Below are 251,479 nucleotides of genomic sequence, written 5' to 3' on the forward strand. Positions count from 1 at the left end.
TTAAATGCAATAATACTTACTGTTACGAATGAATGAATCTTGTTAATATTTCGTATACCTGCATGGAAGAGTACTCGCTCCTTGGGGGAGTGTGGGCAATGGATGAGAGTGATGTGAGGGCAATGACTCTTAAATTAAACTAAGGGTCAACTCGATGCTGAATTAACAGGGAAGACCTGAGGCAGAAGATGACGCCTGTGAGTACTCTCAGCTGAGCAATCTCAATCTTGGCCTTCTGCTAAGAGTTTAACATTTACTCTGAACTGAATGCCTCTACCATGAAACAGGAAATCATGAAGCAGAAGGAACTTTAGGAAATAACATTGAGGAAAACAGCTGTCGGGCATGAAGGCTTTTAATACAGTCCCCAGTATAGTTTAATAACGTGTGCCAAGTGGGTATTCAAAAAATAGTCATAATAAGGAGAGATGATAATGATCATCAGTACTCTGGAGGGTGCAGTGGAAGAATTGGTCCTTAATGCTTTCTGTACTGTTTTTAGCTCTGTCTCTAACTTGTTTCATCTCTTAGGGCCATCTGTGCCTCTAGTTTCCCCATCTGCAAAAGAGAGATCGTGTCTTTTCCTGCAGAAGTCTGTGGACTGTGCTTTAATATCCTCCAGTAAATCGTACATAAATACAAAGCAGGCAAAGAGAAGCCAAGTGCTACCAAGAGAATAAACTTTAAGGCAGAGAGCATTATAAATTAAAATTAATTAAGACCTTCTAAGTATTCTAACGATTTGAAGTAGTTAATGCAAAGGTAGTTAACATTCACTTTAGATTTTTTTTTAAGTAAAGGGGAACATTGATTATAAATAAATTCCAGGATAGTTTAATCTATTAAACTCTCTATTTTGCACATATTTATCTATAATATGATGAGGGTTTTAAATTAATTTCTGAAGCAAACTAGCATTATTTAAATTAAACTTACTCTTAAAAAGGAGCAATAGGGACTTCCCTGGTGGTGCAGTGGTTAAGACTCCATGCTCCCCATGCAGGGGGCCCAGGTTCAATCCCTGGTCAGGTAACTAGATCCCACATGCATGCTGCAACTAAGAGGTCACATGCCACAACTAAGGAGCCAGCCTGCCACAACTAAGACCAGGCACAACCAATAAGTAAATAAAAATATTTTTTAAAAAGGAGCAGTAATTCTTAAAAGTGCTTTAATAAATACACCCCCACAAAAAAGAAATATTTCTTCTTGTTTATTGAGAATATATAGGGAAAAAATAAAATTCAGAACATCCTACAATTGCCTAGTTCATAAAGCCAAACTGAAGGAATTATCTGAGTAAATTGACACCCTTTGAGCATATCAGCAAAGAGCCGTTGGTCACTCTCACCCTGAAAGCCTAAATTGCCTTATTTTCTCAATTCCGTTTAATGATCCATGTGGTATCTTGTTTTTTTTCTTTTGTTCAGTCAGGTGGTGCATTGCAAAATTCAGAAGCTTAATAGACCTTTGTTGGTCTCATTTTTTTAAAGTCAATATGTATCTTTATCTATACACATGGATTATTCTTAAATATAGCAAAAAAGGCTCCTCTAATCATGATCTCCCCTGGAGCCGGGATGGGGTCGACACTATGAGGAAGAAGGAAGGAAGGTGGATGTTTAGGAGGTGAGTAACGGCATCTGCTCCAGCTTATGAGGTGTACATGTAAATCACTCTTGTATGTTCAGAATTGTCTTCACAGGGACAGAATGTATTAGCTTTTCTTTCTCAAAATCAACTTCCAGTAAACCACTGAAAAACTCAAACAAAATTTTAGGTACATTTTCCTTTTCAATGTGATTTCTATTTTCTTAGTTTCTCTAGATCTGCAGTCATTATTTCATCTATATTTAAAACTGGCCATGGGCTTCCCTGGTGGCGCAGTGGTTGAGAGTCTGCCTGCCAATGCAGGGGACACGGGTTTGAGCCCTGGTCTGGGAAGATCCCACATGCTGCGTAGCGACTGGGCCCGTGAGCCACAGCTGCTGAGCCTGCGCGTCTGGAGGCTGTGCTCTGCAACAAGAGAGGCCGCGGCGGTGAGAGGCCCGCGCAGCACGATGAAGAGTGGCCCCCGCTCGCCGCAACTAGAGAAAGCCCCCGCACAGAAATGAAGACCCAACGCAGCCAAATAAATAAATTAAATTAATTTAAAAAAAAAAGAAAACTGGCCAGAGTTCTAGTATTATCTTTCAAGAGTTGGGTTTGGAAAGAGAAGTATCCCTTGTATCATTTGCCTTTTAAATAATAATGGATTTAATTAAATGTTTCTCTCAGAGAAACAAGCCAGAGACAGAAGGCCAGCGTTTAATTCTGTGTGGACCTTTGAGTAGTAGTATATAAAATCTGTTTACACCAAATTTCCTCCATGAAAATTACAAAGAAGGAAATGCAAAAGGGAATGAGAATTTTGGCAGAGGGAAGCCAAAATAAACTAGAAAAGATTTTTATAAGCATGTATTCGTATGTAGAATAATAGACTATAGAAACATAAAATTTCAGAGTTGAAAAGAAACTTAAAGTCTCATTTTCCCTTCAAGGTTGAAATACAAATTAATTGCTTCAGTCTCAAAAAAGTGTGGAACAATACATAATTTTCTTTATTGTTTTGCTATAGCTTAATTTTCATCGTGAGATCCTGGGATAATAGATATAATCTCACATTCAAGGCTTCCTTCCCTCTCACATGACACCGTGGAGTGTGAAATGACATGTGTCCCCTGTATCATTGCCTACATGGTCATCCCTTGCCCCATTTGATCTTGTGATCCATCCTTCCCAGCCACCTGCTCCTTTGGGCTTGAACCTCTCTCTTTCTTTCAAGACACTTATGTAAATATCTGAGTGAGGCCCTGGCTCCTGGACTCACTACAAAAACTCCAAAGGGATCCACGCCCTGGGGAGCAGGGCACACACTGGTTCCCTTTGCAATTGCCCAAATCTTTCTTTGTTTTGCTGTTTTGCTGTTTCTTTGTTTGCTTTCTTGGGGCTTTGCCTAGGAGGCAGCATTAGGCCCCTTATCCAGAAGGTATAGATGTCTGCATTATCACTTACCCCTGACTTCTCTTCTCTACTATCCACAAGTCCAGGGAAGCTTTTTCCACTGAGGGGGGATGGTTCCCCTTCCTCAAACCATCTCAAACCTTTGGCTAACCCAGTGTTTCTCAGTGCTTGGCTAACCCAAGGTTTCTCAACATTGGCATTATTGATATTTTGGACCAGATATGTCTTTGTTATATGGGCTGTCCTGTGCATTATAGGGCGTTTAGCAGCATCCCTGGCCTTGACTCACTAGGTGCCAGTTGCATCCCCCAATTCTTGAAAATCATTACCAAATATCCAGTGGGCTCATCCCAAGAGTCCCCTCTGTTCTCCTAAAACCTAGGCTTTGATACACAAAAACTGGAAAGAGACTCACAGTCTATTTGCTTTCCTTTGAGGCAATGAACACCTTCCCCGCACCTTCCCAGAGGCAATACATGTGAATGTATCAAGCAAGGAAAAGGAGGGAAGAGAAAGTAGATGCATCAGGTAATATGGTTAATATTTCAAAAGCGTTATCCCATCTGTGCTGTACTTTCTCACCTGTTGCCTTAAAAGGTACACCACATGGGGCTTCCCTGGTGGCGCAGTGGTTGAGAGTCCGCCTGCCAATGTAGGGGACGTGGGTTCGTGCCCCGGTCCGGGAGGATCCCACGTGCCGCGGAACGGCTAGGCCCGTGAGCCATGGCCACTGAGCCTGCGTGTCCGGAGCCTGTGCTCCGCAATGGGAGAGGCCACAACAGTGAAAGACTCGCATACAGAAAAAAAAAAAAAAAAAAAAAGGTACACCACATGTCATTCTAGCACCTCCTTTGTGTGTGTATTACCTTTTGTATATGGACTGCAGTGAATATGCATATAGAAAGAAATTTAAGAGGGGGCAGAAACGATTTAACCACTAAATTCTGATCAGTACAGCTGACAAAAGGATTATTGTTCACGCCCAACACAAACGCCTAGAGCTGTGCTTCTCCGTATTGAACTTCCCTTCCAGATTTAGAACTTACACTCCCTCTAGTGAATTACAGAGAGGCTTAGGTGTTGAAGAGAGAAGTAGATCAAAGACCTTGCATTTGATGCCTTTAACCCTTGTATGAGTCATTCCAAGGAGATTGATGAGAACCAGCAATAACTCTCCTGACAGCAAATCTTACCCCAGCTCGCCAATAGAGATTTAGCCATGCCTCCAGATGCCATATCTCTTATTTAGTCATTCATTTATCATTCACTCATTTAAGTTTGGAAATAAGTGGCTCCTAAGTCCCCAGGACATAAATAGCCATCAGAGGTTCACATAAAACAATGCTGGAGATTACAGTCTGAGTTCTAGGAAGGTCTCCAGGCCTTTATTCTGCCTATTAACTAACTTATCTCCTTGGCACAAATGGGGATAAACACTGGTTGAACCTGAGGCTAACAGGCAAGAAATTTTAGCTTCTAAAACCTCATATATGGAGAATCTTAGATCATTTCAATTTATTTTAAAAGCCTTGCACTCACACAAAAAGGCTTTTGATGCTACCCTGGGCATTAGTATTGATTTCAATTCCTGTTTTATTCACATACTCTCAGGTCATTAACGATGATTCATTTTTCTTTTGACTACAGAACTCTAATATAGCAGCAATTGGTTGTGATATAAACCTGCTAAATGTTTACAACTATTTGGGGAAGTTAACCACTTTGCTATAAACTCATTTACATCATATATTGCTACATTGGTAGACTACAATATGAAAGCACTAATCCTTCCCCTCCACAGAAATTCAGCCTAAAATAAGCTCTTTTTCCCTGAGCATCTCAGATCTGGTATGCGGCAGCCACTGTGAGCCACCCAACCCAGTCAGGGCTGCCAAGAGCACAGCAACGCCCAGAGCTGGCCTGGAGCTGCAGCTTTTCTCTCCAGCCCAATCAGACTTGTGCTTGAACTCCAATATTAGCTTAACACATCACGTGACTGCCTTATAGTTCCTTTTCGATGGCTGAGGCCACTTTGGGTTTGTCTATCTGCCCTTAGTTACCTACATATTCTGCTCTACTCTGCATCAGTAGAGTATATTATGCTCATTCTTTTTTTTTTTAAACATCTTTATTGGAGTATAATTGCTTTACAACGGTGCATTAGTTTCTGCTGTATAACAAAGTGAATCAGCTCTACGTATACATATATCCCCATATCCCCTCCCTCTTGCGTCTCCCTCCCACCCTCCCTATCCCACCCCTCTAGGTGGTCACAAAGCACCGAGCTGATCTCCCTGTGCTATGCGGCTGCTTCCCACGATATACTCATTCTTATTCAGGATCTGGCTTATAGATTTACAGCAAAGTCAAACATTCTTTCGACATCCCTTTTTTTTTTTTTTTTTTTGGAACCTGAGAATTGTTTGGTGAAGAACGATTCCAGCTTACACAGTTATCTTTGTCTTCGGGGATTCAAACAGTACTTTGGCACTGTGTACTGCCTCCAAGTATCATCATTGTGAACACTAGTAATTGTTGGGGTAACTGGTGAAAACATCAATGTAATAGTTTTCTGAATAACATTGCCAACATGCCTCAACCACTTTTTTTTAATGTAGCATGTAAGCACTGATATTGATATAGTTTTACTGTGTGCCACACTTTGTGTTAAACAGACCATATGCCACTGAACCCTCACAACTGCCCCATGAGGAATACTATTGTCTCACTTGGATTCCCCTGAAAACAGAGCTTGAGACAAGGGCTTTGTGCAGTTGGTTTTGGGGAGGTGATCCTTGAGGGCATGAATGAGGGTAGAGAAAGCCAGACAGGGAAGGAGGAAGAAGAGTCAATAAAAGGATGCATTATTTGGACACCGTGGTGGGCAACAGGGACTCAGTTTGCTGGACTTCCTGAGAAGTGGAAAGATGCCTCCCACAATTGTCCAGCAGAAGGACAGGGGCATTTTTATCCACTGGTTCCCATGTCCCACTGATCAAGGGTTACCCCCCAGAGCTAGGGAGCTCTCCCAGGGCAGACAGCAGAGAAACTAGGCCTTGATGGCTCTCAGGGAAGTGAGTAGATGCAGCCAACAATGGCCCACTGCAGACATGGCTAAAATCAGAGGTGAAATATGTGAGTCAGGGCAACAGAAGCCTCTGACACAGTTATTACCTCATTTTATAGAGAGGAAACCAAGATACATGGAGATTACCTCACATGCTCAAGGTCACAAGGTGGGTCAGTGGTAGAGTCAGGATTCAAACATGGGCCATCTGACCTCAAGGCCATGGCCCCAACCATAAGGGGTAATGACGGCTGCACTACACTCTTCCCCGTGTAGCTCCACCTATACCTTTGAGCAAACCATCCACCAATTCCATTTGGAACCCAGGTTTGGGACATTTATTCAAACATTGCAGTTTCTTCTTTGGGAATTCATTTTTCAAGTTGCAACAACGTAAGAAAATGCTACTAGAATGCTGCATCTGCATGTTGGGAGGAAAATAAACACCTTTCTTTTGAGATCACACAGGAAGAGAGAGGTTCAGATAGTATACACTTGAGAGGGGGAAAAAAAGAAAACAAACAAAAAATCACTCAGACAACCTTCTTTGAGTTCAGAAACTGCTTTTCAATTTTTTATTAAAACATAATTCTTCAAAGAGTATAGAAATACACCTAGCCATGACATGTTAGAAGTCAACCAACTGCTTCAAACATACATAAGTAACATCTATCAAATTCCGGCTCACCAGAATTTATTAAGTTGTACATATATGTTACCAGAATGACACCAATGTGGCTACATTTGACAGATTCTTCTAAAGTGGACACAAGTTTCTGACAGGTTATGTTTCCCCTTGATGAACGCTATAACAACTGTGACGGTTTGAAAGATAAGCTTGAAGGGCCACAACGGGAAGCATCAGGGCAAGGAGCTCCAGAGCGCACACAGGGGCCCCGGGAGAGGGGGTGGCGGGCCCCTATTTCCGCTGTGAGCACACAATGCTTCAAAGAGACGAACACAAAGAGGAAGGCACTCCCTCCTCTGGACAAGGGTCTTTGGGTTCACATTCGGGAATCACAAGACAGCACACCCAGGAAAGGACAGGAAAAGGAAACTCCCTACACATAGTCTGACCTTCCTACGAGGGACAAGGGCCTGTGTGGTTCAAGGAGAAGATCCGTGAGGACCCCTGCCATTGGGATGTGTTCTTTGCCGCTGAGGATGCCCCCTCCCTTGAAGCTTGCTCAAGGCACTGGATTGGCTCCCTTCCATACTATGAACAGGAACAAAACGCCCTCCAGAAAAGAGCAGACCTGGCGCTTGATTTGCTCTCCTTAAGAGTGAAGTTTCCTTTGTGGTTTGAATTCAACCTGGTGAAGCCCACCCCAAAGTAGACTCGAATTGCTGTGAGAGCCCTCAGGCGACTGATCAATGGAGGACACTGTCCTCCCTCTTCCGTCCTGTCTGGCTCCTGCTACAACTTCACTGGGAAGGAGTAAGTGGAGAGCTCACCTGGGCTAGGTATTGCCTTGGCATTGTACAGTGATGAATTCCTTCTCCATGTTCTGTTCCTCCTTTGCGCCCAAAATGAAGGGAGAACCACAGTCGTACAAACAGAATGAAAATGAGACTGGCGACGCATGGGGTCTGCAGTCCTCCTTGGAAGGGAACCAACTTTTCCCACTCTTGGGCAGACTCACTTTTCCTAATCAAGTATTTTTAGCTTGATGTTTCCAGAGGACCCCATTTATCCCAACTTTGCCTTTTTAAAGGACCTTTAATTCCAGAAGTTGGCACAAATCTTTTTTGATACAGTTTACCCCTGCTGATTGCTGCATAAAATCTTTCACATGAGACCATGTGGGAAGAGAAAACTCTACAGAGTGTGGATATTTCTCAGTCTTTCTTCTCCACTTCTAAGCTTCTCTCTCATTTGTTGAAAAAAACGCAACTTAAGGGGGAAAGACATGATAAAAGCTTGCAGTGTTTTCCAACCAACACTGCGAACTTCTCTTTCTGAGGCCTTAGTGATGCCAGGAGATGGTCAGGATAGTCAAGGACAGAATATCTTCCTAATCCCTGGGCACATCTATTGCCATGTCTGTCAAATGGGGGTGCAATATTCATTCATCCGTCACCTACATCCCAGCGAAGGAGATGAAGGGCATCGGGAGAAACTGAGTCATGTGATCAGGCCGTCCAGGAAAAAGGTATTAAACGCCAAGGTTCTATCTTCCCTAAAGATACAGATCAATATAAACCATTTTGAATATTTGTCATTTTAAAGTCGATCAAATAGGCATTTTCTTGTGGCCACACGGCTCCATAATTATCTTGGGCTTCTCTTAGAGTGCCCCTGCTTCCTTTGAACTCATAGACATTCTTCTCTCCACGTATTCTCTGCAGGGCCCGGAACTGAGATATCCCCAGAAAATGCACACAGAGAACCCACCCAAGACCCGTTTCCCACTACCCAGCTTTCGTCTCCACAGAGAGGAATGTGGACTTTACTGTGGATCACTGAGATAAATATATATATGTGTGTATAAATATATATATGTACGCCCTCAATAAAGAGGACATACGATTTTATATAGATTTCCCTCTCATTCAAAAGCATCTGGCCCATAGAGGAGGAATCAACCCATACTGGGTTGCAAGGAGATCAGACAAATCATAGGCCCAGTGAAGGGAGGGCAGGAATGTGGAAGGTCTGTTGCTTCCAGGGATTTACAAGACTTGCTAGGAATCCACCTTTGGGAAGATGCTCACTTTATTGTTTCTGCTCATCTTCCGCTCCACCCTGCCTACCTTGGGCATCTTTGTCTGGATCAGCTCTTCTGGGGTGTTGCCCAAGGGGGGAAGCAGCCTCTTCTTGCTATTTCGGGTCTCCGAGAGCCACTGTGGAGGCAACTCAAATGGCCCAAAGCCGAATTGCAGGGAATACCTGTCAGGGAATGTCTCAGGTTCCACAGGGACTGCTGGTGCCACCTGGGATATAGAGTCCACCGTGCTTGGGGGTGGTGCAGGGGTAGCAAACCGCGGCCCCTGCTCTACCTCCAGGCAGGTGGGAAGTAGCTCCCTGGCCTGGAGTTCAGCTGAGCCGGCATACTTGGCTTCACTCTCTTCCTCGTCATCTGTGGGCTTAAAGATCTGCTGCTGCCCAATGTGGAACATCTCCAGGAGCTGGCTGCCTGAGCGCATGCTGGGCTCCAGGCTGGCATCGGCCACCCCGCTCCCTGTGCCCACCACATTCCGGCGACTGTAGCGGTGGTGCAGTTGTACCAAGGTCCCTACCAAGCACTTGCGGATAGATTTGTTCACAGTAAGGAAGAGTACAGGGTTCGCCAGCAGAGAGACTTTGGGCAGCCAAATGGCGGTGAGCAACAAGAAGACAGAAGTGTTGGGGACATTGAGCACAGTCTGGTAGACGACCAGTGTGGCATAGGGCACGCTGCATAAGATGAAGACCATCACCATGGACAGCAGGGTGGCGTGCAGCTCGGCCTCCCGCTGGGAGGCGTAGGGGATAGAGATGGTGTTCTGCGGGGTCCGTAGCGCTGCTATGATGACCTTCTTCTTCTGGCTGGCACTCAGGGCCCGGCGGATCAGTATCAAGAAGAGGAATACCACAGCCACAGGCACGATGACCGTGGTGATGTTGTAGACCAGAACGTACACCAGGTGGCCCAACGAGTTGCTCCAGACTTCCGTGCAGGTGGACATGGCATAGATGTCAGCCACGTTGGTCACCGCAAACACAGGGACGCTGGCCACCACGGCATGGGCCCAGATGTATATCACTAGTTCTCGGGACTTTGCATCAGATATTTTTCTCTCCAGCGGATAGAGGACTGAGTAGTACCTGCCAAACGCACAAGCAAAATTCATTTCACAGAAGATACACTTTAATTAGGGGAATCTATATTACTAAAAGTAGGAAGGAGGAAAGAAAGGGTCAATTTCCTCTACTCTGCCTAAGACAGAGGAAACCACTGGGGGAATTAGGAAGCTAGACCTTAAGTTTTGAGGATTTTGCTGTACAATTCACAGTTAGCTTTATAATTATTGCCACCAGGACTAAATCCAAAACAGTGCCCTCGATATAAAGGATATCTCCCTCTGCTGGAAAAACACCTCTTTTTCAATTTAAGGGTAAAGGGTAATTTGTAAAAAAAATTTTTACCTGGGGTAGAGGAGCTTGAGGGCAATTTTCAAAGCCACTAAGAGAAAGAAAATGTGTCTGCACACAAATCCAAAGGAGACTCGTGCCACAGTGGATATGCATGGATATCACTAGCATTTACAGCCACCTGGGGCAGAAGAAGCCAGTGTGAGGGAGGGACTCTGACAAAATCCTTCCACAAGATCAATTTGACTGAAAAAAATCATGCCTGCTCAATCGCCCTTGTTCCCATGATAATCACTCAGTACCCCTAAGAGCAATTAATAGACTTAAAATGCCTGCATGATTAGATTTTTGTTAAAATCAGGGAAGACTTTTTTCCTTCAAGCTTGAGTTGATTATTCTATAACCACCTAATCAGAATTCCAAAAGCACCTTGTTTCAATATCACCTATGACTGGGGGAAACCAAGTAATTTGTTAGACTCTAGAACCACATCTGTCATGAAAGGGCAGCCAGCAGCCCTCAGAGATATGGCGAGTTTCTTCACCTTAGCTCGGCCCACATCTGTGCAGTCAGCTAATGCTGGAGTCGACCTTCCAACCCTATTAACATGCATTCCCTCATGGGGCCTGCTGAGCAGGCATGCCTTCTGTCACAAGGATTTCTGAACACCACCTATGTGCTAGGTATTGCCAGGCACTGGACTGCAAAGATGGAAGGATGCACGGGAATGTTTCTTAACTAAATGGGGAAAGGGGGCATGTAAACAAACAATTGTAACCGAGCAGATGATGGCTCTACTGGAGCGACGCACAAAGGAGGTGGGGAAAGGGAGCACCTGGGAAAATGTCAAGAGCAAGCGGCCCTGTGGTGGAGTCTGGCAGGGGACAAGCCGGGGGAGAGATGATGCAAACACAACACGATCACGGATGACCAGAGATGGATGGAGTGCAGTAAAATGTGTTCTAGATCACTTTCTGGGAAGGGAAAAAAAGAGAAAGAAATGTATAAGTTATACATGCTCTCAACTGTTTTTCTCTGAATACGGAGAAGCTTTTCTAACCACCGCTCAGTAAATCCAGTGTGATGGCCCCACGCCCACGCATGAATACATGCCCACTGTCTCTGATTCCCATTTGCTAAGTGACAGGTAACAAACCCAGGCTTCCCATCATTTTTTATTCCATTCTAGGTTGGGAAATAGACTGCAGCACAAGCACACAGGCTCACTATACATCATTTTGTTAGTGTGTGCGTCTCTAGAGGATGATGCAGGAAGTGTAGGTGGCCTCCCAATTCACTTGCTGACTTGGTGCCACGAAACAAATATCTGGGAAAGAAGTGAGAGAAAGAACTGTTTTCCCTTTGTCTGTGCACAACAAACCTATACTTTCCAGTAATCTGCATCTCTGAATAATGAAATAGGAATTTACCAAACTTGCTTTTCTACTAAAAGAACTTGCTTATCTTTTTAAAAAACTAGGAATTTTGGATTAATAGATATATACTACAATATATAAAATAGATAAACAACAAGGACCTACTGTGTAGCACAGGGAACTATATTCAATATCTTGTAATTATCTATAATGGAAAAGAATCTAAGATAGAATATATACACACACACACACACACACACACATATATATAATTGAATCACTTTGCTGTATACCTGAAACATTGTAAATCAGCTATACTTCAATTTAAAAAAATAAAAATAAAAAACACACTGAAAAAAAATGATGGCAAAAATACAGTAGATTTTCTGCTGGAAAGAAAATAAGGATTTCTTATTATTTGCATATTTTCTTGCCTAAAACCAAAGACTCAAAATAACTCACAGGGATTATTGCATTGCTTCCAGGTAGAATAGCAACCTGTCCAGAATAAAGTGTTCCCACTCTTGTTGAATCCTATTCTTAAAAAACCTTCAGGATTCATAGCAGCATTAGTTATAATAGCCAAAAAGTGGAAACAACCCAAATGTCCATTAACTAGTAAATGGATAAACAAAATGTGGTATATGCATACAATGGGAATATTATTTGGCAATAAAAAGGAATGAAGTAAGTTAAGAGAGTAGATCATGAGTTCTCATTACAAGGAAAATAAACATTTTTTGCTACCTATATGAGATGATGGATGTTAACTAAATTTATAGTGAATCATTTCACAATATGTGTAAGAGAAGTCATTATGCCATAGACCTTAAACTTGTACAGTGCTGTATGTCAACTATAACTCAATAAAGCTGGAAAGAGAAAAAAAGAAGTACTGATACCTGCTATAACATGGATGAACCTTGAAAACATTATGCTGAGTAAAAGAAGCCAGGCACAAAAGAACACATATTGTATGATTCCACTTATATGAAATGTCCCCCCATACAGAGACAGAAAGTAGATTAGTGGTGGCCTAGGTCTGGGGGTGGGAATGGGGAATAACTGTAAATGAACACAAGGTTTCTTTTTAGGGTGATGGAAATATTCTAAAGTTCAATTGTGGTCATGGCTGCACAACTGTACATATACTAAAATTCATTGACTTGTACATTTTAAATGAATTTTATGATACGTAAATTATATCTCAATAAAACTATTAAAAAAAAACCTTCAGGAAAGAAAAGCCCACCATGTGGACTGCAGACATAAGACCTCACCAAGCAGGTAGTAAGGGGCCGCCAGAAAGACACACCTGCCATGAACACAGAATGGATCAACACAAAAAGCATTAGGGTGCCCACCAGGAAGTAAACAGACTTTTCACTCTAACTTTTCACGGTTTTATTCCAGTTCTATGCAATGGCACTTCCCAGGTGTTCACAGACCTCTGGTTGAGCATGGAAGAGACATGCAAGGTAACCAAAAAGTGGGTGTGGCAAATTCGCATCACCTGGTGCACATTCAGCTTGCTGAAGGGATTCCAGGGGCCCACATACTAAGTTTCTGAATGCAAATTAATTGCCAACATTTAAAAATGATAGAATTCTAGATTTCTGATTTCTCTTCTAAGAAATAGGAAGTCTGGCCCACTGAGTCGTGATACTCACAAAGCAACTATTAGCTGCATCTGCTGAGCGATGGCCCCTATGAACAGGAATGCAGACACACAACCCCAACCTGGCCTGTGTCACTTGGTTTTGTCACCTGCCTCGTCTGTCTCTGTGGATGGTGAGTTTCTAGGGAGAAACTGTCAAGGAGCTGGAGTGGTTCCCTGCAAGATCTGATGGTAAAATGATTGCAGACAATATATCTAAGGAAGAATGTGCCGACCAGAATGGAAGACTAGAGAAAGAGAGATAAATATTGTGGCCAAACACAGGCCACAAATAATTCATTTAGTTCGTTTTACCCCTGAGGGAACTGAGACTTAGAGAGGTTAAGCCTTTGCCCAAAGCCACCAGCAAGAAAGCAGCATAGGTAGGACTTAAAGCCAGACTTCTGGTTCCAGAGTCCTGTTTCTTAAGCACAAAGTCAATGACTTCTCCTAGTATGTAGGGGGCTTTGTGTGGCTCTGTGTCCTCTGCGCAGACAACACTGGGCAGCTAATGAAATCAGGGTTCCAAGCCAGAGAGGCTGAAGTGACTCCATAGATGGATTCTGCAATCCATACCCTTATAGGTCATTAAGGTATTGAGTATGTTTTAAATGGACAAAGAGTTTTAAAATTCTAAATTCATCTAAAACGTAGTTAAATTTATCACAGGGTATAAAGTCAGAAGAGCCAGCACTTTCCCTTCAGCAACGTTTCCTCTCTGTAAATCTTGAAATCAAAAGTTCTTGTGGGGCTTCCCTGGTGGCGCAGTGGTTGAGAGTCCGCCTGCCGATGCAGGGGACACGGGTTCGTGCCCTGGTCCGGGAAGATCCCACATGCCGCGGAGCGGCTGGGCTTGTGAGCCATGGCCGTTGAGGCTGCGCGTCCGGAGCCTGTGCTCCGCAACAGGAGAGGCCACAACAGTGAGAGACCCATGTACCGTTAAAAAAAAAAAAAAAAAAAAAAGGTTCTTGTGGACACAAAATATTTTTCAATTCTTCTTTGCTTATTTAATTCTATTCTCTAAAATGTATTATTATCTCAATTGTATTCATGAAGTGCTAGCAACAAAGAGAAAAGACAGGCAGCTGTTGATTACTGAGAACTTCACACCTCACTTTGATAAATTTGATCAAATTATGTATGACAGCAGTAGCTAGGATGTAAGATTTATTTCCAAATGAACATCCTTTAAAAAAGGATGGGAAGAGAAGACAAACACCATCACAATATAAAACCTTGGAAGTAAATCCTCCAAAGGAATTCTGGTGCTATCTGGCCAGGTCCAACAGGACTGTCTAATCATTTGTTAAATAGCCACTGAATTGTTCTCTTGTTCTTCCAGAAATGTTTTCATCCTGCATCAAAAGGCCCTAATTGCACAGTTAGCAGTCTGATGAGCAATCTACTGCAAATTGCAATGCAAATACCGCTAATTCCAACCAAGCTGAAACTATATCATGATCCAGCTCTGCCCCAGCATAGTCATGATGTAACCTCCCCAATGCCACATCTTTTCTCAATGGTCCCATTTTCTGGAGCTGCTGTCTTCTGTGAGGCATCTGTTTCAGCAATCGACTCTCTTTCTGTTGACAACAAGCAGACTAAAAAGCAGTATTTGGAACACTGACTATTCACTATTTGCTTCATGATGCTAATTTTTCAATACACTTAAAAAAAAAAAAAGTTGCACCCCTGGCTACCTGATCTTACCTGTCCAAGGCAATGGCGGGGAAGCTGAGGATAGTCACAGAGCAGAAGACTTTGTGCAAAAACTTAACGACCTTGCAGAAGAGCATGGTGTAGATCCACCAGCAACAGTGAGGACTGGTGCTGAGGATGATGTCGAAGGGCACGCAGACCAGGCTGGCACAAATCCCCGAGCAGGCCAGGTTTTTAATGAACCTGTTGGTGACAGATTTGAACACGGTTGTGCGGCAAGTCGACCATAACACCATGAAGTTTCCTGGCCAGATAGGCAAAAATAAAAACAAAAAAAAAATGTTTAAATAAAAAGAAAGAAGACAAAAAAGAAAGAAAGAAAATACAGGTTAAAAAAAAGATTGAAAAACCATGTTTGAGAGTTCATTTCAAAGAATTTAAAGGCATATGATAGTCAATTTATTTGAAATTATTAAATCACTTTCATAAGTATCAAAAAGTCTAGAAGAATTTTTTAGTGGTGAGTTTTGCTATTTAATTTTAGGCATAATAGTATTATGATGATGATTCTGTCTCACCTGAGTATAAACAGTCGGCTAGGGATTACCTAACCTCAGCCAGTCTACTCTGACCAGGTTTGCAAATGACCTCGCCTTACCAAACTCTGTAACAGAAACAGGACGAAAGCCACACATGTGGCTTAAAATTTCCTAGTAGTGATATTTTTAAAAAGTAAAAAGAAGCAGGTGAAATTTTAATAGTGTATATTATTGAACCCAATCTATGCCAAACATTATCATTTCAACGTCATCATTACTTTAAAAAGTATTAAAGTAATATATTCATTCTTATTTTTGTGCTACATCTTTGAAATGTGGCATGCGTTTTTTCGTTTGTTTTGTTTTTTATTTATTTATTTATTTTTGGCTGCGTTGGGTCTTCATTGCTGCGCTCGGGCTTTCTCCAGTTGCAGCGAGTGGGGGCTACTCTTCGTTGTGGTGCACAGGCTTCTCATTGCAGTGGCTTCTCTTGTTGCGGACCACGGGCTCTAGAGCGCAGACTCAGTAGTTGTGGCACGCGGGCTTCGTTGCTCCGCAGCATGTGGGATCTTCCCGGACCCGGGATTGAACCCGTGTGCCCTGCATTGGCAGGCAGATTCTCAACCACTGCACCACCAGGGAAGCCCCTGGCGTGCATTTTTTAAATTGAAATATAATTAATATATAACACTGTATTCTTTTTAGGTGTGCATGCTGTATGTTTTATTTTACACTTACAACACATTTTCAGTTCACACTTGTCACATTTCAAGGGCTCCATAGCCACATGCAGCTGGCGGCCGCTGGACAGGCCTGCACTGTTCTAGACCTTTAGTGTCAATAACACACTTGCCTGTCCCTCTCTGAGCATCTTCCTCCTGTGGCTTCCACAGGCCTACAGCCTCCTGGTGTTCCTCCCACCTCTCCCAGGCCCTGGCTGCCCCCAGTCTTCTTCACCAGGCCCTTCCCCATCCTCTCTCTCCAGCTTCTCCCTAGTTTAAATCACCCATTCAGGTGGTTCTCCACTGAAATGCTGGTGACTCCCACACATTCATGGCCCAGACTAGGCCTCTCCTCTCAACTCCCGACTCCTGTCCCACTAAACATCTGATTCTCCACCCCTTCTCGGTCTGTTCTGCCCACCCATTGTCCTCCAGAGCCTACACGATCCAGGGCCAACCTGCCTAATCTCACGCCACGCTGCCCCTGGCTTGCTGGGCACTGGCTACGCTGCCCGTTTTTTCTGTTCTTGAAACACAGCGAGGCTGATCCGGTCTCCACGCCTGTGCACAAGTTTTTTATACTGCCTAGCATGGTCCTCGTGTGTCTGATTCCTTTTAATCCAGGTCTCAGTATAATTGCTGCCTCCTCCAAGAGGCCTCTGCTAACCATATTTTTATTTTAAATACTCACTGCTCCTCCCTCCAGCATACTCTCTTATAATATCCTGTTGTGGCCTTCTCAGCTCTTATCATAATTATTAATTTGTTTACTCATTTTCCCTTCATTTCACGAGGATAAAAAAACATGTCAATCTTGTTCACTATCATAACTCCACTGCCTAGTTCAGTATCTGGCACGGAACAGGCATTCAGTAACTATTTAGATGAATGAATTTGAAAGGGAACAAACAGTAATCAAAAGTCCCTGCAGTAAGATAATCCGTTTCGTAGTAGGAATGTCATGAGAGGCTATTCTGAGTCAGTAGTTCCCAAATCTCACTATGCATCGGAAGTACTATACCAGACATCCTGAATCATAGTTATAGGTGTAGAACTGGGAACCTGCCTTTGTAACAAGCACTTCAGATAGAGTTGGCTGCCAGACTGAAGTTTCAGAAATGCCACATCTAGACAGAGACTGTAGCCTTCATCCCCAGCGTCTCACAGGGCCCTAGTTGTCAGGTATGCGGGGCAGCCTACGTTACCAGGGGAGATTTTACCTGGTGAAAGATCCAGGTCCACATGGCTAGTCAGTCATGACCCAAGGACATTGCTCTCTCCTGGGCACAGGCACAGAGAATGCCCTCTAATGACTGAGGCAACAGCTCAGCCTCATGCGGAAGGACAGCATGGTACCAGGGGAGGGGAGCACAGGGCTCAGGGCTGCAGCCGAAGTCGCCACCAGGAGCTGCCTCGCTGCCTCAGATGCTGACATAACTTACTGTCAAGAGTCTCTTTTCAGACACAGTAGTCTACAGCTACTTCTCATCTGCCAGAAAAAAAACAGGGCACTGCATTTAGGTAAGTAGGCCAGCTGCTTCCAGGAAATTCTCTACCAAACTTTCCTTACATAAATATGCTGACTCAGTGAGATGAAATTCACAGTGTGAATATATACACACGTTTGTTCAATAGAAAAGCTGTTTATACTAATGTTACCACCTCAGGCGCCCTCACGCTTTCCTGTCACCAAGGTTACAGACTGAGCAATAATGATGTATTTGAAGCTCCATCAATATGGGGATTTTTTTTTTCCTGGCCTTTCCCACTGAAATGCAGATTAGGATCTGGCTGAAGCATCTTTCCTCACTTAAGTTTTACAGATAGGACTTAAAATCTGGTAACCATCTAATAATGAAATTGCCCACTTAAAGAAATCTGCTGTAGGACTTCCCTGGTGGTGCAGTAGTTAAGAATCCGCCTGCCAATGCGAGGGACACGGGTTCAAGCCCTGGCCCGGGAAGATCCCACATGCTGTGGAGCAGCTAAGCCCATGCAGCACAACTACTGAGCCTGCACTCTAGAGCCCACAAGCCACAACTACTGAGCCCACGTGCCACAACTACTGAAGCCTGAGCGCCTAGAGCCCGTGCTCCGCAACAAGAGAAGCCACAACAATGAGAAGCCCGCGCACCGCAACAAAGAGTAGCCCCGGCTCACCACAACTAGAGAAAGCCCGCGCACAGCAACGAAGACCCAACACAGCCATAAATAAATAAATAAATAAATAAATAAATTTAAAAAAAAAAGAAATCTGCCATGAGGAGACTGTCATGGTATCTTCAGTTGTTAATATCGGGGCTGCCTCCAGTCCACTAGGGGACTTCCTATAAAGACCATCCTTCTGCTTTATAAAACAAGACCCATAGGATTTTCTATTTCTCTATCACTGTTAATCTTTGTCGCTTGGTAGGTTACACTGAATAAAACATTTTGTATAACAAACAGGAAAATTTATTGCAAAGGAGAGAAAAGGCTGTGGGCAAAGGTCTCTCGTGCATACAGTAGATTTCTTTGAAACTAACCTCCATCATTACCCTCATACTCTAACTCTCTTATCTTTCTCTCTCCCTCCCAATTATGTCAGGCACACTTTTTTATTGTTTTTTCTTAAATCACACATTTTATTAGTATGTCCATGCTTGCAAATGAGGAAACTTGTTTTCAATGAGTTATTATTGAAAAACCCGAGATGGCTATAATCACATTGTATCTCCACTTACTTATAAAACTCTACGAGGCATCTGAAGCTTAATCCCTTTTCCTAAGAACCTGAAGCTAAAGAAGCCTCTATGTTCTTTCCCTTCTTTAAACCACCTCTCTCTGTCTTCACTTAAAAACTGACTCATTTGGCTCTAAGAACCCAAATTAGAAAAAAGTATCAGGAGAGGAGAACCTACACTCAAAATCTGATTGGCCACACATTAAAAAGTGTGTGTGTGTACACATGAGAACACACATACACGTGCAAGCACACAAATATACACACAACAAAACAAAATAATTACATATTTTATCATTTAATCTCATGAGCACTTTAGATTCTTCTTAGCTTTACAAGGTACATCAAGGATAACTCAGCATATATTTTAAATAACACAGTGTTCAACCTTGAGATACTTTTTAGTTTAGACATCATGGTCTAAATCACCCAACCCCCTTTAGAAATGATTCAAGTTCTGTACCCATTCTTCCTCCCTACATATTCCCATTATATCTTCTAATGCTGGATTCCATGACAACATTCAGTGCCAGGGCTGTGGGCACAGCAACACAATTAGTACACACTCACAGCACACACAACCAAAAGGGGAATAAGAGGTAGAGCATGATGGCGCTGGCAATACAAACCTACTCTCCCTGGGACTGCTATTACTCTATCATTACTCCTCATCTAAAATACAAATCAAGGCTTCTCTTTACACAGTATAATTTGATATCAGACAATGCATAAAAGGACAAAAAAGAAAGTAAAAATTATCCACCCAGTGATAACTAACTGTAAACTTTAAGTATTTACCCTTTCAAACTTCTTTTTATATATACGGACTTCTTGATTATGCCAGTGGGATCAACTACTCACACTGCTTTTCTAGACCTTTTTCCATAACAACCACCTTTCTATACAATAAATAAAAATAGATTTATATCATCATTTTAACAGCTTCCTAAAAGCAATAGTGCTTCTCTGGTTATACCCTAATGTATTTTGTCTATTGCACATTGATGGTTTTTTTTAAAGCTGTTTTCAATACATCTCTATTATACAATGTTGAGATCAACATCCTTACATATTTAAGTTTGGAGGAAGTGAACTGATTCTTTACTGAAGATAAATTTCTAGAAGCAGAATTTCCAGGTCAAAGAGCTTCCACATTGTTTATGTATATTGCAGAATGACCCTCCACACAAGTCATAGGAGAGAGGCCGTTTCCCCATATGCTGTCTCACTAAAATATCTGGAATTTTGCATACTTCCTCAGTCCTACGATTCATATTTTCCTTATTTCCAGAAAATTTTCATCCATTGCCTCTGAATCTTGCCCTATCCTTTCTCCTTATTATCTTCTTCTGGAATTCTTATTAGATTTACGTTAGACCTCATTCTAGTCTCTTAACCTCTCATTCATATTTTCCATTTTCCATCAATTTATTGTCTTCTGCAAACTGAATGCTATTTCTCATGTCTTCCTTCCATTTTATCAAGGCTCAATTCATCTGGAAGTAATCAAACCATCTTTCTTTCTTTCTTTCTTTCTTTTAGCTTCTTGGGTATTAAACTTTTTTTTTTTTTTTTTTGCTGTACGCGGGCCTCTCACTGCTGTGGCCTCTCCCGTTGCGGAGCACAGGCTCCGGACACACAGGCTCCGCGGCCATGGCTCGCGGGCCCAGCCGCTCCGCGGCATGTGGGATCTTCCAGGATCGGGGCACGAACCCGTGTCCCCTGCATCGGCAGGTGGACTCTCAACCACTGCGCCACCAGGGAAGCCCGGTATTAAACTTTTTGAAATTTGTATTTGGGTCTACTTCGAACTGCTTACTCTTTATTCCTAGTATCTAGTTATTTTACTATGGCTCTTTTCCTTCTTTAATCTGTAATCACGTTGTTTTTTTTGGCTGTGTTGGGTCTTTGTTGCTGCACGCGGCTTTCTCTAGTTGGTGGTGAGCGGGGGCTACTCTTTGTTGCGGTGCACGGGCTTCTTACTGCGGTGGCTTCTCTTGTTGCGGAGCATGGGCTCTAGGGTGCCCGGGCTTCAGTAGCTGTGGCTCATGGGCCCTAGAGCGCAGGCTCAGTAGTTGTGGCGCACGGGCTTAGCTGCTCCACGGCATGTGGGATCTTCCTGGACCAGGGCTAGAACTGGTGTCTCCTGCATTGGCAGGCGGATTCTTAACCACTGTGCCATCAGGGAAGCCCCTGTAATCATGTTTTTTAAATGCTTATACTTTCTTTTAGAGTATTCTGTTTCTAGTTCTAGACATGTTAATTTTGCCATTTGTTGGTTCTCCTGGCCCTCCTTTTATGGTTTTCCTCATATGGTTTTTAATGTTCAGTTATGAGCTCATAGTATATGGGGGTTGTTTTTCTGTGGCAGGCTACAGACCCTGGTTGTGGAAATGTTTCAAGTGGCTAGCCAAGCGCATATTAGTACTTTGTTGCACTTTCATGTGAAAATCAAAGACAATGCAGTTGAAAGACCATTCTGAGAAAGGTTTAGTGTGTGGGGAAATTTTTACCCTAGGGAGACGCAGGATATTTTAATGACTAAGAGCACAGACCCTGAAGCCTTACTCCAAGATTCAAGTCCCAGCTCTACCATTTACTAGCTGTGTGATCATGGGTGAATTAACTTCTCTGTGCCTCAGTTTCACCATCTGTAAAGTGGACATAATAACAATGCCTATGTCCCAGGGCCATTGTGAGGATTTAATAAGCCCATACAAGTAATATAAGCACAGCACTTAGAACAGCTTCTTGTGCCTAATAAATGCTATGTAAGTAGATATGTCACTGTTATTATTAGTTGCAAAAGTTTCCAGAGGGCACCAAGGAAAGGTCTGACAGCGAGAGAAACAGTGAGAGGCTGGGCCAGAGGAAAAGAAACCTGGAGCTGTATATAGAGAAGATAGAAGAGGATAGGTCCCTAGAAGGACTTGGAAGCAATCAGGAAGAAGAGACAAGGTAGGACTGACTGGCCTGCAGGTTCCACATGGAACACTGGGGTCTGACAAGGAAGAAACTCCTAGGTTTACCCTGTGGAGGTCCCTTGGGTGGTGCTGGCAAACTCACAGAAGACTGTCCCGTGGGGTCATGATGGGTGCCTGGGACTATCATGTTTGAGTAGTTGTGACAACTTCAGAGCTCCATCCTCAGGCCTGTGGCACACACACAACTTGCCTCTCTCCCCCTCACTGTTGTCTGGATTCAGTGACTTCACTAAAGCCTTGTCTCCCTGGCAGGGGGGGCAGGGGCCGCTGCAAGATCTGCTCCCTCCTAGAATGTCCAGCCTCCATTTGAATCGCACATGACAGGTCTCAGACCAAAGACATCTCTTCTCCAGATGGAGTCCTGCTCCTAGAATCCATCAAGCCTATCATAAGACATTCCAAACACCTTACAGAAATCTTGCAGCAGCACACAAACATGATACATCTTAATAAAGCCCCAGAGTGAATTAAAAACCCAAAGGGTCAAAAAAATTCAAAAAAGGAATCAATGATCTTGACATGGTTTCATTTAGGAAAATGAAAAATCTCAAAGTGATGATGGGGCTTCCCTGGTGGCGCATTGGTTGAGAGTCCGCCTGCCGATGCAGGGGACACGGGTTCATGCCCCGGTCCGGGAAGATCCCTCATGCCGCGGAGCGGCTGGGCCCGTGAGCCATGGCCGCTGAGCCTGCGCGTCCGGAGCCTGTGCTCTGCAACGGGAGAGGCCACAACAGTGAGAGGCCCACGTACCGCAAAAAAAAAAAAAAAAAAAAAAAGTGATGATGACTTCCTAATGTTTTCAATTCAATAATCTAAACAGCTTGAAACCATCAAGAGATTATTTGTATCATTATGGGGAAAGTTTTAAAAATGATATCTGGCCAATGATAATGGTACAAGTAATAAAACAATGATTATAACTATACTTTATTATTTGTTTAAAAAACTTTTAAAAACATTAATAATTACCCACCATCTTCCCAATAGGTAGCCACTAAGCACTCTTGTGCATTTAGACACACAGGTTGAGCAATTAAGAATTTTAATCAGAATTTAAATTTTGAAAAAGTCTATTCAAAATTATTTGAAAAAAAATTCAATTGGCCCTTGGACAAAGCATGGGTTGATCTGCATATAACTTATAGTCAGCCCTCCACAGTTCCTCCACATCCATGGATTCAACCAACCATGGAATGTGTAGTACTATAGTAAATATTTACTATTGAAAAATATCTGCATATAAGTGGACCCACGCAGTTCAAACCCATGTTGTTCAAGGGTCAGCTGTATTCAGTTTCTTACCACCTTTCTAGAAAGTAAAGGTGTCCCTGAATATCTGAGGGCATTTCTCCATTTTATTTAGGTATGGTTCAGAGGTAGTTTCATTATGACACTGATTTTTGCAAAGAGTTAGTTTTGAAAGAATGCCAGGGCTTCTCTGGTGGCGCAGTGGAATCCACCTGAAAATGCAGGGGACATGGGTTTGAGCCCTGGTCCTGGAAGATCCCACATGCTGTGGAGCACCTAAACCTGTGCACCACAACTACTGAGCTCTAGAGCCCGCAAGCCACAACTACTGAGCCCGCATGCCACAACTACTGAAGCCCACATGCTGCAACTACTGAAGCCTGCGTGCCTAGAGCCTGTGCTCTGCAACAAGAGAAGTCACCGCAATGAGAAGCCCGCGCACCACAATGAAGAGTAGCCCCCACTCGCTGCAACTAGAGGAAGCCCGCGTGCAGCAACGAAGACCCAGGGCAGCCAAAAATAAATAAATTAAATAAATAAATTTATATTAAAAAAAAGAATGCCAGAGGGGGAAAAATGCAAGATTGACTAATTAAACCCATTTTGAAGAAGAGCAAAGGTACAACAGTAACTTGATTAATTTTACCAAAGCATTCAGTAGTTCCCTACTGCCACTAGGAAAAAAACAAATGCAAACTTCTCAACATCATATAATACCCTTTAAGACACGACCCCTGGCTGCTCCCAAGCTTACTACCCAAAGTTGCAGCATCATGATAGAATGAAATAACCTTGGAAATCTAAAGGGCAAATCCACATCTTTCTCTGAACCCTTAAACCTGCTGCCTAAGCAAAACCCTCAAAGGAAACTCCCTTTCATTAGCAAGAGTGAGAGAGAGAGAGAGAGAGAGAGAGAGAGAGCAAGGGAAAGAGAAAGCGAAGGTAAGACAAGATAGGAATAAAGAACTCCTCAGTGTAGAGAAGGCAAATGGTACCTGACAAGTTCAAAAAAAAAAAGACACTGTTGAGCTCCGTGAACCTGGGGACACAAATATTCAAACGGAGTTACAAAGTTCACACTTCCAAAGGAAAGCTTAAATAGTTCTAAAAATGATTCTATCTTATTCTGATTTTAAAAAAATCTTTCTCCCGTTAATCTATGTGGGTAAATTTCCCAGCTACCCAGAGAGTCAGCACTGGCAAGGTGATAAGTAGCTTTTTGCCACTGGTATTATTATGAATTATGGCCACAGCAAGAATATGGAGGAAAACAAGCTTGTAGCCAGAGCACTGTGCCTGGTGGTTTTCAATACAATTTGCTCTTCCTCTGAGTCTAAAAGTTTGAGCCTCACCCTCACTAATGAAGTGTCAATTTGCTGTAACTTGCGATTAAACTATCTACTATCTGTCCAACTCTTTTTAAACTGATCATTATTAGCGTGAGAAAACTGTTACTTTAGTTACAATTAATCTGATTCCAGAGGTTGTTCTGAAATGATACAGAAGGTTCCAATTAAGCAGGAATTGGATTAGCAGGAAGAAGCTATGTAGTAAGTTTATTAAAATTCATGGTGAATTTCAAATAATTGCTTTGAATGAAAAGCATCTTATGAAATACATATCCCCAATCTAACCTTGGATGGTTTCCCCTTAGAATACACGTTCCCAATGAATAATTCAGATAAAATATTAACAGGATTCAGTTTTGTAATACATAATATAGAAAGAGACTCCAACAATAGCCTCTTCCAATCAGCTCCTGTGAGGTTGCACAAAGAATTTTAGGTGAGTCTGCAACAAATGTGTATATGTTTTAGCAACAATGGTATCCCCAAAGGTAAGGCAGACTATATAACTCAATCAAGACAAAGAGATCCCAGTGACCATACCCACTGGGGTTCTCTCATGGAAGTCGCAATGCCCCTGAAACTAGCTCAGTCCCTCACATCTCTCAACACACAGCAAGATACACACAGATCTAAAAGGTAAGAAGAAAGACTCACAAAATCTGAAGTTGATAACTGTCCCTTTCTTTTTTTTTTTTTTGCGGTACGTGGGCCTCTCACTGCTGTGGCCTCTCCCGTTGCGGAGCACAGGCTCCGGACACACAGGCTCAGCGGCCATGGCTCACGGGCCCAGCCGCTCCACGGCATGTGGGATCTTCCCGGACCACGGGCACGAACCCATGTCCCCTGCATCTGCAGGCGGACTCTCAACCACTGCGCCACCAGGGAAGCCCCGTCCCTTTCTTTGACTACTCAAATTTTTTCCATATAAACCCGAAAATTTTCATAACTTCACAGGATTCCTTGCTCTCCGATCTCTCACATTAAATAGATTAACCTCCCTGAAAGGTATATTATTCCCTGAAAAAAAATATGGCAAGAGTCTCAGTATCGTTGGCCCCATCTAACTGTGACAGCTTCGAACCTTTAATAACCACAAGCTCCATTTCCCCCTCAGTAGGTGTATAGAGAAAGCTTCCAGGGAAAAGGAGGAAACCAGTTATCAAACTCTCTCTCTCATTACACAAGCTCCCCTTGGATCTGCATGCTAACAAGATATTCCTGATGAAGTGGAGGTGAAGTAGTTCACTGCCTTAAATGTCTACTCCACAGGCCATCCTACTAAGAGGTTCTTGTCTATATTAAATTGCTTATGTAGTCTTTGAAGGCAGGGTCTGTATCTTCTGCACCATTCATATAGCATTAGCCTAGAGGGGTTATTTCTCCCATAAAATATTGTGAGATTACGAAGCCTGAGAGGAACCTTATCTGGAAATTCTGTTGACCCTCATGAGCACGAACCAAGGTTTTATATCTAGGAGTTGCTTCATAAATACCAAGATAAATGAATGAATAAAAGCTTGAAGTTCAATATGACTCTATCAGAATTATCAGAATTTTTTTTCTGTGTACTCAGTTTTGCAGGTACATCTATTGATGGCAACTGCCTTTGATCAACAAGATGAATGTTTACTATCTCCCCATTGCCAGCACGCAGTGTCAGAGCAGCTTAAGGGTGAAGTATTCGACAGTACATCACACTATACTATAATTAGTCTAGTGAACGTGCGCAGAATACACATTTTCCTATGCCCTCAGTTCCAGTAACTACAATTATGCAGTCTGAAAGGGAAAATTATGTTGGAAATATTTCCAAAGAACACAAGGGTAAGATAATTAGAGGGCTAAGAAAGGAAAGTGAGCCCAATCCTGCTTCAGTCCACAGGGACCCAGCGTGGCTGATGTGAGGTGGAGGGATAAGATTTTGGAAATGAGCATCTCTTATTCCTTATGATCTGGCACAATCTGACAATGACATTAATTCAGAGTTGAAAACTCCATTGCTTCTTCTTTTTTTTTTTTTTAGCTGAGTTTGGAAGGAGAAGAGGAGAAGCTGGAGGGTGAAGGGCAAGAAATGGCAATTCTAAACCTTCTCCTAACAGATTTCGGGCCACTCCCTCACTAGTTGGGAGGTTCCGTCTTCTCTAGAATAGATTTTCCCATGTCTCCTTCACCACTTTCTCCAATTCCTGGAAGGAAAGAGGAGGCCAGCAGCAGAGGGGTGTTTGTAGAGTGAGGAGCCGGGAACAGGAGAGCCAGAGCAGCAGAGAGTATAAGAGCTGGAGGAAGCCAGATCCAGGCCAGGGCCAGAGACACATGGTCAAGGCAGGGAAGGCTCTGGAAGGAAGTGATGGATCTGAAAGTCAGAGCTCGGTGGGGAATAGAACACAAGAGACATTGAAAAGATAAGTTACAGCACACAGCCTATCAAGGCCCAACAACAACATAAGAAAATGAAATAAATGCTCAGATAAAATACTAGGAGCCTAGAGCTCTGTAAGAAGGGGGATTGGCACATGGGTAACAAGGAAGGAGCCTGATAATTGAGACAGCCTCAGTCTAGACTCTGAACTTGGATATGACTCTTTGTGAGGCAAGAACTGAACCAATAAGATGTATTTAAGGGCCTTGCAGGTGTAACACGATTTTGGAAATACCTGTAATGAAGGGCATGTGGATGGGCAGGAATAACACCTTTCAGAAAGCAGATTCTTAACATTTCTCTTTCTCTCTTTTCCCCTTTTTCTCCTTCAAGTAGTAGCAGAGGATGCAGAGAGAAGAGAAGATGACAAAAATTGAGAGCAAAATAATAGGGAGAATAATTTCAATTCCATTTATCTCCAAGCCAAGACCTATTTTGTACGTGCATTTCCCAATGACTATTTAAGGCAACCAAGGCCTTCTGTGCCTGAATATTCATTAGTCACATTGCTGAAAACTGGACAAAAGGTTTCTTTTCTTTGTATCACGTTCCAAGAATCCAGGATTCATGATTATGGTAACCACAGTGATACAGATAAACAGAGAAGGAGAATTCTCCTAATATTTTAGCATTTCATGGATAAGCAGCTTCCAATTCCTGTATTTTTCCTCTAATATTTGCTGATTTGAATAACACTGAGTCATTTACCATGCAATTTTCCTGCTGGTTCAAAATAAAATCAGCATGAAATACTATTAGCTTGTGTAAAGCACTAAGATTAATGAAGAGATGTGACCTCTTATTTCCCCATTATAAAACAAAAGACCAGGGGAAGCTTTTTTTTTTTTTTTTTTTTTTGCGGTACACGGTCCTCTCACTGTTATGGCCTCTCCCATTGCAGAGCACAGGCTCCGGACGCGCAGGCTCAGCGGCCATGGCTCACGGGCCTAGTTGCTCCGCGGCATGTGGGATCCTCCCGGACCGGGGCATGAACCTGTGTCCCCTGCATCGGCAGGCAGACTCCCAACCACTGTGCCACCAGGGAAGCCCCAGAGGAAGCATTTTTTATCTTGTGAGATATGGATTCTCCTCTTTGTGTATTTGTAAACTACTGGCTTTCAGAGTGTAGTCAATGTCACTGATTCAATGTGAATGAAGTAAATAAGATAAAATATAAAATCTGTTCACTTTCATTACGCTCCAGTTTCCATCAGTCTTGCCTCTGACATTATTCTTTTTTTAAAAAATAAATTTATTTATTTATTTTTTTTGGCTGTGTTGGGTCTTCGTTGCTGCACGTGAGCTTTCTCTAGTTGCAGCAAGCGGGGGCTACTATTCGTTGCAGTGTGCAGGCTTCTCATTGCAGTGGCTTCTCTTGCAGAGCACAGGCTCTAGGCGTGCGGGCTTCAGTAGTTGTGGCTCGCAGGCTCTAGAGTGCAGGCTCAGTAGTTGTGGCGCACAGGCCTAGTTGCTCCGTGGCATGTGGGATCCTCCCGGACCAGGGCTCGAACCCGTGTCGCTTGCATTGGCAGGCAGATTCTTAACCACTGAGCCACCAGGGAAGCCCTGACATTATTCTTATAAAGGTTTAAGCATGCAAACACCATAGCCGAAGGCAGAACATTGGCTAATAAATATTAGCCAACAAATTTTAATATTACCCCAAGTAAGGAAATAAAAGTGAGCATATATACAATGGTCAAGGAAACAGTGACATGCTACAACATTTTAAATTGTCATTTTTCCAATTAGAAACTCTATAATGCTTTAATAGGAATAAGAAGGTAATCTACAACATTTAATTGACTTTATATACTCACATGAATGGAAGGAACCTGGAAGAGTCATCTATACCTCCTTGTTTCCACATAAGACTATGTAAATCTTGTGCAGAGAAAAGATATTTTTGCTAACTGTTAAGACTTCTGGGAAAAACAATACCTTCAGGCCCCCTATGGTAATCAGCTTCCAAGATGGCCAGTGATCCCTGCCTCCTGGTATTCATGTCCCCATGTTGACTTCTCCCACAACTGAATAGGTAAACAATGGGATGTAGCAAAACGACAGTGAGACTTCCAAGGTCATAAAAGTCATTGCCATAAAAGACATTGTCTTAATCTCTTGAATCACGTGCCTTGGGAAAAGCCAGAAGATTCTGGCTACTCATTACAACCTCTGCGTTTCCTTCCTCTACCTCTCATCTTTTTCACAATGAAAATAGCTTTAGTTTATTTCTTTTTTTTAAAGATTTATTTATTTTTTTTAATTTTACTTTATTTATCTTTGGCTGCAACCAGTCTTAGTTGCGGCACACAGGATCTTTGTTGAGGCATGCAGGATATTTTGTTGCAGCATGCAGGCTCTTCGTTGTGGTGCGTGGGCTTCTCGCTAGTTGTGGCGTGTGGGTTTTCTCTTCACTAGTTGTGGCGTGCAAGCTCCAGAGTGCATGGGCTCTGTAGTTTGCAGCACACAGGCTCTCCAGTTGAGGCGCATGAGCTCAGTAGATGTGGCACGCGGGCTTAGTTGCCCTGTAGCGTGTGGGATCTTAGTTCCCTGACCAGGGATTGAACCCGCATCCCCTGCACTGCAAGGTGGATTCTTTACCGCTGGACCACCAGGGAAATCCCAGCTTTAGTTTATTTCTGAGTGTTTTTTTTTTAAACTAACACGTGTTCACTATTATAAATTCAAATGGTTCAGAAAAGTATAGGAAGAAAGAAAAATCACCTGGAGTCCCACCACCTTAAGATAAACATGATTAATATTCTGGTCATCATCTTTTAATACATCTCTATATGTGTATAAACACAATTTTATGTAAACGGTATACCATTTGTACATACTGTCCTTTGTGGACACTAGTGTGATTTTCTCACTATTTATTCGTAAATTTATACACTGTATTTAGACGTATATGAATATATCACAGTTTATTATTCACCCTTTGTCCTCTAGATGGGCATTCACTTTGTTTATGAGTTTTTGCAATAAATTGCAATAAATAATATTGCAATAAATACTGTACATATATGCTTATTTTCTGGTGTTTATACTTCTGTGACATTGATTTCTCCTTTCCACCAGCCATGTGTACAGAACCTTTTCCTCCAAAATTTTTGCCTGTAGCAGGCACAATCACTTCTCATGGATTTTTGCTAATAAGTGGGTGAGCAGTTATATGAAGATCCAGAAGGGGGTAGTCCCTGTGCCCAGTGCCCTAGGCTTCATGGATGAGGCATCGCTGGTAGGGCATATACTTCTCAGAACGGATTACTGTTAACATTTCTGGAAAGCACTTCAGCCCGTTTGGGGTTGAACACTGCTCTAGTCCACCGTAAGCTCAGTAACAGATCTACTTGGGTCAGGCAGACCTTCGTACGTCATGCTCTGTCTCCCCGGTCACATACACTGCCTCTGTGGGGGGCAAGCACCCCCAAGAGTGTTAGCATGAATTGCGCTGGGGTGCCTTCACCAGCCAGATCAGGAGGACAGAGTGGCAGAAGAGGCAAAAAGAGAAAAACCTTAGGCCTCAGAGGAGAGCTGCGATCCACAACAAAGAAGTCCCCAGAATTGTGGTACAAATCTGATCCAAGAAACAGCCAGTCTGAGCAAGCCAGAGCAGGACAAGGAATGAGGAATTGAGGGTACCGGCTGAAAGTAGAAGTGGGAAGTCACTTCTAGAAAAACTTACTATTCAGCAAAGGACATTGAGAGGGAGTATACTTCTGGAAAAAGTGTCCATAGCTGGAGTAAAGACAGGACCCAGGGATGCCTGAAAACTAGAAAAACCTCAGGAAAGGGGGACCACACAGGAAGATGGACTTAGTTTTAGCAAGGAAGGTGCAAGAAAGGCTCAGAAGCTGCTGGGCCCTAGGAGTCCTTAACTCTCCAGGAGCTCCTCTCTCTAAGCCCGACATGCTGGCCACTGGAAGGTCCTCCCCTTCTGCAGGGGGCTTCTACAGGTTCTGCAGAGAGCAGGGTAGAGCAAGGCAGCAGGCCCACAGCGTGACCACCTCAGAGCTGGGGCAAAGCCAGAACACCCACAGCATCTGTGCACACACATTGTTTCCTTCTTGTTCCTGTAACCTTTCCAAATGGCATTTACACGAAATCCATCTTTTCGATGGTTTTTAATTCATACGGTGCAGTGAGCTTCTATGATTAAAATCCATCATGCTCATTAAAGCTGCTTCTTCAGCTCTTGCCTGGAGAAAACTGAAGCCTGTGGAGGCCTGAAAGCAGTTGCAAATGTGCCAGCAGGATCAGCCTCCAAGAAAGAACTCTGACCACTGACACAGGGTATCCTCAGAGAATGGCAAAAATACAAATTAAAATAAAAAGGAGAAAACATTTCCCACCACTAGTTAGTGAAAATAAAATTTATAAGATCAAGTATTAAAGGGTATGGGGATAGAAACATTTTATATGTTTTTGGTGGGCAAGTAGATCGCTATAGTGAATGAAAAGTAACCTGGCAGTATCTACTAAATGCATGTACCTTGACCAGTCCTACTTTTGTGAAACTATCCTACAAATAAAAGAATCAATATATAAGGCTGTACACTGAGCTATGTTTGCTGAAGGATTGCTGACCATGACCTCAAAATTGAAAACAACCTGAATGCCCATCATTAGGATAAACTGTGGCATGTCCCTATAGGAAGATAGAGAAATATATAGAAAGATACACCCCAGGCTGTCAACATTGATTACTTGAAGCAAAGTGGAATGGGCGGATGGCATAATACATGTGTGTAACTTAATTTGTTTCTAAACTAAATAAGTGAAAGGGAAAATATGTTTGCTCACACACACCTCTCTATGTCTATCCAGCCTGGTATGATGCTGAAAACGTCAGCATTAGGGGTTAATTTTTCTATTTCCCAAAGTCTATTGTTAAAATACAGATATTTCTGGGTTTTTTGGCCCTTACCACCTGGGGAAATGATGTTTTGCTTGCTTTGCGGCAGCGACTGCAGGCTGAGGGGAACTTCCTTTCCTAGGACAGGTAGGCACCTATGTGGGAAAGAGAGGGGCAAAGGCACTCCCTGGCTCCTAGCCTGACAGACATGCACGTTGCTGACACTGAGGGAGAGACAATGAGAGGAGAGGTGGATGGGGCCGGCATCTCCCACCTTTGCCTGAGGCCACTGTGACGTTGGATGCTGCTCAGGCTTCCTTCCTGGTTCACTGGGGGTGGAGTTGGCCCTCTGCCAGCTGAAAGGGCAGCGGATGGACTGGGACCTCGAGGGGGTCCGGGGAGGCACAGACTAAGCATCGACTGAGACAGTAACAGGGATCAAAGGTGCCAGACATGGTTTCTTGCAATCAATTCGGGGAACAGGACAAGTAATCATAAAAGTGTGATTTTCCTCAGCTCCAATAAAATGAAAATGCCTGCCTTTGTTGTGAAGAGCCAGGAGGCTCAAAAAGGAGTTAGAGGAGACATCGGCATGCCCCACGGGCAAACAAACCACTGCTTCCACCCTGATGCGAAACTGAGGGCAGAGACCTTCAGCCTGGACGAGAATATAGCAAAACTGCCCTCCCACCACATCGCCTGTGGGCCTGTTCGTCCAGGCTGGAGTAACTGGAGTGGAAGCAGAGGGTGCTGATGTTGGGAAGAATGACGGCTCACCAGCATTCAGCGAGCACTTCCTCCCTAAGGCTTTACATGCACCATGCGCACTTTATAAGAACCCCATGAGATAGGTTCTGTTTAATCCCACTTTACAGATAAAGAAACCAAGGCACTGAGCGGTTATGTCATTTGCCCAAGTTTATAGAAATAAGAAGTGGTGGAGCTGGAATTCAGTCCCAAGCAGTCAGACTCCAAAGTCTAGGATGAAACCACTGCACCAAACTGCCTCCGTAGGAAGAGACAGCACCTGATACTGCTACCCTGGATGCTAAGAACAAGGACCGAAGATTCATTCCTGGAAATTATCTCACCTCTGGTGGAATGGATTTACGAAAAACCCTGGCTTAACGAAGGGAGCTATGAGATGAGAAAAAAATGCCAAAATTCCAGGTGAGATGTGCGTGCAGGAAACAAGGAGTTCACAAGCATAAGCAATGCTCTGGGATGGAATCTAGGAAGGTCCTATACAGTGAGGTTGCAGCTGTCTGCAGGGAAAAGTAACTCGCCCTGGGATGGCAGGGTGAGCTTAGGACACACCCAGAAGGGACTTGAAAGTATAAGTTGCTTGAGAATAGCTGCTAGTAAGCCAAACCTATATGGTGGAGTTTGTTTAGACTACTTTCCCTGTTATACTGCGTATTCACTTATTGCTTTGACTTCATTGGCACTGCCCTCTCACCTCACCTGAAAACTTGGCAACCTGGTTTTACAGCTCCAACACACAGACTTTAAACACCTCCCTCAAGGACAAAGTTGGCCCCTTTCTGAGTCCCCATCTCTTCTCTCTGAGCAGGAACCACTCTGCTGCCTACCACATCCAGCAACTCTACTCCTAAGCATATACCCAAGAGAAATGAAATCACAGGTCCACAGAAAAATTCGTACACCACTGTTCATAGCAGCACTATTCGTAACAGCCCCGAAGTGGAAACAACCCAAATGTTCATCAACTGACGGACAAAGATAATGTGGTATATCCATACAAAGGAGTATTATTCAGCCATAAAAAGGAATAAAGTTCTGATACATGCTACAACACACATGAACTCAAAAACATATGCTAAGTGAAAAAGCCAGTCACAAAAGACCACATATTATATGAGTCCATCTGTATGATATGTCCGCAATAGGCAAGTTCACAGAGACAGAAAGTAGATTAGTGGTTGCCTAGGGCTAGGGGTTAAGGGGCAATGGGGAGTGACTGCTAATGAGTATGGGGTTTTTCAGGCTGAAGAAAATGTTCCAAAACTGACTGTGGTGATGGGTGCCCAACTCCGTGAATATGCTAAAAACCATTGACTTGTACACTCTAAAAAGGTGAATTGTCTGGTAAGTGAATTATGTGTCAATAAAGCTGTTATTGAAAAAGAAAAAAAAAGACTCAGTCAGTGTGTGCCTGAAGGTGTGGGGCACAGAAATGAGGGAAGAATTTTTTTTTTGCGGTACACGGGCCCCTCACTGTTGTGGCCTCTCCCGTTGCGGAGCACAGGCTCCGGACACGCAGGCTTAGCGGCCATGGCTCACGGGCCCAGCCGCTCCATGGCACGTGGGATCTTCCCGGACCGGGGCACGAACCCGCGTCCCCAGCATCAGCAGGCGGACTCTCAACCACTGCGCAACCAGGGAAGCCCGGAAGTCTTAATATGTATTTAATTACATGTCCCTTAAAGGTTGCGTTGAGTGGCTGTTTTGCAGGGAATGTGGTCTCCTGAATCAGTCAGAATATAAAGACAGCTGGCACAGAAATGTGTCTGGCATCTCAGACATAGGCTCCAATTTCATGCACCCGAGGAATGTGACATTGCTCCCTCACTGGGTGAGCCTCCTGCTCCCCGGGAAGCCACAAAACAGGGCAGCAATTAAACATATGAAGTGTTTTGCTTTGAAGATATTCCCTCTCTCTCTCTCTCTCTCTCTCTCTCTCTCTCTCTCTCTCTCTCACTAACCTGCTCACACGCACACACAGGGAAAGCCCATTTTCTACTACTTCTCCCCAGATGTTATAGTAGAAGTACCCTCTCTCTGTCTCCTCCTTTCACAGTTCAGCAAACAACTTATTCATTTCATAAGAGCAAACTTGTTGCAACCCACTAATAACAAATCACAGGCATAATTAGAACCCCAAGCCTAGCATAGCTAATTCTCTTACTAAAAAAAGAGTCTGGTTATGAATATTTTTCATAAAATTAAAGGATAATTACTTAGAGTTCTAAATCCACTGATGGGCAAAAAGCTATAAAATTAAGGTGAAAACAAAAACCTTACATTCCACAAAGATTTATTATGAGGAAGAAGTCAACCAACTGTTCTCCATTTTCAGAGGCTTGAACAAGAGAAAACAGGAATCGATTGCATCAAAGATATTTTTTTAAAAATAAAAAGTAATATTTTGTCCTTAAGGATGCTTAAGCCCTTGAATAAACTTCATGGAAAGGCTACGAAATCTCCCTTCCTTTAGGGTTGTATCATTGTTATCACTTAAGGTTAGATTTGGCTAAACAAGAAATAGTAGCATAAGCAAGGCAAAAAAGTGTTTCTGTCTCATATAAAAATCCAGAGACTGTCCAGGGCTGCTTACAGAGGCTTTGCCCAACAAAATCTTCAACATCTTTCCAGTTCACCATTCCACCATCCCAAATAGGGAGGCCCCATTTCTCATAGTCCAAGGCAGCAACTAAAACTCTGTGAAACACATCAGTATTTCAGGCAGCAGAGTGGAAGAAGGGATGAAGCTGGGAAAGTGAGAGCATGTGTCAACTGTCTTTAAGGAAAATTTCAGGAAGCTATCATGTGATGCTTTGCACTGGTTACAGGACCACACTGGTTGCCATGGAGCCTGTCTTTACTCTGAGCAGCCTGTGCCTATCTAAAAATCAGGGTTTCCATTGTTATGGAAAGAGCGGGAAAGGCTGCTAGAGAACAACGCACAGTCTCTGCCACTGTCTTCAACACTCATCTCTTTTACTTTGGGGGCAGTTACTTCAAAAGGCTTTTCTTTTTATAAAAAGTCTACAGAGACAGAGAGAGAAAGAAAGGAATTTTTTACACTTTGTATACTCAGAGACATTTAAGTACCTCCCTATTATCTACACTTTGGGATTAATTTTTACCTTTGTTCTTCTGCTTTAGGTTTGAGAAGGGATGCAATTATCCTAGCCCCAAAATAGCCAGAATATTATCAAGTAAGTACAGGATAAATAACCAATAAATAAAACTATAAAAATTAAATAAATAAGCAAAAAAATGAACAAACCCAAAACTCCCTATTGTCAAGACCTTACACTTAATGCACACCTGAGGCAGTCCACGTGTGACATCAAACAACCACTTAAATGGGCTACAGTGCTGAATCTGGTAGGTTCCAGCTGAACTCCTTGGGCAGAACCAGCTCTTAGAGAGGATGTTTCTATTTGCAGTAACTCATGTAGGTCCAGACTATCAATCTCCAGGACAGTGGAGAAAGTGGACTGTTCATGACCTCTGTCGGTTTTAGATGAGTAAACTTTGGTTTAAATTACGCTGTTTTAAATAATGTATAAAGTGCTTTATATATATATATATATATATGTATATATATATATAATTATAAATACAGATATATAATTATTGTCTCAACAAATAGATTTTATTTATTAATAATTAATAACAATAATAAGGATGTAATAAATACTTGGCCCTAGAGACATATACAGATTTTCTTTTTAGAAAGTACACACTACTTTAAACAATGATATATCGTGATACCTAGACAGTCGTTGTGGAATTATTTTTATCTGAGATTATCATTTAGTTTATTACTGAAGTCAATTAAAGCAAATATCTGTGAAGTCATCCTAATTGCACAGGCTACTTAGGACAATGCACACTCATCTGCCGTCCTGTGCTGGAAGGGCGATAATCAGAGCTGTCAGACCCCCACCAGATCATAATACTGCCACAACACATGTTTACCTCTCCGTGTTATCTCTTCCTTTGCTATGTGTAAGTTCACACTCTTACCATCTGATTGAAATATGGTGTTCCTGACTCACCATATAATATAGGACCTTGGACCACTCTGTATCAGGAGGACTCTGGTCCCATAGCCCCTCCCTGACCCCCTTTGTTCAAGAAAGAAGAATTCGGAGACTTTATGAGAAACTTCAGCCAGTGCCTTGAACCCAAGGAGATGAAAAGAGACAAATTTCTGGGAATTTGGGGGAAGAAGGAGATAATCTCAAGACACTGTCAGATGTGGAATCAGAGTCTGATGGTTGAAATGGAAAAGGAAATAAGTGTGGCTCTCACATGGGCATCCAGACTTTGGAAAGCAAATGTGAAATGTCCCATTTGAATTTGAAGAGGGCTGGTGCCCTGCAAGTAGGGGACGAAAACCAGCACAAAATAGCCTCACTGGTATGTATTTAAAAGGCAATTTATAAACAAGAAAAATAAGAAAAAATATACTTCTAAATCATTACTTTTATTATCCTTAGTTTGGGCCATTGCTAGACTAACTAGGCATTCAATTTAATCCTGAATATTAAGAGGCCCTACTGTCCAGCCACTCCCAACATTATAACCACCACCACCACCATGAAAACTGCTGCCAACTGAAGCAGAGCTCCAGATCAGCCCCAGTGACAGTGAATCAAACCAGCACTCCCAGAATCACATTTTGCATGTTAGCCCACATCTGGAGTTTGAACTTACCAGCCGACTGACAGAGCAGTAGCACTCTCTGCTTGTGCAAAAGATTATTATATAAGCGTAGCTCTGCCTGAGGTGGGAAAAAAGCCTAATTCCCAGCTAAGATGTCATCTGGATTTAAAATGCAATAAATCTCTTTCTAGAGTAGATATGATTTTTAAAATACCAGACATCCGATGGCAGCAGGTGCAGTTAACAGGAAAGAAAATGCTGACTTCAACAACAAAAAAATAGCTTAAAGATCTGGAAATTTAGCCCTGTTTCAGAATATAGGGTAGCAAGTACTCTCTTCTATGTGATTTTGACTCACTTCACTCATTTAATTTTCCCTTCAATCCTAGGGGAGGCCTGTAAAGCTGAGAGCAAAAGCTGTTAAACTGCTATGAAGATATTATTCTGTCATTTTCCACGCAAGTTCTCTTTCCACTGCTGAAAGTAGAAAGAATAGCATCAGTAAAGTGTCAGGGGGATTGCTACTATTGCTATTCTAAATTTTACCCAAACCTAATGTCACACAATTAACAGAATGATAGTATATGATAAAGCCCTTCAAAGTCCCAAATATTTTTTTCACGGCCCTTCCAACTAGAAGTAAAATCAGATACAGATTTCCACCGATATCCTCTGGACATCACCTAAATAGTATAGAACAAGTGAAAAGTGGTCCTCTAATGTCAGGATTCATGAATACGACATGGGGTGCTTGTAAAAATGTACTTTCCTGGTTCTCTCCCTGAATCTGCTGATTCATAGTCTATGGCGTTGGGCCTAGGAATCTGTATTTAATAAGCCCCCAGGTGATCTTGGGAAGGTAATTTCAGACCACACTTTGGGAAACCCTGCTATAAAATGTGTATTTCACCTCAACCCACATTATATAGCTGTCAGTTTAGCTTTTCACCTACCCTAGTATCCAAATCACAACTAGACAGTGTTCACGGTTCTACCACAGGGTCAGACAAGGCGGGTGGGGGCAGGGAGCAATGAACAGAGATCAAGCAATCTTCTTTCAAACTGGTCCTAGTAACCCACTGGGAGCTCCTCCACCTCACCCACCCCTGACTGAAAAAAAAATAGATTGAGTGAGAATTTGGAGCAAGAACCAATAGGACATATAGATCCTGACCCAGGGAGTACCCATCCTTTTCCTTGGTTTGCTGCCTTAAGGACAACATACATTAGCAAGCCCTCAACTGTACAAGGCTTTGAAGAATCAAACTTGGACAGCCCAGCAATGATCTCAAACCACTTCGATGCCCTCTCAACCTCTTCCCTCCCCAGATCCAACCAGAAAACGTGCTGAGATAACTCTCAGACTCTTCTAGGGTGACCAACCATCCTCGTTTTCTCAGGACAGAGGGAATTTGCAGGATGCAGGACTTCCCCTGCTGAAACTAGGAAAATCCAGGGCAAACTGAGATGAGATATCTGACTTCAGTTGTAAACAGGGGTCACAACTTGTCACCAGTCATGCTGACCCGCCCCTACTTGACACAGATAATTTCTCCATCCTCACCTGGTTTGGAACTACTTTAAACATAACTCATTCTCTGGCTGGAAGCCAATTATTGGAAACAGAACTGGATCTCTATACCATTTCAGGGTGGTCCTCATGTAACAAATTCAATAAAGACATTAAAAATGGCCCACATCAAAAAATAATAAAATAAAATAACATAAAATAGAAAATACCCAATCTGAAATAGGAGAGAAAGTAGATTGAAAAAAGTGATCCAAGGCTCAGGGATCTGTGTAACTATAATAAAAGATCTAACATTCATGTCATTGGAATTCTGGAAGCAGAGGCAAAAGATAGCGAGGCTGAAAAAGTACTTGAGAAATAATGGCTAACAATTTCCCATATTTTGCAAAAGACATAAATATACAGATTCCAGTAGAGTAAACCCAAAAGAAGATAATCTCAAGGAAGTCCACACCAACACACATCATTGTCAAATTTCTGAAAACTAAAGACAGGGACAAAAATCTTGGAAACAGTAAACAAGAGAAAAATGAAACCTTATTACCTATAGTGAAAAAACAATTAGAATAAAAGCGGATTTTTTCACGACAAATCATGGAGGCCAGAAACAAGTGGCACATCATTTTCCAGTGCTGAAAGAAAAGAACTGTCAAACCAGAATCATATATCTAGTGAAAATATCCTTTAAGAATAAACGGCAGGCAGACCTACTCTAAAAGGATGACTAAAGAAATTTCTCTTAAATAGAAAGGAAATGATAAAGGGTGGAATCTTGGATTTTCAAGAAGAAAGAAAAAAATGGAAACAGTAAAATATAGGAAAATACATTTTTCTTCTCAAGATTTCAAAATTGTGTTTGATGGTTGAAATAAAAAATGATAACACCAATCTGGTTCTAAATGTATACAGAGGAAATATTCACAAGGATTATACTATAAATGCGGAAGGGCAAAGGCGATAAAATTTCTATACCATGAACTGGTAAAATGATGGCACCAATAGACTGTGATAAGTTATATGTATGTAATATAATGCCTACAGCAACCACTAAAAAAGCTATACAAAGGGATACATTCAAAAACACTATAGATAAATATAAATGGAATTCTAAAAAATGACCAAGAAATCAACAGGAAAGCAGGAAAATGAGAGAAACAAAAAACTGAGAGAACAAAAAGAAAACAAAAAATAAAATGTCAGACTTAAGCCTTAACATATCAATAATTACATTAAATGCAAATGGTCCAAATAAACCAATTAAAAGACAGAGACTGGCAAACAGAATAAAAAAATATGACCCAACTACACACTATCTTCAAGAAACTCATTTCAGGGCTTCCCTGGTGGCGCAGTGGTTGAGAGTCCACCTGCCGATGCAGGGGACGTGGGTTCATGCCCCGGTCTGGGAGGATCCCACATGCCGCGGAGCGGCTGGGCCCATGAGCCATGGCCGCTGAGCCTGCACGTCCGGAGCCTGTGCTCCGCAACAGGAGAGGCCACAACAGTGAGAGGCCCCTGTACTGCAAAACAAACAAACAAACAAACAAAAAGAAACTCATTTCAAATATAATGATATATATGGGTTGAAAGTAAAAGGAAGGGAAAATACATATCATGCAAACATCAACGAAAACAGGAGTGGCTCTATTAATATCATATAAAGTAGACTTCAGAACTACAATAACAAAAATTACCAGAGACAGAGAGGAACACCATATAATGATGAAAGAGTAAATCCAGCAAGAAGACATAGTGATCTTAAATGAATATGCATCAAAGAACAAAATATGTGAATCAAAAACTTCCAGAGCTGAAAAGAGAAATAGACAAATCCACAGTTATAGTTGGAGACTTCAACACCTCTCTTTCAAGCAACTGATAGAACAACTAGACAGAAAAATCTGTGAGGATATAGAAGAATTCAATATACCATTGATCAACAGGATCTAATCAACATTTATAGAACACTCTGTCCAACAACAGCAGAATACACATTCTTTTCAAGTGCTAATGGAACATATTATCAAGATAGACCATAGCCATAGCCAGAAAAAAAAAACCTTCAATAATTCTTTAAAAATTGAAATTATAGGGACTTCCCTGGTGGTCCAGTGGTTAAGAATCCACCTTCCAATGCAGGGGACACAGGTTCGATCCCTGGTTGGGGAGCCAGGATCCCACATGCTGCAGGGCAACTAAGCCCACGCACAGCAACTATTGAGCCCACGTGCTCTGGAGCCCATGCACCACAACTAGAGAGAAGCCCACAGGCTGCAACGAAGAGCCCATGCACCACCATGAAAGATCCCGCATGCCACGACAAAAATCCCTGCATGCTGCAACTAAGACCCAACACAACCAAATCAATTTAAAAACTAAATTAAAAATTTATTTTTAGGGCTTCCCTGGTGGCACAGTGGTTGAGAGTCCGCCTGCCGATGCAGGGGACATGGGTTCATGCCCCAGTCCAGGAAGATCCCACATGCCACGGAGCGGCTGGGACCGTGAGCCATGGCCGCTGAGCCTGCGCGTCCGGAGCCTGTGCTCCGCAATGGGAGAGGCCACAACAGTGAGAGGCCTGTGTACTGCAAAAAAAAAAAAATTTTTTTAAATTGTAGAGTGTATTCTCTGACCACAGTGGAATCAAACTAGAAATTGATAAGAGAAATAAAACAAAAATCTCCAAACACTTGCAAACTAAATAATACATTTCTGAATAATCTCTGGGTCAAAGAGGGAGTCCCAAGGTAAATCAAAGGATATGCTGAATTAAATGAAAATGAAAACACAACGTATTAAAAAAAATACAACATATCAAAAGTTGTAGGACACACCAAAACAGTGCTGAGACAGAAATTTATAGCACTAAGAGCTTACATTAGAAAAGACGAAAAGTCTCAGATTGGTAATCTTAGCTCCCAACTAAAGAACCTACAAAAAGAGAAGCAAAATAAACACAAAACAAGAAGAAGAAAGGAAATAAAGATGAGTAGCAATCAGTGACATTTAAAACAGAAAAACAACACAGAAAATCAATGAAATGAAGAGCTGGTTCTTTGAAAAGATCAATAAAATTGACAAACCTCTAACAAGAATAACAAAGGAGGGACTTCCCTGGTGGCGCAGTGGTTAAGAAACCGCCTGCCACCCAGCAATCCCACTACTGGGCACATACCCTGAGAAAACCATAATTCATAAAGAGTAATGTACCACAATGTTCATTGCAGCTCTATTTACAATAGCCAGGACATGGAAGCAACCTAAGTGTCCATCAACAGATGAATGGATAAAGAAGATGTGGCACATATATACAATGGAATATTACTCAGCCATAAAAAGAAGTGAAATTGAGTTATTTGTAGTTAGGTGGATGGACCTAGAGACTGTCATACAGAGTAAAGTAAGTCAGAAGGAGAAAAACAAATACCGTATGCTAACACATATATATGGAATCTAAAAAAAACCCACCAAAAACTGGTTCTAATGAACCTAGGGGGCAGGACAGGAATAAAGGTGCAGACATAGAGAATGGACTTGAGGACATGGGGAGGGGGAAGGGTAAGCTGGCACGAAATGAGAGAGTGGCATGGACATATATACACTACCAAATGTAAAATAGATAGCTAGTGGGAAGCAGCTGCATAGCACAGGGAGATCAGCTCGGTGCTTTGTGTTTACCTAGAGGGGTGGGATAGAGAGGGTGGTAGGGAGATGCAAGAGGAAGGAGATATGGGGATGTATGTATACATATAGCTGAATCACTTTGTTTTACAGCAGAAACTAACACACCATTGTAAAGCAATTATACTCCAATAAAGATGTTAAAAAAAAAGACCCAAGGCAGCTAAAAATAAATATAAAAAAAAGAATAACAAAGGAAAAAGATAAGACACACATTACCAGTATCAGGAATGAAACAGGGGATATCAATACAGGCTGTGCAGACATCAAAAGCAGAGTAAGGAAATTTCTCCATACACATAAAACTGACAACTTAGATGGAATGAGCCAACTCCTCAAGAAACAAAAATTACAACAGTTTATACAATATGGAACAGAACATCTGAACAGTCTTATAACTAATAAGGAAATTTAACTTGTACTTTAAAAACTTCCCCAAAAAGACATCTCCAGGCCCAGTCAGTGTCACTGGAGAATTTTACCAAATGTTTAAAATTTAACATCAATTCTACACAATCTCTTGTAGAATCTTCAATAGAAGAGGAAGGAACACTTCCCAATTCATTTTACGAAGCTAGTATTATCCTGATATCAAAAAGCAAAGAATGTACAAAAAGAAAGAAAGGAAGGAAGGGAGAGAGGGAGGAGGGGAGGGGAAGAGAGACAGAGAGAGAATTACAGAGCAACATCCCTCATGAATATATACACAAAAATCCTTAACAAATATTAGCAAACAGAATTCAGCAATATATAAAAATAATTATGCATCATTCCCAAGACTACTTCAACATTTGAAAATCAATGTAATCTCCTATTTTAACACACTAAAGAAGAAAGATCATGATTATATCAGTCAGTGAAGAAAAGGCATGTAACAACTTTCAACACCCATTAAAGATAGTAAGTCTCACAAAAATAGGAATAGAGAGGAACTTTCTCAACTTGATAAAGAACACTTACCAAAAATCTACAGCTTACATTACAGTTAATGGTGAAAGACTGAACGCTTTCCCCCTAAGATCAGAAGCAATTAAAGCATGTCCACTATTACCACTCTTCAAAATAATGCTAAAATTTCTAGACATACATACTATATATCAATAGTATGATTCCATCTATATAACATCTTTGAAAAGACAAAAATTATGGAAATGAAGACTAGATTAGTTGTTGCTAGGGGCTAAGGTGAGGCCTGTGGTGGAAGGGAAGTAGTTCTCATTATAAAAGGCCTTGTGGGGGCTTCCCTGGGCTTCCCTGGGCTTCCCTGGTGGCGCAGTGGTTGGGAGTCCGCCTACCGATGCAAGGGACGCGGGTTCGTGCCGCGGTCCGGTAGGATCCCACATGCCGCGGAGCGGCTGGGCCCGTGAGCCATGGCCGCTGAGCCTGCGCGTCCGGAGCCTGTGCTCCGCAACGGGAGAGGCCACAGCAGGGAGAGGCCCGCGTACGGCAAAAAAAAAAAGTCCTTTTGGTGATGAAAATGTCCTGTATCTTGATGTAGAGATGTCAATATCCTAGTTGTGATATTATACTAAAATCACGAAAGATCTGACCATTTGGAAAAACTGGGTACGTGGGATCTCTGTATTATTTCTTAGAACTACATGTCAATCAACAGTTATCTCAAAATAAAATGTTTAATTTCAAATATGTATCGCATCCTGTCAGCTGCGAGGAGAATGAATGGTAAAAAGCAGGAGTAGCGAGAGTGAGCCCACTTAGGAGAACATGAAGTCATCCAGGCAGGAGATGACTGTCCTAAAACTACCATGGTGGGAGTTGAAACAGAGAAATGGGTAGATTTGGGATGTATTGTGGAGGTATAATCAATAGTATTTGCTGATGGGTTACCTGTGGAGCGTGAAAGAAAGAGAAAAGTGAAAAATGACTCCTGGATTTCCTACTTGAACAACTGACTAGATAATGGTGTCACAAACTGAGATGAGGAAGAGTCTGTTCACAGACATTTGGGATTTGAGACTATTGTTCACTTAGTTTATCCTCCTCTTGAACAACATTCACATTTTGGATGTAAATATTTGCCCCTATAAGAGCTTCCAAGGTTCAACACAGGTTATGTTGCTTTGAATGAAACCAATGAAGAAAATATAAGCCTGAAAAGACCAGAAACAAGAAAGCACTGCTGAGTCAGAAACCCTTGTTTCCACCATTTCTTCAAGAATTGGGATACCAGAGCAAGAGAGAGTAAGACAGTTTTCCTCACCCTGAAGTTGTAAATCAACTATTTCAGGTGAACTGTCTACTTAAAATTTTATATTTTTCCACTCAAACTGATGTTCTAGTTGAGGTGTTTTCTTCCCGATGCTTCACCTAGTTAAAAATAATTGGAGGGCCTAACACAAAAGGCAGATGATCATGGAGCATCAGAGAACTTATTTCCTCCAAGGCACAAGATGAAGACCTGGCACTTAAACACATGCTGGGCTCACTCTTTCTCTAAGGCAGTGCTGGATTCTCATCCATAAACATCAACTCTTGTTTTCCTTAGGAACAGGGGTCAGTGGGCTGCAGCCCCTGGTTGTCATAGCAACTGCAATTTCACACACGGAAATGTTTTGCTCAGAACACAGACTCGGAGTAGCACTTTTTTTTTTTTTTGAGCATGTATTTTAGCACAGGAAGGATTTGATGCCATTTCCAGTCATCTCTTCCATCTCGAATATGTTTCTCTTCTAAAATGTCACAGTGACTGAAGACCAAGACCAAAAAAGGATTTCCAGATTTCTCCCTTAATTAGACTTTTCATCATAATTGCTTCCTTGGCTGTATCTGCCCTTGAACAGTTTCCTTTTGGTATTGTGGTCCAAGGGTATCATAAGGCCACATAATCAGATTCAGCCTGCCAGGCAACCATAAACTACTGATATATTCTCAAGGAAAGGACCTACTTACTCCTTTATTTCATGCTGTTCTTATTCTTCTGGTCTAATATTTCCTGCCAGCCCAGAAAAGAAAAAAGAACGATGTGGTTGCTCAACTTTAATATTATGATAAATAGGGAAAAGAATCCTGAAGGCAATGGTTTCTTGTTCGAGAACAGTTTCCAATGGCCCTAGAGTACATATAAAGCACATATACTACCACTCCCCCACTCTCACCATAGTAAACACTGAAAATCTACCACAGCCCACTTTGCCTCTGAGCCCAGTACAAGACCTCAGAATCCTTCTCAACACTGCATTCCAGGCAGCTGCTACCAATCAACTGGAAATGGTAAGAGCACTGACACCTACTTGCTATCTGGGGCTAGAATCTTAGCCAATGTTTCAAAAATGAAGTCCAGCACGCTGACTGTAGCAGTCAAAAAATAATCCTAAGATTTTGGAGATTAATCCTTTGTCAGTTGCTTCATTTGCAAATATTTTCTCCCATTCTGAGGGTTAAAATATTTGCAAATGAAGCAACTGACAAAGGATTAATCTCCAAAATTTATAAACAGCTCATGCAGCTCAATAGCAAAAAAACAAACAACCCAATCCAAAAATGGGCAGAAGACTTAAATAGGCATTTCTCCAAAGAAGATATACAGACTGCCAACAAACACATGAAAGAATGCTCAACATCATTAATCATTAGAGAAATGCAAATCAAAACTACAATGAGATATCATCTCACACCAGTCAGAATGGCCATCATCAAAAAATCTACAAACAATAAATGCTGGAGAGGGTGTGGAGAAAAGGGAACACCCTTGCACTGCTGGTGGGAATGTGAATTGGTACAGTCACTATGGAGAACAGTATGGAGGTTCCTTAAAAAACTACAAATAGAACTACCATATGACCCAGCAATCCCACTACTAGGCATATACCCTGAGAAAACCATAATTCAAAAAGAGACATGTACCAAAATGTTCATTGCAGCTCTATTCACAATAGCCGGGAGCTGGAAACATCCTAAGTGTCCATCATCGGATGAATGGATAAAGAAGATGTGGCACATATATACAATGGAATATTACTCAGCCATAAAAAGAAACGAAACTGAGCTATTTGTAATGAGGTGGATAGACCTAGAGTCTGTCATACAGAGTGAAGTAAGTCAGAAAGAGAAAGACAAATACCGTAGGCTAACACATATATATGGAATTTAAAAAAACAATGTCATGAAGAACCTAGGGGTAAAACGGGAATAAAGACACAGACCTACTTGAGAATGGACTTGAGGATATGGGGAGGGGGAAGTGTAAGCTGTGACAAAGCGAAAGAGAGGCATGGACATGTATACACTACCAAACGTGAGGTAGATAGATAGTGGGAAGCAGCCGCAGAGCACGGGGAGATCAGCTCGGTGCTCTGTGACCGCCTGGAGGGGTGGGATGGGGAGGGTGGGAGGGAGGGAGATGCATGAGGGAAGGGATGTGGGAACGGATGTATATGTATGACTGATTCACTTTGTTATAAAGCAGAAACTAATAAAAAAAATCCTAAGATTTTGCAAAACAAGCTGAAAACTAGTCTGTTACTTGCTTGCAAAGTCACTCACTTGCAAAGTCAACCAGTCAGTTAAAAATCAAACATATTTTTTGATTTACCTTGAGACTCTATCTTTGCCCTATGGATTTTTTAGAAATGTGTTTGCTAATGCAAACAAGGTCATAGGGGAATACCAGAGAGCATGTTAGCTTTTTCCTCTTGCCCAAACAGGGATTATGTCCTTAAGTCTAAATAGCTATGCTACAAGTATATACACAGGAGAGTTAGATGGCCTGTCTGAAACACACACAGGGTCAAATATTCCCAATGTGGTGTGTTTTCCTACAGATTTCACCCCCTTTGGGATCTGTAATTTTGGAATGTTCATTAGAAAATGACTTAATTTACCATCTTTTTCCAGGCATTGGCTACACCTCCTGTAGTTGGCTAAAGCTGGGCAATAAAGAAGAAAGGGATCTAAGAGATCAGAGGGCTCAGAACACAGGCTGGCCCCAGCATGGACAAGAGAAGCCAACTTCCACCGGCTTGCTGACAGGGATTTCAGGATGATGCCCCTCTGTGTCAGGAGAAGCCTGGCTGACTCTACTCTCCTGTATGTATTTACATTTCCCAATGCTAAAGCCCACCTGAAAATGAAACATAAATTCTGTTCTTAATTATTACAATGCTGAGCACTTTGGAATATCCAGAAACTGGTTCCATTTAGAAAGCAGGAACCAGGTGGACCAACTAAGGGAATTAGCACCAATTCATTACTCTGAAGAAGAGAAACTCTCCTAAGGAGGTTCTGAGATAGTCCTGATTGTGAGCATTCTGTTCAACATGGCCCCAGTAAATCCCTGACATGTCCCAGGATTTCAATGTTTTGGCAAACTGTGACAGAATGAAGTTAATAACCTCTAGATGGCAAGCCTCCAAACACCCTCCTTATCTAAGAAAAAAAAAATTTCACACAATCGTGATAGCTTGCAAAGCTTATCAACCATGATAAAATGTAGCCATGGCAGTAAATATTTTCAGGAATTATATAGTATAAGTTACTTTACCTGTAGTATGAAAAGTGTTTGAATAATTTAATTATAAAACTCTATTTTAGTATCAACATGACTAAGAAACTGTACCTTTACCAAGGCTTTGAAAAAGAAATCTTTTTTTAAAAAGACTGTGACAGGGACTTCCCTGGTGGCACAGCGGTTAAGAATCTGCCTGCCAATGCAGGGGACACGGGTTCGAGCCCTGGTCCGGGAAGATCCCACATGCCGCAGAGCAACTAAGCCCGTGTGCCACAACTACTGAGTCTGCGTGCCACAGCTACTGAAGCCTGCATGCCTAGAGCCCGTGCTCTGCAACAAAGAGAAGCCACCGTAATGAAAAGCCTGAGCACTGCAATGAAGAGTAGCCCCCACTCACCGCAACTAGAGAAAGCCTGCACCCAGCAACGAAGACCCAATGCAGCCAAAAATAAATAAATAAATAAATAAATAAATAAATTTATTTATTTTAAAAAGATTGTGACAATCCCCATTTAACACTCTACACCCTTTATGAGTGAGATAAACAGTGCACCCAGCAGGAAAGCTGACATCAGTTCACATCAGAGAGACATCAGTTAGCTGTCAACTGGAGAGCTTTTAGGATTTCAATTCAAAATTTTTTCATAAAAAATGTTAAAGTCATGCTTCACAAAAGAAGTGGTAACTTCATGTCACACCTTAACTAGATGACTGTTTCAGACCTTTAGATTGAATGTTGAACTATCAGCCCAAACCCTGTGCCTTTTAACATGTTTATTCTCCCTCTGTTCCATGCAATTATTTAGGACCCTTTTCTTCCTTGGGGGCCCTTTAGGAACTTCCATTCCAGTGGCAGTTCTACAGAATGAATGTTTGTGTCCCCCACTGAAATTCACATATTGAAACCTAATCCCTACTGTGATAGTAATTGGAGGTGGAGCCTTTGGGGTGATTAGGTTATGAGGATGAAGCCCTCATGAATGGGATTAGGGCCCTTATAGAAGAGACTCTGAGAGCTACCTGGGCCCTTCCACAGTGTGAGGATGCAGCAAGAAGATGCCTGTCTGTGAACAAGGAAGTGGGCTCTCACCAGACACCAAATCTGCCAGTATTTTGATCTTGGACTTCCCAGCCTCCAGACCATAAGAAATAAATTTTTGTTGTTTAGAAGTCACGCAGTCTATGGTATTCTGTTATAGTGGCCTAAATAGACTAAAACAGACTATCTGATTGACTACTGACCCTCTTGGTTTAGTCCCCATTTCTGACCCTGCCTCCTCCCTTGGGGTGAGAATTTACTTCTCCTGGTTTGACTTTCAGTGTTTGCATTGTCCTTTTCCCCTGGCTTCAGCATGCATTGCCCCTAGTTCTTTGGGAAACACACCGCTGTTCTTAGAAATAGAGAAGTTAACCTACTCCAAACACACACACACACACACAAAATTTGAAACTAAACTTACTTCCAAATTTCCATATTGTTTTTTGTGCTTGGTTGGGGGGTTTTGTTCCATATTGTTTGAACATACATTTTGACTAGCACAATGTAAAACCAGAGCTCAAAAAACTAAAAATAAAAAACTCAGAATTGGTCAAAACGTCATGTTTTACCAGTCATTTCACTAAAATGTACAAAGCTTTCCTATGGAAATAAAAGGTAAGAAATTTTAAACATGATATCCTACCTGATGAAATAAGTGACAAGATTCTCCCTGTTAGGAAAAGCAGGCTCACTGATGAGTTGCTGGCCTGTGGGCTGGCTCATATAAATAAAAAACCACAGCATTGAAAATCATACAGATTCTAAGAATCCTTTCCAAAAGTCAATGGACCACTACAATTAGTTGCAAGTCACATATTTGCAACAATTCTATAAATAACCTATCTAATCCTCAAGTATATGTAGCAGCTCTTGTGGGAAAATCATTCACATTTGTTTACATTTATTCAGTGCAAATTAAGGCTCTGAAATCATTTAGTGATGATCAAATGAGAAATGATAAGTTTTGCCATATTTTAATAAGATTTCTGATATCTACGTCAGCTCTTGAAATAATATGAACAGTCTCAACTGCCAAAATGTATTTTTAACCATTGGAAATGCTGCCACTCTGTTTAAACTTCCAAAGATCCCCCAAAATTTGAAACCAAAACTTTAGCAAATGAAGAGACACTGCTTGATTTTACCTAAGACTATTCAACATTATAAAGATATCAACTTTCTCAAGTTAATGTATAACTTTAATATGAATTCAGTAATAAAACCAGCAAGTTTATTTTACTCTGGAATTTGATACATTGATTTTAAATTTCATATAAAAATGATCAATCTAAAACAATTAGGAAAACCCTGAAAAAGAAGAGCAATGTGGAGGAAATAGCTCTATTGCTCTTAAAACAACCCACGATGCTTCTTTGATTAAAGCAGTGGTACTAAGCATGAACAGATGAAAAAAAATGGAACAGAATAGAAAAAATACACCAAGTACATCTTGAAATTTAGAATATGATAAAGATGGCATCACAACTCACTGGGCAAAAAAAAAGAGAGAGTTTATCATAATAAGGCTGGATCAACTAGATAACATTTAGAAAAGATCATTTTAGTTCCAAACTTCATAACATACACTAGAATAATTCTAACCATTTAGAATTAATCAGATTTAAATGTAAAAAATAAAAGCATACATGTACTAGAAGAAAAGATAGTGAGTTCTTTCATAATCTAGAAGTAGGAAACAGTTTTCTAACTATGACTTAAAGTCCAGAAGCAATTAAAGATAAGACTGATAAATTTGACGACTTAAAATAATTTTTTTAAAGAAACATCTTTATGACAAAAAGAAAAACTGTAAGTAAAGTCAAAAGACTAATCACAAATTGGGAGAAAATATCTGCAATTTATACAAAAGACTAATCTCCCTCATGTATAAAGAGCTCTAAAACACTGAGAAGGAGAAAGACCAAAACCCAATAGAAAAAAATGCACTCTCCCTCTTCCCCCAGAAAGGGGCAGGCAGTTCATGGAATAAGAAAGGCAAATAGCCCTTAAAAATATGGGGAAAATGCTTACTCTCACAATAAGAAATTAAAACTACATTTGGGGACTTCCCTGGTGGCACAGTGGTTAAGAATCTGCCTGCCAATGCAGGGGACACGGGTTTGATCCCTGGTCCAGAAAGATCCCACATGCCACAGAGCAACTAACCCTGCGCGCCACAACTACTGAGCCTGTGCTCTAGAGCCCGCAAGCCACTACTACTGAGCCCGTGTGCCACAACTACTGAAGCCCACATGCCTAGAGGCCGTGCTCCGCAACAAGAGAAGCCACCGCAATGAGAAGCCTGTGCACCGCAACAAAGAGTAGCCCCCGCTCACCACAGCTAGAGAAAAGCCCACATGAAGAAATGAAGACCCAATGCAGCAAAAAATAAATAAATAAATTTATAAAAACAAAAACAAAAACAAAAAACAACTACATTTGGATGCCATTTCTCAGCTATCGTATTGACAACACATTGTGTTGGCAAGGCTTTGGAGAAATAGGTAATTTTGTACATTGCTGGTGGGCATGTAAAATGCTTTAAACGCTATGGAAGGAATATGTAACAAATTTCCATATGCATTGGCAACATCTAACAAAATTACATATGCTTTACCTTTTGACCCAGCAATTCCACTTCTATGAATCCATTTAGAAGATTTCCTTCCACTAATACAAAACAACATATAAAACAGTTATTCATTGCAGCATTATTTGTAAAAGACTGGAAACAAAACAAATGTCCACCAATAAGGGACCAACTGAATAAACTATGTCCATACCATGGAGTACTTGTAAATCATAAAAAGGACGAGAAGGATTTATATGATATGGAAGGACATTTTCCAAGATATTTTGTTAAATGAAAATGCAAAGTGTAGAACAGTATATAGGGTATGCTACCTTTTGTATAAGAAAGGGTGGGAAATAAGATATTTGCTTCTTTTTGCAAAAGCAATGTCATAAGGATAAACCTAAAGCTTATGAAAATGCATACTTATAAAGTGGAAGGGGATGATTGTAAAGGACGGGGCTGGGATTTTCTAGTTACCCCTTTCTATATGGTTCTCAATTTTGAACACGGTAAATGTTTTACATATTTAACAGATAATCTTAAAAGGGGAAAAGCAAATGCTATAATTGAACAAAACATAAATGACTGAACATAATTTTATCTCAAATTAATACCATAACCACACAAAGCAAAGAATAATTTCAAGCAATGTTTGAACACACTACTCTGTACATCCTGGGCAGTATATAGTCTGAGGACAAAAAGAACCGCCAGAAAATCTTAAACTTCACTGGCATATTTATTGTCTGCGCCAAGTTTGAAGCTAATTTAAGTATATTCTAGAATGAAGAAAATAAGTAAACATATTAATGTCATAAGAGAAAGAGATAAAAATATAAAATACAAAATTAGAACTTTGATTCTTATTCTGAAAAATGTGTTTTCTTTTTCTAAAATGTACTTTTTCAAGGATACCGTAAATGTGTCAAGAAACAAAACATGGAAACATTTGAGGAAGGTGGTTAGTCTGGAAATCAGACTGTAAAGCAGCATGAGATGGGGGTGGGGTAGGGTGAGAGTAGAAAGAGTAGGATTACCCATATTCTAAAACTGAGGAAACAGAAGGAACAGCAGTATCAGGCAAAGGAGACAGGATGTGTTTTAGGACTGAAGGGAAGGAAAGAATGGAAACCTGAGAAAGACAGAAACAGAGAGGAGAGAGAGAACAAATATGAATATAAACAACCTACAGAACAGGGTCACAAAGAACCCAGAATCCAGGTACGTGATTAATTTTAGAAAGATGGCTCACTCTGAGAATGGAGAGCAAGGTGGCAGGTGATATCCTAAGGTAAAGAGGGAAAGTACAGGACTTATCTGAAGGTGCTCGTGCCCGCTGACCCCAGTTAGTCCCATAATATAAGGGCTAGAAGCCTAGTGGGGCCAAAGCCACAGGAACCTGCCACCAGCACGCTGAGTGCGGCTCAGGGCTCTGCTGGAAGGTGCGATGGCACCACAGAACAGGGGCAGCAGACTCAAGCTGGGGTTCAGGCTCCAGATTTTGCGGATGAGAATGAGGCAGAGAAGGATGGGGAGAATTGACACCATGTGCCCAGACATGGAGGTCTGGAAATGCATGACTTGTTGGGAAACAGCTGTTCAGAGGGGCAGCAAGGGGTGGACCAGATGTGAAAGCAGCTTAGGAGTTTGAACTGCACCCTGAGGTTATGGAAGGCCACTGAAGGATTTCACACAGGTGAGTGAAATGAGCAGATACGGATTTTAGAACAATTGGAGGACATTGAGACAGACCCATAGACAGCACAGAAACAGTTCTCAGTGGAGAGAGATAAAATTCTAAAAGAATAAGCATGAGGTCAGACTGACAGAGGGCTAAGATTCAGAGTGAGGATTGGAAGTAGGGCTAAGGCGGAGGGAGGAGCGTGGCGTTTCCTAACCGCCCTTTACAATGAGTGATTAGAACTGCAGCATCCTTGCTCAAGTAGTTCTGGAATAAGAGACAATTTGGGTACCTGGGGGGCAAGATTTTATAGAAGCTTTGAGGTCTCTTCCAATCTGAATGTTAACTGGATTCTAGCTATTTGCTCAGGCTGACCCAACCAAACGTAGGTCATGATGCTCCCCTCAGAGTCAATAAATGACATATCGCTAGAGAAGTGGGTTGGGCTGTGAGGACCTTCCACCATCGCCTATAACTGCTAATTAAGAAGGGAAGCAGAAGTGAATGAATTGAAGTTTATGCTGGCCCAAGGAGAAAGCAGGAGAGGGAAGATACAAACAGAAAGTAAGTCTAGGATCATGAACAACCACCCACCAATGGATTTCTTCAGACTCTTGGAGTCTTTATCATTTTTTTGACACATCTGGCTGTTGGTTAGGAGTAAGTGATCGATGAGGTGACCAGAACACAGGCTGTAGGAAAATACAGGTTTTTCTCAGCAAAACCAATCTGTACACCAGGCTAAGAACAAAGAGGCCCCAGTGCCAACTGTGGGTATAAGGGAGCTTCTAAATGAAAGCAGTGGGGCAGGTAGGGTCAGAGGATTTTAGTAGAACATACGAGACACAAAATAGGAATTAACAACTTGGGCACTTCTTCACCAGGATGGGCACATTGCTAAGTGCTGTTGACCGAATGTTTGTGTCCCCCCAAATTCATATGTTGAAGCCCTAACCCCAATGTGATGCTATTAAGAGGTGGGGCCTTTGGGAGGTAATTAGCTTTAGATCAGATCATGAGGGTGGAACCCTTGTGATGGAATTAGTGCCCTTATAAGAAGAGGAAGAGGGCTTCCCTGGTGGCGCAGTGGTTGAGAGTCCGCCTGCCGATGCAGGGGACACGGGTTCGTGCCCCGGTCCGGGAAGATCCCACATGCCGCGGAGCAGCTGGGCCCGTGAGCCATGGCCGCTGAGCCTGTGCGTCTGGAGACTGTGCTCCGCAACGGGAGAGGCCACAGCAGTGAGAGGCCCGCGTACCGCAAAAAAAAAAAAGAAGAGGAAGAGAGAGAAGTCTCTTCCCATGTACACGCCCTGAGGAAAGGCCATGTGAGCACCCAGCAAGAAAGTGACTGTCTGCAAGCCAGGAAGAGGATTCTCACAAGGAATCGAATCTGCTGGCACCCTGATCTTGGATTTCTCAGCCTCCATAACTGTGAGAAATAAATATTTGTTGTTTTAGACACCCAGTATGTGGTCTTTTTGTTATAACCAAATAAGAGCTGACTAAATAGGCATCTTACATGGGGCAGTCAAGGAGGTCACCCCAAGACAGAGTAATGCTTTATGCTTACAGCCAATTTTAAAAACTACTTTTCCAAAGGCTTGCTGTGCTTTTGTGGGCTCTCAAGACAGAGGCTTTATCTAGGACATATATCCTTAATTAGTGCTAATATAAGCACATTAACCCAGTGGTTACAATTAAATGTGGGACTACACCAAAACTTCAGTAACCAATCAGCTTGACAGTCTTCTGTGCAGCCCGTTAAATGCAGGGGCTGCCTGGACGGTGTTTGTGCCCACAGGAAGAAGCAAGAGAGGCCAGCCCAGGGTCTCTCCCTCTTCGGACACTTGACCTTCACCTGACTGACCTGTCTTCAGCAAGGTAGCAGGTTCAGCTTCATAAGAGGGCCTGACTACACTGGGAAAAGGAATAGGCCTGAGGAAATAAGTGTTCCTCAAGTCAGCACCTTAGCCCTACAGAAATTCCCTGAGACATCTAAGGTTCCAAAAACACTGTACAGACACTCCCCTCTTCATTTCATTCAAGTGGCAGCACTGCCCTTCACGTCACACATCTGTTTGTTTTTGCAAGTTAAAAAAAAAATGTAGAGAACCCTTTGGTGAGCTTTTTGTTTTGCAATTTTACAGCCCATAATTTTACAATAGGGTTCCTGTGTAGGGCTCTATTGTAGGCATTTTGAAAACTAATTAGGTTTGGTGAAATTAAAAGTTCTCAATACTTTTTCCTCCATAAAACTGATTAAAGGGAAAGTAGGGATCTTTAGATCTGGGGTTCCAGACGCCCAGCAGGTGAAGCCATGGGAAGCTGTGGCAAGCTGCTCCTGTGACATCCCCATTGAGCCCTGGAGAAGGAAGGGCTCTGCATGATGCTGACCTCGGGCAGGTCTCTTGGCTCCCAGAGGTCCAGTCTTGAGCCACCAGTCCTCCAGATGGAGGCCACACGTCACAGCTATTTACAAAGCGAGTCTCTGCGGCCAAATTGTACTTCTCAGTCACTTCTTTCCTCTTTTCCCCTCATCTTCATCTCCTCTTTTTAATCTTTTTTTCTTTTTTCAATCCCTTCCTGCTTTCATTTTCCTCTCGATCATCACGACCAATTCTTGTTCAAAGGCCTACTGCCCCCCTGCAATAGCACAAGATTAATCCCTCACCCCAGTCACATTTGATTCTTAGAGCTATCCCCCATCTCTTCCAGCTGTGTCTCCAAATAGTCTCAGTGCATTGTGAAAAAAAAAAAAAAAAAGTAGACATCAAGCTGTCTCATTAACAAACGTGGGGTGATGCCGTATCTAGAATTTTGTGGAGTTATTAGGGGGCATATTAGCCTCGTAGGACTGCTGTAACAAATGACCACAAATTTAGTGGCTTAAAACAATACAAATTTATTTTCTTACGGTTCTGGAGGTCAGAGGTCCAAAATCAGTTTCCCTGGGCTAAAGTTAAGGTGTTAGTAGGGATGGTTCCTTTAGAAACTTGAGGGGAGAATCTGTCTCCCTGCCTCTCTAGCTTCTGGAGGTTACCTACATTCTACAGCTCATGACCCCTTCCGCTGATCACTCCAACCTCCTGCTTGTCACACCTCCTTCTGCAGTTAAATCTCCCTCTGGCTTCCTACATTGTTGATTACACTTAAATCCCACCCAGCTAATCCCAGAAAATCTCATCGTAAAATCCTAACTTAATCACATCTGCAAAATCCCTTTTGTCATATAAGGTAATAGTCATAGGCTCCAAGGATTAGGATGTGGATATCTTGAGAGGCCATTATTCAGCCTACCACAGGGGACTTAAGTAACTCCATCCATTTCTGTCTCTTTCAGGAGAGCCAGCGAAAGGGAGTGACATCATTAGGGATAACCATAATCTGCTCCTTTTAGAAGAAAATGGTAAATTCCAGTACTTTATTAATAACATATTATTTGTGACATCTCACAACTTAACAGTATGTCCTAATACCATAATTAGGAAAACTAATAAAGTGGAGAGTTGGTGTGGTAGGCAGAATTCTAAAATGACCCCAACATTCCCTACCCTGGTGTATGCACACTGTATAATCTTCTGCCCTTGAGTGTGGGTGGGACCTGTGATTACGATGAAATGTCACTCTCTGGATTGCACTACATGATACGTGAGACTCCATCTTAGCTGACTAGACTGAGATTCTCCTGATGATCTTGAAGAAGCAAGCTGCTGTGTTATGAGAGGGCCATGTCACTACGACCTGAGGGTGGCCTCTAGGAGCTGAGAGTGCCTCCTGGTGATACCAGCAAGAAAATGGCTCTAAGCTCTGTCCTAGAACTGCAGGAAAATTAATTTTGCCAACAACCTGAATGAGTTTGGATGAGGACACCCCCAGCCTCAGATGAGATCACAGCTGCAGCTGACCTCTTGATTTCAGCCTGATGTGCCCAGACCCCTGACTCGCAAAAAACTGTGAGATAAAAAAAAAATTGTGCTGTTTTAAGCAACTAGGTTTGTGGTGATCTGTTATGCAGTCATAGAAAACTAATACAGTTGGCAGATATGGAATTTGAACAGGGACTTACATGGATAGACTTTGGGCGGGTCAATGAACTATCTGAAATTACATGAAAATCTTAGAGGGCCCATTCACAGGTGTACTTAGCTAAGGAATGGATCCATAACTTGCATCAGATTCTTAACAAGCTAGTGGCCCATACAAATGGAGAACACTAAATTAGGGGTCTAATGGAGCAGTCAAAAAATAATTTATTGAGATGTTTCATTTGAGGTCTCCATCTGGCACAATATCAGAGAGTAGAGAGATTATATAAAGAAAAAGTAGGGACTAATAAACCATTCTTTGTTAATATCCTTCCATCTCTTACCACACAGGGGAAGGTGGAGAGTGGAGATGTAGAAGTATATTTCATTGCAAAGTATTTCTGTAGAGAGAAATGCAGTACAACAACCTCCCTCCCCGAATGCAGGTCTCACAGCCTTTAACAGTACCAGTAAACAATAGGCAGTGCCCACCACATGCTGAAGTTACCTTCCTCAATTGTCACCCTGATCTCATGCCCCCTTCCCTAACATTCTACCGTGATTCTTCATGGCTATATGGATAAATGCTTCAAAACCCTTCCCCAAGCTTCCCTGAATGAACTCAAAGTCCTCTCCCTTCATCTCAAGAGTATCTCCACACTCTTTTCTACCCATTTAGATGTCCAGTGCCTGGTGGAGTGACACTTTTTTATTACATCATTTCCTAGCAACCAAAAATGTCAGCCTACTGGGAATCTAACCTATAGTGCTTTGAATTCAAAGCACCTACATGTCAACACCATGCTAGGTACTGATCCTTACTGAGTGACCCAAAAGCTAAAATGGAAAGACACTCAAAAATAAACCCTGGAATAGTACTGTAAATGAGAGTGCTGTTAAATAGACAAGGGCTAATGAAGCTATAATTATTTTATCCAATTCAGCATTTATTTCCTGAGCACTTGCAAATATGCAGTCCACTGAGTTAGGCTCTATGGAGAATTCAAAGATTCTTTTCTTTTTTTTTTTAATAAATTTATTTGTTTATTTATTTTTGGCTGCATTGGGTCTTCGTTGCTGCACGCAGGCTTCCTCTAGCTGTGGCGAGTGGGGGCTACTCTTTGTTGCAGTGCACGGGCTTCTCATTGCGGTGGCTTCTCTTGTTGTGGAGCACAGGCTCTAGGTGCATGGGCTTCAGTAGTTGTGGCACATGGGCTCAGTAGTTGTGGCTCACAGGCTCTAGAGCACAGGCTCAGTAGTTGTGGCGCACAGGCTTAGCTGCTCTGTGGCATGTGGGATCTTCCCAGACCAGGGCTCGAACCCATGTCCCCTGCATTGGCAGGCAGATTCTTAACCACTGTGCCACCAGGGAAGTCCCTCAAAGATTCTTAAAACAAGTTCCTTACATTCCCAAGGTTAGAATGTGATGGTGGCAGAGGCATGAAAACAACTCAGTAAACTCTTTTTAAGGCAGGAAGAAACGAGTTGTATAACAGAGGTACAAACAACATTGTGGGGAAAAGGAGAAAGTACAAAGTCTGACTTAGTGGGCCTTGAAGAATGAGTAGGTAAGGACAGATGGAAAGCGCCTTCCAGACTGAAAGAGGATGCAATAAAAGACAGAGAGAACGCTAAAAGTGCATGCTGTACACAGAGAGAGGGAGGGGTATGAGGAGAAGCATAGGCTGACAACTAGGCACAACAGGACATAAAGTTGGCAAGGCAGGAGGGAACTTGACTGTAAGAGGTCACAATAGACAAACTTCATATAGGTAATAAAGTGCCAGGAAAGGACTCTTATTGTGTTGTTGTTGTTGCTGCTCTTGTGAGTGTTAATGCTTTTGTGTGTGTGTGTGTTTAGCCATGAGGGTAATAGAATCCAAACAGTATTTTAAGAAAATAACTCTGACAATAATAAAAATGGTTTGTAGGAGAAAAAGATCAGAGAAATGAAAACCCATTAGGAATCCATTTGAATGATGCAGGTTCGGATAGCTAACTCTGATCCAACACTAAGTACTATACTCGTGTTATCTCATTTAATCTTCGAGACAACCTCACAAACTTGATACTAGTACTAATGCCATTTTCTGGGTGAGAAAGATGAGGCTTAGAGAAGTTAAGTAACTGCTCAAGTTCATAAAGCTGGTGGGTGATGGTACCAGGTTCCCAAATCAGGTCTGACTCCTGAGCCCAAGTTTTTCCTCCCTTATATCTCAGATGACAAGATTTGGAATGGGGCAGTAGAAGGTGATATAGGAAATATTTCGGGTGTAGAATCAGTTGGACTTGATGCCAGATTAGATTTTGGAATGGAGAAGAGAGAGAGAAATCAAATATGAATGAAAGATTTCCGGTCCGAGTATCTGCAGGAGAGGGTGTCACCACCATGGAGATGACAAAATAGGACTGAAAACTCCAACACTGGCTGAGAAAATGCAGAGCTACTGAATCTGTGAATGTTATGGGTAACCTTGGCTTTCACATTACAACCTCACTCTATGAGAAACTAACTAGTCATGCACTAAAGTTCTTCTCATTAATGGATATTTAATGGAAGGTCTACCTCTAAGTAGACCAACCAAGTGGAATGGAACATCTATTGGCACTTTGCACCTGCCCCACTACTACCAGCCAGCCAACCACCACAATTGCTATTCAGGTCATCAGATCACTTACTTTTCATCTTATTCTCTTCTTGGTCCTCCTTTTGGCCAATCTATTCATTAACCATGTCTTTATCACCATGTCTTTATTTGCAGAAATGTGCAAAGCCAGATGATGAAATTCAGACTAATACAGTTTAGCCCCATTAATTGTTCTGATTAAAGATTTTCCAGGCTAGATGTTAAAATTACTGGGTAAAATGAAATCTGTGAAATCAACTTGCCATGTTTTACCTAAAACCTAACAATATGAAGAACTCACGATGTATTATATAAAAGTTAGGTACCAAGAGGCTGGTTATAAGTCCAAGTGACTTGTTTAAGGTTGCAGTCTCTCTCTGTGTTTCCACCAAATGGGATAGGTAGGTGATACTTCAAAGCTTTGGTACCAGTCATCTTCCTCTTCTTTTCACTGATATTTCTTAGAATTGGGCATCTTTTTCTAAGACACATAGCTGTAGTGGTAGGTAAAAGGCCCTTCTTAATGACTCCCCAAGAGTTGACAATCCATCAGACACTCACCAGTGACTCCTCATGTGGATGATTTGCTGACGAGAACAGTCCTAAAGTCTGTGAAACCATCAATTTTCACCAGACCAAGCCTTCTCCTCACTTTCTCCTAAATTAATATTAGGCTAATTGGTATCCATTTTTTAATACTGATCCCTTCTTAAAGAATAAACCCCAAAGTTTTTCCACATCTTCAATCACTCTTCTTTCATTCTTGTTGTGTATTGTTAACTGCATAGGGATGGTGGTTTGCATGCATTACATGATTTGCAGTTCATCCTTCAGAAACTTCCTGGTGTTAAATGAGTCATCTTGCAAATTTGAAGAATTCAACACTATCTCTTCACCTTTGATCATCTTTACTTTCTTCAGAGCCAATAAGAATTAGAGTAATAAACGGAGCTGGAGGAATCAGCCTCCCAGACTTCGGACTATACAACAAAGCTACAGTAATCAAGACAGTATGGTACTGGCACAAAAACAGAAATATAGATCAATGGAACAGGGTAGAAAGCCCAGAGATAAACCCACGCACATATGGTCACCTTATTTTTGATAAAGGAGGCAAGAATATACAATGGAGAAAAGACAGCCTCTTCAATAAGTGGTGCTGGGAAAACTGGACAGCTACATGTAAAAGAATGAAATTAGAACACTCCCTAACACCATACACAAAAATAAACTCAAAATGCATTAATGACCTAGATGTAAGGCCAAACACAATAAAACTCTTAGAGGAAAACATAAGCAGAGTACTCTATGACATAAATCACAGCAAGATCCTTTTTGACCCACCTCCTAGAGAAATGGAAATAAAAACAAAAAATAAACAAATGGGACCTAATGAAACTTAAAAGCTTTTGCACAGCAAATGAAACCATAAACAAGATGAAAAGGCAGCTCTCAGAATAGGAGAAAATATTTGCAAATGAAGCAACTGACAAAGGATTAATCTCCAAAACATACAAGCAACTCATGCAGCTCAATATCAAAAAAACAAACAACCCAATCCATAAATGGGCAGAAGACCTAAACAGACGTTTCTCCAAAGAAGATATACAAATTGCCAACAAACACATGAAAGGATGCTCAACATCACTAATCATTAGAGAAATGCAAATCAAAACTACAATGAGGTATCACCTCACACCAGTCAGAATGGGCATCATCAAAAAATCTACAAACAATAAATGCTGGAAGGGGTGTGGAGAAAAGAGAATCCTCTTGCACTGTTGGTGGGAATGTAAATTGATACAGCCACTATGGAGAACAGTATGGAGGTTCCTTAAAAAACTAAAAATAGAACTACCATACAACCCAGCAATCCCACTACTGGGCATATACCCTGAGAAAACCATAATTCAAAAAGAGATATGCACCCCAATGTTCATTGCAGCTCTATTTACAATAGCCAGGACATGGAAGCAACCTAAGTGTCCATCGACAGATGAATGGATAAAGAAGATGTGGCACATATATACAATGGAATATTACTCAGCCATAAAAAGAAACAAAATTGAGTTATTTGTAGTGAGGTGGATGGACCTAGAGTCTGTCATACAGAGTGAAGTAAGTCAGAAAGAGAAAAACAAATACCGTGTGCTAACACATATATATGGAATCTGAAAAAAAAAAAAAAAAACACATTGGTTCTAAAGAACCTAGGGGCAGGACAGGAATAAAGATGCAGATGTAGAGAATGGACTTGAGCACACGGGGAGGGGGAAGGGTAAGCTGGGACAAAGTGAGAGAGTGGCATGGACATATATACATTACCAAATGTAAAACAGCTAGTGGGAAGCAGCCACATAGCACGGGGAGATCAGTCCGTTCTTTGTGACCACCTAGAGGGGTGGGATAGGGAGGGTGGGAGGCAAATGCAAGAGGGAGGAGATACGGGGATATATGTATATGTATAGCTGGTTCACTTTGTTATACGGCAGAAACTAACACACCATTGTAAATCAATTATACTCCAATAAAGATGTTTAAAAAAAAAAGAATTAGTGCAATAGAATGCTCCTTCTCATCACTTTCACAGACATTATATGAGGTTAATGATGTTCATGAAACCCCTCAAAATTAGGAGAAGGCCAGCAAACATGAGTCCAGCATAGACAAAGAGAAAAGGGAAGCCATTCCACAACCAATACCGCATCTGTTGCTGGCAGGCAGAGTTGATTCCCCTTTGTTAGGGAAGGTTGCTTTGTTTCTAACTATCCAAGTTGGGTTTTTTTTTTTGTTTTTTTTTTTTTGAATTCCTAAATATAGGAGGTGCTATCTTGTTTTCTGAGCATGGTAAAAGTACAAGCAACCATTTCTGAAAACATCTTAGATTATTATGACAATACGAACATCAATGTCTATTGTTTATTTAACTACAAAGGTATCATAATTTGTTTGGTAAGATTTGTTTTCAGAGAAATATTTGTCTTTGCAGAATCTGCACTAGATGGACAAATATTTACATATCACTCTTAGAGCTGACATTTTAAAGGCATTCCTGGATAAACGCATATGTTCGTACACAAGCAAAGTTGACTCATTCATAAATATTGAGTTTTTCAATGCTATGTTTGTAGACAGTTTAAAGTATTAGGAAGACCACTAGATTGAGAGTCAACAGCCAGATTCTCATCCAATCTGCCACTCTAAGAGCTTGGTCAAATCTATGAGCTTGATTCTAGGAGGTTGATCAAATCCTCTCCATTTCTTCACACATAAAATGGGATTATAATGCCAATCCTCTTTATCTGTCAAAAAATGAAAAAATATATATGAAAATGTTTTGAAAAGTACAAAGTATGATAAACATTTAAAACAGTCTCATTATCATTTTGCTTAACTCAGAGAAGTTTCTCACACATACACATATGCTCATCATCAACTTCAACTGATTTATCTGGTGTGTATTTTTTGCAGATATTTGAATCTATTCTATATTCCTCCCAAAGTTTACTATTTTTAAAAGAATATTTTTTTAAAAAGAAGAGTATTGGGCAGTAGAATTTTAAAAATTGCTTCAGCATTCATACACCCGTAACCCCTTTCAAGGTCCTAGTAACGTGCATTTAAAATTGATATTAAACAAATAAAACAAATAACAGATGCCACACTCCATTAAGTGGGAATTGCAGGAATCTCTTTTCCCTTTGCACTTAGGAAATCTCATTGCTAGCATCCTCTTGTACACAGGGAATTCAGGCCCAATAAGACTGGATTTCCCATACCTTCTCTCTCATCTTCTAGAATCCTAGATCAGTGTGGGCTGCCGTTCTCAAACTGGTGTCCTACCAGTTTTCATGTTCTAATGCAAGAGGTATGTTAAGAATGTTTATGCTTATATTAATGATTTTTATACGTTAATTTCTATTGCTGTTATTAGGGGATGGCCTATTCAATATCTCATGAAAACTAGCATTTTTCTTAGCTTATATTCTGGTGGGAAATTTTCGCAGTGGCCAGGTAGAAGCTCTAAGAATATGTGGTCTACAATATCTTTTGTTCCTTCGAGGTGGTCTTAGAATCAGGGGGGAAAATGGTTACTTATTCAACTTACAAATAGAGTCATCTCTCCATTTCCAGAGCCTGGCTGCCTTATCTGTTTAATTTTATTTTATCCTATTTTTCTTAATAAATCAATTAAAAGCCTCACATAAAAACATCCAATTACTGAGTCTAGCAGCTCTGAAAACACCTAACAGAAATCCATGTTGATCCCCAGTGCTATTTATATTCTCTCCTCTTTCATTCTTTAGTTTCTTGCCTCTTTAGGCTTGGGGAGATCTCTTTTAACAAAGTTATTGTTGCCAGGAAACATAATAACAGATGGAGAACAAAAGCTAGGAGCACAATAGGTTTACCTTCTCCCCTCCCTATCCACACAAATATGTTCAAGTAGACATCCCTGAACACACACTCATCTACAATCACGTTCACCCAGAGCCATCCACATCCAAATGTAAGCTGTGAACACAACAGATGCCCCCATCAAATTCGAGCAAATACACTTCTAAATATCATTACCCTTTATACAATTAGCATCCACCTCTGAACTAGGTCACAAGTACATTAAACCCAGGCCTCCCGGTTCCCAACTCCATGCTCTTTCTACTACACATGCAATATTTCCTGATAGGAGTGTTCAAAAAAATGAGGCACGTGCATTTTCCTTCACTACAAATATTTCTTGCTTTTAGTTATGAAACTACTTTAAAGCCCTTTGGATAATAAAGCTCATCATTACACAAAAGAAGAAAATGAGACAAAAAGAAATGGCCAGAATGACAGTCAGGGAGGGCTGGCTGGCTGGCTGAAGGGCCATCCTTTGAAGTCAGGTGGGCAGAACACTCAAAAATCCCATGTGTTTAGGCTCTGAGGACACAGTCCTTCCTGAATGTCATAGGCGATAGGCCATACCTGATGCACGTGTGGGTGGCTTTACCTGAAAGGTGGTACATCCTGGTGGAGATTACAGTGAAAGGTTATTGAGTGCTGTAATGGTACCACAATGGTAACAAAAGCACCATATCTAGTGGAAGAAAACCAGAGAACAAATGGGATCAACCTACCATTTCAGAAACTATCTCTTTATCCTTCACTAAAATGAAGACAGTTAAGGTTTTAAAAGGGTAGGTGATTTGCCCAAGACCACAAAGGAAGTCAAAGGCAGAGCTAGGACTAAAACCCAATCTTTAACTCTCTGTCCAATGCTAAAATCTTGAACTATTATGTTGTTGCTTCATGGAAAAGCCCACCTAACCTCATTCTGTGATGCTGGAAGAATATGGTCACAGGAGCCACACATCCCTGACTGGAACCAGCCAGTGGTTATCAGTTGATTTTTTAGGTGCCTGTGGAACACCTAAAGCAACTTTATCCCAAAGATCTACTGAAATAGTGAGGCCAATGAATTCCACCACACTTCACATCGTTGTCATATACCTAAAATTGTACTCTCTTTTACATTCTAATTCCCACATTGCCCAGGGCTTCCTCTCCCTGCCCTTGCTTTCCTCTACTATCTTTCTTCTCTTACCACTCACGGTACCCTCTGGAACTTCTATTCCATGATTAAGACCAACACTTGACAATATCCTGCCTACTTTGCAGAGTATTCCCTGTAGCCTTGGGCCTTAACTAATCCAAGTATCCTGCTTCCCCACTGGGTACTACTATCACTCTCCTGCACACTCCACCTCGGGGCTGGGCATTGGGTCATCAGATTCCTCACTCCCTATTCCTACGTCGAGAACACTGTTTTTCCATATTCATGTAAACCATGAATGAGCTCCTGTAAAGCTCATGCCATCTGGCCATGTCTCCTTCTACTTCCTCTTTGTTTCTGTAACCTGCAAGCTTCCAGGTTACTCCTTATTTGATGAAGGTTTTAGCCCCTGATTCACAGCCTTTGTCCTCCCCAGGCCTCAACTTTATCTAGGATAATTTCAAAGTCCCATGTAGGTGACCAGACCCACAATTCCTGTACCTGTCAACTCCAATGAACTTGACCTCTCTTCGCTTCACTCGGTCACACAGTGAATACCCTCAAACTTGTTATCTCTCAACTTCTGTGGCTAGGAAATCTAATAGTGACCACAGTGGCTTAAGGGAGAAACTCTCTCTCTACTTTTTCCCCTGCACTTACTTGTAGAACCACAGTAATCTACCCCCACCACTGTTCTGAAACTATTCTGACACAAGGTCATCATGCATTCATGTTTGTCAATCCAAAGGACATTGTCTAGCTTTTCTCTGCTGGGTTTGATGCCATCGATCACTCTCTCCTGGAAACTCTCTGCTCCCTTTGTTTCTGGAGCACTTCACTACCACAGTCCTCACCCCACCTCTGGGACCATCCCTTCACTGTCTCCTTCACAGGACTCCTCTTCTTTAACTTGCTTTTTAAAATGCCCTTTCAACATCCTCTCATTAGGTGAACTCATCCACACTCTCATGGTTTAGTCATCTACTCTGCTGTCTTCTACATTTATACCCTCAAGCTTTGATTCTTATATCTAACTAGGTATTCCACAGGCACTCAAATTCAACTTGTACCAAACTTAAAACCTTTTGTCCTCATACCCTACTCTGTCCCCGTGAACTCAATCCCTCTCTTTATTGATGGTACCACCACAGATAGCCACTCTAGAAAACTAATCAACACACTCAACTCTGCCTTAACCCAACCTTCACCCCCATATCTGCTCAGTCACCAAGCCCTGATAATCTTAACTCCTTTATTTCTTGAATTTGTCACCAGCTCGTCACACTAATTGCCAAGCCCTGGTCTAAGCATTCATTATAACTTACCTCCTAATTGGTCTCCCTGCTTCTAAGCTTGTCTCCATCAAGTCCATCCTTCACACAACCAACAGAATGATCTTCCTAAAATATAAACCTGACCTTGTCCTGCCCTGTTTAAAACCACTCTGTGGATCCCTGAGGCTCAAAGGACAGATTCCAAGCTTCCTCACCAGCCATGTTCAGCCTTGTGGGATCTGGTTTCTGTCCACTCCTCCAGCCTCACCTTTCATAACTCTCTGCCTTATAATTTATGCTCCAGCCACTCTGAAGTGCTTATGATTTCCATGGACCATAGTGTGCTCTCACTGGGTATCTCCAGCACTGCACTTAACACAATGAATTATAACTATTTGTTTATATTTCTGTCTTCTCCAGTAGACTGTGAGCTGATTCCCTAAGGGGAGGGATTGTATCTTGTTCATCTTTATATCTCCAGCATCTAACAAAGTGGTTGGCATGTGGTTAGTACTCAATGTTAAAGAATGAATCTTTAAAATCTTCCATTTAAAAGGCACAACATAACCTACGATGTCATTAAAGGACCTAATAGTATTGGGTTTTTAGGCAATCAATCAGTCAAGTGGTCCAGTGGTGCTCTGGCAGTTTGGGAGAAATAGTTTTATACCCATATACCTTACAAACTTGAAATGCAAAACCAATTTGGATTTTTTTACCACAATCCTATTATATTCTATTTTGTTGTTATTATTACTATTTTTATTATTATCATCATCATCATATGTTAAAAACAATTCACTGTTAGATTCAAACTGTTATGAACATTCAAAGGGACTTAATTAAATTTTCTAATTCAACTATATATCATTAACAACGGCAACTGGTCTAGTACAGACTATCATCTTAACTGTTTCCTATCCTGCACTATCGGTTTGGCTGTTAGGTTCTTAATAACTTAATAGTGCTATGTTCCACACTATTAAAGGCAGTACTTGGTGCAGCTGGTCCCTGCTAATGTATGTTAACACCTTTGTGTGTTGCTGTTTGTTAACAAAATTTACATTTTTCACTATTACTAATGTGTTGTTTTATCCCCAGTTCATACAAATGAATAGATGGTTCAAAAGTGCTCATTAAGAAGATGTGGAGAAAAGGGAACCCTCCTACACTGTTGGTGGGAATTTAAATTGGTGCAACCACTATTGAAAACACTATGGAGGTTCCTTAAAAAACTAAAAATAGAGTTACCATATGGTCCAGCAAGCCCACTCCTGGACATATATACAGAAAAGCCAAAAACTCTAATTAGAAAAGATACATGCACCCCAATGTACACAGCAGCACTATTCACAACAGCCAAAACATGCAAACAACCTAAATGTCCATCGACAGATGAATGGATAAAGAAGATGTGGTACATATATACAATTAAATACTACTCGGGCATTAAAAAGAATGAAATAATGCCATTTACAGCAACATGGATGGACCTAGAGATTATCATACTAAGTGAAGTAAGTTAGAAAGAGAAAGACAAATACCATATGATATCACTTATATGTGGAATTTAAAATGTGACACAAATGAACTTATCTACGAAACAGAAACAGACTCACAGACATAGAGAACAGGCTTCTGGTTGCCAAAGTGGGGGAGAGGGATGGATTGGGAGTTTGGGGATTAGCAGATGCAAACTATTATATATAGAATGGGTAAACAACAAGGTCCTACTGTACAGCACAGGGAACTATATTCAATATCCTGTAATAAACCATAATGGAAAAGGATATAAAAAAGATTGTGGGGCTTCCCTGGTGGTGCAGTGGTTGAGAATCTGCCTGCTAATGCAGGGGACACGGGTTTGAGCCCTGGTCTGGGAGGATCCCACATGCCACGGAGAAACTAGGTCCGTGAGCCACAACTACTGAGCCTGCGCGTCTGGAGCTTGTGCTCCGCAACAAGAGAGGCCGCAACAGTGAGAGGCCCGCGCGCTGCGATGAAGAGTGGCCCCCACTTGCCACAACTAGAGAACACCCTCGCACAGAAACGAAGACCCAACACAGCAAAAATAAATAAATTAATTAATAAACTCCTACCCCCAACATCTAAAAAAAAAAAAAGAAAGATTGTATATATGTATAACTGAATCACTTTGTTGTACAGCAGAAATTAACACAACATTGTTAATTAACTATGCTTCATTAAAATGAATTTTTTAAAAATTTACTGTGTAACACAGGGAACATTTGTGTCCACCTAGAGGGGTGGGATCGGGAGGGTGGGAGGGGGATGCAAGAGGGAGGAGATACGGGGATATATGTATATGTATAGCTGATTCACTTTGTTATACAGCAGAAACTAACATACCATTGTAAAGCAATTATACTCCAATAAAGATGTTAAAAAAAAAACACAGGGAACAATACTCAAGATCTTGTAATAACCTATAATGGAAAATAATCTGAACAAAAATTATCACTGTGCTGTACACCTGAAACTGACACAATACTGTAAATCAACTGTACTTCAACTGTTTAAAAAGTGCTCATTAAGTCATAAATGTGTAATGAAAACAGCAACAAAAATACTAGAATTCACAATAATATTTTAAATATAAACAGTGAACCTCATTCTACTATAGAAATACGAATATACAATGAGGATGATTTCACACAAGTGAAGGAGGTCCAGTCAACTGCCAAGGAATATCTAAGAATTAGATTATATTGGACAATTATTCCATTTCTAAGTGTGTTCCTGTCATAAACCCTTATCAAAGAGTGGCTTGAAGTAGTCAAAACTTTCACATCATTTCAAATTGAATTTCAAAAATTGCACAGCAACCTCCCTACTAAACATCCTAAATTTTTCCAAAACAAGTACAAAATAATGCTTTCCAGTATGAAATTGGCTCATTCTGTCACTAAGGACAGAAAATAGCCCAAAACTACAGAAGCATTACTCCAAGTTGCATTCCTCATACAAAACAAATGAAAATTACTCTATTTTCAAAAAACCCATAAACCAGCCACCAGGTTAATGACAAATAAAATTCTCAGAGGAAAATTGGACTATGCAAGTATTGGCAAATTTATTAATGCCTCTGTTGGGCATCACACATCAATGGCACGCAACATGGAAGAATAATTTTAATCACATGCACACTAGTATGTATTTTGTTTCACTGGTGAAATCAATGATGCACAGACTAGGCATATCAATTAGCACATGAGTAGAACATATTTGAGAAAGAAGTACTTAAAAACTCTTGGTTCTGTCTCTTACCAAAAACCCCATCAATAAAAGAGTTTTTCATTGAATTAACATTTATTTTTGCAAGCTGTTATGAACATTGGAAAAGGTGCCTTAGGATCAGTACTGATAGAATAAACAGCTATGTTTCCACTGAGGGACATAAATAAAAGTGCTACACAAATAAAAGAAGTTTTACCTTTATGCCAAAACACCCACAGCTTTATTCACTACAAAGGATGACACAAAACAATATGCCTCCTCATCTTAACCCAGGGTGGTAGGAAATATCAACAGTTTAAAATGTGAGTATAATCAAATGACAGTCACTGTGCATTTGTCTTCTCAGCATGTTCTGCAAAGAAATGGGCAGAGAACCCTAGACTAGTTGTTCCCCCCAGAAGTACTCTGGCTGTCAAGGGCACTCACACCACCTTGTGAACTGAGGAACGAAACTAAAGCATTCCTGTTCCATGCAGATAACGTAAGCAAGGAGCAGCTCCATGGTTTCAAGTGGCAGCAGTGTAGTTAGTTATTTGATTTTCCTGATCCTCTCATTCAGTAACAAAACATGTTTATTTTGAATACTGAGAATAAACTGAGAATACTGAGAATACTGAGAATCTCTAAAGATTCTTTGAGAAGACTGAAGGGCAAATTTGAGGAAAATGTCCTCGTAGACTTGTAGACTTAGCATCTGATGAAACACTGGCTCTATTCTTCAGGTGAAAAATCACACCATCATTTCTGGATATAGGTTCAATTTGAATCATCCAACTTTCTGAACTGACAGTTATCACACGCTTGCTGCCACTCCTGACAAACTCTAATTATGAAATATTTTCTATTTTAGTAAAATAAGGAGAAAGAACAAAAATCACTGGATATGAAACCAATCATCTTGCTAAATATTAGATATTAAATTGCAAATAATATCTTTCACTGATATAAGGAAAACATTTACTATTAATTTTTCAAGCTTTTTCGGTCAGCTTAACATACATTTATTACTTATCTGCTAAGAAGCATGGGATTTTTTTGTTGTTGTTCTTTAGGGATTTTTTTTTTTTTTTTTTTTTTTTTTGCCGTATGCGGGCCTCTCACTGTTGTGGCCTCTCCTGTTGCGGAGCACAGGCTCCGGACGCGCAGGCTCAGCGGCCATGGCTCACGGGCCTAGCCGCTCCGCGGCATGTGCGATCTTCCCGGACCGGGGCACGAACCCGTGTCCCCTGCATCGGCAGGCGGACTCTCAACCACTGCGCCACCAGGGAAGCCCTTTGGGGATTAAGTAAAAAAAATTTTTTTAATTGAAGTATAGTTGATGTACAATATTATATGAGTTACAGGTGTACAACATAGTGATTCACAATTTTAAAGATTATACTCCATTTATAGTTATTATAAAATATTGCCTATATTCCCTGTGTTGTACAATATATCCTCATAGCTTATTTATTTTATACATAATAGTCTGTATCTCATAATCCTCTACCCCTGCCTTGCCTCTCCTCCCTTCCCTCTCCCCATTGGTAACCACTAGCTTGTTCTCTGTACCTGTGAGTCTGTTTCTTTTTTGTTATATTCACTAGTTTGTTTTATTTTTTTAGAGTCCACATATAAGTGATATCATACAGTAATTATCTTTCTCTGAGTTATTTCACTTAGCATAATAACTTGCAACTCCATCCACGTTGTTCCAAATGGCAATATTTCATTCTTTTCTATGGCAGAGTAATATTCCATATATATATATGTATATGGCCATCTTCTTTGTCCATTCATCTGTTGATGGACACTTAGGTTGCTTCCCTATCTTGGCAATCATAAATGATGCTGCTATGAACATTGGGGTGCATGTATCTTTTCAAATTAGTGTTTTCATTTTTTTCGGATATATACCCAGGAGTGGAATTGTTGGATCATATGGTAGCTCTATTTTTAGTTTTGTGAGGAACCTCCATACTGTTTCCCAAGAGGCTGCACCAGCTTACATTACCACCAACAGTGTAGGAGGGCTCCCTTTTCTCCACATCCTTGCCAACATTTGTTATTTGTGTTCTTTTTCATGAGAGCCTTTCTGACAGGTGTGAGGCAATATCTCATTGTGGTTTTAATTTACATTTCTCTGATGATTAATGATGTTGAGGCATATTTTCATGTGCCTTTTGGTCATCTGAATGTTCTCTTTGGGAAAATGTCTATTCAGGTCTTCTACCCTTTTTTTTTTTTTTTTTTTGGCTGTTCCCCGTGGCTTGTGGGATCTTAGTTCCCCGACCAGGGATCGAACCCAAGCCCTCGGCCGTGAAAGCATGGAGTCCTAACCACTGGACTGCCAGGGAATTCCCTTCTGCCCATTTTTTAATTGGGTTGTATTTTTTTTTTGACGTTGAGTTGTATGAGCTGTTTATATATTTTGGATATTAACCCCTTATCTTTTGGTCATATAATTTGCAAATATTTTCTCCGATTCAGTAGGTTGTCTTTTTGTTTTGTTGATGGTTTCCCTTGGATGTCAAAAGCTTCTAAGTTTAATTAGGTCCCATTTGTTTGTTTTTGCTTTTATTTACTTTAGGAGACAGATCCAAAAAAATATTGCTATGATTTATGTCCAAGAGTGTTCTGCCAATGTTTTCCTCTAGGAATTTTATGATTTCTGGTCTTGCATTTAGGGCTTTAATCCATTTTTAGTTTATTTTTGTATATGGTGTTAGGGAGTGTTCTAATTTCATTTATTTACATGTAGCTGTCCAGTTCTCCCAGCACTGCTTTGAAGAGACTGTCTTTTCTCCAATGTATATTCTTGCCTCCTTTGTTGTAGATTCATCGGTCACAAGTGCATGCGTTTATTTCTGGGGTCTCTAGCCTCTTCTATGGATCTATGTGTCTATTTTTGTGAAACAGTTTTTATTAAATTTTTTTGAACTTTTCAGTTTACCTCAAATTATGGTGCACTCATTCTCAAAGCACCCTCTACATGGTCTGTAGTTGCTAAAAGTTTGAGAAACATCACGTTGGCATATAAATAAATACCAAGGACAACATTTTTGTGATTCTTGGGAAACTTTCCTCTTCATAAGCCTAAAGGTCTTGAAACATTCACCATGTAATTATTTTTGAAATTAATTTATTAATTAATTTATTTATTTTTGGCTGCATTGGGTCTTTGTTGCTGCTCACGGGCTTTCTCTAGTTGTGGTGGGCAGGGACTACTCTTTGTTGTGGTGCACAGGCTTCTCATTGCGGTGGCTTGTCTTGTTGCAGAGCACAGGCTCTAGGTGTGTGGGCTTCAGTAGTTGTGGCATGCGGGCTCAGCAGTTGTGGCTCACGGGCTCTAGAGTGTAGGCTCAGTAGTTGTGGCGCATGGGCTTAGTTGCTCCATGGCATGTGGGATCTTCCCGGACCAGGGCTCGAATCCATGTCCCCTACGTTGATAGGTGGATTCTTAACCACTGCGCCACCAGGGAAGTCCCTCACAATGTAATTATTTTCCTTTCTTGTCCTAAACAAATGGAATTAGCGATCTAAAATTCTCATTTATTTTTCTTATGTAAATAAAAGTAAGATCCAGAAGATATATTATACAAATAATGACAAGAAAAGAGAATGTGTCATGGCTGCAAAGTTCCTATGATAAATCTTTGTTTACAAATATGGTTATATGCTATTTAATGGGTCCATTAGAGACAACCTGCTCTTTGGAACTGCCTCAAATAAGGTATCAGATCTGTGCTCAAATACCCTCCTGGACCACCTTCTGAGCCCCAGAGTATGAAGTAAAAGAGGTCCAAATACCTCCCACTCTTGGAAGCAGTCACCAGGTCATGTGCACAGAGCTTACTCGAGGGTCATATGCAAACCCCTCATGGCCCAGCCCCTTAAGACAAGGAAGTCACACTAAGTGTTGGTTCCTGACTGCTCTGACTTTGATGTAATCCTCCTTCAGCAAAGAGCTATAAACAGTGTGGATAACACCTGACTGTTGCTAGGCACTGCCTTAGGTAGAGCAACATTTTGGTAAGTTTTTGTATCTTGGTGCCCTGCAACTTCCACCAAAGTAACCCTAGCAGAGATTGCAGTCTCTCCACATCTAAAATTTCCAACTCTACGTAATAAGGTGAACTGTCCATTAGCTTAGACCATAATTACAAATACCGTGTATAGTGGGAATTCCCCGGCGGTCCAGTGGTTAGGACTCCATGCTTCCATTGCAGGGGTCACAGGTTCGATCCCTGGTTGGGGGACTAAGATCCTGCAAGCCACATGGCATGGCCTAAATAAATAAATAAACCCTGATTTCCTTGGCCCATCTGTAATTTAAAAAAATATATATATATATAAATACCGTGTATAAGGACCACCTAACCAGCAGTTTCCCAAAGTTTTACAGGACTTTATGTAACAGAAATCCAACCACAACAGCTTAAACTAAGAAAGGGTTGTTCTTCCCATGTAACCCAAAGTCCAGAAGAGGATGGGGTGGCTGCTCAGAGAAGTCATCAAGGCAAGGGCCCAGTTTCTAACTTCCTACTCTGCCATTCTTAGCATGTGGCTTATGTCACCAGAGCTTTAAGATGATTATTCCCTTCCCAGGTGTGGGACTCATACTCTAGATAGAAAGGGAGAAAGGCCTAGGCCAAGGGCAAAGGCATGTCCCAGCTTAACCTGTCCCTTTTCACCAGAAAAATAAAAATAAAAAATTCCCAGAGCTCCATCCAGTAAACATCCACTCGCTGGTCAGACCTGGGTTACCTGGGCACCCCTACCTGCAAGGGAATCTGGAAGGTATTTTTATCTGGGCACTCTGTTGCCCTAAACAAAATCAGGGTCTTTTAAGAAAGGAATAAATAATAAAAGCATAGATACTGAATAGGGAACAGGCAGTGGCTGCCACCTGATCAAGAACACTTTATGTTTTGTTCGTTTCACAGGTCAAAAGCCATTGACTCAAACCTCAAACTGACTATTAACTACAGACATTTTTCTCCTCCAAGAAACAGCTCTAAGTTCCTGATCCTTTACTATCAAATTTACTCTTCATGACTGATTTATGTTACCATGCTCCCCCAAAGAGATTGACCACACTCTAGAATACATCACATTAGTAACAATCACAAAGATTCACTGGCTTGGGGGCTTCCCTGGTGGCGCAGTGGTTGAGAGTCCGCCTGCCGATGAAGGGGACACAGGTTCGTGCCCCGGTCCGGGAGGATCCCACATGCCGCGGAGCGGCTGGGCCCGTGAGCCATGGCCGCGGAGCCTGCGCGTCCGGGGCCTGTGCTCTGCAACGGGAGAGGCCACAACAGTGAGAGGCCCGCGTACCACAAAAAAAAAAAAAAAAAAAAAAATATTCACTGGCTCATCAGCACCCTCTGAAGGAACTGAACAAACCCTCTAGCTTTGCTCTGTTTGTTGTATGTTCTTTCTTGCTGATTCCACAGTAAGAATGGGTCTGTGCCCTTTTTTAAAGCCAGGATGTCTCCAAAGCAAATCAGGTAAAGAGGAGTAAGGAGGAGGAATGGGAATGCAAAAAAAAAAAAAAAAAAAAAAAGGTCATGAAGAACCTAGGGGCAAGACAGGAATAAAGATGCAGACCTACTAGAGAATGGACTTGAGGATACGGGGACGGGGAAGGGTAAGCTGGGACAAAGTGAGAGAGTGGCATGGACATATATACGCTACCAAACGTAAAACAGATAGCTAGTGGGAAGCAGCCGCATAGCACAGGGAGATCAGCTTGGTGCTTTGTGACCACCTAGAGGGGTGGGATAGGGAGGGTGGAAGGGAGGGAGATGCAAGAGGGGAGAGATATGGGGACATATGTATATGTATAACTGATTCACCTTGTTATAAAGCAGAAACACACCATTGTAAAGCAATTATACTCCAATAAAGATGTTAAAAAAAAAAAAAAGCAAAGCTGCCCCCACCTCCTTGCTCCAAGGCAGCTGCTCCTGCCCATTAATTGAATCACCTGTCGGCATACAAAGTAAATTAGAGACAAGGCTTCCAATTCATTAACTATGGCACAACTACCACAGGACTTCGTAATTACAACACACCTGCCCTCCCAGGCACTGAGGGCGGTCCCCTGGCCTACATTATCAGCCAAGCACTGTCCCTGCCTTCTAGGAAACGAGTGCTCAGTGATATAGAACAAGACGCTGAGAGGAAGACACAATTTCTCCAAGTCTCAGACTGAGTACATAATTCAACACAACGCCCCTGCTTTCACGGGGGAATGCTAAATAATGTGTCTTTAGAAATGGGAATCTTGTCTGCCAAGAACTGTGAGACAGCACAGAACTTGACAGGAACACTTCCCTCCTGCTGGGAAGCAGCCCAGTGAAGGAAAGAACACTCACCTAGAAGTGGCAAGACCTGGGGGCTTGCTGCAGCCCGACACGCCTGGATAAGTCACCTCATCTCCCCACATCTTGATTTTCACATCTATAAAATGATGGCATTGGACACAATTAAAGATATCTGTGTTGTTTTCCCTCAGCAGCGGGCCAAGGGTCAGAAACATCGAAGCATGGGGATGAATGATTTTTTAAATTTTTTAAAACTTAGTAAAGTTGAGAGAAGCCATACTTGGCACACAAACATTAGAATGACAGAGCATGGCTCAAGGGCACAAAATGTCTTTACTCACACTGATCTCCTTTTTGTCAACCATCATGCAAATGTCCATAACATAATGTTAGCAGAATTAAACTTTAGCAGCTGAAAACAAGATAATTATGTTCACCTTCAGCTGTAATGGCTAATTGACCTGGGCCTGCTAGTAGCAGCGTGTCACATAATGGTGATCTTGGGAAGGGGCTTTGTCCCTACTGGCCTACCAAATGGTGTGGGTATCCTAATTTAAACAGAAAAATAAGGCTCCAAACCTTTCCCAGGCTAACCTGCAGCTTTTGTTCCAATGGGATACAGGTTGGACCCCAGGGAAACTCCAAGGTTATTTCCTAACAGTCTCTGAGTCTAAACCAGTGGTTCTCAAACTTTAGTGTACCTATGAGTCACCTGAGAAACTTATTAAATATGAAAATTCCTAAGTCCCACTCCAGAGACTCTGGTTCAGTAGATTTGGGGCACATCATCACAGGAATGGGTATTTTAGAGAAGTACCAGAAGGCAACTGTGATATAGGTAATCCAAAATCCATAGTTGAAGACACGCTGGTCATTCCAAAATAGCTGGGAGGGGTCCTTGTACTAGAAAAGTGCCTGAGTTTCTTTTGTTTGGCTAAAAATCATACAGTCAAGAATTAAGTTCCAAACCAGCATGAAGAATATGTAGGTCCTTGCTTCTAAGGAAGATGGACATGGCCTGGCCATGAACGGAACAATGCATATTCCAGACAAACACAGAGAGGTGACTGGTCCACAACCTACCTTTGCTGGAATGATGACGCTAAGACAGCAGCATCATTAGACACTGTGTGTGAGTGAATCATGCATTCAACAGGTGAAAAACAGCATGGGCAGAAGTCCTGGAGAGCCCTGCAGCCCAAGCAGGACTTACACAGCATCATACAGTTAATTTCCTAAAAAGTTTGTCTCTTTTCTTTCTGCTTTTGCTTATCTCAAGTTTTTGAGTTTCCCGAGGACCTACCTTCCTAGATAAAAATCTCACTCCCTCAAATCTCAGCGCCTATCAGTAAGCCTGGCTCAATGATTCTCAATAGGAAAGATTTGAGGTTCTTCACCAAGAATCCTAACTCCTTTTCCAAAGGAGCATGTATGTCATGCTTCTCTCTGAGCTCTGCCATCAGTAGCTTCTCCAATGCCTTTCTTACCCCTCTTGAGGATGTAGAGCTTTGCAATTCTTTGACAAGATTTCGGTTGTCAGAATCTTGTCCACTGTATAAGCTTCCAGCTCATTAACTTTTTTTTTTCCTTTGGCCACGCCATGCGGCATGTGGGATCTTAGTTCCCTGACCAGGGATCAAACCCATGCTCCCTGCACTGGAAGTGCAGAGTCCTAACCACTGGACCACCAGGGAAGTCCCCCGAGCTCATTAATTTTTAATGAGGAAGGTAATGGCTTGTAATTAAGTCACCTCCTCTGGATTAGTTAGGGAACTGGAACTCTAAGCAAGACCCTTATCTTCTCTGCCCTTTAATTCCCACCCCTTGTGGCACACTGCTAACGCTCCTGGCGTTGTGATGTTTAGGGTCTCCCACTCCAAGGAAGAGACGATTCAGAGAGCAATTCTATCTCCTTCACAATCCATGCCTTGCACCCAGGAAAAATAAAATGAGCCCATTCTATTTTCCTCATTTAATAAATAAGTGTTATGGGACCTTGACTCAAATTGTCCCCAAATATGAAAATGCTAGGGTCTCAAAAAGTTGAAATTGGAAACTTCTGAAAACATTTCACTGGGATATAAGTTCCATAAAGACAGGGACTTCATTTGGTTCATTCTTACATTCCCAGTACCTAGAGCACTGCATGCCATACAGCAGGTGGACAAATAACACTCAAAAGAGCTGCCCTCAATATCTCCATAGACCTTCCATGGGCTGGGCCTAAGGCACATCCCCTCAGTCCTGCATTTACAGTGGCAAGCAGGAGCCTGCTCCCAGCTCAGGAGAGCTGAAAGTACACATTTCTTCCCAGTTCCACTTCAGTGAGGTTACATTGGTAGCTTGAAATTCACCGTGGTGGAAATATCTACATCATGAAAATTGGCAAATACAACAAACCAAGGCTTTTTTCCTAGAGAGAGCTGGTTGTTAAACATTTACCAGCATACCACTGCCCTTAAGACCTGCAACATCTCTTGTCGGTGAATATAAAGGCCAGAAAAAATGAAGCTCAGTTTTTGGCAGCTCCAGTCTAGAAAATAAAGCAATATTTGTCAACTTATTTTGTAAAAGAATCAATTCACACCAGTCCCTGATTCGGGTTCCTTGCGGGTCTCTACAGAAGAGACTGCACTGAAAACTGAAGGGGCTCCTCTGTGAGGCCGTTTCCCATCTGCAGAAGGTTACAGTTAACGAGAGTTAATTGAGCAAAGAAAAATTCTGACAACAGGGGTGAAGGGAAGACAGGAGATGAGCCTCGGGCCCAGCCCACTGAGAACCTATGGAGATGCCGAACATAAAGCTCTTCTGAGCTGAGCAGTATGGAATCATACACACTGATTTTGACTCTAAATTATGCTTTCTATTATATTTTCAAACATGTTTATAGCATTTACTCTGTGCCAGGCACTAGTCAGTTTGCTTAGCAAATGTTTACGCATGATTTTAGCTGCGAGTACCACACATAAGTGTTCACTATCACCCAGACAAAAGAAACTCTTCTGATTCCCCCACCTTTAGCTCATGAAAAAGCAGAAACACACATCTACTCACCACCCACTTAATGGCTCTGGGCTTGTTCATGGTAAGAAACCTGGAGCTGAGGTCCAGGTGACCATGGATGATTTGTGTTTGAATGGATTTCCTCAGGGGTCACAGATTAAATTTGGCACCGTGGTATATGTCCCTTCAATTTTACAACTGTGGAGTTTAGTGGAAAAAGGCAGAAGCCAAGGAGGAGGAAGCAGTCAGTGTTGCCGTAGGCCTTCTTTTTTTTTTTTTTTTTTTATTTATTTTTTTTGCGGTATGTGGGCCTCTCACTGTTGTAGCCTCTCCTGTTGCGGAGCACAGGCTCCGGATGCGCAGGCTCAGCGGCCATGGCTCACGGGCCCAAGCCGCTCCGCGGCATATGGGATCCTCCCGGACCGGGGCACGAACCCGCATCCCCTGCATCGGCAGGCGGACCCTCAACCACTGCGCCACCAGGGAGGCCCTAGGCCTTCTTTTTTGAAGAGCTAGAAGACTGTATTAGGAAGCCTCTTAAATCTTTTCCAGCTATGTAACAATGATGAAAATAAAGATAAAACAAACTACAAGGACTTCCCTGGTGGCACAGTGGTTAAGAATCTGCCTGCCAATGCAGGGGACACGGGTTGGATCCCTGTTCCAGGAAGATCCCACATGCCGTGGAGCAACTAAGCCCGTGCGCCACAACTACTGAGCCTGTGCTCTAGAGCCCGCGAGCCACAACTACTGAAGCCCGTGTGCCACAACTACTTAAGCCCGCACACCTAGAGCCTGTGCTCCGCAACAAGAGAAGCCACCGCAGTGAGAAGCCTGCGCACTGAAATGAAGAGTAGCCCCCACTTGCCGCAACTAGAGAAAGCCCGTGCGCAGCAGTGAAGACCCGATGCAGCCAAAAATAAATAAAATAAATTTTTTTAAAAATTAAAAAAAAGAAAACATCTCAGGGACACTGGTGGACTGAGAAGTCCAGACTGGTGACAGGTGGGTGGAATTTCAAGGCCTTAATTATTGAGGTATCAAATAAGAAGTCACAGAAAAAGGTGGAGCCCAGCATGAATGAAAGGGCTGAAAGCAAAAGAAGCCCAAAACACTAGGGATGGCATATGACACATCCCCATAAAATGGTACATACTGTCTAAATTTTTTATTTCAATCTCAAAGTTTTGTGATTTTTTAAAATTCTGCATAGTACAAATAGAAGGATGATTTAGTGTTTTCCAGTTTAGGTAACTTCAGACAGTTCTATCATATTTCCGACTGCCAACTATTCCAGCTGAACCTCCATATGGACATATTAGGTTAAGAGACAGAGAAGGAGCACCTAAAGATAAGGGGAAGTACTCACATAACCCCACCACTACTTTTTTTTTTTTAATGGAATGGAAACAGACGGGGTTATTTATTTATTTATTTATTTATTTTTGCGGTACGCGGGCCTTTCGCTGTTGTGGCCTCTCCCGTTGCAGAGCACAGGCTCCGGACGCGCAGGCTCAGTGGCCATGGCTCATGGGCCCAGCCGCTCCGCGGCATGTGGGATTCTCCCGGACCGGGGCACGAACCCATGTCCCCTGCATCAGCAGGCAGACTCTCAACCACTGCGCCACCAGGGAAGCCCCCTCTTGGCTTTTTGAATAAAAAACTTAGTTATTACTTATAGGATATGGATTGAGATAGAGATGCAGGGGCAGAATTAGGAAATCAGACTATCTCATTCATAAAATTTTCAGGTAAGTTTATCTATGTCAGATTTGAGAAGGGGCCCTGCCTATTCATATCTAGAGTATCTATTTTTTCCACATTACCCTCAGACCTTAAACAACACTAGCTATTAAAAGATGGATAGAACTGGTACCAATAACTCCAAAGTTAAATTCCTAATTCCTCTCCATCCCAACCACTCTCTTTGCAAGAATAAGTTGGCTGAAGGCAATGTTACTACTCCCCTAGGAGGAGAAAAACAAGTCTTCTAATGACCCAAGCACTGACTTTAAATAACCAGTCTTCCCCCTTCATCCTCCTAACATCTACTCTCATTGGTCAGCTCCCAGGGCTATAACCTGGGAGTTAACCTGCATGATGCCCTACTGTCATCCCCACAGACACTAAGAAGTTGGCTGGGCATCCCTTAGATGAATGTTAAAGTGTGAAGCACCTGCATCAAAATCATATAGAGCACTTTTTAAAAAGACAGACTCTAAGACCCCAGGCCAAACCCACTGAAACAGAATTTCTGATGGTGAAACTCAGGAACCTGCATTTTTAACAAGTGATTTTTATGCCTACTAGGTTTAAGAATCTCTGCCTCACAATGACAATCACAAAGAGAGGCAAAGTGATTTACCAAGTCAACCCATTGCTCAACAGCAGGGCCAGGCTAGAACCCACCCTTCCTGAGCACCTGGTGTGAGCCTCACCAACTAGAGCCCACTGACCAGTTACTAACAAGAAAAACGATTTGGCGCTCTACAGAGAAAGTCCCATGCAATCTTAACAATAACAGCATCCCACAGAGAAATAGCCCTCTAGTCCTTAATTCTGCCTTTCACGTGGCAGAGCCAGAAAGCTTCATTTTAGGGCTTCTAATAATTTGTAGAATCATCTCTGCTAAAGATTTGCAGCCTTGGGAGGTCACAGAAACAACAGGACAAATACAAAAGGTGCTATTTTCATCAATCAGTGAGAGGGTCTGGAAACTGAAATTTGATTATTTTGTCTCTGCTTGAGTCTCTCTTGAACTCTGTGTTCCTGGAAATTACATTCACACTCAGGTTGACTTCAGAGAGTTATTCTTTCCTTTTCATTTATCAGGTTTCGGAAGTGTTTTTTGTCCTCAGACACTGCACAGGAAGCCCCCACAAAAAATAGCTGTAATTAAAGGTGTAAATGAGCACACACAGGGATACTCAGGGAGCCAGGGAGTAAATATCAAAAACCCTCTAATACGAGGCAGAGGTGTCCTCAAACATTCTCGCTCAGAAAATACGAAGTCACTCGTAATACAAGTCACTTTCTCAATTACTTTATTTGGAACAAGTAAAACATTATTTTACTTGGACTTTCATAATGACCTGAAATTACCCCAGTCAATGTTACTTTAGGCTTCTTGTAAAGGTCATCTGATGAAATAATTTTTAAAGGAGACAACGGTATCATTCAACATTCCTGGGAGTGTGAACACACAACTGCAAGTTTCATAAGCTCTCATTAAAAAGCCACATATGTCGGGCTTCCCTGGTGGCGCAGTGGTTGAGAGTCCGCCTGCCGATGCAGGGGACGCGGGTTCGTGCCCCGGTGCGGGAGGATCCCACATGCCACGGAGCGGCTGGGCCCATGAGCCATGGCCGCTGAGCCTACGCGTCCGGAGCCTGTGCTCTGCAACGGGAGAGGCCACAACAGTGAGAGGCCCGTGTACCGCAAAAAAAAAAAAAAAAGAAAGAAAAAAAGAAGCCACATATGTCTATGTCATGGAGTTTGTGAATGGCAACCAGACAAATAGGGAGAAAAAAATGCCCAAAAGAAATCAGAATGGGGCTTCCCTGGTGGCGCAATGGTTAAGAATCCGCCTGCCAATGCAGGGGACATGGGTTCGAGTCCTGGTCCGGGAAGATCCCACATGCTGCAGAGCAACTAAGCCCGTGTGGCACAACTACTGAGCCTGTGTTCTACAGCCCACAAGCCGCAACTACTGAGCCCGAGTGCCACAACTACTGAAGCCCACACACCTAGAGCCCGTGCTCCACAACAAGAGAAGCCACCACAATGAGAAGCCCGCGCACTGCAATGAAGAGTGGCCCCCGCTCACCGCAACTAGAGAAAGCTTGCATGCAGCATTGAAGCCCCAACGCAGCCATAAATAAATAAATAAATAAATAAATAAATAAATAAGAATGGTTACTTGTGGCTTATGATGAAATTTCAGTGCAAGCCAAAAAACAAACAAACAAAAAAAAACAATGAGGCCGTGTCTCTCTTACACAGCTTGGAAGTGATGATGGGCCCTGAAAAACTGTATGAGGTGGCTCTAAAATGCTTCCCGCAAAAGCAGTTGCTGATATCAAAGAGGTATGTGGAGAATTTGAACAAAGTTGCTTCATGAATTTTAATTAGGAAAAACAGCATTTCTAAATTAACATACTATTTTCTCATTGGAATTGGAAAATTCTATCAAGGCATCAAGATACAACAGATAGAGAATACCAAAGTAAGGTGTCAGATCAAGATGCAAATTTTTCAAAGTTATGGTCAAGTGGTTATAATACTTGAATCCTCACCCACCTGGAGGATATAAAAGAATAGACGGAGAGCTGTGGGTGGGCACTGAGTCCTATCCACCCAGGCGAGAAGGGGAGGGGTGACCATCTCTCCCCTCAACCCTAGTAATGGGCTTCAACAAGCCCATGAAGACAGCTTGATGTGTGTCCCCTGCAACTGAGGTTCACAGAGAATTGTGACTGGCTCCTGTCTGAGAAACCTACACGGCAAGAGATGGGCTGATGAGTTGCTCAAAGAAGAGGCTAGAGCAGGCAGCCGGCACTTCCAGAATTTGTTGGGGCCAAGAATCCATATGTGTTCCATTGGATCAGATGTGGGCCACAGTGTACGAGCAATGGCATAGGGTCAGGTCATGGCTTGTCCAAGAGGGTCACCTGCAGGGGCAAACAGCCCTCAGCAAAAAGAAGCTGGAGGTCCAGCAGCATTCACAGGGGCTGAGGACAGAGTAACCTGCTAACCAAGAATACGGAAGGGCATCACAACCATCAAGGGACAGGTGACAGTCCAGAGAGCATGAAGCCACTTACAACAGGATTAGGCTTTCTGGCCTTTTCTGTCCCTGCTACATCTCCCCCCTCCACCTTTATACCACCAAGCCCCACCTCAGCTTCAGTCCTGGAAGGCCAAGAAACCTTGGCCCAGAAGCTCAAGATGGGGAAGGAAGCCAACCAGACTCCTTTACCCAACTTCAAGTTTCTCCCAGGCAACAGGCCTGGACTGGGGATCGTGGAGGGGGGGAGTTTTTCATTTTCAATCAAGTTTTGTGTTTTACCTCTTTCATCAGACTTTTGCACATTATGTGCTAAATTGAGAGTGTTTGGGGACTTAAGAATAACCAGAAACGTTGCAGAGTTGCCCATACTTTCATTTAAGAAGTCATATAAATGGAATTGAAATTAAAAGGAACAAACCATTGACACACACAATTTAGATGAGTCTTCAGGGGATTATATGGAGTGAAGAAACCAATCCCAAAGGGTTATACATTATATTATTGCATTTATATAATGCTCTTGAAATGACAAAATTATAGAAATTGAGATCAAATTAGTGGTTGCCGAGTAAGAAGGGGTGGGAGTGAGAGGAAAGTGGATGTAGTTACAAAAGGGCAACAAGAGGAATCCTTGCTGTGATGGAAATGTTCTGTATCTTGACTGTATTGACATCAACATCCCGGTTATGATACTGTACCCACCATACACACAGGCCACACAGGTACTATTGGGGGAAACTGGGTAACAGGTACCTAGCTTCTCTCTGTATTATTTCTTAAACTGCATGTGAATCTACAATTACCTCAAAATAAAAGGTTTAATTTTTAAAAAGGTGCTGAAAGCTGTGTGTACACCAGTTGAAGAGGTGATGACCAGCCTTTATCACACTGATTCAATTCTGACAGCTGAAGATACTTGGTCTGACTCATTTATAAAACCCGCTGCTTTTAGTTGTGCAAAAATCAGGGTTTTCAACTTAATATTCGCTGGTTGCCTTAGTGTACTAGTTTACTATGGCTGCCAAAATAAAGTACCACAGACCAGGTGGTTTAAAACAACAGAAATTTATTGTCTCACAGTTATGGAAGCTAGAAGTCTGAAATCAAGGTGTTAGCTGGGCCATGCTCCCTCTGAAACCTCTAGGGGAATCCTTCCTTGCTTCTTCCTAGCTTCCGATGGCTTGCCAGCAACCTTTGGTGTTCCCTGGCTTACAGATGCATAACTCAATCTCTGCCTTCACCTCTTTCTCTGTGTGTCTGTCTTCACTTAGCCTTCTTTTAAGGACACCAGTCATGTTGGATTAAAGGCCCACCCTACTCCAGTATGACCCCATTGAAAGTACTTACATCTGCAATGACCCTACTGCTACATAAGGTCATACCCTGAGGTACTGTGGGTCAGGACTCCTACATATCTTTTTGGGGGGATAGGGGTGCACAACCCATAACACTTGGCTAGAGTCAAAATATTCTGTTTGTTGTTTTCAGACCTTATTCACATCCCCATTCCCACCACGGAGCTTCCCAGATGGACAGGTGGAAGGATGGATGGTGGTTCCCTAACAGTTGATAGAAACTCCAGCGCACCACTCTGATCTCACACACCTAGGAGCCACCTGTCTCAGTACAGGCAGCCAAATGCCACCTGTAGCTCCCTGATGGCAACACTGCCTCTCAGCCACTCTCCCACAGGGAGCGTCATGTTCCCAGGCTGCTTCAGCAATCACTCTTTGTCTAGGATCCAAAAGCCTCTGAAAGCTATAGTGACATCCTCATACACATCATGCTGCCAGGTTCAAAAGGCTGCCTGTCCTTCACAGGCTCGCTCTAAATTAAATCAGGCTATAACTTATGTCCTTGTGGATTTCCTATCAAGAGACCTACTGTCCCTCCAGATATCTGGCTTTTATGAGCACCGCTCCCAGCCACTGGATATAACTGTGTGTATCTGAGTCCTGGCTGCCGGCAAAATTCAAGGTCAGAAAGCTCCTAGGCATGTAAATCAAGATAGGAGCTATTTAATTAATTGTTCTGTTTAATTGTCCCCAAGCATCTCATTCAATAAACATTTACTGAGCACCAACTATATGCCAGGCACTCTTCTTGATGCTGGGGACATAGCAGTGCATTAAACAAACTCTCTATCCTCATGGCTCTGCATTCTAATGGAGAGAGATAGAACACTGAACAAACAAGACAATCTCTGGGGTTGTAACTGCTGTAAAGGAAATAAACAGGATGATGTGACAGAAGTGGAGAGGGGACATCTGAGCTGCAATTTGAAGGATGAACACAAGCCAGCCACAAGATGTGTCTACGGAAGAACATTCCAGGGCAGAGAGAATAGCAAGGACAATGGCCTTTACAAGTATTGAACTTGACATGTTCAACTGAAAGGTGATTCAGAAACTATGTGGGACCTCTCTGCTTTGCTCCTTTCCACCTTCTGCCACTTGCTGCATGCCTTCTGCCTTTGTATTTTTTTAAAATTTTTATTTTATATTGGATCATAGTTGATTAACAATATTGTGTTAGTTTCAGATGTACAGCAAAGTGATTCAGTTATACATATACATGTACCTATTCTTTTCCAAATTCTTTTCCCATTTAGGTTATTACAGAATATTGAGCAGAGTTCCCTGTGGTATACAGTAGGTCCTTGCTGGTTATCTATTTAAAATATAGTAGTGTTGGGGCTTCCCTGGTGGCGCAGTGGTTGAGAGTCTGCCTGCTGATGCAGGGGACATGGGTTCGTGTCCCAGTCCGGGAGGATCCTATATGCCGTGGAGCGGCTGGGCCCGTGAGCCATGGCTGCTGAGCCTGCGTGTCTGGAGCCTGTGCTCCACACTGGAGAGGCCACAACAGTGAGAGGCCCGTATACCACCAAAAAAAAAAAAAAAAAAAAAAAATATATATATATATATATATATATATATATATATATATATATAGTAGTGTTTATATGTCAATCCCAAACTCCCAGCCTATCCCTCCCCCCCACCCTGTAACCATGAAAAGATGCTCAACATCGCTAATTATTAGAGAAATGAAAATCAAAACTACAATGAGATATCACCTCACATCTGTCAAAATATCTACAAACAATAAATGCTGAAGAGGGTGTAGAGAAAAGGAAACCTTCCTTCACTGTTGGTGGGAATATAAATTTGTACAGCCACTATGGAGAACAGTATGGAGGTTCCTTTAAAAACTAAAAATAGAGCTACCACATGATCCAGCAATCCCACTCCTGGGCATATTTCTGGGGAAAAAACATGATTTGAAAGGATACATGCACCCCAATGTTCATTGCAGTGCTGTTTACAATAGCCAAGACATGGAAGCAACCTAAATGTCCATCAACAGATGAATGGATAAAGAAGATGTGGTACATACATACAATGGAATATTACTCAGCCATTAAGAAGAATGAAATAGGGCTTCCCTGGTGGTGCAGTGGTTGAGAATCTGCCTGCCAATGCAGGGGACACGGGTTCGAACCCTGGTCCAGGAGGGCCCTACATGCTGCAGAGCAGCTGAGCCCATGTGCCACAGCTGTTGAGACTGCGCTGTGGATCCCACAAGCCACGGCTGCTGGGGCCCGCACGCCTGGAGCCCGTGCTACGCAGCGGGAGAGGTCGCCGCAGTGAGAGGCCCGCGCTCCACAACGAAGAGTAGTTCCCACTCACCACAACTAGAGAAAGCCCATGTGCAGCAACAAAGATGCAACACAGCCATAAGTAAATAAATAAATAAATAAATAAATAATTTATTTATTTTTAAAAAAAGAATGAAATAATGCCATTTGCAATGACATGGATGGACCTGGAGATTATCATACCAAGTGAAGTAAGGCAGACAAAGACAAATATCATATGATATAACTTACATAGTCTAAAAAAATGATACTAATGAGCTTATTTACAAAACAGAAACAGACTCACAGACTTCGAGAACGAACTTATGAATTGTTTGTTTAACTTGACAATGCCCACGAGTCTGGCCCAGGTTCTTCCCTGCACTTGAATGCCTGGACTTTGTGCTGACAAATCTCCTGCTGTCCCACCCATGCCCTGGGCTTGGATCAACTGAGGATATGCATTTCACCCCTCACAGAAGTGATCTGCTTCCACCATCCTGAGAGCTAGACACTGGCCATGGTGAAATTCAAAGCAGAAAACGGGGAGCAGCTCATTTCCCCAACCATATACCTGCCAGGCGTCTGTGGACGTCATCCACACCCCACAACTGACTGTGATAAGGGTTGTGTTTCCCAGGACTCAGCCACAGCCTTGCCCGCTGACCTCCCCAGAAGCTCTATAAACACTCTGGACGCAGAAGCCAGCTTATGACCCAGAGCCTGGTGAGCTCATCATCTCCTGGGACGCTGCATCTAACAATGGCAGTTTTTCCCTTTTCTAACACAGCTAGATTTTTTTTTCTGGTCCCTAAATTTTTATATTAATAAACTATTAACTATTTATGTGTAAGTAACTTGATTTTTTTAAAACAATGTTTAACTGAGAGAGAAAAAGCATCAGAAGCTCTGTGCCGATTCAGGACCGATGTCACTGATTTCCTGGTCCAGTAGAGTCTCCTCTGGGCTTCTGCCCCTGCACGTGCACATGCAGCTTCCAGCCTCCTCTACGTTCCTGGACGACTTTCCACTCCTGACCTCTTGCACTGCCAGACTTACAGTCACCCTCAGTGGCCATGAGCATCTCTCCAGCTGCCAGCCCATCCCTGGTTCCTGGTCAACTCAGGGCTCTGGGTTTCAGCCGCTCTTCTTTCCTGGGCATCAGACATTCACGGCATCAGGCCCTGCCTGGCTGTGGGAGTGTGCTCACGAGCAAGTCACTCTCCCTCTGAACCTGTTTACACAAATGCAGGAAATGAATGGTGACAACAATACTATAGAAATCAGTCAGGATATTTCTGTTGTGCATGACAGGAAGCCAACTCACGAAAGTTTAAGCAAAAAGGGAGATGTTGGGTTTTTTTGCTTCATGTAATTGGAGAACACAGGTTCAGGACCTCGAGGGACTCACACAGTATCATCAGAATACTTTCTCTGTCTCCCTCCACCCTTCACCCTCCTCTCACCCTCACCTCTGCCCTCATTCTCTACTGATCAGATGGTTCTGGGCTTCCTTTATCCCTGCTTAGCAGCCCCTTTGGAAAAGAGGGCTTCTCTACCAGCATTTCTATGTCAAGGGCTTTGACCAAGCTTAGATTCCCACGACCCATCCCTGGACTAATCACTGAAGACAGGTAAATAGGATCCTGGGACCAGCAAGGCCTGGGTCATGTGCCCACCGCTACCTCCCAGGGTAGGTGTGGGGCTAAGCAGAGTATTGTGAGGGGCACTCATATAAGGAACCACACAAAGTAGAAAGCAGTAAATACTACAGTTTGGTTCACTAAATATTCATTCCATAATCTTCCAACCATCTGCTACCCTCTGCTACAAAGGCTAGAAAGCTAAAAATACTACTTCGCAGACTGTCTTGCAGTTAGAGCGCAGGCTTATATCCACATTCTGCCCAGCACACGTTCCCAAGAAAAGCAGACATGATTAATGTGAGGTGGTGGCTGGTGCAGTCATCAGGTTTTCTCGTAAGTACAGGAGGATTACAGATACCTTTTGTTCTTCGGGGCCAGCTATGTCGTAGGGTTCTAGAGTCTAATCCCTACATCACTGGTGGTACATGACAACAGCTTCATTTCTGCTAGAACTAGTGTATGGCTGTGCATATTTCCTGTGCCCCTAGCTCTGTAGCATCCAGGCTTGGTTCCCTGAATCCCATAAACTCTGTAAGCAACCTAATACCCTGAAAGAAATTTCTTTCTTCATCAACTGGCTAGTTTGGTGTAGAAGTAAAACTAACACCTTGCCCTGCTACATTATGCAAAAATGTGCACATTATGTTCCCTGGTCAGGAGAAAACAAACATACGCCTGCTCCCTGAGCCCCACCCCTCCCCCAAAATAAAAACAGTAAAAAGACCCAGGATCACACTATCTAGCTCTGGTCCCCAAAATAACTGAAATAGTGAACCTTTCCTGTAACTTACTGACTCCTGATAGAAACAACTTTATTGTTTTGCAACTTTATTGACTTTTACAGTGCTGCCATCCAAAGACATGACACAATCTTTGAGGTTACTGCTTTTTTCCCCCACACTGAACATAAGAAATGTAAACGTGGTAATCTTGTGGCTGCTTTCTTTTAAAATAACTGTTTGTTGTATATTTCATTTGTCAAGCCAGTCCTTCAAAACCCTGAACTCCCTTGCAATCCATCTTTATAAATAAAATGTTTTCCTTTCCTGAATGCTTTTATAGCTGTGTCTTCTTTTGACAATAGGCTCTGTTGTTTGCAATTAAGAGCCCTGATAAATATTGGAAGGGAGGCTCCCCAGTGTATGAACATGAGTTGTTGAGGGAGGGCAGTGCTGTTAAGAGGGAAAGGATGCGTTGAGAAAATAAAAACGCAAAAAAAATTGTGCCTACATTATTTCATAATTCATATTATGATCGACTGGAATAATGTGGTATTGTTATAAACTACAAAACCCAGTGTAAAGGTAAGGCTAAAGCAGTATTCTGATTGGTAGTTACCATTTGGCAGGTGAGTCAAGGGTACCTGCATTGCACAGGAAGCATCCATCTCCCATTAGCAAAAGTCTCCTTGCCTTTCCCTATTAAAGACCCTCTATGAAGGTCCTAAATTGCCCACATATAGTCTTCCTAGATAAGGTGAGCATTACTTGGATATCAACAATGCACATGGAGTCATCTATCCCTGCCACAGGTGCCGACTAAGCATCAACTGGCAAAAACGTGATCACAGGCCAGCATCAGGCAGCACAACCAGGACACAGACAGGGAGGAAGTTTACACTGGATACCCACCCAATTCAGTGTAGCCATCAGCGCTGGAAGAGAAGGAGGCAACTGGACTAGGGAGAGGCACGAGTGGAGATTCAAATGTACCTATAACATTTTAATTTTATAAAATAAAAAATGTAAGAAACAAATATGACAAAATGTTGCCATTTGATATTTCTGAAGGTGCGCTGGTAATTTGTTAATATTTTTCCTGCATTTTTAAAACCTCTCAAAAAAACAAAAAAAAAGGAGAAAGAGAAGCCCAAAAGAGAAACCTTATAGGTTTCATGCTTTGCCTCTACCTCTATAATTTTGCCCCTCAGGAGAAACCTTTCATCAGAAATAATAGTAATTTTTTTAAAAAAAACTGAGTTCTAAAACTGATGTTAAACCATTACTAGAAATTTATTTTAAGTGCTAAGGTGCCTAGACATTAGTGTTTCAGATTAAACTGAAAGTTTTTCAGGTGTCTCAGATTTGGTGAAGCAAGTTTTCAACGTAGGCCCAAAAGAAGTTTCCCAAGATTCCTCAGAATCAAGTGTGGCCACCAATGAAAATATTGCTTGAGTCCATTTGAAGGCATTTCCCTGGAAATTGCTTGTAAATGCAAAAGCAAAAGAAAACAACAAAATTCCTGAGCAGGAACATTCAAGAGTTTTTGGTTCTAGAGGCCTCCTGAAAGAAATCGTGTGTGTGTGTGTGTGTGTGTGTGTGTGTGTGTGTGTGTGTGTGTGTGTGTGTGTGTGTGTGTGTGTGTGTGTGTGTGTGTGTGTGTACATATTGGAGGGAGGGGGATGTTAATTAAGAGGGTTCAGGGCTACACCCTTGGCTTATTCAATCTTGTCCATGCCTTACAGTGTGTTAAAGGAAGCTTTATTTTGCTTATTTTCCCGTTGTCAGTAAACCTTTATAATGCCCTAGCCTCGTGGTAGAATTTTAGTAGAATTAAACTAACACAAATCAAAACTGCATAATTGGGCTTCCCTGGTGGTGCAGCGGTTGAGAGTCCGCCTGCCAATGCAGGGGACACGGGTTTGTGCCCTGGTCCGGGAAGATGCCACATGCCGCGGAGCGGCTGGGACCGTGAGCCATGGCCACTGAGCCTGCGCGTCTGGAGCCTGTGCTCCACAACGGGAGAGGCTGCAACAGTGAGAGGCCCGCGTACCGCAAAAAAAAAAAAAACAAAAAAACAAAAAAAACCTGCATAATTAATTAAGTCCTGCAATTACTAATTGGTCTAAGTCTAGGAAAAGGAGTCATCCAGGAGATAGTCAGTTACACAACAGGTATAGCACTAGTTCAAGTATAATGGTTAAAACTAGGTTTAAGACTATTTTGGTTAAAAATACCAGTGTGCCCCCAACCTCTATCCTATTAACCCTCAAAGTTGTGGGTTCTGCATTTGACCTAGGAGCTACATTCTCAGACACCCAGGAACTATGGGATTAAAAGGAAAGAGAAACAGTTTTAATGTTTTATGAGTGTAAAGTAACAAAAACACAAATTTTACTCACTCATCCATTCAATAAAAATTTACGGAAGTCCCATACTGTTTATCAGAAACAGGTATTTTAATATACATGGGTTTCAACACTCTTCTTTTGAAAACTCCCAATTAACTTTAGACTGCTCTACACTCCCCAGGTAACCCGCCCCCCACAAAACAGGGATTCCATTCTTCATATCCAACTTGAATCTGTATATCATAAATATTCTATTCTAATATTTTGTAATCAGGTAGTTCTTCCATAAATAAATTTTTAAAAATATGCTACTATTAACCCTAATTTATGTTGACCCAAATGTTTGTTTTAAAAAAAAATCTCAGTTTGAACCATATGAAGTTGTAGTAAAAAAAAAAAGGTCAAATGTTTGAAATGGTCAAATATCAGCAATATATAAACAAATATACATATTCTTAATGTTCTTATTTTTTACATACATTATTTTATTTTTTATTATGAATATGAATATAGTACATGTTCAGTTACCCATAAAGCCCATCCACATTATTAACATTTTGTTATATTTTTCTCTAGTCTTTATCTTACTTGCATTTTTTTTGAATTTTTGAATTTATTTTTTTATACAGCAGGTTCTTATTAGTTATCTATTTTATACATATTAGTGTATATATGTCAATCCCAATCTCCCAATTCATCCCACCACTACCCTCCCCCCGCCACTTTCCCCCCTTGGTAGCCATAAGTTTGTTCTCTACATCTGTGTCTCTATTTCTGCCCTGCAAACTGGTTCATCTGTACTATTTTTCTAGGTTCCACATATATGCGTTAACATACGATATTTGTTTTTCTCTTTCTGACTTACTTCACTCTGTATGACAGTCTCTAGATCCATCCACATCTCTACAAATGACCCAATTTCGTTCCTTTTTATGGTTGACATACTCTTATGTTCTTTAGACTAGATTCCTAAACTTACTTGAGCTCTCTTCCCTCATCCACTTTCTAACTTATTTTCCTTAATCTTTCAAGGTATTCTTATTCTGACCTGATGCCACCACCCCATTTGATGGTGGCATATCTCCTAGAATCAAATCTAGCAATCATCCCACCTTCTGTTTTAATATGTTTTGCTTATTTGCCAACTTCCGATTCTGGCAACGTGGCAGAACTTAGAACACTGCTACAAACAACTAGAAGTGCTGGATAAAACAAAAGACATCTTTAAATTCATAGCTGAGTTTATAAGAAATAAAAGGAAATCCCCAGTTGCCTAAAAGAGAGACCAGAGAGCTTGCACTGAGGGGTGATTTTCAGACCAGGAACTAGGCCCTCACAGCTAACTTTGGGTTTCAACACCCACACACAGACTGAATGAGCCTGGACCCCCCTGAAGCAGGTAGTTGGAATGGAAAGCCCTGCATAAATCCAGAATCCTCAAAGAGTGGCCACCTCAGTGAAAGAGAGAGTGAAAACTGTATCCTCTACCTCAGAGAGATGGCAAGGAAATGTGCATTTTCCTGTGGTTGAGATCTTGGGCTAGTGACAACCCTATAACACCTGGCAGGAACAAATGTGAGACTGTTCTGGAGGCCACTTCTGCAGCCAAGACCTTACAGTACTTTGCAGAAAAAGGAAATGGACTCACAATCAAAAACTTACGAACATTCAAAGAAATGATCCACCATAAGAAAGAATCAGCACACACAATAAGCATCCCAAGATAACAATCTGAAATAATACATTTGAAATTATAAAAGAGGGAATTAAAACTATAAAAAAAAGAATAAGACACTAGTATCAACTGATACCCTCCTGCTCCTTTACATGCCAGGTGTATGCTTATACCCTCAACTTTTCTAAACGCCCTACATGCAATAACAGGCTTGCCTATATGATGATGTCACTAGAGGCTCCAAAAAGATCCACTCCACCCATTTCTCCTCAACATCTGTCAAATATATGAAATGCTCAACTTAGTCACCCTGTTTGCTTAAGATAGTAAACTTTTTTTTAAGTACCCTTAATGGTCAATGTATTAATGCAATAACATCTGTTAACATGTACATCTAAAGTGGTTTATTTATTTAGCATGCCACCATGAGGGAATGGAATTCAATTTCTGTTAAGTTGGGAAGAGAGAGGACAAGTAAGCAATTCAGGACAAGGTCACTGGGCACCCACAAGGACAAGAAGAAACCAAGAGGTATCTGAAAAGAGATGGAGTGAATACAAGAACATAAAAGCTCTGAAAATGGGTGTTGATTCTCTGAAGATAGTTTTCTTACTTTTTAGTTTTGCCTAGGGTAAATCCTTACTTCTAAATTTCACCTAGAGTCACTCATGCTTTTCAGCCTGGCCAAAAATTCCTCTAAGTTTTTACACTTTATGACTGATAAACATTTTCCGCCCAGCCAATCTGGAAGTTCCTCAACAATACAACGGTTTTCACAAAAGCTTCCAGTCACAACCAATCTAAATGGTGTGTTCAGAAAAATGACATGTAGTGAAACTCTTTGGTAAACTCTGCAGAAGAGATAATTTCAGAGACTTGGACACCCCAGAGAAAAACAAAGCCACATCTGCTTGTTCCCATTTTGAGACAAATTTCCTCCCTTTCTAAAAAATTCCACCCAATAAAGTAAAAGGATATTTCTTGCAGAACCGTGAACATTTGGAGTTGAGACTTTAGGACCAAAAAGAAAAAAATTAATTAAAGATGAAAATTCCAGACAATAAATTAGTTGCTTTGTCTACCAGCATCAAAAATGTTCTACTATACCTTAACTGTCAACATATGCAGACATACCCCAGAGATACCATGGGTTCAGTTCTGGACCAATGCAATCAAGGGAATACTGCAGTAAAGCGAGTCATGGATTTTTTGGTTTCCCAGTACATATAAAAGTTATGTTTATACTATACTGTAGACTATTAAGTGTGCAATAGCATGTCTAGAAAAACAATGTACATACCTTAATTTAAAAAATACTTTATTGCCATATTTCAAATTTTTTCAACGGGTACATTTTATTCCAAACTCTTTTTAAAAATATCTACAAACTTTATTGTTCATACTACTTTACTAATTATACCTAATGGTGTTTGTAAAATAGAGTGTCTAAAAGAGAAAATCTATTTAATAGGTGTTCAGATATATTTAAAAAAATACTTCATTGCTAAAAAATTCTAACCATCACCTGAGCCTTCAGCAAGCCATAATCTTTTTGCTGGTGAGGGTCTTGCCTCCATGTCGATGGCTGCTGACTGATCACGGTGGTGGTTGCTGAAGGCCGGTGGTGGGGGGGGGGCTGCAGCAATTTCTTACAACAAGACACAGTGAAGTTGGCCGCATAGATTGACTCTTCCTTTCATGAATGAGTTCTCTGTAGCATGTAATAATACCGTGTGATAGGATTTTACCCACAGAACTTCTTTCAAAACTGGAATCAATCCTCTCAAACCCTGCCACTGCTTTATCAACTAAGTTTGTGTGATATCCTAAATCCTTTGTTGTCATTTCAACAGTCTTCCTAGAATCTTCACCAGGAGTAACTTCCATCTCAGGTAACCACTTCCTTTGCTCATACATAAGAAGCAACTCTTCATTCATTAAAGTTTTATGATGAGATGGCAGCAATTCAATCACATCTTCAGGCTCCATTTCTAATTCTAGTTCTCTTGCTATTTCCACCACAAATGCAATCAGTTCCTCCACTGAAGTCTTGAACCCCTCAAAGCCATCCATGAGGCTTGGAATCAACTCCTTCTAAACTTCTGTTAATTGTTGTTATTTTGACTTCTCATTAATCACAAATGTTCTTAATGGCATCTAGAATGGTGAATCCTTTCCAGAAGGTTTCAATTTACTTTGCCCAGAACCATCAGAGGAATCACAATCCATGGCAGCTATAACACTACAAAATGTATTTCTTAAATAAGACTTGAAAGTCTAAAGTACTTTTTTTTTTTTTTTTTTTGCGGTACGAGGGCCTCTCACTGTTGTGGCCTCTCCCGTTGCGGAGCACAGGCTCCGGATGCGCAGGCTCAGCAGCCATGGCTCACGGGCCCAGCCGCTCTGCAGCATGTGGGATCTTCCCGGACCGGGGCACGAACCCGTGTCCCCTGCATCGGCAGGCGGACTCTCAACCACTGCGCCACCAGGGAAGCCCTAAAGTACTTCTTGATCCATGGGCTGCAGAATGGTTGTTGTGTTTGCAGGCATGAAAACAACATGAATCTCATTGGGCGACTAGGAGCCCAAGAGCTCATTGTCAATGAGCAGTAATATTTTAAAAGAAATCTTTTCTTCTGAGCAGTAGACCTCAACAGTGGGCTTAAAATATTCAGTACACAACATTGTAAAGCAATTATACTCCAATAAAAATTTAAGAAATAAAATAAAAAGATAGCTCCCCCCCAAAAAAATATTCAGTAAACCATGTTGTAAATAGATGTGCTGTCATTCAGGATTTGTTGTTCCATTTACAGAGCACAGGTAGAATAGATTTGGCATAATTCCTAAGGGCTCTAGGATTTTCAGAATGGTAAATGAGTATTGGCTTCAACTTCAAGTCATCAGCTGTATTAACCCCTAACAAGAGAGTCAGCCTGTTCTTTGAAGCCTGAAGCCAGGCATTGACTTCTCTCTAGCTGTGAAAGTCCTAGATGGCATCTTCTTCCAACCGAAGGCTGTTTTTTCTACATTGAAAATCTGTAGTTTAGAGTAGCCACTTTCATTCATTATCTTAGCTAGATCTTCTGCATAACTTACTGCAGCTTCTACATCAGCACTTGCTGCTTCGCCTTGCACTTTTATGTTATAGAGATGGCTTCTTTCCTTAAATCTCATGAACCAACCTCTGCTAGCTTCAAACTTTTCTTTTTCAGCTACCTCACCTCTCTCAGCCTTCATAGAATTGAATAAAGTTAGGGTCTTGCTCTGGATTAGGCTTTGGCTTAAGAGAATGCTGTGGCTGGTAAGATCGTCTATCCAAACAAAACTTTCTCCATATCAGCAATAAGGCTGCTTCTCTTTCTTACCATTTGTGTGTTCACTGGAGTAGCACTTCTAATTTCCTTCAAAAACTTTTCCTTTGCATTTACAACTTGGCTAATTGTTTGGCACAAGAGCCTTTTTTTTTTTTTTTTTTTTTTTGGCCTACTTCAGCATTCGGCATGCCTTCCTCACTGAGCTTAATCATCTAGCTTTTGATTTAAAGTGACAGACATGCAACTCTTCCTTTCACTGGAGCACTTAGAGGCCAATGCAGGATTATTAACTGGCTTAATTTCAGTATTGCTGTGTCTCAGGGACTAGGGAGGCCCGAGGAGATGGGGAGAGACAGGAATGGCCAGGCAGTATAGTGGTCAGGACACACACAACATTATGGATTAAGTTTGCAGACTTACATGGGCACATTCGTGGCATCCCCAAACAATTAAAACAGTAACATCAAAGATCACTGATCACCATAACAAATATTATAATAATAATGAAAAAGTTTGAAATGTTGCAAGAATTACCAAAATGTAACACACAGACATGAAGTGAACAAATGCTGTTGGAAAAATGGCACCAAAAGACTTGCTCAACACAGGGTTGCCACAACCTTCAGTTTGTAAAAAAAAAAAAAACTCTATTATCTTTGAAGCATAATAAAGTGAAGCACAATAAAACAAGGTGTACATGTAAAAGAATATTATAACATGATATAAACACTGCTCTGATTGGGGAGGGTTACATTTCTAATCCTAAACAAAGGCGTTCTGTATTTCCTTAGCACATGACCACAGACTAAGGTCCAGAACAAAACAGGATCAGATAAAAGAAAAATAAAACAGTGGACCAAACTTTAAATACAGCTTTCTGCTCCAATGAGCTCACTGCTGTAGAAACCTTTGTAAAGGTGAAATTGTTGCAATTATTCCTGGAGTTAGCTGCTTTAGATGACAGCAGTTCCTGTTAGAAACAATGTTAATGCAGAAGAGTTATGATGTAGCCAGATCATTTATTAACATCCTAGCAGTTACATATGACAGAGCCCTAACAGAGACAAGGCACATTAGCACACATGAAAAGGGGCCTAATTGCTAGACTAGGTAGAAGAATCCAGGAAACACAGAAAAAGCAATTAACTGATTATATTTAAGTATGTCTCTATTAATACACTGGATAGGTCATTCATATCCGTGCCTCTGGGAAAGTCTGTTTCTAGATTTTGGTTTTGTTTTGTTTTTTTTGGCCACGCTGCATGGCATGTGGGATCTCAGTTCCCTGAACAGGGATGGCACCCGTGCCCCCTGCATTGGAAGCATGGAGTCTTAACCACTGGACCGCCAGAGAAGTCTCTAGATCATGTTTTTTTTTTTTTTTTTTTTTTTTTTTTTGCGGTTCATGGGCCTCTCACTGTTGTGGCCTCTCCTGTTGTGGAGCACAGGCTCCGGACGCGCAGGCTCAGCGGCCATGGCTCACGGGCCCAGCCGCTCTGCGGCATGTGGGATCTTCCCGGACCGGGGCACGAACCCGTGTCCCCTGCATCGGTAGGCGGACTCTCAACCACTGCGCCACCAGGGAAGCCCTAGATCATGTTTTTAAAGCACATAAAGTAAATTGCCAGTGGGGGAAAAGATTTATTTTCCTCTTACTTATTCCTGTCAAAGGTTTATGAAAATCCTTCAGTGGGACAATGGTAACAAGTTTTCACAGGATCAACAAGAGTGCCAAGGGCCTCCCTGGTGGCGCAAGTGGTTGAGAGTCCGCCTGCCGATGCAGGGGATACGGGTTCGTGCCCCGGTCTGGGAGGATCCCATATGCCGCGGAGCGGCTGGGCCCGTGAGCCATGGCCGCTGAGCCTGCGCGTCCGGAGCCTGCGCGTCCGGAGCCTGTGCTCCGCAACGGGGGAGGCCACAACAGTGAGAGGCCCGCATACCGCAAAAAAAAAAAAAAAAAAAAAAAGAGTGCCAAGACAATTCGATGGGAAAAGAAGTGTCTTTTCAACAAATGGTGCTGGGACACCTAGTTCACAGTATGTACAAAAATTAATGTACATGGACCAAAGACCTAAATGTAAGAGCTAAAACTGTAAATCACTTAGAAGAAAGCGTAAGAGTAAATATTCATGACTTTTGATTAGGCAATGGTGTCTTAGAAATGACACCAAAAGCACAAGCAACAGCAAAAAATTTTAGATAAATTGGACTTCATCAGAATTTAAAACTTTTGTGCTTCAAAGGACACCAGTAAGAAAATGAAAAGACAACCCACAAAATGGGAGAAAATATTTGCGAATCATGTATCATTAAGGGTCTAGTACCCAGAATACACAGTTGACCCTTGAACAACACAGGTGTGAACTACGTGGGTCCACTTATATGCAGATTTTTTTTACACTAAATACGTACTACAGTGCTACATGATCCATGGTTGGTTAATTCCACGGATGCTGGAACCATGAGTATAGAGGGCTGACTAAAGTTATACTTGGATTTTTGACTGCCCAGAGGTCGATGGCCCTATCCCCCGCATTGCTGAAGGGTCAGCTGTAGAAGGAACTCTTACAACTCACTGACAGGAAGACAACCCAAGTTAAAAATGGGCAAAAGATCTAAACAAACATTCTTCCAAAGAAGATATGCAAATGGCCAATAAGAGCATGAAAAGATGCTCAACATCATTAGTCACTAGGAAAATGCAAATCAAAACCACAATGAGACACTACTTAACACCCACTAAGATGGCTATAACCAAAAAGACAAATAATAACAAACGTTGGCAAGCATGTGGAGAAATGAGAACCCTGCTACAGTGTTGGTAGCAATAGAAAATGACAGTCACTTTGGAAAGCAGTCTGGCAGTTCCTAAAAAAAGATAAACTTAGAGTTACCATATGACCCAGAAGTTTCACTCTTGCTAAATACCCAAGATAATTGAAAGTATTATGTCCACACGAAAACTACACAAATGTTCAGAGCAGCATTACTAATAATAGCCAAAAAGTGGAAACAACCCAAATGTCCATCAGTTGGTGAATGGATAAAGAAAAGGTGGTATATCCATACAATGGAATATTATTCAGCCACATAAAAGGAATGAAGTATCTGCTACAACATGAATGAACCTTGAAAACATTATGCTAAGTGAAAGAAGCCAATTACAAAGAACCACTGATTTTATGACTCCATACATAAGAAATGTCCAGTACAGGCAAATCCACTGAAACAGAAAGTAGATTAGTGGCTGGCTGGGGCTTAGGGTACTTAGGGAAAATGGGAAGCAACTACTAATGCGAATGTGATTTCTTTGGAGGGGGTGATAAAAATTTCCTGGGATTCCATAGTGGTGATTGTTATATAACTCTGTGAATATACTAAAAACCATTGACTTGTATACTATAATTGCCTGAAATGTGTAATATATGAATTTTAATCTCGATAAAGTTTTTTAAGTTTTCACAGAATTTAATTTCCAGAAGAATTGGAAAGTAGAAGCTGTCCATTGAAGGCCTAGAAAGGAGAAGCAAAGGGTTACCAAAAGTATTTCATTCAGATGGAGGCCAGACTGCTTTCCTGTGCTTAATGTATTACATTATAAAACAGTGGGGTGGCAGAATGCATACAGCATATGGAAATCAATGGCAACATGAGGCAGTTTGAGTCAGTATATTAGGAGTTCATCTACCCAGGCTGATAACTATTGACCTCACCATTTCAAACTCCTTAGGTCAATTCAGGACACCTTATTCTTGATGTAGTCTACTACCTTTCTAGGCACACAGAAACAGAAAAAGCAGGTATAATAAGGCTGTTGATAGTTAATTATTGGCTATAATTATGGCTAACATATTATTTATATAATTATGAAAATCATCCTCGTAATTATGAATTATGAGCACAAACTGGTGGTAACATTGTTTCTATCAAACATTTAACTAAGGAACTCCAAGAATTATCCAGCTGTTATCTGGTTAATTTCAACTAGTATCAAAAGTACAAGTATATTTCTCTGTCAAACCAGTACCATGAACACTGTTGGTGCCCAATATAATTTAGTTGAAATATTATAGACCACCATGAGCAAAAATGGTGTTTCTCCATATCACCTGTGAAATCAATTCAACAAGTAACCACCCCCCTCTTCTTTTGAAATGATTACTTCAATAACCGCCTCAAGGAACCAGACAACAGACAACTTGGACCTTTACTTGGGGTCATCAACTTCCCAAAGGTTCACTACAGACTATTGCTAAGGAAAGGGGACACAGGTTAAACACAGGGACCATACATACAGTGATTTGGCAAGAGGAAGGCAGGCTGATTTCTCTATTTTAAAATAAATTTCAGGGTAGGAGACATACTTCTTGGCTGTTGTCTACAGTGCTGATTTTCTTTAAATAAGAGCAAATGCATTTATAAAAATCTCCTAAATGCCTCCAATGATGATAACAACAGATAACAGGCAATTTGTCCAGAAGGAGCTTAGAGGTAACAGACTAGGTCACAATCACTGACCTTTTTCAAGTCAAAGCACCAGAGAGGGATCCAGCTTTCCAGGCACTTGGATTGTGAATCCAAAGACAGTGGGGAAAAAGAAAGAGAAAGATAAACTCTGAGGAGTTAAATGCAAAACATTTATTGGAAATGATGGTTCCAATTCTTTTTGAGTCCTTGATTTCACATCGTTCACTACTAAAAGTGGTGTGCGCCATATATTTATCAAAGGGCAATCGAAATTATTTGACTCTCTTTCAAAAGCCACGGTATATCTGAAGACATCCCAAGATTTTGCATAAAGAAGGAAGGCTGAGACACTAACTCACACAAACCTTCAAAAGGCATTATTTGAACGATATTATACACAATTCTCGAGTTCCTTTTCAACACAGCAAATAACGTTCCCTATGGTTGGATATATTATAGTTATTAAAAGTTGTTGCGGGGCTTCCCTGGTGACGCAGTGGTTGAGAGTCCGCCTGCCGATGCAGGGGACACGGGTTCATGCCCCGGTCCGGGAGGATCCCACATGCCGCGGAGCGGCTGGGCCCGTGAGCCGTGGCCACTGAGCCTGCGCGTCCGGAGCCAAGTTGTTGGGGATTTTCCCTCATACAGGGCACTAAAACACTTTTCAAAAAGAGCTGTAAGATGTCAACAGTACAAAGAAATTATTTTCACATAATAGTAGGCCTCTGGAAATCCCAATGAAAAATTCTATGTAGAGAATATGGGAAGTATGTTTGAATTTATGTAAAGGGAAAAAACTCATTTGTCCATGTTTGGGCACAGAGGAAACAAGTAGATTAAACCAGTGTCATATGCTATTCTAGACACTATTCCATCCTCCATTTACTTTTCAGCCTTCTAGATTCTTCCGGGATAATTTTTCTCTATTTTGGGGCTTCATGAAACTAGGCTTCCCAAGTTTATTTGCCTTGCAACTGACTTTGGAACATGGCTTTGGAACTTAAGCTCTAAGCCTCAATTGGCATTACCAGGATTTGATGACATAGATATGTCTGTGTGGGTCAAATCCTCAGAGAACAATGAATCAAGAATACCAGAAACAAGTGCACAGTGCAATGTTACGTAGTTAAGCTTTTAAGAAAACCAGAAATGCCTTTCAATTTTGCACAAGTTCTCTGACTTTTGATTTCTAGAAATTTAACCATATTTATACTTTTTCTGAAAATAAAAAGGAGCAAATGGAAGTCTCTTAGGAGGGCCTAAGTCATGGGTAAGGGGGAATCCTGGCTAGGCCAAGTCAAGCATAACCAAAGATCAAGGGCAAAAATCAGTCTCCTCTTTGAAGACATCCACAGAAGCAGTTTTTGCATGTCAATTAAAGTGCCGTGTGGAAAAAGAGTTGAATTAAGGGCAGATTTACCTAGGAGTTCCTGAATCCAATGCAAGTTACCAGAATTGAAAGTACATGAGAAGCAGAACATTTGTTAAATGTGCACTATTTACTCTGCCCTGTATACACATGCTGTTCTACTTCAATAGTACTCAAATTTTTAGAGTCAAACTGTGAGAAAATTTCTCCTGGCACCATCATTCTTCAGGGTTAAAGTTACCAATGGGAAAAACAAAACAAAACAACCAAACTCTCTCTCCCTCCCTCCCTCTCTCTCTCTCTCTATATATATATATGCAGAATAAATGCAGCCACTTCTACTGCCTCCCCAATAATCTACTCTTTAAGTAAATGTGACAATACTAGAATTTAACTCTCAAAAATCTACGGTGCACTGTGCCTGGTACCCAATAGGTGTTCAGTGTTTGTTTGTTAAATGAATACTGAAAATATTTGGGACACAGGCTTTCGCTTTGTTAATGTGCATTTACATTCCACTCATAAAAACACATCATAACATACACACACAAATCTACACATAGCCCCACTGATGTCAACTCCTGAAAATGCCCTCATGACAAAAAATGGAAGATAAATATTATGCTAGAGTGGGACAGGATGATGACAATTAGAGAAGCTGCGAAAGGAAAACTCCAAACACAATTCTTCCATAGTCTTTTCTGTATTACATCGTGTTATTTATTCTTTTTCTCTTCCTTAAAATTGAAGTATAGTTGATGTTTCATAGTCTTTTTGATGTCAGTTATCTTCGTTTCCATGATAATTCACAGGTGTCTACAAAAAAGTAATCTATTCCTTCTATGAAACTTTAGGACTGCTCTTGGCCATAATATCACACATAATTACAAACAATCTTTTTACATCCTTATAAATGGCACATCAGAGAATTCATATATTAAAGAAAGCCACATATTTACAAGTAATATGCAACATGTTCAACAAATCTCAACAAAAATGAATATTCATTGTATCATTTATCATTTAAATAGTAGCTACCAGAAGTACAAGTAATTCTCACACTAGTGGACATTTTTACTAACCACTCATTTCAGTCCGTTGATCTTTTCTTTCCCTAACAAGTATTCCTAAATTTGCTGTGTGTGGCGTTTTGTGTTTTTTATCCTGTCTTTATGCTGTACTTCAGAAAAAAAAAAAATAGGGAAAGAAGTAGATTGGGATTTGTTTTGTTTAGGGGTTTAAAAATATCTAAGGCAACATAGAGTTTAACTCCACAGGTTTGTTTACCAGCAGGTTGCTGTTCCGAAGAAGCCAGCCATTTAAAAAACGCGCAAAATAAGGCTCTCGCAAAAAAAAAAAAAAAATTATATACAGGGAATAGATGGGAGCGCAGAACACATCAGTCACCAGCAACAAAACAGAAGATTCGTTGCTCGCTATTTGTAAACAAGAGGTCGGGCCAGAGCTCCGCTCTGGCACCCGGGAGGTAAGGCATGTGATAGGAACAACCCCATGCCCATCCCGAAGCGTTCCGCAAGGGCCGCCTGGGGCCCAGGACCAGGCAACCCACCCTCCAGCCGGGACCAAGCCCTACCGGAATTCTGCTTCCAGCTTGGGGGCTGGAGTCGACCCTCCCTGCTTAACTTCCCTGCTGATACCCTGACATTCTTAAACCTCCTTCAACTATCTGCACTTTTGCCACGCACCCCGAAACCCACGGCGGCTCTGGCGACCCCCGATCCCGGCTCTCCGAGCCTGCGCCCTCGGGGAAGCCCACCCGGGAGGGGCCCCCGCGGGCGACTTACCGAGCAGCGAGCCTATGAAGATGACGACCTGCACGGTGGTGGTGAACTGACGGTACAGCTGCGCCTCGCCGAACTCCCCGAGCGCGCTGCGGTTGGCGCCCTCCGCCCCGGCGCCCGACGCGTTGCGCGGCTCGCTGGCGTTTCGGGAGATCCAGCTGCCGTTATGCCCCATGGCGAGGCTGGAGCTCCAGCTCCGTCTTAGCCCGCCCGTGCGCCCGCCTCGGACCTCCGCGCCACTCTCTCCTGCCTCGGGCGCGGAAGAACACGCGGGTGCCTGGTGGAGACCTGGTGAACCCGGAGCAGCCGCGGGTCCCCTCACGTCTTCACATCGCCAGCCCCGGCGCCCGGGAGGCGGGGAGCGGAGAGGGCGAGGCTTCGCCCCATGCCCGTTCCCTCCGGGGTCCCCGTCAGCAGCCACATGAAGGCGGCACGGTCAGAGCCCGCCGAGCGTCGTCCGTCCCTCCTCCCGCGTGGTCAGCGCGTCCAAGCCCACTCAGCAGAGAAACACAAGAGGCATTTGATGGTCAAGGAGGGCGCTCTCCGCTCCCGCCGCCCTCTTCAACCTCTGCTTCTGGCCACCCCCGGGGCAGCCCTCTCGAGTCCCCTCCGGCGGACGGGCTCAGCCCCTCTCCTCAGAGGTTAGAGAATATTGGACTGCAGCCTTTTTTCAGTCCTGCTGGCTTCGAGGCTACGTGGCGATGGGAAACCCGGAAAATGCCCAAGTCAAATGCTCGGAGCCCCGAGGGTACCTGCTGGTCCCCACGCCGCCCATGGCCAGGGTGTAATGCCCCGAACCTCCCCAATAGCCTCGCCGTCAGCGCCCGACAGTCCCCCAAGACGCCCGCGAGGGCTTCTCCGGCCCAGCCCCTCGCTGAGGGTTCCGAACTCCGACCTCGGCAGGGATCCAGGGACCTCGTTCCGCAGACTCTTTGCCTCTGCACGGCCCAGTGCCCCCTTTCCTGGCCCCGCTCCGGCCCTCGGCTGCAGGGAGAGAGCCTCCAGACTTTGCGGGGACATGAGAAGACACCCCTAGAAAGGAAGAGGCACTATCTGCGAGATCGCCAAACTGCCTGCGCGCGCTTGAAGTGGCTGGGGGCGCGCGGCCCGAGGGGCGATCACGTGACACGCGTGGCCCCGCCCCCACGCCCAGGCTGCCGTGGGCGGGGGGGGGGACGGCGCCATCTTGCCCCCCCCCACGATCGTGATAGCCAAGGCGGGGAGCGTGGGAGGGGCGGAGGATTCACGTCTGGCTGGCGTGGAGAAGCTCGCGGCTCCTCCGGGGCTTCGCCTAGTTTACTGCTGTCATTACTGCTCCTTATCTCGTCAGCTGGGGCTGCCTGAGGCTGATAATTCCACGTCGTTGGCACCTGGGCAAGGAGCCCAGTCTCCTCCATCGGGCCTTGGGTGTAGCTGAAGCATTTAAGAAAGATGGGATTTAGAAATACAGTGCCCGGTTTCCTGGGCCTTTTCATTGATTCTCATTTCTAAAATGTACACAATACAACCCGGTCGGGTGGATTCTGGGAATGAAGAGCTGAGGGAGCAACTTCCTGCGGGCTGATGCGAACGGTTGGGAAGCTGGGATGAGCGAGTAAACAAGAAAAAATGGTAAAGAGAAGCCGAATGGGAAAAGGAACGGGTATGGATGGCATCCAGAGAGAGGATCAGGGGAAAAGAGAAAAGGAGAAATGAGAAGAAAAGACAACTAAAATTTTGCCTGGTTTGACCTTATGAGAACTGTCTCTTTTTAATGAGTGAAGGACACGGTAGAGGGCTTTGACAAATGGACTGGTAGGACTAGGTCCCACCACAATAACTCTTACGAATTGATTAAAATTACAGTTATTTCTTGGTTATCTCATGGCTGACCGTGCTACCATAGGGGTACTTCACTTTCCCTATTAACCCTTATTACTTATTCTTCTTGAAAGGGCGAAGGTCCATGTCTTGTACATCTTTGGATTCTCAAAATACCTGCACATAATTCTCTATGTAAGCAGGTATTTTGAACATTTCGGAGACAAAAAGGAAAAATAAAGAGAGAAATGGAAGGAAAATTAATGATAAACTGTATTTTCAAAAAAACAAGTCATTTCCAGCAGTTAAAATTTGTTCTGGGAGTCCAAACATACTTTTCAAGATGAAACCCCTTACACTGTAGTCATTACAAAACATAATTTATAATAATAATTCAGCAATATCCAGCACACTCCTTAGGAAAGTTTAGGGAAGATGTGTAAATGAGTTGTGTAGTGACAGTTGTAAAAATACCCCTTTACCCACCGTCACCTGCCATTCCTATTCAAAACTAAAAAGGATTGGGATAAATGTGTAGAAAACTTTTTTCAGTTTTTCAGATGTAAAGAGTGTTTAATAAAGCAAGAAACCTCTCATTTTGTATTCTGAGAAGATACCAGTAAATTCTCTCCAGCCCCTAAACTGGTGTTAGGGAATGGGGTTAGTTGAGTCAAGAAATAACCTGATAGGGGCTTCTCTGGTGGCGCAGTGGTTAAGAATCTGCCTGCCAATGCAGGGGACACGGGTTCGAACCCTGGTCCTGGAAGATACCACATGCCACAGAGCAGCTAAGCCTGTGCGCCTGAACTACTGAGCCTGTGCTCTGCAGCCCGCGAGCCACAACTAGTGAGCCTGAGAGCCACAACTATTGAGCCTGCGCACCTGGAGCCCGTGCACCACAGCGAGGAGCAGCCCCAGCTCCCTGCAACTGGAGAGGGCCCGCACGCAGCAGTGAAGACCCAATCGCAGCCAAAAAAAACAAAGAAATAACCTGATAAACTGAGGGGGCACCGTGATTCTCAGACTTGAGGAAGGATTGCCCTGTGACAACATAGGACCAAGGATGAGATCAGAGTGGTATACTTCTTATGGCCATGGGCTATATGAAATTTTCACCGATTATGAGATAATTTAATATTGATGTAAGAAGGGGGAAAGGGGGTGTGGGATGAATTGGGAGATTGGGATTGACATAAATACACTATTGATACTATGTATAAAGTAGATAACTAATGAGAACCTACTGTATAGCGCACGGAACTCTACTCAGTGCTCTGTGGTAACCAAAATGAGAAGGAAATCCAAAAAAGAGGGGATATATATATACATATAGCTGATTCACTTGGCTGTACAGTATAAACTAACACAATATTGTAAAGCAACTATATTCTAATAAAAAAATAAGATTGATGTAAGCGATTGGACATGATTTAAATATATGTCAAATGTCTATAGTAGTGTTATTTATACCTGTGTGCTCATCACAAACTTAGTGGCCTAAATTACAACAGCAATCACTTACTTTGTTCATAAATATGCAATTCTGGCAAGACCCGTTGGGACTGCTTATCTCTGCTCCACATGATATCAACTGGGGCAGCTCAAAGTCAAAGCCAGGGTATGGAATCTGAAGGCTTGTTAACTAACATGTCTGGCAGTTGATGCTGGCTGTTGTTGGGACCTCAGCTGGGCCTGTCAGCTGGGATGCTTATATGTGGCCTCTTCCTGTGGCTGCTTGGCTTTCTTACAGCGTGGCAGATATGTTCCAAAAGTGAGCATTTCAAGATAAAGAGTCCCAAGAGGACAAGGCAGGAAGGTGGCCGACTTTTATGACTCATCTCAGAAGTCACAGAACATCACTTCCACTGTACTCTATTTGTTGAAGTAGTCAACAGCCGCCACATATAAGGGGAAAGGACAGAGACTACACCTCTCAGTGGAGGGAGTGTCCATTCAATTGTAAGAACAGCAGGTGGAATGAGAGAGATTGTTGCAGTCATTTAAGGAAGATAAAATCTGCCATAACATCTGTTTTCCTTTTATCAAAAAAATCCTTCCAAAGGTCTCGTTTTTAGATATTTTTTTCTGGAATGAAACCGGAAGAGGTCAAAAACCACATAAATTAATTACAGTCCTCTTCAGTTACTGATCGTGTACAGGTATTACAGGGATATGAGCTAGCCAATATTAACACCTGGCAGCAAACTGGTACACAGCCATAGCTGAAGGCAGGTGATTAAGACCACCAGCCTACATATTTATGTGCTAGCTAATTTTTTTTTTTAATTTATTTTTGGCTGTGTTGGGTCTTCATTTCTGTGCGAGGGCTTTCTCTAGTTGTGGCAAGTGGGGGCCACTCTTCATCGCAGCGCACGGGCCTCTCACTGTTGCGGCCTCTCTTGTTGTGGAGCACAGGCTCCGGATGCACAGGCTCAGCAGCCATGGCTTACTAGGCCCAGCCGCTCCGTGGCATGTGGGATCCTCCCAGACCAGGGCTCGAACCCGTGTCCCCTGCATTAGCAGGCAGATTCTCAACCACTGCACCACCAGGGAAGCCCTGTGCTAGCTAATTTTTATCCAAAACTTCCTGGAGCTACACTAAAAGCAGATAATAGAAAATGGAATAAAAAAATAGGCAACCTCTGGCTCTTAGATAGTGCTTAGTAATTTTTCCTTACATTTTTCTCCCATAATGAACAGTATAAGAAGGCATTCTTCCAGCTTAAAAACACTTTGTGTTCCCAAAGTTTTAAAGTTAGTTGTGTAGTGCTCAGGATCCATTTCCCTATAGAAATAATAAACAGGATGATAGGGTTCCCAGGCAGAGTGGGGCTAAAAGAAGGAGAGGCTCTGGGGATTAAGGACTCCCAGAGAGGTCCTACTCAGTCTGTAGGTCTACCTAGCTCTCCAAAGGTCTACTTTCTTCACAGTGTTTAAAAGAATTACTCTTCTCCTTGTACCAGTAGTCCACTCATTTAACTAATGTTAATGCCCTGTGCTGGGAAGGCAGGAATACAGAAATGTGGAATAGAACAGATTCTCGAAGCTTTCTCCAATCACCCGTTCCTTAATCATATACCTCCCGGGATTTGCTTAGGGATTTTACCTCTTATAACCATGGGAAAATAGGTATGATGGTTAATTTAATGTGTCAACTTGACAGGTCGCCCAGATATCTAGCCAAACATTATTCTGGGTGTGTCTATGAGGATATTTCTGGATGAGATTAACATTTGAATCTGTAGACTGAGTAAAGGGATTGCCTTCCTTATTGTGGGTGAGCTTCATCTAATCAGTTGAAGATCTGGCTAGAACATAAAAGCTGAGTAAGAGGATTTCCTCTGCCTGACAACCTTCGAGCTGGTATATAATCTTTTCCCTGCCTTCAGATTTGAAACATTGGCTCTTCTGAGTGTTAAGCCTGGTGGCCTTCAGACTGGAAGGACACCATCAGCTCTCTTGGTTCTCAGGCCTTTAGACGGGACTAGAACAACACCATCTACAATCCTGGGTCTCCAGCTTGCCAACTGCCGATCTTGGGACTTAGCCTCCAAAACTGCATGATGATAAATCTCTGTGGTAATTTTTAAAAGCCTATTTCCTTCTCTGTTTTTTCTCTTACACTCCTGTGGTGTGGTGATAGGCAAAATTTACGTGCAGGTGCTAATAACATCTTTCCATACCTGTAGAATGAAATAAGATCCATTTCTGTTCCAAAGAATTCCTGGATTCCAACTTTCTTGGGCATTTATTGAAGAGCAGGAAGGGAGCTGGGTAGGGGACAGAAGAGATGGAATAGGACTTGGGATAATTGCAAAGCCCAAGGGGAAGGTGGGGAAAAGTAAGGAGGAGCCTATGGGTTTATTTCCCCTTCCTTCTTGCTTTTCATCATTGAAGGTCTCTTCCTCCTGCCTCCTGTCCCCAACACTACACTCTCACATGTCCCTGCATGGCCTCTCACTAAAGATGGAGAGAAGAGAAAAGCTGGAAGTGTTTTGAGTCAGTAAGCCCAAGCAGCAGTGTGCTGAGGAAAGAGGGATCCTTATGGCCCCGGGCTACCCATCTGGAATAAGTAGTTCTATTTCCAAATGGCTAATCCTATACCTATACAAAAGACACAGACAATGCAGGTTATTATGTAAACATTACTAGTGTTCAATGGAATCTCATTCACCTCTTTTTCCAGGCACACAGAAGACTATTTTTCTTGGCTGTCCTTGCAAATGGGCAGGGCCATGTGACTATAATGACTAATGATATGTGAGCAGAAGTGACGAGTCATTTCTGAGCTGTGGAAGTGAAAAGCTTGTTGTGATTTTCAAGTCTCTCTGCTGCCCTGCCATTGTGATTGTGGAAGGGGACTTGTGTTGAAGAGCTGAAATACTGAAGCAGCCTGTGTTTCTGAGCCACCATATTGTGTGTGGGGGGGTGGGGAAGGGGGGTTGCGGATGCCTTAGAGACCACCCAGACATAACAACAAATTTTATATAAGCAAGGAATAAACCTTTATTATACTAAACAACCAAGATTTTTGGAGCTGCTCATTATCACAGTATAACCCAGCCTATCCTGGCAGATAGAGTCATGAAAACTGGGGCCTGCATATTTAAGAGAGCATAGACTTTATTTCCTGGGAATGGAAGATATTGAGTTAGGGCTTTAAAAAAAATCTCTGTGTATATTGGTGGCAATAAGGATATCCTAGGTCCTTGTAAAATGAAAGTGGTAGCTGATAATAAAGTCTCTGGGCATCTTTGAATTGAACTACTGGAATATTTCATGTCCAAAAACATACTGGTCTCCAATAAATTTATGTCATTTAAATAGCTTTTTTGGGGGAGTACTTAAGCTTAGTATACTCAGATTGTCTCTTTACACAGGCAAACCTACCAACTCCCTCAAGATAAAGAGTCTAGTATACGGGGCAGAGGGAAGGGGGGCAGTGTGATGTTGGTGTCAGTTTGACCTGGGTTTGAATGCCTGCTCCTCTATTTCCACTTGTGACACTGGGTAGTTACATGACCTCTCTAAGCTCAGTTTCCTCCTCTACCAAATAACGATAAAAATGCCTATACTGCAAGGCTGTTCAGAGGACAATAAAATACCAAATTAATGAAAATCCCTAACAGTACCTGGCACATCATAGGAAATCAATGAAACGTAACTATATAAGATTGATTCCTGTTTATTGATGCTTAAAGACAACAAATAGGGGAAAAAAAGGGAAAAAAGCATCATCTTTCAACATTTTAAAGCATTCTCTCTTTGTAGATATAAATAAAGCACTGCCTAACAAGTCCTGTATTTCAAAAAATGGAAGAACCACTTACTTTGCAATTAACAAAGGACAAAATGGCTTTTGGTTAAAGATTTAGAAGTCTAGACTTCCGGGTAAGATGGCGGAAGAGTAAGACGCGGAGATCACCTTCCTCCCCACAGACACACCAGAAATACAGCTACACGTGGAACAACTCCTACAGAACACCTACTGAACGCTGGCAGAAGACCCCAGACCTCCCAAAAGGCAAGAAACTCCCCACATACCTGGGTAGGGCAAAGCGGAGAGATTCCCGCACAGAGGAGCGGTGCCGAGCGGCACTCACCAGCCCGAGAGGCTTGTCTGCTCCCCCGCCGGGGCGGGCGGCGCTGGAGCTGAGGCTCGGGCTTCGGTCAGAGCGCAGCGAGAGGACTGGGGCTGGCGGCGAGAACTCAGCCTGAAGGGGGCTAATGTGCCACAGCTAGCCGGGAGGGAGTCCGGGAAAACTCTGGAGCTGCCGAAGAGGCAGGAGACTTTTTCTTCCCTCTTGGTTTCCTGGTGCGCGAGGAGAGGGGATTAAGAGCGCCGCGTAAAGGAGCTCCAGAGACGGGCGCGAGTCGCGGCTGAAAGCGCGGAGCCCAGAGACGGGCGTGGGACGCTGGGGTTGCTGCTGCCGCCGCCAAGAAGCCTGTGTGCGAGCGCAGGTCACTGCCCACACCACCCTTCCGGGAGCCTGTGCAGCCTGCCACTGCCGGGGTCCCGGGATCCAGGGGCGGCTTCCCTGGGAGAACGCACGACGCGCCTCGGGCTGGTGCAACGTCACGCCGACCTCTGCCGCTGCAGGCTCGCCCCGCACTCCGTGCCCCTCCCTCCCGCCGGGCCTGAGTGAGCCAGAGCCCCCGAAGAGGCTGCTCCTTTAACCCTGTCCTGTCTGAGCGAAAAACAGACGCCCTCCAGCGACCTACACGCAGAGGCGGGGCCAAATCCAAAGCTGAGACCCAGGAGCTGTGAGAACAAAGAAGAGAAAGGGAAACCTCTCCCAGCAGCCTCAGAAGCAGCGGATTAAAGCTCCACAATCAACTTGATGTACCCTGCATCTGTGGAATACATGAATAGACAACAAATCATCCCAAATTGAGGAGCCAGGAGTCAGTGCTGTGCCTCTGAGGTGGGAGAGCCAACTTCAGGACACTGGTCCACAAGAGACCTCCCAGCTCCACATAATATCAAACGGCGAAAATCTTCCAGAGATCTCCATCTCAACACCAGCACCCAGCTTCACTCAACGACCAGCAAGCTACAGTGCTGGACACCCTATGCCAAACAACTAGCAAGACAGGAACACAACGCCACGCATTAGCAGAGAGGTGGCCTAAAATCATAAAAAGTCCGCAGACACCCCAAAACACACCACCAGACGTGGACCTGCCCACCAGAAAGACAAGATCCAGCCTCATCCACCAGAACACAGGCACTAGTCCCCTCCACCAGGAAGCCTACACAACCCACTAAACCAACCTTAGCCACTGGGGACAGACACCAAAAACAACGGGAACTACGAACCTGCAGCCTGCAAAAAGGAGACCCCAAACACAGTAACATAAGCAAAATGAGAAGACAGAAAAACACACAGCAGGAGAAGGAGCAAGATAAAAACCCACCAGACCTAACAAATGAAGAGGTAATAGGCAGTCTACCTGAAAAAGAATTCAGAATAATGATGGTAAAGATGATCCAAGATTCTATTTCCCAGATCCAAAATCTTGGAAATAGAATAGACAAAATGCAAGAAACAGTTAACAAGGACCTAGAAGAACTAAAGATGAATGAAGCATTGATTAAAAACACAATAAATGAAATAAAAAATACTCTAGATGGGATCAATAGCAGAATAACTGAGGCAGAAGAATGGATAAGTGAGGTGGAAGATAAAATAGTGGAAATAACTGCTGCACAGCAAAATAAAGAAAAAAGAATGAAAAGAACAGAGGACAGTCTCAGAGACCTTTGGGACAACATTAAATGCACCAACATTCGAATTATAGGGGTTCCAGAAGAAGAAGAGAAAAAGAAAGGGACTGAGAAAATATTTGAAGAGATTATAGTTGAAAACTTCCCTAATATGGGAAAAGAAATAGTTAATCAAGTCCAGGAGGCACAGAGAGTCCCATACAGAATAAATCCAAGGAGAAATACACCAAGACACATATTAATCAAACTGTCAAAAATTAAACACAAAGAAATCATATTAAAAGCAGCAAGGCAAAAACAACAAATACCACACAAGGGAATCCCCATCAAGATAACAGCTGATCTCTCAGCAGAAACTCTACAAGCCAGAAGGGAGTGGCAGGACATAATTAAAGTGATGAAGGAGAAAAACCTGCAACCAAGATTACTCTACCCAGCAAGGATCTCATTCAGATTTGATGGAGAAATTAAAACGTTTACAGAGAAGCAAAATCTGAGAGAATTCAGCACCACCAAACCAGCTTTACAACAAATGCTAAAGGAACTTCTCTAGGCAAGAAACACAACAGAAGGAAAAGAACTACAATAACGAACCCAAAACAATTAAGAAAATGGGAATAGGAACATACATATCAATAATTACCTTAAATGTAAATGGACTAAATGCTCCCACCAAAAGACACAGACTGGCTGAATGGATACAAAAACAAGACCCATATATATGCTGTCTACAAGAGACCCACTTCAGACCTAGAGACACATACAGACTGAAAGTAAGGGGATGGAAAAAGATATTCCATGCAAATGGAAACCAAAAGAAAGCTGGAGTAGCAATTCTCATATCAGACAAAATAGACTTTAAAATAAAGACTACTAGAAGAGACAAAGAAGGACACTACATAATGATCAAGGGATCGATCCAAGAAGAAGATATAACAATTGTAAATATTTATGCACCAAACATAGGAGCACCCCAATACATAAGGGAAATATTAACAGCCATAAAAGGAGAAATCGACAGTAACACAATCATAGTAGGGGACTTTAACACCCCACTTTCACCAATGGCCAGGTCATCCAAAATGAAAATAAATAAGGAAACACAAGCTTTAAATGATACATTAAACAAGATGGACTTAATTGATATTTATAGGACATTCCATCCAAAAACAACAGAATACACATTTTTCTCAAGTGCTCATGGAACATTCTCCAGGATAGATCATATCTTGGGTCACAAATCAAGCCTTGGTAAATTTAAGAAAATTGAAATTGTATCAAGTATCTTTTCTGACCACAATGCTATGAGACTAGATATCAATTACAGGAAAAGAGCTGTAAAACATACAAACACATGGAGGCTAAACAATACACTACTTAATAACGAAGTGATCACTGAAGAAAGCAAAGAGGAAATTAAAAAATACCTAGAAACAAATGACAATGGAGACACGACGACCCAAAACCTATGGGATGCAGCAAAAGCAGTTCTAAGAGGGAAGTTTATGGCAATACAATCCCACCTTAAGAAACAGGAAACATCTCGAATAAACAACCTAACCTTGCACCTAAAGCAATTAGAGAAAGAAGAACAAAAACATCCCAAAGTTAGCAGAAGGAAAGAAATCATAAAAATCAGATCAGAAATAAATGAAAAAGAAATGAAGGAAACGATAGCAAAGATTAATAAAACTAAAAGCTGGTTCTTTGAGAAGATAAACAAAATTGATAAACCATTAGCCAGACTCATCAAGAAAAAAAGGGAGAAGACTCAAATCAATAGAATTAGAACTGAAAAAGGAGAAGTAACAACTGACACTGCAGAAATACAAAAGATCATGAGAGATTACTATAAGCAACTCTATGCCAATAAAATGGACAACCTGGAAGAAATGGACAAATTCTTAGAAATGCACAACCTGCCAAGACTGAATCAGGAAGAAATAGAAAATATGAACAGACCAATCACAAGCCCTGAAATTAAAACTCATAAAAAATCTTCCGACAAACAAAAGCCCAGGACCAGATGGCTTCACAGGGGAATTCTATCAAGCATTTAGAGAAGAGCTAACACCTATCCTTCTGAAACTCTTCCAAAATATAGCAGAGGGAGGAACACTCCCAAACTCATTCTATGAGGCCACCATCACCTTGATACCAAAACCAGACAAGGATGTCACAAAGAAAGAAAACTACAGGCCAATATCACTGATGAACATAGATGCAAAAATCCTCAACAAAATACTAGCAACCAGAATCCAACAGCACATTAAAAGGATCATACACCATGATCAAGTGGGGTTTATTCCAGGAATGCAAGGATTCTTCAATATACGCAAATCAATCAACGTGATACACCATATTAACAAACTGAAGGAGAAAAACCATATGATCATCTCAATAGATGCAGAGAAAGCTTTTGACAAAATTCAACACCCATTTATGATAAAAACCCTGCAGAAAGTAGGCATAGAGGGAACTTTCCTCAACATAATAAAGGCCATATATGACAAACCCACAGCCAGCATCGTCCTCAATGGTGAAAAACTGAAACCATTTCCACTAAGATCAGGAACAAGACAAGGTTGCCCACTCTCACCACTCTTATTCAACATAGTTTTGGAAGTTTTAGCCACAGCAATCAGAGAAGAAAAGGAAATAAAAGGAATCCAAATGGGAAAAGAAGAAGTAAAGCTGTCACTGTTTGCAGATGACATGATACTATACATAGAGAATCCTAAAGATGCTACCAGAAAACTACTAGAGCTAATCAATGAATTTGGTAAAGTTGCAGGATACAAAATTAATGCACAGAAATCTCTGGCATTCCTATATACTAATGATGAAAAATCTGAAAGTGAAATCAAGGAAACACTCCCATTTACCATTGCAACAAAAAGAATAAAATATCTAGGAATAAACCTACCTAAGGAGACAAAAGACCTGTATGCAGAAAATTATAAGACACTGCTGAAAGAAATTAAAGATGATACAAATATATGGAGAGATGTACCATGTTCTTGGATTGGAAGAATCAACATTGTGAAAATGACTCTACTACCCAAAGCAATCTACAGATTCAATGCAATCCCTATCAAACTACCAATGGCATTTTTCACAGAACTAGAACAAAAAATTTCACAATTTGTATGGAAACACAAAAGACCCCGAATAGCCAAAGCAATCTTGAGAACGAAAAACGGAGCTGGAGGAATCAGGCTCCCTGACTTCAGACTATACTACAAAGCTACAGTAATCAAGACAGTATGGTACTGGCACAAAAACAGAAAGATAGATCAATGGAACAGGATAGAAAGCCCAGAGATAAACCCACGGACATATGGTCACCTTATCTTTGATAAAGGAGGCAGGAATGTACAGTGGAGAAAGGACAGTCTCTTCAATAAGTGGTGCTGGGTAAACTGGACAGGGACATGTAAAAGTATGAGATTAGATCACTCCCTAACACCATACACAAAAATAAGCTCAAAATGGATTAAAGACCTAAATGTAAGGCCAGACACTATCAAACTCCTAGAGGAAAACATAGGCAGAACACTCTATGACATAAATCACAGCAAGATCTTTTTTGACCCACCTCCTAGAGAAATGGAAATAAAGACAAAAATAAACACATGGGACCTAATGAAACTTCAAAGCTTTTGCACAGCAAAGGAAACCATAAACAAGACCAAAAGACAACCCTCAGAATGGGAGAAAATATTTGCAAATGAAGCAACTGACAAAGGATTAATCTCCAAAATTTATAAGCAGCTCATGCAGCTCAATAGCTAAAAAACAAACAACCCAATCCAAAAATGGGCAGAAGACCTAAATAGACATTTCTCCACAGAAGATATACAGACTGCCAACAAACACATGAAAGGATGCTCAACATCTTTACTCATTAGAGAAATGCAAATCAAAACTACAATGAGATATCATCTCACACCAGTCAGAATGGCCATCATCAAAAAATCTAGAAACAATAAATGCTGGAGAGGGTGTGGAAAAAAGGGAACACTCTTGCACTGCTGGTGGGAATGTGAATTGGTACAGCCACTATGGAGAACGGTATGGAGGTTCCTTAAAAAACTACAAATAGAACTACCATATAACCCAGCAATCCCACTACTGGGCATATACCCTGAGAAAACCATAATTCAAAAAGAGACATGTACCAAAATGTTCATAGCAGCCCTATTTACAATAGCCCGGAGATGGAAACAACCTAAGTGTCCATCATCGGATGAATGGGTAAAGAAGATGTGGCACATATATACAATGGAATATTACTCAGCCATAAAAAGAAATGAAATTGAGCTATTTGTAATGAGGTGGATGGACCTAGAGTCTGTCATACAGAGTGAAGTAAGTCAGAAAGAGAAAGACAAATACTGTATGCTGACACATATATATGGAATTTAAGAAAAAAAAAATGTCATGAAGAACATAGGGGTAAGACAGGAATAAAGACACAGACCTACTAGAGCATGGCCTTGAGGATATGGGGAGGGGGAAGGGTAAGCTGTGACAAAGTGAAAGAGTGGCATGGACATATATACACTACCAAACGTAAGGTAGATAGCTAGTGGGAAGCAGCCGCATAGCACAGGGAGATCAGCTCGGTTCTTTGTGACCGCCTGGAGGGGTGGGATAGGGAGGGTGGGAGGGAGACGCAAAAGGGAGGGGATATGGGAACATATGTATATGTATAACTGATTAAATTTGTAAAATAAAAAAAATTTTTTTAAATAAATAAATTAAAAAAAAAAAAAGATTTAGAAGTCTACAATTTAGCCTTTACACTATTGGGCTAAATACGTTTATTTTATGGCTCTTAGGTTGGGGTATGTTAAATTACCATCAAAGAAATTATCTGTTTAAAAAAGCTAATGCTAATAATTTACTAATTATAGTAAGGTAATTAGTATAATAATTTACTAATTATATTTACTAATAATTTGCATATTCCAAATTATCTCAATATGTGGACTGGGAAATGGTTTTCTACTGATATGAATCTATAACTCCTAATGCAGTTTCCCTATTTGTAATAGTCCTTGCACCTATAGATTGCTATTAAATTCATCAAAAATATCTGGAAGGTGAGAGATTGAATACCCCTTCCCCCAGAAAGCCTCAGTAATTTCATATACACAGACACATAAACACATGCACACACACATATACACATAGTGATTATAAAGCAACCTGACTAATTTTTTAATAGCAAGTATGCCAAAACTAAAATATCCATGAATATTATCACCTTTAAAGGAGTCACCTTGGGAAGCTGTTTAACTGTTGAAGAATATCATGATTTCTTAACACTTATTTGGGTCTCTCTTTTATAACTAACTTCAGAAGTTGGAATATTCTTTCCTGTATCATAAAAGGAAACATTCTTTTGCTGATGGTAACAAATATGTCCTTTAAGAATAAATTTGGGGCTTCCCTGGTGGCGCAGTGGTTGAGAGTCCGCCTGCCGATGCAGGGGACACGGGTTCGTGCCCCGATCCCGGAAGATCCCACATGCCGCGGAGCGGCTGGGCCCGCGAGCCATGGCCGCGGAGCCTGTGTGTCCGGAGCCTGTGCTCCGCAACGGGAGAGGCCACAGCAGTGAGAGGCCCGCGTACAGCAAAAAAAAAAAAAAAAAAAAAAAAAGAATAAATTTGAATTTTTTGATAGAGCCAAATGTTATCTAGGACCAATTCTGGTGAATTAAGTGATCAGACAGTATCTTCTTTGCTAAAAGATGAGATATGACTATAAAATACTACGACTCACAGTCTGACTTGTAAGTAATGGCACAGCTTTGGAATAAAAATATATACTTAACTTATTCCAGAATTTAAAGGACAAGATTCATTTGGGTATATAAGTATTTAAATGCATACAAATACCCACAAATTGATGCAAAAAAAAGCAATTTTTATTTCATAATTTCTTGAGCACCAGGAGCCACCTTGCCTTTCCTACTCCCGCCAGGCCACAGAGAGCTTTTAGAACAATTAAGTGCTTTTACCTCCTACAAGGAGACAGGAAAGAGGACAGGGCCAAAAAAGTATTCAAAGAAGTAATGGCTGAAAATTTCCCATATTTGGCAAAAATCATAAGCCTACAGATTCAAGAAGCTAAGTGAGCGCTAAACATGATAAACCCAAAGAAATCTATACCAAGACACATGATAATCAAACTTCTGGACACTGACAAAGTAAAAAAGTCTTTAAAAGTAGCCATAGAGAAATGCCACTTTACCTATAGGGGAAAAACAATGTGAATGATAGCAGAGCTCTAACTGAAACCACAAAGGCCAGAAAGAAGTGGCACAACATTTTCAAGGGCTGAAAGAAAAGAACCACTGACCCCAAATTCTATATCCAGTGAAAATATCCTTCAGCAATGAAAGGGAATGTAGTTTTAAAATTTGGGTACAACGACCAACAGTCTGGAAGTTTTTCTCTGGGAAGTTGAGGGTAAACAGCAAGATCAGGAGATGTACTTTTGGGGAGTGGGGAGGTCATGAGGAAGTAGAGTCTCTTCCTTGGAGAACTGATCAAAGGGTTTAGGGAGGGCCTGGAGAATAAGGAAGTCTTGGGATGTCCTGACAAATTGTTTGTGAACCCCAGTTACACAAAAACAATCTTACCAGTCTGGATGCTCCAAGAGTTTAGAAGTTATCTGCCGGAAGCCAGTCAAGTACCAGTCTTTACTTTCAAATGATCCAAGACTGCTGAGTTATTTCACGTAAGGCAACCAAATGCAATGTGTGGACCTTGTTTGGATCCTAGTACAAACAAAGCACTGTAAAACAAAACAAAACAACAACAACAACCTTTTCCTTTTAACAGATTATTAGAGTATAATTGACATACAATAAATTGCAGATATTTTACAGTTTGATCAGTTTTGATATATGCAAACACCTGTGAAACTATCATCACAATCAAGATAATGAATATATCCATCACTCCTAGGAGTTTTGTCTTGTCCCTCTGGAATCCCTCCCTTTGGCTCATCTCTGTCATCCTGACACCAGGCAATGGCTTATCTTCTATTACTAAGTTTGTATTTTTAGAATTTTATATAAATGGAATCATACAATATGTACTCTTTTGTCTGGCTTCTCTCACTCAGCATAATTATTCTGAGATTCATCCATGTTATTATTATATAGATAGCATATTTCTTTTCTTTGCTGAATAGTGTTCCATTGATTGTATTGATACATCTCAATTTGTTTTTACCAAGAAACAAGTTTGTCCATCACTTTTGATGAGCATTTGGGTTGTTTTCAGTTTGGCGATTAAGGGCTTATGAACATTCATTTACAAGTCTGTTTATGGACATATGCTTTCATTTCTCTTGGGTAAATAAATACCTAGCAGTGAATAGTTGTGTCATATGGTAGGTATGTGTTTAACTTTTTAACTAAAACTCATGATAGGCCTAAATGTAAAACTGAAAACTATAAAACTTCTAGATGAAAACATGGAGGAAAATCTTTGTGACTTTGAGATAGGCAAAAATTTCTTGGATAGGATGACAAAACATGATTCATAAACGATAAAAACTGATAAATTGAACTCCCTCAAAAGTAAGAACTATGCTCTTTGTAAAACACTGTTAAGAGAATGAAAAGGCAAGCCACAGACTGGGAGAAAATTTTTGCAAATTACATATCTGATAAAGGACTTACTTCAGAATATATAAAGAATTCTCAAAACTCAATAAAAATAAAAAAATACAATTTTTAAAATGAGCAAAAGATATGAACAGACAGAAGATATATGAATGACAAATAAGCACATGAAAAGCTGATTAACATTATTAATCATTAGGGAAATGTAAATTAAGGCACAATGAGATACTACTACACACCAATTACAATGTTTAAAATTTAAAAGATTGACAATAACAATTACTGACAAAGATGCAGAGTAACTAGAACTCTCCTAAACTGGTGGGAATATAATATAGTACAACACTTTGGAGAACAGTTTGCCAGGGTTTTTGTTGTGAAATTTTGACTTTGAAATATTTCAAACTTACATAAAAGTTGTAAGAATTATCCAAAGAGCTCGCAAATATCCTTCACCTAAATTCCCCCCAATGGTCGACATCTATGTTTGACTTATCATCTCTCTCTTTATTTTCTGAATCACTTAGGAGCTAATTGTATATGTAATACCCTATTACCCCTTACGGTTTGAGTGGAAATTTCCTAATAGCAAGGACACTTTCTATTTGACCACAGTACAATCATTAAACTCAGGAAGTTAACACTGATATAATAATGCTGTCTAATCCACAAGACCCCCTTCAAATTTTGCGGATTGTTTTGATTATATCCTTTATAGGTCCAGCATCCACTACAGATTCTAATTTTAGACAGATGGAGAATTTTGAACATAAATTGGGTGTTAAATAATGTTAAGAGTGAAGGAGTTCCAGCAGGCACTTCTGTTAAAGAAACTTATTTCGTGAAAACCATACCCCTTGGCATTATCATTCCATTCTGATGGATTTGATCTCCCACGTCCCTGCAGGTTCCCCCTCTCAGTTCCCCCAGCAGAATGTGGGCTAAACCTTCCCCCAGCCTCGCTCGCATGCCTAAGCTGCTCACCCGCTAATAGCGTTCGTGACGCCGCTTCTCACCCAAGAGCCGGCCAGGGTCGCGGAGTTCCGGCAGGGATCCTGCAGGGCGCCGAGCCCCACCCCAACCCTGACCCCGCCCCCGGCTCGACGCCCCGCCCACATGCCCCCTCCCGGCGTGGAGCTCCGGCTGCGATCCTTCCCCCAAGCGCGGAGTTCTCCCCATCCCTGACCCCGCCTCCGGCTTGGAGCCCCGCCCCCGGTCCCGCCCCCGGAGCGGAGCCCGCCTAGGGCCCACCCACCTCCGCAAGGCCGCCTTGCCTTGCCTTGCCCACCGCACTACCATGGCTGGGGGCCGCGGGGCCCACGGGCGTGGCCGGGACGAGCCGCCGGAGAGCTACCCACAGCGACAGGACCACGAGCTGCAGGCCCTGGAGGCCATCTACGGCTCCGACTTCCAGGACCTGCGGCCGGACGCGTGCGGACGGGTAGGAACGTGGCTTGTCTGGTCGGGGCTGGCGTGCTGCGGCCCAGCTCCCCTGGCTCGATCTACCCCGGCCAGGCCCGCCCGGCCCTTCCGGAGCAGAACCGCCTACCCCCGCTTAGGATTCTGGAGTCCTTTCATCCTTCGCGATTCCACCCACGCTCACTTTCTGTCCTTGGGCCCGCTGCCGCTTGGCGGGTCTCCAGAACCCCCAACTGGGACGAATTCTCTTACAGCCTTTTCCCCGCGTCGGCTCCAGTCTTATCTGGCCCTGTTTCTTATACCCACTGACGTTCCATAACTTCCCTGCCTCCTTACTGTCCTGCCTTTTTTCCTCCCTGACAGCCATTGAGTTTGACACAGCAGCGCGTTCATAGGGACCCACTGCAACTTTGGGAACGCTTTGGGGGCTCTTGCACAGATCTTACTGATGCCTTCAGTCAGAAGTCTCATCTTCCCATATGTGTTCAGAACTATTAACCACGTAATCCCGTTGTACTCCTCAGGCATCCTCCCTGTATTGTGCTGTGTGGAGGAACTTTCCTCTGTACCTTTCTCCAAGGCGCTTAGAGAGTATGGAATACAGTCTTCTTAGCTGTAATGGAGAGGGAGTGTGCTGAGTCCACCCTTTTAACATGGCATTTGACTTAAAATATTATTTTCCTTTTTGTCTGGAAGTAAGTTAAGGCACATTATAAGCTGCTGATACTGACAGTCTTTCCCTCATCATCCTTGAAGAATTATCTACCAAACTCTTATCTGTATACTATTATTTAAAAAGTAGTACCTTCGGGCCTCCCTGGTGGCGCAAGTGGTTGAGAGTCCGCCTGCCGATGCAGGGGATACGGGTTCGTGCCCCGGTCTGGGAGGATCCCATATGCCGCGGAGCGGCTGGGCCCGTGAGCCATGGCCGCTGAGCCTGCGCGTCCGGAGCCTGCGCGTCCGGAGCCTATGCTCCGCAACGGGGGAGGCCACAACAGTGAGAGGCCCGCATACCGCAAAAAAAAAAAAATAAAAAAAAAATAAAAAGTAGTACCTTCTTTCATCTACCTTTAAATTTATTTATTTTATTTATTTTTAGCTGTGTTGGGTCTTCGCTGCTGCACGCGGGCTTTCCCTAGTTGTGGCGAGGGGGGGCTACTCATTGTGGTGGCTTCTCTTGTTGTGGAACGCGGGCTCTAGGCACACCGGCTTCAGTAGTTGCAGCACGTGGGCTCTGTAGTTGTGGCACGTGGGCTCTAGAGCACGGGCTCAGTAGTTGTGGCACAGGGGCTTAGTTGCTTCGCAGCATGTGAGATCTTCCTGGACCAGGGCTTGAACCCATGTCCCCTGCATTGGCAGGTGGATTCTTAACCACTGCGCCACCAGGGAAGCCCCCTTCATCTACCTTTAATTCTGGCATTTTACAACATGTGCCTTATCAGCACATCCAGGATTTTCTCAAGAAATAGGGTCTTCAGGAGCTGTCAGGGCAAAACATTTTCCTTCTCACCCAACGTTTTCCTTCCTTCATTAACTATTGTTCTAGGTATTGGGAATACAGTCCAGCACAAACCAAACCAAACCCCCTTCCCTCAGGGAGCTTACTTTTCTAGTGCTTAATTTCAAGAGTTATTTTTAAGCTGAAATAGTAAAAATGTAAATATTCCCCTTATACAAGCTTGTAATAAAATAAAAATGTAACTTTCTGGTTATCTGGTAACTTCTCTGTTCCCAAACATTGAGAACCAGGAAGTCGGCTCATGAAGCCAAAATACGTGTTGCAAAGTGTACACGGGGACTCAATACAAAGTTCCTAAGACTTCTTCAGAGACAGTTTATTTACTTTACACAGCTTAATTATCTGGTCCTAAGACTGCAAGAAAACAGAAAAGAAAAAGGTACTGCTGTAGGTAGGGATACTGATAATCTCAGAATTTATAGCTGGTGGTCTTTATAACAAGATAGTAGAGCAAACAAAATCAAAAACTGTAATAGGCAGGTAGAAGGATTCAGATAGCTGTACCCTGAGGTACACGGGCAAATAGCCTTAACACTTTGCTAGGCAAATAATTGGTGGTCATAAGGATGAATCACAATGTAGTCATTCAACATAGAGAACAGACTTGTGGTTGCCAAGGGGGGGGGGGGGTGGGGGAGGGATGAACTTGGAGTTTGGGATTAGTAGATGCAAACTATTACATGTAGAATGGATAAGCAACAAGGTCCTACTGTATAGCACAAGGAACTATATTCAGTATCCTGGGATAAACCATATTGGAAAAGAATATAAAAGATTGTATATATGTGTATAACTGAGTCACTTTGCTGTGCAGCAGAAATTAACACTAAATCAACTATACTTCAATAAAAAAAGAAGTTAAAAAAAAATGTAGTCATTCAGGGCTTCCCTGGTGGCTCAGTGGTTGAGAGTCCGCCTGCCGATGCAGGGGACACGGGTTCGTGCCCCGGTCCTGGAAGATCCCACATGCCCAGAGCGTCTGGGCCCATGAGCCATGGCCGCTGAGCCTGCGCGTCTGGAGCCTGTGCTCCGCAACGGGAGAGGCCACAACAGTGAGAGGCCCGAGTACCGCAAAAAAAAAAAAAAAAAAATGTAGTCATTCAACAAATACTTATTACTTGCCAGTCTTTAGGGAAAGGTTATGCAAGCCCACAATCCTTTATGCAAAACGCTGAGGCCTGATATGTTTCAGAATTCAGAAGTGTTTGTGTTCATGGCCACATGTGCACATTCCATACTTACCTAATACCTCACTCAGTGTCTGGAGCAGCACGCAGAATCAAACACAACAAACCATGTGAATATTCAAATACTCACACTCAGTGGGATGGATAAAGACTATTAATAGCCTCATGTCAGTTCAGGCCAAATTTGTTGCCAGTAAGTTCAGCTCAGAATTATTGACCTGAGTAAAATTTAGGTTTTTTAAACATCTGAAGTGTTTTAAACTTCTTTTTGGGGGATGTGTTATAATGTAGATTTTGGTTTAGTAGCATATGTATGTTATTTATAAATAACATTTTGGGAGTACATGCTAAAAATTCTTTTACATACTAAAGTTTGGATACCACTAGTTGAAAATATAATTTCCTCTAGAGTTATAAATTTATTGTTAACTTAATTATCTTGGCTAATTTTCTGTCAGCCAAAGTTCTGCTCATTTATAATTTGATAGCTATTGCAAACCTCCCTCCTAAAGCCTTGCTTTTGTCTCTGGGCCCACCGGTAGTGTATGAGTGCTTCTTTTCCTACATCTTCACCAACACTGTAGTGTGAGACTTTTTCATCTTTGCCAGTAGATAGATGAAACATTTTTACTTCTTTAGTTGTAAATTATGAGGACCACCTTTGTAAGCCATGGATTTTTTTCTGTGAACTGTTCAATGTTGTTTGGTTTATTTTTACACTCTATTGTCTACTTTCTTATTCATTTGTCAGAGCTATTTATATGTTAATTTATATGTTAAGAAAATTAGCATTTGGGGTCATATATTGCAAATATTTCCCCCTAATCATTATTCATTTTGATATTTAGGTAATATATGCAATTTTTTAAAACTTTAATATAATCAAAATGACCTTTTTTTTTCATTTTATTGTTGTTACATGGTCCCTGTGGTTTGTTATTTTCCCTGCTCCAGTGTTACCAAAAAAATGAATTCTTCAGGACTTTCTTTTAATTCTTTCATGACTTTGTTTTTAAACTTCCATCAAATAAATATAGAAATAGCTTTTTATTTTTTTAAGTTCTTACCTCTGTCTGAGTATGCATCTAGGCTGCCCACTTTCACCCCCAACTAGCCAGTTAGACTAACGCAAATGATTTTTTTCAGTCTTTTCCACTAATTTGAAATGCCACCTTTACATTGTATGAGAGTAGGCTGGCTTCATAAGGACAGACTCTCTGTATCTGTTCACACGTACATGCCTAGTGCCTGGTAAAAAGCTCTCAAAATTTTTTTATTAACTGAAATAATTCCCAAATGTATTTGGGTCTATTTAGAAAAAGAGATATGGGGGGAAGTCAGTGATTAAGGCATTTGACATAAAATCTAACTTCTTAGATTTTACTATCATCATTTTTTTTTGCGGGGAGGGACATCTTCACAGACTTAAAACCAAAGATTTGCCCAGATTATCTAGCTTGCACATGTTACTTTATTTCTAGATTTGTTGTTTTTTCACACAGACTAGTTTCTTCCCCACATTACAGCATATGAGAACAGAGGCAGGTTAGAAACAAGAGGCCATGCTGAGCCAAGTCTTGCCATCAAAATGTAAGGGGGATGTGATGAGCAGAATCTAGGTAACAATTCTAGACCAAACACCTGAAAGTGGTTTGAATTGTCTAACTTTTTCTTTTATGTGCTGTGGTTAAAAACACATGGCATAAAATATACTAGCTTAGGGCTTCCCTGGTGGCGCAGTGGTTGAGAGTCCACCTGCCGATGCAGGGGACGTGGGTTCGTGCCCCAGTCCGGGAATATCCTGCGTGCCGCGGAGCGGCTGGGCCCGTGAGCCATGGCCGCTGAGCCTGTGCGTCCGGAGCCTGTGCTCCGCAACAGTGAGAGGCCCGCGTACCGCCAAAAAAAAAAAAAAAAAAAAAAAAAAAAAAAAAGAGGGTCCCCTGGATCAGTGTTCCTCATCCTGTGGGGTGTATTAAGATCCTTGGGTTTTGTTTCTTGAAGAGCTAATGTTTTTAATTTTTTTTTATTCTGGGGTGGATTAGTCCAAATGAGCATTACCTCTCATGTTTTAGGACTGAGTTTGTGTTACTCTTTCACTTTTTATACCTTGAAGATTTGTTTGGTTATTTGGTAGTACTTCAGGAGAGTCTCCAACTTCATGATCTCATTGAGAAGATAATTTAACTCATCTCTCATTGTAGCGTGCCCTTCTCTCCATGACCACTTTTTTTTTTTTTTTTTTTTTTTGCGGTATGCGGGCCTCTCACTGTTGTGGCCTCCCCCGTTGCGGAGCACAGGCTCCGGACGCGCAGGCTCCGGACGCGCAGGCTCAGCGGCCATGGCTCACGGGCCCAGCCGCTCCGCGGCATATGGGATCCTCCCAGACCGGGGCACGAACCCGTATCCCCTGCATCGGCAGGCGGACTCTCAACCACTTGCGCCACCAGGGAGGCCCCATGACCACTTATTATGCTGCCTTTATGTCACTTGCATTTTCAGTCTTCAAAACAAATCTTTTTTCTCATGTAGAATTTTGTATACTTTATAGCTATACATTCTGCATTGTGTTTTCCTCTCATTAAGTGCTCTCAGGAAATTTTGGTTACCCCTTACTTTGAGTTTTTTTACCTACAAATATTCCAGGAATTCATTATTTCCTTGTTCAGGTTAAATCAAAGATTTTATCAACATTGAATTCTAATGACCATTTATCTTTTAAAGGCATGAAGAAGGTCTTACCCAATCCTAATCTTTAGAACATCTTGATTGTTGAACTTTTTAATCAAGTCCTGTTCAGCTCCAGGAGTCCTTGAATACCCTAATATGAGCTAACACTTGGTATTGTAAACATGTTTTGCATAAAAGTATCTTCACATGTTGGGAAGCCTCTCAGTTCGCTTGAGAGAAGCCTGGCAAATATTCTATTCTTACCTCTGAAAGCACTGTTCCCTGACTGTCTTTTTTTTTTTTTTCCAGTGAGCCTGTACTGGTTAGGATTAAGTTTAGCTACATATGACAGAAAGTTTATTTTGTTACATGTAAAAGTCTGGAGTCTACAGCTTTTTCTGAATTGCTGTTCTACCATCGTTAATGTGCCCTTCATGGTCTAAAATGGCTGTCTGACCTCCAGTCATCACATCTGCATTCCAGCCAACTGGAATGAGAAAGGGATAAAGAAGTTTCATCCCTTTCCTTTGATAAAGTTCACTTCCTGGAAATTGCATATTATAGTTCTTTCATCTTACTGGCCAGAAATTAAATCCAGTAGCCACACTGAGCTGCAAAGGTGTCTGGGAAATGTATCCAGCTAAAAAATCAGGGATTCTATTAAAAAATAAAAACCAATCTTACATATTTTATATACATAGTTGATTGTGTAATTCATGGTGCCACATGTAAGGTTCATGTTATAAATTTCTATTAGAATTTAATGTTGCTAAGTACTTTATTACCCTTAGAAGAATTTTTATCTTTTCTCTTTTCTGATAATGCCGCATTTCTCTTTTTGCCCTGGCTGCCTGGACATTACAAGGGAAAGTCAAGGCTCAGTCACAGCAACTCAGGGTTGGCATTAACAAGGGAGGGCTGATGGAAAAGACAGGTTTGGGAGTCAGAATTGGGTTTGAAGTCCAGACTTGTTGCTGTGTGTTGGTGGGCAAGAAGCTGAAAGTCTGAGCCTGAGCCGCCTTGTCTGTAAAATGTCTGTACAAAGGAGACTGCACCTACCTCGCAAAGTTGGTCAAGTGTCTGGACCCCATGAGTATATGTTCCCTCAGCCTCCCCTTTCTCATGATATATAGATAATATAAACTGCCTCAAATCTTTTTTGGAAAAAGCATACATAAATAAAGAAGAATGGAATATTTGGTGAAAAGCAGTTGGTTGAAAGCATACACAATTTTAGAAGAGCTATCAGATTTCTTCATGTCAAGATTTTCACTTGTTATCTCAATATTCAAAGTATCCCCTGCTCAAGAGGCCTCCCCTGACCTGCCTGTCTGTGGACCTTCTCCTCCTCCACCACTATGTTCCATGACTTGGCTTTGTCTTCTTTACAGCACTCATCACTTTTTGAAAGCATTCATTTGTCTTCTAGTCTGTGCCAGCTAGTTGGGTTTGTGTCTGTGTAGATTTGCCTCTGAACTCTCAGTCTCTAGGGCAGCACTCAGAAGGTCATCAGCACTCAGTGACATATGAATGAAAGGAGGCTACATGGGACATTTCAGGTCACTCCTTACAGAACTTTTGAAAAGGAATATGTACTCTGTCTTGCAGGTTTTCAGGGTTTTTTGGAATTTTATTTATTTTTTTATACAGCAGGTTCTTATTAGTCATCCATTTTATACAGGTCAGTGTATACATGTCAATCCCAATCTCCCAATTAATCCCACCACCACCACCACCACCCCCCACCACATTCCCCCCTTGGTGTCCATACATTTGTTCTCTATATCTGTGTCTCTATTTCTGCCCTGCAAACTGGTTCATCTGTACCATTTTGCTAGGTTCCACATATATGCATTAATATACAATATTTGTTTTTCTCTTTCTGACTGACTTCACTCTGTGTAACAGTCTCTAGATCCATCCACATCTCTACAAATGACCCAGTTTCTTTCCTTTTTATGGCTGAGTAATATTCCATTGTATATATACCACATCTTCTTTATCCATTCGTCTGTCGATGGGCATTTAGGTTGCTTCCATGACCTGGCTATTGTAAATAGAGCTGCAATGAACATTCGGGTGCATGTGTCTTTTTGAATTATGGTTTTCTCTGGGTATATGCCCAGTAGTGGGATTGCTGGGTCATATGGTAGTTCTGTTTTTAGTTTTTTAAGGAACCTCCATACTGTTCTCCATAGTGGCTGTATCAATTTACATTCCCACCAACAGTGCAGGAGGGTTCCCTTTTCTCCACACCCTCTCCAGCATTTGTTGTTTGTAGATTTTCTGATGATGCCCATTCTAACTGGTGGGAGGTGATACCTCATTGTAGTTTTGATTTGCATTTCTCTAATAATTAGTGATGTTGAGCAGCTTTTCATGTGCTTCCTGGCCATCTGTTTGTCCTCTTTGGAGAAATGTTTATTTAGGTCTTCTGCCCATTTTTGGATTGGGTTGTTTGCTTTTTTAATATTGAGCTGCATGAGCTGTTTATATATTTTGGGGATTAATCCTTTGTCCATTGATTCCTTTGCAAATATTTTCTCCCATTCTGAGGATTGTATTTTCGTCTTGCTTATGGTTTCCTTTGCTTTACAAAAGCTTTTAAGTTTCATTAGGTCCCATTTGTTTTTGTTTTTATTTCCATTACTCTAGGAGGCGAATCAAAAAAGATCTTGCTGTGATTTATGTCAAAAAAGATCTTGCTGTGATTTATGTGATTTATGTCAAATTTATGTTCTTCCTATGTTTTCCTCTAAGAGTTTTATAGTGTCTGGTCTTACATTTAGGTCTCTAATCCATTTTGAGTTTATTTTTGTGTATGTTGTTAGGGAGTGTTCTAATTTCATTCTTTTCCCATGTAGCTGTCCAGTTTTCCCAGCTGTTTGAAGCTATTGAAGAGGCTGTCTTTTCTCCATTGTATATTCTTGTCTCCTTTATCAAAAATAAGGTGACCATATGTGCATGGGTTTATCTCTGGGCTTTCTATCCTGTTTCATTGATCTATATTTCTGTTTTTGTACCAGTACCATACTGTCTTGATTACTGTAGCTTTTTAGTAGAGTCTGAAGTCCAGAAGCCTGATTCCTCCAGCTCTGTTTTTCTTTCTCAAGATTGCTTTGGCTATTCAGGGTCTTTTGTGTTTCCATACAAATCGTGAAATTTTTTGTTCTAGTTCTGTGAAAAATGCCATTGGTAGTTTGATAGGGATTGCACTGAATCTATAGATTGCTTTGGGTAGTAGAGTCATTTTCACGATGTTTATTCTTCCAATCCACGAACATGGTATATCTCTCCATCTATTTGTATCATCTTTGATTTCTTTCATCAGTGTCTTATAGTTTTCTGCATATAGGCCTTTTGTCTCCCTAGGTAGGTTTATTCCTAGGTATTTTATTCTTTTTGTTGCAATGGTAAATGGGAGTGTTTCCTTAATTTCTCTTTCAGATTTTTCATCATTAGTGTATAGGAATGCAAGATATTTCTGTGCATTATTTTTGTATCCTGCAACTTTACCAAATTCATTGATTAGCTCTAGTCGTTTTCTGGTAGCATCTTTAGGGTTCTCTATGTATAGTATCATGTCATCTGCAAACAGTGACAGTTTTACTTCTTTTCTGATTTGTATTCCTTTTTTTTCTTTTTCTTCTCTGATTGCCGTGGCTAGGACTTCCAAAATTATGCTGTATAATAGTGGTGAGAGTGGACATCCTTGTCTTGTTCCGGATCTTAGAGGAAATGCTTTCAGTTTTTCACCGTTGAGAATGATGTTTGCTGTGGGTTTGTCGTATATGGCCTTTATTATGTTGAGGTAGTTTCCCTCTATGCCCACTTTCTGGAGAGTTTTTATCATAAATGGGTGTTGAATTTTGTCAGAAGCTTTTTCTGCATCTATTGAGATGACCATACGGTTTTTATTCTTCGGTTTGTTAATATGGTGTATCACATTGATTAATTTGCATATATTGAAGAATTCTTGCATCCCTGGGATAAATCCCACTCGATCATGGTGTATGATCTTTTTAATGTGTTGTTGGATTCTGTTTGCTAGTATTTTGTTAAGGATTTTTGCATCTATATTCATCAGTGATACTGGTATGTAATTTTCTTTTTTTGTAGTATCTTTGTCTGGTTTTGGTATCAGGGTGATGGTGGCCTCATAGAATGAGTTTGGGAGTGTTCCTTCCTCTGCAATTGTTGGAAGAGTTTGAGAAGGATAGGTGTTAGCTCTTCTCTAAATGTTAGATAGAATTCACCTGTGAAGCCATCTGGTCCCAGACTTTTGTTTGTTGGAAGATTTTTAGTCACAGTTTCAGTTTCATTACTTCAATTTCATTACATAGAGTTGCTTGTAGTAGTGTCTTAGGATGCTTTGTATTTCTGCGGTGTCTGTTGTAACTTCTCCTTTTTCATTTCTAATTTTATTGATTTGAGTCCTCTTCCTCTTTTTCTTGATGAGTCTGGCTAATGGTTTATCAATTTTGTTTATCTTCTCAAAGAACCAGCTTTTAGTTTTATTGATCTTTGCTATTGTTTTCTTTGTTGCTATTTCATTTATTTCTGCTCTGATCTTTATGATTTCTTTCCTTCAGCTAACTTTGGGTTTTGTTTGTTCTTCTTTCTCTAGTTTACTTAGGTGTAAGTTTAGATTGTTTATTTGAGATTTTTCTTATTTCTTGAGGTAGGCTTGTATAGCTATAAACTCGCCTCTTAGAACTGCTTTTGCTGCATCCCATAGGTTTTGGATCATTGTGTTTTCATTATCATTTGTCTCTAGGTATTTTTTGATTTCTCCTTTGATTTCTTCAGTGATCTCTTGGTTATTTAGTAACATATTGTTTAGCCTCCTTTGTGTTTGTGTTTTTTACATTTTTTTCCCTGTAGTTCATTTCTAGTCTCATAGCATTGTGGTCAGAAAAGATTCTTTTTTTTTTTTGTGGTTTTTTTTTTTTTTGTGGTATGCGGGCCTCTCATCTGTTGTGGAGCACAGGCTCCGGACGCGCAGGCTCAGTGGCCATGGCTCACGGGCCCAGCCGCTCCACGGCACGTGAGATCTTCCCGGACCAGGGCACGAACCCGCGTCCCCTGCATTGGCAGGCGGACTCTCAACCACTGCGCCACCAGGGAAGCCCCAGAAAAGATTCTTGATATGATTTCAATTTTCTTAAATTTACTGAGGCTTGATTTGTGACCCAAGATGTGATCTATCCTGGAGAATGTCCTGTGCGCACTTGAGAAGGAAGTGTAATCTGCTGTTTTTGGATGCAATGTCCTATAAATATCAATTAAATCTATCTGGTCTATTGTGTCATATAAAGCTTGTGTTTCCTTGTTAATTTTCTGTTTGGAAGATCTGTCCATTGGTGTAAGTGACGTGTTAAAATCCCCCACTATTATGGTGTTACTGTTGATTTCCTCTTTTATAGCTGTTAGCAGTTGCCTTATGTATTCAGGTACTCCTATGTTGAGTGCATATATATTTATAATTGTTATATCTTCTTCTTGGATTGATCCCTTGATCATTCTGTAATGTCCTTTCTTGTCTCCTGTAACATTCTTTATTTTAAAGTCTATTTTATCTGTTATGAGTATAGCTACTTCAGGGGATGGAATATCTTTTTCCATCCTCTCACTTTCAGTCTGTATGTGTTCTGAGGTCTGAAGTGGGTCTCCTGTAGACAGCATATATACGGGTCTTGCTTTTGTATCCATTCAGGCAGTCTATGTATTTTGGTTGGAGCATTTAATCCATTTACGTTTAAGGTACTTATTGATATGTATGTTCCTATTACCATTTTCTTAATTGTTTTTGGTTTGCTTTTGTAGGTCTTTTTCCTGAATTCTCTTAGCTTTTGCTTGTCTGTAAAGCTTTTGATTTCTCCATCAAATCTGAATGTGATCCTTGCCAGGTAGATTAATCTTGGTTGTAGGTTCTTCACTTTCATCACTTTAAATATATCATGCCACTCCCTTCTGGCTTGTAGAGTTTCTGCTGAGAAATCAGCTGTTAACCTTATGGGAGTTCCCTTGTATGTTAGTTGTCGTTTTTCCCTTGCTGCTTTCAATAATTTTTCTTTGTCTTTAATTTTTGCCAATTTGATTACTGTGCGTCTCGGCATGTTTCTCCTTGGTTTATCCCGTATGGGACTAGCTGTGCTTCCTGGACTTGGGTGGCTATTTCCTTTCCCATGTTAGGGAAATTTTCGACTATAATCTCTTCAGATATTTTCTCGGGTCCTTTCTCTCTCTCTTCTCCTTCTGGGACCCCTATAATGCGAATGTTGTTGCTTTTAATGTTGTCCCAGAGGTCTCTTAGTCTGTCTTCATTTCTTTGCATTCTTTTTTCTTTATTCTGTTCTGCAGCAGTGAATTCCACCATTCTGTCTTCCAGGTCACTTATCCATTTTTCTGCCTCAGTTATTGTGCTGTTGATTCCTTCTAGTGTAGTTTTCATTTCAGTTATTGTATTCATCTCTGTTTGTTTGTTCTTTAATTCATCTAGGTCTTTGTTAAACATTCCTTGCATCTTCACAATCTTTGCCTCCATTCTTTTTCCGAGATCCTGGATCATCTTCACTATCATTATTCTGAATTCTTTTTCTGGAAGGTTGCCTATCTCCACTTCATTTAGTTGTTTTTCTGGGGTTTTATCTTGTTCCTTCATCTGGTGTATAGCCCTCTGCCTTTTCATCTTGTCTATCTTTCTGTGAATGTGGTTTTTTTCCACAGGCTGCAGGGTTGTCATTCTTCTTGCTTCTGCGGTCTGCTCTCCAGGTTTTGTTTTTAAGCCATGCTTTAGGAAAATGTGGCCGACGCCTATATAAAATAAAATTATGTGTAATATTTAAAAAGTAGAACTTTGGGCTAAAATATTAATAATTCTTATCTTAATCTTTAATGATTGGCTCTCTAGAGAAAAAAAGATTTTCTTTTTCTCTTTTAGGTCAAGGATCCTCCCGAAATCAATTTAGTTCTATACCCTCAGGGCCTGACAGGCGAAGAAGTATATGTGAAAGTGGATTTGAGAGTGAAATGCCCACCCACCTATCCAGATGTGTGAGTACATTTAGAAATAGCTTTGATGTGATTTCAGTTCTCTGTTTTGAAAACATAGGAACAGGTTGAAGTTAATGGTGTTTTCTCCTTCTGGCCCCTATTCCATTTAAAATTTTATTTCCTATCACTTGCATTTCATCAAAACTACATCAGCAATAGACATTTTCATGAAATCTGTCTCCTGTTAAGTCAGCTTATAGTTAGTAGTATCTATGGATGGTAATATTTGCTCCATGACTAATGTTTGCTTCCTCTGATATGTTAACTTTTGTTTGTTTAACTCTTCATAAACAAGTAAGAGGAACAATCTAGAAGAAAAAGATAAAGGTGCAGTGACTATAAAAGCCTTGTGGACTTAGTTTTAAAGTATGATAGGCATTAGGACTTAGAGTAGCCTTCCAGGCCAATGGGAGCTTTACTTCCTAGAGTAAAGGAGGATTTAGAGTTGCCCTGTTTCTGTGGGGGGACTTCTAACGAGTCTTAACTGGGCAGTCCCACACCCTGCAGGGCGTGTAACGTCACTGGCCTCTACCCACTGATGCCAAGAGAGTTCCCCAGTCAGTGAGATGGCTGAAAACCTCACATATTTCTAAACTCCCACTGAAGGTGATACTCCCTCTGGCTGAGATTCACTTGTAAAACAAAAGCATTAGCTATCAGGACTTGAGTATTCTTTTTTTAAAGTACCATGCATATTCCATGTAATCTTTCCCCAGACATTGCATGTGGAAAAGCAGATTGGCCTGGATGATGTTTTGTGGTTTGAGCTTGTTGTGTAGGAAGCCAGTGAAGGAAAGTGACAAATAAAAGGAAGTCCTGCCTTACACAGTGGGTGGTAAATGTATGGGACTTGTCATCTTAAGAGGTGATAGAGAATATGAAAATACAGATAGGTCAAGTTGAGTTCCTCAGAGTTAGTAACCCACTTTTTGCCCAACCTCTATTCCTAGAGTAGATATAGTAGGTATTCAGAAAGTTAATTTATGCATTAATTGAAGGGTGATTAATTTTATGAAAGAAAAATACGACAGTGCCTCTCTAGGTTTTAGTTTTCCTGACACTGTATAGGTGGTGTCTTTTCTGATACCAACAGGGTGTCCAGACAATTCAATTCAATTCTGACACTAAAATTGATAGCTGGGTTAGGGGCTCAGTCCCACAACAAGACTTCAGATGCCAGTTGCAAGTCCCAGTACTTCTGATCAGCTGGCTCTAAATTTGCAGGTTCCCATAATGCCCATGTTCGATAATTTGCTAGAACAGCTCACAGAACTCAGGAAGGCACTTCACGTACTATTACTATTACAACTCAGGACCAGCCAGATGGAAGAGATGCTTAGGCAAGGAATGTGGGGAGGGGTGCAGAGCTTCTTTGCCCTCTTGACATTGACTGATGTCCTCTGGGGGGGGGGACAAAATCACCCCTGGTTGAGAACCACTACTTTAGAGAATTCGTCAGGTAAATCTTGATGTGTCCACTTGGTAAAAATATTATTTAAGAAACAGCATGCAGGGCTTCCCTGGTGGCGCAGTGGTTGAGAGTCTGCCTGTGGATGCAGGGGACATGGGTTCATGCCCCGGTCCGGGAAGATCCCACATGCCACAGAGCAGCTGGGCCCGTGAGCCATGGCCGCTGACCCTGCGCGTCCGGAGCCTGTGCTCTGCAACGGGAGAGGCCACAACAGTGAGAGGCCCGCATACTGCAAAAAAAAAGAAAAAAGAAACAGCATGCAAATGCTTAACAAAAACTTAAAAAGTAAATGTTACAATATCAGCTACATAAAATTATGAATTATGTAGCAAAGGCATAAAGAGAACACTGGAAATTTTAAAGCAAGTTTAATTAGTGTTGCAGTTGAATTTTTCACCATTCTGTTAATATTGCTAAATAATGACTGCTTGATTTTTTTAAGAAAATTATGTAAGTCTTGACTTGGGGAAACATTCCTGTCTTTTGAGATGATATGGGGCAGGAAAACCTTCCTTTTCTGCAAAATAGTCCTTGATACCACTGTGAGAGAGAGAATCCTGGATTGGCTGGACCACACATAGACTCAGTAGTCTCTCTCAGATTTCCATCTATCCAACTAGATTGATGATTGTAGCAATCTATCATACTGAAGCATTGAGAGAATCCATAGGTAAGTGAATAGTAAAGGCTTCGCCAAGGTAAAACGCCATGAATTACTCAGAAATGCTTGGTGGGAAGTGATGAATCATCTTCTCTTCAAATGAAGCCTACTTAATCTCAGAGTTGTTATTATATGTGTATTGGTTGGAAATAAAAAAACCCCAAGGGCTGGTTGTACTTTCCTTGGGTAGAAAGTGTTAACTCTTAGTTGCGCTCTATAGGAATGAAGAGGAGAGTGTGGTAGGCATCCTTGGAAGAGCAGAGTTTGCAGAGTGTGCATGACTAGATTTATGTATAAGTAAGTGAGCTCATTTACAGCAGAATGAGTGCCTGGGACACAGCATGCTGTAGGAATACTAGATAGATCACTGTGGCTCCATCTCGCCTAGTATTCTTGTCCTGCTTTGTGCCAGAGTGCACTAATGAGCACAGAGCGTCTGGACTCTGGCAGGTGAGCTATCTGAGTAAACTGATGTTGAGGGGCAAGCCAGGATGGAGCGTTACCATACAAGGGAGCTCATAGTGAAGTTACTAGGCTAGAAACACACACAGAGCTGGAGTGATTTTTTAAAAGGCAGTAGACAGTAATTGTTAAAAATTTAAATCAGGTTGTAAAGCTGAAATCACACAGAGGAGTTGGGGAGACCCCTGATCGAGCCCCAATCATGTATGTCTGGTCCTCTGGGGGATCAGGGCACCCGACTGCCCACACTGATGACTAGCCAGCCCACTGCTGCCCCCACAGGCTGCAGGTGCCTCCATGATGAGTACGGTGTCAACAGAGTTGCTGGGGTAAAGTTAAAATGCTTTTGAGATGAAAAGAAATGTTGCTGGGGGTACAGAGAGATTCACAAATGAGGCCCTTATGAAATCCCCAGGCCCCGAGCTTGGAATTTAGCAAACATTAATGCAAATAATCTGTACTTTCTAGAGTAACTCCTTTTTGTTTTTTTCTTTTCCAGAGTCCCTGAAATAGCATTAATGAATGCCAAAGGTCTGTCAAATGAAACTGTTAATTTGTTAAAGTCCCGCCTGGAAGAAGTGGCCAGAAAACATTGTGGCGAGGTATGATTTGTTAAACTGGAATTATGAGAGGATGGTAAAAATCTCGTCATGTTCAACAGTGTTTGCCTTCTGGCCTTTTCTTTGGGTTAAAGGCTTTCCCGTTGCACCTCAAATCTAAATTTCACTAGGATGTTTTGGGTTTTATTGGTATCTACAAAGGGGAACATTGCTGTTTGTATTTTTTAAATTAATGGTATTTATGAATTACAAATTGTAGAGTGTATTAGATAGTACTGTTGCTTAAGAATTTTTCTGGAAGCACTTTATATGAACCTGGGCATTCTTTTTGCACACTTTGGACCTGACATCATGACCTCATCTTGACTTCAACCTTTATGTTGGAAAATGTTTGCAGACAAGTGATTTCTCACCAAACTTTGCCACCTCTCCAATTTTCATATCAGAAGGACTGTTTTCCTTCTCAGCAATTAACGATACACTCTCCTCCATCAATGTCCCTTTTATACCTGAGCATTTACACCTAGTTCAGTACTGATTCTTTTTAAATTCTGTGACATCAGAGTCTACATGAGCTCCCCCTTGGGTGGCAGAACTCTCTCTGGAGGGCTACACTAGGTGACTTCTTAGGGCAGAGTATTACTGTGTGTATTAACTCTGTGTATAATGTGTGTGTAGTTACTGAGAGTATTATTATCTCTTAAATATAATCTATTTCCTCACTTTTGTATAAGATCACTCAGTGTTTTTGCCTAGGTAGCTCATGCTTAACTATCCCATCCTATAGAAAGTGAGAAGAGCTAAGTAAGGGCTAACCCTAGGCCTCAATGTGTATGCTGGACCTCTAGGAAAGTGCCTGGACAGTTTTTTACTTGCATTCTATAACACATTGAGTCACAGCCATCTAAGTTGCGTTTCCAAGAACTTCAGTGATTGTTGTAGTATAGAAAGTGACTGTATGATAGCCAGGTCATGGAAGCAACCTAAATCCCATTGACAGACGAATGGATAAAGAAGATGTGGTACATATATACAGTGGAATATTACTCAGCCATAAAAAGGAACAAAATTGGGTCATTTGTAGAGATGTGCATGGATCTAGAGACTGTCATACAGGGTGAAGTAAGTCAGAAAGAGAAAGACAAACACCGTATGCTAACACATATATATGGAATCTAAAAACAAAAAAAAGGTTCTGAACAGCCTAGGGGCAGGACAGGAATAAAGACACAGACGTAGAGAATGGACTTGAGGACACGGGGAGGGGGAAGGGTAAGCTGGGACGAAGTGAGAGAGTGGCATGGACATATATACACTACCAAACGTAAAATAGATAGCCAGTGGGAAGCAGCCGCATAGCACAGGGAGATCAGCTTGGTGCTTTGTGACCACCTAGAGGGGTGGGATAGGGAGGGTGGGAGGGAGACGCAAGAGGGAGGAGATATGGGGATATATGTATATGTATAGCTGATTCACTTTGTTATAAAGCAGAAACTAACACACCGTTGTAAAGCAATTATACTCCAATAAAGGTGTTAAAAAAGAAAGAAAGAAAGAAAGAAAGTGATTGTAGCACAGTCTGGACAAAAAAATAGGCCTTGGGAATTATTCCAAAGTTCTTTGTGTTTAAGTCATTTCTAGTGTAGTCTAATGTCTAGCTGAAAAATAATATGGAGTTATATTGAAAATTCAGCTACAGAATCCTCTGATTTCTTGGATTGATGATTTGTGATTTTTTTGAAAAATTTTTTGCTGTATTTTGTTTTATTTTTACAGTGCAGTATTATTAACTATAATCTCTATGCTGTACATTAGATCCCCAGAACTTATTTATCTTATAACTGGAAGTTTGTAGTCTTTGACCAACATATCTCCCCTTTTCTCCCACCCCCTCACCCCCGGCCCCTGGGAACCACCATTCTAGTCTCTGTTTCTTTTTTTTTTAAGTTATTATATTTTATTCTATTTATATTAGTTTAATACTTCTTAAATTTAACAAATGAATTAATGTATGTCAATGCTGTCTTACAGGTAGAAAAACCAAAATATCAAACTACTGAATTATATCTCAAGAGTACATGTTTTCTTGGAACTTGAGCCAAAATTGAAAGTTAGGGGTCCCTAACACTCTATTTACTACCTCTGGCTCCTAGGCCATGCAGACAACAAATACCACAAAGCTGTTCTACTTTGAAAAACTAATAATTATGTATAAATACTTTAGTATTATTTATAAGTTCAAGTAAGGAAGTGTTCAGTATTCGGTTCTGTCCAAATTCAGTTATCTATTACTGTCTAACAAATTTTCCTAAAATGTAGCAGCTTAAAACAACAGCACTTTTAGTCTTTGTTTCTGTGAGTTCAGCTTTTTTATATTCCACCTGTAAGTGATATCATGCAGTATTTGTCTTTGTCTGACTTGTTTCACTTAATATAATGCCTCAAGGTCCATCTGTGTCTTGCAAACAGGAGGATGCCCTTTTTCATGGCTCAACAATATTCTGGTGTGTGTGTGTATCACATCTTCTTTATTCACTTATTGGTTGACACTTAGGTTGTTTCCCTAGCTTGGCTATCGTGAATTATGCTGCAGTAACATGGGAGTACAGATATCTCTTCAAGATCCTTTGTTTTCATTTCCTTTGAATATATAATCAGAAGTGGGATTGCTGGATCATATGGTAGTTCTATTTTTAAGTTTTTGAGGAACCTACATACTGTTTTCCATAGTGGCTGCACCATTTTACATTCTCACGAAGAGTATACCTGGGTTCCCTTTTCTCTACATCCTCACCAGCACTTGTTATTTGCTGTCTTTTTGATGATAGCCATTTTAACAGGTGTGAGGTGATAACACATTGTGGTTTTGATTTGCATTTCCCTGATGATTAGTGATGTCGAGTATCTTTTCATGTGCCTATTGGCCATTTGTATGTCTTCTTTGGAAAAATGTCTGTTGTGTTCCTCTGTCCGTTTTTTAATTGGATTGTTTGCGAGTTTTGGGGGGGTTTATTGTTTTGGTTTTTTTGTTTCTTTTTGGCTGTGCTGGGCCTTTGTTGCTGCACGCGGGCTTTCTCTAGTCACGGCAAGTGGGGGCTACTCTTTGCGGTGCTCAGGCTTCTCACTGTGGTGGCTTCTCTTGTTGCGGGGTGTGGGCTCTAGGCACGCGGGCTTCAGTAGTTGTGTCTCATGGGCTCTAGAGCGCAGGCTCAGTAGTTGTGGCATGAGGGCTTAGTTGCTCCATGGCATGTGGGATCTTCCCGGACCAGGGATCGAACCCATGTCCCCTGCACTGGCAGGCGGACTCTTAACCACTGCACCACCAGGGAAGTCCCAGATTGTTTGGTTTCCTTTTTTTGCTACTGAGTTGTATGAGTTCTTTATGTATTTAAATATTGACTCCTTATCAGATATATGATTTGCAAATATATTCTCCCATTCTGTAGGTTACCTTTTCATTTGTTGATGGTTTCCTTTGCTTGTGCAGAAACTTTTTAATTTGATGTAGTCCCACTTGTTTATTTCTGCTGTGTTTCCCCCCCACCCCAGCCTTTTTTGGCTTTATTGTAAATTATACTTTTTATTTTGAGATAATTATAGATTCACATGCAATTGTAAGAAATAATGCCAGGAGAGCCCAAGTACCCTTTACTCAGTTTGCCCCAATGGTAACATTTTTGCAAAACTGTAGTGTAATATCATAACCAGGACATTGACATTGATACAGTCAAGATACAGAATAGTTTCATCACCACAAGATCCCTCATGTTGCCACCTCCTTACACCCCCATGCCCTCCTTGATACCTGACAACCACTAATCTGTTCTCCATTTCCGTAATTGTCTCATTTCAAGGATGTTATATAAGTAGAGTCACAGTATGTGACCTTTGGGATTTACTCCCCCTCCCCCCACCACTTCAGCATGATTCTGTGGAGACTCATCAGGCTGTCACATGTATCAATAGTTGTTACTTTTTATTGCTGAGTAGTATTCCATCTTATAGGTGCACCACTGTTTGTTTAGCCATCCACCAGGTGAAAGACAGCTGAATTATTTCCAGTTTGGGGCTATTAAAAATAAAGCTGCTGTAAACATTTATGTACAGCTTTTGGTGTGAACATAAGTTCATTTCTCTGAAATAAATGCTCAGGAGTGCAGTTGTGGGTGTATGGTACTGTATGTTCAGTTTTTTAAGAAACTGCCCAAATTTTCCACCTTAGCTGACCACTTTACATTACCATCAGCAATATGTGAGTGATCCAGTTTGTCCACATCCGTGTCAGCATTTGATGTTGTCAGTTTTCTATTTTATCCATTCTAATAGAAGTTGTGATGGTTAATTTTATGTGTCTGTTGGATAGGCCATGGTACCTGGATATTTGGCCAAACATTATTCTATATGTTTCTGTGAAGGTATTTTTTAGATGAAATTAACATTTAAATCAGTATACTTTGAGTTAAGCAGCTTACTCTCCATAAGGTGGGGGGGCCTCACCCAGTCAGTTGAGGGCTTTAAAAGAAGAAGACTGGCCTCCCTGGAAGAAGGAATTGCCAGGAGATACCCTTGGGACTTGAACTGCAACATCAACTCTGCCCTGGGTCACCAGCCTGCTGGCCTACCCTGCAGAATTTGGACTTAACCAGCATCTATAATCACATGAACCAATTCCTTAAAATCAATCTTAGTCAATTTTTCCCTCTCCCTCCTTCCTTCTCTCTCTCTTTCTCTCTCTCTCGCTCTCTCTCTCTCTCTCTCTCTCTCTCTCTCTCTCACTCTCTCTCTCTCTGTCGACATACACAGTCGGCTCTCCATATCTATGGGTACTGCATCCGTGTATTCAGGCAACAATAGATGGAAAGTGTTCAGAAAAACAATCCAGGAAGTTCCAAAAAGCAGAACTTGAATTTGCTGCATGCCAACAACTATTTACATAGCATTTACATAGTATTTACAACTATTTACATAGTGTTTTCGTTCTATTAGGTATTGTAAGTAATCTAGAGATGATTTAAAGTATACTGTGGGAGGATGCGCATAGGTTATGTGCAGATACTATACCATATATATATGTGGACACATACCCCTGCTATTTGGTTCTGTCTCTCGGGAGAACCCTGACTGATACAGATGCCTACCGCGAGGTGAGGCAGAGCGGCTGTTGTAAATAAGGAGATCAGGAGAGGCCCCACAAGGTGACATGTGAGCAGAGGCTGAGAGAAGCAAGACGATGGACTGTGTAGATTTGGGGGAGAGGGGGACAAGAGCCAGTTTGGAGACTAGCTCTTATTTACATCCAGTCTTGTATGTTTTATCAGATTTATACAGAAAATGCTAGTAAATTAAATAGATTAGCAAAAGAAAAACCCTCCACTGCTTGGCTCCTGGCTCCTTCCTGGTGTAGAAATGGTTTCTCTTTGACGTGATGGAAACTGCCTTCTTTAACCAGCTTTCCTTAAAAGAGCTTTTCACAGAATAGGTTGCCTCTTAGACTCTAAACTAGTGTTTCTCAACTGTAAATAGAAGTATATGCAGTGAAAACCACAGCTTCTAGTACAATAAAAAATACAGCTTCCCCCAACAATAGCTGTGGTTTCTCCCCAAGAGAAAGGTGAACACCAGGCAAACTATATATTCTTGTGTACAGTGAATTCTATTACTTTTTACCACCCTAAGTCCTTTTAGAAACAATAATTTTTAATCTGCTTCATTGTAACTGAGGAAAAAGAAATTTCGGAGTGGTGGTCCTCATCTGCAGAAGGAGCTTGGCACTCTTGACCTCTTTGGGGTTGGAATAGTTGGTCAGTGTGGGGTCCCAGAAACCCTTGCTCTGTTGATTTACCAACCAAGCTATGGTTTATGATTTAGGGGTTGGGGAAAGTGGCTTCCTACATTCACACAGGATGTCTGAGAGGGGGGCCTTTTTCCTTCTGATACTGTGAATGCTTCCCTAAGTGGAAATGAAATGCTTTCTAAGTATTAATTAGCCTCCTACTGGCCCATTACTAGCAGGGAGAGAGTGAGGCCTTTAAGCGTTTGCCTCTGTACCCCAGTAGGATGTTTTCAGTATGCTGTATGGACAGATGAAAGCTCTCATGTTAGCAATGATTATTCTCTGCTCAACTGTCATTATGTAGGCAGGTTTTCTAGCTGGGAAGGTAGTCTTTACTTTAATGCAGTCTTAAATATTTTACCAGATTTATTTATACAGAAAAATATTTTATCGGATTTATTATACAGAAAATGCTAATAAATTGAATAGGATTGCAAAAGAAAAGTGAAGCTTTTTATTTATCTAGATAGTGATTTTTCTTGATGGCAACACAATGAGGTGAGTGCTCTAAAAGCTTTTTCCTCCTGTGGTTGCATCCTAGACCTAATTAAGAACGTGTCACATCAAAATGAATATCACCATTGTGAGTGGGTCTCGGATGGCCTGCATGTTTTTCTGTAGTCTTACCTTGGGGCCCTGCTTTGCGTCACTTGACCATTTGTGGTTGATTTCCATCCATGTGTTTAGGTGATGATATTTGAACTGGCTTACCATGTGCAGTCATTCCTCTGCGAGCACAACAAGCCCCCTCCCAAGTCTTTTCATGAAGAAATGCTGGAAAGGCGGGCTCAGGAGGAGCAACGGAGGCAGTTAGAGGCCAAGCGGAAAGAGGAAGAGGAGGTGAGACCCTTGTCGCCGCGGTGTCCGGCCCAGAGGACTGCGAGCTCCTATAGGTTTTCCTCCGTCTCTACCTACTCACTTATTGGTATTTCTTTAAGTTTTGCTCAGCATTTGATCCAAGAACCATGGATTCATGTGAAAGGAGGCCCAAAGAGTAACCAAGAAATAAATACTATGAGTGATTCCCTCCCAACAAATATCAATGCTACCCCTAGAACCCTTAGTCCAGGTTTTTAAATAAAAGAAAAAGGAAGTCGGCTTAACCAAACTTCTGGTGCTCTTTCTGTGCTTGTAAAGCTGTGCAGGAGTTCAGAGGCTATTATCTTCTTCCCTCTGTGGGACAAGTATCTCATGCCCAAATGAGTAGCCAAAGCCAGAGACTGAACGTTTTTTTAGTTCACTAACCATTTGTACTTTTTCTTTATTTGCATACGGATGTATACTGCTGTATTATTTTTAAAATCCTTTAATCAAAGTTAATACATGTATCTAAATTTCCTTCCTGATTTTTGAGGTTTTTTTTCCTTCTATTTAGTCTTTTAATAAATTTATCTAGAACTTATTTTGGTGTGGGTTGTAAAAATGAGGGTCTGAGTTTTTCTCTTTTTTTTCCCAGTCATTTTCCTAACACATTTCTTAAGTAATCATTCATTCTTAAGTGATTTGTAATAATTCCTTTAAAGTATATTTTACCTACTCATTTATACTAAGTTCTACTTGTGAATTATCTCTTTTGTTCAATTCATGTTGTTTTCTTGAGTCTCTGCAGCACTCTTTGAGTGATTGTATCTTTATAACATTTGACTGTCTAAGTCAGGACCCCTGTCCCTTCATCCTTCATTCTTCTTTTTTTTTTTCCGTTGGCTATTCTCACAGATAAGTTATAGGATTGCTTTCTCAAAATCAAAACTAAACAAAACCTGTGGAATTTTGAGTAAAATTGCACTAAACTTATGTATTCATTTAGGAAGAATTAACATTATGACAGTATTCAGACTTCCTATCCAGGAATGTTTTTCCATTTATTTTTATCTCACAGTGAGGCTTTTTAGTTTTCTTCCCTTAGGTGTTGCAATTACTTGTAGGGTTTTGTTTTTCCTGCTTTTCTTAGGTTCTTATTCCTGGTTCTTTTTTCCTGCTTCGTTTTGTTCATCCTTTACTTATGTTAACACTGTCTTTGTGAGTTCCATTCATTTTTTTCTCAATATTTATTTATTTGGCTGTGCCGGTCTTAGCTGCGGCATGAGGGATTTTCTTTTTGTTTTTGTTTTTTTTTGGTTGCAGCATGTGGGATCTAGTTCCCTGACTAGGGATCGAACCTGGGCCCCCTGCACTGGGAGCACGGAGTCTTAACCACTGGACCACCAGGGAAATCCCGGTTCCATTCATTTTGTTACTGCTTATCTCCTATTTAATTGTGTAGCCTAGTTACCATTTAGGGTTTAAAGTTCCTTATTGTTGTCATTGTTCTTAGGCAGACACATTTTTACTAGACGATAAAGATATTTAACAGACTTGTTTTGGTGTCCTACTATAACTACCTGTAAGTTTTGGGTATGCTTTATATTATTACTGTAATAGTTTTTGGTGAGTTTCTCAATGGTTTTGATATTTATAACCTGGAATTTTAGGCAGCTCATAAAAAACACTATTTTTCTCTACCTAAATTCAGAATCATTTGAGTAATAGCTACATGAGTCAAATGGATAGAGATCAAAATGCCACTTTTAATACTAAGAAAACTGATTGGGGAATGCACCTGAAGGTCTGTGGCTTGTGGGTGTGCACCCAGCTCAGCCCACCTCCACCCAGCAGCCTGGCCGACAGTAGGCGCAAGTGCATGTTCTCTGCAGACAGGCAGGTATCAAAGAGGAGGGGCTCAGTCAAGTGTGGGGAGAAGTGAGCGGCCCATGGTGTTGCTGCAGTTAAAGTCCCTCCACATAGAAATGGGGAGTACGTGTCCCTCCCCACACAGTCTTCACACCCATTTAAGTGGGAAGCCTATTGCCTAAGAACTCTGACAAAACTGACGTAACTACAGTTTGTACTAAGGTTCTAGATATTCAGATCTCTTAGGAGATGAGAGCTTGAATTACTGAAATTCAAAAGATTTTTTGTGATTTCAGAATTCGTATGTTGTATGGGTTTCAGAGATCAGCATTTGATGGCAATATGATTTATTTCAGCAACGTGAAATCCTTCATGAGATTCAGAGAAGGAAAGAAGAGATAAAAGAAGAGAAAAAAAGGAAAGAAATGGCTAAGCAGGTACTCTAGCAATTCTGCCATACTCAAATAGTTTACGTTTTGCTAAACATAAAATCTTTTTATTTCCATTGATGATATTTGAATTATTGTATCTTTATAATGTTTGAATATCTGAGAAGTCAGGACCCGTGTCCTTCATTCTTCATTATTCTTTTTCCTGCATTATTCTTTTTCCCCTCCTTTGTTAGTATCAGTAGTAAAGCTTAAAATGAAGCACTAAAAAGTCCCCCAAATATCATTCATTATATATTTTAGATTCTCCAAATAAGTAGCAAAATTTAGAGTTGTATGTTATCTGTAGATGACTTAGGCTTACGTAACTACAGTAGTTTATCAAAAGAGTTGAAGGAGAGAGGAGATTGAAGTTTTGATAATCAACCCAGACTGGAATTATTAATACTTGGAAAACAAAACTATTTGTTCATACAGAAGAGTGAATGGAAACCACATGGATCTCCTTGAGATTTCATTCAGTGATGGAAAAGAAGGATTCAACAGAGCTGGTTTAAAAAGCAGGGGTGGAAAAGGATAAAGTCCTTTTTCCTATATTTTTCCTGAGTCCAACTCAATCAAAAACCAGTTACACATGTTTGGAGAAATCCAGAGACAATTTTGCTCATTCTCTTTTAGAGAAATATGGCATTAAACTTAAGGGAAGCAATGAGGTGCAGTGGGTGGAGGCACTGATGTGCAGGTAAGCAGCACCTGCTGAAAGCTTTGGCTTTTTTACTGCCTGGCTCTGTGACCTTGACAGATGACACTCTCCGAGGCTCATTTTCCTCACCCCTTAAGACAGCACAGATAATGCCTTCCTTTCTGTCTTATGTAATTATTCCCACAGATAAATGTACTGCCCTTTGTGAACGTACAAAGCTGTATACAAATTTAAGGTGATATTACTGTTCCCACCAACTCTCCTGTCTTACATCTGATCTGCCTTCCTGTCACTCACTCTCCTCTCTCCTTGTTTGTTGGTTTGTTTGTTTTTTACAGTGTTCAAAATAGTTTAATATTGGAGTCAAGATAGATAACAGAACAATACTAATTCTGTCAATAGACAGAAGACATAATCCAAACATAGACCCCCTCCACCCCATGTATATATAACTGATTTTTTGACTAAGGTACAAAGATAATTCTGGAGAAAGGATAGCCTTTTCAGCAAACAGTACTAGAACATTTTTTCCTTTTCCATTATGGTTTATTACAGGATATTGAATCTGCTCTCTCTTTGAATGCCTCCTTCTGTTCATCTCTTGCTCTTCTCCCTAACTTTTCATGTATATTCCACGATTCTAAGCATTTTCATTTATAAAACTCACATTCTCTTGAAACGGTAACCTGGCCTTCAGTTCTTGAACCAGTACATATTTGGACATTAAACTTATTAAAAGTTGAGTTCAACTTTATTACACTTGAAAACATTCAGCTTAAATAAGATTTGCATTCTCTACATATTTATAATTATGTACCATGATTGTCTTCCACTATGACTTATATCTAAAGTAGGTTTTACTTTTCTTTTTATAAGGAACGTTTAGAAATAGCTAGTTTGTCAAACCAAGATCATACCTCTAGGAAAGACCCAGGAGGACACAGAACAGCTGCCATTCTACATGGAGGGTCTCCTGACTTTATAGGAAATGGTAAACATCGGACCAACTCCTCTGGAAGGTCTAGGTAAGTCCCTGAGGTTTCTGATCTGGAAGGATGAAAGATGTAGAAGGATTAAAACAACTTGTAGTGAAATTTGGTGGAATTGTCACATGATAGTTTTAATAACTTTTGCAGCACCTGTATATCTTAATATATGAGTTAGCAATATGAAATGAAATTTTCATTTAACACTTTCCAAATATCTTTCATGAAACCAGTTTTAGGGTTCATTCCCTTTTATAACAGTTACAACACTTCACAGTCTTGCCACCAGTGCAGTTTGATCTGACTTTTAATGATCAATTATTCAGTAAGTGATTTAAAAACTTCTCTGTCAGGGCCTCCCTGGTGGCGCAAGAGGTTGAGAGTCCGCCTGCCGATGCAGGGGATACGGGTTCGTGCCCCGGTCTGGGAGGATCCCATATGCCGCGGAGCGGCTGGGCCCGTGAGCCATGGCCGCTGAGCCTGCGCGTCCGGAGCCTGTGCTCCGCAACGGGGGAGGCCACAACAGTGGGAGGCCCGCATACCACAAAAAAAAAAAAAAAAAAACTTCTCTGTCAGAATCATCATCCAGCCAGATTTCACACTGTGTGTGTTTTCAGTCTGTAACTCCCTAGGTCCCACCACAGATGGGTGGGAACGAACACGGATGTGGGAGATCCTTTACATGAGGACGGGAGCCCCAGTTTGCTATCAGGGCTCCTCTCCCTGTTGCTACTGAGGACACTGGGCTTCCCTGTTACTGCAGGTGGGCTCCTGGGTTGTTCCCTGTCACCAGAGATGATATGAAAGATACTATCTCTTCCTCCACATCCTTTTCCACTAAAGAATTGAGACTTCCCTGTCTGTTTGCTGTGACCCCCTGTGGACCAGAAAGGAATTTTAGTACAAAATCCATTTGTGAGTAGGTGGGCGATTAAGTAGTATAGGTATTATAATTCAGCTTCTTTATGTGTTTAAACTATCTCTTGTGAGAATCTAAGCAGCATTTAAAACCAACATTTTCTTCTATAAAAAGAAACATTTTAGGTACCAAACTAAAAGCTTATATAATCTTTTGGGTTACAGTTTGTTTATATGAAGGAATCATTTCAGTTCTTTCCCTAATTATCTACTTAAAAAAAATCAGCTCAGAAATCATTTTGATATTAACATTTAACCACCTACTGTTAAGGTGAACTAAGTCTTTTCTTGAATGCAGTTTCTGGTAACAATTCCTTGTTAAGGTTATAACTCCTTGCACCAATTTAGATTGTTTTTGCAACTGGGCTTCCACTAGGCAACATAGTTTGAAGTTGTCAGAGTATTTCAGTAGGAAATCATTGACAGATTCCTACTGTGTTAGAAACAGTGGAAATAAATCAATGCCATGAGTAAGGATGTATAAAGAACAATTTTTTTTAGTTTAGACATTTCCATTTTTGTGGCTAACTGTAAACAGTGGGTCCAAGATTAGACTTGGCTTTTGAGATTAGAGATTATTAGCAAGTTTATTCAAGGAAGGATGGGAACTTCTCTCCCTCCTTGACGTAGGTAGAACTTTTCATGTAGTGCTTGTAGAGGGCCATTTGTATGTCTTGGATAGAATGTGACATTCCATGAGCAGCCAAGAAGAAATCATTTTTATGTATTGTTTGCCAACGTTGTTGTACAAACCTGCATGAACTCTGGCACTATGTTGGCTACCAACTAGAAAAGAATGAATCTTTCTTAAAACATAGTTTACATGCTTCTTCAGTTAAGACATAAAAAGTCTTTGATATACTGAGGTACCTCATGGCATACTCATAATTCTTTTTCTTCCTTGCTATTCACTAGTCTTTGAGTTGGAAAGCCAAAGGAAATAACCAGAGTGTTGCATTTTATTCTTTCAGTTAGTAGATACATTTGATAGAGTTAGTAGAGATGGCCTTATCATCACTGTTGTCAGCAGGCATTATTCTAATTGGCTGTGACTAAAAACAATACAATCTAGAACCAGATACTTAATGAGCACTTACTAAAGGTCAGACACTGTTCTAAGTCCTGGGGATTCAATAAACAAGATCAAGAAGGACGCTGGTTTCATGGAGCTTATATTCTAGTTGGAGGAGACTGTCCACAAGCAAGCAAGAAAATGTCAGATAGTGACTAGCGCTCTGCAGAGAACTTAAATAGGCTGTCTTGAAGAAAGACTGGATGGCTACTTTAGATTGGGTGTTTGGAGGAAGGAGTCCAAGGATTGGATCCTGAGTGACAGAAGGACGGTGGCTTTCGACTGGGGGGGCACAGATACTGGATCTGGATGATGGAACAGAGCCAGCTGTTTGGGTAAAGAACAGCCGGTGCAGAAGACCCGAAGCCAGCTTGGCCTTGTGCTGCCCAGAGCTCATCAAACAGGGCAGCGTGGATAGAATGAGTGGGCATGGAGACAGTGGTTCAAGGGGGCGGCAGGGGTGTGTCACGGAGGGCTCTGTTGGTCGGGTCAGGATTTTAGGTGTAATGAGCAGCCATTCGGGGTTTTAACGAGGAATAAGATACCATCTGATCCACGCTGAGTGAAGTTCTTCCTGGCTGCCAGTGGAGAATGGAGAACAGGAGAGCAACAGTAGAGGAACAGTTTGCACATCACGCTTCATACTACTCTCCCCCTCCCTTAGCCTCTGCACGGCAGCCACGCTCATCTTCCAGTCCTTCGTGCACACCAAGCTCCTTCCCATCTCAGGGCCTCTGCCAGTCACTCTGCCTGCTACGCTCTCCCTGGGGCACTTTGCATGGCCGACTCCTTATCTTTCAGTTCCCCGCTCACAAGTGACCTCAGACGCCTTCCCTGAGCACCACCCCCACCCCGCTCCCCTGCTTAGTCACTTGTTCTCCAGTTCCCTGTTTTAAGTTTCTCCATAGCAGTTACTGCTAACTGAACTTCATATACATTTGTTTGCTTTTTTATTGTCTTTCTCCTTTCATGACAATGTCAAGTTCATGTGAGCAAGGACCTCATCTGTGTTCCCCTCAGGGCCTGGAACAGTGCCTAGGAGAGACAGAGTAGGTGCTCAGTAAACGTCTGATGAAGGGAGGGAGGGAGTCAGGAAGGATGATAGAAAGGGACAGACTGTCCTTTTGGCACTTGTAGGGTCTGCAGCCTCTTCAACCAGGGTGACTCAGCTTTTCTTTTTATGTGGGCATATCAAAAATCAGTAAGGCTTTATTTAATGAAAGGTTTCCACTGCGTAAAACAAGAGAAAGAGAACAGAAAACCACTCACTGTTCTAGTGGAAAGAGCTTAAAGGCCTGATACTCAAGGGCCTGGCCCCTTGGCCCAGCTTTTCACGGATGTGTTTTTGTCTTTGTTGAACAGCTTTATTTTCTGTGTCCTTAAGGTTGTCTTTTTTCCCCCTTGAAGGATTTACCTTTTATTTTTTTTCAAATTTAGGTAAAATTCAGATAATATAAAACTAACCATTTTAAAGTGTCAGTTTAAACTAACCATTCAGTGTCAAGCTGTCTTTTGTAAAGTGCAGACATAGTTCTCTCCTGCCTTCTTCCCAGGGATGTTGTATCTCATAAATGGGCACTTTGAACTTTTTAGGAGAAGCAGAAAAAGAAAAAAAAATTCTATAAAGTAGTTCATGGTAGAGAATTATTTTCACAGTTTCAGACTTGCCTTCTGTGCAGGTTACTAAAGTGTAGCCCAGAATCTAGGATACATCACCCATTTTCACCAGGAAACAGCATCAGGTTGTCTCGTAGTTTGTTTTCCTGATTTTGACACCAGGTGTGGTAACTGCTGGCTATTCCTCCTTAGGAGAAGAGATAATTAAGGGTATAAGTGTTACCCAGCTGGGTTCTTGGACTCTTTAATCAATAGAAATTGATAAGAGGCCAGATGAGAAATTCAGGCAAGACTTTACTGGGACTCGTGCTGTAGCACATGGGAGCAAAAACAAATAACAGGTGCCCTTGCTCTCTCTCTGAGGTGGGGGGGGGGCAAGCTGGTACCTTAAATAGGGTGAGGGTAGGGGCAGACCCCTGGGTCGGGCCGGAGGGGTGACTTGGGTGGTCGGCCCCACCCCCTTGGTGGTGCTGTGTGCAGGGTGCATGCTCAGTAACCTGCTTTGCTCCCAACACCTCAGAAGTGGCAGTTGGGTTTTTGGTCTTTTTGTATCTTGTTGTTCATAATTTGCCCCAACCGGGCGTGCACACAGTTATTTTTAGTCCCTTATAGTTTCTTTGTATTCCGTTGCTCTAGGAGATGTTTGTCCAGGTGAAAGCACTACAGCAAAGGGTACCAGGTCCCAGCCTGTCTCCTAAGTATAAGACATGGGCTGGGGAACCACTGAAGTATTAAGGATGTGGGTAGGGGAAGAGGGAATCCTTGATACATCTCTCCACACTTGTGAGCCTCCATTGTTCACAGTCTCTCCAGTTGGCTCCATGGAGGCATAGACTGGTTCACTTCAAATTAAGCAATGTCAGCAATTCTTACTAACTTTATGTCCACAGAGCTGCCTGGAGTTTCAAATTGGGGGACCAAGAGCTAGAGTTTTCTGTGGCATCTTGGTGAGTTAGGCAGGCAGGTGAGACTACCCTAGCCCCCTGTGTCTCATATGAGATCTCCCTTTTTCCATCCCATCCCAACCATCTACACCATTGACCATGTTGGCAGAGCAGTCTTTTGGGTGGGAGTCTGATTCTCAAGTCCCTAGTGGACAAATTGCCGCCTCTTTTCTTGCTACTTGGCTTTTTAAAAAATCATGTTTTCTTCTTATTTGAGGTATCAAGGTCCTAGATGCCTAATTTAGTCTTCTAAAATTGAACTGTGTCTAATTATCTGTTCTTTATAAAACCCAGTTAATGTTATTTGGCAATTTTGTTTAAAACACCCTTTATCCTGTGTACTGCCACAGCTACTGGGAAAAACTGATAACATGGGTGATATTTCTAATGATATTGCAAACCCCCATGAACATTCCATAATCTAGAATTAATCATTGGCAATGACAGGACTTCCCTGGTAGTCCAGTGGTAAAGAATCCACCTTCCAATGCAGGGGATGCGGGTTCCATCCCTGGTTAGGGAACTAAGATCCCACATGCTGCGGGGCAACTAAGCCCACACACCACAGCTAATGAGCCCGCACACCTCAACTAGAGAGCCCATGTGCCACAACGAAAGACCCCGTGTGCCGCAACTAAGACCCGATGCAGCCAAAAATAAATAATAAATAAATCTTAAAAAAAAAAAAAATCAGGGCTTCCCTGGTGGCGCAGTGGTTGAGAGTCTGCCTGCCGATGCAGGGGACACGGGTTCGTGCCCCGGTCCGGGAATATCCCACATGCCATGGAGTGGCTGGGCCCGTGAGCCATGGCTGCTGAGCCTGCGCGTCCGGAGCCTGTGCTCCGCAACGGGAGAGGCCACAATAGTACGGCAAAAAAAAAAAAAAAAAAAAAATCATTGGCAATGGCACCAGTGTTAATTGCTTCTAAATACCATTTGCTTGCATTGGGATGGCTATTTCTGCTGGAGTTTAGGAGCTGTTTTACTCATTAATGGATTAGGTTCCAGAAGGTTGTTCTGAACCCAATTCTGTTGAGTCCGAAGTAGACAGTATGAGCCTCCAATATGTACACATTTTTGGGTGAAAATAGGAGACGTCAGTGACATTGGACTTCTTTGTTCCTTCTCTTCAAACTCTCTGTGATTTACTTTTTATCCTTCAGAATTGTTCCTGCTGTCAATCTATCCCATGTGGCATGTACCACATTTGTCCTTTTCTTGACACTTTCACTTTTAAAATGATCTCTGGGTTTTTTTTCAATCCTAATGATACATCTTTTCTTACTAGAACCCTTAACATTCTCATTGGGTTTGTACTTAACAGTCATGATGGGGTGATGAATAGTCTAAAACACCTTAAAATCAAGCATTTACACACTGTAAACTAAAGAACATAGAGGAGTTAGACTAAAATGACTATTAGCACCATCTGTTGGAGGGGGCAAAGCTCATGTAGAGGTGCTTCTGGATCATTTATTATATGTTAATAAGTCTAGCACATCATTTTAAACCCTCACTCTTATCCTTTTCTCTATAAATTTCAGTATGCCCGGGGTTGCACAAATAACTTGAGAAGTCAAAATTTAAACAGAGCTACAGTGTATTAGTCAAACCCTGGTATTTGGAATTTGTGGACACACATGTGGTATGAGAGACTCAAGTCATAACAGGTCTTGTCAGCAGTGTGGGTGGGTGTTGTGGGGGAAGATGTATAGGATTGAAGGTGATGAGACCAGTTAATAATGGGGTATTTCTTGTATCCAGGATAAATTTGGTGATGTCCTGAACAGGGCAGGGGAATTGGAGAAGAGAGGCTGATACTTGGGGATCAGTTAGATGCAGGAGATCTAGGAGCTCAGGGAGACGTGCACATTTTTGACTAGTGAGACAGAATGGGTGACTATGCCACCAACCCCCCAAAAAAAAGAACCAAGGGGAAAAATCAGATCGAAAGTGGGTAGGAGGGAGGTGGCAGCTTTATTGACTTCGCAGCGCCATGAAGAGTAAATAGAAGGGGCAGACATAGAGACAGCAAGTGTAGAAGTTTGAAAATGAAAAACAAGGTGGGACATGGGATTGAGGGAGAGTAGAATGGACATGGGAAAGATATATAGGCTGAGGGAAGGAGCCGATATAGAGGAACAGACTGAACATACAGGAGAGAGGGACTAACTGATGGAGCAGGATCCCAGAGGAGACTGTAGGGATGGAACTGAGGACAGGGCAGCTGTCCTTCCTCACAGTCTGGGAAAAAGAAAAAATGGGGCAGACGCCAAGTAACTTTCTAGGTGGACCCACAGAAAGTGTGGGCTTCACTGCTCATTTCTTCATGTTCTCAGTGAAAGTGGAGGTCAATATCACGCTCAGAGTGAGAGGGCTGCTTCCTAGAGATCAAAGCATTTCTTCCAAGTGTCCAGTCCTGACCATCAGGAGCTCTCTCCCTTGCCTCATCCCTGCAGTGCTCTCCTGATTTACTCGTTATATTTGCATTATAATCTAGCTTCCCAGCTATTGCTTCCCACTCAGAAAAAAAAGTAGAAAAAGGGAAAGAGAAGAAGAGGGGTTGGGCTTTGAGTGTTTTGAAGAAGTCGTGAAGGGGAATAGCAGAGACCAGAAAGAGAATGAATGAGCATTTAATAGTGGGAAATCCAGTTGGTGATCAGGAATTTGTAGTGCTCCAAGCCCGCCATTTTGCAGCTTTCTCCAGATGTGTGTGTGCACGAGATGTGGGGTCAATATGGAATAGAGCTAAATCACTGCTGTAGAACTTCTGTGATGATGGAAATGTTCTCGATCAATGCTGCCCAATATGGTAGCCACTAGCCACTTGGGGCTGAGTACAAACATACCTCAGAGATGTTGTGGGAACAGACCACCACAATAAAGCGAGTCACATGAATTTTTGGTTTCCCAGTGCATATAAAAGTCATGTTTACACTATGCTGTGGTCTATTAAGTGTGCAATTGCATTATATTTTTAAAAACAATGTACATACCTTAATTTAAAAATACTTTATTGCTGAAAAATGCTAAACAGCATCTGAGCCTTCAGTGAGTCATAGTAGTAACTGATCACAGATCACCAAAGCAAATATAATAATAATGAAAAAGTTTGAAATATCTCAAGAATTACCACAACGTGACACAGAGACATGAAGTAAGCAAATGCTGTTGGAAAAATGGAGCTGATAGACTTGCTTAATTCAAGGTTGCCGCAAACCTTCAATCTAAGAAAAAAAAAAGCCACAGAATCTTTGAAGTTCAATAAAGCCAAGTACAATAAAATGAGGTATCCCTGTACTTAAGCGTGCCTATTACAGTTGAAGAACTGAATTTTTCATTTAATTGAGTTTGAATTGAATTTAAGTAGCCACATGTGGCTAGTGGCTACCATACTGGGCAGCACAGGTGTAGAGCAGGGGTTTGTAGAGTTCCTGTGGGGAAGACTCAATGGTGAGTGGGGGGTTGGACAGCTTTCCCATTAGCACCTTCAGCTCAGTTCCCAGCAGAGACAGATGTTGGACAGTGAGTGGGCTAGTAAGCAGGAAAAAATGGAGGGGCAAGAATTTCCTGTGTTAATCTTAAAGAAAAAAATTCATTGTCCAAATTTATTTTTAAGGCGAGAACGTCAGTATTCTGTGTGTAGTAGTGAAGATTCTCCTGGCTCTTGTGAAATCCTATATTTCTCTATGGGTAGTCCTGATCAGCTCATGGTGCACAAAGGGAAATGTATTGGTGAGTAAACTAGCTAAACTCATTTAAATTATTCTAATGATGAAAGTTAATTATGAAGGAATGGGGTAGAATAGATGCTGCGTCGTCTAGACCAGCGCAGTCCAAGGAAGGCTCTTTAAGCTGATAGTCATCCTAGCTCCTGTTCCTGATGACTAGAAGAAGTCACTCAGGTTTCCCCTTCTGTAAAATGGAAATAAAAACCCAGGCTCTTGGCAATATTGTTAGCAGAAAGGTAATTTAAAATTTGCCGTCGTTAGAATTAGCCAAGCTTTTCAAAACCAAAATGGTTGAAATATTATGAATCAGTAGAATTTTGCATCTTGTGCATCTGTTGCTGATAAAATATGTGTAACAAAATGAGTTCTAATGCCTATGGTCTTTAATGGTCAAGTCTCATTTTCTTAATTTGCTGTCCACCTGCTTAGCGTTTTCCTGCTTGGCATACTGTACCAGACCAGGAAAACCACTTTATTTTCTATGTGTTTTATTTAGCAGTTTAGCCATCTTATTTAGCAGGTGGCTATTTGGAGTGAATCTCATTCAGCAATTTGCTATTTGAATTGTTTATATTAAAATCAAGTTTTCAGTATCTACTTCCTTTGCCCTAAATGTACATGATCTTTTATCAGTCATACAGATACAGCCACTAATTGGTGTAGGGATCACTTGCATATGGTGAATTTGACAATTAAGTTCAATTTTCAATCCCATGAGTATTCTTACCAGAGCTAACAGGCAGCTAAATTACCTGTATCAAGTTTGCTTTCTTTTGTTATCTTTTCCCTTCCTCTTTGAGGAGGTATAAATAAAAAGGGGAGTTGCCGGGGTGAGGGCAGCAGGTGGAGGGAGAAGAAATCAAGCATCTGAAGAGTCTGTGATCTGGACACTCAACCTTGGCTGACTGAGGCAGCCTGGACCGTGCAGGATTCTGCACATACGCAGAGCCTGCCCTGTTCAGACACAGCAACTGTTTGGGCAGGTTTAAGACCTTGATAGAGATGCTTGGCTTTGGTCCTAAGACTGTCCTTGACTCTGAGGCATTTCCGACTCACGAATTGGCAACATAAAACTCACTACCTTTAATAATCTGGGGAAATCAGGAAGGCAAATTAATCCAACTGCTTATTACCTTACCTTTGTCTCCTAGTCTCACTGGTACTCATTAGACAGATTCACCTTACTTAATACCCTCATGAGGAGACACGTTTGCAGCCTGAACTTTTTTTTTTATAAAACCACCAAGTAAATTATTTATTTTGTTTTCTCATGACGGGTCTAGTTTTTAAAATATGTCCTAATTTTCTAAGAAATGTTTTTGTAAAAGATCAATAAATTAACATTTGCTTTAAAGCTGTTGGAACTAGAGGGAATCAAGAACTTCCCTAGATATTATTCCTTATATATTAAAGCATTATAGAGGCTTCTGTATAAATGATCGTTGGTAGCACATAGTAGAGTATCAGTCTGAGCTCTTTTGGTAACATTTTCCTTCAGCCTCACTGCAGTGTGTTCTTTTGTCCTTTTTATTATCCCCGTCACACAAAAGTGACAAAAGGAGGGTGGCAATAACAGAACTGTAATACAAAATAAAAACCCAACCAGCAATTATGAAATACCCACTTAGTCCCAGTTGGGGAGATAAATATTGCAAGACATTGTGCCATATAATTCACGAATTTAATTAGGCTTTATGTAAATCACATCACATTCCGTCCCATAAACGTTTACTATCATGTGTCTCCAGCGTGTGCTGCATAGCTCCAACATTCCACAGGTTGCTTCCTTTGATTGACACATTTTCAAACATTAGGGGTTTTTTTTTTCCCCCTTAGCTGAGAATGTCAGGAATTATGACTAGCATAACAGATTATTTTAAATAAAATCTCTTAAATGGTCAGCATTTCTGTGCAGTAAAACTGCTTCTCTAGGTGAGTTAGTTCAGCCACATTTCTCTGAAGTATTTTTGCCAAGACCACTTTGTCTTATGTATACAGGTTACTTCACTTTTCATTATGAAGATAATGTAGCATCATGGAGAACTATCAATATTATTTATATAGTAAGAGAAAAAGAATACAAGAAAAAGAAAAGAATATCAGTGGTTCTCAATTGGGATGATTTTGTTCCCTAGGGGACATTAGGTGACATCTAGAGATATTTTTGATGATTAAGACTAGGGTAAGGGGTGCTACTGGCATCTTGTGTGGATAGAGGCCAGGGATACTGCTGAACATCTTACAGTATACAAGTCAGCCCCCTTCAACAAAGGATTATCTGGTCCCAAATGTCAATAGTGTCAAGGGTGAGAAACCCTGCTATATATGCTACGATTTGGTAAATTAGGAAAAAAAAACGGGTAGAGGGAGCTAGAAGAGAAATAAAACAAAATGGTGATATTGTGGGTGATATTTTTCTCCACTTCCAATTTTTTGGTGATTTTCTATTATAGTCTTTAATAAAAATTTAGATTTTTGTAAGAAAATTTTTGGTGTTACAAAAATTGAGCTCTCCCAGGTATAGGTCAAAACCATATGCCTATCACTAAATGAATGTGTCTGTCTCACACGCTTCAAATTTAAACTGTCAGGACTGGTTCCTTCCCTTGAAGCCATTGGCCAGTTTATATTTACTGAGCATATTCACATTTTGTGTTTAGACAATCATGGATGTATTCAAATATCCAAGTTACTAAAACCTGTTCTCACTGTGTACACTCATCTGCATTGATGGAGTATCCTAGTTCCAAATGCCTTCTATTACATTAGTTGGTATTTAATAGCTGTGTGAGGGTTACTCTACCACACCAGCAGGCACGGTCATCAGAGGTGGACTGGTTATGAAAGTAACATTGTGAATAACGGCTAGTAGAAGAAAACATTAGTCCGATACTAAGATCTCACTGTCGAATCTTGTCCCTTTGTAAAATTTAATATTTTAGAGTTCAGAGTATATTGTTAAATACCAAAAATTGGTTACAAAAGAGCATGTATTACATGAAATCACATTTTTCACAGTTAGTACATGGTATCTATTGTTGAATGAATGATTGTCTATTCCCTCTTTTTTTTTTTATGCCCACAGAAAATGTACCAGTGAGATTTAATTATATTTTCTTTCAATGTGCAGGCAGTGATGAGCAGCTTGGAAAATTAGTTTACAATGCTTTGGAAACAGCCACTGGCAGCTTTGTCTTGTTGTATGAGTGGGTTCTTCAATGGCAGAAAAAAATGGGTCCATTCCTTACCAGTCAAGAAAAAGAGAAGATTGATAAGTGCAAAAAGCAGGTAGGCATCCAAGATGGCTCACTGAGCAAAAGGACTAATCTCGAGCTTAAGGCGGTGACAAAACAAAATAGCTCTGCATTTGATTGGCCACCAAAGATGACCCAAAATGCTATGAGATCTGTTTAACCAGAGGGGATGGTGGAAGACCATAAGTTTCCTTAGCCCCTGCTGCCTCTTTCAGAACTTTCACAACACGGTCAAAACTTCTGCAGCTGCTTCTCAACTTCCTTTCTCAGCCCTTATTATTCCATTAATAGCTGTCTCTCCAACTAGGATTAAAGGGTACTTCATAACTGCTATTTGCAATCATTTGCATTTTCTCCGTTTTTTGAAATACTGCTTCACAACTGAATTTTCGGGGACTGGAGAATTTTATAGTTCTTTATAATACTGAGCTTAAGGAGAACATTTAATATTGCATATTGCAGTGTTACATAATAAACAAAGGTTATAAAACAGTAGGTAAAGCACTGTATTTGGAAATGTATGTGTATTTATGACAAAAAAAATGGAAGTAAAGACACTGCAATCCTAACAGTTGTCTTTGGGTAGTGGCCATAAAGATAAATTGTGGGGCTTTTCTTTTGTATTAGTACTTTTTAAAAGTTTGACAGTGAATATTTATAATCAGGAAAACTTATTTTTAAATTAATGTTTCTTTTTTCTGGTGGCCATATCGCAAAAGAAGTTGCTTTTGAAATTTGTCCATCTTTATGAACTTGTAGGTTGACCATGTGGTTTAGCAGAGGACTCAGTTCAGGGCATATGCCTTCTCCTCTCCTTTGAAAGTACATTTTCTATTAAATATTTCACTTTTAAAGTGAAACACTAGTTAATGCCTACCAACCCAGTTATCACCTTACTGGTTTTTTCCATACCAGATTCAAGGGGCAGAAACGGAATTCAACTCACTGGTGAAATTGAGCCATCCAAACATAGTACGCTACTTTGCAATGAATCTCAAAGAGCAAGACGATTCCATTGTGGTGGACATTTTAGTGGAGCACACTAATGGGGTCTCCCTCTTGGCCCACCTAAGCCACTCGGGCCCTATCCCCGGCCATCAGCTTCGCAGGTACGCGACTCAGCTCTTGTCAGGCCTTGATTATTTGCACAGCAATTCTGTGGTGCACAAGGTTCTGAGCGCATCGAATGTCTTAGTGGATGCGGAGGGCACCATCAAGATTACAGACTACAGCATTTCTAAGCGCCTAGCGGACATTTGCAAGGAGGACGTGTTTGAGCAAACCCGGGTTCGTTTTAGTGACAGTGCCCTACCTTATAAAACGGGGAAGAAAGGGGATGTTTGGCGTCTTGGCCTTCTGCTGCTCTCCCTCAGCCAAGGACAAGAGTGTGAAGAGTACCCTGTGACCATCCCTAGTGACTTACCAGCTGACTTTCAAGATTTTCTAAAGAAGTGAGTATCACTGAGATTTCTAATTGCACTTTACTCCTATACTTTTGGTTGTGCTTGAATGTGCTAAACATCTAAGTCATGTGTATAAGCTGAAAAGTGAACAGTATTAGAGTTAATTCTTTGTTCTCCCAATCCTTTCCCACCCACGTATGTTCTGTTTTCTCACTTATATTTATCATTCCCATAACTCCTACATTCTTCTGAATTCACCTGGGCTCTTAATAATAGATTTTCAAACTACTTTTTGGGGCCTGCCTGTTATACCCTAGGAAGTCAATAGGGATTGCTAGGAGGAGAAATGCCCCAGGTATTCCAAATGGAATACCTCTGTGTCCACCTTTGCTGCTGGGTCCTAAGGGGTCAAAGACAAGGCCTCCCATTTAGAAAACAGCTTAAGGGGCATTAATGTGAGCAGTAGGGAGCGGCTGTAAATGAAGATGAAGCTTCGCTCACTCGCCCTCTGTTCACCTCCTGCTGTGCGGCCCACTTCCTAACAGGCCACGGACGGGTACTAGGGGTTGGGGACCCCTGGCTTGTGGGATCTTAGTTCCCCAACCAGGGATTGAACCCGGGCCCTCAGCAGTAGAAGTGCAGAGTCCTAACCAATGGACTGCCAGGGAATTCCCTGATTTCATTCTTCAAAATGTCACCTTTAGCTTTCTGCCCTTCCTCATTGGTCAAGAATAACTTAGTAGAGGTTAGCAATAGCATTATGTATTTTCACAAACAACACTGCAAACTTTAAGTAGAACCTATCTTTTCACATTTAACAGTAAAAGGAAGGACTCAGTAGGTTAAACTTTCCTAGTTTTCCTCTTAGAGAATAACTCTGTGCTGTCAGGGTTTTTTTTAATTTATTTATTTTATTATTTTATTTTATTTATTTTTGGCTGCGTTGGGTCTTCGTTGCTGCGCACTGTCTTTTCTCTGGTTGCGGCGAGCGGGGGCTACTCTTCATTGCGGTGCGTGGGCTTCTCATTGCGGTGGCTTCTCTTGTTGCAGAGCACGGGCTCTAGGTACACGGGCTTCAGTAGTTGTGGCAGGTGGGCTCAGTAGTTGTGGCGCACAGGCTTTAGAGAGCAGGCTCAGTAGTTGTGCCACATGGGCTTAGTTGCTCCGTGGCATGTGGGATCTTTCCGGACCAGGGATCGAACCTGTGTCCCCTGCATTGGCAGGTGGATTCTTAACCACTGCACCACCAGGGAAGCCCGCTCTGTCAGTTTTGAACTTGATATCAGCACTATTTCTTATTCTGTTAATAATATGGTTGCCTTTAGATTGATTCGTATATTTCTCTTCATAGAGTGGTTTGATAGACTGCTTGATTTAGAAGCAGCTGTACAGTATTGTTTTACTACCTTTGCTGTCCAGCCCCAGTTAACAAAGGAAAAAAAATCATTCCCAGACAAGTATAGCAGCATTTCATTTGTAGTTATATTTTTACTTATTGGTGAACATCCTTTGGAGAAAGGTTTGTTTCACATCAGTCTCTGTGATGAAAAACAGCCCAGTCTCAGAGCCAGACAGCTGGGTTCATATCCCACGTTTACCCCTTCTGGCGAGTGACTTAAACTCCCTACCCTGAGTTTCCTCCTCTGAAAAATGGGGAGAACGGCAAAGTTGTCTCTTGTTATATTAATGAGGTGGCTTTTGGAAAGTACCTAAGGATGGGGCTGGTTGCCAGGAGAACCAACCACGTGATTAAGGGGTTTGGAACTGTCAGTCCCACCCCCATCCTCTGTGGAGAGGGGAGGGGCTGGAGGTTGAATGATCACCAGTGGCCAGTGAGTTAATCAATCATGCCTTTGTAGTGAAGCCTCCATTAAAAGCCAAAAAGGACAGGGTTCAGAGAGCTTCCGGGTTGGTGAACACATGGAGGTGCTGGGTAGGTGGCGGCCCAGAGAGGGCAAGAAAGCTCCAAGGCTCTTCCCACATACCCCTATGCATCTCTTCCGTCTGGCTGTTTCTGAGTTATAGCCCTTTACATTAAGCTGGTAACCTAGTGAGTAAAATGTTTCTGAGTTCTATGAACTGCTCTAGCAAATTAATTGAACCCAGGGAGAAGGTCGTCGGAATCTCCGGTCACAGCCTGTACTTGCTATTGGTGTCCCAAGTGGGGATGGGGAGGACAGTCTCATAAGACTGAACCCTTAACCTGTGTGATCTGATGCTCTCTCCAGGTAGATAGTGTCAGAATTGAGTTGAACATATGACACCCAACTGGTGTTGGGGAATTGCCTGTTGGTGTGGAGAAACAGCCCCTCCCCTCAGTAGAATTGGGTGGAGAACCTTGTATGTGGTCAAATGAAAAAAGCAAGTTGAAGAATAATATGTACAGGATGATGTCATTTTTAAAAAATCAGTATCCACAAATTAAAACTTTATCTTTTACTTGGACGTTTGTCCAAGACTTTATCCTTACCAGTAGTGTTTTAATATTTGGAATGAGAAAGTATTCATGTGTTACTGATGTAATTAAAAATTAATTTTAAAAAATGGTTATGAAGAACCTAGGGGCAGGACAGGAATAAAGACGCAGATGTAGAGAATGGACTTGAGGACACGGGGAGGGGGAAGGGTAAGCTGGGACGAAGTGAGAGAGTGCCATGAACATATATACACTACCAAATGTAAAATAGATAGCTAGTGGGAAGCAGCCGCATAGCACAGGGAGAGCAGCTCATGCTTTGTGACCACGTAATGGGGTGGGATAGGGAGGAAGGGAGGGAGACGCAAGAGGGAGGAGATATAGGGATATATGTATAGGTATAGCTTATTCACTTTGCTTGCTCTTTAGTTCTTCTAGGTCCTTGTTAAACGTTTCTTCTATTTTGTCTATTCTATTTCCAAGCTTTTGGATCATCTTTACTATCATTATTCTGAATTCTTTTTCAGGTAGACTGCCTATTTCCTCTTCATTTATTAGGTCTGGTGGGTTTTTACCTTGCTCCTTCATCTGCTGTGTGTTTTTCTGTCTTCTCATTTTGCTTAACTTACTGTGTTTGGGGTCTCCTTTTCGCAGGCTGCAGGTTCGTAGTTCCCGTTGTTTTTGGTGTCTGTCCCCAGTGGCTAAGGTTGGTTCAGTGGGTTGTGTAGGCTTCCTGGTGAAGAGGACTAGTGCTTGTGTTCTGGTGGATGAGGCTGGATCTTGTCTTTCTGGTGGGCAGGTCCACGTCTGGTGGTGTGTTTGGTGGTGTCTGTGGCTTTATTATGATTTTAGGCAGCCTCTCTGCTAATGGATGGGGCTGTATTCCTGTCTTGCTAGTTGTTTGGCATAGGGTGTCCAGCACTGTAGCTTGCTGGTCGTTGAGTGAAGCTGGGTGTTGGTGTTGAGACAGAGATCTCTGGGAGATTTTCGCAGTTTGATATTACGTGGAGCTGGGAGGTCTCTTGTGGACCAGTGCCCTGAAGTTGGCTCTCCCACCTCAGTGGCACAGCACTGACTCCTGGCTGGAGCACCAAGAGCCTTTCATCCACACACCTCAGAATAAAAGAGAGAAAAAATAGAAAGAAAGAAAGAAAGGATAAAATAAAATAAAGTTATTAAAATAAAAAATAAGAAAAAAATTAAAAAGTAAAAAAAAAAAAGAAAAAACGGATGGACAGACCCCTAGGACAAATGGTGAAAGCAAAGCTATACAGACAAAAATCACACACAGAAGCATACACATACACACTCACAAAAAGAGAAAAAGGGGAAAAAATAATATATCTTTGCTCCCAAAGTCCACCTCCTCAATTTGGGATGATTCGTTGTCTATTTAGGTATTCCACAGTTGCAGGTACATCAGGTTGACTGTGGAGATTTAATCCGCTGCTCCCGAGGCTGCTGGGAGAGATTTCCCTTTCTCTTCTTTGTTCGAACAGCTCCTGGGGTTCAGGTTTGGATTTGGACCCTCCTCTGCATGTAGGTCGCCTGAGGGCGTCTGTTCTTTGCTCAGACAGGATGGGGTTAAAGGAGCCGCTGATTCGGGGGCTCTGGCTCACTCAGGCCCGGGGGAGGGAGGGGTACGGATGCGGGGCGAGCCTGCGGCGGCAGAGGCCGGCGTGACGTTGCACCAGCCGGAGGCGCGCCGTGCGGTTCTCCCGGGAAAGTTGTCCCTGGATCCCGGGACCCTGGCCGTGGCGGGCCGCACAGGGTCTCGGGAGGGGAGGTGTGGATAGTGACCTGTGCTCGCACACAGGCTTCTTGGTGGCGTCAGCAGCAGCCCTAGCGTCTCATGCCCGGCTCTGGGGTCCGCGCTGTTAGCCACGGCCCGCGCCCGTCTCTGGAGCTCCTTTAAGCAGCGCTCTTTATCCCCTCTCCTCACGCAGCACAAAACAAAGAGGGAAGAAAAAGTCTCTTGCCTCTCCAGCAGTTCCAGACCTTTTCCCAGACTCCCTCCTGGCTAGCTGTGGCACACCAGCCCCTTCAGGCTGTGTTCACGCCGCCAACCCCAGTCCTCTCCCTGGGATCCGACCGAAGCCCGAGCCTCAGCTCCCAGCCCCGCCCGCCCCGGTGGCCGAGCAGACAAGCCTTTTGGGCTGGTGAGTGCCGGTCGGCACCGATTCTCTGTGCGGGAATCTCTCCGGTTTGCCTTCCGCACCCCTGTTGCTGCGCTCTCCTCCGTGGCTCCGAAGCTTTCCCCCGCCACCACCCGCAGTCTCCGCCCGCGAAGGGGCTTCTAGTGTGTGGAAACCTTTCCTCCTTCACGGCTCCCTCCCACTGGTGCAGGTCCCGTCCCTATTCTTTGTCTCTATTTATTCTTTTTTCTTTTGCCCTACCCAGGTACGTGGGGAGTTTCTTGCCTTTTGGGAGGTCTGAGGTCTTCTGCCAGCGTTCAGTAGGTGTTCTGTAGGAGTTGTTCCACGTGTAGATGTATTTCTGATGTATCTGTGGGGAGGAAGGTGATCTCCGCGTCTTACTCTTCCTCCATCTTGAAGCTCCTCCCTCACTTTGTTATAAAGCAGAAACTAACACACCATTGTAAAGCAATTATACTCCAATAAAGATGTTAAAATAAATAAATAAAAATTAATTTTAAATTTAGGGGAAAATACAGTATCTTATACAAATGCTTTTATTGCAGTCTTTTCTTGCCCTCTCAAAGTATGAAATTAGGAGTGCTTTACTTTTTAGTGCTGTGACATGAAAAAATTAAATGTTACCCTTTATGATAGTTGCTGTCACCAATTTATAGGTGTACATTTAAGTTCATAGTTCACAGTGATGGTTGATTGTTTTAAATACCTTTTTATAATTAGGGTCAGGTGCTACTTCGGTCATTGTTATGAAAGCCAACCAGCTTATTAGATTAGTTAGAACAGTGATTCTCAGACTTTCTTGTGTATTGAAACCACCTGGAGAGCTTGTTAAAGCACAGATTACTGCAAAAAACCCCAGAGTTGCTGATGTACTAGGACTGGGGTGGAGAATTTGTATTTCTAACAAATTCCCAGGTGATACTGATACTGCTGGTCGGGGACCCCACTTTGAAAAACACTGGGTTAAAGGTCTGGCTTGTTTTCATTCATTAAACAAATTGTTTGTTAGAACATTAAACAGAAAGTTAGTAGGCTCAAGGAATGATAATTAAAAGAAACTAGGTGATAAAATGTAGGGCTTTTAAGAAGTTGTTCTTAATTGTTACCAACATACTTCCAACTGTGATGAGCAGGCTTCATCTAAAGTTTATCATATTGGGCCCAAGCCCTGCATCAGCTATCTGATTTGATTTTCCTTTGGGAACTTTTATTTATGACTGTTCTCCAAAAACGCTTAGCTTAGCATGGCAATTCATTAAGCTGTTAGTGGGAGTGAAAATTCATGACCTACTTGTGCTATCTTATCCTAGACTTTTAAAAATATTGTTCCATGAGCATCAGTCTTCTTGCCTCTAGAGACTGTACTTTTTTTTTTAATTCCCCCACTTATATGCAGCCTGGTGCTCAGCATGTAAATCCTGCAAGAATGTTTATTAAATTCACTTATGAGCACGTTTTGGCCCATAGGAACATGAATTCTCTAATGTGTATCTTTTAAAAATAAACCCATAGTTAAAAGCCTTGGATTAATTAGTTTAGCATTTATTTTGTGCATCACTGAGATTCTTTTTTCTTCTCACTGAGGTGTGTCTGCTTAGATGACAAGGAAAGATGGAGTCCTCAGCAGCTGTTAAAACACAGCTTTATAAATCCTCAGCCAAAAATACCTTTACTGGAACAAAGTCCCGAAGGTGAGTCTGTTACCGTTCTTTTCTGATAGCGTATTTAACATAAATTATTTTGAAGGTATACGTAAACCTAAGACTGGAAAGGACTGCATGGATCATTTATTTTATCTGTTTTATGCTGAGCTATACATAAATCCATTCATTCAGTGTGTCCTGTATACATGGAAGTGTTTTGCCATCCTGGTTTTTCCCGCCTCTTCTGATGGAGTGTCTGGTGGTGGAGCCTCTTAGTGTGGGGTAAACCTTCTCATCATGTCACCCTTATTACTGCCTTGGAACTAGATTTCCCTGCTGTTACTCAAGTAGCAGATGCAGGAGCCTCAACAGAGACTGGAATGATCAAGAAACCTGGGTTTGGCTTCTGGCTCTGTCATTCGGTCATTTCTTTACTCTCAGTTACCCCTACCTGTAAACGTGGGCTAACTGTATATTTCTACCTACTTTAAGGAGGACAAGGTGAGGAAAGTATTAAAGAGTCTGCCAGGTAAGAGGTACTTTTTAAAACTCCTTGGTTGGGGCCCTTTCCTCCTGTGTTTGCATTGTCATTGGATGTTGCAGCTCTTCCTCTGTTTTTAAAGCCTCAGTTGCCTCTTACCTTTTGTTTTATCTCAGATTCTGGAGGACAAGATTACGTGGAGACTGTTATTCCTAGCAACCAACTACACAGTGCTGCGTTCTTCAGTGAGACACAGAGACAGTTTTCCCGCTACTTCATTGAGTTTGAAGAATTACAGCTTCTTGGCAAAGGAGCTTTTGGAGCTGTCATCAAGGTGCGATACAGAGTTGTCGCCAGTCCCTTTTAAAGCTCTTCCTGTTCCATTTCTGCATACTTAAGGACTTCTATTTTGAGAGTAGGGAGGGAAGTGAATATGACCATTTGAAACAATAATCATCTTCCCCTTCGTGGAGTTAAAGGCTTTATTTAAAGTTACACTAGAACACATCATTCCTCTTCCCTTGCTTGATGTAGTGTGTTAACGTGAAAACCACATGATTATAACTGCGCTTCACGACCTCTGCATGAAGAACGTTTTTGTATGCTTTGGTTTAGAAAGAAAATTGTTCTCTTTTTCTCCCATTTGCTTTTACAGTTGCTGTAGCTAAGAGGGTTACAGGGTTAGAACTGAGATGGAATTTAAACTGAGAAATGGCCCCAGATGGTCTTGATGGCTTTTATTTTCGAGCTATTACTGAGATGGAAAACTAGTGATGTGTTATTTTGTTGTTGTTTGTTTCTTTGTAAGGATTTAAAAAAATTTTTTTAACATCTTTATTGGAGTATAACTGCTTTACAATTGTGTGTTAGTTTCTGCTTTATAACAGAGTGAATCAGTTATACATATACATATACCCCATATCTCTTCCCTCTTGCATCTCCCTCCCTCCCACCCTCTCTATCCCACCCCTCTAGGTGGTCACAAAGCACCAAGCTGATCTCCCTGTGCTATGCAGCTGCTTCCCACTAGCTATCGGTTTTACATTTGGTAGTGTATATATGTCCATGCCACTCTCTCACTTTGTCGCATCTTACCCTTCCCCCTCCCTGTATCCTCAAGTCCATTCTCTAGTAGGTCTGCATCTTTATTCCCGTCTTGCCCTAGGTTCTTCATGACCATTTTTTTGTTTGTTTTTTAGATTCCATATATATGTGTTAGCACACGGTATTTGTTTTTCTCTTTCTGACTTACTTCACTCTGTATGACAGTCTCTAAGTCCATCCACCTCACTACAAATAACTCAATATCATTTCTTTTTCTGGCTGAGTAATATTCCACTGTATATATGTGCCACATCTTTCTTATCCATTCATCTGTTGATGGACACTTAGGTTGCTTCCATGTCCTGGCTATTGTAAATAGAGCTGCACTGAACATTGTGGTACATGACTCTTTCTGGATTATAGTTTTCTCAGGGTATATGCCCAGCAGTGGGATTGCTGAGTCGTATGGTAGTTCTATTTTTAGTTCTTTAAGGAACCTCCATACTGTTCTCCATAGTGGCTGTATCAGTTTACATTCCCACCAACAGTGCAAGAGGGTTCTTCCCTTTTCCCCACACCCTCTCCAGCATTTATTGTTTGTAGATTTTTTGATGATGGCCATTCTGACCAGTGTGAGATGATATCTCATTGTAGTTTTGATTTGCATTTCTCTAATGATTAATGATGTTGAGCATCCTTTCATGTGTTTGTTGGCAATCTGTATATCTTCTTTGGAGAAATGTCTATTTAGGTCTTCTGCCCATTTTTTTTTATTAGTTTCTGCTTTATAACAAAGTGAATCAGTCATACATATACATCTGTTCCCACATCCCTTCCCTCTTGCGTCTCCCTCCCTCCCACCCTCCCTATCCCACCCCTCCAGGCGGTCACAAAGCACCGGGCTGATCTCCCTGTGCTATGCGGCTGCTTCCCACTATCTATCTACCTTACGTTTGGTACTGTATATATGTCCATGCCTCACTTTCGCTTTGTCACAGCTTACCCTTCCCCTCCCCATATCCTCAAGTCCATTCTCTAGTAGGTCTGTGTCTTTATTCCTTTCTTACCCCTATGTTCTTCATGACATTTTTTTTCTTAAGTTCCATATATATGTGTCAGCATACAGTATTTGTCTTTCTCTTTCTGACTTACTTCACTCTGTATGACAGGCTCTAGGTCCATCTCTGGTAGCATCTTTAGAATTCTCTATGTATAGTATCATGTCATCTGCAAACAATGACAGCTTTACTTCTTCTTTTCTGATTTGGATTCCTTTAATTTCTTTTTCTTCTCTGATCACCGTGGCTAAAACTTCCAAAACTATGTTGAATAATAGTGGTGACAGTGGGCAACCTTGTCTTGTTCCTGATCCTAGTGGAAATGGTTTCAGTTTTTCACCATTGAGAACGATGTTGGCTATGGGTTTGTTATATATGGCCTTTATTATGTTGAGGTAAGTTCCCTCTATGCCTACTTTCTGGAGGTTTTTATCATAAATGGGTGTTGAATTTTGTCGAAAGCTTTCTCTGCATCTATTGAGATGATCATATGGTTTTTCTCCTTCAATTTGTTAATACGGTGTATCACATTGATTGATTTGCTTATATTGAAGAATCCTTACATTCCTGGGATAAACCCCACTTGACCATGGTGTATGATCCTTTAATGTGCTGTTGGATTCTGTTTGCTAGTATTTTGTTGAGGATTTTTGCATCTGTGTTCATAAGTGATATTGGCCTGTAGTTTTCTCTCTTTGTGACATCTTTGTCTGGTTTTGGTATCAGGGTGATGGTGGTCTCGTAGAATGAGTTTGGGAGTGTTCCTCCCTCTGCTATATTTTGGAAGAGTTTGAGAAGGATAGGTGTTAGCTCTTCTCTAAATGTTTGATAGAATTCGCCTTTAAAGCCATCTGTTTCTAGGCTTTTGTTTGTTGGAAGATTTTTAATCACAGTTTCAATTCCAGTGCTTGTGATTGGCCTCTTCATATTTTCTATTTCTTCCTGGTTCAGTCTTGAAAGGTTGTGCATTTCTAAGAATTTGTCCATTTCTTCCAGGTTGTCCATTTTATTGGCATATAGCTGCTTGTAGTAATCTCTCATGACCCTGTGTATTTCTGCAGTGTCAGTTGTTACTTCTCCTTTTTCATTGCTAATTCTATTGATTTGAGTCTTCTCCCTTTTTTTCTTGATGAGTCTGGCTAAAAGCTTATCAATTTTGTTTATCTTCTCAAAGAACCAGCTTTTAGTTTTATTGATCTTTCCTATCGTTTCCTTCATTTCTTTTTCATTTATTTCTGATCTGATCTTTATGATTTCTTTCCTTCTGCTAACTTTGGGGTTTTTTTGTTCTTCTTTCTCTGATTGCTTTAGGTGTAAGATTAGGTTGTTTATTTGAAGTGTTTCTTGTTTCTAAAGGTAGGATTGTATTGCTGTAAACTTCCCTCTTAGAACTGCTTTTGCTGCATCCCATAGGTTTTGGGTCATCGTGTTTTCATTGTCATTTGTTTCTAGGTATTTTTTTATTTCCTCTTTGATTTCTTCAGTGATCTCTTGGTTATTACGTAGTGTATTATTTAGTCTCCATGTGTTTCTATTTGTTACAGATTTTTTTTCCTGTAATTGATATCTAGTCTCATAGCATTGTGGTCAGAAAAGATACTTGATACGATTTCATTATTCTTCAATTTACCAAGGCTTGACTTGTGACCCAAGATATGATCTATCCTGGAGAATGTTCCAAGAGCACTTGAGAAGAAAGTGTATTCTGTTGTTTTTGGATGGAATGTCCTATAAATATCAATTAAGTCCACCTTGTTTAATGTATCATTTACAGCTTGTTTTTCTTTATTTATTTTCATTTTCGATGATCTGTCCATTGGTGAAAGTGGGGTGTTTAAGTCCCCTACTATGATTGTGTTACTGTCAATTTCCCCTTTTTTTTTTTTTTTTTTTTTTTTGCGGTATGCGGGCCTCTCACTGTTGTGGCCTCTCCCGTTGCGGAGCACAGGCTCCGGACGCGCAGGCTCAGCGGCCATGGCTCACAGGTGCAGCCGCTCCGCGGCATGTGGGATCTTCCCGGACCTGGGCACGAACCCGTGTCCCCTGCATCGGCAGACGGACTCTCAACCACTGCGCCACCAGGGAAGCCCCCGATTTCCCCTTTTATGGCTGTTAGTATTTGCCTTATGTACTGAGGTACTCCTATGTTGGGTGCATAAATATTTACAATTGTTATATCTTCTTCTTAGATTGATCCCTTGATCATTACGTAGTGTCCTTCTTTGTCTCTTGTAATAGTCTTTGTTTCAAAGTCATTTTTTCTGATATGAGAATTGCTACTCCAGCTTTCTTTTGATTTCCATTTGCATGGAATATCTTTTTCCACCCCCTCACTTTCAGTCTGTATGTGTCCCTAGGTCTGAAGTGGGTCTCTTGTAGACAGCATATATATGGATCTTGTTTTTGTATCCATTCAGCCAGTCTATGTCTTTTGGTTGGAGCATTTAATCCATTTACATTTAAGGTAATTATCGATATGTATGTTCCTATTACCATTTTCTTAATTGTTTTGGGTTTGTTATTGTAGGTCTTTCCCTTCTCTTGTGTTTCCTACCTAGAGAAGTTCCTTTAGCATTTGTTGTAAAGCTGGCTTGGTGGTGCTGAATTCTCTTAGCTTTTGCTTGTCTGTAAAGGTTTTAATTTCTCCATCAAATCTGAATGAGATCCTTGCTGGGTAATCTTGGTTGTAGGTTTTTCCCCTTCATCACTTTAAATATGTCCTGCCATTCCCTTCTGGCTTGCAGAGTTTCTGCTGAAAGATCAGCTGTTAACCTTATGGGGATTCCCTTGTATGTTATTTGTTGTTTTTCCCTTGCTGCTTTTAATATTTTTTCTTTTTATTTAATTTTTGATAGTTTGATTAATATGTGTCTTGGTGTGTTTCTCCTTGGATTTATCCTGTATGGGACTCTCTGTGCTTCCTGGACTTAACTATTTCCTTTCCCATATTAGGGAAGTTTTCAACTATAATCTCTTCAAATATTTTCTCAGTATCTTTCTTTTTCTCTTCTTCTTCTGGGACCCTTATAATTCGAATGTTGGTGCGTTTAATGTTGTCCCAGAGGTCTCTGAGACTGTCCTCAATTCTTTTCATTCTTTTTTCTTTATTCTGCCCTGCAGTAGTTATTTCCACTATTTTCTCTTCCAGGTCACTTATCCGTTCTTTTGCCTCAGTTATTCTGCTATTGATCCCATCTAGAGAATTTTAAATTTCATTTATTGTGTTGTTCATCACTGTTTATTTGCTCTTTAGTTCTTCTAGGTCCTTGTTAAACGTTTCTTTTATTTTCTCCATTCTATTTCCAAGATTTTGGATCATCTTTACTATCATTATTCTGAATTCTTTTTCAGGTAGACTGCCTATTTCCTCTTCATTTGTTAGGTCTCGTGGGTTTTTACCTTCCTCCTTCATCTGCCGTGTGTTTCGCTGTCTTCTCATTTTGCTTAACTTACTGTGTTTGAGGTCTCCTTTTCACAGGCTGCACCTTCATAGTTCCTGTTGTTTTTGGTGTCTGCCCCCAGTGGCTAAGGCTGGTTCAGTGGGTTGTGTAGGCTTGCTGGTGGAGGGCACTAGTGCCTGTGTTCTGGTGGATGAGGCTGGATCTTGTCTTTCTGGTGGGCAGGTCGACATCTGGTGTTGTGTTTTGGGGTGTCTGTGGCTTTATTATGATTTTAGGCAGCCTCTCTGCTAATGGATGGGGCTGTGTTCCTGTGTTGCTAGTTGTTTGGCATAGGGTGTCCAGCACTATAGCTTGCTGGTCGTTGAGTGGAGCTGGGTCTTGGCGTTGAGATGGAGATCTCTGGGAGATTTTGACTGTTTGGAGCTGGGTGGTCTCTTGTGGACAAATGTCCTGAAGTTGGCTCTCCCACCTCAGAGGCACAGCCCTGACACCTGGCTGGAGCACCAAGAGCTTGTCATCCACACGGCTCAGAATAAAAGGGAGAAAAAAAAGAAAGAAAGAAGATAAAATTAAATTTTAAAGTTATTAAAATAAAAATTAATTATTTAAAAAAAGTTTTTTAAGTAATAAAAGAAAGAAAAAGAAGAGAGCAACCAAAGCACAAAACAAATCCACCAATGATAACAAGCACTAAAAAGTATACTAAAAAAAAACCCAGACAGACCGAACCCTAGGAGAAATGGTAAAAGCAAAGCTATACAGACAAAATCACACACAGAAGCATACACATACACACTCACAAAAAGAGAAAAAGGGAAAAATATATATATATCGTTGCTCCCAAAGTCCACCTCCTCAATTTGGGATGATTCATTGTCTATTCACGTGTTCCAGAGGTGCAGGGTACATCAAGTTGATTGTGGAGATTTAATCTGCTGCTCCTGAGGCTGCTGGGAGAGATTTCCCTTTCTCTTCTTTGTTCGCACAGCTCCTGGGGTTCAGCTTTGGATTTGGACCTGCCTCTGCATGTAGGTCACCTGAGGGCGTCTGTTCTTCTCTCAGACGGGACGGGGTTAAAGGAGCAGCTGATTCGGGGGCTCTGGCTGACTCAGGCCGGGGGGTAGGGAGGGTTACAGAGTGCGGGGCAAGAGGCCAGTATGACATTGCAGCAGCCTGAGGCGTGCCGTGTGTTCTCCCGGGGAAGTTGTCCCTGGGTCACGGGACCCTGGCCGTGGCGGGCTGCACAGGCTCCCAGGAGGGGAGGTGTGGATAGTGACCTGTGCTTGCACACAGGGTTCTTCGTGGCTGCAGCAGCAACCTTAGCGTCTCATGCCCGTCTCTGCGGTCCGGGCTGTTAGCCGCGGCTCGCCCCCGTCTCTGGAGCTCCTTTAAGCGGTGCTCCTAATCCCCTCTCCTTGCACACCAGGAAACAAAGAGGCAAGAAAAAGTCTCTTGTCTCTTCAGCAGCTCCAGACTTTTTCCCGGACTCCCTCCAGGCTAGCTGTGGCACACTAGCCCCCTTTAGGCTGTGTGCGTGCAGCCAACCCCAGTCCTCTCTCTGGGATCCGACCAAGCCCGAGCCTCAGCTCCCAGCCCCGCCCGCCCCTTTGGGCGAGCAGACAAGCCTCTCGGGCTGGTGAGTGCTGGTCGGCACCGATCCTCTGTGCGGGAATCTCTCGGCTTTGCCCTCCGCAGCACTGTTGCTGCGATATCCTCCGTGGCTCCAAAGCTTCCCCCCGCCGCCACCCGCAGTCTCCACCCGGGAAAGGCCTTCCTAGTGTGTGGAAACCCTTCCTCCTTCACAGCTCCCTCCCACTGGTGCAGGTTCCGTCCCCATTCTTTTGTCTGTTTTTTCTTTTGTCCTACCCAGGTACGTGGGGAGTTTCTTGCCTTTTGGGAGGTCTGAGGTTTTCTGCCCGCATTCAGTAGGTGTTCTGTAGGAGTTGTTCCACATGTAGATGTATTTCTGATGTATTTGTGGGGAGGATGGTGATCTCCACATCTTACTCTTCCACCATCTTGAAGCTGCTCCATGATGCATTATTAAGGTGTGCTGCTGTTAGGTCTTCCCTTCCTTATTCCAGGCTATTTCGGCAACTTTTATTATCATCTGCCCCTTAAGAGAGAGTTTTCAACTCTTTTTGTGTAATTTAAGTATTTTGTTTGAATTTAAGGGTCCCAGATTACTGTTATCAAATCCAAATGAGATATGTCATCCTACCCATAGGAAAGTAGCACACCATCAATAGGGCATGAGTCTGTTTAGGATTCTGAGAGTATTATTAGGAAGCATTACCTATATCACTGTGGAAGACCTTTTACATTGAAAAAAGAATTACATTAGTTTTTCTACAGAAAGACAAACTTAAGCAGGTTTTCCAAAAGAAAGCCGTAATATCATGGGAAATTTTCAACTTTCTTCTTGAAAGTATAGATATTACGTTTAGGTGATTAAATAGATCTATTTTGGGCAGACAGATATCCTGATCAGGTAACCATACTTATCTTTAAGAGGCGTGGATGATTGAAGTTTATATTATCCCTTTAACTCACACTGTAATTTTGATCAACTCATTTAACTTCTTTATATTTTAGATTCTTGAATTCCAAACATGATCAAGCTTCGTTTCCTTTCAAGCACTTAAAACTGATTAGTAAGCTCATATAACAAAAACATCTTAGTAACTTAATCCCCCATGTTTTTCCTGTGGTTTCTCCCTGTGAGAACCCAACAGTCCTCACACCCCATCTCTATTTTCAGGTTAAGGTAGGGCCATCTCCTCAGAGATCTGGAATTTCATTAGCAATTGGACCCATTACTGTTAATGCACCTTTGCGTTTTAATAAATGAATTCCTAGGAGTTCTAGTGTAGCAAGCCCCACACCCCACTCAGTGACACATAGTGTTACCAAACAAAAATTGGGTCAGCTCACCCACTCACAGTAAAGCCAACTTACTGACACTAGGATTTGGTAGAGGAAAGTGCAGCATTTATTGCAGGCACCAAGCAAGGAGTAAGGGCAGCTAATAACCAAGAGACCCAAACTCCCCAGTGGATTCCAGGGAAGCATTTTTAAAGGCAAGGCGAGGGAGAAAGTTGCAGGGTGCATGATCAGCTTGTGTACCATTCTCTGATTGGGTGATGGTGAGGTAAGAGGGTGGTGTCACGGGGCTTAACATCATCAGTTAAGATGTTAACTGGAACCAGACCGGTTCCAGCCGGTCTGGGGGCTACATGCTCATGCTCATCATGCAGTTAGATTCTTCTATCTGGTGGAGGTTTTAGTTTTAGTATCTGTAAAGCAACTCAGGAACGTGCATCAGGCATGTTATCTATGTCCTTCAGGAAAGAACTAAAGATTCTGTGACTGTTATATGGCTGATTCACTTTTTAAATTGTTACCAATTCTCCTGGCCCAACTGCTATTTTTTTATCACTGCATGTTCACATTCTTTCAGTCATTATTGAGCAGCCTTTTGTGACTCGGGAGGCCTGGGAGACTAAAGCTTTTCTACAAACAAGACACAGGCAGAGGACATGGTGGGCGATTTGTCCCGGGAAGGCCCCATAGGGTCCTGCTTGGTTACAATATTATATGTGATATGTACTGAGACATGAGGTTGAAAGACAATGCCAAAACTTCCCACAGTCCTCCACTCTATTAACGTGGCAGTAAAAGAACACAGGGCTGTCATTTTTTTGGAGCACATTTCCTATTTGAGACTGTTTGCCAGGTGGCTCATGAACCTTGTCTTTTAACCTCATGACATTCTTAGAAATAGGTATTATCCCATTTTGCAGATGAGGGAACCGATGCTCAGAGAAGTTATGTCATTTGCCTGAGGTCACATACATCACTAAGACATTTCAGCCAGCATTCAGACTGACACCTGTTTTACTCAGAAATGTACTTTGTACCACTATTTCTGTACCCCAAAAAAGATAATCTGAAACTCATTTTTATAGTATTCCTTTCTCATTCCTAAAAGTAGTTTTTGGCATAGAAGCCTATGAGCCAAATAAGAGAATGATGCTCTCTTTTGTAACCAACTAGTTTCTCCCTCTGCGATGGGCAAGTTGTTAGTTTCCATCACTTCAGTTGCCCTGCATGGTTGGAACTGGAAGGTTCAGAAAACAAAATTTTATAAAAAATACTTCAGTCAACCCAATTGCATAGCAGAACTGCCCGGGATAAGGATGCCTCTATGTAAAATACAGAGATTTGGCTTTTGAACATTTTCTTGTATTTTACTTGTGTTTTTCTTTTATTCTTAATTGTATTGTTCTAGTTTCCTTACATAACATCAGTTGTAAATCTTCAATCTTAGTAACAAAATCGATGGGCAGTAATTGTGTTAATGCCAATTACTTTATTTACTGAACACCTTTCTGTGTGACACCTTGATACAGGTACTTTACTCACATCATTTCATTTAATCCTCACAGTCGCCTTTGAGGTAAGGGAAGTGGCATAAATGCCATTTTGTAGATTAAAAAATCGAGTTTCAAGGAAATTAAGTCATTTGCCCAAGTTCTTTATAAGTTGAGAATTAGAATTTGCATGCAGGTCTGTTAAAACTGTTGCTTAGTTTGTGTTCAGTGACTTTAAGTTTAAAAAAACAAGTGGAGAGAAACTAAAATCACCTTCTAAAAATTTACACTGAGTTTGGAAAATAAATTTTTAAAAACAAGGTTAAAAAAGCAACAAGGTTTACTTGGAAATTTAGATAGCAGATGTGATATTGGAAAAGCAGGAATATAATTGTCAATAAAATGAATGATTAAAATGGAGATTATGTTTTCCCCAGAGTCTCTTAGCAGGCTCTATACATTTAGCTCGGGGTGAAATGTTTTCTGTTTTTGGCAGTCACGACTTTCTTCAGCTTAAGAACTTCAGACACGTGGTCCTCGATTGTAGCTGTGGGTTCTGATTCAGAACTCGGGGTTCTCCTTGGGAGGGGATGGGCTGACACCGTAGGAATGCCAGTCGGTACAGGGTTTGGAGTGGCTGACCTGCCGGACCCCTCTCCTTTCTCCTTCGCGCGGCAGGTGCAGAACAAGCTGGACGGCTGCTGCTACGCGGTGAAGCGCATCCCCATCAACCCGGCCAGCAGGCACTTCCGCAGGATCAAGGGCGAGGTGACGCTGCTGTCGCGCCTGCACCACGAGAACATCGTGCGCTACTACAACGCCTGGATCGAGAGGCACGAGCGGCCGGCGGGCCCCGCGACGCCGCCCCCGGACGCGGGGCCCCAGGCCCTGGACGGGCGAGCCTTGCCCCGGCCACCCGTCGGCGACAGCGACACGGACGGCCCGGGCAGCGTGGAGGCGGCCGCGCCGCCGCCCATCCTCAGCAGCTCTGTGGAGTGGAGCACATCTGCTGAGCGCTCGGCCAGCGCCCGCTTCCCCGCCGCCGGCCCGAACTCCAGCAGCGACGAGGATGACGACGAGGAGCACGACGGCGTCTTCTCACAGTCCTTCCTGTAAGAGTTCCCGGGTGCTGGCTCATCCCCGCCAAGCCCAGGCCGGGGGAAGGGGAGGGACTTGGTTAGAAATCCAGTCCTGTGGACCATGATGAAATACACGTATATGCAACTCATTTTTAGAGAGTAGCCAAATTCAGTCCAAGGGTTTTTTCCCTCTAATATCTTCAAGAGATCTCCAAAATCCAAGCCCTGGAGGATGGAAAAATAGAAACTTCTTCCAGCCCCTCCTCTTAATACATTTAATAGGATTTTTAAAAGAGCGTTCTTTTTAGATAAGGGCTTCCGACTCTGTGGAACATAAAGGAACTAATTTGGAGTCTTGACATAGGACCTACTGCAGTTCTAAAAAGGGTTACCAGGGCTTCCCTGGTGGCGCAGTGGTTGAGAGTCCGCCTGCCGATGCAGGGGACACGGGTTCGTGCCCCGGTCCGGGAAGATCCCACATGTCGCGGAGCGGCTAGGCCCGTGAGCAATGGCCGCTGAGCCTGCGCTCCGCAACGGGAGAGACCACAACAGTGAGAGAGGCCCGTGTACCGCAAAAAAATAAAAATAAAAAAAAAAGGGGTTACCAAACCAGTAATTATGATCCTAAAATAAAGTTTAAAGTTTAACGTATCTCAGGGCTTCCCTGGTGGCGCAGTGGTTGAGAATCTGCCTGCCAATGCAGGGGACACGGGTTCGAGCCCTGGTCTGGGAAGATCCCACATGCCACGGAGCAACTAGACCCATGGGCCACAATTACTGAGCCTGCGCGTCTGGAGCCTGTGCTCCGCAACAAGAGAGGCCATGATAGTGAGAGGCCCGCGCACTGCGATGAAGAGTGGCCCCCGCTTGCCACAACTAGAGAAAGCCCTCGCACAGAAACGAACCCAACACAGCTATTAATTAATTAATATTAATAAAGTTTAACGCATCTCAGAATCCACCCTGGTCATTTACATTCATGGTTTTATTTCATTGTATCCATTTGGATACAGTTTATAGTAACTCTGAGCTATTGAATTGTAACAGGGGATTTAGTTTCTTTAGTCTTTCTCTCTTTCTCTTTTTAAGACCTGCTTCAGATTCTGACAGTGATATCATCTTTGACAATGAAGATGAGAACAGTAAAAGTCAGAATCAGGTAAATATATAAATAGAAGTTACACCTTTTTATTCATCATGGGATGGCTACATAAGCAAATGTTTGATGTTATAAACCTCAGGTAAAATAGTAAAGCCTTAATCTGATATGCAGATATAGAAACTGTCGATTTTAAAACATGATTTTTTAAAATATACTACTCATAGGGTTACTTATAGGTCTTAATTTATCCACATAATAAAAAGAGAAGAATAAATTGACATACTGGGTTTTTTGGTTTTATTTTGCTTTTAGTGAAAACCACTTCCTAGAGGATTTTAGGAAACGTGGTTGGGGATGAGGGTTGAGTGCAAATTAATTGAGTAACTAAACAGCCTAATTGTGGAGTTATGTAGGCCTCTCTCACATCAATTAATCTTGATGACTTACTCTCATAAACCATCCTCTGGAACAGTGTTTTAACACTGTGGGTTATGATCCTGTAATGGGTTATGAAATCAGTTTCAAGGGTTACAACCAGCTTCATTTTATTTTTAATGCTGTAGAGAAGAGTAAAGAATACCAAAATGTATCACACTAGTAAAGGTAAACTCTGTTTGTAGAACTTGTCTCTTATGAGTATATGTATTAGGTGTAATATAAAATACAACATGGTCTGAAAGATTTGAGAAACACTACTCTAAGCCTTGGACCCCACTCAATTCTGTATATTCCTGCATCCAGGCCAGCAGAGCCCCTCAGTGCTGATGGCTTGGAGTTGGTGTGAAGCTTTGTAATTTCCAGGGCTGTCAGTTATTGCTAGAGAAACCTTCTACAGCTGGGGATTGGATGCAGTGACTTTATTACCAGGAATAAAAATATAATTACAAGCAGGGTGCATTCATAGCAGATTTAAAAAGTCTACACATAGACTGTCTTAGATAAGCAGTTAAATTGGTTTGAATGAGGTTTGAATGCTTTAGCCAGCACTTTTTTTTTTGGCTGCACCGCGCAGTATGCAGGATCTTAGTTCCCCAGCCAGGGATCGAATCTGTGCCCCCTGCAGTGGAAATACGGAGTCTTAACCATTGGATTGCCAGGGAAGTCCCAGCATTTTTTAAAAGTACTTCCCTTTTCTATTAAAATCCCCTTAACCCCTGAGGAAGTTTAAGGAATAATAGCATAAGTAGTCTAAACTAACTGCTTTGGTTTTAGCATTAGTTATGCATATAATTATTATGGGGGCACCAAATTTACAATTCTGGTTTTTCTCAATTAAGGGAGATATCCCATGGGCATTCTAATTGATGGGTAGAAACCTCTAAGAGATTAACAATCTTGTACAGATAATCCCCAGAATAAATAAATGATTCAAGAGTAGAATTGAGGGAATTCCCTGGCTGTCCAGTGGTTAGGACTCCGAGGTTTCACTACAGAGGGCCCTGGTTCAATCCCTGATTGAACTAAGATCCCACAAGCCGCGCGGTGTGGCCAAAAAAAAAAAAAAAGTAGAATTTGATTGTTTCCAGAGCAGTCTTTTTCCTTCAATAAAGATAAAATGTTGAAAAAATGTTTCCACACAAAAAATGCAAATCAGAAACAGTCAAATGCTACCTAATGCTTTCCCATACTTGGGGGTAGGAGGGAGTATTTAAATATGTCTATTAGAAGAAGAAAGAATTTTTTTTTAAGGGACATGAGTTAGAAAAACAGCTGTAGAGGACTGGCAGACTAACCGTGTGGAAAAGTAGTGTAGAGGATCGGTCACCCTAAGTGGCAGCTGGGTGGTGGTTCTTCAGTGCTGTAGCCGAGAGCAGTGTGCCGTCCGGCAATGTGATCACATTTAAATTGTTTTAGCTAAAGATGGATTTCTCATCGTCTGTTTCCAAAGTAAGCCTACCATCAAAGGTAGGCATTCCAATAAAACTGAAGCCTTAAAATATTAACCTGTATACATTCTACCCTTCTTATCCATAGAAAGATAGCAAGTGGTGAGAAGGAATTGACTTCGAGCCTTTCTGTGGATTACCTTTAACACCCACCTGTTTCCTGTTGTCCCCATCATTGTTCTGTACAGTAACAGACCTGTAAACTGTGCATTAGATTCTGGTATTGGCAAAATTGCCTTTTAAATGCTGTAAGTATCTAAAAGACAGTGGTGGTTGTTCTGCTTACACACCTTCCCTCTAAGGCAGCAGGATAGCTATGTATGTGGTAGGGGCAGGAACAAAAGACTTGGTGGTGGTGATGATCTTGTTTCATTTCAGCCTCATTTTGAGCTCTCGTGTGTTCCTCTTGGGTTAGGATGAAGATTGCAATGGAAAGAACAGTTGCCATGAAAGTGAGCCACCGGCAACCACTGAGGCTGTGCACTACCTCTACATCCAGGTGAGGCCCTGGCATGCAGCTCAGTGACACGGCAACTCCCAGTAGTATGCTGGTGGGTAGGTTTTGGGAGATGAGAGCAAGAGAGCGAGCAAAGAGGGCTCACCGCACTGCCAAAGATTAATTGGCCAGAGAGGATTATAGCACGGAGGCCCTTTCCCCCTGCCTTGAACCCATGCTCTCCTGTACCGTAGCAGGAGATGGCACAGGGCAGTGGTTCCAGCTCTGGACTTACTTAGGCTGTGTAAGTTCACATCCTGGATCCACCGGTCACAGCTTTGTGAGCTCAGGCATGGTTCTTCAGCATTCTATGTCCCAGGTTCCCCACCTATAAATTAAACAGTAGCAGTTACCTCAATGGCTTGTGAAGAATAAACGAAATAACATGCGTGAATTAGAACCCACCTGAGTTCCATAAACGCTAGACTGTGCATGTACAGAAACTCTACTTTGTCTAACAAGTTAAATCTGGACAAGCAAGGTACGAGGCACATACATCCTCGTGTGTACAGAAGAAACACCCACCTGGTTTTAGGAAAGTGGCTTGTCCTGGAACCCCTGAGGGACAGGAGAACCAGTTCCAGTGAGGCATTGCTAAAGGGAAGCTTATAGGCTTTGTCCTGCTCACACTCCCGAGGGGCGCATTCTGGACAGTGGTGAGCTCAGCCAGCAGAGGAGCAGCCACAGACCAAAGCGGGAAACTTGCCTCTGGCCCAAGTGAACAGGACCGTGAGTCATTATTAGTGTTTTCAGTCACATCTGCAAGGAGGCAGATCTTTAAATGTGAGATATAGTACTATGCCCAAGAAGGAGCCCTCAGACAAGTGTAACATTTCAAAAGAGTCTAGTTAGGTGGTTGCTTTCCTGGGGTTGCAGCGGGTTTTAGGTTTTCCCTAAACATAAACCACTTACACACATGATAAAGCATTTGTCCCCCAAACCGCTAACTGTTGAGTATCTACTATATGCCATTACGCTGTAAACAGTTACAGTGAGACAGAAATACCTAGCAGAGGTACGTGAGGTGTGGTAGGATCTTGGTGTGGGAGGCCTGGAGGATGAGTCAGAGTTTGTAGATGTTATTCTGAGCATGAGAGGATATTCCTCTCATTTAAAATGACATGTTCCTCTCTTTGAAAATAAGAAAGTCCTTCTTCATGAGAAATCTCAACTGTGGCACTGGTTTGAAACATAGGCTAGTTTCATAAATCAAATGCTGCATGTTGCTCTAAGGTTTAAATGATATTGCATTGTTTTCTGATAGATTAATACACTTAAGAAGGATGAGATGAGCCCTTTCTTAAATGTTTTGATATTTACAATGTTTTACTCTAGACTTGAAGGTCATTGTCATTAATTTAACATGCAAATGAGAAAGGCTAATGACATCATTGGATTATTAATTAGCCCTTCTTGGAAATTTGGGTTTGGAAACAATCTTGTAAAACAAAAAATAAAATTTTACTTAATTCTAAGTGTTTTCATATTATATGTGACAAGGATTTTAAAGTCTTATTTTTTTAATGAACAATAATATAAAAAATGTAAATGATTTTGTTGGGGTGCTAAGATTATGCATCTTTCTTCCCATTTTTTTTAATACTGTTGGTTTCTTTTTTTAATTAAAAAAATAAGTCTTTTCCATAAGTATTTAAAATCCATGGTACACGTTTCAAAATGGGGGATTACATTAATTGCCATTGTCCTCCTTAATTGAAACTCTATATCATCAAATCCTGCCTGGTTTGTTCTTGTCCATAGATGGAGTACTGTGAAAAGAGCACTTTACGTGACACAATTGACCAGGGACTATATCGAGACACCGTCAGGCTCTGGAGGCTTTTCCGAGAGATTCTGGATGGATTGGCTTATATCCATGAAAAAGTAAGCTTTGCAACATTTTATATCTGAAAAACTTATGTTTACCTAAAATTTATGACAAAATCAAATATTGGGAGATTTGAGAAAACCTAAAATAGAGGGAAAATTATGGGTATGTTGAAATAATCTATTTTTATAGGAAATAGAACATATCAAAAGACGAGAAAATAGTGTAAAGCATCAAAGTTCAAAGAAAGCATTGAAGGATAGAAGAGGGGTCAGCAAACTATAGCCCATGGGTCAAATCTAAATCCCTACCTGCTTCTGTTCAGCCTGTGAGCTAAGACCGGCCTTTACATTTTTAAATGGTTGTAAAAAATTGAAAGAAGGGTAATATTTCATGATACCTGAAAATTCTATGAAATTCAAATGTGTCCATAAATAACATTGCATTGGAACAGGGCCATACCAGTTTATGTGTTGCCTGTGGCTGTTCTTGTGCTGCCACTGTGGAGTTGAGTAGTTGTGGCAGAGACTGTGTGGCCCATAAAGCCTAAAAGATTTACTATCTGGTCCTTTACAGAAAAAGTTTGCCAGCCTCCAGGTTAGGTGGAAATAATTGAACATGTATGGAACATGACGATGATTCCTTGAGTGGTTTAGATAAAGTGAGAGTGTGATTAATACCTGCCAAGATATGTGATTCTGACTCAGTGCTACCTTTCCTAGGAACATGGGAAAATTAGAAAGTCATCTAGCAAGGGTAGAGATGAGACTAACATAGTTTGCCGCATGTGTAAAATGTCACTGTAAAGCTAGAAATTGTCATTACCGTGTAAATGCTAATGGACCTAGCTTCAAGATGAAACACTGCTTACATTTTTAAAATGGGATTGTCTAATGTGTTAGTGTAAATACGTTTTTTCCTTTGCCACAATTTTCTTTAACCTTAAAATATTTATACTGTACCATATTTATACTAAAAAGCCAGGACTATAATTTACAGATGTCTAGTTTATAAATGATTTGGTGGAAGTGGAATTTGCAAGGTTGAACATGAAAATGAGCTCTAATGAAGGTCATTAGAACTCTATTACTGTGCTAGCGTCCTGGCGTCCTAGAACCATGCTCCGTGCGCTGTCTTCCTTGCCATCTAATCTGCTCAGTACCTGCCAACCATTTGTTGGGTGTCTAACACTGTGCCAAACCTAGAAATAGAGAAAGGCACAAGTGTATGACAAACCCCATACTTGAGAGGGACTTGCTGTTTTTTTGAGGGAGCCGAAATTTACCTTCATGTAACAGTAAGAGAGATCACACCATAAAGTGTTTTTATTACATTTATTTCCTGTATTATAGTACCGGAAACAGTAAGCATGATGAGGATGCTATTAGGAAGGGGAGAAAGTAGTGTTCACGTAACAAGTAATCATTGAGCACTTACCTGGTATGCTGGGAATGCAAAGTTGAATTATTAGAATTACTGTGGAAGTCTTCATGAATGAGTTGGCACTTGTAAATATTGGTACAATTCCAATGAGTGGAGAAAAGCCCGGGCAGGGCGGGTAGCCTGAAGAAAGGAGTAGAAGATGCAATGAAAATGGTGTCTATCTCCCTGACCAGAGCAAGGGTTTTGTGATGCAGTAGAGAGAAAGATCACTGTGAACCTGATAGACAGGGGTCTTGGATGCCAAAGGGAACCATTTGGATTGGACCAGACATTGCAGAGGTCAGACAGCCTGGACTAGCATGGTCTGCAGGAGAAGACCTCATCCAATTTTCATCACTAGGTTGGCCTTTCAAATGAGGAAACAGGTATGATATAAGTTATGTTTGGGAAAAAAATTGTTGGTTTCTTTGTTCTTTTCCATCAGGGAATGATTCACCGAGATTTGAAGCCTGTCAACATTTTTTTGGATTCTGATGACCATGTAAAAATAGGTGATTTTGGTTTAGCGACAGACCATCTAGCCTTTGCTGTGAGTATTTTTTTAATTCAAGTGTGCCTGAAAATGGACCCATGTGCCTTAATTATCCTGTCTTCTAACATTCTTATGACTATGAGTTCCCTGAACTCTGCTGTGTAATCCCCAGGAAAGTATACAAGTCTGCAGGGGCAGCTGCAAACGATCCTGCAGGCTTTGAAATTGTGAATACGTTTTAGTGAGTGCGTTCCACTTGAGAGACATAAAATTATTAGTTTGTGGGGATATTTAGGTCAAAGGCATGAAATACTTTATGAAACAATTTGGTGTTTTGGTCTACCATGCCAGGCACTGGGCTAGATGCTTTACACCTGATGGGCTTTTAGTTAGCTTAAGGAAATAAGGCTTAAAAACCGTAAAACATCAGAAGAATGAGTTCTAGACAACATAAATCAGAAAGTATTAATGCTCTTCTTCACAACACTGTAGAGTAGTTGTTAAACATACAAAGCTAAAATAATGTGAAGTGAGAGAAATAGTCATATAAGACTTAAAAACAGGAGAAAATTTGCATATGGTTATGAGGATCAAGGAGGGCTGTATAAAGAAAACAGCATTTCAGATGAGCCTTAAAGGAAGGGTGGGAGTCCAGTAGGCTGAGATTGAGGGCAGGGCATGGTGACACCAGGGTAGGGGGTTCCCAAGAGAAAGAACAGCATAAGCAAAGGCCCTGGAGTAAGCAGACATGATTGTTGAAGGCCAGCATGTTGTCTGGTTCATTAAAACTATGAGGTGTAGGGGAGCAGTGAGAGAAGATGCTTGAAGGTTGGGGATTCTTGGAGGTGTCAGGCCTTGAGTGCTGGGGGAAGAGTTTTACTTAACATCATAAGCCAGAGATTAGGCACCAAAATCTGTGGTAAATGCAGTTAATTATAAGGGTGGTCAAAAAAAGAAACTAGGATTTGGATTAATGGTGAGAAAAACCTCAGGGGTTAAAATAGAAGGTGAGGTTAGAAGGAGCAGAGAGGGAGGAAATGGAAGGGGGACAGTAAGGACATGGTCCTGACCAGAACACTGGGGAATTTGAAGAGTGCTAAGACCAAGGAGGTGCTCTATGGGGATTTGATCCCCAAACTAACAAATGTAACTTGATATCTGTATGCTGTAATAGTAGGGAGGTAGATAAGAGCACAGGCTCTGGAGGCCTACTTCCCTGGGCTAGAATCCTTGGGCAACTTACTTAACCTCTTAGTATTCTTTCCATAAAATGTGCCTAATACAAGTACCAGCTTCAAAGTTGTCACCAGGATAAAATAAGAATATAGTTAAAGCCCTGGAACATTGCCTGGGTCTACGAGTATTAGAGCTCTTGTTATTGATGGCAGTGCTTGTGATAGGAATCTGTGGAGAGATGTCAGAAAAATAATGATTTAAGGGAATGCGGGAAACAGGACTGTCACGGATGTAGTGGAAGAAGTGAGGCTACCTAAGAGGTATTAGCAGTGACAGTGGAACAGATTTGGTGACCAGCCTCTAGGAAAGAAGAGTAAAAATTGACCCAGTGGGAAAATTAGAAAAGTTAGAAAGTGAGTTTGTTGTTATTAATATACTTTTACTCTTCCCAGTAAATAGATTCTGTTTTGGCATTTGAAATATGAAAATAAATTAGTTTAGGTAAGTTTTCAGGGGGTTCTGCCACGAAGGAGTTCTACGGTGAATTGCCCTTCTCCTTGATCTCATTGAGGTTTCCAGTGAGCCCTGCATTAGTAGGCTAACTAAACTAAAAAAAAATTAAAGCTCAAAAAAGCATTATTATAGTTATTATGGTTTCTGTGTAATATTTTTCAGTCAGTCTTCATTTAGAAATGATAAACCATTCCTGTGGAATAATATAACATTTTAATTTGTTATTTGGCTTACTTGAATTTTTAGGCTGACGGCAAACAAGATGATACATCAGGAGATCACTTGATTAAATCAGACCCTTCAGGTAAATCCAGAAGACTGTATATTTAATTAGTGTGTTAACAAGCAATCCACAAAATTTCTTTTTTTCTCTTTTATCTTTTTTTAACATACAAAAACTTTACATATGTAATGTATATAACCTGAGGAGTTTAGAGGTACATACACACCTAAGAAAGCATCACCACAATCTATGCCATAAACATATCTATCACCTCCAAGTTTCTTCCTGCCCTCTTATTTATTATTACTATTATTATTAATTTTGTGATAAGAACACTTAGCATAAGATCTACCCTCTTAGGAAAATTTCATTTTATTATTATTTTTGGGGGGGGCAGTGCACCGTGCAGCATGTGGGGATCTTAGTTCCCCTACCAGCGTTGAAACCCGTGCCCCCTGCAGTGGAAGCGCAGAGTCTTAACCACTGGACCGCCAGGGAAGTCCAGGAAATTTTTAAATATGCAGTACAGAATAAGATTTCTCAAAGTGAAACCTTTTTTTCATTTGTAAAGATTTTATTCTAAAGCAAATTATAATTATTCATTAAATTAACAAAATTATGAAAATGCTTTAATTTTTTTCCCTTTTCACTATATAGATTGTTCTTCAGAAGTCTAAGAAATTAGACCTTCAATTAGAATAATTTACTCCTCTGGGTAGGCAGTTATACTTTGACCCCAGGTGGTAATAGGAGGTTACCTCATGACCTGGGCCATCTGGGGTCTTCCTGCCTGGCACTGCCCCTTTACCACAGCAAAGCCATCCTGTGTGGAACAAAGTGTGTGGCCATCCACGATTTAGGGTTAATAGCTTGGTGAAATGCATGCGGCTTCTTCCTGTGAATAGTGTAAACAATTAACAGACCATGTTTCTTAAGAAACTTGTTTTGTTTTGTTTTGTTAAAAATTGCCTTTATCTCTAAGTCCTGTTATTGGAAATCCTTCCCACTGCCTTCTTCCATGCAGGTCATTTGACTGGGATGGTTGGCACTGCTTTATATGTAAGCCCAGAGGTCCAAGGCAGCACCAAATCTGCATACAACCAGGTAAAGAGGAAGGTTTTGGGGGAAAAGGAAAGATCCCAAGAGAGAGATAATAGTAAGAATATCAAGATTACAAAAAACAAAAAAAAAGATTACAGCATTTGGGGTTTAGTTACCAGCTGAAATAGGCAGGAACATTCATTCACTCAATATATATCCACATGTCTATTGAGCGACTGCTCCAAATAGGACATGTGATGCCCAAGGACAGTGACTGAAGCTGGCACTGTTGTTGCCAAGGAGCTTACAGTCCCTCCATCCATCTAAAGAAGATTTGAACTAACTGGTCCTGGGCCAGGCCCCGGGAACACAGGGAACAAGGCAATCAAGTAATAAGACATCTTATTCCAGCCCTCCGGGAGCTTGTCCATTGGTGGATGATGGTGGATGAAACAGACAGTAAACAAATAAAAAAATTTTAAATCACAAACTCTGTAGGAACTAAGAAGAAAGGAAATGGAGTCCAGTGACCAGAGAATAGTAAAAGACATCATCTTTAGGTCGACTGACTAGAGAAAGCCTCCCCAAGAGGATGGGTTTCAGGATAAAGGAAGAAAGGGGGGAGAGAAGCCATGCAAAGTTGGGGGCTGGAACTTGGCTGGGAGAGAAGAGGGGTAAGCAGAGGAAATAGCGTGCACAGAGAGAAGACTGTGGGTGAGAGGTGGCGTGGCTCACTTAGGACAGTCAGAGAGAAGGTCAGTGTGGCTGCAGCGTGGTGAGAGCTATGAGGGCGAGAGGCACGAAGCGAAGCTGAAGGGAAGGCCGGGGCCAGATGATGCAGGGCCAGCTTAGCCATGATAAGGGATGTGCACAGGCAGCGCCTGAAGGATCTTGAGCGAGAGAGTTCACTCTAGCTGCTGCCGGAGGCTTGGCAGGAGTCCAGGTGGGACGGCTGAGCTGGGACCAGAGTGGTGGCAGTAGAGACGGGGAGAAGTGTGCAGATATGAAATACATGTTGGAGGGGAATTGACAGGTTTTCCTAACGGAGTGGGTGTTGGTTGAGGAAAAGAAAGGAAAACAGGACAGCGCTCAGGTTTCTACCTGGAGTGGCTGGGGGAAGGGTAGTTGACTGAGCCGAGGAACCATGAGGAAAGACCTGGGAGATGGAGGAGAAGACGGCGGGAATACTCCGCCTAGGGCATGTTTAATTTGAAATGCCTGATGAGAAATCTGATTAGAGAGCTCCAGTCGGCTGTTCGGGACTCAAGGCTTGAGTTCAGAAGAAAGATCAGAGTCAGAGGTATAAACTTGAGAGCCACTAGCACACAGATGGGATTTCAAGCCCTGAGACGGGATGAGGTCACTTCGGGCAAGACCGTAGAGCTAAATGTTTACAGTACACGAGGCAGGCAATTCACATTAAAGCATATTTTCAAGCTAGCGGTGGCAACTGAAGCCTGGGTTTTGGTTCTGACAGGGAGCACTGGGTAGTGACAGAGTTGAAGCAGACCTCCAAATACCCGGTGAGGGTGTGTGGAGGTGGACACGCCCACCCTGAGGGAGGGGGAGGCACCTTTAGTGTCATCTTTCTGCAGTTTGGTTTGGAAGAGTATAATGAAATCCTTAAAAGGACCTTACCCTTTGGCCCAGCACGTCCACCTTTTGAAACGTATCCTAAGGAGACAACCAGGGACATTCAAAAAGATTGGTGTAAAAGGGGTTTGTCACAGCGTTGTTTATAACAATGAAAAATAACAAGCATTTAGAAAATAGGGAACTGGTTAAATAAATTATGGGACATCCATGTAATTGAATATGTCATTAAAATATTAGAGGCCGGTTTTAGAAAAATGACATTATAGTATAAAAATATTCTTGCTAAAGTAAGGGAATAAAAGTTACAAATGACAGTGTGGTTCTAGTTTTATAGTGTGTGTGTGTGTGTGTGTGTGTGTGTAGACGTTTAAAAAAACCCACCAAAAGGGCGTATCTTAGCCATCAGTTGTAAATATCCTTAAGCAGTGGGATTATGGGTGGTTGCTATTGTATTCTTTGTGCTTTTCGGTATGTTCCATTCAGTATGTACATTTTTCTACAGCTAACGTATAGGAAATGACATAATGAATGTTTGTTTTTAAGACTTTGGAGGTCACTGGCTGCAGAGGTTCTCCTACTAATCCTTGAGTCCAAATTCATTGAAGTTTTCCTTGAAAGTGGCTCCTGTGCCTGTGTGCAGTTCACCACGCGCAGTCTCCTGCTCAGCCGGGTTGTCCTCAGCTGCCACGGGCACAGGGCCTTCTGACCTCCTTCTTCCCCTCGACAGCTCCCTACCTGAGACTCTGCACTGACTTGCCCTTTTACCTTCTTTACTTACACTTCATATTTTGTTAGGAGTCGTCACGATATTTCTGTTGTGCTGTGCTTCTGACCTCGTTGGTATGGCTTTGCAATCAGTAGCTGACCTTTGCTATCAGCTGCAGAGTGCGGTCTGTGGTTTCCCTTTTGCAATGATTAGTAAAGATGCAAAGCAAATTCTTTCAACAGATCTCGGTTGTCCTTGCTCTGTAGTGATTGTCCTCAGTGTGTGGCCAGTGGTTATCTATGTCTATGTGTATAGCTAAACCAGTTACAATTAATTTTTAAGAAAAACATTGAAGTCATGCCAAATATTTTATCATCTAAATATAAATATGTCTCTCATCTATATTTTACATGTATAATTTTTTTTTAAGAACAAAACGAATTTTTTCTAGTGTGGCCTATTTTCACTTATGCAAACATCCCAACTAACAGTGCTCATCCTATAATTCCCTAGTGGAATATGCTTTCATACCTAGGCTCTAAATAAAATTCTTTTCCCTCCTCAGAAAGTGGATCTCTTCAGCCTGGGAATTATCTTCTTTGAGATGTGCTATCATCCCATGGTCACAGCCTCAGAAAGGATCTTTGTTCTCAACCAACTCAGAGATGTATGTATCAGATGTTTTAATGCCTCAGTTTCCAGTAACCTGAGTCTTAGCATGGACATTAGAATTTGATGCAGGGTATTTTTCTGGTATTTATAATATAGAAAGAAGTGGTCCTACTATAATTTTCTATATTTCTAGTAAATGGAAATCCACCTCTGCTTATGTACTTACGTGATAAGAAACTTATCCCAGTTTTATTTATTTCTGTAATCATACTTGAAGATATTGCTAGGTTATCCTTTTGAAAAATATTTTGAGATTACTCTTGTTTTTTTTTAATATTTGAATTTTATTTTATTTTTTTATATAGCATGTTCTTATTAGTCATCAATTTTATACACATCAGTGTATACATGTCAATCCCAATCACCCAGTTCAGCACACCACCATCCCCAACCCCCTCTTTTTTCCCCCTTGGTGTCCATATGTTTGTTCTCTACATCTCTGTATCAATTTCTGCCCTGCAGACCAGTTCATCTGTACCATTTTTCTAGGTTCCACGTACATGCGTTAATATACTGTATTTGTTTATCTCTTTCTAATTACCTCACTCTGTATGACAGTCTCTAGATCCATCCACACCTCTACAAATGACCCAATTTCGTTCCTTTTTATGGCTGAGTAATATTCCATTGTATATATGTACCACATCTTCTTTATCCATTCGTCTGTCGATGGGCATCTAGGTTGCTTCCGTGACCTGGCTATTGTAAATAGTGCTGCAATGAACATTGGGGTGCATGTGTCTTTTTGAATTATGGTTTTCTCTGGGTATATGCCCAGTAGTGGGATTGCTGGGTCTTATGGTAGTTATATTTTTAGTTTTTTAAGGAGCTTCCATACTGTTCTCCATAGTGGCTGTACCAATTCACATTCCCACCAGCAGTGCAAGAGTGTTCCCTTTTCTCCACACCCTCTCCAGCATTTGTTGTTTGTAGATTTTCTGATGATGCCCATTCTAACTGGTGTGAGATGATACCTCATTGTAGTTTTGATTTGCATTTCTCTAATAATTAGTGATGTTGAGCAGCTTTTCATGTGCTTCTTGGCCATCTGTATGTCCTCTTTGGAGAAATGTCTATTTAGGTCTTTGCCCATTTGTGGATTGGATTGTTTGTTTCTTTAACGTTGAGCTGCATGAGCTGTCTATATATTTTGGGGATTAATCCTTTGTCCGTTGATTTGTTTGCAAATATTTTCTCCCATTCTGAGGGTTGTCTTTTCGTCTTGTTTATGGTTTCCTTTGCTGTGCAAAAGCTTTTAAGTTTCATTAGGTCCCATTTGTTTATTTTTGTTTTCATTTCCATTACTCTAGGAGGTGGATCAAAAAAGATCTTGCTGTGATTTATGTCAAAGAGTGTTCTTCCTATGTTTTCCTCTAAGAGCTTTATAGTGTCCAGTCTTACATTTAGGTCTCTAATCCATTTTGAGTTTATTTTTGTGTATGGGGTTAGGGAGTGTTCTAATTTCATTCTTTTACATGTAGCTGTCCAGTTTTCCTAGCACCACTTATTGAAGAGACTGTCTTTTCTCCATTGTATATCCTTGCCTCCTTTGTCATAGATTAGTTGACCATAGGTGCGTGGGTTTATCTCTGGGCTTTCTATCTTGTTCTATTGATCTATGTTTCTGTTTTTGTGCCAGTACCATATTGTCTTGATTACTGTAGCTTTGTAGTATAGTCTGAAGTCAGGGAGCCTGATTCCTCCAGCTCTGTTTTTTCCCCTCAAGACTGCTTTGGCTATTCAGGGTCTTTAGTGTCTCCATGCAAATTTTAAGATTTTTTGTTCTAGTTCTGTAGAAAATGCCATTGGTAATTTGATAGGGATTGCATTGAATCTGTAGATTGCTTTGGGTAGTATACTCATTTTCACAATGTTGATTCTTCCAATCCAAGAACATGGTATATCTCTCCATCTGTTTGTATCATCTTTAATTTCTTTCAACAGTGTCTTATAGTTTTCTGCATACAGGTCTTTTGTCTCCCTAGGTAGGTTTATTCCTAGGTATTTTATTCTTTTTGTTGCAATGGTAAATGGGAGTGTTTCCTTAATTTCACTTTCAGATTTTTCATCATTAGTGTATAGGAATGCAAGAGATTTCTGTGAATTAATTTTGTATCCTGCAACTTTACCAAATTCATTGATGAGCTCTAGTAGTTTTCTGGTGACATTTTTAGGATTCCCTATGTATAGTATCATGTCATCTGCAAACAGTGACAGTTTTACTTCTTCTTTTCCAATTTGTATTCCTTTTATTTATTTTTCTTCTCTGATTGCCATGTCTAGGACTTCCAAAACTATGTTGAATAAGAGTGGTGAGAGTGGACATCCTTGTCTTGTTCCTGATCTTAGAGGAAATGCTTTCAGTTTTTCACCATTGAGAATGATGTTTGCTGTGGGTTTGTCGTATATGGCCTTTATTATGTTGAGGTAGTTTCCCTCTATGCCCACTTTCTGGAGAGTTTTTATCATAAATAGGTGTTAATTTTGTCAAAAGCTTTTTCTGCATCTATTGAGATGATCATATGGTTTTTATTCTTCAATTTGTTAATATGGTTTATCACATTGATTGATTTGTGTATATTGAAGAATCCCTGCATCCCTGGGATAAATCCCACTTGATCATGGTGTATGATCCTTTTAATGTGTTGTTGGATTCTGTTTGCTAGTATTTTGTTGAGGATTTTTGCATTTGTGTTCATCAGTGATATTGGTCTGTAATTTTCTTTTTTTGTAGTATCTTTGTCTGGTTTTGGTATGAGGGTGATGGTGGCCTCATAGAATGAGTTTGGGAGTGTTCCTTCCTCTGCAATTGTTGGAAGAGTTTGAGAAGGATAGGTGTTAGCTCTCTCTAAATGTTTGATAGTATTCACCTGTGAAGCCATCTGGTCCTGGTCTTTTGTTTGTTATAAGATTTTTTTTTTTTTTTTTGCGGTATGCGGGCCTCTCACTGTTGTGGCCTCTCCCGTTGTGGAGCACAGGCTCTGGACACACAGGCTCAGCGGCCGTGGCTCACGGGCCCAGCCACTCTGCAGCATGTGGGATCTTCCCGGACCGGGGCACTAACCCGTGTCCCCTGCATCGGCAGGCGGACTCTCAACCACTGCGCCACCAGGGAAGCCCGCTAGTATAGTTTTCATTTCAGTTATTGTATTCATCTCTGTTTGTTTGTTCTTTAATTCGTCTAGGTCTTTGTTAAACATTTCTTGCATCTTCTCGATCTTTGCCTCCATTCTTTTTCTGAGGTCCTGGATCATCTTCCATATCATTTTTCTGAATTCTTTTTCTGGAAGGTTGCCTATCTCCACTTCATTTAGTTGTTTTTCTGGGGTTTTATCTTGTTCCTTCATCTGATACATAGCCCTCTGCCTTTTCATGTTGTCTATCTTTCTGTGAATGTGGTTTTTCTTCCACAGGCTGCAGGATTGTAGTTCTTGCTTCTGCTGTCTGCCCTCTGGTGGATGAGGCTATCTCTACTTTTGATTTTAAAGCAAAGGAGGAATCCAAAAATTTTGCGTAATATCAATATAGTTACAGCAGTTGGAATGGGTTATAAGAATAATGGATATTTAGCTCTAGAAATTAAAGGTTCCAGCTGAATGGACCTGGTGTAGTAATGCATAAAGAATACCACCGTGACCAGAAGGTAAACGGAGTCTGGGGAAAATGTCAGCCACTTGAATTTTTTTCCCAGTGAGATCTCCATTTGTGTTCTTGGGATTGATCCTTGCCCAAAGGATCAGTTGGCCCAAACTAAACTTTCATTGCCCAAACTAAAAGGGACTTATGTTAGTGTGTGTGGTCCAGGATGCCTATTGGAAATGGCATTAAGATGAGAGTGGAGAATAAGGTCTGAGTGAGGGTGATTTAGATTCACATATTCATGAGCAAGAGTTACAGAGAGTCTTCCTCTTCCTTTCTGAGCAGAGCCAAGCAGGCATGTCTGTTAGGGTAAATCACATACAGCGTAACTAAGAATACTCTGGGTAAATCACATATAGCGTAACTAAGAATACTCCACTAGATATCTTGGAAAAGAGTGTAATGGTTTAACCGCCAGAACAGCGTGGGCAGCTGTGTTCATAATGTATCAGAGGGCAGCTGTGTTCATAATGTATCATAATGTATCAGAGGAAATGAAGTGATTACTGTGTCCTTGCCTTGACTTGGAATGCTCTTCGAGGACGATGTCCTTGGTGAAGTGCCTTTCCTTAGTCTAAAATTCATGTTTGTTCCCTCATTTCAAGAATATCTCACTGCCAAGTTAATGTTATGACTGAGGTCTTATTTACCAGAAAGGTGAGAAATTTGGGGCTAGAGGTTTTTGTGTTGTTTTTCTCTTACTCGGTATTGATGGTTTGGTATTTCTACCCTTTTTTAATCTGTTTGTTTAATAAAGCTACTTTGTCTTTCCCTGAAGCCATTAGATTTTAAAGTTTGTCCTCAAATGAGGTGTTTTCTATCACCTAGGCTGTCATTTGGGTGAAGTAAGTATTAAGATAATACGAATGTCCTTGGAAGGATGTGCATTGGGTTTCACGATGAGTTTCACATCCGTCTTCCCTTGTTAGCAAATTTTCATTTCTGTATTTGATTTTTTTACCTCTGGTGACTAAAATGCTTTCACTGTGGCAGTCTGCCAAGCACTTGCTGATTTGAATATAATATTTTTTTTAGCCTACTTCGCCTAAGTTTCCAGAAGACTTTGATGATGGAGAGCACACAAAGCAGGTAATTTTCTGATGCTTTAATTACTGTGTTCTCACTCTTGGGTTTTAATTACTATTCTTCTTCTTCAGTTAGTAATCTTCTGCCACTCATTCTCTTGTGTCATGGGAACAACGTGGGGAAAAAATATCAAAAGATGGAGTACTTAAAATGTATTTAGACTTGAAATACACCATAAAAATAGAAAATTAACATAGAAAATTAACAAACTACAGGGTTCTTTTTTGTGATTCATCATGCTTTTGAAGTACTGTTTGGACCCTTGACTTAGCTATTGAAAAAAAGAGAATGCTCTTACAGCTCATTGTTTTAGATAAAGCTTGGAACTTTAAGAAAAGAAGAATATATCTTAAAACTACAGTTTTGTTCTGTCTTATGGTAAAGTAGCTCAAATTGTAAAGGGGAAGACTAGACAGCCAGATGTTACGGTAATTTAAAACAAAATAATTTCTCTTCCATACTACAGATGTGTGTGTGTGTGTGTGTGTGTGTGTGTGTGTAACTCATGTCATAGTAAATATTGGCTTCTGACTATTTCAAAGAATCTTTAGTGAATTTACTATAGTGCTTCTGGTGTACCTTTCTTCTTAATGCTGGCTTTTTGTCTTAGTGAAGCCTTCCATGGTTAATACTCTTGTCATGTAGAAGTTTATTCCTTAAACTGACTTCTTAACAATTACAATCAAGGCAAAATCCCTTATTTAAATTATTAATGTTGAGAACAGAAACCTAGCTAGAACATTGCATTAATTTGCTGTTTCTTGATTATTGGTTACGTATCTGGATGGACAAGTCACTTAACTTTTCTAGACTTTAATTTTCCTCCCCTGTAAAATAAAGGTATTAAGTACCCTTTATTTATATTAGCACTAACACTCTATAATTCAGTAGCGTTTAATGTGACATTTGTTTATGGCTCGAGGGACCCATTCTGCCTCGACTATTGAATTAGTAAAGAACCATTAGAAAATACATTGAGTTGTGTTTCTACTTCTTTTGTTAGCTGTTACCACTGATTGGAACTGAGTTGTTCCCCATGTTTTGGGGTGTTATAAGTAAATATTCATATCCCAGCCTTTCCCTGTAACAAGGTCAGTCTTATTCATTATTTCCTCATGTTGGCAGCTATGGTGGTGTAGGAACTTAAACCACAGACACAAGTGCAACTATACACACCATTTGTCATGACAGTGATCGCCCTCCTGTCACAGGGACTTACCGGGCACCCTTAAGCATTTACATTTGGGCTGTATAAACTTAGCACCACAGCCACCTCCCATGTCACGTTGTTGCTTTTTATCTGAAAGGAGGCAGCATAGAAAATGCTTGTAGACTGAGCATAACACAGTTGTTGCCACATACAGAAATTAAACAGTATTACATACAGTCTGTTTTGCTGAATAGGATATTATTTTTACCAGTTTAATTTAACATAACTTTTCATAAAGTTATACAAGTCAGTTCCCTTCTTTATGTGAAAAATAATCACCTGTGTTTTTTTTTTAGCCTAAAACCAGGGGTAGGGATTTGGGGGAGGGTATTTTAAAGATACGTGATTAGAAAATGCTTAATGAGGTTCATCTAAAAATTGAGATTTTCTGATCTCAGGTATTCCTCTAACTCCTTTATAAATCTTCATTATAAACAAAAGAATTACAGAATCATTATGGAGCCTTTCAAAGGTTTATATTGCCTTCAAATAGTTCCCTGTTTAATCAGGTAATAGCTGTGAAGGTATAATAAATCAGTAACATAAGAGAATTCAAGGGAATGGTATCAATACAGATAACATAAATGGAGAATGAAAAATGAAAAGCTGTTTTATACTGCTTTAGGGGTTCTAGAAGCTCCTACGCATTATAGCTTATACTAAAGTTAAGCACCTAAAAATACTTGCTTTATGTTCTTGTATCTTTTTTGATACAGTAGTTTAGATACAGTGTTTAGAAGGTCTAACTTCTGCTTCTATGTAGTTGTTGACTTGAGGGTTTTTTGGTCCTTTATGGCAGGGAAGTATAAGAAGGGCCTCTTTTAAGAAAGACTCATATTACATTGTTGCACAATTCTGTGACCATAATGAACTCCGGGGGGAGAATGACAAATTCAGAGATTTCAGAAATACCAGTTAACATGCACCAACTAGGTGCAAGAAGTGTGTCTCTTTTGGACCTGAACCAACCACCGCTTGTCAGGAGAATCCCTGAGCACCCTCCACTGCACCCGTCCCCGGGGTGCCTGGGTTTCGTTGTAGAAATCTGTCATCTCCTGGCTGTTGAACCACGATCCGGCAGAGCGGCCCACGGCCACAGAGCTGCTCAGGAGCGAGCTGCTGCCTCCGCCCCAGATGGAGGAGTCAGAGCTGCACGAGGTGCTGCACCGCACCCTGGCCAACGTGGGCGGGAAGGCCTATCGCACCGTGATGGCCCAGACCTTCTCCCAGCGCATCTCCCCCGCCGTCGATTACACCTACGACAGTGACATACTGAAGGTGGGCCTGAGCCGCGCCTCGAAAGAGCTTCACCTGGTCCACAAAAGGGTGGAGCCACTTCCTCGATTTTCATGCAGTCCTTTAGTGCCTCCAACATAAGTTCTTTCTTTTCTAATTGAACTGCAGTTGATGTACAAGGTTGTGTTAGTTTCAGGTGTACTGCAAAGTGATTCATAGGGATATTTATGATTCTTTTTTTCAGATTCTTTTCCATTATAGGTTATTACAAGATATTGAATATAGTTCCCTGTGCTCTACAGTAGGTCCTTCTCCAACATAAGCTCTTAATCTGAGGTCTGTATATGCAAAATGTGTGCATATGCATTATTCCAGGAAGAGCCACACTTTTTTTAATCACTTAACTTGAAGGAGTTCCTGACCCACCGCCTACTAAAGAGATTAAGAAGCGGTGCTTTTAGAGACTGAGCCCTGGCCCAGCTGCCCAGTGCCAAAAATACCCAGCCAGCTCAGATCCAGATTCGGTAGCCAATAGCTCCCAATGATGGCTGCACGTCAAAGTCACCTGTGAGGCCCTTTGATGATACAGAGGCTCAGGCCCTACATCCGATCTAGTGACTTGGAATCTAAGTGGGAGGCGCTTCAAGAATCTCAGAGCTCCCAGGTGGTTTCTGAAGCACAGGCATGTTTAACATTCAACACCTATGTTCAACATAACATTCAAATGCCTTCAACATTTTCTTGTTTAAAAACAAAAATGGTCTGAAACAGTATAGCAAAATGTTAAAATTTGATAAAGTTGGGTGAGTGAATAACATATTTGTTATATTCTCTCTATGTCTCTGTATGCTTAAAATAGAATTTAAAAGAGTAGTAGAGAAAGCAGTGGTAAGGTTTGTGGAAAATCAGTATAGATTTCAGGGGTCAGTTTTTCTTTGCTGGCAATACTAGACATTTGCAGGATTATGGCTGACTTTTTAATTTTGGGGTTTTTTGCTTATCTATTATTTCTAAATTTTCTGTAGTGAAATAGTACTACTTGTATAATACGAAACAAATGAAAAAGACAGTTATTTACAAAATACACAAAGGCCTTGAAGCTTTCAAGAGGCCCACTATGAATTACATTAGAATATGGGAGGGGGTTTGACCCTGTTAGGTGTTTGACTGCTACAGTATCCCTGGAAGTCCTTGGGGAGAATTGTGTAGTACTATATGACTGGCTCTCTCTGAAAGGCATACATCAACGTAAGAGCTTGGACTTTAAACCTAGGCAGCCTTCCTAAAGTAGGACATGTTGCAAGACATGTGGTTTCTTCTCTCCTGAATATGTTCAAAAGGGGAATGACTTGTTGAGACCTCTTTTTGATCTTGGGAATAAGCAATGTAACACCTACTGCAAGCCACAGAAAAGTATGGTAGGGGATCCCTTTGATTAGGCTTTGATGACACTTTAATCGGTCATATCTTAGGGCAGCTTCTCCATCCGAACAGCCAAGATACAGCAACACGTGGGTGAAACCATTATCCGCATCTTCAAAAGACATGGTATGTCCTTTTTAAAAAATTACGTGCCTTCTCAAAAGATGTTTTATTTCCTCATCAGAAAGTACTATGAATGGATTTGGGTGCAACCATATTTTACTTTTAAATTCAGTTCTAAGTTGTTGACACCTGTGAAATTTAAGCTTATTTTTATAATTCAGCTTGCTGAGGAGAAACAAATTTGAATATTACAACCTTGCCGCTAAAATACAGTTGGTTTGTGGAGTCAGAAATAGGACTGAATTAACAAATTTAACCTTAGGTGAGCTTTCCGTTTAGAGAATTGAAGATAAACTGCTTTCAGCAGTCCCAGTAGCAGATTACTCAACTGTCAGGTCTGTGTTCATTTTAAGTTGCGTGTGGAAAGAATGAGAACCTGATGATTAGTTATTTTTTCTCATTTGGTGTAGGAGCTGTCCAGTTGTGTACCCCACTGCTGCTTCCCCGAAATAGGCAAATATACGAGCACAACGAAGCTGCCTTATTCATGGACCACAGCGGGATGCTGGTGATGCTTCCTTTCGACCTGCGGGTGAGGCTGGGAACACTCTGTTGACAGTGCGTGTGCCATGCCTGGTCCCAGGTGTGGCACCTGTATTAAAGGATGACCCCCACCATCCCCCTCTAGGCTTATATTCTTAACGTCACCTTTAGGAAACATAATCTTAAAGGAGTTATCAGGGTGAGAGCATGATGGGAATTTGGTAAACATTTGACCCTGTGTACATCCACCTTAGTGCTTATGACCCTAGAAACCTGAGCCCTGTATTTCAGGTGCCACGTCTGCATGTCAGTGTTGAGCTTCGCCAGGTGACCACAGCAGGCTAACCTGGCCAACTTAGACACATAAATGCAGTTTTTTTCTTTATTTCTTGGCTAGGTCTTCAGTAACTTTCTAACATGGTAAAGTCTAGAACAATTAAATTCTTGTAACAGCAAGCATCTCTGTTAATTATGAGTGCTGAATTTTGCTCATGCTGGCTTTCTTATCCCCAGGGTTCCCTTTTGACAGCCATACTCTTACCAGTTGATCACTCACATGGTGTTGGCTGCTAACAAGCCCATCTGTACTGTACATGCATGTAACAGACAAGGGGTTAATATCCCTAATGTACAGAAAGCACTTACAGGTAGAGAGATGAGCAAAGGCTATAACCAGGCAGTTCTCCGAAGAGAAAATGCACAGGGCTGATAAACTTCTGAAGGATGGTCAGCCCCACTAATAAGGAAATGCAAAGCAAAGGTATCTGAACTTCACCCATCAGACTGTTAAAAATATTTAATTGTCCACAGATGACAAGGGTTTAGGAAAATGGGTACTTTTATATCTTGCTGATGGGAATGTAATTTGCTAAACCTTTAGAAAAATAATCTGAAAGTATTTAATAAAATAAATGCACATACTATACCCTTTAAGCTAGCAATCCCACTTTGAGATTTCACTTAAAGAAAGATTTACTTTTGAAAGATTTACTTAAAGAAATAACACATTGGTATACAAACATTAAAAGGATGTCCATTGACAATTTATCATAGTGGTCAAAAACTGAAAACTGCATGTTCATCAATAGGAAAATGGTTGAATAATTTATTATGGAATATTAAGGAGGTAAAAGGTCAAAATACATATATATTTAGTTAGATCCATATCTATATTTGATCTGTAGAAATGTCCATGGTATATTGTTAGCTGAAAAGAAGTATGTTTCAAAAGAACTCTAATACGATTCCATTTTTATTATATAGAGAAAGAAAAATGTTTAAAAAAGCACAACTGAGCGTGTGCATAAGGTGCACTGTGTGTTTGCGTGTACCCAGTATGTGTGAGGTGAATACATGTTCCCACATGCGTGTGAACAACGTCACATACCAGCTTGTTTGTATCACCAGAGTGAAGTGTCAAAGACTCGAACTTTTGACTGTATTTCTCTGGAGGGAGGTCTATCAGGGCATTGTCTTTTTTGCATATCTATGTTTTGTTTTATGGTTTAAGAAGAAATTCCTTCCATACCCTCAGATTTAGTTTTTCTTTCATAGTAAGTCAAGTGATTTGGGATTATTTTGAGTGAGGGGTAAGTAGGTAGCATATCAGACACTTGGGCTCTGTTGAAGAAAGGATAGAAGGGCAAACCTTTACTTAGCTATACTTAAAACTGGCTTCTTCTTCTCTAGACATTAGGACACTAAAATGCAGATTTTTAAACATCAGCTCTCTTTCTGTGAGCTGATATATTCAGTCCCCCCCAAAAAAGTAATTGCCCTTTGAGAATTTGACCCATTGATTAATGATACCACGTCAGATCTCTTGAGGCAATCTGATAATGGTTTTATAAGTTGTGGTGATTATTAGTGAGTGGTTATTAAGAATTTCTTCTGTAAGATCTATAGGAAAGTCAGGAAATTCACCATAAGAGGTAATACCTGGGCTTCCCTGGTGGCGCAGTGGTTAAGAATCTGCCTGCCAATGCAGGGGACACGGGTTCAAGCACTAGTCCAGGAAGATCCCACATGCCTCGGAGCAACTAAGCCCACGCGCCACAACTACTGAGCCTGCACTCTAGAGCCCGCGTGCCTAGAGCCTGTGCTCCGCAACAAGAGAAGCCACCGCAATGAGAAGCCTGCGCACTGCAATGAAGAGTAGCCCCCGCTCACTGCAACTAGAGAAAGCCCATGCACAGCAACAAAAACTCAACTCAGCCAAAAATAAATAAATTTATTTAAAAAATAAAAAAGAGGTAATACCCATGTTGATTGCATTATTATAAGTGACACTTTAAAAAATTCACAGATAATCAAATAACTTGCACTGATTTTAATTTGGCATAATAAAAAATTTAGCAGAGTGTGTTTAATAGTGATTTTTTCTCAAATTCAAAAACCTAAGAAATGCACAGTGAATAAGGTTGGCGGTACATCCAGCAGTGCAGTCAGCTGCTGACTGACCAACTCAGGAACATCCCAAGGGGTGTGAATGGCAAGCAGTGCACAACTTTGTGAATATTCTACACACCAGTGAATTGTAAACTTTAGAAGGGAGAACTCTGTGGTGAGTTACAACTCAAAGCTGTTAGTAAAAAAACAAAAGGTAGGGGCTTCCCTGGTGGCACAGTGGTTGAGAGTCCGCCTGCCGATACAGGGGACATGGGTTCGTGCCCCGGTTCGGGAAGATCCCACATGCCGCGGAGCGGCTGGACCTGTGAGCCATGGCCGCTGAGCCTGTGCATCTGGAGCCTGTGCTCCGCAACAGGAGAGGCCACAACAGTGAGAGGCCCGCATACCACAAAAAAACAAAAAAAACAAAAGGTGGTTGGCACATCTTGACATTGACCTTTGAAACTTTATTTTTCAGGTTCCTTTTGCAAGATACGTGGCAAGAAATAATATCTTGAATTTAAAACGGTAAGAAACAATGGGGGTTCATTTGGTGGATATGGGAAAGAAACCAAGGAAGAATGTTTCATCTTCTGTGATCCTTACACAGTAAAGAATTTGGAGTTTAAAGTACTGAGCTTGGAAAATGGTCAAAAAGCCCAGTCCCAGTACCCCTTTCTATGATCAGGACTGGCAGCCTCCCCTTTGAAGGAATGTAGCAGTTGGGTAGGTACCTGAAGCTCCCACAGTCTATTCTGTGCCTTCTAAATGTCCCCAAGTCACATGACTAATTATTTTCACAACCAGTTGCTTGGAAAAACATCTGGCTGTTTTTGATCACAGATGGCCCCTTTTAAAATTTAATTGAAGGGACAAGTGGCCAATGGTCTCTGTGTGAAAACTGCCTACAAAGGTAACTGCATAAAAGCTGCTTCTGGAGAAGTGGAGTAAACCCAGCAGGAATGCTGAATGCCAAGGACCTCCAGGCACTTACTGCTGGGGAAAGGTTTGGTGTACATTCAAATACCACAGGAGTCAAACACCAAGAGCTTCATAAATTGGAGCAATATTCCTGTCAACGAGGCAGCCGACTTTGCAGCTCCTTTCCTAAACAAAATCAGAGCTCTTTACATGCTTTTATTCTCAGTTCCAAGTGAACAGTTCATATTTCTAGTCCTAAGGTGTGGGGATCACTGTGTAGAAAGCAAACACTTAAGATAAAATTATATTTGTTTGTAATTTCATCTCTGTTTCAGACATTAAAAAAAAAAAAAAAAAGCCCTGTAGTTTAATAGTGGCAACACTGGGAATTGGAACCTAGATCACAAGGCAAGACTATTCTTGGCACATCTATCTTTATGTTTTCTTAACCATACTACTGATTAATTTTTTCACATTTGTTTATTTTATCTTATTCAACAAGCTCTTACACATATTTAGTTCCAGTAAGCCAGCAGTCCCCAACCTTTTTGGCACCAGGAACCGGTCTCATAGAAGACAGTTTTTCCACGGATAGGGGGTGGTTGATGGGGGGGATGGTTTAGACGGTAATGTGAGCGACGGGGAGCGGCACGGCAGATGAAGCTTCGCTCACTCACCCGCCGCTCACCTCCTGCTGTGCCGCCCGGCTGGGGACCCCTGCAGTAAGCAGTGACCTTAGAAACGCGGGTTTCTCTCTCCAGATACTGCATAGAACGCGTGTTCAGACCTCGCAAATTAGACCGATTTCATCCCAAAGAACTTCTGGAATGTGCGTTTGATATCGTCACCTCTACCACCAACAGCTCTCTGCCCACCGCTGAAATCATCTACACCATCTATGAAATCATCCAGGAGTTTCCAGCACTTCAGGTTCCTTCCCATATCCTAACATCCCAAGGTTATCCCGCTAGATAGAGTCCTCTGCCGAGTGCCGTGGGAAAGCCACGACTGCAGAACTGCTCCTCAGATGCTGCTGGCGGTGAATCACATTGTTACTCAAGTCCCCGGGAAAGTCTGATGTAGCTTTTGAGACTTGTCTCAGGCTCTTACCTCTGCCTTAACCAGAACGGGTTTTATTTTTGTCTCTTTGGTTGGGGGGAGGGTGTTGTTTTTCCATCCATTCTTCCAAAATTTGAGGAATTAGCCTAAGATTCCTAGGATGCTTTGAGCATGTTGAGAACCCTCAGCTCCCTCCTACACCCAGGCTCTTAACAACCAGCCTCACTTTGCATAGTCTCTGTGGACTACCCAGCCAGTGGAGGCTGCTGTGAGCACAGTAGTGGCTCTCCTCCGCCTTTCCTCTCCATCCCACACACACGCCCTGTTCACCCCACCACAGTGAACACCCGTCAGTCACGGCGTGTCCCTGTCCAGAAGGACCTCTCTATCCAGCTGCGGTTGGGACCCTTTCTCCCACTGCACCTGGCTCAGCACACGTCTCGCCACCCTGCAGATGCTCATTGATTGACTTGTGTGCTTATATTCCACCAGCCAGGCTTATAGGTCAGTCACTATTGAACCCGGTCCTCTCCCTCCTTGAAATCTGTGTCGGCTCGCTCAGGCTTTTGAACATAGTTGAAAACCAAAGTATTTCTGATGCGTATAATAAAGTATTAAATTATATTATACTCTGACCACAATAGTGCAAGAAGAATGTATATGAAAAAGTAAACTAGAAGGCAGTATGCTAAAATTCAGTCCTTCCATTGTGTCAGGTTGGTAAATTGGTGATAAGATTCTAGATTTGGTCATGTGCATATATTGCTTTTATAATGAAGATAATAATAGTTTCTCTATCCTAGGAAAGAAACTACAGTATTTACTTGAACCATACCATGTTACTGAAAGCAATACTCTTACACTGTGGGATCCCGGAAGATAAACTCAGTCAAGTCTATGTTATTCTGTATGATGCTGTGGTAAGCATTTAATAACTTTGAGTTGATATTGAAGGATAATAATAATAGTTCATGGGTATTTTCTTAGTGATGTAACCATGAAACTGAATTGGAACTTTTATCTCCTTCCCTTATTGCTCTAAGGTAAAAGAACCGATTGGCTTTGATTCTGTCAACAGTTAACAAGTGTTGGTTGAGCTTTTATTCTGTACTAAGCCTTGTGCTACTTGTGACCTCCAGGGTGTTTTTTTAAGGGTAACTTCTGAAGATTGAATTATCTTATTTAATTTAAAATATAGTAGGGCTTCCCTGGTGGCGCGGTGGTTGAGAGTCCGCCTGCCAATGCAGGGGACACGGGTTCATGCCCCGGTCCAGGAAGATCCCACATGCCACGGAGCGGCTGGGCCCGTGAGCCATGGCCGCTGAGCCTGCGCGTCCGGAGCCTGTGCTCCGCAACGGGAGAGGCCACAACAGTGAGAGGCCCGCGTACCGCAAAAAAAAATAAATAAATAAAAAATAAAATAAAATAAAATATAATAGAGTTCTTCACTAACCTACTTCTTGAGGCAGAAAATCACTGAGTAGTTGGTCCCGATACTTGCCAGTAATAATTTTTAAAAAGTGTTAACCTTTATTGAACATATGCCATGCTCAATATTCATGTGCCAAGCATTGTTCTAAGCCCTTTACATGGATTAACTCTCTCTAATCTCACAAGCACTGTTGCTGTCCTTTAGAGAGACCAAGAAAGGGAAGTGTTAGTTTTGAGAGTAAAAGACTTATGCCCTGCCCTTATTTCTTCCAACCTGTCTGAGCTTATCAGTAAAGTCATTTATAGACTTGGATTGGTTGAACTGGGGGAGACTGGTTTAGACCTCTCTTGGGGCCTCATATATCACCTCCTTCCTGTGGGACTAGGGCAGCATCACCTCCTGCTACTCTTCCTCATTTAGCCACATCACAGTGTTCGTTACTCTCTAGTATGTGTGCAAAGCCTGGAGGGGAAACAGTGAAGAGCTTAAATAGTATTATATATTACGACGCCAGGATGGAATTGAATCCTTCTTTTCTAATTTCTTTTCATGTTAAATATTATTTATTATTATCCTATTTATTCTAAAATAAGAACATCCAGGAGATTCGATAGCTAACAGTGCCAGACAGCCTATGCTTAAGGAAGGACGAGCAGGGGAAGTCCATAACGGCTCACTGTTTTTTGTACATTAAAAAGCTCAACTCGCTTTTCTTTCGTCTGCCAGGGACACATCAAGGGCCCTAACTTTACTGTTTGCTCCTTTGTGGTTCTTTTCTCCTCCCAAAGTGCTGCTGCTGTTTGGCAGGGACAGATACAACATAGTGTCAGAGAGACGCTGGCGGAAACCCCCAGGGATGCAGAGGGCTTCCCATCACTCTTGTTCATATCCTGCAGCCTGCCTGCCAGCGTGGAATGGCGCTCAGAGCCCGTCCGCACATGGCTTTCATTAGGGGACGTGGATCAATTGACTCCCTCCCAGCCCAACATAAGCACCCTGGTTAAGCCTGTCCACCTCTGGGTCACCTCACCATTCAGCAAGTGCAGCTCTCCCCTTATTAATTCTTTTACGTCAGGGGTATTCACATTTTAAAACAATGTTATAGTTTATGTGAATTGTGGAGGGAAAAAATGTTTTTTAATCAGAGTTAATCCATCTTTCATGATGAGGAGCTGTTTGTCCAAAATGAAGGTTACACCTGTCAGAATTAGCCTGGAAATTGTATCTTGTTCAGGGCCAAATTTGGTGACTCTCATTGTTACCTTTTTCTGCCCCATTAGACCGAAAAGCTGACAAGGAGAGAAGTGGAAGCTAAATTTTGTAATCTGTCTTTGTCATCGAATAGTGTAAGTACATTTTAACAATGTGATTACAGCTCTCTCTGTAATTTTGTGGTACCAGAAAATGCCACCAAATTCTCACTGCAGTAAGGCAGCAGTGCCCCCAGCTGCCTCAGACAGTTTTCCCCTTGAGTGTTGATAGGTGCCATGGCAACGTCTGGGATCAGGGGAAGAGAAGCCAGTGTCGTGATCAAAGAATGCCTCTCCATGCTGCCCCTTAGTGTGCTGTAATCACCCTGTTTCTCCCTGATCACCAGATCCTTCTTTCTCACACCCCTCGTAAAGGCTGTGCTTGGTGGAGCCTCCTGCTGAGGAGACCTCATACTGCTTGGCCTCTTCTGAAACGGATGCTTCAGGACTAGTTTGAGGCACAGAGCTCTGCAAAGTCATTTGGTTGTCCACCTCCCATGCTTCCCCCCCACCCCCTGGTCTTCTAACACCTCAGAGCTGCATTAAAGCTCTTGCTTTTCTGGGCATTTCCTACTCCTAAAATCGTTCATTTGCTCACATTGGCAATGAGGAAAAATCTCATGGGGTAAACAGGTTTGTCATTTCTCTCTATAGGCATCAGGTTGGGCCCAGATCTTTGACACAGTCACCCACACTTAACTCAGTCCCTGAAAAGCAAAAGACAACAGGGATTTCTTACATTTTCCTGAATATTTATATAAGAGAAGATTTTTCTTTCTTTTTTTTTTTTTTTGCTTTCCCAGAACCCTTCTAGACCTTGGTCTGACAATCAATTACATAATCCTGTGGTGATGAGCAAAATTCACTTATGGGATAGATTAAAATATGATCGTACGGGGACTTCCCTGTTGGTCCAGTGGTTAGGACTTGGCCTTCCAATGCAGGGGCGGGGGGGTGGATGCCGGTTCAATCCCTGGTCGGGGAGTTAGGGTCCCACATGGCTTGTGGCCAAAAAACCAAAAACATAAAACAGAAGTAATATTGTAACAAATTCAATAAAGACTTAAAAAATATATATACATGATCGTACACAGGCCAGGCAGAGTCATTCAGATTTTGGGACACCTACAGTGTGTCAGGCACAGTGCTAGGGATATAAAGAGGAGTCAGTTGAAGAGTCCACAGACTGCTTTCAACTTCTTCATTCATATTGGCCTTTAAAGCCATGAGGGGACCCATACAGCATGTGTCTACCCTCAGCTCTTTAAAACTACTTTTACAGGCACCGTGGTTTAAAGAAATCACTCAGATAGTTTGCAGGTTGGGAAAGTAAACCAGATACATACCACTAGGAGCTCTAGAAATTAAACCAGATTACATTTTAAATGTTAAATATTAGAGGAGATCTTAACAATTACAAAGTGACCCAATGGCATAATATTCTAATATGAAGAACAGTATTTACATAATACCCTAGATGTGTACACAGCACATAGCCTGTGCAGAGATAGTCCTGTGTATAAATGACACAAAGGATCTGCCCAAGAAACTGCCCAGTTCAGTGACTCCTTGCCCAACCAAAGGTTCAAGCCCAAAAGGTTCTTTGAACTAATGTCACATTTCAAAATATTTCACACTTGCTCATGATAGCCGCATTGGTTGCTAAAATGTCAGCTTCTTTGCTTTTTGCTAAATCTCTACCCACTAGTCATTTGATATTAAGCATTAATTTGAAGTTGTGTGTTTGATTAGTTCAAAATGGAAAAATTAGTATCTAATATAGGCATTTGGTACTCTCATTATTTTAAAAGGGAACTCTAAGGATACTAGAAAAGGGAGGAGAAATATTGCAGGAGAGTTTCAAATATCTGGCCCAGTCTTCGTATTTTACAGATGAGGCACCTAAGGTCCAAAGAGATGTGTGACTTATCCCAAGTCACATGGAGTTAGTTGATGATAGGGTGAGAACCAGAATCTGGGGGTGTTAACTCTAGTGCTTCTGGTAGTTTATTAATGGGGTGATATAATGTTAAAATGTATTGAGAAGAAACAATTTTTTATTAAGAAGAAAAAAATTTAAAATCAAAGATGTAATTTTAAAATTAAAAATTTTTATCTTTAATATAGTAAAGAAATTATAGATTTTAACACTTTCGGATTTTTTTTAAATACAAGTGATTTATGATTATTAAACAAAGTCTTCATTCAGCTCTTTGGTTCCACGTGCCAACTTACAGATGAACTAGGTTCTGCCTGCCTGTAGTCTCAAAGTAGCTATAATTTTGTTTCTTAGTTTCCACTTTAGCCCCTGGGATTCTTTTTTTCTGGTTTTATGATCATAGTTACTTCCTCTTTCACCTGCTGTGTGCCAGGGTCATTATTAGCCACTGCCCCCTCCTGGGGAAGATGAGGAGTACAGCTGGTGAGAGCTGGGATCTGGGGTGAGCTCTGAGCCAGAGAGAAGGAAGAATCAGGGGCTGCCTCTAGGAGACAGTGTCCAAACTGCATCTCAAGGCTACAAATAGGAGCTATTCAAAGCGAGGACAGGGAATTCCTGGCTAATTCAGTGTAGTATTAGAACGAGTCAGACTTTGCCTTCCTGTCCCCCATTGACGTGCCTGTAGTAATGGAAATTCATGAGCATGAGGAAGGCAAATAGGAGCAATACTGGCCTAAAAATATATAATAGAGGATCTGCTAGTACCAGGGTCTGCTCTGCTGGGGTCAGCATTTGCTGTAAGATTGTGTGACTAAAAATTAACTGTGAGTAGGTACCTAAAGCACTTCTGCGAGGTGCTTTAGAGTTTTGGAAAAGGATAGTCCTTAGTCGGGATTGTGGGAAAGATTAAAATTACCCTTGACCACAAAATCCACCCTTTCAGAGGTACAGAAGCTCTGCCATGCTCCCCTGTGTGTAGGAAACACACTGCAAAGTGAGCCTTTCTTGCCGTGGATTTTGGAAGCTAACTGTGCCTCTTTGCTTTCCAGCTGTGTCGACTCTACAAATTTATTGAGCAGAAGGGAGAGCTGCAAGATCTGACACCAACAATAAATTCATTAATAAAACAGAAAACGGGTGTTGCCCAGTTGGTGCAGTATGGCTTAAAAGATCTAGAGGAGGTTGTGGGACTGTTGAAGAAACTTGGCATAAAGTTACAGGTTTGGCAACTGTTTGATTCTGGCAGCACAGATTTGTAGCATTAATAATAGCACAAGGAGGAAATGGGTTTTATTTTGTAATTGCTAGTAAGTTTTATTTTTCCAGAAGAACGCTGCTTTCTACATTTTGGAACATTTGATATCTAGTAATAATTTTGGCTTAAATCAGAATTTCTTTGTAAGCATCACAATTCCTATTGTGCAGCAATCCTTATTAGGTCAGCCTCAGAGAAGTGGTTATTCTTGAAGAGAACAGAGCTTCTCTTACTTGGCAGGCTATAGTTTAAACAGACCACGTGCCAGATCTTACTGAATATTTTGTTTACACTAAATAGATTGTTCTGATGCTGATGATGGAAAATGGTGTCTTCAGCATTGCACATTCTAAATCTTGAGCCCTTGACACGTTTGTATGGCATTTCCCTTGGCAGGTCTTGATCAATCTGGGCTTGGTTTACAAAGTGCAACAGCACAGCGGAATCATCTTCCAGTTTGTGGCGTTCATCAGACGGAGGCAAAGGGCTATATCTGAAATCCTTGCAGCTGGTGGCAGATATGACCTGCTGGTGAGGGCTTGCCCTGTGTTTGTTGATTTGTTCTGACTTGATTTCATTTCTTCCTCAACTCGTTATTTTGAAATTTTTCAAAACTACAGAAAAATTGAACCACTGGTATAATTGAACACCTATATATATTTCACCTAGGAGTAGAAATGTCTTGTGAACTACATTTGTAATGTTTTCAACTTTCATTTAAATAACTATAGGTTTACAGGATGTTGCAAAGATAGTACGGAGAGGTCTTGTATACATTTTACCCAGTTGCTTCCAAAAAGCTGGCATAACTATAATAAAATACCAAACCCAGGAAGTGGACATCCATACACTGTATGTGTCTAATCCTGTGCCATTTTTATCACATGTGTAGATTCCCATAACGACCACCACAACTGAGATACAGTACAAATGGAAATAGAACCTTACCTCCCTCTGTGTCCCTAACCCCATCCCCCATTTATAATTGTCTTAAATGTTTCCTCAGCATACACTGAGGTCCACATCAGACAGTGTTGCGCTTTTTGCTTCCAGCGTCAAACTCTGAGGAACTCAAGAAAGTCTGCTATATTTGCGCAAAATTTTTGGGTTCTGATGAGAAATCTGCTGTTTTTGAATTATTTTTCCCGTGTAGGAAAGATGATTCTCACTCAATGCTTTTAAGATTTTTTTTTGTCTGTCTTTAGTTTGAAGTTTAATTATGATGTATCTTGGCATGACTTTCTTTGGATTTGTCTTGTTTTGGATTTTCTCAGCTTCTTGAATCTATAGGTTTGTCTTTTGCTAATGTGGGTCCCCCACCAAGCCCCAGCAGGTATAAGAGAAGGCTAAACGGGGAGCCAGGATTTTCATACCTGCCTGGGGGCAGTGCCCCCCACACCCCCACCAGCAGAGTCAGTGGAGGCCAGGATCCCCGACTTCCACCCACACGCAAGCAGTAACAAGGTCCCCCTCCCTGTTGGGGCGGTGCCAGAGGAGGCTGAGTGGGAAGCTGGAACCTTCACCACTATCCGGCATAGTATCAGAGGAGGAGTGTTTCAGGCATTATTTCTTCTACAGTGTTTTCAGCTTTACTTTCTTTTTTCTCTCCTTCTAGGACTCTGATGACACAAATGTTATGCTCCTGTAGTTCTGGGACATTCTGCTTTACAGTCTGTTTTCTCTGTTGTTTAGATTGATTTTTATCTTCAATTTCTCTGTTTCCACTGTTATCTCCGTTTATGCTATTGGGCCAATCCAGTGAATTTTTTGTCTTCTGCTTCTTTGCTGAGACTTTCCATTTTTTTAATTTGTTTCGAGCCTATTTATAATGCTTGTTGTAGCATTTTTATGCTGGTTGCTTTAAAATCCTTGCCAGATTATTCCAACATCTATGTCATCTTGTTAGTGCCTGTTGATTTTCTCATTCACTTTGAGATCCTGGTTCCTGTTATGATACATGATTTTCAGTTGTATTCTGGACATTTTGAGTCTTACATTATGAGAGTGTGGAACTTTCCCTAGATCTTCTGATTTAGGAGGCTTCCTCTGATACTGTACGGGGTGGGGGGGCAGGGGAGGGGGTGGCACTTTGCTGCTGTCGGTTGGGGGTGAAGATCCATGTTTCTCACTCTGCCTCCTTCTACATCCGGAGCGTGGGACAAGTGCCTTGTTACTGCTTCCCACACACCTCCACTGAGAGTATAGTGGAGGGGTGGGGGCATGGGGGAGCTGGCAGGTGGCCTTGTTACCACTGGATAGTGGTGAATGTTCCAGCTTCCCACTCAGCCTCCTCCGGCACCGCCCTAGAGGGGAAGAGGGCCTGGTTACTGCTTGGGTGTGGGTGGAAGTCGGGGATCCTAGGGGTCCTGGTCTCCACTGACACCGCTGGGGGAAGCATTACTCCCAGGCAGATACGAAAGCCCTGACTCCCCATTTAGTTTCCTCAGACGCCGCCCTGCTGGGACTTGGCGGGGACATCCTTACATCTGGGAAAGGGTGAATGTGTTGGCCCTCACTCAGCCTTTGTGAGTGGGAGTGTCTGTGCTTTTTCTGTGATGTTTGACTGGAACAGGGCAGATCTTGTCTAAAAGTTTTCTGTCTTGCTAGGTTGCCCCTTTCTTGGTCTTTTGACCAGAGACAGCAGCTTTTCCTTGGGGCTCTCTTGTTTGTTCTCCTTGGCATTTCTGGGTTGACAGTTTCTCCAGCACCCAGTCCAGAGTATATGAGGCAAAAACCAAACCCAGGGAACTCACCACATGTCGTTCCTCAGATCCCATGGTCCCCGGTCAGCCTGCCATCGTCTCTCCACTTTCAGAGCTGTCTTATGTTTGTTTTATATGTAATGTCCAGGGGCTTTAGCTTAGCAGGAGGAATAGGGAGAAATGTACCTACCCATCTTGGTCTAGAACCTATGTATGCAACTTTAAATTGTCTAGTAACATAAAGTAAGTAAAAAGAAAAGGTGGAATTAATTGTAATAATATATTTTATTTAACCCAGTATATCCAAAATAATATGTAAGCATGTAATCAAAATTTTTTTAATTATTAAGGAGTTACTTTACATTTTTTCCGACATCTTTATAATTAGCATTTATTTAACCCAGTATACCCCAAATACTATTTCAATGTATAATCAAACATTTAAAAATTATTAAGGAGCTAAGTTACATTCTTTTCCATTCTGAGTCTTTGCAACCAGTGTGTTTTACATATACAGCACATGTGAATTCGGATTAGACATTTGAAATGCTCAAGCCCCGTGTGGTTAGTGGCTGCCAGATTGAACAGTGCAGAGCTAGATGCAACATTCATCAACATTCATGAAGTGACGTGTGCTTGCTCTTCTCCCTTGCTCACACACACACACACACACACACACACACACACACACACTTTATTTTGTTGATAAGTTGCTGTTAGAGTGCAAATCATTGCTTTTCCTATAATCACACTTTCATCTCCATTTCATAACCAGAGCTGTATGTCTCTCTCCATAGATTCCCCTGTTTAGAGGACCACAGGCTCTGGGGCCAGTTCCTACTGCTATTGGGGTCAGCATAGCCATAGACAAGATAACTGCTGCTGTCCTCAACATGGAAGAACCTGTAAGTTCCAGCTTTGCTTCCCAGTGTGCTTTGAGACGTCTTTCATTTTGTAGTCATACACATGGAGCCTCAGATGTGGTAGCTATAGACTGAGGTTTTGGGAGATCACCTTTGCCATGAGAGACAAGCCTAAATCTTGGTGTGAGTACTTAGCCTCTGCTTTTAGCTGGGGGACCTTAGTCCACTAGCCTTACTCTCCTCATCTGAAATATGCTATGTAAATGTGAGATATTACACTTGTTAGCAGACTCATATCAAAGCCCTTTGTTCATAAATACTGCTGTACTCTACAAAGCTAGAAATGGTTTTTTCCCTATGTTTCAGGCAAGATTAGTTTTCCCAGAGAAAAAGAATGTCTTTCTGATGATTTAGAAATAATTTCAACTACCCTATCTTAAAAGACTAATATAAAAGTTTTTTGACTGTGTCTTTTTTTTTAACCATGTCATTTGAAAAGCGAAGACTTTTGCATTTATGTCGCTGTACACAATTTTAAGATGCCTGTTTTCACATGAAAACAGGCTGCCTCCTTGGTGTCACATATATGCCCACAGTCTCCCTCCTCTAAATGTAATCACTCTGTTTCTGATACAGGTTACAGTAAGCTCTTGTGACCTCCTCGTTGTAAGTGTTGGCCAGATGTCCATGTCCAGGGCCATCAACCTAACCCAGAAACTCTGGTCAGCGGGAATCACAGCAGAAATCATGTATGACTGGTCACAGGTAATGAGACAAAAAGCATCTGTGAGTGGAGTGCACATAGTCATGGCTTCAATAGCAAATCATCCTCTACGGCTTTAGTTTCTGCCAAACTCTTTATCTCTGTGGTTTCAGTTGCTTCCTCTATGAGTTTCTGATTGTTGCCGTAACAAATTACCATAAACTTAGTGGTCTAAAACAACACTTATTTATTATCTTATATTTCTGGAATTCAGAAGGCTGAAATCAGTTTCACTGGGTTAAAATCAAGGTGTCTGATAAGGCTGGTTCCTCCTGAAGGCTTTAGGAGGAGAATCCACTTCCTTGCCTTTTCCAGGTCCTAGAAGCCTCCTGCATTCCTGCTCATGGCCCCTTCCTCCATCTTCAAACTCAGCAGGGTAGCATCTTCTTTCCTCTCTACGCTATGCTTCTGTCCTTCCATCTCTAACTGATCCTCCTGTCTCCCTTTTACCAGGACCCTTGTGATTATACTGGGCCCATCCAGATAATGCAGGATAATCTCCCCATCTCAAGATCTTTAACTTTAATCAATCTGCAAAGTCCCTTTTACCATATAAGGTAACATAGTCACAGGTTCCCAGGGATTAGGATGTGGACATCTTTGTGGGGCCATTATCTAGCCTAGCACACTTCCCAAAGGCATTCTGTGTTTAGTGTGTTTGTAGCTTTATATCTTCAGACCTCCCACAGCAGGCCTAACACTTGCTCTGGGTTCCACACCCAGAGTGAGGAAAATGGCACCACTGAGCACCTGCCTACCCTCTAGAAAGGGGGGCCTTTAGATGACTAACTTCTGTACAAGCAGATCACAGAAGGGGCTGCACTTCCAGGTGGTCCTTCGAGTTGTACACACGTTCACCCACACTCGTGGTGCCCTAGAGAGTGAAGAGATGCCCAGGGAAACAGAACCCCACCCTCCCACCTGCTTCTTCCACATTAGCTGCCAAGAGCTGCTGCTGTCCATTTTTGTGTGTGTTACGTAAAAATTGATATCAGAAGTATGCTGAGCAATAAATTATAGTCATTTGACAGAACAGTATCCTATGCCATTTGTTTACTTGTTTCATAAATTGTTAGAGAAGTGTTCTGTCCTAAAGTAAAATTATAAGCTCAGTAACGGTGACTTCAGCCCTGCACAGAGGCATCCCCTGCAGTCTTCTCTGCTCTGATGCTTCTTTGCTTTATGCTTCAGTTCTGCTTTTCACCTTCTACTATTTCTTTTGTTGCCTTTGCTTTCCCCAAAGGCCTTTTCACTCTGTGTGTGTGTGTGTGTGTGTAATTTTTGGCACCTTCTATCAAGATGTGAAGCTTCTGAAAACCTCTTACTGTGTCCTGACCACATTGAATGGCATGGCCCCTTAGAACAATAGTGAAAGCAAGGAAAGCAAAGGAAGTCTGTTCCTCCTTTGAATTCTGTACTCTTCTTGCTTAATATTTAAATATTTAATATTTATATAAACGCTGAAATCAGCACGTTTAGTTTCTCACTTTGAGAATCCACTGAACACAGTGTTTTCATTCTTCAGTGTTTTCATTCTCATTAATTACTTGAAGCTGTTCTAGCTGCTCTGTGTTTATTTGTTTCAGTCCCAAGAGGAATTACAGGAGTACTGCAGACATCATGAAATCACCTATGTGGCTCTTGTCTCAGATAAAGAAGGAAACCATGTCAAGGTAAAGACCAGAGGAAATCTTTCACAATTCAACAGTCAAATTTCCCAAACAGTATTAACCGTGGAGCACCCAACCTTCCCACTGAGGTCCTGCCCTTGGTTGTGGGGTGGAAATACATTATTTCATTCTCCTTTTGAATTGCTAGGCCTGTTTTTGGAGAAAGTGTATAAAATAAGGAAGAGAGAATCTGAATCTAAACACTTTTCTTTGAACTCAAAAAAAATAAAAATTAAAAAACTATGGCTAGTTTTTTTCCCTACTTTTTTCCCCTTGTTCCCTTTGACCATCTAAGAAAATAATAACTATAGCTGATACCTGCTGGTTGGCATATCCTCTGGCTACTTCCTAACCAATTCTACTATGTTGCATTTAACTAAAAATGCTCATCCCACTACTGGGCATATACCCTGAGAAAATCATAATTCAAAAAGAGTCATGTACCACAATGTTCATTGCAGCACTGTTTACAATAGCCAGGACATGGAAACAACCTAAGTGTCCATTGACAGATGAATGGATAAAGAAGATGTGGCACATATATACAATGGAATATTACTCAGCCATAAAAAGAAACGAAACTGAGCTATTTGTAATGAGGTGGATGGACCTAGAGTCTGTCATACAGAGTGAAGTAAGTCAGAAAGAGAAAGACAAATACCATATGCTAACACATATATATGGAATGTAAGAAAAAAAAATGTCATGAAGAACTTAGGGGTAAAACAGGAATAGAGACACAGACCTACTGGGCTTGGGCTTGGGGATATGGGGGGGTGGGCTGTGACGGGGTGGGGGAGAGGCATGGACGTGTATACACTGCCGGGCGTGGGGTGGATGGATGGTGGGGGGTGGCCGCATGGCGCGGGGGGATCGGCTCGGTGCTTTGTGGCCGCCTGGAGGGGTGGGATGGGGAGGGTGGGAGGGAGGGAGACGCAGGAGGGAGGGGATGTGGGAACAGATGTATATGTATGACTGATTCACTTTGTTGTAAAGCAGAAACTAATTAAAAAAACGTAAAAAAAAAAGAAGATATGAGGATATTTCTCAAAAGAACAAAGAAAAATGATGAATTCAATAAAAGTTACTTTTGAAACCCAAAAAAAATACCCAATCAAAAATAAATAAATAAATAAAAATGCTCATAAATATATCACCTCATAACCTTTATTTCTATTTTTAAAGGAAGAAAAAATCAACATATTTTCCCTTTGTTTTTCTCCAATAACGTCTTTGTCTGGTTTTTATAGCAGAGTGATGTTGGCTTCATAAATTAGTAGGATCTTCTGTTCTCTGGATAACTTTGTGTAGAATCGGTATTATTTCATCCTCAAATATTTGGTAGAATTTCTTAAATATTTGGTAAAACCACAGGGGCCTAGATAAAGAGCTATCAGATTGCCTCTTTCTCCTTAAATGAATTTTGGTAGTTTGTATCTTTCTCAGAATGTTTCCATTTCACCTAAGTTTTCAGATATTCCCTTTCACTATCTGTAGGATCTATAGTGATATCCCCTCTTTCATTCCTGATATTGGTAATTTATGTCTTCCCTTTTTCTCCCCTGATCACTCTGGCTAGAGATTTATCAATTTTGTCTTTTCAGAAAACTAGCTTTTGATGTCATTGATTTTTCTCTAATTTTTGTTCATTCGTTTCCTATTTTATTGATTTCCATTCTTTTTTTTCTTCAATCTGCTAAATTTGGATTTAGAGACAGTCATAACTGAAGTTTGCTTTGTATCCACTCTGACAATCCCTGCCTTTTAATTGAAGTGGTTAGACCATTAATACAAGGTGCAATTATTGAAATGGTTGGGTTTAAATCTACCATTTTACTATTTGTTTTCTGTTTGTTCCAAATGTTCTTTTTTTCCATTTTTTTCTTTTCATGCCTTCTTTTTAGATTGAATAGCTTTTATTCCATTTTATCTCTACTATTAGTTTACTAACCATAACTCTTATTTTTGGTGGGATTTTTTTTTAGAAACTTCTCTAGGGTTTATAGTATACGTTTTTATTTATTTATTTATTTTTGGCTGTGTTGGGTCTTCATTTCTGTGCGAGGGCTTTCTCTAGTTGTGGCAAGCAGGGGCCACTCTTCATTGCGGTGCATGGGCCTCTCACTGTCGCGGCCTCTCTTGTTGCGGAGCACATGCTCCAGACGCGCAGGCTCAGTAATTGTGGCTCGCAGGCCCAGTTGCTCCGCGGCATGTGGGATCTTCCCAGACCAGGACTCGAACCCGTGTCCCCTGCATTAGCAGGCAGATTCTCAACCACTGCGCCACCAGGGAAGCCCCAGTATACGTTTTTAACATATCACATTCTACCTTCAAAAATATTATATGCCTTCATATATTGTTGTAAGAACCTTAAAACAATATTTCCGTTTCCCCTCTCTCATCCTTTGTGCTATTGTTGCCAATATTTTTCTACATATGTTATTAATTTCATAGTACATTGTAAGTATTTTGCTTTTAATTAGTCAATTATCTTTTAAAGAGGTTTTAAAATAAGGGAGGAATGTCCTTTATATTTACCATTTCTAGAACTGTTTATTCCTTTGTGTTCAGCCAGATATCATTCTGATTTCATTTTCTTTATGCCTGAAGAATTTCCTAATATTTCTGATTAGTGCTGGTAATGAATTCTCTCAACTGTTACTGGTCTGAGAAAGTCTTCATTTTACCTTCATTTTTGAGAGGTAATTTTTCTGTGTATAGAATTCACAATTCACATTTTTTTCTTTTTGCACTTTGAACACAGGTTTTATTGTTTTCTGACCTGATAGTTTCTGTTTAAAAGTCTGCTTTGATCCTCTGTATATAATGTTTCTTTTTATTTTCTGACACCTTTTTAAGATTTTCTTTTGTCACTGGTTTACTGCAATTTGAATATGACGTGCCTCAGTGTGATCAACTCTTTATGTTCTAATACTTGGTATTTGAACTGTATGTGTATAGTTTTCGTCAAATTTGGAAACTTTTCAGACATTATTTCTTCAAATATTGTTCTGTCCCTTTTCCTTCTGGGACTCTGATTACAGTATGTTAATCATTGGCTCTTGCCCCACACCTCATTGAGGCTCTGTTTTTGGTGGGTTTTGTTTGTTTTTTCTCGCTCTCCATGCTTTATTCTGAATCATTCACATGTTTTCTGCAGTATCTTATCTGCTATTAATCCCATACAGGGCATTTCTTGTTTCAGATATTGTAGTTTTTTCATCTGTACAAGTTAAATTTGTGTCTTTTTTTTTTAATGTCTTCCATTTCTCTCCTCATCATGGTTCTTGTTTCCTTTATATTCTTTATAAGATTTATAATAGTCATTTTTAATTCCATCATCTTGACATTTCTGGTCTGTTTCTGTCTATTGATGTTTCTCCTGGTTATGAGTTGTATTTTCCTTCTACTTTGTATGCCCAGTAATTTTTGGTTGGTTGTTGGACATCATGAATTTTACATTTTTTGGTGCTGGGTTTTCTTATGTTCCTGTAAATACTGCTGGACTCTGTTCTGGGATGTAGTTAAGATCCTTGGATTCTGTTTGACCCTTTCTAGGCTTGACTTTAAGTTTTGTTAGGGCAGGGCCCGGGCAGCCTTTAGTCTAGGTCTAATTTAGCCTCACTCCAAAGGCAGTGCCCTTTGGAGGATTCTGCCTGAGGCCCCATGTGTCATGAGGTCTCTCTACTCTGGTCAAAGAACAAGAACTATTCCTGGCCCTGTGGATTTCAGAAATTATTATGCCCACTCATGTCTGCTGGTTGTTTCCCCAGCCTTGGATAGTTCCCTCTCACCCATGCACACTTCTGTTTCAAAGATGTGAGTGGACTTCTCTGCAGAGCTTCAGAAATCTTTCTTTCTCTGTGTGTAGCTCCCTCCTCTTCAGTCCTCTGCCCCACAGTTTCTAGCCATCATGGCCTCCCTAAACTGCAGTCTCCCTAGCTCGGCAAGACTCCTGGCCTCTGTTTAGCTTCCTCCTCCCTGCCCTGCCATCTGCAGACTTCCTCAACACGGTAATCTGGGGCACTTGTAGACTCACTTTGTTTGTTTCCCTCCTCTCAGGATAACAGTCCTCCACTGGTTGTTGTCCAATGTCTGAAAAACATTGTTTATATATTTTGTCTGGTTTTCTAGTTGTTTAAGGTAGAAAGGCAGTTGCTGTAGTAATTACTTCTTCATGGGAAGATTTGTAAGTCCCCACTACTGGTCTGCTTGTTAGTCACAAAATCATAAATGACCCTAAGTCCTACCGATCAAGCCCCTTCCAGAGCAGTGATTGTTCCTGTAATATTACCAAAAGATGATCACCTAGCCTCTGCTGGATAATTCCAGCATCGTAACCCACTGCTATAATGATTAGCAAATTTTAAAAACTTGAATCAGAATCTGCTTCCCCAAATTTACATTCACTGGTCCTAGTTCTGCCCTCCAGAATGGTCAAAATAACAAGTCTAGGGCTTCCCTGGTGGCGCAGTGGTTGAGAGTCTGCCTGCCGATGCAGGGGACGTGGGTTCGTGCCCCGGTCCGGGAAGATCCCACATGCCATGGAGCAGCTAGGCCTGTGAGCCATGGCCGCTGAGCCTGCACGTCCAGAGCCTGTGCTCCGCAATGGGAGAGGCCACAACAGTGAGAGGCCCGCATACCCCGCAAAAAAAAAAAAAAAAAAAAAAAAAAACCTAATTCTTCCTCCTTCTCTTACTACCATCACATAAATTTTAGGAGACCACTGCCATGCCACTTTAAGTGTCCTCTTTTCTGGTTTAAACATTCCAGTTACTTAAGCCATTCTTCATAATGTGATTTCCAAATCCTTGACCCTCCTAGTTAACCTCCTCTAGACACACTTAACTTTGTCAATGTCTGTCCTTAAATGTGATACTAGAATTCTACAGAGTGCTCTAAGCATGTTCTGACTAAATGAGGAGGGTCTGTGACCTCCCTCAATCTAGATAACATACTTCTAATACAGCCTACAAGTGAACTAACTTTAGCAACCATGCAGTTCTTTTGGCTCATCCTGAATTTATCATCAACTAAAACCCACTGGCCTTTTCACAGTCCTCACCATGTCTGACCAGCCTTCTACAATGAGGCTTGATGACAGGACTTCACATTTATCGCTGTTAAATGTGATGTTGTTCATTTCAGTACATTGTTCCAGCCCATCCAGCTCTTTTGACTCTTCTGCCTCTGTTAGTGGTGGGTCAATAGCATCATCTTCATATTTGAAGAGCAAGACATCACTTCATTCACCCACTTAGCAAGTGCATTATTAAGCATTCACAGTATAGGAGGGATTGAATTTAGGGCCACGGTGGATGCAGGGACATTTAAGCCACAGGTCCTGCTGTCAAGGCGCTTATAATCCAGCAGGGAACAGAAGACATTCATGCACAATTGTGAGCTCGAAAATGCTCAATGCCATGAGAGTCCAACAAGAAAGTTCTCTGAGGTTTCATCAGCCTGGGAGGTTACTACAGAGGTAGCAGGGAAGTCTTCAGAATGGAGGTGGGATTAATGCTGGACCCTCATGGATGGGCAGGATATAGGTACGTGCTAAAAAGGCCTTTTAAGCAAAGGAACAGCAATGGTAATGTAGTTCTTTCAGTAGAATTGTCCCAAAGATAGAGGCAGGCCAGCAGAGAACTCTTCTGGTATTACCCTGATTAGTCCATTTGGGGTGAAGCAGGATTGTGGAGAAGGGCACTTCAGCAGGAGAGAATGGTTCTAGCTAGATCAAGGAGAGCCAGAATGCCCAACCAAGGAATTTGGACTTGTTTTAGCAGTTAGGGGGGAGCCAGTGTATGTTTTTGGACAGAAGGGGACATCAGGGTGTATATGAGAAAAATTCACCTGCAGGAATATGTAGCATGGAATGGAGTGAGGGAAAATTGGAGATGGGGTAGCTGAGGGCAGAATATCAGGCTATCCCAAGCCAAGGCAGGTTGTTGGCCATGGGAGTGAAGATGTAAAGATAGGCACTGTAAAAGTGGGATGACTGGACTAGGGTTTGGAAAGGAGGGGGCAAGGAGTTGTAGAAACCTTGGTGACTGACCCGAGGATGTTTAAGAGGGAAAATATGTGAAAGAATCAAATGAAATAGGAGCTGGTTCGTCTTGGCCTTTTTTTTTTTTTTTTAAATTCTGTCATCTATAATAAGCTATTCTGATCTAGACCAGGGTTTCTCAGCAGCCACACTTCGGCATTTGGGGCTAGATACTTCTTTGTGGGGCTGCTGTCTTGTGCGTTGTAGGGTGTTTAGCAGCATCCCTAGCATCTACCCACTAGATGCCAGTAGCGCCCCCCTCAGCTGTCATAACCACACGTGTCTCTAATCATTGCCAGATGTCCTGTGGGGAGCAAAATCACCCCTGGTTAAGAGCCATCAACCTAAACTGTTGACTTAGTAGACTTACTATAGTACTCGTCAGCCTGTTGGCTTCAGAAATGATGGATGTTTCATTCTTTTTAAGGTTAAGTCTTTTGAGAAGGAAAGGCAAACAGAGAAACGTGTGCTGGAGTCTGATCTCGTGGACCATGTTGTGCAGAAGCTGAGGACTAAAGTCAGTGATGAGAGGACTACCAGGTAACTTAGTAAACAGAAGCCCAGAAAACCAGCTGCAACTGCCTATCTAGAATTACCATACATTTATTTTAAAAGTCAGTTTGATCCTTTTGGGAAATAAAGATGGGTCAGGATAACTTTTATTGAACCATTCTATTGCTTCTGAATAGCTCAGCAGTTTAAGTAAGTTATGACCCCCTACGTAAGACTAGTCATAACTGACTTTCAATGCTTGTCCTTCATAACATGTCAAAAAAATTTTTATCATTTTGAAAAGCCTAAGGAAGCAAAATCTATCTGCCATTATCTTATTTGGTCTGTTAATCAGCGAATTTCAGTAGTGTTTTGTCAGTGGTTTTGAAAGATCTAATATTCTGGGAAATTATAATATTCTAGGAAAAGATCTCACATACTCATCATAGGAATGCAAATTGGTTCAACTCTCTGGATAGGAATTTAACAAAGTTAAAAGCCTAAAAACTAAAACTTAAAAACAAAATTTGACCCAGCAATTCCACTTTAGGAATTTATAGTAAAATTATTCCATAGGGCTATGTACAAAGATGTCTATCAAGGCACTGTTTATAATAGCAGTTCTCAAACTTTTTGGTTTCAGAACCCCCTTATACCCTTAAAAATTATTTGAGGACCCCAAAGAGCTTTGTTTATGTGGATTATATCTATCAATAATTTCTGTTAGAAATTAAAATGTAAACATTTTTAAAATACTTATTTTAAATAACAAACTCATTACATACACACCTACATAACATTTTTTAATGGAAAATAACTATTTTCCAAAACAAAATAAATGTAGTAAGAAAGAGTGGCATTGTTTCACATTTTTGCAGATATTGTTAATGCATTGTTTCACATTTTTGTAATCTCTAATGCTTTAGTAGAAGAAACTATATTGTCTTGTCTGTTTCTGCATTCAGTCTGTTGTGATATCACACATCCTGTAGTCTCTGGAAAAGTCCATCACACATTAATGAGAGGATAAGAATAAAAAGGATAGTTAACATTTTAGGATTATTGCGAAAATAGTTTTGACGTTGCAGATATTCTGTGAAAGGATCTCAGGGGCTTCCAGGGGTCTCTGGACCACACTTTGAAAATCTCACTTATAATATCACAATACTATAGAAGACTGTTCCAATTACAGTAAATACAGTGAAATACTGTGCAGCCTTTAAAAATGATTATTATGGTGAAGCTGAGTTTATTACAAGGAAGGGTGTCCACAAATAAGATGTATGATATGATCCCATTTTTGTTTCAACCAAAATATATAGCCCATACATAGAAGCATGTGTGGAATGATGGACCAAATTTTTAAATTATAGTTATTTCTGGTTAGTGGGATTACAAGGGATCTTAATTTCCCTTAAGCTTTTCTATATATTTGTAACTCCTATATTTATGCTCATAATCAGAAAATACAGTACTGTACTTCTTTTGGCTTATATCCGTGATTCTCAACCAGCAGGAGTTTTGCCCCTCAGGGGACATTTGCCCATGTTTGAAGACAGCATTTTTGGTTGTTAAACAGGCGGTGCTGCTGGAATCTAGCAGGGACCAGGGATGCTGTTAAACATCCTGTAGTGCAGAGGACTTGACCCCCACCCCCACCCCAACAAAGAGTTATCTGGTCCAAAATGTCAATCGTGCCAAGAAAGAGAAATCCTGGCTTATATAAAATAAATGTTCCTGCTTGCTTCTCCATCCCCAGCCCCTGACCTTGCCCATATGCACCTAGCTTGACTACATTCACCATCAGGCTTTTTCTAAGAGAATATAATGTTCTTGAAGTCACTAGGTATTAGGATTAAGAATCCAAATCAAAGGCAGAGGTTTAGAAGGAAAAACAAAAAATAGTCAACTAATTAAGAGTGACTATTAGTAATAGTACAGGCAAACATCATTAAGACGCTTAACAGGCCAGATGGGATTTAGTTTTAGCAGGGAAAGGTTTAAAATCTTTCCTCCATGTGAATGTTTATTTCCCTGTTTTCCCAAGATAGAGTGCTATTATGTCTCTCAAAGGCTATAAATTAATTCAGTCTTTGAAAGAGCATCCATTCAACAGCTTTTGAAAGAATCTCATTTACTAAATGTTCTCCTGTGGGTGATCACCAAGGTTGCTGCCATAATGAAGGCGGGGCATTGCTAATGTTTCCTTGTATTGTGAGGGGAGCAGAAAGAACACCCATTATATTTCATTGAAATTAGCTTCTTATGTTGAGCCAGTACTTCACACCCAGCTGAATAAATCAGAATGTTGTCTCTAGAATGTTAATTTGAAGTGACAGCCTTGATAATTTTTATTTGCTCTTAACCAAAAGCATAATTAAGTGCAAATTTTTTTGTTTTTGTTTTTCCTCCACCAATAACCAATATTTATTAAATATTTTTATATTTAATAGAAAAAAGCCTCCCTCTAAGTATAGCTCACTGTAAATTATCTGTGTTGTTTTGTCTTGATGACTGTTTATTCTAATTGTTTTTGTTTGCTTGTTTTTAGAGAAGCTTCCGATAATCTTGCAGTACAAAATCTGAAGGGGTCATTTTCTAATGCTTCAGGTATAATTACTAATTGTAACCTAAACATAATGCTTGTGTGTGTGTGTGTGTGTGTGTGTGTGTATGTGTGTGTATGTATGTATGTCTTTGCTCTAAATACTTATGACTGTGGCTAACTCACTGCATCAGAAATATACCCTTAAAGTAACATATACACAGTTATACCAAATGGAATTTATCACTTTGAAACCCACATTCTAGAAAATGATAAAACCACTGGGAGTTTGGTGACTCTTTTTTTTTTTTTTTTTTTTTTTTGCGGTACACAGGCCTCTCACTGCTGAGACCTCTCCCGTTGCGGAGCGCAGGCTCAGCGGCCATGGCTCACGGGCCCAGCCGCTCCGCGGCATGTGGGATCCTCCCAGACCGGGGCATGAACCCGTGTCCCCTGCATTGGCAGGCAGACTCTCAACCACTGCACCACCAGGGAAGCCTGGTGACTCTTTTGGTCCTGATATATCTCTGTCTTACTTTGACAAGTGGTTTAATCTTCCTTTGATTCAGTTTATTATATAGGTCAAATGTAGATACATTTTCCCCATATGGAAGATTGAAGAAAAGCATTTTGAAATGCCTTGGAGAAAGATACTATATACATTTGTTTTCATGAAAGCCAAGAGGGAACAGTGGTGATAGTTACGCCTTTAGTTTCACCACATCTGTCAACCTGACTGAAAAAGACATGTCCCAGTGAAGTCCACGCGAAGACATACTTGGCTTTTAACAGAATTGGGTCTTCTGGGTTCATTTCTGTTAGCAGACTTTGTGCCACCATCAGATTTCAAATGCTTTGAGGAATTTAAAGAAGTATTCGAGTTTGGGAAATACTGTTTGATTTTTTTCTTAGGTTCATGAGGTTTGGCTCATACTGCCTCTCTGTGCCTTTGTCATCTCCCACCTGAGGAGAGAAGGCTGGTGATCTTGACAGAAGTGTCAGAACTACTGGGGGTTGGGTGGGTTCTGGACTCCTTCTGGTCCAGTGCAGGCAGTTGCAGAGATAGAACACAAAGCTCAGACACAATCCAGTCCATAGAATCACTCCCGAGTGGATTCTAATCATCTCCGCCATCTCTGTGGTGTGTTATAGAAAGTGGGACCAGATGAGGCCATAACGGCTAAAACTGTCTGTTTCAGGTTTGTTTGAAATCCATGGAGCAACAGTTTTTCCCATTGTGAGCGTGGTAGCCCCAGAGAAGCTGTCAGCCAGCGCTAGGAGGCGGTATGAAACTCAGGTATGTGGTCAGAGTTTCCTTGGCTTTCTACTGTGAGCTACAAAGGAGGAAGAGAACAGGAGAGGAAAAGAAACAGTTTCCTGGAAATGTTTTTCTTTCCACTTCCTGAACTTGGTGACTTCTGAAAATTCCATCAACACAGCATCTCTGGTGCCAGGATTCTGCCCCCTTTGTCCTCCAAAGAGGGGTCAGTGTACACTGTGGGCACCTAGATGCAGCTGTTGTCAGAATTACTGGATCCAAACAAAAACTTTCTGATCCGGCTCTAATAGCAGATGGGGTTTGTTTGTTTTTGTTGTAAATAAAGCAGAAGAGATGTACCACAAGACTTGGGGCAGGTTTCTCACTGCATACATGTTTTTGATATCTGCTATTTGCCTGATTCTGTGCTAAGTGCCAGTTAAAATAGAAAAATGTGACAGGGCCCCAGTCCTTGAAGAGTTTATAACCTCCGAAGCATATGCATTATATAGTTGGAAAATAGAAGATCAGTAATAGGATGCTGAATTAATAAGTACACTGAATGAGTGTTAGAGTGTGCTACAGACATGGGGGAGAGACAAAGATCAGTGTTTGCACGGATAATCAAGAAAGGCTTCATGGAGGTGATCCCTGAAGGATTTAAATAGGCAGAGAGGGAAGATGAGGGTGTTCCAAATGGGAGGGACAGTGGGAAGGGAAGTGCAGGACAAGGCTAATGAGCACAGGTGGGACACTGGCCTCATTTGGGAAGAGGGTATGAAGAGAGCAGTCATTATTTAGGAATGTAATTAGATTGAAATACAAAAGATCGAGTTACCTCATTTTGTTAGCATTCCTGGCTGTTTCTCAGAATGATGGGTAGAAACTTGTTTTTCATCTTTCTACCATATTTCAGTTCCATGTTCTCATTGCTGTCATTGTCCCCTTTTTCTAAATTTAGCTTAATACTAAAATCTCCCTGCTTCCACATGCACTATTTTACACTACTGAGCTTTTATTAGGTTCATTTCAAAATTATAAAGAAATAAGCAGCTAGGTGGATTAGTAAACAAATTATCAAGATAGGCTATAAAAATCTCATTTCCCCTGAGATTATAATAGGCTAGACACTCATGTTACTGAGGTGGATTAAGAGCAAGTCCTTATATAATATTTGGGATCCCTTCTAGGCTTTGGTTTGTCACCTGTGATTGTTTCCTAGAATAAGAAATGAAATGGCAAGAAAGATGGCTTGGTTTGACAGCTTCTGAATTCTAACATGCTTTGTTCTTCTTAGGTACAAACCCGACTTCAGACCTCCCTTGCTAACTTGCATCAGAAAAGCAGTGAAATTGAAATTTTGGCTGTAAGTCACTTTCTTTAACTTTTTGAGGATGGCTTTTGTCCATACTGTCAAAGTAGTTTCCTCAGAGGTCAGGGCTTTTTTTTTTTGCTCAGTGTTAGCAGCATTGGGATGCAGGCCCGTTTCTCCTAGTTTCTTCCTCTGAAAGATTAGGGGGAAGGGGACTGAACACGAAAATCATCATTTTTCTAAATGTTTCAGGCCTTTGCAGATAGCAGTGTCAAACCTTTGGGGTGTGATGTGTGGGGCCTGGGAGTATTAGTTCACCAGTGCTGAGATCGCATCACTGTCCAGTTCAATAAGCACGGGAGCATCCCATTCACGTTGCTCCATCCAAAGTGACACCATAGGCACAAGTCGGTATGTGCTGCCTAGGTTCCCTGACATGATGTACACTTTTGTGTATCAACAGGTGGATCTACCCAAAGAAACAATCTTACAGTTTCTATCATTAGAGGTAAGCAAGATGAACTCTTCTGCATTATGGCCTTTAAAATCCCGAAGCTGTTGATTTGCCAAAAGAAAGTTGAAAATGGCATTATTTTCTTAGTGATATTAGGTATTCTTCTGGCAGTTCCAGGAATTTGGTAACATTGTTCCTTTTATGTGACATATGTATTACTAAATCAAATTTTGAGGGAATCACACTTTTCTAGTGACTTTCTTTTAAATTTCAGAGATGATTTTAACAAACACCTAGTGCTTTTACTGTGTGTCAGGCTGTGGCAGGCCTTGTTCTAAGCACTTTACAAATATTAACTCATTTAATCACAACAACCCCAAGGGATACGTATGTTACCTTCTTACAGATCCCCATTTTACAGATAAATGGAATCATTTTACGTTTTATGGAGAATGGGAGGCAGACAGGTTAAATATCTTACTCAAGTCACCTAACTAGGAAGTTACAGAGCCAGGGTATGAACTTAGGCAGACTAGTGGAATCTATGTTCTTACCCACTATAGTGTGCCGCTTCTACAAACCTTCATTCCAACTAGGGAAGCTCATTTGCAGAACTAGAACTACATGGAAGATCTTTTCATAAAAATTAAATTTAGGTCTTTTTTCATATGCTTTTTTTTTTATAACAGGTACATACCCTTATTATCAAATAGCCTAACTGAACTTTAAAAAAATGTAAATACTTGCCTTTGCTATAAGAATGTTCAACTGTAAGAATAAGTACAGGTGATTTTTGCAACGTCATACCAAAGAATGCTTTTGTCTATCCACAGTGTTTAAGTTAAGATTAAGTTAAATGAAAAATGAACTTTGCCCCAGAGCTAACATCTCGTAATACGTTTTGGTTTTTTTTTTTAAAGGTTATTCTCCATTTATATAAAATATTGGCTATATTCCCTGTGCTGTAGAATATATCCTTGTAGCTTCTTTTATAAGCTGACTTCCCCCTTCCCTGTTTCCCCTCCCCACTAGTATTCTGTTGTCTGGTAAATAAGCATATACTGGGAATTTACTGCTTTATGAGCCACTCAAATGGGTATATATCAGAGGTGGTATCTCCATTTCACAGAAAGTCAACAGTTGGCAGAAATAACTGGTATAAAGTCACATGAGCAGACTGGGGCTGCAGCACTGTTAGTCTGGATCTAGTAAACTGGTCTTGTAAAGAAACTCGATGCTTCAAAGGAAGAACCCTAGCAGTCTGCCCATTAGTTCTCTCTCCCTGTAAATGATCTCTTCAGTATACTTAAAGGGGGGAATGGCATTGACATTTCACCAGTGACCCAGAAAAACAGTTTTAATAAACCCTAGTATCTGTTGTTAAGTCTCGTCTATTTTTTTCCTAGTGGGATGCTGATGAACAGGCATTTAACACAACTGTGAAGCAGCTGCTGTCACGCCTGCCAAAGCAAAGATACCTCAAATTAGTCTGTGATGAAATTTATAACATCAAAGTAGAAAAAAAGTAAGTTATCACTTGGGCATTGCAGGTTTCAGCATGGGTTAAAACTCAAAGAGGGTTTTTTTGGTTTGGGGGGTCTTTTTCCCAAGGAGGGGTTTTAAAGTGACAAATATCTTATTGTCATGTTGAGGTTAGATGGCTAATAAGTTGCTACATTAGAACTGCAACTGGTAATCAGGACTGTGAATCACAGTCATGATCCTGTCAATAACAAAACGCAGTGGTCCCAGTAGCAGCTATCCCGGTTATAATTTTTTTTAATTACTCATTTTCTGAAGGGTGTTTTTTTGTTTTTACAATTATGAATGGGTATGAGTTTTTTTCAAATGCTTTTTCTGCACCAGTTATAATTTTAATCACCCAGGTAACTCCTAGAAACATTTAAATGAACGAAAACAAGTATGACTACTTTGTTTTATGTCCCCTTGCCAGTTTTTCATGTTATCATCCACTTAAAAGGAAACAACAAAGCCTGTGAGGTGAATGGTGGGCTCCTTGTATAGACCCTTATATTGTGGACCCTTGCCAGTCACAGCTTCTCTAAAACTTATGTAATGTTTTTAGTGACTGGCCTTCCATATTGTTGTTGATTACACAAAAAGTTAAGTGTTCTAAAAATAATTTATCAACTCTGTTCTCTACCATTATACTGATCCTGTCTTCTCCCTTCTTTTGCAGGGTGTCTGTGCTGTTCCTGTATAGCTACAGAGATGACTACTACAGAATCTTATTTTAATCCTAAAGAATGATCATTACATTGTTCAAACAGGAGCTTATACTATAAAATGTTGTACATTCATTGTTTTAAATTAGCTTTATGTTCTAAGAAGCTGTCCTACAGAGTTGAGCTTTGTAGGTTTTTTCATGTGTAATATATTATAAATTTATCTTTTGAATATAATAAATGTTTTAGTATATCTATTGCTTTTTAATTGCAAATCTATTAGCACTAAAGGTTTTGTGGAGCTAGAACACAAGTAAACAGCCTTGTTCTTCTCAGCCCTATATACTGAGCACATGAAAATGTCCAAAATAAAGGGCATAAAGAAATCAAACATCATCATTAACTCAGAATCTTTATTCTTGATGATTTTGTAATAGGCTTATCCTTAGTTTGGTTAAGCAAACTCTCATTTGGCTATGAGAACTCATTCAAATTTGCTAAAGGAGCTATGATGATAAAATTATACAGCCAAGTTGGGAAAAATACCCATGAAATAACACAACTTTTTATAAAATTGTCAGGTTTCAATTCCAGTAACTCATAAGACAGGGCCTAAAGCCTATTCATAATCAGTCATTCCAGAATGAAGTGCTATTGCCAGAAACTTTTTATGGGATGGGAAAAGGAATAAAAGATGGTCAGTACTGATAAATACAGGTTTAATGATACAGTGCTCTTCACAGACGGCTACAGAGACTGTAAACTATTATCCAGAAACATACAACCATACAACACAGATCACTTAGCCAGATATAAAATAAACTGGCTTCTTGTAACTACCCTGTAAACACTGCAGCCCTTCTTCCATCCAAAAATGACCCTAATCTCACATGAAAACAGTTATTGTAGGGGAATCAGAAACCCAGCTTTGTGGCCAAAAGTAAAAACCAAAGGAAAAATAGCAATTCAGTGGTTAACTGGTGAAAGCAGGAAATCTGGTGCTCTTCACTGCGCTGCTTTGCTCTTCTTACTCTTGCTCTTTTTGTCCCTCTTCTTCAGCCCATCCATGTTAGCTCTCAATAGGTTTGAATAAGCCTAAAAGACACAGAGCATGACCTTAGCAGGAAGAGTTGCAAATTGGTGGAGCATCTGCTGCGCTTCCATAATGGATTTAGGGTAGCCAAAATCAGAAAGCCTATCTGATAAAGCATATAATACCATGGGGATACTTGTATCCTAAGGAAAATGGTGTAAGGAAAACACCCTCACGTTATAGCAGCTTCTGCAACACCCACTAGTGAGTTGCATGTTTTTTACTTTTTTTTTTAAGCAAACATGGAAAACTACAGGCAACTTTTTATTCAGCTATACTATACATAGAGCATATCTGAAGCCTAAGACAACAAAATCTAGCTAAAAAAGACAATATCAGTGTTGAAAGTAGAATTCACAGCCTGGCAGCTTTTACTTGTAAACTACTGGTAAAACATCACAGGAGAGCAGTGAACCTAAATAGCAATCTTAAGCCAGTGTTAATTATTATGCTGACTCTTGCCCTGAGAGACAAGACACAGAGAACACCAGACACTCACCATCTGAAACTTATTCACTTCTTTGGAGCTTACCTGGAAAAGAATGGGGAAAAGGTCACCCCTGTTATCCACATAGGAATCATCTGCCTCACCCAATAACAACTCAAAAGCCTCGTGAAGACAACATTCTAATCTTTATTTTAAAAATATTTCTTCCCAATTGCAGGGGTCATAACACACTAAAAGCTATTATTCTACTCCACTTTCCTCTGCCTGAGGAACAAGCAAAGTAGCTCTGCACTTTGAGAATTGTACCAAGAGGGGAAAGAGGCAGAAGTGGGCTCCTTAAGAAGCTATGCCTCTTGCCTCTGTTGAAATCTCTTACACACATGGCACTGACTTTTTCTCAGGGTTCTGAGAGACGTCAAAGGACTTAATCTTTTGTGCAAGATACTTTTTTTTTTTTTTTTTCTTTTTTGCGGTACGCGGGCCTCTCACTATTGTGGCCTCTCCCGTTGCGGAGCACAGGCTCCGGACGCGCAGGCTCAGTGGCCATGGCTCACGGGCCCAGCCGCTCCGCAGCATGTGGGATCTTCCTGGACTGGGGTACGAACCCGTGTCCCCTGCATCGGCAGGCGGACTCTCAACCACTGTGCCACCAGGGAAGCCCTGTGCAAGATACTTTTAAATTACTCCCTCCCCATCTTATTTTAAACCTACCATTAATTCAGGCCCATTTAAGCAAAATGCAAACTACCACAACAAAAGAAATTCTACCTCTGAAGACTCCTTAGTCTTCCGTATTTCATGACACCCAACTTTATTTTTAAAAGCCACGTAAGCTTGCTTTACTGTAAAAGTCTTCTCAAGATAACTGGTAATGTGAGACATCAACTAATTATGGCATACATTCTCATGAATATCCTATGCTGATGTGATTAGAGGGCAGGTCTGGTTCCGCCCCAGCAGAATAAAGAAGTATTCATTTGGAATCCAAGCAGTCTCTTGCTTTGCCATATTCAACCTCCACTTTGAAAGGGAATAATACTAGGACTCTTGACTAAATCATATGCTCTCAAATACAAAGCCTAATATAATACATGTTTGGTACATGAACCACAAAGATAAATGAACAATCAGCTTAAAAGTAAAAGCATCTGGGGCTTCCCTGGTGGCGCAGTGGTTGAGGGTCTGCCTGCAGATGCGGGGGACGCGGGTTCGTGCCCCGGTCCGGGAGGGTCCCGCATGCCATGGAGCGGCTGGGCCCGTGAGCCATGGCCGCTGAGCCTGCGTGTCCGGAGCCTGTGCTCCGCAACGGGAGAGGCCACAACAGTGAGAGGCCCGCGTACCGCAAAAAAGAAAAAAAAAAAAAAAAAAGTATCTGATACCAAGAAACTGTTCACTGAAGGCCCAGCACAGTAAAGGAATAAGGAATCAAATATGCCAATTGCTCCTTAACAGTGCTACTCTGAGTAAGGACCAATATGCTAATTTTATTTCTAACAAGTGTTTGGCTTCTACCTTCTTCGTTTTAATTTTGCTTTTGAGTTTTCTATTACTAAGGTAATAAAAGAAGACCCTGATCCCACAACAGCTGGGGAGCTACACACTAGGCTTTATTTAATAACTTAAAAAAAAAAAAAAAACTGGTTCAGATATACCCCTCAAGTTAAATTCAAGTCTTTAAACTCCAAAATTAGGAGTATTAGGAATCGAACTCACCACAGTGCTGATCTTCTTTTTCCCATCAGTAGCTCTTAACAGACACTTGTTGTCTGAGGGCTCAAAGCCCTCCACAGAACCCTTCCTTGGAATGGGTTTAGTTCGACCATCATCTGCATGAAAAATACATCCTGGTGAACACAGCCACAGATGTGGTTAACAGGTAGACGAAGAGTTAAAAAGTAGGAGAAAGATTCCAAGAGGATACCTAATCCACCTCCACTGATCTAGTTCTGTTAACCACATTATCTGCTATTACAGTCGCCTTGCCCACACTTTGGGAACCTACTTGCCACTTCCACGATGGGAACACTGTAATATCAAAGCAGACTAAATCTCACTAATCATGGCGCGGTTTGGGATCCTTGATAAAAATACGAGCCCTGACATGCTTGGGGCCCACTGGAACCGGAACTGACTTAGGTGGCTAAGTGCTGGGGGCCGCACCAGCCACAATCCCCGATACTCTCCGGCCCCTCAGCCCTGAATGTGCCAGTACCAGGTGGAGGAAGGTACGGGAAGGCGGGGACGCGCGGCACTGCCTGTGGCTCCCAGTCACTGGGCACCCGGGCCGGGGCATCGCTCGGCCTCCCAGCTCCCTTCCGGCCTTGCTGCATCCACAGCTGCTTACACTTCTTCAGGGTGATGAACACGCTGCCCGACAACCGGCATTTCTGGAACAGCCTGGTCAGCTCCGTCAGGAACTGGAACACAAGAAGCCCGGCCCCGTTAGGCAACTCCAACCCCCCCACCCCGCCCCCCGCCTCGTCAAGTCCCAGTCCCTCCCGCAGAAGGAGGCAGAGGTCCCGAGCTAAGCCCCAAACAGTATCGGTCCCTCAGCCGGCCAGCTCTGGCTATACCTGCTCACTCTCCAGCAGCACCATACTGGCGCTGCTGGTTCCACTCCGTCAGCATAAGCCCCAAGCCTTTGGAACCGGAAGTTTCACCCGTGATGGGCGGGACTTCCGCCATTAGGTTTCAGCTCTCTTCCACCCAATCCCTGCTTCCGCCCTCTGCCCGCCCGCCCCGCCCCGCGCCTGCGCTCTGGGGCGCCCCCTCCAGTCCCGGGAAGGCAATGACCCCGAGGCCCTTGGGCTGTTCGCGGTTGCACAGACAAGCAAATACTCTAACCCAAGCAGAGGGAGAGAGTGAGAGAGCGCAGGAGGGATCTGATGGAAACCTATAGTTGTGTATATTCAGCTGTACTGTTGTTCCGTGCTTCAATTTCCTCAACCTATAATAATAGTATCCACTTCACTGTGTGGTTGTGAAGAGCAAATGAACTTATATTAAACACCTACAACAGTGCCTGGCTCATAGAGGGTGCTCGATAACGTTAGCTGTTGTTTTCATTACCACTGTCATTGTAATAAGTTCCCATGGCGGGAACTCTCCATGAGTTCCCTCTGAACTTTCCCTCTTCTCTGACCAGGCTGGGTGGCCCAAGCTCTAGCTTGGAGCTATGTCTGGAGCCATGTCTCAAGTTTCAGCTCTGGGTTCAGTCTGGAGACCTGGGGTGTAGGCCCTGCTCTGCCAGTAGCAAACTTGAACCCTAGGTCTTGGAAAAGTCAAGCATGAAATCATGCAATGGGTTTTCACTGAGGGTCTCTTAGCCTATGCCAGGCACTGTTGTAGGAGAGGGGGCTGCAGCAGGATACAAGTTTCTAGTTTCCTAAAACTTGGGTTAAAGGAGTAGTGAGGAAATAAACAGTAAACTAGTAAGTATAGCTTCAGATAAAGAGTGCTGTGCGGACAACTAAACAAGATGATACAAATGAGAGTGACAGAGGGACTACTTTAGGTTGGGGTCAGGGAAATCCCTCTAAAGAGGAGAACTTTGAGCTGAAAGCTAAAGGGACTAGCCATTCAAAAATCTGGGGACAGAGTGTTCCAGACACAGGGAATGGCTAGAACAAGGGCCCCAATGGGGAAACAAGTTGCCCCACGTCCACAAGGCTTGGGGGGTGGGGTGGAGGCGGCATGTGGAAGGAGGGGAGAAGGAGTGGTGAAGGAGTATGGAGAGCTTGGAGAGATATCCACTGACCAGCTCATATAGGGCCGATGGCCCTGGTAAATTTGGATTTTGTTCCAAATACAAAGAAAAGCTTCTGGGTAAGGAAGTTTTAAACAGAACGGTGACAATCCAATTTAGCTTTTTTAAAGATCCTCAGGCTGTGGTGTAGATAAGGCATTGTAGAGACAAGGCAGGAAATAGGGAGACCAATTAGAGGGTTGTATTAGCTTCCTATTGCTGCTGTAACAAATCTGCACAAACTTAGTGGCTTTAAACAACATGAATTTACTCTTTTACAGGTCTGGAGGTCAGAAGTCTAAAATCAATGTGTCTGCAGGGCTGCATTCCATCTGCAAGCTTCAGAGGAAAAATCTGTTTCCTTGCCCTTCTAGAAGCCATCTGCATTCCTTGGCTCATGGCCCCTTCCTCACATCATTACCACCTCTTGCTTCCATTGTCACATCTCCTACTACTGACTTTGATCCTCCTGCCTCCCTCTTACAAGAACCTTGTGGTTATATTGGACCTTCCTGGATAATCCAGAATAATCTCCCCATCTCAAGATCCTTAATTTAATCACAAAGTCCTTTAAACATGTAAGGTAACATAGTCACAGGTTCCAGGTATTGCGACATAGATATCTTGGTGAAGGGTTGGGGGCTACCGCAGAACTTATTGCAAAAGTCCAGATGCTAGCAACATTTGTGATCAGGTTAGTGTATACTTTGAAGGTAGAGTCAACAGGACTCGTACTCAACTGGCTGTGGACATTAAGAGGAAAAGAGAAATCAGGGATGACTCATAGGTTTTTTAATTTGAGCAGTTGGGTGGATGGTGGTGCCATTTACTAAGATAGGAAAGACATGAGAAGTAAATAGTTTTATAAGAAGATGAAAAGAGTTTGTTTGGTCTTATAATATCTGAGATGCCTATTACATAGCCAAGTGGAACTATTAACTAAGCAAGTGCATATACAAGTTTGGAGCTCAGCGGAGAGTTAAAAGTTTTAACTACAAACTGGGGAGTCATCTTCATATGCCCATGGAACTAGTACAGACTGGAACGGTCTGGTGAAAACTCCTCCTATAGGGCTGCCAGCAGAAGACTACCCTGCAATGGCTACCACTATGAATAGCTTCTAAAGAGCCCTGGGCCTTGGTCTCACTAGCTCAGAAGTCAGAGTCCTAGTTGCAAGCCCCAGATTGGCCAATCCTAGATCATATGCTTGAGCCCAAGTCCTGGGGTAGGTGAGGGAGTGACCCTCTGACCCTTTTATATTCCTTGCCTTTCACCAAGACCCACACAATGGAGGATTACAAACAGGTACAGATCCTGGAGAACCAAAAGCCACAAGATAATCAGGGTGCTGGACATTTGGAAGAAAGTGTGAAATCATCAGAGACTGAACATATTTAAGATGTGCTGTCAGACTGCCAGGGAATGTGAGGGCTCACTTGATATTTATGGTCATGAATTTAAGTGAAACCAGTTACAGAGTTGTGTGATCCAAAGGTTGGCCTAAATGATGACCACTGTGCTCGAAGCCTCTATCATTCATTGAACATTGACCAATGTCCTTTAGAGCCATGGGCTTGGTACTGGTGACACCAGGGTGAAGGAAATGGCCCTGTGCTCGAGGAGCACAGAGCCTGGAGGCCATGATTCATCTGGGGCCTTGTCAGGATTAGCCCTCAATGTGGACACATTTCACTGCTTCCCAGGGGCTCAGTCACACCTCAGTTCCACTCAAAAATCAACAGTCATGCCAGCCACCCTGTGTGATACCTCAAGACCATCCCATGACAGAACAAGCCACTCTAGTAAAAGAAATACACAAGTCTGCCAGTTTTAGCATCACACGTGACCCAGTACAATTCAACTACTGACAGAATGTTCTTTGGGCTTTTTCTATGGGAAGTGATTAAGAGCACCTGTTCTGTAGTTCAATGCGTCTGGGTTCAGATGCCACCTCTGCTACTTATGTGACCTCAGGCAACCTCTCAAAGTCTAAATCTCTTCATCAGCAAAATGGCAATAATAATAGTTCACAGATATTATAAAGAGTTTATATTTAAGACCCTTATGCTTGTTCAAATATGGTAAACATGGATACTTAAAATTAAATGAATTAAAATTAGATAAAAGAAAACATTCAATTCTTTAGTCTCACTAGCCACATTTCAAGGACCCAGTAGCCCCGTGTGGCTTGGATAGTGCAGATATAGAGCATTTCCATCAGCACAGATTCTATTGGACAGCAATACGTGGATGGTATTGAGGCTGACACGTAATAAATGCACAATAAAGAGTAATAAACAGTGCTATCATTTATAATAATATATAAATTCCATCATTTGGACACCACCATCTTGATTTCTGCCATTATCCAAATACCACCTGCACTATCAGTTAACACGTTTAAGTTGACTCGTTTTATACTTAAACAAGTTTATTAAATATCATTATCATAAATGGAAAACCAGTATTTCTGCCATAAATAAAAGAATGATAAAAAGAACTACTATGAAACAAAATAATGTGGCTACATTTTAAAATTTTAGATTTAAAAATTAAAAACAATGAATAAAAGCAGCAAGGAAGTGAATCAATTTATGAAAATATACATCTGAGGGCTTCCCTGGTGGCGCAGTGGTTGAGAGTCCGCCTGCCGACACAGGGGATGCGGGTTCGTGCCCCGGTCCGGGAAGATCCCACATGCCGTGGAGCGGCTGGGCCTGTGAGCCATGGCTGCTGAGCCTGCGCATCCGGAGCCTGTGCTCCGCAATGGGAGAGGCCACAACAGTGAGAGGCCCGCATACTGCAAAAAAAAAAAAAATATATATATATATATATATATATATATATATACACACACACACACATATATATATATATATATATACATCTGAAAATAAATTCCCTGATAAGAAAAAATGGAATTGTTTATGTCAGTCAGGAGTAAAGGTAGCTCAGTGAACAAAGATATTGGAAGTCTCTGTAAATAAGATGTGATTAAATTCTTTTTTTAAATTTATTTATTTACTTAATTTTAGCTGTGTTGGGTCTTTGTTGCTACACACAGGCTTTCTCTAGCTGTAGTAAGTGGGGGCTACTCTTTGCTGTGGTGCACGAGCTTCTCAATGTAGTGGCTTCTCTTGTTGTGGAGCACGGGCTCTACGCATGGACTTCAGTAGTTGTGGCTCATGGGCTCTAGAGCGCAGGCTCAGTAGTTGTGGCTCACGGGCTTAGTTGCTGCACGGCATGTGGCATCTTCCCAGACCAGGGCTCAAACCCGTGTCCCCTGTATTGGCAGGCAGATTCTTAGCCACTGTACCACCAGGGAAGTCCCCAAGAGGTGGTTAAATTCTAATGTTGTCAAGCACCTGAAATCCTACCTTGCGATCAGGTTAGTGGCTTTTGGTGCCTGGAGCAGAAGAGTACATGCAGCAGGCAGCTGGGTCACTGTCTCCCAGCCACGCAGCCCATACAGCTCCCGACTCCTTCTCCCTCATCCCAGGAGACCTGGGGAATGGAAAATGGCCCCAAAATCTCCTCCCTCATCTGGGCCTTCAGCAAAGGGCTGCGCAGAACCAAGGGCAACACAGAGCCCCTCAGCCCACAGCACCGGCATCTACTTGAGCCCAAGTGCAGGGCCACTACCGGAAGGCATGGGAGAAAAAAACACCCAAGAGCCCAAGGGCCTGGAGGAGTGTCCTGCTCATACCACCCAAAGCTCTCACTCTCAAATGCTGTGGTCACACATGTCCACCATTTAGTTGATTCGCTTTTAATTAGAGCTGTAGGGTTTGAATTAGGATCAAGGGTCTGATTTATTTCCAGCTGCAGCCACTCTAATGCAATCAAGCTATGCAGTACCTGAAACATAGGGTGATGGTTATAAACACAGATGCTGCATCCTAGCTGCCTGGGTTCGAACCCCAGGTCTACCTCTCCTTGTCTAAGCAACCAGAGGCAAATTACCTGTTACCCCTGTTAAAAGGTAATTAAAAACATTAAAAGGTGAAATCATGACTCTCATACACATATTCAAGATCTATTTACCTTATGATTAATGAGGGAACCAGGTAGATGCTACAAGTCATTCAAAGGAGACTCCAAAGAACAGACACATATATAGAACAGGAATATTGAGATCAACTTGTAAACAGAAGCAAATTGACTTTTCCACAAGAGGAGACTGCTGTCCCTTGAACAAACAGAATTTGAGTATCCATAGACAGGAATCATTGCATTGCCATCAGTTCTGTACAATTTAGAGTTGCAAACAAGCTCAAAGGCAATGAAAGCCTCCAATCAGATAGCACAGAGGATGTGCTCTGAACACTGCCAAGTTTTCCATTGGAAACACCCACTAATCTTTTTTTGCTTATTCCAAATCTACTTAAATCCTTCTGTGCCTCGATTTCCTCATAAAATGGAGATGTAATCCAAGCGCCTTCCTCCCTGTGTCGTGGGAAGGAGGAAACGAGCTAACGTGTGCATTATTGCGCCCTAGTCACTGGACTGCAGTTGGCTGTTCCCCTTTCCTGTTGGTCAAGGTATAATAGATTTATTCTACAGAAGCAGATCATGACAACAAGCATGGATCAGTGCCCATCTTGTCAGATACTGTGCTGGTTTGACGGTTTCCAGTTTCTGAGGGGGACCACACCTCAGGTTCTGAGCTGCCTCACTGTATGTAGCCCAGTGTGCTGACTTTAAGATCAGCTAAGGATGAAGGAAGGAGGGAAGGTATCAGCCAAACGCAGCAGAAAATGGTGTTGGGTGGGTTTGGGTTCAGGGTGACAGGCGTGAGGTCCTAAAGCCGGGGAGCCCTCTTGAGTCTTGGGAGGTGGTTAGGTCTGGTGGAGACATCTGAGAGAAGGCAGAGGGATGGCCAGAGGGAGGTGGCCACACATATCCTACAAGTGTTCTAGAAGTCTGGGTCCCCAGAGAGAGAGAATACCCTCCTGATCGCCATGGTAACACATTCCCTCGGCTGAATACAACCAGAGGCTTGGAAATACCAGTTCCTTTATTCTTTCTGTCGGTCAATCAACAAATGTTCACTGTGTGTCTTCTTGGGAGACTCAAGCCTCCAGGGACTTCTGCCCCTGCCTGTGCCCCCAGGATGTAGTCCTGGATTCAGTGTCCTGGAGAGACAGCACAAGAGCACTGGACTGGGGGTCAGGGGCCCTGGGTTTGCCGCTGGTCCCTTACTTTGTGTAGGACCTTGATAGAGGCACCTATCTATAGTTTCCTCTGTGTAGTACCTACCTCGAAGGGCTGTTTTCAGGTTTCAATGAGATAATCCATGTAAAGCGCTCACAGTAAGTGCCCAATAGATGTATTTAATTTTTTTTCATCATCATGTTAAGGACTTAGACTAGATTGCCGAAGTCTCTTCCACGAACAAATTTATGAGCTACTGCTTCTCTCCCCCCAGCCCCACCTGAGAGCCCTAGGGAAATGTCCAGAGCCCATGAGAGCCAGTGGTTAGCACTGGCCTTCCCCTTGCTCATGGCAAGGTAGGGAAAGTAGGCAGTGCCACTAGGCCTCCCTCCAGGCAGGCACCTCAGGAGTGGGAGTGCCCCGCTGGGCCCTGCCTGCAGCACTCCCTGGGGCCGGCAGGGGACGCCCTGACCTTGTCAGACAAGTGCGGCCGCAGGCAGCCCTAGCCTTCCCAGGTCTTGTCCCATGACCTTAGAGCATAAAAATATCCAAGATTGTTAACATCATTTTTCAGAATCACTTCTGCTGAGGCTAGGAGTTTCTCTGTAAAGGACATTATCATTCATTCAATCACTGAGCATGGACTAAATGAGCACCCACTCATGCCGGCACTGTTCTAGGTGCTGGGGTCACGGGAAGTGGACCAAGTTCTGTGTTAGAGGAGAGACTCCTTTTTTCTCAGAGAATACCTGGCTTATATTTATTGAAAAATGACTAGTGCCAGGCTCACTTCTGGTTGCTTTAACTATATTCTCTCTTGAACCCTCCTAGTAGTCTTGGGAGGTGAATGTTGTTTGACGTCCACTTTCTGGCAGAAGACGCTGAGGCACCAAGAGGTGGAAAGATGTGCCTTGGTCACACTCCCAGTAAGAGGTGGAGTGGAGATCTGAACCTGGGCCCACGGACTTCAGAGCCAACCGCCATGCTGCGCTGTCCCTGACGGGGAGAAGAACAGGCAAATGGCACAGTCTGAGGGCAGCCCAGACTGGAGGCAGGGCTTTCAGATGTCCAAAAAGGTGGTGGGAAAGGGGTAGGAGACAGTGAGAAGGGAGGGAAGTCAGAAAAGAGGCCAGCTCTGGGCACAGAAGAAAAACCTGGGGCTCTGCTCTCCACCTGTCATCTTTCCCCTCCTCCCTCCCAAGCCCCTGTCCCCCACCCCACCTCCATCCCCCAACACAGGCAAAATTCTGCCTCCTGGGTTCTCAATTCTTGGACTCTAGGCCCAATTCAGCACCTTCTGGCTGTGCTTCTGAAGAAAAGTCACTTCTTTAATCCCTATGAGCCTCCATTTCCTCAACTGTAAAATGGGAATATTCTGCTCACACTGCTTTGGTGGAGTGGTACGTTAGAAAGCACGGCAGAAAGGCCGAGTTTCATTGTTATTTTCCCCTCCTACTCAAGCAGTGCCCTAAGTACAAGCTTTCAGTCCTCCGAAACACCTTCCCCTCCACCCACACCAAACCCCAGTCTCTCACTAACCTCAGCTAGCTGTGCAGAGGCCACCCATCTGGTAGCTAAATCATGTTAATATGTTCATGACAGATGGTTAGATACGTCACACTCACTCCACTTTCGGAGGCAACTTAGGCAATATTAAACAAAGAAAAGACTCTAATGGGGGGATTTCAGGTGCTGTGGCTCTGGGGAGCTTCAAAGAAATTCCCAGTACCCCACAGACTACACCCCATGGGCTCCTTGTCCCCGCTCGTCTGGAAGGCCAGCCGTGTGTAGAATTGGGTGGCGGCACTCATGAAGCACGTGTGAACTTTAACAGGGTCTCCCCTTCTCATCGATGGCTTCCTTCCTTGCTGAGCCTCAGGAAGGCGAGGGCCACCACACCCCAGGTTGTACAAGGAGAAACTGAGACCAAGAAAAGCAGGCGTGGTTATCGCTCAAGTTGTCCCAGGCAGGCTAGAGGTCTGGGGAGTGAAGAACGCTGTCCTGTTCCTGCCTTCCTCCTCCCCCTACTTTTAAGAGTTTAGTGCGTGGGAGAAGGGGTCCCTTTATTCATGATGATTAGGAATCCCAAATTTTTAAATTTCCTGCCTGGAGTTGAAGGACAGGAAATTATGTAGCCAGAGTTTCTGTACAAATTACCCAGGTGTCCTAACTCCCCAAAGTAACAGATGCTCTTCATCTCTTGGCCTCTGTCATCATTCATCCTTGATTGTCCAGGGAAGCCCACTCCATGGCTCTGAGAGACCAGCAGTTGCAGATTTATATGGGAAAACCTCACAGACATAGTGAACAGACTCCCCGCCAGACCAGAGCCAAGTCCTGGTAATAACATCAATGAATCACTGACTTCAGTGAGTCATAATATCAAGCTTTGAGAGGCCTGCAAGATCTTTCTAGCCTGATGCTTTACCTTCTAGTTAGTCACAAGTAAGAAAACTGAGTGAGACCCAGAGAGGGAAAGTGACTTGCCCAAGGTCACAAAGCTCATAATGGCAGAGTAGAGGCTGGAAACCCTGAGCCCCAGGCCCATGCACTTTCCACTGCCCTTCACACCCCTCTGAATGTCCCACATAGCTGTCGGGGAGGCGTAGGGCCCTCTCGATTAGCCAAGGGCAGCTCAGGCTGTCTCCTAGCAGGCAGGCTCAGTGTCAAGCTCAGGCCTCCCTTGGGAAGGGAAGAGCCTGGGGCCCATCTTCACACCCCAGGTGCCAGGAATTGAGTTGGAGCCTATAGGAGGCAGCTTCCTGCTTGGCCCTCATCCAAGGCCATTTCACAATGGGGGGAAGAGCGCTGGGCTGAGACTTCGAAGTTAGTTCTCCCTCCACCTCTACCCCAGCCCCGTCTAAGACCCCCTGGGGACAATGAGCTAGTCCCTAGGGAGACGGAGGCTGGAGAGCCGTACTGGGAGTGTCCTGAGCGATGCCCTGAGGTGGATAGCAGTCTCCTTGCAGGCGCCCACCACTCTCCCCTTTCCCTGGCCATCTACCTGCTAAGCGTTCACACTGGGGGAATCCTGTGTAGACGGGAGGTGGTCCACTCAGGCCAGCCCTGTAATACTCTCATTATTAGTCAGAGGGGAATCTGGAAGCAAGCTTGGAGAGGGACAAGGCCTTGGACAGCTGCCCGTAATGAGCCATCATGACTACCGGGCAGAAAATTCCGGGCAGGGAGGCCCAAGTTGTTCTTCTCCTTCTCCTCCCCACACGCCCCAGTCTGGGGTGACTGCAGTTCACACAGGAACCAGGAAAGAGACGTTGGGACATTCAACGAGGATTTGTTGTGTCCCTACCACAGGGTCAGCTCTGAGCTCAGCTCTGTAAGGGATCTTGTCTGAAATAGGAGGCAGTGGTTAGGGACCCAAATTCTCCTGTCTTTAAGTCTTAAAGAGGAGACAAAGCAAACCCAGGTGAAATGTCAAACCACTAAACAAGGCAGTGTGAGGTTGGGGCCCACACACTCATACTGGACAGTCCAGTACAGCCAGTGGTGGGGCAGGGGTGTCACCATGCACAAGGACGGGGGGACTCGGGGAACAGGGAGAAGTTGGCTTTACGGGGATGGTGGGAAAGTCTTCCCGATGGGGAAGGGGAGGCGAGGCAGGAGTGAACATGCACATTCAGGGGACGGGATCCCGTTTGCACAGAATGAGGCTGGAAGTGTGCCTGGCCCTGGGCCGCTTCCTTCCTCTGAGCTCTTACTCCTTGAACTTGGTCTTCCTCTGTATCCACGGGAGGTCGCTGGGTCCCGGTGGAGAGCTAGGCAGGGGCGAGCGGGGTGCCAGGGAGCTCAGCCCCTCAGCGGGAGAGCCGTCTGACAACAGGAAGCAGCTGCAGCAGGTTCCAGGGCTGGGCTGGTGTCTGTCACTCTCCTTCTACCCCGGCTGCAGCCCCTGCAGAACAAACTGTTCTTCAAGAAGCTCTGGGGACAGAGGGCCCACACCTGCTCCCCAGGTCGGTTTGGACAAGCCGGGAGCCCAGCAGAGGCACACCATGGCCCAGCAGCCCCCCTCATCGCCGCTTTGCCTGAGGCAATGTAACACAAAACAAGAGCTTCAGGAGGAAAACAGGTGCTGACTCTTCATGCAGACCTCATCCTAGAATTTCCCACGATGTCTCTAGAAATAGGACCTAAACTCCAGATCCCAAACTCTGAGATCAGTGGGGAGGCTAAGTGGTGTGTCTTTGCAGAAAGAGCACTGGTTTGGAAGTCAAAGTGCAGCGTTTTCATCTTAATTCTGCCACTAAAAAGCTGTGTGACCTTGGACAAGTCACTTCCCATAGGTGGACTTCAGTCTCCTTCCTTGTAACATGGGAAGTTGGGACTGATGAGCTCTAGGGTGACTTCCAGTTTAAAATGTGAGAGTCCAGTGCTCTGAGGGAGCTTTGGGGTTGCTGTGGTAACTGGTGCTCAGGTAGCTGGGAGAGAAATTAGGATGAGCGTCTGATTGAGGGCTAGATAAAATGGAATGGGATTCAATTTAGGACCTGAGATGGTAGGGTTTTATTTCCCCAGATCCCCATGATAAAGAGAACTGGGTCTGTTGGACCGAGAACACCTCAAGAGGAGCTAATTTTATAGAAGGTTCCCCAACACTTGGTGAAGAGCTATAATCCTTCTAAATAGTTTGAGGTCATCCCTCAGTCACAGCTGCCCACCCCCAATTTGCAATGAGCTGGGAGAAAGGACACGCCTGAGAGCAGAGAGTGGGGTGCAGTAATGCAAGGAAAGAAAGAGCCCAGCCCTCCCAATGCTCTTCCCCATATAAGCTGCTCCTTAAAATGCCTTCACCTGGGGACCAAGCCTTTCAGGCCACAGTTAAGCTAAAAATAAACAGCTAAGATTCTGCCTTCCTAGGACCTAGGGTATACTGGGAGAGGCTTTCAGAGGGGAAGGGGACTGGAAAAGGGAGAGAAAGGGGCAGTCCAGATAACACAGGAGCTGTGCTTTTTCTGAAGCCTGATCTAGGCCTGGTAGCTCGGACCAGTTCCCTGTGGGCAATGATGGGGCAGACCAGTTCCCCTGGGTTTCCTAAACGCCTTCTGGGTCACTTTGTATAACCCTCCATGCTTGCCTCCCAGGCCTCAGCAGCCCCTGAGGGAAGAGTCCAGTTTAGCTCCCATCCATCTACTACCTGCTCATCGTCCAGTGGTGTGGGGGTCGGGGTGACGCTGCTCTCTGGCCTCCCACCAGGTCACCCACGTGGCTTAGACGCTGTCTTGAGTTGTTTAAAAAGGAGCCACAACCCTAGGCTCTTGGAGGCAGCTTCAGCACGGGGTGGAGTGTGTGGGGTGGAAGGGAGCCTAGAGGGTGTGGGAGAGGGGAACACGCTGGTCTCTGGTCTCCGCTGGCCTTTAGTCTGCAGGGCCGCACGCTGCCAGGACCAGTGTTGGCAAAAAGCAAAGGGGGAGAGGACCAGACCATCGGCCAGAACACGCCAACGTGGGGCACTTCCCAACTGCAGCCCAGAGCAATGCAGACATGGGCTTGGCATGCTCCTGCCTCTGTGTGTGTGTGTGTGTGTCTGTGTGTGCGCGCACACAAAGGTACATGCACGAGAAGGTGTGTGTTTGTTGGCCTGGGTGAACACTGCCCATCACTACAGAGAAGATGCCAAAACTCTGTGTTTACCATCAGGGCCAGTGGGGCTGGGACCTGCAGAGCCAGAACCCCCCCCCCAGCCCCTGCCTACCCCAAGACATTGCTTCTCACAGGAACAGAGGAAGGAGAGAGGTGGAGAGGCCTGCAGCAGAGGCTGCTTCTTCAAGGAGAGCTCAGCCAGGCCAGCAGCCCTCCTCGCTGCAATGCAGCCCTCTCCTTCTACTTGTCCAGGAGCATTTAATGAGCAGCTCCTTTGCCTGGGGCACCCTCCTACCACCAGATCCCTTTCCCCCAAACATGCTACCTGGCAGGGGGCCCAGATTTCTGCATACGAGGAAAGGCTTCAGGACAGCCCTTGTAGTACCAAGTTGTAAAGGCAGTGAGCTTTGAAGGACAGGAAGGATTTGGAAAAGCTGAAACTAGTGGACTAGTGAGTGTGGGAGGCTAGAGAGACATTTCAGACAGGAGGACAGGTTAGGAACGCATGTGATTTATAGGGAAGGTTGTAAGGAAGCCTCTTTGGTTGTACTTTTGACACATCTCTGACACCAAGGGGGAGTCCCGCAATTCAGTTCAGGGTCAGTTCTGACACTAACTCCTCAGGCTTAGCTTCAGATCCCACAAGTTAAAGGGTAGATTCCCCCAGAAGACTGCCCTTACTTCAGATGACAGGTGCAGATGGAGCCCCCAGGCTACCCATACTTCGGTCTGACTTGGCTACAAATTCATACAAGAGTTCCCACTACCCTGCTTCAGGTTCAGTAATCTGCTAGAATGACTCATAGAACTCACTAAATGTGCTATACTTATACTTAGAGTTTTATGACAAACTATAATTCTAGAACAAAGGGAAGGTCCATCATAGGGAAGGTCTCGGGGGCAGAGTGCAGAGCTTCCGTGCCCTCTCCTCACGGATCAGGTGTTTCACCTCACCTGGTGTGTTCACCAAGCAGGAAGTTCCTCCGAGCTTCAGTGTCCAGAATTTTTATGTGGGGTTTCACGCAATAGGCACAGTTGATTAAACCACTGACCACGTGATTGAACTCCATCTCCAGTCATCCACCTCTCCCCAGAGGTTGGAAGTGGGGTGGGGATGAAATTTCCCACCTTCTTTCTAGCAGGGCCAGTCCCGCCTCACCCCCTTGCCCCCCTTCAAACCACCTAAGGACCTACCACTGGTCACCTCATTAGCATAAACTCAGTTGTGGCAGAAAGGGCTGGTTGTGAATAACAAAAGACATTCCTATTACTTAGGAAATAACACGCATTTTTTAAAGCTCTGTACCAGGTAGGTAAGGGGGACAAAGGCCAAACGGATTTTTGTATTATACCACAGTTGTAATGGATGTTCCCTGTATAGGAAAAATGGATGTTCCCTGTATGGCAAAAAGGAGGGAGCTGAGGATGGAAAGATAGGACGGGGCTAATTTATAAGGTCAGAAACTGATAGGCAATCACCTCCTCCCTCCCAAGGAAGTGGAGGCAGAGGAAAAGTAGTAGAGACAACTCTCTCACTTTGGTATCTTGGTAGAATCTTTCATCCTGTTTGTTTGTTCACTTTTCCCCCAGGTGTTTCATCCAGAAGGAGGAGGCATCCCCAGTCTCTGCTTTGGCACCAAGGCCCCCCGATTCAGGTCTATCTACTGACATTCGCCCTAGCTGAAATACCACTTCCTTCTGGAAGCCTTCCCTGATTACCCCAGTGGGAAGTTATCCTGCTCTGACTTCCAAAAGCCTTTTGGGTCAGTCAGTTCACTCTTGCCCTGTGTTGTGACTCATATTCTTATCTCCCCAGTTTGGTCCTAAGCTCCTTGCCTTACCCCTTTCTGCTTCATTCGAGCAACCAGCACTGTGTGTAACATTTTGTATAACATTTGTGAGCTCTCTGCAGACATCCATGATTATCATCGGCCCCTCCTGTCCCTGAAGAACGTGGTGCCTTCCCTTGAAGAGTCCTATCTCTCTGAATAGAGTGTGAATGTCTATCCCGCCAGACTGTGAGCTCCTCCAGGACAAGGACATGTCTCTACATTCCAAGCTTTAGCACAGCCTGCCAAGCAGTGTGTGCTCAGACATGTGCAGAATGAACTCAGTTCCTCCTAGAAAATGTAACCTTTCTCGCATTTAGGAAGGATCAGGAGAGCAGGGGGATGATTTATGACTTATACTGGCAAGAATGAGAAGGGGGCACTCAAACAAGGGCAAGGCTGCCCTTTTCCACAGGGTCCTGCACTTTCCAGGCCTCCTGCCCAGAAGACTGCTCTTGGTGGGTGCTCCACGGCAGGCAGGTGGATGGGCAGGATGAGAAGTCAGACCAACCTGGGCAGGCAGGTGGGCAGATGGGCAGCTGTAAGAACAACACTAACCTCTGGGGGCAGGTCTAGCAGAAAGGAGCCCTTTCCGGGGACTGTGTGAAAGCTTTCCGCTTGAATGGCTTCCAGCCCCTGGAAACCCCAGAGCAATGTCCAAGCCACAGTTTACTTGACACTAATGGTTACCACCCCAAGGCCCCAGGCTGAGTGGGAGCGGGCCTGCTGGACATCCGTCCTTCCTCCAAGGCCAGGCCTACTGCTCCCTGAGGCAGCCCTCTGAGGGGTCCTCAGTGGACAGACCGGGCGGGGCTGAGCGCCATCCGTGAGGAGGAGGCTCCTGACCACTTCCCCCCAGGCAGTGTCCCATGACGTGGAATTGCTCCAGGGAACCGGTCACCAGCCATGAAAAGGGACATGACACCCAAGGTTTCTCAGTGGCCTCCAAAGCCGGCTGAGAGTCAATGATGGTCCCCTGGCCTCTCTCTGCAGGCTTCAGGG

At 41.9% G+C, this 251,479-nt stretch overlaps 3 protein-coding genes across 3 annotated transcripts; 1 reads left to right on the forward strand and 2 right to left on the reverse strand.

The window, feature by feature from the left end:
* Positions 1-6,670: 6,670 nt before the first annotated feature.
* GPR176 (G protein-coupled receptor 176) lies at positions 6,671-122,569 on the reverse strand. Its single transcript, XM_060096585.1, has 6 exons — positions 122,537-122,569; positions 120,560-120,714; positions 110,363-110,449; positions 104,883-106,292; positions 14,889-15,141; positions 6,671-9,878 (listed from the first exon to the last, which is right to left on the reverse strand). Exons 4-6 carry the CDS (start codon positions 105,052-105,054, stop codon positions 8,756-8,758), a joined length of 1,548 nt encoding a protein of 515 aa, XP_059952568.1. The 5' UTR covers positions 105,055-106,292; positions 110,363-110,449; positions 120,560-120,714; positions 122,537-122,569; the 3' UTR covers positions 6,671-8,755.
* A 232-nt stretch (positions 122,570-122,801) lies between these two features.
* On the forward strand, positions 122,802-232,813 carry EIF2AK4 (eukaryotic translation initiation factor 2 alpha kinase 4). Its single transcript, XM_060096586.1, has 39 exons — positions 122,802-122,993; positions 135,288-135,400; positions 138,494-138,596; positions 145,075-145,227; positions 147,414-147,494; positions 149,026-149,174; positions 157,306-157,421; positions 160,548-160,705; positions 161,587-162,122; positions 168,231-168,337; positions 168,947-169,104; positions 179,325-179,758; positions 180,815-180,884; positions 183,129-183,212; positions 184,971-185,093; positions 186,905-187,009; positions 188,888-188,945; positions 189,889-189,968; positions 192,773-192,874; positions 197,554-197,607; positions 199,856-200,092; positions 201,523-201,598; positions 202,006-202,127; positions 204,945-204,994; positions 206,149-206,317; positions 207,250-207,366; positions 209,159-209,224; positions 212,117-212,287; positions 212,719-212,853; positions 215,822-215,929; positions 216,524-216,652; positions 218,237-218,323; positions 224,794-224,906; positions 227,410-227,468; positions 228,603-228,700; positions 229,959-230,027; positions 230,437-230,481; positions 231,834-231,952; positions 232,628-232,813. Exons 1-39 carry the CDS (start codon positions 122,850-122,852, stop codon positions 232,683-232,685), a joined length of 4,956 nt encoding a protein of 1,651 aa, XP_059952569.1. The 5' UTR covers positions 122,802-122,849; the 3' UTR covers positions 232,686-232,813.
* A 199-nt stretch (positions 232,814-233,012) lies between these two features.
* SRP14 (signal recognition particle 14) lies at positions 233,013-236,814 on the reverse strand. Its single transcript, XM_060098289.1, has 5 exons — positions 236,728-236,814; positions 236,499-236,571; positions 235,868-235,980; positions 234,206-234,238; positions 233,013-233,708 (listed from the first exon to the last, which is right to left on the reverse strand). The coding sequence occupies exons 1-5, from the start codon at positions 236,749-236,751 to the stop codon at positions 233,619-233,621; spliced, it is 333 nt and encodes a 110-aa protein (XP_059954272.1). The 5' UTR covers positions 236,752-236,814; the 3' UTR covers positions 233,013-233,618.
* Positions 236,815-251,479: the final 14,665 nt, after the last annotated feature.

This window comes from Mesoplodon densirostris, chromosome 4, assembly GCF_025265405.1.
Source record: "Mesoplodon densirostris isolate mMesDen1 chromosome 4, mMesDen1 primary haplotype, whole genome shotgun sequence".
Taxonomy (NCBI): domain Eukaryota; kingdom Metazoa; phylum Chordata; class Mammalia; order Artiodactyla; family Ziphiidae; genus Mesoplodon; species Mesoplodon densirostris.

What these genes read in the sequence shown, in the direction of transcription:
- EIF2AK4 (XM_060096586.1), top strand. Translation starts at nt 122,850, where the DNA reads ATGGCTGGGGGCCGCGGGGCCCACGGGCGTGGCCGGGACGAGCCGCCG. An exon ending in CCACCCACCTATCCAGATGT is followed by an intron (nt 135,401 to 138,493) that starts GTGAGTACATTT and finishes TTTCTTTTCCAG; the next exon opens with AGTCCCTGAAATAGCATTAA. An exon ending in TTGATAAGTGCAAAAAGCAG is followed by an intron (nt 160,706 to 161,586) that starts GTAGGCATCCAA and finishes TTTCCATACCAG; the next exon opens with ATTCAAGGGGCAGAAACGGA.
- GPR176 (XM_060096585.1), bottom strand. Translation starts at nt 105,054, where the DNA reads ATGGGGCATAACGGCAGCTGGATCTCCCGAAACGCCAGCGAGCCGCGC. An exon ending in CTTCATAGGCTCGCTGCTCG is followed by an intron (nt 15,142 to 104,882) that starts GTAAGTCGCCCG and finishes CTATCTGGCCAG; the next exon opens with GAAACTTCATGGTGTTATGG. An exon ending in CCCGCCATTGCCTTGGACAG is followed by an intron (nt 9,879 to 14,888) that starts GTAAGATCAGGT and finishes TGCGTTTGGCAG; the next exon opens with GTACTACTCAGTCCTCTATC.
- SRP14 (XM_060098289.1), bottom strand. Translation starts at nt 236,751, where the DNA reads ATGGTGCTGCTGGAGAGTGAGCAG. An exon ending in TGCTGCTGGAGAGTGAGCAG is followed by an intron (nt 236,572 to 236,727) that starts GTATAGCCAGAG and finishes CTTGTGTTCCAG; the next exon opens with TTCCTGACGGAGCTGACCAG. An exon ending in AAGTGAATAAGTTTCAGATG is followed by an intron (nt 233,709 to 234,205) that starts GTGAGTGTCTGG and finishes TGTGTCTTTTAG; the next exon opens with GCTTATTCAAACCTATTGAG.